General features: G+C 38.4%; 5 protein-coding genes and 1 pseudogene across 7 annotated transcripts; 2 read left to right on the top strand and 4 right to left on the bottom strand.

The window, feature by feature from the left end:
- Nucleotides 1–71,900: 71,900 nt before the first annotated feature.
- SHOC1 (shortage in chiasmata 1) lies at nucleotides 71,901–147,607 on the top strand (the record flags this gene model as incomplete). The annotated part of the gene is made up of 27 exons (XM_080819650.1): nucleotides 71,901–71,945; nucleotides 74,069–74,192; nucleotides 77,777–77,867; nucleotides 85,513–85,697; nucleotides 92,981–93,143; nucleotides 93,598–93,712; nucleotides 95,303–95,453; nucleotides 96,138–96,239; nucleotides 97,680–97,788; nucleotides 102,748–102,842; nucleotides 103,559–103,801; nucleotides 109,151–109,564; nucleotides 111,350–111,475; nucleotides 112,663–112,839; nucleotides 114,873–114,977; nucleotides 117,755–117,933; nucleotides 119,209–119,281; nucleotides 124,362–124,434; nucleotides 126,327–126,505; nucleotides 128,149–128,266; nucleotides 129,100–129,211; nucleotides 130,910–131,031; nucleotides 135,139–135,232; nucleotides 140,353–140,484; nucleotides 142,149–142,298; nucleotides 142,956–143,919; nucleotides 147,404–147,607. 27 exons carry the CDS (start codon nucleotides 71,901–71,903, stop codon nucleotides 147,502–147,504), a joined length of 4,542 nt encoding a protein of 1,513 aa, XP_080675776.1. The 3' UTR covers nucleotides 147,505–147,607.
- A 5,361-nt stretch (nucleotides 147,608–152,968) lies between these two features.
- GNG10 (G protein subunit gamma 10) lies at nucleotides 152,969–159,848 on the bottom strand. Of its 2 annotated transcripts, none has more exons than XM_080820410.1 (3): nucleotides 159,706–159,848; nucleotides 154,994–155,125; nucleotides 152,969–153,450 (listed from the first exon to the last, which is right to left on the bottom strand). In XM_080820410.1, the coding sequence occupies exons 1-2, from the start codon at nucleotides 159,784–159,786 to the stop codon at nucleotides 155,000–155,002; spliced, it is 207 nt and encodes a 68-aa protein (XP_080676536.1). In that variant the 5' UTR covers nucleotides 159,787–159,848; the 3' UTR covers nucleotides 152,969–153,450; nucleotides 154,994–154,999. The 2 variants fall into 2 exon arrangements, with proteins under 2 accessions (XP_080676536.1, XP_080676535.1); XM_080820409.1 differs by having other exon boundaries at nucleotides 152,969–153,906; nucleotides 159,706–159,846.
- Nucleotides 159,849–173,134: 13,286 nt separating this feature from the next.
- LOC308353519 (dnaJ homolog subfamily C member 25) lies at nucleotides 173,135–199,811 on the bottom strand. The gene is made up of 4 exons (XM_080820408.1): nucleotides 199,383–199,811; nucleotides 179,060–179,212; nucleotides 176,931–177,401; nucleotides 173,135–174,334 (listed from the first exon to the last, which is right to left on the bottom strand). The coding sequence occupies exons 1-4, from the start codon at nucleotides 199,713–199,715 to the stop codon at nucleotides 174,212–174,214; spliced, it is 1,080 nt and encodes a 359-aa protein (XP_080676534.1). The 5' UTR covers nucleotides 199,716–199,811; the 3' UTR covers nucleotides 173,135–174,211.
- Nucleotides 199,812–205,146: 5,335 nt separating this feature from the next.
- Nucleotides 205,147–206,899, bottom strand: LOC308353766 (protein SET-like; the record flags this gene model as incomplete). The annotated part of the gene is made up of 1 exon (XM_080820788.1): nucleotides 205,147–206,899. One exon carries the CDS (start codon nucleotides 206,897–206,899, stop codon nucleotides 206,033–206,035), a length of 867 nt encoding a protein of 288 aa, XP_080676914.1. The 3' UTR covers nucleotides 205,147–206,032.
- Nucleotides 206,900–217,845: 10,946 nt separating this feature from the next.
- PTGR1 (prostaglandin reductase 1) lies at nucleotides 217,846–250,107 on the top strand. Its single transcript, XM_080820666.1, has 10 exons — nucleotides 217,846–217,938; nucleotides 219,812–219,927; nucleotides 221,528–221,573; nucleotides 228,852–228,908; nucleotides 234,182–234,349; nucleotides 237,451–237,568; nucleotides 238,278–238,433; nucleotides 241,135–241,243; nucleotides 245,422–245,540; nucleotides 249,849–250,107. The coding sequence occupies exons 2-10, from the start codon at nucleotides 219,822–219,824 to the stop codon at nucleotides 249,957–249,959; spliced, it is 990 nt and encodes a 329-aa protein (XP_080676792.1). The 5' UTR covers nucleotides 217,846–217,938; nucleotides 219,812–219,821; the 3' UTR covers nucleotides 249,960–250,107.
- On the bottom strand, nucleotides 230,258–230,826 carry LOC308352956 (rRNA-processing protein FCF1 homolog; annotated as a pseudogene). The gene has a single exon. The product of its transcript is annotated as an rRNA-processing protein FCF1 homolog (transcript).
- Nucleotides 250,108–256,377: the final 6,270 nt, after the last annotated feature.

Below are 256,377 nucleotides of genomic sequence, written 5' to 3'. Positions count from 1 at the left end.
GTTCACTCTCTCTCAAAGAAATAAATGATTTTTGAAAAAAGAAAAAGAAAACCCAATTTAACACATTTTAACATTACTTTTTTTTTAAGATTTTATTTATTTGACAGACAGAGATCACAAGTAGGCAGAGAGGCAGGTTGAGAGAGAGGGGGAAGCAGGCTCCCCACTCAGCAGATAACCTGCTGCGGGGCTCAATCCCAGGACCCTGAGACCATGACCCAGGCCTAAGGCAGAGGGTTAACCCACTGAGCCACCCAGGTGCCCCTATTTTAACATTTCTGAAAAGGAAATGTATCTCATCGTAACACTAACTGGTGGATGTTTTTTTCTTGATCATATGTAAATAACAATGCCTCTTACAATGAATGCCCTCTTAGATTCAGTGAACTGTATCAATTTGGTCAATTAAAGCGTTTTGTTATATTCTGCTTTTCTCCAAAATGTTTCTTTTGGAAACTTACAACAAAAGATTTTATACAGTATGAATAACATGGAAAATGAGGCCAAGAAAGGCAAAAGAAGCACATATTCTTATGACTTAACACAATTGGTATGCTTCAGTATAATCAGTAGATTAAAGATCAGCTATATTGTACTTAGGCCTAGTTAAACTCTGTCTTGTTCAAATCATTCTATAGCATTTATAGAATATTAGGATTATGTATTCTAAAAGGAATATGCATGAATATATAATCCTAACATTCTACAGATACTGTAAAGGTGTACATTTCTTCCACATAGCTCAGCAGCATAGGAATCTAACAAAGACCCTGTCCACTGGTCTTACTTTTGGGCAGTTAACTTTTTTTTCTTTTGGTTGTCTGAAGAGCCCTCCTCTCTATTAGATAACAAATTTCACCAAGGTCAGGGCTTCTGATTCTCTCCAGGGACAAACCAGTAGCATTAGCATACATTAGAATTCATGTAGTTTGAGGAGCAATATTTTCAGAGACAAAATCCAAATCTGACTGTCATTTAATGGCCCTAGATATTTTAGTTTATAAAACCTTAACAAGAAAAGAATTCAAAATAGCTTGTTCAAACCAAGTAGTTAGAACACATTTTTGGCTTGAACCAAACCCAAACCAAAATATTTAGCTGACTAGAAACTGAAACTGAAATGAAATTGTATTGGTTCTAGCTCCATGTCCCAGAAGAGATAGGGCAGAAGGCTGGGAGAACACAGGTACACAAGTTACTCCAGGGAAACAAAACAGTTTATCTTTGGCAAGTTGATACTTAGTTACATTTTATCCCAACAGCCTGTATTTAAAAGTTGGTGTTACATTTTTTTAAAGTTACATTTTCAACAATCAGGATTCCTGGTTTGGGTTGTATCTAAGAAAAACACCATCTTTGGTAAGACTCTAGATAAATCAAGTGTAAAATGTGGCACTGAAAGGCTATGCACAGAAAAAAAGACAAAGAAATTACACCAGACGATTATAAGTATTTGTCTTTGAAGAATGAAATGTGTCAATATTTTTTACTTGTATTTTTATGTTGTTGATTTCCTATAATGAGCATTATTGATTTTATGGTGAAAAATGGCCATTTTTCCATTTTACAAAGGAGTTGATAAAAACCAAGTAGAAATTTCTCATTTGTTTGTTTGTTTGTTTGTTTGTTTTCCAAGTTATGAGTGGCACAGTCACTTTGGAATATAGTTTGGCAGTTACTTACAAAACTAAACATACTCTTACCCTACGATCCAGCAATCACATCCTTGGTATTTACCCAAATGAGTCGAAAACAACCACACAAAACCTGCACACAAATTTTATAACAGCTTTAGTCATAATGGACAAAACATAGAAGGAGCCATGTCCTTTGGTAGGTGAATGGATAAACTGTGGTATGTCCAAACAATGGAATATCACTCAGCACCAAGAAGAAATGAGCTATCAAGCTGTGAAAGACATGAAGGAAGTTTAAATGTTTATGACTAAGTGAAAGAATCTTTCTAATTATATGACATTTTGGGAAAGGCAAAACTATGAAGACAGTAAAAAGATCAATGGTTGTCCAGGGAGGAGGCTAGGGATAAAGAGGCAGATCATAGAAGATTTTTAAAGCAGTGAAACCATTCTGTACAATACTGTAATGGTAGGTACACGCATTATACATTTGTCAAAACCCACAGAATTTACAACACCAGGAGTGAATTCTAATATGAACTGTGGACTTTGGGTGATAATGATGTGTCAGTGGAGGTTCATCAGTTGTAACAAATGCACCATTCTGGTGGAGATGTTGATAGTGGCGGAGATGGTGCATGTGTTTGGGCAGGGGGTATATGAGAACTGTCTGTAATTTCTGCTCAATTTTGTTGTAAGCCTAAAACTCCAGAAAATAAAGTCTATCTTCTAAAAATCAAATATCAAATATCAAAAATAAAAAATCAAATATAAAATCAAATATCAAAAATCAAAAATATATTGAAAATGTTGTTAAGCTAGTTTGCCATCAAACACTAGGGCTTTGCACCTTCTAGTCCCTCAAAAATTTGTTGAATGAATGAATAAAAAATCTACATTGAGACAAGTCACTGGAAAAATTGCTCACCTTTTCCCCGTGTTTGCAAATACTTTAAAAATATTTTGGGGGTGGGGCGCCTGGGTGGCTCAGTGGGTTAAGCCTCTGCCTTTCGCTCAGGTCATGATCTCAGCGTCCTGGGATCGAGCCCTGCATCCGGGGCTTCTGCTCAGCGGGGAGCCTGCTTCCCTGCCTCTCTGCCTGCCTCTCTGCCTACTTGTGAGCTCTCTGTCAAATAAATAAATAAAATCCTTAAAGAAAAAAAATATTTTGGGGCGCCTGGGTGGCTCAGTTGGTTAAGCAACTGCCTTCAGCTCAGGTCATGATCCTGGAGTCCTGGGATCCAGTCCCACATCAGGCTCCCTGCTCGGCAGGGAGTCTGCTGCTCCCGCTGACCTCTCTCTTCTCATGTTCTCTCTCTCTCTCTCTCAAATAAATGAATAAAATCTTTAAAAAATATTTTTTTTCTTCGTGGAAAAAATACACATGTACACATTAACTACTGTAACCCCTCCTTCATATTATACAATTAGATCACAGAGTGAGAGTAACTACCCATTAATTTGCCTAATCACAACCTGAAGACCTATTCCAACGCCCATGCTCTACTTGACAGTCAACAGCATGATTTTTATGTCAGCATTGGACATATTTTCCATCTTTGTCATTATTACAAAGAATCTTTCATAGACACATTTTTAAAATCTCAATTCAGTTCCCTATGGTTAATGTGTTATTTTTAAAAGACAGATATACTGTAAATTTTCAGCCTTGTTAAAAAAATTTTTTTTAAATAAGATTAATTGAAACAAACAAAAACAGGTGATCCTCCAGAAACTGAGTAAATCTGAAGTTTCAAAAACAAAGTTAGAATCAATTGGTTTGAAATTTGTGGTGCTAATAACAAAAGAAACAATTTAATTCTTGTTCTTTTTTTATCCCCCCTAAGCATGTTTGCAATTAGTTAGAAAAGTGCCTTATCTACTTATTAGCTCAGGTGCTTAACTTACGCTGGTATTGTCACCCATGAAATGGGTAGCAACAAATCCTAAGATACTATACATTACTGTGAATAGCCTTCAAACGCACAAAGGTTCTAGGCAAACTCTCAGTTCGGGGCCTGATCCTGCCAATCCACAGGTAGAGTGTGTTTGTATGTATGGGTGTGGTCCAGGGGAGTGCCCAGAGTGCACTAGAGTTCATTTCATTCACAGGTGTTTTGCTAACTCATATCCAAATGGCTAATTAAAAAGATTTACCTCATACTCATTTTTCTTTTCAAATTTTGTATTGATTTTATTTTAATCCATAGTGTGCTAGTGTGCTAGGTTGCAGAGTTAATGTTTATTCTTAAAGGAGGCTAAATTTAAGATATTTGCAAATATGTCTCATATAAATGTCAACAATTTTCTTTTTCATAATGTTTTAAAAAATGCTTTAAATTTGGTTTAACTTTTAAAGAATTTATTGATTTACTTTCTTTAGGCTATTTTTTGTTTGTTTGTTTGTTTGTTTAAAGATTTTATTTATTTATCTGACAGAGAGAGAGAACACAAGTAGGCAGAGCAGCAGGCAGAAGGAGAGGGAGAAGCAGGCTCTCCACCGAGCAGGGAGCCCGATGCGGGGCTCAATCCCAGGACCCTGAGACCATGACCTGAGCCAAAGGCAGCGGCTTAACTGACTGAGCTACCCAGGCGCCCCTAGGCTATTTTGTTTTTAAAGGAGTCTCCACCCCCAGCTTGGGGCTCGCGCTCATGACACTGAGATCAAGAATCATATGATCCATTGGCTAAGCCAGCCAGGTACCCCTAAAATTGCTTTCTTTTTAGATAGACTCAATTCAATTTATTTGTTAAAGTTTATAATGTTAAAAAGTTCACCTAAGCTGCGTGTGTGTGTGTGTGTGTGTGTGTGTGTGTGTAAACAAACTTGGTAGTTTATTGTTGAAAGAAACACTAATATTTATCGAACTGAGGATGAGACTGCAATGTTTTCAGAACACAAGAACATAACAAACACCTGGTAAGTGAGGGAGCTGGAGTTTGGACCTACCTCTATCAGGCTTCAAAACCAATAGTCTTTGTATAAGCAAGAAAATATTAAGTTATTTTAAACAATATATAGTAGATGATCAATCCTCACAGTTCAGATTGCAAAGGAGATTTTTGTTTAGCATCATTTAGTTTGGAAACCAATGCTCTGTAAGGGTCAATTTCACCCTCAGAGATATAGAAAAATATATTAAGAATAGATCATATATTTTTGCTGATACACTGCCCATTTAAACACCTTGCTCTTTTCTTTTTACATTTTTTGCTTCAGTTAAGAGGAATTTCTTAAAATATGCCGTCATTTCAGAAGAATTCATCTAAGACAGTACAACAAGTAGAAGAATTAAAAAGAATAGTCTTGGGCGCCTGGGTGGCTCAGTCATTAGACGTCTGCCTTCGTCTCGGGTCATGATCCCAGTGTCCTGGGATCGAGCCCCACATCGAGCCCCACATAGGGCTCTCTGCTCAGCAGGGAGCCTGCTTCTCCCTCTCCTGCTCCCCCTGCTTCTGTTCCCTCTCTCTCTGTCAAATAAATAAGTAAAACCTTGAAAAAAAAAACACCTTAAAAAAAAAAAAGAATAGTCTTTTTCATAAGTGCTTTCTTCCCATAAAATAATTCAGGGAAATGCCAATCAAATCTGCTTCTTCTGGTAATAGTTTGTAGTATTAACAATATAATTCAAGTGTGAATTTAAATTTTACTAAGTAGCAAAGGCTGTTGAGATAACCTGTATCATCTAAGCTTAGGATCTACAAAATACCTTTTATCTTAAGAATGCTTTGTTGGGGTTCCTGGGTGGCTCAGTGGGTTAAGCCTCTGCCTTCGGCTCAGGTCATGATCTCAGGGTCCTGGGTCTCGCGGGGAGCCTGCTTCTCCCTCCCTCTCTGCCTACCTGTGGTCTCTCTCTCGCTTTGTCAAATAACTAAATAAAAAATCTTTTTAAAAAAAAAGAATGCTTTGTTTTAGCATTCAGTGTAGGCTATGATTTAAACACATCCACTGTGAAGGTCAAAGTGGATTTGAATCCCAATTCTACCATTTACTAGCTATATGTTGTGAGATGTAAAGTTAACATTTTTTAAATATTCAAAACAGTTTCAAGCACATGTAAATTCTATGAAAGTTTTACTACTATCCCTTAATAGAGTTCATTCATTCTAATTTCATCTAGATCACTTGTTTCCTCCATTTCTCCCTCTACTGTTTTTACCTGTAAAAAATAAAATTATAAGGATTTTTTTTAGCAAATCAGTCTATCTGTAATAGAAGCATATAACATTCCTTATGTCTTGCATTTTACACAAATAAGAATATCCTATAGATCTCATTTTCTTGCCAACATAACTGCTTTAGTCAATCAGAAACAAGTGCAATTCAATGACAATTGTATGGAATAGGAAAAATATAATTAAATAGTAAAGAACAAACAAAGATACTTTATTCCACAAATAAATTCCTTTTATTTCAGGCCTTGAAATATAATATTATACCAAGCAAAGAGTAAGATTAAGAAGTTATATAGATACATAGGGGGGCTTCTGACATGTAAGAAATAGTAATATTGAATAAGTGTTCATATTATTTGGTGTAATAAATATCTTAAAATACTCAGAATAAAATGCATCAGGCTATCAGGATTAACAGATGGCAAAGCTTCCAGAGTCTGGTTTAAATGACAATATATATACCTTTTTTTTTTAAAGCTCAGACTTGGTTTAAAAAAAAAAAAATTACAATAGGAGACCTGGGTGGCTCAGTCAGTTAAGCATCTGCCTTTGGCTCAGGTCATGTTCTCATGGTCCTGGGATCGAATGCCACTTCAGGCTCCCTACTCAGCGGGGAGCCTGCTTCTCCCTCTTCCTGTGCCTCTCCCCCTGCTTGTGCTCTACCCCCCACCCCTGTCTGCTCCCCCAAATAAATAAATAAATAAATAAATCTTTAAAAAAAAAAAAAAGATTACAACATTTTCATAGCACCAAACTAAGAATGAAGGTGTGAAGATGAGCCCTCCATCCAGCCTAGCAATTTTGTGGTTCAAAAATCCTATCAGATTATTTTTAAACCTTTATTTTATTGTGGGCATAAATTTGAAGTGTTATCTCAAGTGTGAAGAAGCATGAAACAGTCCATTGTTCAATTCCAGGAAATAGAAACAACTATTGGAGCCTTTTTTATACTAAGCTGATCCCTAAACTCAATAGCCCATTGTAATTATTTTGTAATCATTTGGGTTTGGGAGACATCATTAAGAGCCAGTCACTGTACAATGGAAAATACTGAACAGAATTATAGGAGCAAGACTGTTCAGATAACAAGGTAAACAAATGGCTTTCCTATTCAGTTATTCCTTTTCCTTTACTCCTCAACATATTAAAAAAAAAAATGTTGCAGGAGAACTTTGTTCTCATGCTTTGGATATAAAGTTAAAGTTGATGTAATCTTTTTTTTTTTTTTTTCAGAAGTTTGCATGGGACTATGGAAGATAAACATGAAAACAGATCACTGTATGAAATTTATAAGTGTTGATAAAGAGGCATGAGGGAAATTGTTTGGGATTAGGAATGATTATTTTTATTTAGTAAAGTCTAAAAAGACTTCATGGAGAAGTCCTGGGTCCTGAAGAAAGAGTAAAGTGGGGTAAAGTGAGAGGAAAGCAAGATGTCATGTGGTTCCTTTGTGACTCCCAGTATTTTAAATAACTGAATAATCTGAGGGAGCACGCCAGGAGTCAGCCAGAAACCAGTCTGAATGGACACAACCTGAGAAACAGTTGGCCTTGGTTAACTAAGAGTTGAATTGATAGTTAATTGAAAATCCAGTTATAGGGAATTTGACCGTATAAGTGATTTGTCTGTCTAAATCGGTACCCTTTCAAGAAAGCAAGTGGGCACAATTACCAATCAGGCCAGGAGAATTGGTGTAAACTGAGACTAACTTGGGCAAATTAGTCATGTGGCCACACACAATTTAAAAGACACAGGAGGGGGCGCCTGGGTGGCTCAGTGGGTTAAAGCCTCTGCCTTGGGCTCAGGTCATGATCCCAGCGTCTTGGGATCGAGCCCTGCATTGGACTCTCTGCTCAGCAGGGAGCCTGCTTCTCCCCCTCCCCTCTCTGCCTGCCTCTCTGCCTACCTGTGATCTCTGTCTGTCAAATAAATAAATTAAAAAAAAAAAAAAGACACAAGAGTTAGCCAAAGCTCCATTAGGGCTCTTGCTCCATTTTTTTCTGTAATAATCTTGGCTTTTTCCTTCTCAATGTGTCAGTTTTATCTTAAAGCTGACTTCTCTCATGGTTGTAAGATGGCGGCTAACAGTTACCTGTACCTTATAGTTTTCCCTTCAAGAAGACAGTTTTCCCTGCAAGAAGAAGGAAAATGTGTTAGTTATTCAAACCCACCTAACAAAAACCCTTGATGTCACTTGTTAACTGGCTTAGGCTATGGCAAGAGACTGGAATGGTCAAATCAGGACCCACTGAAGCTGGTAGTAGAGGTAATCACACTCAAACTGCATAGCAGTTATGTAATGAACGGAGGAAAAATAGAACTGGAGAGATAACCACAATGTTCACTACAGAGTTTTTCTCAAACAATGGAAAATTTCTAGAAAGTCTTAAATATGAAATCCCATTTAACCTATTTCAATGTTTATTATTTTTTATTACACCTTTATTGAGTTATAGTCACTCTTTCAAAGATTACAGCATTATTCATAATAGCCAAAAAAAATGAAAACAATCTAAATCCAACTCAATTAATAAGAGGATAAGTAAAATGTTGTATATCCATATAGTGGAATATTATGTAGCTAGAAAAAGGAACAAAGTACTGATAAATGCTACAATGTGGATAAACCTTGAAAACCTTTCATGGTATGAAAGATGATAGTTACAAACTGCATAATTTGACTTTAATGAAATAACCAGAATAGGAAAATCTATAGAGACAGATATTAAATTAGTGGTTACCACGGGCTGGAGGGAGAGGGAAATGGGAAATGACTTCTAATGGGTCTGCAGTTTCTTTTCACAGTGATGAAAATGTCCTGAAGTTAGGTAGTAATGGTTGTACAACCCTGTGAATACACTAAAAATCATTGAATTGGGGCGCCTGGGTGGCTCAGTGGGTTAAGCCACTGCCTTCGGCTCAGGTCATGATCTCAGGGTCCTGGGATCCAGTCCCGCATCGGGCTCTCTGCTCAGCAGGGAGCCTGCTTCCCTCTCTCTCTCTCTGCCTGCCTCTCTGCCTACTTGTGATCTCTCTCTGTCAAATAAATAAATAAAATCTTTAAAAAAAAATCATTGAATTGAAATCACATTTAGACCGCAGAAACAAAAGGCAACTATAGAACTAAAGTTAGAACTATAATGAAATACTATTTCCCACATACTAATATGGCTATACCAAGTTCTGGCGAGGATATGGGAAAATGGAAACCCACATATATTGCTGGTGAGATTATAAAATGTGGTAGAGCCACATTAGAAAAAAGTCTGGCAGTTCCACAAAAAGTTTGTTACCACACAACTCAGCACTCCTAGATTTGTATCCAAGAGAAATAAAAACACATGTCTACACAAAAATCCTTTAACTTGAATGTTTGTGACCCCCCCAAAATTCATATGTTGAAATCTTAACTTCCAAAGATGACATTATTAAGAAGTGGAGCCTGGGGCGCCTGAGTGGCTCAGTGGGTTAAAGCCTCTGCCTTCAGCTCAGGTCGTGATCCCAGGGTCCTGGGATCGAGCCCTGCATGGGGCTCTCTGCTCAGTGGGGAGCCTGCTTCCTCCTCTCTCTCTCTGTCTGCTTCTCCGCCTACTTGTGATCTCTGTCTGTCGAATGAATAAATAAAATCTTTAAAAAGAAGAAGAAGAAGAAGAAGAAGAAGTGGAGCCTTTAGGAGGTGAGTAGGGCATGAAGATAAAGCCCTCAAGAATAGGATTACTGCTCTTATAAAAGACATCCTACAATGGTCCCCAGCTTCTTCCACCATGTAAGGGTACAGTCAAAAAATGCTCCCTATGAACCATGAAGAGGGTTCTCAACAGGACACAACCATGTTGGCAACTTGATCTTGGACTTCCCAGCCTCCAGAACTATGAGAAATAATTTTCTATCGTTTATAAGTCACCCAGAGTGTGTAGTTTGTTTTAGCAACCTGAATAGACTAAGACAGATGGTGAGCATATTTTCATGTGTTTATTGGCTATTTACATATATTCTTTGAAGAAATGTCTATTAAAATCCCTTGCTGAGGGGTGCCTGGGTGGCTCAGTGGGTTAAGCCTCTGCCTTCAGCTTGGGTCATGACCTCAGGGTCTTAGGATTGAGAGCCACGTCGGGCTCTCCATTCAGTGGGGAGCCTGCTTCCCCCCAACCCCGCCTGCCTCTCTGCTTACTTGTGATCTCTCTCTGTCTCAAATAAATAAATAAAACCTTTTTTAAAAGTCCCTTGTTGATTCTTTTTTTTTTTTTAAGATTTTATTTATTTGACAGAGATCACAAGTAGTCAGAGAGGCAGGCAGAGAGAGATAGGGGGAAGCAGGCTCCCCGCCAAGCAGAGAGCCCGATGCGGGGCGCAATTCCAGGACCCCGAGATCACGACCCCAGCCGAAGGCAGAGGCTCAACCCACTGAGCCACCCAGGTGCCCCTCCCTTGTTGATTCTTAATTGGTTTTTTATCTTTTTATTATTGGGTTGTACGAGTTCTTTATATATTCTAGATACAAGTCCCTTATCAGATATATGATTTGTAAACATTTATGCCATTTTGTGGGTTGTCTTTTTTCCATTTTTGATGGTGCCCTTTGAAACACAAAGTTTTTCATTTTAATGGTCCAATTCATCTACTTTTAATTTTGTCACTTGTGCTTTAGTATCATATCAAAGACACAATTTCCTAATTCAAGGTCACAAGATTCCCTCCTCTGCTTTCATCTTTTATAGTTCTAGCTCTTGTATTTAGGTCTTTGATCCAATTTGATTTAATTTTTTAAATTAATTTTTTATATGATGTGACATAGAGGTCCAACCTCATTCTTTTGTACATGACGTCCAGTTGTTCCTGGCACCATTTCTTTAAAAGACAATTTCCCCCCTTGAAAGGTCTTGGCGTGCTCATTGAAAATCAGTTGACCATCAATGTATGGATTTATTTTTAGACTCTCAATTCTATTGCTAGTACCATGTGGTCTTCATCTCAATAGATTAGTGGTAACTTTGAAATTGGGATGTGTGAGCTCTCCAAATTTGTTCTTTTTCAAGATTGCTTTGGCTCCTGAATTCATTATGAATTTTAGGATCAGCCTGTCAATTTCTGCAAAAAAAGACAGCTGACATATCAATAGAGGTTGCACTGGATCTATAGATCAATTTGGGTAGTACTACCATCTTAATGTAAGTCTTCTGATCCATGAATATGGGATGACTTTCCATTCAGTTAGGTCTTCTTTAATTTCATTCAACAATGTTTTCTACTTTTTAGTGCTCAAGTCTTACATTTCCTTTCTTAAATTTATTCTCAAGTATTTTATTTCTTGTGAAATTTATTTCCAAAGTATTTTATTCTCTTTGATGCTATTGTAAATGGAATTATTTTCATTTGTGGATTGTTCATTGCTAATATATAGAAATATAACTGATTTTTATATATTGATCTTATATCCTAAAGCCCTACTGAACTTGTTTATTAGTTCTAATGGCTTCTTTGTGGTTTCATTAAGATTTTTATATGTAAGATCATGATCTTCCAATAGAAATAGTTTTACTTAGAAAAAATAAATAGTTTTACTTCATTCACTTCAATCTGAGTGCATTTATTTCCTTTCCTTGCCTAAGTGCCCCAGCTGGAACCTCTAGTATAATACATAATGTGAATAGAAATGGCAAAATCAGAAATCCTTGTCTTGTTCCTGATTATGGGGTGGAGGGGGGACCTTTCAGTCCTTCACCACTAGTTATGATCTTAGCTGTGAGTTTTATTAGGGTGAGGAAGTTCCTTTATATTCCCAGACTTGAATATTTTTGTCATAAAAGGGTACTGAATTTTGTCACATACATTTTCTGCATCTACTAAAATTAGTTTCTGTTCTTTATTCTATCAATACAGTGTATAACATTGATTGATTTTCATATGTTAAACCAACCTTATATTCCTGGAATAAATCCCACTTGGTCATGTTGTATAAACCTCTTTAGATATTGCTGGATTTAGTTTGCTAGTATTTTGTTGAAGATTCTTATGCCTACATTCATAAGGAATATTAGTCTGTAGTTTTATTTTCTTACAACATCTTTGGTTTTGGTATTGATAATACTGGCCTCACAGAACAACTGGTTAGCATTACCTCCTCTATCTAATTTTTAGAAAGTTTTTGAGGGATTTGTGTTAGTTCTTCCTTCAGTGTTTGGTAGAATTCACTAGCAAAGCCATCTCGGCTTGGGTTTATCTTTGTTTTTTGTCTTTTTAAAAAAATTATCATTTGATGTCTTTACTTGTTATAGGTCTATTCAGATATTCTATTTCTTCCTGAATCAGTTTCAATAATTTATGTCTTTCTAGGAATTTTTCTATTTTATCTAGGTTATCTTCTTTGTTGACAAACTGTTGTTCATATTACTCCCTGGTAATCCTTGTTTACTTCTGTAAGCTCAGTAGTAAAGTCCCCTCTTTCACAGCCGACTTTAGTAATTGAGTCCTCTCTTCTCTCTTGGTCAGTCTAGATAAATATTGTCAATTCTGTTGATCTTTTCCAAGTACCCACTTCTCACTTCGCAGGTTTTTCTATTTTTTTAATCTCTGTTTCATTTATTTCCACATTCATGTTGATTAGTTTCCTATTTCTGCTTACACTGAGTTTAGCTTGCTCTTTCTCTTTTTCTAGTTTCCTTTTTTTAAAAGATTTTATTCATTTATTTGAGAGAGAGAGAGAGAGAATGAGAGAGAGCCAGCATGAGAGGGGAAGGGTCAGAGGGAGAAGCAGACCCCCTGGTGAGCAGGGAGCCCGATGAGGGAATGGATCCCTGGACTCCAGGATCATGACCTGAGCTGAAGGCAGTCTTTCAACCAACTGAGCCACTCAGGTGCCCCCTTTTTTCTAGTTTCTTAAGGTGGAAGTTGAGATTCTTGATTTGAGATCTTTCTTCTTTTTTAATATAGATGTTTACAGCTATAAATTTCTCTCTGCAGTGCCTTAGTATCCCCCATAAGTTCTGGGATATTGTAGTTTTGCTTCCATTCACCTCAAAGTATGCAAACAGGGCAAATGAATATGTCATAAGACCAACTGTTCTTACCCAGATTCAGGCGTCTTTCTTAAATAATGTCTCCTCAGATGGTTGTAGGTTTTGGTTAACTTACAGAGTTCTGAAAAAAACTAATTTTGACAGTTTCTGCTAGTGTTCACGTTGCTTTTAGTGTTTTAAAAGATAAAATTTAATATTTTTAGGTTGTGATATTTAACCACTTAGCATACATAGTAAAATGGGAGCTAAGTTATGTCTTAAGACTGCTTAGGAAAGGGAAATTTTTACTGGCATTTATAACCTCCTATGTTAAAGTCAGTTTCCCAAACTCTTCTTATGTCAATGCCCTCCTAACACGTTGATCAGCTCATCTTGCACATGGGCCTTGATGATTTATTCCATGGTTTATATAACCAACTAACTTTGCCTAGGATACATATATTTATCAGTAGAACTGGAATCCTGTCAGAGGACTATAAAATGTATATGCAGGAAAGAGGAAATAATCCAATATTCTGGGGCTCCTGGGTGGCTCAGTTGGTTAAGCAACTGCCTTCGGCTCAAGTCATGATCCTGGAGTCCTGGGATCGAGTTCCATATCGGGTTCCCTGCTCAGCAGAGAGTCTTCTTCTCCCTCTGACCCCCTCCCCTCTCATGCTCTCTCTCTCTCTCTCTCTCAAATAAATAAATAAAACCTTAAAAAAAAAAAAACAAAAACGGGGTGCACCTGGGTGGCTCAGTGGGTTAAAGCCTCTGCCTTCGGCTCAGGTCACGATCCCAGGGTCTTGGGATCAAGCCCCGCATAAGGCTCTCTGCTCGGCGGGGAGCCTGCTTCCTCCTCTCTCTGCCTGCCTCTGCCTGTTTGTGATTTCTGTCTGTCAAATAAATAAATAAAATCTTTAAAAAAAAAACAAATGGGAAATAATCTGGTATTCTGAAGAAGGAATAAAAGGAAAATCGTTGTGTTAATGTTGGCAATTCATAATTCTTCCAAGAAGGACTATTGGTTAGATCCCTAGAAGAGAATGAATCAGAGGCAGATTCACAAATTTTATACCTTTCTTGGATTTGCAATGGAATCTCCTCGTTATTAATATTAGGGAAAGTGGCAGCTCCACATTGAGCCAAATTACTCCCAAAATTTTATTGAAATCCTCTTCTGGCTCCAAAGCAGACTAAGCACAATTATCTGTTCACTCATTTAACAAATATTTGTTGAGTACCTATTATGTAATAGACACGGTTTTGAGTAATGGGGAAATAACAGTGAGCAGAGTTCCTTTCTCATGGAGCCTGTATTCTCATAGAGAATGCAGGCAATAAAAGTGTATACATAGCATAGTTTGGTAGAGGGGGCAAAGAGTAAATGTCTAGGCAGTTGTCGAGAGGGCTTCTCTGAAGAGTTGACATTTGAGTAAAGATCTGAACAAAGAGAGGGAGTAATCCATGTAAATAAATAAACAGGGAGAGTTCCATTTAGTGCAAGGTGCAAGTGCAAAGGCCTTGCAGAGGAGCACATTTGGCTTCTTGGAGGAAGAGCACATAAACCAGTGGGGGTGGAGTATAGTAAGTGAAGGAAAGAAAGGTAGGAAATTGGTCACAGTAAGGGCCAGGGTCTAGATAATATAAAGCTCTGACAGTCATAGCAAGGATTTTGGATTTTACTTTGAGATTTGATGCCACTGGAACATTTTGAGCATGTGGGTGACATAATTTTGATATGACTTTAATAGAATTTCTCTGACTGTTGTATAGTGAAGAAGAATCCATGAGAATAAGAGTGGAAGCTAATAATCCAGCTGGGAGACTATTAAAGCAGTCCAGGAAAAGGATGATGTGGATTGTATTAGGGTACATATATTTTTTTTATGGTTTGCCTTCTCCATTAAAGTATAGATTCTATGAGAACAGGAACAGTGGAGAAGTGAGCAAGCAGTTAGACTTAGGATGTATTTTGAAGGTGGTGCCAACAGGATTTGCTAATAAACAGGATAGAGTATGAGAGGAAGAGGACAGTCATGAATGCTACTAAGATGCAGAGCCTAAGAAACTGGGTGAACAGTGGTCCAGTTCACTGGGACAGTGATCACCACAAGGAACAGATTTGGAGAGGAAATTAAGAGTCTTGTTTGGATGTGTTACAAGTGAGATACCTTTTAGGCATCTGTGATAGATTAAAGATGGCCATGGATTCTCTGCTTCCCTTCCCTTTGAGAGACAGAGTCTAATTCCTCCCTTCTTGAATGTGGACTGTAATTGAGACAAGCGACATTTTGGAACACCCTAGCTTAGGCCATGAGAAGCCTTGCTATTTCTACCAAGGCCAATTGGAACATACTCTAGGGTGCCCTCATCCTCCACATAAAAAATCTCACCCTTTCAGACCACCATGCTGGAGAGGCCCCAGTAGGTATTTCAGTCAATGATCCCTGATAAGCTCAGCTTTCCAGCTGTTACTACCAAAGTGAAGCTGTCTTAGACTCTCCAGACCTGGTCATCTGCCAAGTGAATGCTAATCTTTGTCAATGCCAAATTCTTCACCTACAAAATTGTGAAAGAGAACAGTTGTTGTTTTATGCCACTATGATTTTTGGCAGTTTGTTACACCGCAGTAAATAACTGGGATAAGATCCAAGTATTGAAAATATAAACCTGAAGGTCATCTACATGTAAATAAACTTTAAGAGCATAAATGAAATTATTATGTACGTGTTCTTAGCCTTTTGTATGACACAGAACCCCTTGGTAATCTAGAGATGTTTATGGATCCCTTTTTTAGATGTAAAATATTAAATATATAGTATTACAAAGGAAGCCAATTTTACTGAAATATCGTTCTATCCACTTACCCCAAGACTGAAAAGCCATCAGCATTGATCAAACAGATTGATAAAATCATCAGCATTGACAAAGAAGAGGCCTAAGGACTGAACTCGAAGACACTCAGACTCAGACGTTTATAAGTTAGCAAACTGAATTAACCCACACAGAAAACTGAGACAGAATAACCTGTGAAGTGGGAGGAAAATTAGAAGACTTCAGTGTCATAGAAGCCAAATAAAGAAAGGGATAAAAGGGAAGAACATGATTAATTAGTAAGCTGAGAAAATTAAATGTGAGGTCCTGAATATGCAAGGGTGTGGCACATGGAAGTGGTGTTTGAGTCCAAGTTCTAAAAAGGGCTTGGCGTTAGCCTTGGAGGTTGTAGAATATGTGGATGGCCTCATCTAAGGTCATGTCCTCTTCCCAGGAACCCATAGCCAATGGATGATCACTGTGGGTAGATAAAGACCCAGCCCTCTCGCTCCAATTTAGGACAATTCTGACGGGTCATCCAGCTTCAGATGGAGACATATTGGTATCTGAGGCCTCCAATGTGACCACATCACAGTTTAACTTCCTACTCTGTTCAATCTTACTTCTCCCCTTCTCCTTCGTAGATACAGCACAGGACCCAAGAGGACTCCCTAAAAAATTTCCTGCATGCTAATCTCTGAGTCAGCTTCCTGGGAGAACCCAACCGACAACAGTCTTTCACCCTGCTTTGGGGTTTAAAGACTTTGTAAGTCAGGTTAAGAGTCTGGACATTATTCATTATTTGCTACATTTTTAAATAAAGATACTGAGGCTTATAGATGTTTAACTGGCTTGCCCTCAGTCATAATGTAAGTAAGTAGTGGAGGTGGGGTTTGAACCTATGTCTGTTGGGCCCTAGAGCCCTAGTGCCTCCCCTCACCCCTTATTCCACACAACCAACCACATAAACTCATTCTCAAAAGCCCAAGATCTGCGTTCCTCACCACATGTGTGAAGATGGTCTTCACATTTATTTCCTTTGGCAACACTTGCCTTACTTTTTCATTTTCTGACATTTTGGAAACTTGAGGCCCATTGCTCTAAGTCAATCTTTATTTTTCACAGGCCTGTTTTCAAACCACAGATACCTATTCACAAGGTGATAGAGGCTCCTAATATCTCCCTCAACCACTCTGACTGGCTGGAGCCTGTCCTTCCAGTGCTAACCAAATGCAGGTGACTCAAATCGAGATTATGACCCTCTCATCAGACCAGTCGGAGAGAGTGGACGGCCTACCTCGGTCACACCCAGTTCTTCTTCCCAGACCTTTTCTCATTTACTGAATATGACCTCAAGTTTGCTCCACCTCTGTGCTCTTTCTCTCAGCAAATATCATCATCATCCGTCCTGTTGCCTAAGCCAGAACCTTCTGAAACATTCTTAACACTTCCTTCTCTCTCATCCGCCACATACAAGAAATACCAAGCTTCTTCTTCCTTACCTTTAAAAAAATATATATATTTTATTTATTTGACAGACAGAGATCACAAGTAGGCAGAGAGGCAGGCAGAGAGAGATAGAGGAGGAAGCAGGCTCCCTGCTGAGCAGAGAGCCCGATGTGGGACTTGATCCCAGGATCCTGGGATCATGACCCAAGCCGAAGGCAGAGGCTTTAACCCACTGAGCCACCCAGGCGCCCCTCTTCCTTACCTTTTATGTGTAAAATTAATCCATCCCCTATTTCAGGCCACCACTCTATTACGATATTATTGCTCATTTTTCTTCTTGCTTCCAGTCCATCCTACAACTAGAGTAGCCACTTCAAAATGCAAATCTTATTATGGCACTCTCCTTTTTAATTTTTATTGAGTTATCACTTAATAAAGATGTTAAGTTAGTGAAGTGCCCAAAATGTAACCTAGTAGAGTGCCCAAATCTTAAATATGACTTGATATATCTTCAGTTATGATTACCAGATCAAGATGTAAAACATTCTGGCATGCCAGAAGGCTGACTCATGCCCCCACTTGAGTCATGTTCCACCCCCAAGGTAACTAGTATTCTGACTGCTATCACCACAGTTGAGTTTTGCCTAGTTTAAAAATTCATATAAATGGAATCATACAGTAGGTTCTTTTCTGTGTACGATCCTTTTATTCAATGTCTGTGATATTCATCCAGTTTGTAGCATATATAAGTAGTTCATTCTTCTTTATTGCTATGTAGCAATTCATTCTATGACTATACCTCAATTTATTTACCCTTTTTCCTGTTGATAGCTATTTGGGCCTTCTGTAGGTTTTAGATAATATGAACAAAACTGCTTCCACATTTTTGTGTATATCAGTTGTTTAACACATGCACTCATTTCTTTTCGTACGTAACCTAGGATGGAACTGCTGGGTTGTAGAGCATTACAGGTATTGCAAATGAGAACCCCAGTTACTGCATATCCTTATCAGTTCTTGGTGTTGTCAATATTTTCAATTTTAGTCATTCTGACTTTCAAAAAGCCTTTGTGACACCCCACCTAGATAGAGTGTAAACTCCAAAATGTGATGGATGGAGTCTTTCATCATCTGACTTTTGCTTATCTGCTCAGCCTCATATCCTCCTTGAATTTTAAGCTATAATCCTGCCCAACGACTTGCGGATCTTTGAGAGCTCTTTGGTTGGGTTCGTTCTGTTCATTCTACTGGTCTTTGCACTATTCATCTCTTGTGTCTTTACATTCAGACTGAGTTCTTCTCATCCACTGGGTCTCAGTTTAGGCAATACTTTCCAAACTTTCCACCTTTTAAGCTTCATTAAAATGCCCTTCAATGAGCACCCAGGGTTCTAGGCATTTACTCTTTTATTAATATGCATCACACTATATTGTAATTGTCTATCAACTTGTCAATTTTTCCTGAGGGTAAGGACTGTATCTTGTTCACTTTTATATCACCAGTTCTTAGAAGAGTATGGGCACATAAAAGGTGCTTAAGAATGCATAACTTAATGAACAAATTTATGAATTAATCAATTATCAATGGAGTATTTCAAATTATTATTAGGAACTAAACAATCAGGCTATTTCGGGATTAATACTTTGGTTTCTAAATTCTCATTCCTTAGGTTGTGCTTTTGACAAGTGATAGTGAGGGGAAAAACACGGGAAGTCTTAAATAATTAGTTATTCAATCCATAGAATTAAATAAGTCTCAGCTGATAGGAGAGGATGAGAATTTTTCAAAATACACATGCCTCTGAAGATTCAGTCCCTGTTATTTTCAACCAAGGCAAAACACTGGAAAAGTCTCGAAAGCTTTCAAAAAGTACTGATGCCTGGAAACCTAACTCAAGAATTTCTGATTTGGGTTAGAGTGAGTCTTTTTGAGGCTTGTCCACTGTAAAACAGAATAGGGCTATAGTCAAAAAGTTCTGGGCAGGGGGTGTGACTTATTAACAAGAAATGAGTAAAGAAAAGCCAATAGACAGTTATCTTCATGCCTCTTAAGTGCTGTGAAACTACAGGGTCTGTCATGGTTCATATTAAACTATCGTTTTCAGTGGGAAACCTTTTTTTTTTTTTTAAAGATTTTATTTATTTGACAGGGAGAAACACAGCAAGAGAGGGGACACAAGCAGAGGGAATGGGAGAAGGAGAAGCAGGCCTCCCGCTGAGCAGGGAGCCTGATGTGGGGCTCAAACCCAGGACCCTGGGATCATGACCTGAGCCGAAGACAGATGCTTAATGACTGAGCTACCCAGGTGCCCCAATGGGAAACCTTTTTTAATGTGGAAAGAAGAGAATCATATATACAAGGTAAATATGTATATATTTATGTACATAAATATATGTTTATGTATATATATGTATATATTGCAAATATCTACCCTTAAGTTGGAACATCTATTAGGAAAATAAGAAATTTGGTTATCTAGCTGGGATCTTGAGCTTAATATAAATTCTAATATCTTGAGTGTGAAAAACCCCTTGAAATGTGTCAAGTAATAATGTAAGGACAAACCTTAGAGAATTGGGCCCCAAATATGTAAACTGAGTCTGTTGAGGCAATATTGGTGTCACTTCTTCTTCTGCACAGTGCAGGGGGCTTACATTTCATAGTCTTTGCTGCATGCCGGGCTTCAGCCATTTCTGCCCCATTTTCCATTCTGAGCAGGTCACTGTACATGAAATTCAGTTTCTTCATCGGTTCCCACACAAACCCCACTCATACACATAGATTTTATTTAAGAGCAGGGGCTTGTAGAGGGGAGAGTTTACAACACAGAGAACACATTAAACAACTTTTAAAAGCCACTTTACATATTGTTTTTAAAGGTCCTGATTTAGGGGGCGCCTGGGTGGCTCAGTGGGTTAAGCCTCTGCCTTCCGCTCGGGTCATGATCCCAGGGTCCTGGGATTGAGCCCCACATCGGGCTCTCTGCTCAGCGGGGAGCCTGCTTCCCCCTCTTTCTCTGCCTGCCTCTCTGCCTACTTGTGATCTCTCTCTCTGTGTCAAATAAATAAATAAAATCTTAAAAAAAAAAATTAAAAGTCCTGATTTAGGGGACCTTTCTCCTGATCAATCAGCCTATGCCGAACCCAGTCTCATATATTCCCCAGGGTCCCTCTTTTTCCTCCACTGTCATAACCAACTGTTCTGTCCTGTCCCGCTGCTACCCATCCTCTCCAGATAAACAAATCTTCTCTTTGACTTGGTAGCAAGGCTGGTCTCCTTAGCGTGGCAATCAGGCTGACGCACATGCTCTTAGGACCCCATCTTCTACCCCAAACAGTTCTGAGGCATTTCTCCCTCCTTACATTTCCTCCCTTAGAAACTGTTGAGTACTTTCCTCCGTTTGTTAATTGAATACTTCCTCACTTTATTACAAACATTTGCCAGAGTTAGAGGTGGTCCTGAAATAAACAGGATAGCCTTGGTTTTCTCAGTCCATCCAAACTTTGCTCCTGGCCTGCTTCTCTCCACATCTCCCCTGCGCTCCACTGTAGGCTATGGAGCAGAGAAAGGAAGGGGAAGGATCAAACGTGGAGAGAACTGTTCAAAGAGGAATTCAAGGAAAGTTAGTGTTTGTGGCTTAGGAAAGAAAAATTGAATCGCTTCTCAGCCTTTTGGCTAAAATCAAGTGTAGGAAAGAAAAATTGAAACTACAAAAATGAGACAGAAAGTATTTGTTCCTCCTTGCTGTATGCAGGCCCATTTCCTTCCTTCCTTCCACCTTTTTCAGGTAATACTGGTGGTCCTGAGATCTAGACACTGGTGCTCTTGGGGTTTGGGTGGGTTCTGGCCTGATCCTTACTTTCATTAAAATTTTGGTATTTTGTTCATCATGAAGTTGTATGGGGGTTTTTTGTATTAATTTTTTAATAACAGCTTTATTGAGATATAATTCACATACCATAACATTCATCCTTTTAAAGTGTACAATTCAGTGGTTTTCAGTATATTCATAGAGTTATACCACCATCGTTGTTATCTAATTTAATTTAATTTAATTTTTTAAAGATTTTATTTATTTTTATTTTAGAGAGAGACCGTGAGACAGAGAGCGCATGAGCAGGGGAGGAGCAGAGGGAGAGGGAGAGAATTTCCAGTGGACTCTGCGCTGAGCCCAGAGCCAAATGAGGGGCTCAATCCCAGGACCCTGAGATGATGACCGAAGCAGAAACCAAGACTCAGCCACTCAACTGACTGTGTCACCTGGCACCCTACCATTCTCTAATTTTAAAACATGTTCATCATCCAAAGCATTAATTTTTATTTAAAGAAATATTACATTAAATATTACTGAGTGTATAATCATATACCTTGCCTCTACTCAGCTTTCACATCTGACACACACATCTGGAGCTGTCACACACTCTCTATCCCAGCCCCAGGGATATCACTCATCTTTTTATTTTTTTATTTTTAGATTTTATTTATTTATTTATTTATTTTAGAAAGGGAGAGAGAGAGCGAGCACATGTGGTGGGGGTGGGGGCAGAGGGAAAGGGAGAGAGAATCTCAAGCAGACTCCATGCTCAGTGCACAGCCTGATGCAGGGTTTGGTGGAAGGTGGGGGTGGGGGGACTCAATTTCATGACCCTAAGATCATGATCTGAGCCAAAACCAACAGTGCAATGCTTAACTGACTAAACCACCCAGAAGCCCCATCACTCATCTTGCCTCCACTCTCCTATACCTCTTTATCTCCCTGCTGCCCCCTGCCCCCTGCCAACATCATGCATTGCTCAACTACAACTCTACCACAGATACCTCATTCTTTCCCTCACACTACAACATGAAGAGCGGAGGGATACGTAAGGATGTCAGGGTTGCTGGGAGGAACAGTCACAATCTCTGTTGCAAAATTTAGTAGCCTTACTTGGAGATGGAAATGAAGGAGAGCTTCCGTAAATGGGAAGAATTGGTAACATGAATTGGGAAAGATAAGTGGTTGCTTAATAAACTTGGGATGTATCTCTTAGTTATTTCTGCATTTCTGCTCTCTGCTGACATGGGAATTAGAGAGGAGGCAGAAAATGCAGGAGCGAGGATTTGGCATTAGACAAGACCAGGAGACAAAAAAACTGAAATCATGCCAATGGATTCCAAGGAAATTAGATGGTAGGCATATCACAGATATTTGGGGCAGCCCAAAGGTCCACAGGTGTCAATGATGCTAGGGTTCCAAGATAAAACACAGGATATTCAAATAAAATTGAATTTCACCAAGACAACAATTTTTTTAGTGTAAGTACATGTCATGCAATATTTGGAACACATACTAAAAAATTATCCATTTTTTAATCAAAAATTCTAATTTAACTGGGCATCCTGTACTTTTATTTGCTAAATCTGGCAACTTTACATGATGCCAATAATTGGTGAGGAAGACAAGACTCTCCTATTTATGTAAATGGCCATTTTAACTCACTAGTAAACAGAAAGTAAAGGAGTCAAACTTAAGAAGCCAGAGTTCTAGGTGTGCCTGGGTGGCTCAGTTCGTTAAGTGGCTGCCTTTGGCTCAGGTCATGATCCCAGTGTCCTGGGATTGAGCCCCACATCAGGCTACCTGCTCAATGGAGAGCCTGCTTCTCCCTCTCCCTCTGCCTGCCACTCTGGCTGCTTGTGCTCTCTATCTCTCTGTCAAATAAATAAATAAAATTTTTAAAAAGAAGAAGAAGAAGAAGAAGAAGCAGCCAGAGTTCCAATCTCCAAAGAGTAGAAAGAGGCAGAAGGAAGAGGTAAGAAACGGGGGAGTGATAAGTGGTAATGAAGCTCAAGCCAGTGACCTAGGGTCCATTACTCGCATAAACCCTGTATTATAGATCCTATGGCTTGATTTTATTGCCAAACCAAGATCCATTTCAGATCATGTACATATCTTTTTTTTTTTAACTTTTTTTTTTTTTAGATTTTATTTATTCATTTGACAGACAGAGCTCACAAGTAGGCAGAGAGGCAGGCAGAAACAGAGAGGAGGAAGCAGGCTCCCTGCAGAGCAGAGAGCCTGATGTGGGGCTCAATCCCAGGACGCTGGGATCATGACCTGAGCCGAAGGCAGAGGCTTTAACCCACTGAGCCACCCAGGTGCCCCGATCATGTACATATCTTAATTTAACATTCAGGGCCACTAAAAATGAGGTGGAAGGGAGCCAGAAGCTATAGACCCCTTTAATGATGCTATCACTTTTTTTTTTTTTTTTTGGCTGAGTTCTAGTTCACTTTGGGATTAATCTGTAATCCGTAATTTTATTCTTTTCTAGCTATTAGGATAGCTGACATTATTTGTTAACTCATTTTCACAGCAAATCTTCCTTCTAGAAAACTCCAATTGATCTAAGAAGAAATGGGTGTTTTCTACACCCAGGATGGGCTAAATAATTTGTGGGTCTCGGTGGAAAATGAAAATGCCAGGCCCCTCATTTGAAACTTGTTATGAATTTCAAGGAAACATTAAACCAAGCACAGGGTCCATCTAAGTGCAGAGCCTTGTGCAAGAGCACAAATCATATACCCATGAAGTCAACCCCTCCCATACCTTAGTCATGATAGATAAAATCTGTGCTCTAGAGCTAGGGCCAGGGATGGAAGAAGTCTGAACTCATTTTAGAACTCACAGGGATAAAAGGAACTGGGCAGAGACAGGGAGCACAGGGAGGACAGAGGTGGGGATCAACTTTAGCTATTACTACATTCCTCTTGAGTTGTTGTCTGGCTCACATTGACCTTGGGATAGCAAGTCTCCTCCTACTCATTATTTTCCAAGTTTTTTCCACCACTTTCATCTGACATGGTGTAGAGACCCTCTTCTAGTTTTCTGACCTCTCACTGTCCTTCCCCCTCCATCTACCTTACCTGTTTTGCCTCCCCATAGAAAATCAAGTTTCAGATATGACAACACAGAGTACAGTACAACAACTCCTTCCTTTGATCTGGACCCTACTTTTAATTCAATCTAATAATATGTTGGACTTTTCAACAGCTGCTTCATGCTTTGGGCTTATATTAAGCTAATATTCAATTAAAACCCTCCAATCTAGTCCAGTGAATTAATCCCAGTCAGGACTTGAGTTTCTTCCGGTTCTCTTTAAATTTAACACATCGGACTTTACATTGGCCTGATTTAAATTTCAGCTAGCTGATTTCATACCGGCATTCCAGCCAATTGAGATCATTTCGGAAACTGATTCTGTCATCTATGTCTTCATACACATCCCTATTAAAAGTGCTGAACAGGGCAGGGCCGGGGATGACAGGATCCTCCACAAGAGACTTGCTCCTGAGTGACACAGAAACAATAATAATCCCATTCCTCTAGGTGTGGTTCTGTCAGGTGTGGGAATATGTGAGGAATCATAAGAGGAATTTATTGGACTTTCCTTGACAAGTGAGCAGTCTAAAGAGTTATGTGAAATCTTTTTTTTAGGTAAAATATTAGAAACCCAAATCACTAGCAGAAAAATTTAAATGCCCAAAGAGGCACCGGTAGGCATAAGACATAAATTGAGAAGAAATTTAGACAGACAGACAGACAGAAAGAAAGAAAAAAAGAAAGAAAGAGAATGGGCGAAGAGGAAGGATGAGGGTCAAAAGGAAAGGCTCAAGACCAAGAGGGAGAGATGAAGCGAGACCTCAGTGACATTAGCTCTAAAAGTCATGTGACCCTGTTCTAAAGCTTATCACTTCCTGCCTTTGAATGCAAAATGAAGCTAATAGTCATTCCTTAAAGAACTTCTCTCATGAAGATAATAATTGAGTTTATGGGCCACATTGGATAAAAATCAGGATTTCCTGAGGCTAATCCAACTGACTCTTTGAGGCTGGGATTCTACTTGCTACAACTGGTCATACTCCTCTAACTTATGAAAAATAGAATTAACATCCTTCTGATTTGAATGAAACTGTCAGGAAGATTGGCTGAGAATAACTGAGACATTGCTCCCTTGCCTATTCCCATTAATAACCATTGCCCTCAGCAATTAGTGAGAGTAACTCTTAAAAGTTGAAGAGATGAAAAATTTCCTTTGAATTTCTTCTTCCTACATCTGATACTAAGGCCCATCTAATTAAATGATATAGAATCAGATTTTACTCTTGCCAGTTTTTTTAAGGATTCTGCCAAAGAAGAGGGTTAAAATTAAGATCTAATTTTATTTTCACTGAAATATCATCAGAATAGGTGACCAGACACTCTTTTATCCACATTCATACAATATGCTCACTCACATTTTACCATTTACAGTTTCACCATGTGTTCTCACTCTTCCATGATGTTGTTCAACATATCTCTTCTGTTCCCCATTGCTTGTTTGGCTACTTGCTACTCATCCTTTAAAGGGTGAATTCAAGCATAACCTCCCTAGAAATATTTCCTGGTCATTCAGTTGAGTTAAGGAATATAGATGTCCTGCCTAGTCTCCTGGATGTAGTAACATGTTCTCTCTTTTTCCTACTAGATAGTATTAAAGATAGGAACTGATTATTGTTCATCACTAAATTAATACTAAATACTAAGTAATATTTAACACAGGACCCAGCATGTTGTAAGTGCTCAGTAAACATTTGTGTAAAGAGGAGGACAAGGGGGGCGCCTGGGTGGCTCAGTGGGTTAAAGCCTTTGCCTTCGGCTCAGGTCATGATCTCAGGGTCCTAGGATCGAGCCCCGAGTTGGGCTCTCTGCTCAGCAGGGAGCCTGCTTCCCCCTCTCTCTCTGCCTGCCTCTCTGCCTACTTGTGATCTCTGTCTGTCAAATAAATAAATAAAATCTTTAAAAAAAAAAAAAGAGGAGGACAAGGAAGAAGAGAGGAAAAGAAGGAAGAAAGGGAAGGAAATAAGAATATATTATGTACAGATGGCCAGCAGACACATGAAAAGATGCTCAATCTCATTCAGCATCAGGGAAATACAAATCAAAACTACAGTGAGATATCACCTCATGCCTGTCAGAATGGTTAAAATCAAAACACAAGAAACAGGTGTTGGGGAGGATGTGGAGAAAAAGAAACCCTTGTGCCCTGTTGGTAGAAGTGCAGACTGGCACAGTTACTGTGGAAAAGAGTATGGAGGTTCCTCAAAAAAGTTAAAAATGAAACTACCCTATGATCCAGCAATCTCACAACTGCGTATGTACCCAGAGAATGCAAGAACACTAATTCAAAGGGATTTATGCATCCCTGTTTATAGCAACATTATTTACAATAGCTAAGATATGGAAGGAACCCAAGTGTTCATCAACTGATGAATGGATAAAGAAGATGTGGTGTGTGTGTGTGTGTGTGTGTAATATATATATATATATATATATATATATATATATATATAACACACACATATATAATTTTAATTATATAGTGAAATATTTGGTGATAAAGAAGAATGAAATCTTGCCATTTATAACAACATAGATGGAACTAGAGAGTATAATGCTAAGTGAAATAAGTCAGAGAAAGACAAATACCATATGATTTCACTGATATGTGGAATTTAAGAAACAAAACAAAAACATGAGCAAAGGGTGGGGGGGGAAGGAGAGAGAGAGATAAACCAAGAAACATGCTCTTAACTATAGAGAACAAACTGATGGTTTACCAGAGGGGAGGTGGGTTGGGGATGGGTGAAATAAGGTGATAGGGATTAAAGAGTGCACTCATCACGATGAGCACTGAGTAATGTAATGAGTAATTGTTGAATCACCTATACTGTACACTTCAAACTAAGATAACACTGTATGTTAATTATACTGGAATTTAAGAATTTTATTACTTTTTTTTAATTAAAAAAAGAACATATTATAAAATCTCATCCTACAGAATGACTTATGGTCCAGTGCCTGAATAGAGTAAGGTGACCTTTTTTTTTTTTAAAGATTTTATTTGGGGCACCTCCGTGGCTCAGTTGTGATCCCAGCGTCATGGGATCAAGCCCTGCATCAGGCTTCCTGCTCAGGAGGAAGCCTGCTTCTCCCTCTCCCACTCCCCCTGCTTGTGTTCCCTCTCTTGCTATCTCTCTCTCTCTGTCAAATAAATAAATAAAATATTTTAAAAACATAAAATAAAAAAATAAAGACTTATTTTAATTAATTAATTTATTTGTATTTATTTTATTTTAATTTACTTGTTTGTCAGAGAGCAAGAGCACAAGCAGCAGGCAGAAGGACAAGCAGGCTCCCCACTGAGCAAGGAGCCTGATGTGGGATTCCTGGGACCCCATCCCAGGACCCTGAGATCATGACCTGAGCTGAAGGCAGAGGCTTTAAACCACTGAACCACCCAGGCGCCCTGTTTAAGTGTACCTTGTGATGATATATTTTTTTTAATAACAGAAACTTGATTTAATTTTTTTATAATTTTTTAAATAAACATATAATGTATTATTAGCCTCAGGGGTACAGATCTGTGAATCGCCAGGTTTACACACTTCACAGCACTCACCATACATACACTCCCCAATGTCCATAACCCAACCACCCTCTCTCTACCCACCCTGTTTTGTGAGATTAAGAGTCTCTTATGGTTTGTCCCCCTCCTGATCCCATCTTGTTTCATTTATTCTTTTCCTACCCCCAAAACCTCCCACATTGCATCTCCACTTCCTCATATTAGGGAGATCATATGATAGTTGTCTTTCTCTGATTGACTTATTTCGCTAAGCGTAGTACCCTCTAGTTCCATCCACGTTGTCACAAATGGCAAGATTTAATTTCTTTTGATGGCCACATAGTATTCCATTGTATATATATACCACATCTTCTTTAACCATTCATCTGTTGATGGACATCTAGGTTCTTTCCATAGTTTGGCTGTTGTGGACATTGCTGCTATAAACATTCAGGTGCACGTGCCCCTTCAGAGCACCACATTTGTATCTTTAGGATATATACCCAGTAGAGCAATCGCTGGGTCATAGGGTAGCTCTATTTTCAGTTTTTTGAGGAACCTCCTCACTGTTATCCAGAGTGGCTGCACCAGCTTGCATTCCCACCAACACTGTAGGAGGGTTCCCCTCTCTCCGCATCCTCGCCAGCATCTGTCATTTCTGACTTGTTAATTTTAGCCATTCTGACTGGTGTGAGGTGGTATCTCATTGTGGTTTTGATTTGTATTTCCCTGATGCCGAGTGATGTGGAGCATTTTTTCATGTGTCTGTTGGCCATCTGGATGTCTTCTTTGCAGAAATGTCTGTTCATGTCCTCTGCCCATTTCTTGATTGGATTATTTGTTCTTTGGGTGTTGAGTTTGCTAAGTTCTTTATAGATTTTGGATACTAGCTCTTTATCTGATATGTCGTTTGCAAATATCATCTCCCATTCTGTCAGTTGTCTTTTGGTTTTGTTAACTGTTTGCTTTGCTGTGCAAAAGCTTTTGATCTTGATGAAATCCTAATAGTTCATTTTTGCCCTTGCTTCTGTTGCCTTTGGCAATGTTCCTAGGAAGAAGTTGCTGTGGTTGAGGTCAAAGAGGTTGCTGCCTGCATTCTCCTCAAGAATTTTGTTGGATTCCTTTCTCACATTGAGGTCCTTCATCCATTTTGAGTCTATTTTCGTGTGTGGTGTAAGGAAATAGTTCAATTTCATTTTTCTGCATGTGGCTGTCCAATTTTCCCAGCACCATTTGTTGAAGAGGCTGTCTTTTTTCCATTGGACATTCCTTTCTGCTTTGTCGAAGATTAGTTGACCATAGAGTTGAGGGTCTGTTTCTGGGCTCTCTATTCTGTTCCATTGATCAATGTGTCTGTTTTTGTGCCAGTACCATACTGTCTTGATGATGACAGGTTTGTAATAGAGCTTGAAGTCTGGAATTGTGATGCCACCAAGTTTGGCTTTCTTTTTCAATATCCCTTTGGCTATTCGAGGTCTTTTCTGGTTCCATATAAATTTTAGGATTATTTGTTCTATTTCTTTGAAAAAAATGGATGGGATTTTGATAGGGATTGCATTAAATGTGTAGATTGCTTTAGGTAGAATAGACATTTCCACAATATTTTTTCTTCCAATCCAGGAGCATGGAACATTTTTCCATTTCTTTGTGTCTTCCTCAATTTCTTTCATGAGTACTTTATAGTTTTCTGAGTATAGATTCTTTGCCTCTTTGGTTAGGTTTATTCCTAGGTATCTTATGGTTTTGGGTGCAATTGTAAATGGGATTGACTCCTTAATTTCTCTTTCTTCTGTCTTGTTGTTAGTGTAAAGAAATGCAACTGATTTCTGTGCATTGACTTTATATCCTGACACTTTACTGAATTCCTGTACAAGTTCTAGCAGTTTTGGAGTGGAGCCTTTTGGTTTTCCACATATAGTATCATATAATCTGCAAAGAGTAATAGTTTGACTTCTTTGCCAATTTGGATGCCTTTCATTTCTTTTTGTTGTCTAATTGCTGAGGCTAGGACTTCTAGTACTATGTTGAATAACAGTGGTGATAACGGATATCCCTGCCGTGTTCCTGACCTTAGTGGAAAAGCTTTCAGTTTTTCTCCATTGAGAATGATATTTGCAGTGGGTTTTTCATAGATGGCTTTGATGATATTGAGGTATGTGCCCTCTATCCCCACACTTTGAAGAGTTTTAATCAGGAAGGGATGCTGCACTTTGTCAAATGCCTTTTCAGCATCTATTGAGAGTATCATATGATTCTTGTTCTTTCTTTTATTATTGTATCACATTGATTGATTTGCAGATGTTGAACCAACCTTGCAGCCCTGGAATAAATCCCACTTGGTCGTGGTGAATAATCCTTTTAATGTACTGTTGGATCCTATTGGCCAGTATTTTGGTGAGAATTTTCGCATCTGTGTTCATCAAGGATATTGGTCTGTAATTCTTTTTTGATGGGATCCTTGTCTGGTTTTGGGATCAAGGTGATGCTGGCCTCATAAAATGAGTTTGGAAGTTTTCCTTCCATTTCTATTTTTTGGAACAGTTTCAGGAGAATAGGAATTAATTGTTCTTTAAATGTTTGGTAGAATTCCCCTGGGAAGCCGTCTGGCCCTGGACTTTTGTTTGTTTGGAGATTTTTGATGACTGTTTCAATCTCCTTACTGGTTATGGGTTTGTTCAGGTTTTCTATTTCTTCCTGGTTCAGTTGTGGTAGTTTATATGTCTCTAGAAATGTATCCATTTCTTCCAGATTGTCAAATTTGTTGGCGTAGGGTTGCTCATAGTATGTTCTTATAATTGTTTATATTTCTTTGGTGTTGGTTGTGATCTCTCCTCTTTCATTCATGATTTTATTAATTTGGGTGCTTTCTCTTTTCATTTTTATAAGTCTGGCCAGGGGTTTATCAATCTTATTAATTCTTTCAAAGAACCAGCTCCTAGTGTCATTGATTTGTTCTATTGTTTTTTTGGTTTCTATTTCATGGATTTCTGCTCTGATCTTTATGATTTCTCATCTCCTGCTGGGTTTAGGCCTCCTTTGTTGTTCTTTCTCCAGCTCCTTTAGGTGTAGGGTTAGGTTGTGTATTTGAGACCTTTCTTATTTCTTGAGAAAGGCTTGTACCGCTATATATTTTCCTCTAAGGACTGCCTTTGTTGTGTCCCACAGATTTTGAACCGTTGTGTTTTCATTATCATTTGTTTCCATGAATTTTTTCAATTCTTCTTTAATTTCCTGGTTGACCCGTTCATTCTTTAGAAGGATGCTGTTTAGTCTCCATGTATTTGCATTCTTTCCAAATTTCCTCTTGTGATTGAGTTCTAGCTTCAGAGCATTGTGGTCTGAAAATATGCAGGGAATGATCCCAATGTTTTGATACCAGTTGAGACCTGATTTATGACCCAGGATGTGGTCTATTCTGGAGAATGTTCCATGTGCACTAGAGAAGAATGTGTATTCTGTTATTCTGGGATGGAATGTTCTGAATATATCTATGATGTCCATCTGGTCCAGTGTGTCCATTTAAGGCCTTTATTTCCTTGTTGACCTTTTGCTTAGATGATCTGTCCATTTCAGTGAGGGGGAGTGTTAAAGTCCCCTACGATTATTGTATTATTGTCAATGTATTTCTTTGATTTTGTTATTAACTGGTTTATATAGTTGGCTGCTCCCATGTTAGGGGCATAGATATTTAAAATTGTTAGGTCTTCTTGTTGGACAGACCCTTTGAGCATGATATAGTGTCCTTCCTCATCTCTTATTCTAGTCTTTGGCTTAAAATCTAATTGATCTGATATAAGGATTGCCACCCCAGCTTTCTTCTGATGTCCATTAGCATGGTATATTGTTTTTCACCCCCTCACTTTAAATCTGGAGGTGTCTTCAGGTCTAAAATGAGTTTCTTGTAGGCAGCATATTGATGGGTTTTGTTTTTTTATCCATTCTGATACCATGTATCTTTTGATTGGGGCATTTAGCCCATTAATATTCGGGGTAACTATTGAGAGATACGAACTTAGTGCCATTGTATTGCCTGTAAGGTGACTGTTACTGTATATTGTCTCTGTTTCTTTCTGATCTACTACTTTTAGGGTCTCTCTTTGCTTAGAGGACCCCTTTCAATATTTCCTGTAGAGCTGGTTTGGTGTTTGCAAATTCTTTCAGTTTTTGTTTGTCCTGGAAGCTTTTTATCTCTCCTTCTATTTTCAATGATAGCCTAGCTGGATATAGTATTCTTGGCTGCATGTTTTTCTCATTTAGTGCTCTGAATATATCATGCCAGTTCTTTCTGGCCTGCCAGGTCTCTGTGGATAAGTCCGCTGCCAATTTAATGTTTTTACCCTTGTATGTTACAGACTTCTTTTCCCGGGCTGCTTTCAGGATTTTCTCTTTGTCGCTAAGACTTGTAAATTTTACTATCAGGTGACGAGGTGTGGACCTATTTTTATTGATTTTGAGGGGCGTTCTTTGCACCTCCTGGATTTTGGTGTTTGTTCCCTTTGCCATATTAGGGAAATTCTCTCCAATAATTGTCTCCAATATACCTTCTGCTCCCCTCTCTCTTTCTTCTTCTTCTGGCATCCCAATATTCTAATGTTGTGTCATCTTATGGTATCACTTATCTCTTGAATTCTCTTGGTCCAGTATTTTTTTGTCTCTCCTTTGCTCAGCTTCTTTATTCTCTGTCATTTGGTCTTCTATGTCACTAATTCTTTCTTCTGCCTCATTGATCCTAGCAGTAGGAGCTTCCATTTTTTATTGCACCTCATTAATAGCTTTGTTTATTTCAACTTGGTTAGATTTTAGTTCTTTTATTTCTCCAGAAAGGGCTTTTATCTCTCCAGAGAGGGTTTCTCTAATATCTTCCATACCTTTTTCGAGCCCGGCTAGAACCTTGAGAATTGTCATTCTGAACTCTAGATCTGTCATATTACCAATGTCCGTATTGATTAGGTCCCCAGCCTTCGGTACTGCCTCTTGTTCTTTTTTTGTGGTGAGTTTTTCCGCCTTGTCATTTTGTCCAGATAAGATTTGCTTTCTCCTCCTCTGGAATTCCCTGTTCTCCTTGGTGAGTGAAGTTGGTCTTGGCTGGGTTTCTTGTTGATCTTCTGGGAGAGGGGCCTGTTGTAGTGATTCTCAAGTGTCTTTGCCAGAGGCAGAATTGCCCCGACCTTATCAGGGGCCAGGCTAAGTAATCCGCTCGGGTTTGCTTTCAGGAGCTTTTGTTCCCTGAACACTTTCCGTAGATTTCCAGAGGATGGGAATGATAATGGCGGCCTCCCAGTCTCCAGCCCGGACGAGCCGAGATCTCGGGGTCCCGTTCCTCAGTGCGCCCTCAGAGAAAAGCGCCCAACCGCCCCTGTCTCCCTGGCCTCTGGTCGCGCTTGGAGAAAAGCACTCGGTCACTTCCATCTCCCTGGCCTCCAGCTGCACGCTTGGAGAAAAGTGCTCAGTCACGCTGTCTCCCTGGCCTCTGGCCGCACTCCACAAGCTCACCCAGCCTGTGCCCAGTTCAAGGTAACCCCAAGTTGAGAGCTCACTCCTCGGCTTTGTCGCTGTAGCCGGCTTCCCCGCTCTAATACCTACGAGCTCTGCGACACTCAGACACCCCCGGTCCTTCTGTGACCCCGGGGGACATGAGGTTATGCTGACCCCGCGTGGGCTTCCCCCCGGTTTAGCCTCTGGAGCGATGTCCCTCAGTGGAGCAGACTTTTAAAAGTCCTGATTTAGTGCTCCATTGCTCTGCCGCTTGCTGGGAGCCAGCCCCACCCCCCACGGTCTATCTTCCCGTCGCTTTGGATTCACTTCTCCACAGGTCCTACTTTCAGAAAGTGATCGATTTTCTGTTTCTAGAATTGTTGCTCTTCTTCTCTTCGATTTCCCGTTGGATTTGTAGGTGTTCGCAATGGTTAGATAAGCTATCTAGCTGTTCTCCTGCTACCTGATGTCATCTCAGCCTGCTACTTCTCCGCCATCTTGACTCCTCCCCCCAATGTAACTGCTCTTTAACGCTTCTTATTTTCTGTGTGAGGTATTAAATATGGTTACCTTATAAGAGTGATGAGGTAGGGTGAGACACAGAAGGGGTAGAGAGTTTGCAGAGAATAGAGAAATTAAAAATTACTCAAATTTTGGTGAGGAAAAGGATCACTAATCAGTGATGTGTCTTGGAAGGTCCAGCTGTTTTTCCAAGTGGGTTAGATAAAAGTCAAGGGGACTAAAGAACAGAAAATTTTGCCAATCAGTAATTGATCTAAAGAGCTGAGAATTTAGGTTAGATAGGGGAGGGACAAATAGACTGGAAGAAAATGGAAGAATCAAATACTGGAGGTCCTGAAGGGGAGGTGAACCATGAGAGACTATGGACTCTGAAAAACAACCTGAAGGTTTTGAAGGGGCGGGGGGTGGAGGTTGGGGGAGTCAGGTGGTGGGTATTATGGAGGGCATGTATTGCATGGAGCACTGAGTGTGGTGCAAAAACAATGAATTCTGTTATGCTGAAAAGAAATATAAATAAATAAATATAAAATTAAACAATTTTTTAAAAAGATCAAAGGACAAATTTAATAGAAAGAGCAAGGAGTGACAGAAGTGGAGTACTGAAGCCAGAGGGTACTAGAGTTATGATTCTGGAGGTGTAGTTTGGGGCAACTGACAAGATCCAAGATGTCCATAACTGGAGGGAGGGGTGACTAAAATTACATGGAGATTATGACATTGAGAAGGTCAAGAAATTATTGGGTAGATTATCCCTACAGACACTGTGGTCACCCACAGTTATTAAGGACTGGACATAGGATCAGGGGCCAGCGGTAAATGTGGGGGAAGGACTAGGAAGATGGTAGTTTGAGTCAAGAAAGGGAACTGTGGCATAACCTAGCGGCCTGAAATTCAACAGAGGAACATGTTCTACTTAAAGGTATAGGAGTGATAGTCTGAAAATGACACTGGGATGTAAGAATGATGCTCTTTCTTCTGGCGATTGTGGTTGACGGAGTATGGAAAGGGCAGGAGGGGAAGTAATGTCCCTCAGAGAGAACCTGTGTCTCTTAAGACAAGAGGAACAGGTCAAAGATGTAGAGGACCTGAGTTAACATGGTCCAGGGTGGAAGTGAAGGGAAAGTGGGGAAGCTGGTCTTAGAAGTGGAAGTAGAGAGTGTGGACCACTTCCCATAGGGAACTTTTCCCCATCAATGCACTTTTTATTTATCCTTTATTCTCTGCACTTTTTAAAAATTAATGTGTTCAAGTGCAGAAAATGAAGGATATCCTTCAATATTCAGACTGCTTGTGTCATTGTAGAATGCTGCCTTCCAGGCATCCTCCTAGATTCTGATGTTACATACCTGAGTTAAGACTTTGTGAATAGTCCAGCTTTCCTCAACTGGTCCGGCAAGTTGAGAATGATCAGGTGTAGGTGGTTATTGCATGCTCCAACTACCAAGAAGCCTTAGGAATCCTAACATACCCTGATTCCTGCCCCCCCTTTAAAAATATTTTATTTATTTATTCATGAGAAACAGAGAGAGAGAGAGAGAGAGAGAAGCAGGCTCCCCATGAAGCAGGAAGCCCAATGTGGGACTAGATCCCAGGACCCAAGGATCACAATCTGAGCAGAAGGCAGATGCTCAACCAACTGAGCCACCCAGGTGCCGCCCCCCCCCCTTTTTTTTACATAGCAGGGTAACCAAAAGGCAGATAAACCTTTACCAAGTCCCTTTGTGTCCTTTCTAAAAACTCAGGACTTCAACAGCAAGCATACTCTTAGGATTTAGGCATGAGGTCAGAGCCAGGGGCATCTCTTTTTCCTTTTCTCCCCCAAAATTCTCTTAATCAGGTACTCCAAGTCCTGGTGGAGCCATTTGGTAACTGACACAAGTTGCATAGACTGTTCATAGAAGCAGACTGAGGTAACGGACGTGGTCCGGAAGCTCGTGGCCATAAAACCAACAATGCAAAGATGGCTGATGATCAGAAATTCACAGCCATTCCGACCTTACAGGGCTTAGGTGTCCCACCTGGCAGAGAGAGGGACTTGAGCTCTCTTAAATGATCAGGCAGGAAATAAATAAGCAGAAAACTGCTTTTCACATTGAAATCATCCACCTGCTATCTATGGTCTTTCCTATCAGTTACAGTGGTCTGTCTCAAGATAAGTTTTCTAGGACCTGCAGCTGGATATATCTCTGAAATGGATGGTTCAAGTTCTAGGCACTGCTCCTCTCACCTACCTAGTTCTACTGCAGTACCTGGGCCATTCTCAGCTTCATTCTAGAATCTTTGCCATTATTATTAGACATTTATGAGAACTTATGTATCTCATATATATATTATATATACACATATATGTGTATATATGTATATATATACATTATATATATATTGTTAGACATTTATGAGAACTTATGTATCACATATATAATATATATACATATATATGTATGTATATAAAAATATATATTTATTATATATATATATGCAATTAATCTTTTCAACAATCTTATCAGGTTGGGTCCATTTTTTTAAGATAAGGAAACTGAGAAATGAACTAACTATATGGGAGGTCACAAAGCTAGTAAGTAGCAAAGTCAGTCTTCAGAATTGAACAGTCTGAAAATGGAGACCTTGCCCTTCACCAGTGCATTATACTAACTTGCTTGTTTTATACAGATGGAAACAGTGTATGATTGTTGCAGATAGCACATTTCACTAAAAGAGAGTTCTCCACAGCTGGAATGGGCTGCCTAGTGGAGGGAGTGAAACTCTTGAAGAATTCTTCAGTTTGGGTAAATAACAAAACAACCGGGCTTCACCTCACAGATGGGTGATGGGAGATAGTCAACTTACCAGGGAATGTTAAGGTTGAAATTTAAGGGGACTTCCCAATGCCATCTATATAGACCCATTGGATGTTAACCTCTTACACACACACACACACACACACACACAATTATCAGGTCCAGCATAACTGGGGCAACCTATCACTTCAGGGGAAAAACATACACTTTTTTTTTTTTTTTAAATCATTCTAATGAGACAGCTCTTCAGCTGAAACTGTAGTGAAAAAATGGCAGGAGTGAGATTTCAAGCCACAAATACCCAAGTGCATGCCTGTTTCATGCCTGAACCTGTGTCATTAGACAGTCAATTCACCCCTCCGGGGTGCAGTATTTTAATAGTCTTTACTGACATGTGTGCACTAGGTGGTGGGGCACCAGCGGGGGGAGGGCGGATAGGTAAGAGAGGAAAGAAAGTTTTCATTTTTCAGCCAGGCCCTGTGCTATATGCTTTTTAGACAGAATCTCATTTAATCCTCACAGCAATGCCACGACATAAACATTATTATCTCCACTTTACAGATTAGGGAACTGGGAATCAGTCACATAATTATTAAGGGGTGAAACCGGGACTTCAAAGCTCCTGGGTTTTTACTGTAACAACCTGCATACTGACGTACAGGTGGGAGGGATGACAACTTCCACAAGGGCTTAACGAATAAAAGGAGAACCTGAACTGAAGTAAGTATAGTAATGTTTGGTATGCCAAGGGCAATTATATCCTTGATTCACTTGGCATGAACCGAATAGGGAGAGAAGACAGGGCTCGGTGCCTTCCAACCATATCTTTCCTCTTTCCTAGACGCAGGCTCCAAGGGACTACAAAAAAGCCCTTGCTGCCAAGTCACTTTTATGCTTCCAACCTCTGAAAGCCAAGCAGGGTATAACCACGGCCTGACATAACAATAAAGACCCAGCCCTATTATTGTATAGACCAAGAGACGGAAACCCAGGGAGAGGTAAGGACTTATGCAGGAGCAGGCACAGAAGTTGAATCGAAACCAGAACTGGAACCTCGTGTCTTCCAGGCAGGTTTTTTAGGGGACAACAAGATTGGCCCTGGGAAATCAGCAGTTCTATGCCACACTTCCTCAAATGCTTAGTGTTCAAGTTCAGTTGCATCTTCCTGGGGATTCTCCACAAATTCCCCATACAAAGACGTCAGTGAGGATAAAGAGCATATATTCCCATTCGGGGGAGATAAATATCCATGGGATTAATGTGAGGAATGACTGGCTAGAAATCAGAAGACCCCTTATGAAGTCTGAATTCAGGTTAGAAGTGGGTCTTCAGAAAAACCCGGGCCCTAGGCTGTTTCAAAGCAGGGGACCCGATGCCGATGGTGATGTCCACTCCGTACCTCGCTTTGTAAAGCCTGTGTCTCTTCACACAGCCTGTGTTCCCCCTCTGGTTTAGAACTCCTTGACCTTTCCATCAGAGAATTACAATCAGAGAACTTCCTACAACATACACTACTTTTGTGGGAATTTGAAAAACGCGCCCATGCCCAGCAGCCCTTGCCTGACGGGTTAGTGCCCAGAGCACAGGTAAGATTTCTGCCCTGAGCCTCCTCCTCCAGGCACTCCTTTGCATAGCAACTTACCACCACAATACTGGGCAGTGGCCTTTTCTGTTCCTCCTTCAAAGAGCTCAGATAACTGGCAAATCTTTCTATCCGTGTATTTACAACTGCCCACAGGATCTTATCAACAAATCAGGAGTGGGTGTAGCAGAGGGGTTACTCAAGCACAGACAACTCTGATGGGAACTGCTCAGTCTTGATTGGAGTTTGTTCCACTTACTTAGTTAAAGTCTGATAAAAACCCACTTCAGGAGCGCCTGGGTGGCTCAGTGGGTTGAGCCTCTGCCTTCAGCTCAGGTCATGATCTCAGGGTCCTGGGATCGAGCCCTGCATTGGGCTCTCTGCTCAGCGGGGAGCCTGCTTCCTCCTCTCTCTCTGCCTGCCTTTCTGCCTACTTGTGGTCTCTGTCTGTCAGATAAATGAATAAAATCTAAAAAAAAAAAAAAAAACCCACTTCAGCTCCTAATATAGGGGTCTTTCAGACTTTCCTAATTTAAAGTTGGCACGTGGGGCACCTGGGTGGCTCAGTCCGTTATGGCTTCAGGTCACGATCTCGGGGTCCTGGGATGGAACCCCGAGTAGGGCTCCCTGCTCAGCGGGGAGTCTGCTTCTCCCTCTGCCTCTGTGCTCTCTCTCATGTACATAAATAAAATATTTTTTAAAAAATAAAGCTGGCATGTGATTCTTACCACTTTCTTATTGGAGTAGTGTCTGACACACATAGTTCAAAGCATGCCTAGTGAGTGAAGGAAGGAAGAAGGGAAGAAAGAAAAGAGGAAGGGATGGGGGGACCAGCAGGGATAGAGAGTTCTCAGTGACAAAGACTGTGTCAAAAAAAAAAAAAAAAGATTGTGTCTATGCAATGAAGAATACAGAATTCCAGGAGCAGCCTTGGGCCATGCTCCATTCAGAGAGCTGATGCAGGATTAACTGGGCTAAATGGTATGCTGTGTGGCAATGATCTCCATATGTCTTTCCCCCACCCCTAGTCTGCATGTCTGCAATTGCCAGACAATGCTGTAGTGGATGTGTTTGGCCTCTGAGTGATAAGAACGCATCGCTTAATAATATGCTTTCTGAGATTCTTCTCTTGACTAGTGAGCACATACGGCTTCCTGAAATGTAGGTTCCCCAATGCATGGGTCACTCTCAAATGCAGCATCAGCTACCAAAAGGAGAGAATTAATGAGAGTCATGGCTACCAGATTCAATGACACCTGAAAACCCATTTTGGGGACAGAATGATAGGCTAAGAGAGTACACAGGAGAGACTCCTCATAGCAAGGAGAAGTCATGTTAAGGGCAGTGCCTGGCCCTGAAGGAAATGGGAAATGACATTGTTGACATGCCATTCCGGGGAAATCAAGATGTTGACTCTTCACAAAGCTCTGGTGCTTTGGCTCGGGGAGTGATGAAATGAGTTCTTGCTCATCTCATCATTGGTACTGTCATAATCATGATCAACAATAACAACACCAATGTCAGCAAATATTTATCAGGTGCCTTCTCTGTAAAAACTGTCAATAGGACCTTTGGGCTGAGGTTCTGAAAGACCTTTTCCTCTTTAAAAAACAAAAACAAAAACAAAAAAACCTTCCAGTGAGAGCCTTCAAGATAAGGAATATTATCAATTTAAGATTTATAGATTGAAGCAGGTAGGTTTCCACAGACTTTTTGAATAAAAAAGAAAATTCACTCCCCAAATTTGAAAGGTACCAAAGTGTAGACTAAGAAAAGTCAGTCTCCCTCAGATTTTAGCAGCCACCTTTTTTTTGCATCCCACCAACACTTCACATCCTCCTATCTACCCTCTGCTTAGTAGTCATCTTTATTAGCAATAAATTTGCATCTTGAAATTTTGTCTCATTTTAAATGAGAATTTGTCTTTTTTTTTTTTTTTTAAGATTTTATTTATTTATTTGACAGAGGTCACAAGTAGGCAGAGAGGCAGGCAGAGAGATGGGGGAAGCAGGCTCCGCGCTGAGCAGAAAGCCCGATGTGGGGCTCGATCCCAGGACCCTGAGATCATGACCCGAGCCGAAGGCAGAGGCTCAACCCACTGAGCCACCCAGGTGCTCCGAATTTGTCATTTTTTTAAAAGATTTTATATATTTATTTGACAGACAGAGATCACAAGTAGGCAGAGAGGCAGGCAGAGAGAGAAGGGGAAGCAGGCTCCCTGCTGAGCAGAGAGCTGGATGCGGGGCTTGAGCCCAGGACCCAGAGATCATGACCTGAGCTGAAGGCAGAGGCTTAAACCACTGAGCCACCCAGGCGCCCCAAGAATTTGTCATTTATTTTATGGCTCTTTCTCTCTCAACCTCTCTCCTTGCACTTCCTTGCCTATCAGTTTTGTTGTTGTTGTTGTTTATTTTTATTTATTTATTTATTTTTACCCCACTCAGCCCTCTGGGTCCCTAATTCAGAACTAGGTCTCAAAATGGTGGATCAGAGCTGATAGTGAGGATAAGGCATATCTAGTCATGTACCACTGGGTGTCTTGGCTTATATCCCAGTTGTAAGACTATGATCTTGACCTTGGCCTCCTTGGGCCTGCAGTTCATTAGAAGTTATGGTCCCAGGCAGCGGTTAGCAGTAGTTAATTTTCATTCTCTTTCCGCGGCGTTGAAGATGCCCACTACTGCTCAGGATTCCAGTCTCCTGTCTCATAGGCGTCTTTTCAATCCTTTTCACTTTATAACAGGCAAACTTCAAGCCGCCCCAGCTTTAGTCCTTTTTACTGATTTAAGTTTCTAATCCTTTTTGGATTTTTTGCATTTATATTTTTGCATTTATTATTTGTATTTTATGCCTTTTGGTTTTCTTTCTTTATATTTTTATTATTGCTATATATATGGAGCAAAGTGGGATTTCATGGTAAAAATCCACTGTACCATCTTGATCTGAAAGTCTTTTGTTTCACATTTGGGTCATGACTTCTTTCTCTATTTCTTAATTCTTTTCCTGGGATTTCTAATGGCTTTTCTTTCTTCTTGATTTATTTGTATTTATGGTTTCCTCAAGTTTTCCAAGTTGTCAAAAACATTTTCTTTAATATTGGGTTCCCTTTATTTCTGTGAACTTTTGTCTAAGAGCCTTTAATCTTGCAGTTTCAATCTGGAGTATCTGTTCTATAGACTTGCTAATTAGCTTCATCTGGGAATGTCTTTTCTCTGTGCTTTTTTGAGTTAGAGTGGTGCACTGTTTTCTGGATTCCGTATCTCCTCTTTCTTCGTCTGTTCTCTAAATTTGCTGGGTTATATCCTCAAGTAAGTCCTAAGAACAGTTACTTGGAAGGTAAAATTTTTCATCTTTTCGTGTCTGAAAAGATGTTCTCTTCCCTTATCCTTGATTAATAGTTTGCTAGTGTTGGATTATATTTTGAAAATAATCTTTCCTCAGAACTTTAAAACTCTGGAAGGACTTTGTATGGAGGGACATGTTCTGGAAGTTGGCCCAGGGACATTTATGATCAGAAATAGGTAAGCAGTTCCTTAGGCCTCTGGAGGTCTGACTTTACATCTGGTTAAGGTGCTGTAAGTGTGAGAACATTAGAAGGTGGGATATGTCAGGTTCCCAGATGTCTCTGTGGGGCATGTTAAGGGCTTTGGATAGTCTGGAGGGGTTGGCCAGATTCATTTTAGGACAAAAATAAAACACCCAGAAATAGGCTTCTCTGGCCTGAATTTCATTTCATTCATAACTGTTCCTGGTCAGAACAGTTCCCCTCTGCACTTTGCAAACCCATAGGCGAGCTCTGGGTGGCTGGGTGGTCATAATCAAGCTCAGGTACACAGCGTCTGCCTGTTTCCTGTACCAAACAGTGCCCAGTCATCACTGGGGCTGGACTGCTGAGACAGCACAGGACCGAGGGAATGAGGAATAGTGAAGTGTTTATATTGTTATTTCCTTTGTTTGTGAGATAAAGCATTATCTATCTGCCTGCCCAGCGCCGGCAGGACAGAAACAAAAAGCTGGACTATCTTGTAGGATGTTAAGCCTGTAGGTCTCAATTGCTCCAAGCTTACTCCCTAGGATTAGCCCTCATGCTTCTAAGGCAGCCTTTAAAACCATTAACTCTCACTCCCACAGGAGGTAGTTATAGAAGTCAGTTATCTGTGCCTCTATGAATATGATAACCCTATACCACAGATAAAAGTAAAGCTTCCAATAGTATGGGGGGGGCGGGGAAGGCTTGGGACAATGGGAGTTTTTCACAGCTTAAAGATGCAGCATGTTTTCTTTATTGAGGTGATTTGGATAAAACTGGAGTGATGAATTGCTCATAAAACAGTAAACCCCAAGATATGCTTAATGTTTTTGAAAAAGTCCTATTTCAAAACCATTGTTAAATTACTAGGTATCACATGGAAGGAAGCCTTGTTTGTTTATGTGGACCAGTAATCAACCCGTGAGTCCTCAAACACAAATCTAACAGTTTAGCCAGTTTTTACTATACTGTATCCAAGAACATCCATGTCAAGTTAGATTTTTAGAGTAGGAGGATGTCCCCAGACAATAAGCCATGTACTGTCATGATTAGCACTTGGGCTGTCTAGTCAGATTTCTGGGTTCTTCCTTGCTCTGTTACTTACTAGCTGGGTGACCTAGAGCAAGTTATCTGCCTTTATTAATCTTCAGTTTCCTTTTCTGCAGAATGTGATTAATATTAGTACTTAACCTCACAGATGTATGGCAAGACCTAAGTGAGATAATCGTGTAAAGTTCACAGCACAGTGCCAGCAGAGAATACGTATGTAATACAGATTAGCGGTTATTAATAGCTATTACTTTGGGAGCCTCTTCTGTATCCTTATCACTAACCACTGGAGGATGATGGTGGGAGGGTTATCCAATAGTCCCAGTAGTCCAAGAGTGTTCTCAAAGGCCAATGTGTATCATGGGACCTGGAGAGTCAGGTTTGTTCACTGCTTTAATTGTAGGTACCCCAAAGATGCAGCTTCATGAACATCCATGCTCTGGGGTTGGTCTCAAGGTTGGCCGTCAGTGAAACTGTGTGGCCATCTCTGATGGTGAGCCCAAGAAAGCTGAACTAAGCTTGCACCAGGCAGAACTCCATGTTCCTCCCAGAACTGCTCCAAAATTGCCATAGGTTTGAGAAGCACCTCAGTTTTAGGTTTGAAAAAGGCATACAGCTATGTAATGGGAATACATTTCACTGTCATACACGTTCATGCATGCAAAATGGAAATAATTTACTTATAACTCAACTTACTTTAGCTCTGGAGTCCTTATTGTACCGATAATGGAAAACCCAACCCTATAATCCAAAGTAATCTTAGTAAATTCTATTTTAAACTCAATCTTTTTTGGATGAATGGTCAAATTAGTATTTTTTCCTTTCATCTTTTTCTGTCACTTTTTAGTAGTCATCTAAGATCTGGATGATCCTCTTCCTGGGTAGTCTATCACTCTGACTTTGGGGGAGAGTAATATGTTTTGCAGTCATTAGCAAACCACCCAGTGGCATCTACTGAGAGGAAAAATCTATTTCCCGTGCAGTGGCTGCCTATTCCCACTATAACCATGCCAAACTGTGTGTCACCTTGGCTTATCAGTCATCAGGGCTTCACAAATCACTCTATATCCTGTCCCACTGGCTTGATTTTCAGTCATTTTGTCTTCCTACTGGGGGCATGGGAATTTTTTTCCTCCTTGATTTCCCCCCCCTTTTTTTTTCCTCTTTGATTTTTAAAATTTTAAAAACTCTGGTAAAATATATATTACATAAAAATTTCCATTTTAACCACTTTTAAGTGTACAGTTGATTGGCATTATTGTTCATATTCTCATTTTTTAAAAGATTTTATTTATTTATTTAGAGAGTGCACATGCAAGTGGGAGGAGGGGAAGAGGAAGATAGAGAGAGAGGCTCTCAAGCAGACTCTGCACTGAGTACAGAGCCTGACATGGTGCTCAGTCTCATGACCCTGAGATCATGACCCGAGTAGAAATCAATAGTCGGATGCTTAACCTACTGAGCCACCCAGATGCCCCTCATATTCTCATTTTTGTGCAACTATCACCATAATCCACCTCCACAACTTTTTCATCATCTTCTCTAAAACCCAATACCTACAAAACTGTCCATTCTCCCTTCGTCCAAGCCCCTGGTAATCACTATTCTACTGTCTCTGAATTTGACTATTCTAAATATGCCATACAAATGGAATGATACAGTATTTGTCCTTTGGTGTCTTATTTCACTTAACATAATGTTTTATAGGTTCAATCCTATTGTAGCATGCATCAGAACTGTATTCCTTTTTAAGGCTAAATAATATTTCATTGTGTGTATATATATAACACATTTCACTTATGTGGTCACTTATCAATGGATATTTGTGTTGCTTCTATCCTCTGGCTATTGTGAGTAATCCCACTATGAACATGATTATAAAAATGCATGTTTGAGTTTCTGCTTTTAATTCTCTGGGGTATATAGCTATAAGTGAAATCACTGGATCAAATGATACATGTGTTTGCTTTTTTGAGGAGCTATCATACTCTGGCATAGGAACTTTCATAGTTCTTTCACATTCCACAGGGGTGTGAAGCTGCCTCAGGCCCAGCTACCTGGTGACCTCACTTAGCAATTGTTCTTCCTCAGTTCAGATGCTCTCCTAGAGACTGTCTTCACTACAAGGTGTGCCATCTCGTCAAACAACATTCTAGGGAGTTTGATAGTGGTTCTCCTGCTCTGACACCCCCTAAATCTCATTGGAATAACTAGCTGATGAGTTTCTTCAATATCCCTCTTGGGACTCAGCCTAAAAAGTGTTAAGGATAGAAACTACGCCCATAAAGACAAGTTCCTTTCATGTCTTCTCCAATTCTCTTTCTCCTGCCAAGTCCTGGAAATTTTACTTTCTTTTGGCTAGGAAAACTGCTCTTCCAGAATCCTATATTGTTCCAAAATCTGATAATTATGGTATAAGCTTTGTATTTGGATTTTGACTCTTGGTTTTCAAAGACAAACTTCTGAACTTAAAAATACTTTCACTCTCAAACAGCCTAACTATTGGAATTTAAAAGTCTGTGTTTGCAAGACTGTTTTCTCTGCTATCAATTTCAACAGCCTACTTTAGAATTCAAAGCCAAGAATTTGACTTTTTGTTCTTAACTGTATAGGCCAACCCCTCTAGATCAGTACCTTTAGAAGCTATTGCTGCAATAGCTTGTTCAAGAAAGCTAGGAAGAGGGTAGCTTGTTCAAGAAAGCACAAGGGCAAAAGGAAAACAATCTTCACTATCTCAAAATATTTTACAGCTGTTCCCTGGCTGTACCACATGTCGTGGATACAAAGTATGTTACTTAGTTCCTGGGGTATGGCACCAGGCAGCCAGAGAAGAGCCCGAGACAATTTCTCAAAATCAGAGTATAAGAGAATATGAGAGAGCTCTGAATGCCAAAAGCTCAGAATAACAGAATATTCATGCATCCTGGGATGGGGATTCTAACTAGGCAAATGCCAGGATCCTAGGCAAATACCACTGGCATCGAGAGCTGGTTCTGGTGACTGACTGTGACACACTCTCTATGGGTTGGCTGAATCACAAGGGCCAGAAACAGGGTAACACACAAGCATGGGAGTGAACTACGTTATATCCTAAAGTATTTCTTGTATCTCTATATGTAACATCCTAGTCTGAAAGTCCCCCTAAAGGGACTCAGCAGAACATACTTTTGATGCACTTATCCTTTGATTATCTAAAAGTACTTATTAGTAGGTTATTATTTAGGAATGAATTTTCTCAATAGATTGCGTGTGTGTGTGTGTGAGAGAGAGAGAGAGAAAGAGAGAGAGAGAGAGAAGGAGAGAGAGAGAGAGATTGATTTTAGGCACAATTTGCTTTACTTCTTTATTAAACATACCAAGGAACAACAATAAAGGCCAGTTCTGAATCCCACAAGAACAACCACAGAAAAGAACCATTGCTAAAGGTTAACAAAAGTTGATTATACAAGGCACTGTGATTTGATTTTCAGGGTTTGTTGAAGTCTAGTCTTTATCCTTGCCCTTACTTTGTTGTGGCTTTGGCTTGGTCACATAGTTTCAGTGCTCAAGTTCCTTCAGTTGCAAAATGAGGTTAATTATAAGGACCAGCCTCACTCCCAAAGTGGTTTGTTGTTGCTGACTATTTTAATTAGCAAGTCTTTTAGTACTATGAATTATCAATATAAACCATCTACACTCTTTACTGGTAATTGTATGGGTTGGGATGCAAATATCACATATCTGAAGGTTTGACAAAAAGGAATCATGTAAGGGTCATTCTTCTTCAACAAGTGCTAGTTCACAAGAAATAAATGTTTCTGTCTATATATTGCAGATACTTAGGTATCTCTTCATGGATGCCCTTCTAGGAAAATGAAAATCTTAAATCTCAGGACCCTAGAAATGCAAATTAAGTTCATTATCTTTATAATTTTAGCCTTTGCCATCCTTGTAATGTCTTCTATGGCTTTGGTGAATCCTACCAGGCTCTTTGTTTCCAAACTCTCCATGTTTGCAGAAAACAAGTCATAGGAACAGGGACTATTTTTTCCAAGCAGGTAGAGATACATAATCTTTTTAAAGTTCATGGGCACTCAAGTGAACGTCCCATGTCATGTGATATTAGAACAGCCAACTACTCCCTGGCCTTCAGACAATGTTCACTTAGCACCAGTTTTTGTCATCTAAAGGTTCACTGGGTAACCAACAAACGCAAGAGGGAAAGGACCATTATGTGGCAGCACACTACTAGAGCTTCAATGTACCTATCTCATTTATTTACACAATGACCCTACTTTGCACTTGAAGAAACTTAATATTAGAGTTTAAGAACCTTCTTCCTATGACCACACAACTATAAACTGACAGAACCAGCATTCAGACTCAGACCTGTATGACTCCAAGCCCAGGTTCTTCCTGAGGTAATATATGAAGACTATTCATAACAGTCCCTGATTTGCAGTAAGGCCCATGTAAATTCCAGATATTCTTTAAGTCATTATTACACTTTACAGTGCTTCTCAAGAGTGCTCCCTCTTCCTCCTGACAATGATTCCCATGTGCTGGGACAAATGTGGAGACACTACTTGAAGATGACTTCATTCTGTAGGAGAAGAAAATTTTTACCTTCTTCTTTTCTAAGTTCTTTGGATTATCTAATAATTAAATCAATAGACAGATTAACAGGAGAAGAAATTTAATTTTGCATATACAGAAACCCCAAAGATATATGAGACTCAAGGGAGAGTAGAGCAGTTGAGGCTTATATGCTATCCTGAGTGAAGGAACGGGATAGGGACCTGGGGCTTCAGAGGGAAGGAGGGTAATTCCCAGGAGGATAAGAAGATATGTTTGGTAATTAGATGTTTGCCCTGCCCTACAGATAGGTCTTTCAGATAAAAAGTTATCTCTGGTAAAAAGGAACCCTCACCCACCGTCAATGGGAATGTAAATTGGTGTAGCCACTGTGGAAGCCAGTCTGGGCACCTGGCTGGCTCGGTCAGCGGAGCATGCAACTCTTGATCTTGGGGTTGTGGATTCGAGCCCCATGTTGGGTGTAGACATTACTTAAAAATAAGATCACAGTACCTGACTGGCTCAGTCAGTAGAGTTTGCAACTCTCAATCCCTAGTTGATGGGTTCAAACCTCATGTTGGACATGGACCCTACTTAAAATTTAAAAAAAAAAAATTACAAATAGAAATATGATACAATACAATAATTCCACTACTGAGTATTTACTCAAAGAAAATTAAAATACTAATTCAAAAAATATATGCGTCCTATGTTTACTGAAGCATTATTTATAATAGCCAAGATATGGAAATAACCTAAGTGTTCATGGACAGATGAATGGATATAGGAGATGTGGAGGAGAGTGAGATCTTGCTATTTGCAACAACATGGAAGGACACAGAGGATATTACATTAAGTGAAATAAGTCAGAAAAGAAAGACAAAACCATTTTTCACGTATATGTGGAATCTGAAAGACAATAAATTAACAAATAAAAAAACAGGAACACACCCATAAATACAAAGAGCAAACTGATGATTTCCAGAAGGGAGAGTTGGGGGAATTGTGCAAAATGGGTAAAGGGGAATGGGAAATAAAAGCTTCCAGTTATGGAATGAATACATCGCAGAAATGAAAGGTAGAGCATAGGGAATATGGTCAATGATATTGTAATAGCGTTGGATGGGGACAGATGGTGATCATAGTGTATACAGTCATTGAATCACTATGTTGTACACTTAAAACTAATGTAACATTGCATATCAATTATACATAAATAAAAAAAAAAAAGAATACATTAGGGGCGCCTGGGTGGCTCAGTGGGTTAAAGCCTCTGCCTTCGGCTCAGGTCATGATCTCAGGGTCCTGGGATCAAGCCCCGCATTGGGCTCTCTGCTCAGCGGGGAGCCTGCTTCCCTCCCTCTCTCTGCCTGCCTCTCTGCCTACTTGTGATCTGTCAAATAAATAAATAAAATCTTAAAAATAAAAAAGAATACTTAAAAAAAAAAGTTATCTCTGATAATAGCTCTTTTTCTGGGCCAGTCCCCTTTTCTAAATTCTTTTAGGTATTTGAGAGGCAAAGGTTTTTCTTGAGTCTTCTCGATCTTAATTGACTTCAGCTCAAAATAATCCACATTTTGATTATTTTGTGGCACATTCTGGTCCCCTTCAATTCCCAGATCTCATTCATACAAGGAACTTGAGAACAAGTATTTGTCCAATTTATAGGTGAGGACACCCTGTTTCCCACTTAAAAAGCCAATTTTTAAAGGTTGTTTGAAAGTACGTTTTCCTCTGATCATATGGCCTCCCTCTGACCTTTCTGTCAGTTGTGAAGTTGAATACGTTTTTCTGAAGTCCCCAGAGGGCACTGGGCTGGCTGTCATAGGTTTACCTCTTTCTTCAACTTTATGAAAACATGATTATGTCTTGTGACATGCACAGTGTGTACATCTAAAGCATTCAGCATGGATACACAAATTTATGAATAAGGCAGACTTGTTCTCGCTTTGCTTGGGGGACATATGAAAAGCCATGTGAGTGCCACATAGGATAGACTCAAGAGTACTTTCACCACAAAAAAGAAATGGTGATTTTGTGACCCGAGGGAGGGATTAGCTAATGCTTCAGTGTTAATCATATTGCAGTACATAAATCAGCATTTTGTACACCTTTAACATATACAATATTATGTCAACTATATCTCAGTAAAAAAAAGAATCAAGAGTACTTTATTAATCTACAAGCTATTCTGCATGAGTTTTATGTGATTTCGGATTAACATTCTAATACTGTTGACTTTTTACACATCAGATAGGGGACATAAAGTTCCCTCTCTAAAGGAAAATAGGAAATACAGACTAATCTTTTACATAAATGCTGTACCTCCAGCAGCCATGCGGGGAACTCAGAACTTTTGTGGGGACTCAAAACTACATCTGTTTTGCTACTAAGTATAGAGAGCATTTGAAGTTCAACTATGTGTGAAGCTAGTTGTAATATTTTATTCACTTCATATTCTTATAGATAAAAATGAGAAAAAGGGGCTGGTATATTGAAGGAAACATCAGAAAACCCTAGGAGAAAGTGAGTTGAGGGAGGAAAGTGAGAAAGTAGATACTGAGAGAATTTCTCCAGAACTCCATTCTTCACTTGCAAAATCCTGAATATGTTTACACAAAATGTAGTTTAAAATCAGAATGATTGTATTCCTTGGTTTGCCTGGGACAAACTCTGTTTCTGTTGTCATGGTATGGTTATTAATTTGCTTCTTTCGTTCTCAAAAGTGTCAGATTTAGACAATAAATTATGATAACTTTATTTATAATCTAATCTCCCAAGTTCCGGTTTCATGTCAATGTAGTATTTTCTAACTATCGAGGATTACATTTCAACAAGTCAAAATTTGTATTTACGTCTAATCCTTTCTCACACACAGGTGATGACATAAATGCTGGCACCACTCTAAAAAGGTTCTGGCAAACATTCCTAAATTAGCTGAGTTAATGTAAGTTAAATAGCTTTAGTAGAACTTGGAGAGTTCTACTAAACATACTGCCCTATTGATGAAATTTTAGAATATAAGTGAGGTCCCAAGCTGACGACCAAAAAAGAATTCTTAAGACACCTCTGGTGCAAAAAGGTGATTTTACTAAAGCAGTAAGACAGGACCCAGGGGCAGGAGAGTTGCTGCAAGAGGGTTGTGAGGGTTGGCTGATTATATACTACTAGGTTGGGGCAGGTAAGGGAAAAGGGAGGTTTCGAAAGAACTTTCATATGCTAAAGACAACCTATAAGATACCAGAGGACTTGCCCCTGTCAAGTTAAGGTTGTTTCTCCCCTCTAGCAAGGCAGTAATATTAAGATAGCTGGGAGATTCCTGGAAGAATGTCTCGCATGTCCCACCCTGGAGTGGGGGGTGGGGGGAGGTTGCAGGGGGTCAGCTTCTGCTTTGTCTTCTGCTAGCCTTCTGTTCCCTCATCACTATTATATTAAATGTTCTGTTTCCTTAGGTAGTCATATGATACCAAAGTCAAATTATGTAGAGGGCTATTTAGAACTGTTCTTCTTTTCTTTTTAGGTCTTGCCGTCTGTCTTCACACCTCACTGGTTGAGATAGGATGGTATAAAAATTAATATTCTGTGAAATAGATGTGTCTGCTGGAATAGAGTTGTACTAGATCAGAGCTCAACGACACAACATAGCTCAGCAGTAAAAAACAAAAAACAAAAAACAAAAAACTCAGTAGTAGTACACAGACTGCTTCAGCAATCCTTACTAGACAAAGCCTACCTGTCTGCCTGGTATCAGCCTCTTAGTGTTAGGTGGTCCTTACAAAGCAATTAGTTAAATCTTAACAGCATTCACACTTTAATCTAAGGTAGTTTTACCAAATGGCCAGATCAAATTTCTGTTGGCTAACAGGAACCTCAGCACATATCAAAAATCATGAGGTGATTATATTACAATGTTTTTAAAAGTCTCTCAATTCCGGATTTAGTGGAAGTCTCCATAATTATAGGAAATAAGTAATAGGCCCTCTAAAACCTATAGAAGCATTGTTTTCTTAGTTTTTCATAACCAGGGTTTGGGATTATTTTCTCAGAAATTTCACAAAGAGTGAGTGTGCTGCTAAGATTCTACACTGAATTCTATTACATAGGTTTTTTCCCCCACACCTAGCGACTTCTGATACCAGCTGGGTGTCCCACAACTTAACTCAATTCTGACACTATCTACCCAGAGATAGCCTCAGATCCCATACGTTAGGGTTCAGTCCTACAAGACTGCTCCCCAACACGCCCCCACCACACACACTATGGACACCAATCTCAAGTACACGTAGTCACCTATACTTCTGACCAGCTGGGAGATTCCAAAGTCCTGTCCTTAGTTTCCATTAATTTGCTAGAGTGGCTCACAGAAGTCAGAGAAACATTTTACTTACTACATGACCAGTTTATTATAAAAGGATATAACTCAGCAACGGCCAAATTGAAGAGATGCATAGGGCAAGGTAAGGAAAAGGGGACACTAAGCTTCCATCCTCTCTCTAAACACACCACCTTCCCTCAACCCCCTTGTGCTCACCAACCTGGAAGCTATCTGAACCCTGTCCTTTGGGGCTTTTATGGAGGGCTCATTACATAGTCACGATTGATTAAATCATCAGCTACTGGTGACTGAACTTGACTGCCTGCCCCTCTCCCCTCCCCAGAGGTGGGGGAGGGCTAAACTAAAAGTTCCAACCCTCAAATCACAAGGTTGGTTCAAGGAGCAACCAGCCCTAGCCTTAGGTGCTTTCCAAAAGTTCCCTCATTAACATAATAAAAGACACGATCTCTTTCTCCATAGTTAATTCCAAGAGTTTAAGGAGTCTGGTGCGGTGGCTCAGTTGGTTAACCGTCTGCCTTGGACTCACATCATGATCTCAAAGCCCTGGGATCTGAGTTTGGTGTCAGGCTCCCTGCTCAGTGGGCTTCTCCCTCTCCCTCAGACCCTCCTCCCTGCTTATGCTCTCTCTCTTCAAATGAATAAATTAAATATTAAAAAAAAAAAGTCTTAAACCAGGAACCAAAAGGAAGACTAAATATTTATTTCTTATTATAAGTCACAGTATCTCAGTTTCATTCTTTCTGTGATATTCTGCAAGGATATTTAGTATATAGTTCCTTTGAGGAGAGAGATATTCTTCCCAAGTTCCTCTCATCACAGGCATCATTATATGCACTGACAATCCAATTAATTTTTTCATTGCATTTTTCAATACTCTCCCTACACTCACAGATGTCTGCACCTTGGTACCACTGATAATTTCCCCAAGGCTGCAATATTCTCACTTTGCCACTTAAGTTAGAAGCAACCCATAATTTGTATTAAATAAATACAGAAAAGAAGAAATGACATGAATATGAAGGGGAAAGTCAAAAGAAGGAAGATGAGGACTAGGAGTAGGAAAAACACATGTTTTAAGAAGAGGAATAAGAAAACATTGGGGAGGAAAGGGGCAAGATGAGAAGACGGAAAATAAGAGCCTGTCCTCAATAAGATTTGAGGGAATAATGGGGCTCTTGGGTGGCTCAGTCCATTAAGCATCTGCCTTCAGCTCAGGTCATGATCCCAGGGTCTTGGGATAGAGCCCTATATTGGGCTTCTTTCTCAGTGGGGAGTCTGCTTCTCCCTCCCCCTCCTTTGTGCTCTCTCTCTCTTTCTCACTCAAATAAATAAATAAAACCCTTTAAAAAAAAGTTCTCATCACAAGAAAAATATTTGTGACTCTGTGTGGTGATGGATGTTAACTACACTTACTTAACTACACTTACTTATTTCACAATATATACATATATTGAATCATTATGGTGTCCACCTGAAACGAATATAATATTACATGTCAATTATATAACAATAAGAAATTACAGGTACACAAACAATAAGACCCAGCCATTCACTCCTAGTTGTTTATCCAAGATAAGTGAAAAAACACCCACACCAAGACTTGTACACAAAATTCACAGCAGCTTTATTTGCAGTAGTTGCTAAATAACCTAAGTGTGCATCAACAGGTGAGAACAAATTCTGATGTATCTTTATTTTTTATTGAGATATAACTGACATGTAGTATTGCATAAGTTTAAGGTATGCAATGTGTTGATTTGATATGTATATCTTACAACATGATTACCACCATAGCTTTACTAAAACCTCCATCACATCACATAATTATTATTTCTTTTTTTTCGGTGAGAACATTGAAGATCTAGTCTTTTAGCAGTTTTGAAGTATATAATATAGTATTGCTAACTATAATCACTATGCTATGCATTAGATCTCCAAAATTTATCTACTAGTTGTATTGGTAGCAGAGGAAAAAAGCTAGTGGAACAAATGTTAAGTGAATGGACTCATATTCAAATGTTAAGTGAATGGACTCACTCTCTGACTTTGGCCGGCCCTTCCCTCCTCTGGTAGTGTCCGCAGAGCACACTTTCGGGTTGCAGATCCAGGATATATGCAGATGACAATTCCTTCTTACTCAATTTCATGAGGCTACACAAGGAACAGTTCACCTCGTTAAGAGCCCCCAAAGCAATGTTGCATTAACTAGAAAAAAAGTACAAAGAACATAACAGGATGCAAATAGATTTGTGAGGAAATTTTATATGTCTCTTGGTTACTTTTTTTTTTACCCCATCTATTATAACAGAAATTCGTGGAAGCAAACAAATCAAATTATAAATTAAAGAACAAAGTCCTGCTAAGTTAAATGAGAGCACTCAGGCTAAATATAGTTACTGCAGTTGAAATCTTTTTCTCTAAAATTGTAGGCAGCTAAGCTCTAAAGGAAAATAGTTCTAAGTTAGGTAGCCATTACAGGGGGTATCCTCTATTTCTCTGGCTTCATGTCCCCATGCAGTATTTCAGCTAGAATAATACTCCTGGCCTTTCTCTTCACCTCTCACATAACCGTAGGAAGAACAACCGACTTGATGAGTACTTTTGACTAGTACATTAATAAATACATTAACATCTTCTAGGCTCCCTACACAGAAAGTTACCACTAGTCTGTTTTTACTATGGGTAAAAAGCTAGCGCCTTCCATGGAGGCCTGAGGTTGCCCAACTTTGCCTATAAATGGGTAAGGAAGTTTGACTTTAAGGTGAAATATTAAAGAAGTCTAGTCTAGACATAAAAACATGCCCTCCAACACAGCTTTTTAAGATTTTATTTTTTTATTTGACAGAGAGGTCACAAGTAGGCAGAGAGGCAGGCAGAGAGAAAGGGGGAAGCAGGCTCCCTGCTGAGCAGAGAGCCTGACTTGGGGCTCCATCCCAGGACCCTGGGATCATGACCCCAGCCGAAGGCAGAGGCTTTAGCCCACTGAGCCACCCAGGAACCCCTCCAATACAGTTTTTATAGTAATTAGCTAACAGTTTTTATTTCCAGTTTTGATCTGTGTGTATTTCTCAATGGATTCTGCCAATTTTTTATATGTCTGGCTTCCAAAACACAGAAATAAATTGACTCTATCTCCAGGGTTCACAGTTTGGTGGGGAAGACAAGTTAACTAGCATTTACAGAACAGTATGATAAGTCTGTAATAGAGGTAAATACAAGGTATTGTGGAAGTATACAAGGCAGCAGCTTCTTACCCTCAGGTAGGGAGGGGTCAGAGCAGGAGAAACATAAGTAAGCGGAATTGAGTCTTTAAAGAGAGGTAGGAGTTTACCGGATGGAGAAGAAAATGTTCCGGGAGAGGTGATCAAACAAGGTAGTAAAGTGGGATAATATCAGGAGAAAAAAATGCTATGAAATATTTTAAGATTTACTTATTACTTAGCTGTAAATCATCAGAGGCTCATGTCTTAATGTATCAAATTATCTTTGCATTCCTAAAATAAAATCTATTTCGATTATGCTAACTTTTAAAATGCTGTTGTGTTCAATTTGTTAATGTTTTACTTAGGATTTCTGCATTTATTTCATTATTAATTGGCCTATTGCTTTTTTCTTCTGCTATTCCTCACTAATTTGGTTTCATATTTGTTAGCCATGTATAGTGAGTTATAAAGTTTTCCATCTTTTTCAAAGTCCTGTAAATAACGTTATTCCTAAAGTTCTGGTAGAATCCATGTTTTAAAACATCTTGACATAGGGGTGCCTGGGTGGCTCATTAGGTTAAGCACTTGACTTAATTTCAGCTCAGGTCATGATCTCAGGGTCATGAGACTGAGCCCCACATCCGGCTCCATGCTCAGTGTAGAGTCTGCTCAAGATTCTCTTTTTCCGGGGCACATGGGTGGCTCAGTGGGTTAAAGCCTCTGCCTTCGGCTTGGGTCATGATCCCAGAGTCCTGGGATCGAGCCCCACATGGGGCTCTCTGCTCAGCAAGGAGCCTACTTCCCCTCCTCTCTCTCTGCCTGCCTCTCTGCCTACTTGTGATCTCTGTCTGTCATATAAATAAATAAAATCTTAAAAAAAAAAAAAGATTCTCTCTTTCCTTTTCCCTCTGCCCCTCCCCCTGCTCTCTCTCCCTCTCTCAAATAAATAAATAAATAAATAAATAAAATCTTAAAAAAAAAATCTTGACCTGGTGCCTTTTTCAGAGGTAGAACTTTGGTAACATTTCCCATTTCTTCTATTGATCAGTTCAAGTTTTCTGCCTCTTGTTGTATCGATTTTCATAATTTATATTTATTAAATAATACCCAATGTTGTCAAAATTTTCACTTTATCGATAGGTTAAACTTTGAGTATTCTTGTAATTTTTAAACTTCTTGGATATTTACATGCATCTGTTAATTCCATTTTTTTCTTTTTTGCATTTTCAGCTGTTTTCTCTTTCTTCAGTTTTGCAAGAGGACTATTTGTCCTGTTAGTATTTTCTTTTTTTTTTCTAAGATTTTATTTATTTATTTGATAGACAGACACAGCGAGAGAGGAAGCACAAGCAGGGGGAGTAGGAGAGGGAGAAAGAGACTTCCCACTGAGCAGGGAGCCTGATGAGGGGCTTGATGCAGGGCTCCATCCCAGGACCCTGGGATCATGACCTGAGCCACCCAGGTGCCCTATCCTGTTAGTATTTTCAATGGACTAGCTATTGATCTTATTTGTCTTTTTTTTTTTTTAAGATTTTATTTATTTATTTGACAGAGAGAAATCACAAGTAGGCAGAGAGAGAGAGGAGGAAGCAGGCTCCCTGCCAAGCAGAGAGCCCCTTGCGGGACTTGATCCCAGGACCCTGAGATCATGACCTGAGCCGAAGGCGGAGGCTTAACCCACTGAGCCACCCAGGTGCCCTGATCTTATTTATTTTACTTGACCTTTCAAATGTATCATACACACATTTTCTTTTTCATCACTTGGCTCTAAGTGATATAAAATTCTTAAAAAAGAAGTTATAGGAAATGATAGTAATTCACAGGAAAGGGGAGCCCTCTGGAGGTTGAAATTTCAAAGTTTAGTGCTTATTGAGATTGCCCTCCATAATCAAAATTAACAAAATGGCCACCAATAAGAAGAGAGTAGGGGGAAAAAATCCATTTTTAACAACACTACATAAAACACAAATAAATTTAATAAGAAACACAAAATGCATATATATACTATATAATCATGTAATCATAGGTAGTACTCATAGGGCACTTACTATGTGCCAGGTATGGTTTTAAGCACTTTAGATATATTAACCCATTTAATCTTCATGATAACTCTGGAAGGCACCCATATTATAGGAGGGGGAGATAAATAACAAGTACACAAAGGTGAATGAATAGTTTACATGGCTAGTAACAGCATAGGTGAGTTTGGAACCCAGGCAGTTTGATTCTTGCATATATGAACTAAAGCACTATGCTCTATTAAAGTGTACACACATACACACACAGAGAAATTGTAAAATTGAGCACCTGGGTGGCTCAGTTGGATAAGCATCTGCCTTTGGCTCAGGTCATGATTCCAGGGTCCTGGGATCTAGCCTGAGTTGGGCTCCCTGCTCAGTGCGGAGCCTGCTTCTCCCACTCCCTCTGCTGCTCCCCCTCCTTGTGTTCTCTCTGTCGAGTAAACAAAAAAGATCTTTTGGGGAAAAAAAACCAAACTGGGTGTCTGGGTGGCTGAGTCGGTTAAGTGGCTGCCTTTGGCTCAGGTCATGATACTTGAGTCCCAGAGTCTCACTCTCTCTCACACATAAATAAATAAAATCTTCAAAAATACATATTTAAAAAAGAAATTGCAGGGGCGCCTGGGTGGCTCAGTTGGTTGAGTGGCTGCCTTCGGCTCAGGTCATGGTTCCAGAGTCCTGAGATCAAGCAAGCCCCGCCATCAGGCTCCCTGCTTGGCAGAGAGCCTGCTTCTCTCTCTCTGCCTGACGCGCTGCTTACTTGTGCTATCTCTCTGTCAAATAAATAAATAAAATCTTTAAAAAAAAAAAAGAAATTGTAAAATTATAAAATTATTGGGGAAGATGACAAAAGACTTGAGTAAATGGAAAACCATATTAGGTTCTCTGATTCCAAAGATTGCCTACTAAAATGAGTCAATTCTCCAAATTAATCTATCACTTCTATTTCATTTTATTCAGAATCCCAGTAAAAGAAAATGTGGGATCTTGGCAAAATATTTCTTATGCTTTTTTTTTAAAGAATAAACCTCAGAGGGGTGTCTGGCTGGCTCAGTCAGAGGAGCAGGCAGCTCTTGGTCTCACAGTCATGAGTTCAAGCCCCACACTGGGTGTAGAGACTACTTAAATAAATCCATAAATAAATAAGCTTTTAAAAAAAGAATAAACCTTAGAGGGTAGGCACAAATGTTTCTGCTTTCGTTTTTTGTTTTTTTTTTTTAAAGAGTAGTGAGGCCACCTGGGTGGCTCTGTCAGTTAAGCGTTCAACTCTTGATTTTGGCTTAGGTCACGATCTTGCAGGCATGAGATAAAGCACCAAGACGGGTTCTCTGTGCTCATTGTGGAGTCTGCTTGTCCCTCCCCCTCTACTCCTCCCCCCACTTGTTCACTCTCTCTCCACCAAATAAATAAATAAAATATTTTTTTAAAAATAAAAAAAACCAATAAGAGTAGTGGACGAGATTGCTGCCCAGAAATTAAAACTTTAATCATTAAAACAGTATAAATACATACATACATACATACATATAGCTCAGGAGTAAACCATCAATAGAATAAATTACAAATCTGGAAAGTTTAGTTTACATATAGAATAATCTGTGTATGGACATATATGATAAAGATATAATTTATTTATTTATAAAGATTTTATTTATTTATTTGACAGAAAGAGACACAGCAAGAGAAGGAACACAAACAGGGGGAGTGGGAGAGAGAGAGAAGCAGGCTTCCTGCCAAGAAGGGAGCCTGATACAGGGCTCAATCCCAGGACCCCGGTATCATGACCTGAACAGAAGGCAGATGCTTAACCATCTGAGCCACCCAAGTGCCCCTAAGGATGTCATTTAAATCAAAAGGGAAAAATAAATAAATAACTCACTAAACTATGTAAGAAAAATATTAAATTATAAAGCTATTTCATGCCTTACACACACACATAGAAACACACATGCATAGAAACACACACACACATGCGCAGACACATAATCCCAGAGACTCTAAATGTAAAGAATGACATGATAAAAACAGTAGAAGAATACATAGTAGAGTATCTGTAGAGATCTTGGGATAGAGGTGACCTTTCTAAACATGATCCAAAAAGTAGAGATAATAAGGAAAGAGAATGATCAATTTGGCTATGAAAAATGAAAAACAAAAACTGAAAAATTACTCTCAATTTTCTTCCTAGCTACTGATTTTAAATAACATAAAACCTTGTTTGTTGAAGGTGTGTGGCACGGGTGTTCTTAAGTGGATAATAACACAGCTTGGACCTAATGTTGCCTAAGATATTTGATCAGAATGGGAGGGTTGTTTTCCTTCTACCTAAATACTATGTGTGAGGATGAGTCACATCCCAAAGTGCTGTTATTCTTGGTGGTCGATGAACCTCTCATGACTTTCAACCTCAAAGAATATGTTCTTAACAGACTTTCTCTCATTCATTCAGCTCATTTTCAATAACTACTATGACCAAGGTATAGAGCTAAGATATTCTGGGGAACCAAAATTCTGAAGCCCTAAGTAGTATAGTAGAAAGAACCCTCAATTAGAGACAGAACTCTTGAGTTAGATCTTGGGTCATATTGGAATATTTCCGCCCTTTGGCAGGTCACTTGATCTCCCTGAGCCTCAGTTTTCTTATCTGTTAGTAAAGTAGACCTTGGAGAATTACTATGAAGATTAGAACCAAACAAGCAAACAAACATGTATTGAGCTCTTGTTCTTTGCCAGGTTCTTAACATATTTGCAAGAGTGCTTATAAAATTCTACAGAAAAATATGTTACTATCACAATGAGTTCCCTGTTCTAAAGGAGGTAAAAATAGAGAGAGGGCAAAAAAAGCATATATATGCTTTATAATGTCAAAATTTGTAAGTGAGAAAAACACCACTGGGGGGGGGAGGAAAAGATCTGAGATTAGGGAACTTGGCTGGGAAGCTTGAACTGGGCTTGAAAGTGGTTGGGTATTTGGACCTCAAGAGATGCATGAGAAGGGTAACATAGAAGGTATGATATGAATGGGAGCAAAGAGTATGCAGAGAACAGTGGTATTTTAACATGAATGTAAGGTGGATGCAGGTTGGCAGTACCTGGAAAAAGTGTGAAGCCAGATCAGAGAGAGACCTGAAGGCCAAACTCTGGCAGTCTGGACTCAGTGCCTTGGGGAATAAAGAGTTGTGTAAAATGTACACAAAGATTTTGGCACAAGGGCGCCTGGGTGGTTCAGTGGGTTAAGCCTCTGCCTTCGGCTCGGGTCGTGGTCTCAGGGTCCTGGGATCCAGTCCCGCGTCGGGTTCTTTGCTTGGTGGAGAACCTGCTTCCCCCTCCCTCTCTGCCTACTTGTGATTTCTCTCTCTGTGTGTCAAATAAATAAATAAAGTCTTTAAAAAAAAAAAAAAAAGATTTTGGCACAAGACTGATTTGGATTTGAATTGGCTCCTCATGTCCTAGCTATAGAGTTTTGAGCAAGACACTTAACCTCTCTACACCTCAGTTTCTCATCTATACGATGGAGATACTAATACTAACTTAAGTTCCAAGCACAGTATCTTGTGAATAAAAAATGCATGGTGTGATGTAGTCATTGTGATAGGCACTGGTTGACTACTGAAGGACTCTGATGAGAGTAGTTGACATAATCTAAATCCTACAGCACAAAATGCAGACTAGATTAAAGGCTGGGAGAACAGTTAGAAAATTACAGGTTCCTGGGATGCCTGGGTTGCTCAGTTGGTTAAGCGTCTGCCTTTGGCTCAGGTCATGATCCCAGCGTCCTGGGAACAAGTCCCACATCGGGCTCCTTGCTCAGCAGGGAGCCTGCTTCTCCCTCTGCCTCTGCCTGCCTCTCTGTCTGCCTGTGCTTGCTCTCTCCCCCCCTCTCTCTGACAAATAAATAAATAAAATCTTGAAAAAAAAAAAAAGAAAGAAAATTACAGGAGTCCTAAGGGACACAGAAAAGTTAAAAAAACAGAAGGATCAAAATAAGAGTTTTAAAGAATATTTTAAGATAGAATATAATTAAGTAATTTTAGATACAGAGAGAACCCATTGTAGGGGAAAGCATGAAGATACATGAGAGGAAATAACCTGTGAACTAAATTTCTGGAGCTGGTGAGTGGGGATGAGATAAAGAATCCAGAGAAAACTACTCTGCTTGATTTCTTTTTCTTTTTTTTTTTTTAATTTTATCTATTTATTTGCCAGAGAGAGAGATCACAAGTAGGCAGAGCAGCAGGCAGAGAAAGGGGGAAGCAGGCTCCCTGCTGAGCAGAGAGCTGGATGCGGGCTCAATCCCTGGACCCTGAGATCATGACCTGAGCCGAAGGCAGAGGCTTAACCCACTGAGCCACCCAGGCACCCTCTCTGCTTGATTTCTTATCTGTTTTATTCTGTGATATAGAATGCATTCTTGTCAGCAGCATAAATAATTTGGAAAATAGGGTAAGGTGTAAATACTAGAAGAGATTAGTCTTGGAAAGAAAGAAGAGTATTTATCCACAGAAAGAAGTAAGAAAATGACAAATGAGACTATATGGACATTTTGATATAAAAAGAGGAAAGTGAAGGAACACAGTTTTTCATTCAAGAAGGTGAAGTCATTTCTAGGGAATGGGGTAAGTTATATATATATATGACTAGAAGAGTGCGGATATAGTTTAGTCTTTAATCACCTAAGATCAGGATTTCTCAGCCTTCATACTATGGATATTTGGGGCTGGATAATTCTTATTTAAGGGTGGTAGTAGACGTTCCTCTTAATTTTAGGATATTCATAGCAGGATCCTGGCCTCTGCTAATTAGATGCCAGTAGCAACCCCTTTCCCGGTTGTGACAACCAAAAATGTCTCCACTATGTCCAAATGCCCTCTAGGAGGCAAAATCACCTCAAATGAGAACCACTGATCTAGCTGTTAGAATATGACAAGAGGCCTAAAGATATGGACATTGTCTTGAGACTCCTTCCTCTTTCTCACATTCAGAACATTGCTGGTACATATAAACTCTTTTAAATATATATACTGTTTTCCTTCATGTTATATATATATATTATATACATATATTATATATATATTGACAATTGGCATTGAAGGACTTGCTGAAGTTGCATAACATATATTTGTAGTAGAACCAATAAATCTGATTTTATGGTTTTATTATTTTCTCCCCAAATTACAGAGAGTCCGGGTGCAGAACAGATGGGAAAAATCAGGAAGCTAGAAGCCTAAAGAGAAAGATATTTAAAAGAGAAGGTGCTTCGTGTCGTGATGAGCACTGGGTGTTATATGTAACTAATGAATTGTTAATACGTCAAAAACTAATGATGTACTATAAGCTGGCTAACTGAACATAATAAAAAAATAAACAAATTTAAAAATGGCTTATAAAAATAAATAATTAAAAGAGAAGGTGCTCGATAGGGTTAGATATTATTGTTTAAGGGTACTTTTTTTTCTTTTTTATGGTAAGAGACAATACAAGTTGCTAATCTACTAAGTTTGTACATACCAAGCACGTAGTAGGTGCTCAAAAATTATTTGTTAAATTAATTTACATTGTGAGGTATGAGACTGGGTCTAAATTCAAAATATGAAATTGTGAGAATTGTTGTTTATGAAACAACATTAAGACTTCTTTTGGAGAGGAGCACCTGGGTGGCTCAGCTGATTGAGTGTCTGCCTTTGGCTCAGGTCATGATCCCAGGGTCCTGGGATCCAGTTCCTCATTGGGCTCTCTGAACAGCAGGGAGTCTGCTTCTCCCTCTGTCTCTCCCCTTGCTCATTCTCTCTATCTTTTTTATCTCTTTATCTTTTTTATCTATCTAATTTTACTATCTCTAGTAAAAATAAATTTTAAAAATTAAAAAAAAATACTTCTTTTGGAGAGAAAAAGAGAAATAGTTTTCCCATCTTGTCTAAGGATGATATTGGCTACCCTGCATATTGGTGATTTGTTACAACTTAACAGTTTGAATATGCAGTTTAGACCTCAGGAAGTTATTTGTTTTATAAGTTGGTTCATTTTCCATTAGGTACACAGTGGTGCTGTTATGCTTTTGTGCTTCAAACAGCTAGATTTCCCATAGGTGTGGTTAATCTGATGAAATATCTAAATGAGATATTTATTCATTTATTCTGTATCTCTACAAGTTATTTGTTAAAACAATAAAGCATTATTTCTTTTAAGTTCCCATAACTCTTATGACATTAATTTCCTCAGGGAATAACTAGTTTTTATGTAAGTATCTTACTTCCCCTGCCACATTGACAGAGTAGAATCATTTGCTCTCCCCAACTAGCATAGCTCCTTGCACATAATATGTGCTCCAAAATAATTGATGGATAGGGGCACCTGGGTGGCTTAGTCGATTAAGCATCCAACTCTTGATTGCAGCTTGGGTGATAATCTCAGGGACATGAGATCCAGCCCAGTGTTGGGCTTTATGCTGGGCGTGGAGCCTGCTTATGATTCTCTCTCTCCCTCTTCCTCTGTCCCACCCCCCATAAAGAAATTGATGGATACATTGATGAGTGAACAATTACACCTCACTGGGTGGAAGTTCAAAGACCTATATTCCTATCCCACCTATTAATTTTTGGCAAATGTCTTAATTTCACTGGACCATAAAATATGAGAGGAGTTAGGGTAAGTGCTACCCAGGGAAATATTAAAGCATAGAGCTAGCCCTTCCATTTTTCAGAAGGAAAAGAATACAAGCACAACTACTTATTCCAGCCTAAGGCTTCTTTAGGGAAGCGGAGGTAAGTCTAAACATGGATAATGTTTTTATCCTAGCCAGAAGCTCAGCTTAAGTGAATTTTTCAATGTGTGTAAAAGATAATATATATATAAGGCATGAGATGACTCATAATCAGCAAAATGTGTAGGGGTTCAACATGTGAAAAGAGAAAAATGATAGTGTTTATAGAGACAAATGTTGCAAAAATAGGCTACTATAACATGTGGCTTCTGCATTTGAAAAAAGCTAAGCTATATAAATAGTATACTTGTGAAAATTTCTTTACATGCTGATGCTACCACAGCTTGTTTCTAGCATTATTATCTAGTTTAATTAGATTAAATATGTTGTGCCAAAATGTTTGCTCTCAATCTATTGATGTAAAATAGTTCCTTACTGATCAAAAGATAGTACATAAGACTACACCCATAAATTAGCAACCACAAGACAAGTTACTTATGCAACACATTTGTGCAATATTATTTCATTCCATATATCCAGATTTTCTGCATTATCTGGTTCAGACTAATCTGCAACTATGTCTCAAATTGACTGTCCATCATGTTTATGCCATGTCTTCTTTGGCTGATGTATGTGTATGCATGTGTAATATTTTGTACACATTAATGCTTCTGCAAAAACACTGAAAACTTACATTTAATAGAAAATGCAAAAAAAATTTTATTTCAAAATGACCTAGTGCCAAATTTCAAGGAGTGAATTAAGTATCTATTTTAGAACTTACTCTAGATAAGGTATTGTGCTAGTATATACAAAATGTATAAACATAATTAAGATGTGGTCCATGGCCCATGATCTCAAGAACACAGCAATCTGGTAGGAGATGCAGGCATGAACAAAACAATTACAATGTAAAGCATGAAAACTACCCAAAGTGGGACACTGAGAAAAACTGTAAGAGTGCCAAAAATGTGACAACTAATTCTAAGATTATCAGTGGGAAGAAGAAACAGTTGAACTGAACCCTGTAGAATAAATAGGTCTTCAACATCTGATCAGAATACAAATAAAACAGCAGGGACAAAGACTTGGAAGTTGAAGGATCTGGGAGATGTTCGAGGAATGGCTAATGGTTCAGGGTTCCAAAGTAAATGGGGCAAAATAATTGTTCCATGCAAAGAAATTCAGATTTCATCTGATATGTGATAAATTATGAAGTTTGGGCAGGGAAATGATAGTTTCAGTTAGTTGTTTTAGAAATATCATCCTGGCAGAAATCACAGAATTGTCTGAAGAAAAGAAAAATGAAAAAGAAGAATAACATCAGACAAGGATTTATGAGCTTCTCAAAGGCTAAGATCTGTTTTCTTTATTTTTGCATCTTCAGTACCTAATATTGTGCCTGGCACAAAGTATGTTCTCAGTAAACATTAAACATTATTACTCTATCCTCAACAGCATAGCATGTGAATACAACAGTAAAGCTTAATATTATTATAAGGGATTTCCACAAGTATATGGAATTGATCTGGATAGTTGAGGGTTTTTCCAGCTTCCTTTATGGCTTCTCAGCTTAGTTTATATTAAAGTGTGTTTAGGGGCACCTGGGTGGTTCAGTTGGTTAAGCACCTGACTTGGTTCTGCACTGATCATAATCTCAGTGTTGTTAAGATCAAGCCCTGCATTGGGCTCTGTACTCAGCGTGAAGTCTGCTTGTTTTTCTTTCTCCCTTTTCCTCTGCGCCTCCCTGTGTGTGCTCTCACATTCTATCTCTTTCTCTCTCAAATAAATAAATAAAATACATTCAAGTGTGTTTAAATTTACTTCAACCTAGATACAAAATAATACTAACAAATAATGGTGAATTAAAATTTATAGGGCAAACTAATTGTTCTAAGATTCTTTTCATATGCATAATTTAGAAATGATGCAGAAACATCATCTATTGAGAAAAAACACAGACGACTTAGATGTACAGGTGAAATTCAGTATAAAAATATAAAGAAAACTACTTTTAGAAATTTCCAAAGATAAGCAGTAGGAAAATCTTTGTAAAATATATGGCAGACCAAGAACAAATATTCCTTTTAAAGTGTATATGTATGGCCCAGCTAAAAGCATGGACTCTACATGGACTCTACATGGGTTTGAAATATACTTTCTAGCTGTTTAGTCTTGGGTAAGACACTTAAGTTCTCAATGTCCCAGTTTTCTTACCTATAAACTGGGGTTTGTAATATAGTATCTAGTTTATAAGTAGTAGCAAAGTGTTTAGAATAGTGCTTGGCCCATAGTAAGTGGTCAATAAATGTTTGGTATTTTAAAATTATTATTCTTAATGTAGCATAAATACTGTATTTCTCAAAGTCTGTTTTTTCCTCCTTATTTTAATAATAGAATCTCCAAGTTGTAACTATGCACATGACTGTCCAGAATAAACAATGAATCTTTTAGCCTTTACTACTGCTAAGAGTGACCAGGTGTCTAGGGCCTAACCAATGAGATGTAAGCAGAAGTGTCATGTGGCAGCTAATGAGAACCTTCCTTGAGAGACAACTAGATACTTACCAGATACTCAAAATTAAATAACATGAAGCTGCAAAGTGTTGGTAAGGACACAAAGCAACAGGAACTCTAAAACATTGCTGGTGGGAGTGTTAATTAGTACAATCACTTTGGAAAACAGTTTGCCATTATTGAATGAATGTGATGATACACATACTCAATAAACCAGGAATTCATTCCTAAAATTATATTCCAGAAAAATGTACGTGTATATTAGGATATATATACAAGGATATTGATAGCAGCACTATTTGCAATTTGTAATAATCCAAAGGTCCATCAACAATAGAATGGATAAATAAATTGAGGTATATTTATACGATGGTGTATTCAGCAATGAAACTGAATTAACATACATACAGTGTCATTCACTGAATAGAAACAACCAAACTAACACAAACAGCAATATTTAAAAATAAGCAAAACTATATCATTTAGAAAGCATACTTGGGTGAAACTAAACAAAAGCAAAGCAGTGATTACCATAAAGTCAGGATTATAGTAATCTCTAGGTCTAGAGGGAGACTTCCTCAAGGGAGAGTTGTGATTAGAAAAGGAAACACAGCTTCTCAAATTCTTGTAATGCTCTGTTTCTTTGAGTGGAGGTTGCATAGATGTTTCTTTAAAATAATTTTTTAAGCTATAGATTGTCTTTAGCATTTTTCTATATGAACATTATATTTCACAATTTTAATTACAGATATATAAAGAAACATTGTGCTCTTGGCCTCTCCTCTTTTTCATTCCTTGCTCCATCTTGCTGCCTGAAACATAAACACTGCCACCTGAGGCCCTGAGACCAAGGACCACAGCACAGGAATATCAGAGTAATGAGCTTGATGGTTAAGTCCCTGAGGACTTTGTGGGGCACAGCTGCCATATCAGACCTGAACCTTTCACTTCTGTACCTCATTTACATGACAGAGAAATAAATTTTATATTGCTTGGAAATTTTCTGTTATCTACACAGTCAAATCTGATATTAACTAATGTACCTATATACAAGATCTTCCAGAGACAACCTACTGAATAGAAAAATCACCTGATCTTGTACACACACACACACACACACACACACACACACACACAATTAGGCAATTAATGGGATTCATGGAAGAAGAAATCCAAAGAGCTCATGGGCATCTAAAAAGTGTTTAATCTCAGCAGTATTCAGGAAAATGTAAATTAAAACAATAATGAGATAGTATTTTTCATGTGTCAGACCAGCAAATAAAAGAAAAAAATATTCATTTCTGTTGAGTACTCAGGAAAATGATCCCTCTCAGGCATTGTTAACACAAATCACTACAAATTTTTGAAAGGTAAATTGGCACTTTTGAATTTGAACCACTTTTACCACTTAAGGCAGCAAAGCAACACAAATCTATACCATAGGAATAACAGCAATAATATTCAAAACTCTACGTCTAAGAATTCCTATTGCAGCATTATTTGTTGAGATTAAAAAAAAAACACCCTGAAAACAATCTGCTAAAGCCATAAGTAGCAGAATGTTTGGATAGATTATAGCATATTTTCACTATGAAATATTATGCAGCTGTTAAAATGAGTTAAATCTATATATTTTTAACTGAAATGTTAATGATGTATGGTTTAGTGAATGAGGGTGAAAAATAAGTCACCCATTTTTATATAATTGGCCAAACTATTTTGTATGTGCATGTCCATATAAATTTGTATGAACGTACAAGAAGGTATGAAAAGATATACCCCTGGGTGGAGGGATGGGGTAACTGAATGATGGGCGTTAAGGAGGGCAGTTGATAAAGTGAACACTGGCTGTTAAGTGCAGCTGATGTATCACTAAAGTCTACCTCTGAAATAATAATATAATATATGTTAATTAATTGATTTAAATTAAAAAAATTCAGTTTAATTTTTAAAAGATACATCCCAGATTGTTAACATCAGTTATTGGGGAATAAGATTCGTAATAGACATTACATTTTCTTTATTCATCTTAGGATGGTTTTACCGGTTATAATGAGTATGAGTACAATGAGTGTTACTTTTGTAATTTTTACAAAATTAATTTAAAATGTTTTAATAAAAGGTATACATCCAAGAATGCATAGTAATGTACCTCAACGACAGATGAACATCTTTATATTAAACATGAAATCTGTATCAGTGAAGCAAATTGCACAAACCTGCGCAAAGTACAATGAAGTCAGTAACTTGGGAGAGTAATGTGGCTTATCCACTGATGTTTCATAATTAGTATTTTGTTAGTAATTAACTGGAAAGACACCCATGTGTTAGTAAAATAAATAAACGCATGTTACTTCTTGCAATATTCTGGGGAGAAACTTAATGCCAAGGTATGTCATGGAAAGAAAGACAGGAGTTAAGAAATACAGCAACAATTCTTCCTGGTCAGGTGGGTCTAGTAATTCCTAAATGTGTGTGTTTGTGAAGGGTTGGCTATCAATCACCGTGTACAATCTGCATGTCCCAGTTCTAGCTATCTTCCTGCCCCTCCTCAAATGCTCTTCTGCCATCAAGGCACGGCCAACACCTAGCCAGACACCTGAATCAGGCTGGCCTCCTCTCTTTCACTTTCTTGTCTCCCTGAATCTGACGGCTCAATCCTGTTTTACGTCGGGAAAGCTTCCGCCCTTGCCTTCCCTCTGCTCCTTTCCCGTTTGGCCAGGATTAGCCAATAACATTAGAAGTCCAGACTCCCTGGCCTGGTCTTCCCTGCCTTTCGTACCGGGTCCTTCCGGCCTTCCCTCCACCTTGTCCGCTGTCACTCTTCACTCGATGCCGCAAAGGTTCCGCTCACCAGCGAGGACCCCGGCAGCCCAGACACTGGGCAACCGCAGGCGGAAGTGCCGGGAACCCGAGGGGCGGGGCCTGGTCTAGCTGGCCAATGCCTGCGCTGAGCCCAGGGCCAGAGGTCACATGCTCAGTAGGCGGGAATTTTCCCAGGCGGAGACGGGTCGGTGACGATATTCCGTTCAGTAGCAACTCTGAGAGGCTGAAGAGAAGGAGAGAGGGAAGGTGTTCTTGAGCAGAGGAGAAGAAAAGGTTAGGACGGGATTAGAGTATGGCAGCTCCAAAATTTCTGGAAAATATCTTTGTGAGGCACTGTTGATGTGGCTCTGTGAAGACAAGACCCCAGAACCAGGGTCCACGTAACCTAATGTGGCGGGAATAGAGGTGAAGGGCACAGAAAAGCCAGTGGTATTTCAACCCACTAACAAGAAGTTGTACAGATTAAAAAATACGAGAAAATGTCTGAACCTTGCCTCCTCTGGGATCTTACATGGTTAAAGTGTGGTTTTTAGGCCAAGGAGTGAGGAAAGGAAGAAGTCTCCATATGCCTTAGCCCGGTGAGAGGAGGTGGAAAGCCAGCCCTAAAATTCATATTCACTCGTATGTGTCTTAAATAATCTTGGAAATAATATTCCATTATATATACCAACACTTTAAATATGTAAAACTTTTATCTCAATGATAACTTCAGTAAAACTGGGTGGAAAAAAATCTTCTGTCTTCCTTCTCTGGTCTTTTGCCTAAGAGCCTAACCTAATTATTTATATGCATTTCCATTTCGGCCCCAGTCAGGAGGTAGCACAAGAGAAATAAAATCTTTAGAAACAGGTAAGGAAAAATATTTCAGGAATTGCTGCAATTCCTGATTGATTGACTATTTTTAAAATAACTTCTCTTTAGCCATGATGTTGCTTGTTTTCTCCCTTTGACTTTAAAAATAAGGCTGATTTATCTCTCTTCCTCTCTGTCCACTATTTTAAGTTGGAGTCAAATACCTGTAATGCAATGAAGTAAAGTTTACAGGTGAGAGGAATTCTAAGAGTATATATGATACATAGTATCTTATTTAAGTACTGTATGTTCAACATGAATTTAAATGATTAATTTCAATATAACAGTAATTATTGTTTAAGATAGCTGATGAGAGTGATGAATCTGAACCTAGTAGAAATACAGGCTTCACAAGAAAGGAAAATTTAAGATAAACGCTGACAATGACTGAATGGATTAACTGAGTAGATTGGTTGTTTTAAACTTTTTGAAATGACTTCTAGAATGAAGCACATCAGATAATGTTTTTTTGAAAGCACAGTATCACGAAATGGAAATTCTAAATTAATATTTGCCTCAAAGATCAGTGAACACTGTATGGAAAAGGTATGGAAGTACAGTGATTGGAAAATATTTCCGGAGGAGCAATCACCAGTAAGAAAATGTTATGTTGACATTGTTTAATTAAGGGTGGAAGAGGGCACCCACGCTATGTACTCCCCACATCTGTTGATACCACAGAACCTAACAATATTAAAAATATTTCAGGTATATTAAAAATAATTCAGATAGCTTATTGGGTTTGTTTTAACTGGAAAGCTTATTGTAATATCCACAATGTCTTCTGATTCATTAATCAGATAAAGTAATTATATTCCATAACCAGTTTGCTCTTAGTTTTGTTTTTTTGTTTTTTAAAGATTTATTTATTTATTTATTTGACAGGCAGAGATCACAAGTAGGCAGAGAGGCAGGCAGAGAGAGAGAGGAGGAAGCAGGCTCCCTGCCGAGCAGAGAGCCCCAATGCGGGGCTGGATCCCAGGACCTCGGGGCCACGACCCGAGCCAAAGGCAGAGGCTTAACCCACTGAGCCACCCAGGCGCCCCTGCTCTTAGTTTTTTTAATACAGTAATTGAGTAGTTAAGAATGTTCACTCGATGATGACTGAAAATAGGAATAAATCCATAGCTAATTAATGTAGATGAACTCTTAAGGTCTTCTGGTACTGTACCTTCATCCTAGATAAAGAAACAGGTAAACTTCAAACAAATTTAAAATAATAATGAGGGACACCTGGGTGGCTCAGTTGGTTAAGCAGCTGCCTTCGGCTCAGGTCATGATCCCAGCGTCCTGGGATCGAGTCCCACATCGGGCTCCTTGCCCCGCAGGGAGCCTGCTTCTCCCTCTGCCACTCTGTCTGCCTATGCTCACTCGCGCGCTCTCTCTCTTTGACAAATAAATAAATAAAATCTTTAAATAAAAATAAATAAATATTTAAAAAAAAAAAAAATAAAATAAAATAAAATAATAATGAAACTAAGGCAAAGCCATTTGGATTAAAATATTTATTTCACTTACTAAAAACTTACTGACAAACTACTATATGAAGACTTCTGGCTTACATCTGAATTACCCAAAACATTTTAAGTAATTGATCAAAATGCTAAGAACTACCTGATACACTGATTCTATTCTAGAGTGACTCTTATAAGCTGTAATTGCTCTGGTTCTCACATAAATGAGAACCATCTTGGATTCTCAGTATTCTAAAATTTACCTACCGCTTCATTAGATGAATTTGTTTATTTACCAATAATAATGTACCCATTGACCTAGGAATACTATGTCTTAGTGGCTTTATTCCAAATGGGCTATTAGGGAATTCTAACTTCAGCTTTTTTAATTTTTTTTTTTTTTTTTTTTTTTAAGTAAACTCTACTCCCAACAGGGGCTTGAACTCTTGACCCCAAGAACAAGAGTCACATGTTCTTCCAACTGAGCCAGTCAGGCACCCCCCCTGGGCTTTTTATTTTTTAAAAGACTGCAATTTCCCAGATTCTTCTCCCCTGCTTCAGCACAGTTTTACTTGTGGTTATTCTATTTCAAGACCACTTAAGAAATACGGTTATCCTGAGAAAACCACTGTACCATTCTTTCAAAATCCTGCCTCTTCTGTAACAAAATGATCACAGAATATGTACTTTAATCCACCAGCCAGAAGTTGTATGGATTAAATAATATATGAACATATATGAAAATTAGATGAATGATTTTATATCAACATACATTGTTTTCATATTAGATTTAAATCATAGTAATAACTGTTATTTTTATAGTTAGCTTTTTTAAAATCACTCAATGCCTTCTTAAAAATGAATGAACCAAAGTTTTGTGATTAAGAATGGTTTCCTTCTCCTTGTTTTGCTATTTTACCAACATTTAATTTTGATTTTTGTATTTCCAGATACTGAAATTTGTACCACTTTCAAAGAAAGAAGACATGTTTTCAACATTCAAATATTGTGCAATAGACTATTTATATGAGGTAGAGTGTTACTGAATCACTAACTACTAAGAATTATGATATGAAAAGTACTATCTGCATTCACTACATGATTATGATAATTTTGCAGTAGTCCTTAGATTAATCCTTAATCTAATTACCTTGAGATTTATTTAAAATTTCTTCCCACTTCCAGTATACCTTAAAAATGCCACTTTTGGAAGGAAATTATTGGCAATGTATTGTGAATTGAAGCTGTCAGCAGAAAAAAAAATGGAAACTTGGCACATTTAGGCTGCTTTTATGTCAACATTCTTGAGTGATCATCCTTGAAAAGAGTGGGGGTGAAAAAGCAGTCCCAGTTATCTTTATGAGGAAATAACAGTAACAGCATGTATTGACCACTTGCTATGGGCCAGATACTTTGCTCTTTTGATGGATTATATCTTTTGATCATTTGCTCTTTTGATGGGTTATGCCATTTGATCATCATGAGTACTCCAGGAGCTAGATTTTACAATTTTACAGGTTCGGAAACTGATGTCTAGAGAACTTAAACAGCTTATAAAAGATTCAGGTCTAGTACATTGTTAAGAAGCTAATTGGAGTAGTCGTCATACAATAAATCATTGTTCTTATAATCTTAATTGACAAGTTAAATTTTTATTTTCTTTATAACCTTGACCTCTTTACCAGGAAAAAAAGTTATTCCAATGTAACTAAAACTTACATTTTATAGGAAATAAGAAAGACATTTAGACATCTTCAGATTTTATTATTTCTTCATAACTGTGGGAGGTAAACGTGTTATTATAATATTTACATGGTAGGGAATCAGAAGTCATTGTTAACCAGATATATTTATGAATATATTGGCCACTTCAAAATTAGTCTGTATTCAAACATCCTTAAACTTTATCCTTGCCTATAGTATCTTAGTTTCTCACTGGTGGATCACATCCCATGATATAGTACAAATATGATACTGACTGATGGCATTTCTCGCAAAAGTTGTAGAATTCTGTAAAGTTCATGGTAACAGTATTGAGGAGCCACTCAACGGGTAAAGCTATTGTCAAATGAAGACCTTGCAACATTAGATTAGTTACAGAGAAGATGAAGACAATGATTTGCATATTAAAGGAGTCAGAGATGCCTTGGGAATATTTTGGTTAAATATTTTTTTAAAATATCTTCTTTATAATCAAAGGTGAGACAATGACTAATATCCATATCATTACATAATACAGTTTATGGGAGAATTTTGACAAAAACCAGTTATGGTTACAAGCTAATTATAATCAAAATTTTATTAGCTACAAAATTTAATTTCTGTAGCTCTGTTTCATTTTTTTTTTAGACAAAGTATTAATCAAGCTTTTTTTCTGTTTTGCAATGAACCTTTGGTTCTCATTTTATATAAATTACTTTAACTCTTCTTTCTTTGTACCATTTATTCTTGGATAATTAAGACCTTTTATTTAATATGTATAACACTTCAGCAAACAAAGAACTCTTGGGAAGTAATGCAAGAAACTATCATTTGTCCAAATACATAGAATAATGAATTTTGTGGGAAGTTGAGAGTTACTGAGGAGAAGCTTCATAGCAGAGATATTGCTTAAGATGGGCCTTGAAAGATAAATAGGATTTTTTTTGATAAATAGGATTTTGATAATCTGAGAAGAATAGTGGGACATTTTTCAGAGGCACACCAAGGATGATGAGGTTAAAGAAATAGTTTTATTTGTTGATTTTTTTTCAAGTTAGAAATTTATTTGCTGGTTGTCGCTAGTGCAAAGACATAGAAACAAAATTAAGACAGCCATATTATACTGTTAAGTGAAAAAAAGCACATTGCTAAATGGCATACTGTATAAATGATGTGATCTCATTTGTGTCAAACGTACACACACACACACCTTTAGCCTAGCCTAGAAAAGGAAGTCTCTGGAAAATATGCCAAACTATTACTTAAATTACTAGGGACCTTGACTTTCTCAGTTATGTGTTCTGTGTTATTTTATGTTTTATAATGAGTAGGTATTACCTTTAAATAAAAATGATATGAATTTAAAAGAATAAAGAATTTTAATATTTTGAATACTGTTAATTGCATCTGATAAATATTTTTAAAGATTTTATAATCTTACTTTCTTACATAGAATAGAGTTAGAAAGAAGTTTTGCAGAGATGCTTTATTGCTTCGAGTCCCTTCATGTTTATATCAAGATGGAAATTATTATGCAGGAGTTATTGATAATAAGTTTAGGAGGCCATGGATGAGAGGTATGTTTTACTTTTATTTCTCAAAAATCTATTTTAAAAGTGATGTGAAAGTTTAGCACAGTAAATTATTAAGAAAATGTGCTTTTTTTAATTAATAAAACTGCATTGCATTTATTCATATCAGAACTCCAAGGGGTGCCTGGGTAGCTCAGTCAGTTTAAGCTTCTGCCTTTGGCTCGTCTCTGGTCAAGATCCCAGAGTCCCAGGACTGAGCCCTGCATTGGGCTCCTTGCTCAGTAGAGAGTCTGCTTTGTCCCTCTGAGCTTCCCCTTCTTGTGTGTGCGTGCTCTCTCTCTCTCTCTCAAATAAATAAATAAAATCTTAAAAACAAAAAAGAACTCCAAGAAGGTTAAAAATTAATATTTTTATGACAGAATTTAGGTGACAAAGTAGGGAATTGGGAAGCTTATACTAGATATGAATAGAACAAATACAAGATATGTAGATGATGAAGTCTTAAAATATTCTAGCACTGTAAGCATTTGTTGTATAAGACCTTGCTCAACTGTAGGAGGGCTACTTTAAAATGTTATGATATACTGCATATAAAATTATTTTTAAATGTATATGTACAAAATATTATCTTTTGCTCTTATCATGTTGTGGATTTAAGAAAGAGATAGCTTCAAAAAGAAAGAAAGATAGAAAGAAAGAAAGAGGTAGCTTCCATAGAGGAGTCAAGTCAGTTAACAACATTTCTTTAGCATGTATTATGTACCAGGTACTGTTATAGGTGCTAAGGATGGTACTAATAAGTAGTTCCTTCCCTCTGTGGGTTTTCAGACTGGTAAAAAGAATGCGGCAAAAAAACCATTAAATATATAAGCTAATGTCTGGTATTAATAAATGTGTAGAGAAGACACAATAGGGTAATGTGATAAAAGATTTAGTCGGGAGCATATTTCCTAAGATACTTAGGGAAGGAGCTGGACATATGAGTTGAGATCTGAATGATGAGAAGGCAACAACAATAAGATAATGGGGGAGAAGCTTTTCAAGCAAATGCAGAGTTTCTGACTCAGGAATAAACTTTAGGACCAGATAATTAGGCCACCATGACAGGTTAATGAAAGGGGGATATTTAAGAAGTAGGCAGCTTATGAAAGATATAAGGCATTATAGGCCATAATACAGAGTTTATTTGCTTGTTTATATTATGGCTAATGTGGCAAATCATTGGACAGTTTTTAAAAAGGGTGTGACAATCTGATATATGCTTTAGAAAAATCATTCTGGTTGGCTGGAGTATGGAAGGGGTAGGGATTGGGAAGAGTAAAGATAAAATCAATCAGAAAGCTATCATATTGGTTCAGAATCTAGACTGCTAAGTGAATGTACACTCTACATAAATGATGGTAGTGACTTGAACTAGGCTTATATTAATGGATGTGTGAGGAGTGGTTGAATTGAGATTATATTAGAGGTCCATAGGTCCAGCCAACAGTATGAGGGTTAAAGAAAAAAACAGAACAATAAAGAATTTCTTCTAGGTTTTTGACCTGAGCAACTGGGTGGATGGCGGTGCCAACTGGGAAAGCCAGTTTGTGGCTAGAGTCAATTGCTCTGCTTTGGCCAGGTTAAAATGCCTATTTAGGCATCTAAATGAAGACATCAAGGAGGTAATTTATTATATAAATCTTGAGCACTGCTGGAGTTTCAAATTGAAGTAATCATATATGGATTGCACATAAACTTACGGAAGTGGATGAACTCACTGAGAGCATGAATATATATAAAGCAGAGATCCTAGGACAAAATCCTAAAACACTCCAGCAGTGAAAAGGCAGAAACAGATAAGAACACAAGTGAGATAGGGACACCTGGGTGGCTCAGTCCCTTAAGCATCTGTAGTCAGCTCAGGTCATGATTTCAGGGTCCTGGGATTGAGCCCTACACTCAGCAAGGAGTCTACTTGAGATTCTTTTCTTCTCCCTCTGCCCTTTTCCCTGTCCATATGTTCATTTTCTCCCTCTCTCTAAAATAAAATAAATAAGTAAATCTTAAAGAAGAAGAAGAATGAGAAAGCCGGTTTGGTTAGGAAGGTGTACTATTATCATCTGTCAATACTGGATGCCCATTTGAAATTTATGGTCATAATCAGAAATGAGTTCATTCAGCATGACTGGATGATCTTCTTCCAATAATTTTCAGCTGTTCTAGTGTATGTACACAAGGTAGAGAGTAGAGGTTTTCCTAAGTTAGTACAAGGGAAAGAGAGGCAAAGAAATTAAGGATCTTTATAAGATAGTGGTTATGGGACTGGCTATGGAAACTGAACTGTGTAAGAAAGGTAGTAAGGATAGTAAGGAAATGAAGGAGGAGGAATATTCATTTTACAATGAATATTGTAAAAATGGAATGAATCTCAATCAGGTTGGAAGTAAGTTAAAGAATAGCTTTCATTAATCTGCTTATCTAAAAGTACAGAAGGAAAAATAAATGTACAGAAGGAAAAATGATAAACTCATTTTTCCTATTTCTTTTTCTCTTTTTAAAAACAATAATAACACTAGTAGCTAAATTTTTTTTTTAAGATTTTATTTATTTATTTGCCAGAGAGAACAAGCAGGGAGAATGACAGGCAGAGGGAGAAGCAGCTCCCTGCTGAGCAAGGAGCCCAATGTGGGATTCGATTCCAGGACCCTGGGATCATGACCAGAGCTGAGGACAGACGCTTAATGGACTGAGCCACCCAGGCGTCCCTATTAATAGCCAGAATTTGTTTACAATATGTAAGACACTGTCTAAACAATTTGTATGTCTCATCACATTTTATCTTCACAACACTTGGAAAAGGCCATTATTATTATTCCTAATTTGTAGATAGGGAATACAGGTACAAAGGGGTTAAGAGGTTTACCCAAGCTCATACACTTAATAAGTAGCAATACAAGTATTAAAATCTAGTCAGGGTGATTCCAGAATTGTACTCGTTATCTCTAAACTTTTGTTTATTTTTTTCAATGACTCACAGATTCGGATGTTAAGTGATTTGTTCAAGATAACAAAACTAGTTAAGATGTAACATTGGTAGTAGAATACAAGTCCTTTGACTCTTAACTTCACTCAGTTGCTTTTTCTGAGATTAGTATTTGACATGATCTCTCTCTTAAGGAACCAAGGGTCTAATTTGAGAGACAAGTTATAGATAACCTAAAATTTTAAAATATAGCTGTGTATGGTCATGTACCAGAATGAGTGCTACTGACAACTTTGGCCCTTCAAGAAGAATATATCAGAACAAGCTGAAATGGTTAATAATAAAACTTTATGAGGAATAATATGAGCTGTTGAACAGGACTATCTAGGATGGTAGTGCTGCATTAGCAAAAGAGAGGATGTAAACATGAGGATGGTATGTTCAGGTGATGTTATTCTGACTATAGTTGAGCGGTTTTGGGGGGGTGTGAATTGTAATAATGAGAAAGATTATTTAAATATTTGGAATCTGGTAAAATTTGGGGAAAATTACATTTGTGAACAAATAAAGATAACATCATAATGTAAAAGGTTCGTGTTTGGCTTCTTTGTATTAAGTGCAAAAGAAAATTCTAGAAGTTAATGTTCACCATTCTCCTTTGTAGTTTCAGCTGTTTCGGTGTGGGGAATGACAGATGATATTTCAGTCTTGGATCAATGGAAAGCAAGTCTCTTTGTGGAGGATTTCCTGGAGAAGTATGTATCCTTAACCTCAATTTGCCCTTTACGTCTAGAACAGAAACAGTAAATTCTCCAGACACCTGCAGAGAGAATATCCTTTCTTTTGTATCCTTACCAATTTTATTCTCTTATCTGAAGAAAAAGCCCTAATCTGAGTCACAAAAGAGAGGTTAATACAAGTGATTTATACCCTTTTTATTTTAACTTCAGTTATCACATGTTAACCATTCTCTATGCATTTGTGCTATAAAATGCACACAGAAAGAAAGCTAATATATTATTATGCTTTGAATCAATAAGTAAACCTCTTATAGAATGTGTCTATAGGACACTTTATATTAAAATTGGTCTTCTTTCTTGTAGTATAAATGTAGATTTAAGGCTATTTTCTAACATTGTCAAAACATTATTTATTATTAGTTCAGTCATTCATCAAATATTTATTATATACAATCCTGTGTGCTGGATACAGAATACGCAACTGAATAAGACACAGTCTCTACTCAAAGAACACAAGAAAATAGGGAGTAGAGATTTATAAATAAATAATTATAATACAATATAGAAAATATAATGACAGAGATAGGAAGACAGAGCATACATAATACAAGGAAGGGCATCTAACCCAACATTGTTAATATAGACAAAAATTAGAGATTTCAGTGCAAAGGTAAATAATTTACTCTGTTGCTTCACTTTGTAGAAAGAGTGCTGATCAGACCCAGGAAGGATTTAGTTTTTGACATTTTCAGGTTTTAGTAATTTAAGTTTTCCTTAATTATTAGAAATTGCTGGAAAGAAACAAATAACCAATTTAAATGTGTCCAGACTCCAAATTCAAAGAAACGCAATATACCATCTCCATCATCTAAGAATTTTAAAGTCAAGTTAGGAAGATAATATATAGACATCAAAAAAACTAACCATGTAAAAATTAAATGATAATATAAGATGACCATCAGAAATTCTATCACAAGGTATAAGGACAATACAAAGTGCCTATTGCATGACTAAACTGAGCAATGAGGAGGCAGGAGGGTGTAGTGAAAAGAGCTCTGCTCCATGAATTAAAAAAAAAAAAATCTGGATTTCAAGTTTTGATTCAAGAAGTCAAGTACTACCTACTTGACAAGTCATCTTCTCTCTCTGACCCTCACTCTCTATCAGTATAATGACACTGGATCAGTGCTTCTCAAACTTTAATGTGCATATGAATCACCTGATGATCTTATTAAAAATGGAGATCTCAATTCAGTTGGTCTAAGTTGGGGCCTGTCATTCTGCACTTTTTTTTTTTTTTTTTAAAGTAGACTCCATGCCCAGCATGGAAACCAACACAGGGCTTGAACTCATGACCCTGAGATCAAGACCTGAGCTGAGATCAAGAGTTGGATGCTTGACTGACTGAGCCAACCAGGCATCCCAGATTCTGCCCTTCTAATGTGCTCTTAGGTATGATGGTACTGCTGGCCCAAGAACCTACTTAAAGTAACAAGAAACAAGATGATCTCTAAGATCTCTTCACTTCATGAGTTAGATTGGTAAGGCTGTGCATTTATAAGCAGGAGAGATCAGCTTTACAAAGAAGTAGGAATTGAACTTGAGCTGGACATTAAAAGAGAAACTAACTTGAGAGAGAGTTTTTCGGGCAAAGGAAACAGCAAGTCCGAAGGCATAGAGCAAGAATACACAATAAATCCGCAGTGAAAGCAGTTTTCTAGCTACTTTGACTCAAATAAGATTCATGTATGGGAGAAATGGGAGGTGCTGAAAGAATGGATGCCCTGTCTTATCTCACCTTCCTTTCATTTTGCGGTACTAAGATGGAGTCCATGGCAAAGAAGGTGGACCTGTGGCATCACCTAGAATCACATTTACTTTTCTCAGCCTGTCTGTAACTACACATGGCCATGTGACTAATTTCTTCCTGATAGAATATTAAGCAAAAGAGGCTTATGCAATTTCTGGGGAATGTCCTTAAAAGGAAGCAGCATGTTTTTCTCCTCCACTTTTCTCCTTCCCAGTGCTGGAATAGATATGTAATGACTGATTCCAGCAACCAACTTCAGCTGTATTGGCAAGAACTAAACGTAGGAGTGAAAGAGTAGAACAAAAGGAGCATTAGTCTCTTAACACATTGCAAACTGTTTTACTAGCCATGAACTTCTAAACTCCACTTTTTATGTGTGTAAGCCATTAATTTCAATTTTGTCTCATACAGTAAGATTTAATTTTTTTTAAAGATTTTATTTATTTATTTGACAGAGATCACAAGTAGGCAGAGAGGCAGGCAGAGAGAGAGGAGGAAGCAGACTCCCTGCTCAGCAGAGAGCCCAATGCGGGGCTCTATCCCAGGACCCTGAGATCATGACCTGAGCCAAAGGCAGAGGCTTTAGCCCACTGAGCCACCCAGGTGCCCCAGTAAGATTTAATTTTTAATAGACTTTATTTTTAGGGAAGTTTTGGTTCACAGCAGAATTGAGCAGAAAGTATAGATACTTTCCATCTTAAATTTAATTTTAAACAATTCTGCTACTGCAGTTTTGTTACCTATGGATTTTAGAAATAAACATTCTGATCATTAGCACTACCTAGAGTTTCTAAATCTTGCTTTTCCTCTTTTTCTCCTCTCTCTTTGTTCCTTGTTTCTATTTTTGTTACTTCTTAATATTGATTCTAAGGCCTCAATTATTTTACTAACTTGTTGGTGTACTGTATTTTAACATGTTTGGACATTTTCCACTGTGTGTTCCTAAGAAATCTTATGTTCTGTGAAATTACACGCTAAAAATAACAGGACATACAAGAAAATTGGCGTCTGTCATCAAAGCTGCAACTTGCAACAGAGCACTAACAAAAATAATAACTATTTTAATTTTTAGAAAACTACCAGAAAAAAAGTATAGTTTAAAAGACATATAAAGCTCCTAATAAATACATACATATTAGAGTAAAAATAGCAGTTTTTTTTAGCCTGAGGGACAGAATAAAGAAGGGGTTGAGGCCATCAAATCATGGTGACAAGGGCAAAATGCAAAGACATCAGGGAGAACCATGCAGTAAACTTCCTAGCTTCCAGGAGAGAGCAATGGCCAAGTAAAGTAAGAGGAAGAATGTATAACAATATCCCCTATTCCTCTGTGGCTTGCTGTAGTCACATGAAGGCAATTGAACACAGGGTACTGCACATATATTTATTTCCTGTATACCTCATAACTATTATGTGAGGTGGGTGTTACTGTCTAAATATTACATATGAGAAACTGTGACTCAGATTAAATAAATTGCCCACAGTCAATAGTTGAACTATTCAAATATTCAAACCCTAGTCTATTTAACTTCAAACCCTATACTCTTTGGTTTGGTTAGGTTTATATTAAAGCTTTATTGAAATATGATTAATATCTGTATAATTCACCCATTTAAAATGTCCAATTCAGTGGTTTTTAGTATATTCACAGAGTTGTACAATTATCACCACAATCAATTTTGGTGCATTTTCATCAAAACAAAAAGGAATCTGAAACTTAATAGGATTCACTCCCCATCTTTCCCCCTCCTCTGGATAGGCGACTACTGGTCTACTTTCTGCCTCTCTAGACTTGCCTATTCTGGACATTTCATAAAAATGGAATCAAAGTAAAATCATACACCAATTCCAACATAGGGAGAGGGTGTAGTTTCCCCAAACCCAACAAACAGTGCTCTGATACCAGCTGGATATCCTACAATTCAACTCAATTTTACCCAGAGATAGTGTCAGGTACCACCTGTCAAGGGCTCAGTGGTACAAGACTGCCTCCCTCTCCTGCCACTTCAGACTCGACCTGCAAGTCCAGGTTATAACCTGTGCTTCTGACCCATAGGCTATAAATTGGAGGTTCCAGCAACTTCATCCTTAGATTTGATCAGTTTGCTAGACAGACTCACAGAATTCATAGAAACATTTTACTTACTGGATTACCAGATTATTATAAAAGGGTATAACTCAGGAACAACCAGATGGAAGAGATGCGTAGAGCAAGGTATGGGAAAGGGGCACAGAGTTTCCATACCCTCTCCCTTCACACCACTCTCCCAGCATTTCTGTGTGTTCACCAACCCAGAAGCTCTCTGAACCCCATCCTTTTGTGTTCTTACAAAGCCTTCATTGCATACACGTGATTGATTTGATCATAGGCCACTGGCAGTTGATTCAACCTCCAGCCCTTCTCCCTGGACGTCAGAGGGATGGGGCTGAAATTCCAGCCCTCTGATAACATGGTTGTTTCTCTAGGCAACAGAGAGGTTTTCCAAAAGTCACCTCATTAACATAACCAAATAGACCTTTATTGTTCTCAATACTTAGGAAATTCCAAGGCCTTTAGGAGTTCTTTGCCAGAAATGGGGATGAAGACCAAATACACATTTCTTATTATAAAACACAATATGACACATACAATATGGGATCTTTTGTGACTGGCCTCTTTCATTTAGCATAATGTACTCAAGGTTCATCTGTGTTGTGCGTGTATCAGTACCTTTTTTTTTAATAGCCAAATAATATTCCATTGTCTAGACATAGCACATTTCATTTATCCATTCATTAGTTGATGGACATTTAGATTGCTTTCAGTTTTTAGCTAGTATGAGTAATGCTGCTATAAATATTTGAGCATAAATTATTTTGCATACATGATTTCATTTCTCTAGTAGTAGAATTACTAGATCATACAGTAACTCAGTGTTTAACTATACAAAGAATTGCTAAATTATTTTCCAGACAGTTGTACCATCTTACATTTCTACTAGCAGTATATGAAGATTACAATTTATTTACATCCTTGCCAACACTTGTTATTAAATATTTTTTATTTATTTGACAGACAGAGATCACAAGTAGGCGGAGAGGCAGGCAGAGAGAGAGGGGGAAGCAGGCTCTCTGCTGAGCAGAGAGCCCGATGTGGGGCTTGATCCCAGGACCCCGAGACCACGACCTGAGCCGAAGGCAGAGGCTCAACCCACTGAGCCACCCAGGCGCCCCACCAACACTTGTTATTATCTGTCTTTTTGATTATAGTCATCCGAATGGGTGGCTTATTGTATGTCATTTTAATTTTGATTTGCATTTCCCTCATGGCTAATAATATTTAGCATCATTTTATGTAATTATTGGCCTTAGTTTATCTTCTTCAAAAAAATGTTTATTTAAATTCTTCGCCCATTTTCCAGTTGGTTTATGTGTCTTTTTAAAATTGAATTTTAAGAGTTTTGCTATACAGTCTAGATACAAGTCCCTTATCAGACACATGATTTACAAATATTTTCTTCTGTGGATTATCTTTCCACTTTCTTAATAGTATACTTTGAAGCACAGTTTTTAAAAATTTTTGATGAAGTCCAATTTATCTATTTTTTCTTTTGTCACTTGGGCTCTTGTCATCATATCTGAGAAAGCTTTGCCTAATCCAAAGTCATGAGGATTTACTCCTCTATTTTCTTCTAATAGTTTTCCTGGAACTTTTTTTTTAAAGACACAAATCAGATCATGAACTATCTCTGTTATAACCTACTGACAGTATCCCATTGCACATAGAATAAAACTCAAAGTTCTTACCAGGTGCTGTAATACCCAACATGATCTGGTCCCTTCCTACTTATCTAACCTTAGTCTTTTCCAGTAACCCTAACATTTGTGCTTTTCTGAGACTATACCAACCTGTTCCCCCACTTTAGGCCTTTGTATGGGTCACTTCCTACCATTATTCAGGTAGCTGTGGAATTATCAGCTCTTCAGCTGGCCGCTCTCTAAAATAGATCTTCTACAAACTCTCTGGCTGTTACTTGATGTCCTAATATTTTATTTTATTCATAACAGTTCTTTGCCATCTGACATTATGTTATTTTTTTGTTTGTCTATCATTCTGTTAACAGGTAAGCTTCATGGGGGTAAGAAATTTGTTTTGCTCTATCACTCCATTCTCAGTGCCTAAAATGGTGTTAGCACACTGTGGACAACTCAGTAAATATTTCATTTAAGTTAAGGAATTAGTGAATTGGAGTGGATGAACTTACCCAGATAGAATGATATGGAAAGAAAGCAAACACCATCCAGATTGGAATCCTGAGAAATATCAGTACTACAGGTTAGGTGAAAAGGAGACACCAGTGAGCAAAGAATAGATAATACTGGACTCAGAAGTAGGAAGAGATCCAGGAATTACTTTTCTTCATAGAACATTTATATCTAGAGGAAGAGAATTGACTTTTTTCTCAAAACTCTAATACCAAGGAGTATTACAAAGTACTGACCCTATTAGTAACATTTAAAACAAAAAAAGATAATTGTGATATAAATGCTAAATTTAGAAGTCTATAAAGATTCCCATAGGAATCAATGGTCTCATGAGTAATATGGACCTGGGTAAGTTGAAATATCTTTTCTTGTGCCTTGTATTTTCTTAAAGAGTCAGGGAGAAACTTTAGAGATTTTTCTGTATATGATTTGAAGATATGGCGTATTCATTTTTCTCCAATTATATAGGGAGTGATATTGACTTTGGTTCTCTCAGTCTGGGTAGGGAATTATTGAGACTAAAATATTTTAGGATATCAGGGGGGAAAGGGTATATTAGAATGTGTAGTTAAATTGCCAATAATATATTTGTCAGGAAATTCATTAAAAAGTTCTCTTATAAAAGTCCAAATCTCCCAATATTGCAGACAGTGGCAGATATACCTGGATGAATCAGGAAATAGGCAAGGTATGGCAAGGTCAAGGGAGCCAAAAAAAAAAAGTGCCCCCAAACAGCAGGAAGTTGTTAACACTCTAAGCTTATAGGAACAAGGGGACTGAGCAGTAATCAGCCCAGTAAGAACTACGACTAGCTGTAGGAGAGGGCCTGTCTGACAAGAGATGTAACTCTTGGTAGAATGCAGCCACTTCTAAACTGTGGCCCAGGAGAGAAGCATTTGGGAACAATAATATCCTAACTTGTCTCTCTTCCCAACTTTGATCTCCTGACAATGCTTCCTATTGGCCGAACCCAACCAGAAGCCAGAGAGCAAGGGAGCTTAGTTCAGTCATGGAGATGTGCCTCCCAGGATGGAAAACAGAATATAAAAGGTTGGATAATGATGTGGGAAAACAAACATTGAACATCCTATACAAGGGCAACTTGGTGTGGTGTATGGCAAAGTCTAAAAATCTGTATACATTTAATCTGATCATTTCCATTTTTAGGAAACATATTTTGGAAAACAGGCAAGTGTACAAAGATGTTACTTGCATTATAATAGCAGATGATTACAACAAATTTAAATTGCCAACAATAAGGAACTCTTTCAGTAAATTATGGCCTAATAATGCAGTGGGATCCTGTTTATCAAAAATGAAGTGAATGTACATTGATTGACATATAAATGTGCTCATGTTTTATTGTTTACCAGAAAAGGCAGGTTTCATAATACTATGTACATGAATCTACTTTTGTTTAAAAATATCCAAAAGTAATTGAGAAAATACATATTTTTTAAATTCATCTCTTGAGTGTTGGGGCTATGGGTAACTTTTCTCTGTATCTGTTGGAATTTTGTAATTTTTCTACAAAGAACATATACTATTTATAAAGATGTTTTAAAATAGGATGTACATAAAATCAGTAATTTTATAATGTCATAGAAAAACAATTACAGGAATGGTGACTCAGATTGACTTTGAGTTTGAGGAAGTTGTTCCAAGTTCAAACCCAAACTCCCAAACTGAAGTAGAGGAAGCCAGTTTATATACCCATAAGGACTACACTGAAGTCTTTACGCTTGTCAGCGGTTTAGAAAAATGTCCAGCACTTCAAACACAGAATGAAGGTAAAACATTTATTATTTCTATTGTTATAAAACATTTCTTACTAACATGCAGATTTTCATGTTTGTGTTTTTCTGTTTTATTGTATTTTTAATTTTTCTATTTTATTAAAGTTATCTACCTGCAAAATTATAATTCTAAGCTTTGCCACCTTAGGGAAATACTTTCTCTTTCATATTAGTCCCTTTTTTGTGAATTTGGTTGTTTGGGAGGTTTATTTGTGTTGGGCATCAAAATAGCATCAGGGATTTGATCATAGTGTGCTCACATCATATTACCATAACCAGACCTGATGACAGAGCAATTTGGTATAACATTGAAACAGTAGATTACTAAATGATGCTGTATTTTATTTTCAAAATATGCTCAAGATTTTGAATCTCATCTGATTGACATGAAACCATAATTCAAAGTAGAGATGGAGTCATTGTAGTATTAGATCAGGAAATTCACCTCATTTTTACAAATTTACCATAATTAATAAAGTACATTTTATCCAAGCTGTATTCCAAATTTTCATCCTACTAGAGGGTGCTGAATCCTTCCAATTGTATAAAAACTTGCTGAGAACTACCTTTCTTGTATGTAGAATAGCCTGTTCCCTTTTAAAATAAAGTTTAAGATACACTATAGCTTGAGCTACAATAATCTAATAGATGTAGAATATATAATAATTTGGTTCTTAAACAGCTGTTTTATTTATTTATTTATTTATTTATTTGAGGACAGTGAGAGAGAGCATGAGCGAGGAGAAGGTGAGAGGGAGAAGCAGACTCCCCGTGGAATTGGGAGCCCGATGCGGGACTCGATCCCAGGACTCCGGGATCATGACCTGAGCCGAAGGCAGTCGCTTAATCACTGAGCCACCCAGGCACCCCTTAAATGGCTATTTTTATGTAAATACATAAATTGTGTTTAAATTTTTAGTGTTGGCAGATAGGTGTGTGATGATACAGAGTTAGATCCCTCTCAGTTTGAAATGAGAGTGAGAGATTGCTTTAAAGAATAAACTTGAACAGTACCTGGAGGGCTCAGTTGGTTAAGCATCCCATTCTTGATTTCAGATCAGGTCATGATCTTAGGGTTGAAATGGAGCCCAGGTCTGGCTCTGCACTCAGTGGGGAGTCTGCTTCTCTCCCTCTTCCTCCCCCTCTGCCCCTCCCCCTGCTCACTCATGCACACACTCTCTTTCTCTCTAAAAATAAAATCTTTAAGAAAAAATAAAGACTAAACTTGAGAACATGTTATATTAGGAATAATCTGAATTTGATCATAGTCCAAATGAAAATTTGATCATAGTCCAAATCCACTCTTAAAGATTTGGAAGATTTGATTGTAGTCCAAATCTACTTTTAAAATGTGGTACACTTTGAAGACAGTTGCTAAAAATTTTATAGTTTTCAATTTTCTTCTTTAATTTTTTTAACTTATTCTTCTAATTTCTTATAAAAATGTTTGGGGGATCAACTAATATATTTGTACATGTAATGAGATAGTTTATAAAAAAGAAAAGATATCCAAACATAGCTATTATTAATGTGGAAAACTGCAAGCTGTTATTGTTAAACTTTATAATATCTATCATCAACCAGAGTCAGAAGCTTCCTTAACTACTATTCATTGAATGAAAATATACTTGGGTTTCCGAAATACATATAAATTGTCCGTATCCTGTATTCCCTGAGGGGTCCTCTGTCATTAGATATCATTCTATAAATTTAGATTTGCAATTTCATTTGTTGTCTTTGCAACTATATTGATTGCTGCCAGATTTATAGATACTTTGGTCTCAGTGTCTAAATCCAAAGGAATGCATTACGTTTTGAAATTCAATTGATACTGTAAATTTTCTGTCTTAAAAGAAATTTAGTCAATTGCTAAATTATAACTTAATTTCAAAACCTATATTTCTTTAAGACATAAAAACAGTGAGTAATTTTCTTTTATTGTGGAGCATCTGGGTGGCTCAGTTGGTTGAGTGTCTGCCTTTAGCTCAGGTCATGATCTTGTAGTCCTGGGACTGAACCCCATATCAGGCTCCCTGCTCAGTGGGGACTCTGCTTCTCCCTCTTCCTCTGCTCCTCCCCCAGTGCTTATGCTCTCTCTTTTGCTCACTCTCTCTCAAATAAGTTAATCAAATGTTTTATTGTTTATTGGTTTGTTGATATATACTAATATTTCTACAACATTCACATATTTATTAATAAATGTAATTATTTTATGAATATCCATTCAGATGTCCAAGGAATATATAAGCAAATGCAAATGTAGCTTTATTTTTTTATTTTTAATTTAATTTAATTTTTATTATTTTTTAAAGATTTATTTATTTATTTCAGAGAGAGAGAGAGGAGAGGGGCAGAGACAGTCTTAAGCAGACTCTGCACTGAGCACAGAACCCATCGCAAGTCTCAATCCCACCACCCTGAGATCATGAAATGAGCTGAAATGAGTTGGATGCTTAACTGACTGCACCACCCAGGCATCCCTTTATTTTTAATTTAAAAAAAATTGTACATACAGACAGTTTAGAGTATCAAATAGTTACTCAAAATTTATAATAAAAAGTAGCAGTCCTCTGACTTCAACTACCCATATTTTTTCTTTTTAAAATACATTTAATGTATATTTAATTAAATATATTAAATTAAATTATTAATTTGTCGTTATATATTATTAATTAATAAATTTATTATTAATTAATTTACTATTATATTTTATTATTAATTTATTATTAATAAATTAATTATTATTTATATTAAATTAAATTATTTGATTTAATATATTTAAAATATATTTTAATAAAATATATTTAATAAGCCGATGTAGTGGCTTAACACATGTATATATTGTAGAAGATTTCCATCATTGAATTAACACATCCATCACTTCACATATTTACCTTCTTTTTTTTTCTTTTTGGTAAGAACACTTAAGTTCTATTTTCTTAGCAAATTTCAGTTATACACTACAGTACTATTAACTGTAATTACCATTTTATACATCAGATCCTCACACTTATACTTACCTTATAACTGGAGGTTTGTACTGTTTTACCAGACTCTCCCTATTCCCCACAGCCCAGCCTCAGTCCCTGCAACTACCATTCTACTCTCTGTTTACATTAGTTCGAATTGTTTTTTTTTTTTTTAAGGATTCCACGTAGGGGCACCTGGGTGGCTCAGTGGGTTAAGCCTCTGCCTTCAGCTCAGGTCATGATCCCAGGGTCCTGGGATCAAGTCCTGCATTGGGCTCTCTGCTCAGCAGGGAGCCTGCTTCCACCTCTCTCCGTGCCTGCCTCCCTGCCCACTTGTGATCTATGCCTGTCAAATAAATAAATAAATAATGAAAATAAAAAATAAATAAAGATTCCACGTACAAGTAATACTATGCAGTATTTGTTGTTCTCTGCCTGGTTTATTTCACTTAGCAAAATGTCCTCCATGTTCACCCATATTGCAAATGGCAGGATTTCCTTCTTTTTTAAGGTTGAACAATATTTTCTTGTGTCTGTGTGTATAAAACCTATTTTCCTTAAAACACATTTTTTTTTATCCATTTATGTGTGGACACTTACATGGTTTCCATACCTTGGCTGTTGTGAGTAATGCTGCAGTGGGAGTACAGGTATCTCTTTAAGACAGTGATTTTTTTGACCATCTGTTTCTTCCTTCACAACATTTATATCTTTTTTGTGTGTGTGTTATTGTGCTTATTAGGACCAACAGTACATTGTTTAATAGAAGCAGCAATGTTGTCATCCTCGTCTTGTTCTTAACAGTAAAGGAAATACTTTAAAATTTCATCATTAAAAATGATGTAAATATCATTTCAGTGGTGAATCATTTACAATGTTTATGTCAGTTTCAGCGGTTAAATGTTGGAAGAATTTATTGGGTTGAGGAAGCTCTTTCTGTTCTGAGTTTACTAAGAGTTTTTGATCATGAATGAGGACTGAATTTTATTAATGTTTTCTATATCTATTAAGATATCTACATCCGAAATATGTAGAATGTCCCTTTATTAAAAACTTCCAAGCCTATAATCTAAACATAAATCATTTTGATATTGGGATCATATTGTGTCTGCATTATATTATTTTTAAATGTTAACATTATGTTGGGAACATCTCACCATATACTTGTCTTCAAAAGGATGGCTTTTAGTGACTGCAGTTTTAAATCTTATTTATGTATCATTCATTCCCAATTTGAGAACACTAATGTTTTTAATTTCAAGTATGGACATAAATATATGCTTCCATTTCCACTTCTTTCCATAAAGTAAATTCATGGAAATGGAATTATTTGATACAGGTATTTCTTTTAGCTCTATGTCCACAAGCATGATGTAAGAATATCCTGTTCATACCAGCCTTATCATCATTGGATATATTACTACTGATATTGTATTAATACATTTTAACCCATGTGATGGACAAAAATTATGTTTTTACTTGGACTTTAAAAGTTATTCATGTTTGGGATGCTTGGGTAGCTCAGTTGGTTGAGCATCTAACTCTTGATTTTGGCATGGCTCATGATCTCAAGGTCATGGGACCAAGTCCTGAATGGGGCTCCATGCTGGGTAAGAGAGTCTGTAAGAGATTGTCTCCTCTCCCTCTCTGCCCTCCCTGCCCCCTTGCACTCGTGTGCCTTGCACACACGCTGTCTAAGTAATAAATAAAACTTATAAAAAATCATTCATGTTTACTGGCCATTTGCATATTTTTATGTTGTGAAGTGATTCTTTTATGTATTTTTCTATTCTTATATTTTATCTGTGTATGTCAAAGAGATATTTAATACATCTTTAAAACTAACCAGTCCCATCAGTGTTTCCCTTTAAGGTTTCTTTCATTGCTTTTATACTGAGAAAATTCTTCCTTAAATTAGATGAATATTTATTCATATTTTCTTTAAAGTTTTCCATAAGATTTTGGTATATGTTTAAAAGTAAGGGTTAAAAGTATTTTTTTCCAAATGTTTTGGCAGTCATCTCAGTATCACTTATGGAATAGTCTTTCCTCTCTCTACTGATTGGAAAAGCCACTTAGAAAATATGCTAAATCCTTGCCCACATTAGAGTGTGTCTGGATTTTCTATTTTGTTCTATTGATTTGTCTATTATTGTATCATACAGTTCTATTTAATATGTAATTATAACATGTATTAATAGTCTCTTCTTTTTTGTTATTATTTTTTCCTAGACTCACATTTTTATTCTTCTAGATTTACTTTCAGTAAATCAGTTTTTCAAGTTCCAAAACAGATCTCTTGAGAAATTGAAATGTCATTGTGTTTTTTCACTTTTTTTTTTTTAAACCATAGTCTTACTAGCCAGGAAAATGGTTTATCTGGCCTTTTATTCAGTTTTTTTAAGTGGTCCTCATTAAAGTTTTGTGATTTCCTGCATATACTCTCTGTACATTTTATTATGTTGATTCCTTGATGTTTGTATACTTGTTACCATTATGAATGAATTTTCCATTAATTTGGGGGTTTTTTATGTATGCCTGAAAACCAGAGATTTTACAGTTCTTTCTTATCAGACACCTAGTGAACTCTTTTTTTGTTTTCATTTAGTTAGCTTGGGTTTTCTGGGTAGACAGAGGAATCTGCCGCCAAGTAGACCTCTATTTTCTGTTTCTTTTCATAGTTAACTAGCTAAAATTTTGCTTCTTTGTGATAATTTAACGCTTCTTTACAATAAAGGAGAACCGTATCCTCATATTTGTGTTGGTAATAGAAGAACTGTAATAAAGTAAGAACACCAGGAAATGTATAACCTTAAGAATATAAGGAAGTAGCACCCTCCTAAAACAACTTTTGTGTAGTGACAAAAAACACTGGTTGTGGTGTGATGCTGCCCTCAAGCGGCTCTATCAAAAATGGGTCGTTGGAAAACAAGATCTCATAACTGATAGATGTTTCTTTTCTTGGACTTGCAGAAATACTAGGATGAGCCTGTACGAATGGAAGATGGAGAGAGGGATATAAGTAAATGCTGTTTGGGTTTTTACTATTAACATGACTTCATTAATACTTTCAGAGTGAATGTACAAATGAACCATCTTTAATTATCTCACCTAAGCCCTGTTTAGATATGGAATTGATTTGCTTGCTCTCTTTGGTATATAAAAGAACTATGCCAAATTTGTCATGGGAAGCTCTTGGCTACAAAATTATCAGGAACTTAGCAGGTTCAGATAAGTAATCTCTTAAGAGGCTTGTTAATGGAACAATTTCTCTTTTAGCATTTCAAGGCAGCACTGGGCAAAGGGGTGTTTCGTGGTTGCTTGTTTAACACCACATATTTATTAAACATATGCATACCAATGATTGGTCATGGGAGACATCATTCCAGGCTATTCCTCTCTCATGTTATTCTAAATTTACCTAACTGAAAGGTTACTACCCAGAACAAGAAATTGTTGCTCTCTCTTCAGTGTACCTTCGCTTTGGGGAGTCTGGCTTTCTGAACATTTCTTCATCTGAACTTTTATTTTCCTTTTCTTCTTTCCACTCAGGAGCTTATTAAAGAATGGGAGCAGGTTTTATGATCCCTTCCTTGGCTCAGAAACTGTTAAAGCACCGACACAGTTGGCTAAGATTTTAAAGTAACCTGAATATAGTAGGTTGGGGATAGAAGAAATTTATTCCAGCAATTAACCGTTAGCAGTAGTGTTTCCTAATATATAAAATGTATCACACTTCTCAAGTAGATATTTTGTCATGTAACCTTCATTGTAATCAATTTTACAGTGAAAATTTTATTTCTATTTTACAATAGAAAGTTTTTTTGTCATTGCAATGATAGAGTCCAAATTGATCTCATTTATAGGTTTTGTAGACCATCTCTTCCCCTACATCTCAGAGCCTCTAGGGATGAATTAGAGACTTTAAGAGGTAGAATGATGCAGAGAAAAGACTAGGTTCCACAAAAGTCAAATGCTTTTATTTCTTTACGACTTTGCTTAAGCTACCCCTGACTGTTTTCAAGCATAAGGCTGCAAGATATTTTCCTCCACTGATTAAAATAATCTTCATTTAAAAGAAAATGAACATTACACTCTTTTAGGATATTTGGTTACTAGTCAGTGTACTAAATAATAACTAAAATTTATTGAGCTTTTACCTATATGCTAATCCTATGCTGTATGCTTTATATGCACAATACAATGAAGAACTAAAAAAGTGTGTGTGAATGTCTGACTGCAGTAACTATCTAGATCCCCTTGTATAGCTTTTAGATTTTTTTCTTATTTCTTTACATTTTTTTTCAGATTTGTCTATTGATGAAGAAATAATTTTTTTAAATAACTTGACGACCTATAAAAGTCAGCTACCAACTTTGTATACTTTGTTGAGTAGGCTAAAACTATTTTTGGTAAAGGACCCCATTTTAGATTTCAAAGGACAGATCTTCACAGAAGCTAATTTCTTCAGGTACTTAATTGATGTAAATGTTTTTAAAGGAGAAAATATTCTTTGTATGCTCATAAGTCTAGACATTATCAATAATAAATTATCATTGCTTTACATCGATTCCAGTTTTAATCATTGTATTAAATTATTATTTAAGGGACGCCTGGGTGGCTCAGTTGGTTGAGCAGCTGCCTTCGGCTCAGGTCATGATCCCAGCGTCCTGGGATCAAGTCCCACATCGGGCTCCTTGCTCGGCGGGGAGCCTGCTTCTCCCTCTGCCTCTGCCTACCGCTCTGTCTGCCTGTGCTCACTCGCTCTCTAACAAATAAATAAATTAAAAAAAAAAATAAAAAAAAAATTTAAATTACAACTTGTTTAAAAAAAAAAAAAAAATTATTATTTAATTTGATTGACTACATTTGGTATGTACCTTGCTTTTAGTTAAACACTAATGGTTTTTTTTGTTGTTGTTAAGGGAATGTTTCTCTTTTCAAGAAGATTTGAAAGGTCTATTGAAAGAAGATTTTTACATGGATAAAGAGAACTTTTGTCAGGAAAAGCTAGAAGATACAGTAGGTTTACATAAAACTGTAATACTTGCTTAAAGTAATATTTTTATAAAATATTTTTATAAAAGTTAGTAAAGCACACTTTTATAATTTTAGTAATATACATTGACCATATACTAATGTCAATATATCAATATATAATATATATCAATAATGAAGTCAAATTTACTTTAAGATAGTGGTTCTAAGCCTTGTCTACACATTGGTATTACTTGGAGAGTTTTAATAAAATACTGAAGCCTGGGTCCTACTCAGATGTATTCCGATTGAACTGGTCTGTTGTGCAGCCCAGGTATAGTGAATTTAAAAATGTCTCTTAATGATATTAATAAATCTACCTGGTGTAGGACATTAAGTGGTCATATTCTAGTTAAAAAATTGGAAACCAGAGCTAAAAATGTTGATTTTGATTTGTGAGTTATACACAAAATAGCACTTACACTATGTAAGGAAAGGGATCTCATTGCGGTAGTAAGAGTAAAGATGGTCTGAGACTTCATTTTAGGTGCTGCCAGTGGTTAATAAAGAACATAGCATCTTTGCATATTAAAGATCAAATGTCTTTTTTAGTATACAGTTCCAAAGCACACAAAATTGTTATTATGATATTAATATGTAAAGAATTTTAGCAGTTGAGAGTGCAAATAACTTTTTGCAATTTAACAAACTCAAAAAACTAGGCCCACATAGAATAGGTGCATTTACAGAGTTACTTTAAACATTTTTTTTGAGACAACTGCAAATATTGTGAATGTGAAAATATTTCACATTTGGGGTTTTTCTTAAAACATTCAAAGGAGATAGATATAGCTGTAGATACAGATATAGATATCTTACGGCATTTAAAGAGTCTCCTTACAGTTAAAAATTTTAACACACATGGTAAAAAAACAAAAATCACACACACGGTGACAATATTAATTCACTTATTATTCCCTTCTCCCTCATCCCCCCTCCCTCACCCATTAGTTCTGAGAATTGTGCACATAGAATCTAGTTCTGTAGGAATGAAAGAGAAGCATATTTAATGGAGTGTAGTGAAGATCCATTCCATTTCATCTACCCTTTTTATTTCTCCCAATTCACCATCTCTCATCTACTGCAGTGATTATTTTTAATTCAGAAGTTTAAAAATTTGTTATTAGCCCAAAAGAAGATATTTCTGCATCTAGGATACTGTACATCACTAGTATAATCAGTGGCCATAAAGGATGTTACTCAGAACATTGGTTGTAATATATTTTTTGGCTACTATACCTTTTTTTTTTTAAGATTTTATTTATTTATTTGACAGACAGAGATCACAAGTAGGCAGAGAGGCAGGTAGAGAGAGGGGGGAAGCAGGCTCCCCGCTGAGCAGAGAGCCCGAAGCGGGGCTTGATCCCAGGACCCTGAGATCATGACCTGAGCCGAAGGCAGAGTCTTTAACCCACTGAGCCACCCAGGCGCCCCATACCTTTTTTTTTTTTTAATGTTTTCATAACATTAAAAATTTTGAATGTTTAATTTAAAATTTGATAAAACAATTCAACAAATTACATATGTTTATGAGTCTAGAAATATTTATCTGGAAAACCTCCCTAAAAACCTCTTTTACTTATACTATTTCAGCCATCAAGTTTGCCTGAGTGTGAATTCTTAATACCTACAAGCCTCAAACAAGAAGTTGATATTCTATCACTCTCTGAACTGAAGGAATCCTTAAACTTAGTGCCAGAAATAATAAATTATGCAGATGAAAATGAAAAGCTTTTCAAAATAGGTGAGAACAAATTTAAAGATCTATTACTTATGAAATCCACTTAATAATGTTTGTTATAAAAATATATTGATTAAACTGTTTTCTGAACCTCCAGATTTTTAAGAACTGCTCTTTAGGTTACATGGTGAAATCTCAGAATTATTTTTGGTGAGACTCTTTTCTCATTGTCTTTCTCTTTATATCTTAACATATATATATGTATATATAAGTTAACTTACATAACTACAGACTTAAAATGTCTCTGAAATTAACCAATTCAAGATGATTATACAAATAAAGCTAAATCACATATGACTTTACTAATTTTTTAAAGTTGTTTTCTTATAAACAGTGACAAAGCACTAACAACTTCTATGCTGACTTTCGTTAGATGTGCAGAAACTCAGAGTAAGGTGTTGATTCATGGAGTCAGATGACTGGGAGAATCATAACCTAAAATATAGATGCTTCTTTTATCCCAGTTAGACTTAGTAAATATTGTTGAATTCTTTCTAATGACAATTTAACCCCAAATATTTAACTACCCTTTTATAAATTCCAGTTGAAATAATCAAAGATACATAATATTAGGGAGGAGTGAAGGGAGATTTATGATATCCATTGAGAACAGGGGAACAGACAACATTACAAAAAAAAAGTGTTACAGAAGTACTTATGCTGATAGTAGACTTTCTTACTTTTCAGATCTTACTACTAAGCATGGAATTGACATTGAGGATATAAAATGCAGCTCCACAGAGATTTTGGCCATTCAAAACCATTGTGAACCAGAGTATAATGAACCAGGTAGAAATTTTGGATAGATCATTGAGTTTATCAGCAGTTATCTATATCTGATGTGAAAGTACAATACATTCACATGTGAGGTCTACTGCGAGACAGTTTTCATGTTTAAAATTTGCTTATTGCAATCCAACTTGTCATTTTTTTCTCTTATCTGTCGATTTACATTTGTTACTGTCATTAACTCATTATCCTTCTGGCATCCAAACTGAATAATGTACAGAGAGTTACAAAGATTGAGGAAGAGGAATGGAAGAAATAGCATTAATATTAAAATCAGAAATCTTATGATATTATAGTTCAGTAAATAAAGTTTTATATTTAATCTCAGTATTAGTAATCTTGTTGACTCTTGTTATACTTTTGTAAGTTTAACTTTTTAATCACCCAAAGCAATCCTATCATTAATGTTACTATTATTATCATACCAGATTTGGACTCTGAATCATCTTTTGTTCCACTTTAATGCCAACTTGTGTTGCTTCTTAACATGTTGATGATACTATTATTTAGTAACGTGTATTTTTTATTTATTTATTTGTTTGTTTGTTTATTTTAGTGGGGGTGGGGGAAGGTAGGCAAAGAGAGAGAGAGAGAGATTGAGAATCTTACAGGTTCCAACGCCCAGTGTGTGGCCTAATCTCACAACCCTGAGATCATGACCTGAGCCAAAATCAAGAGTCTGATGCTTAACCGACTGAGCCAGCCAGGTGCTCCTTTAGTTACATTTATAATTGAATCATATTAATCATCTCTTTGGAAGTTTTTGGTCTATTTATGAAAGTGATAGAAACACACTGACTACTTATGAATAAATGAGTTTCAGTTTCTCAAGGCCACCCTATGTATGAACATAGTAGGTTCATTTAGTATGAACATAAAAATAGTACTGGCTCCTAAGTACATAACAACATAAGTTGTCAGAATTGAAAACATTATTAAACATAAAACTCTTAGAATTTATCTCATACAGTGAACAATAAAGTTTAGTTATTAATGTATTTTTTTAAAAGCACCACTGCCACTGTTGAGATAGCATGTGATACATGTATAATTCCTTATGATGTAAATTTAAAACTGTTATTTTGTATTTCAAGTAACCCAAGTGTCTTTTTTTTTTTTTTTTTTAAAGATTTTATTTATTTATTTGACAGAGATCACAAGTAGGCAGAGAGGCAGGCAGAGAGAGGGGGAAGCAGGCTCCCCGCCAAGCAGAGAGCCCGATGCGGGGCTCGATCCCAGGACCCTGGGATCACGACCTGAGCTGAAGGCAGAGGCTTTAACCCACTGAGCCACCCAGGCGCCCCCCAAGTGTCTTTTTATTGAAAATTTTTGTTGTAGCAGAATGATCAACATAATAGTTGCTTACAAAAGTTCTAAACTATACTTAATTTTATACCATGTTTATGTAATTAATTGTTTTTTAAACTTTTTGTATTCTAGTAGAGTTAGAAATGCCATTAACTCATCTACATCTAACAAACCAACATTCTTCCATGACTTCATTATGTACAGGACTTCAGACATTTCCATTTTCTCCTATTTGTAAAATGTAAGTAAAGATTATAGCTAAAACTCAAATTACAATTCAGAATAACCAGTCCTTAATCAAATCCCTCCATATAAAGGTAATTTACAACATACCTCTGTGAAAAAAATGTAAGAGAGGACAGTATCTATAGTAAGCAAATAGAATATATGAATATATATGTACATACTTTTTAAAATTTCTTGATACTATTTTTTAAATTTAAATTCAATTAATTAACATATCACATATTATTAGTTTCAGAGATAGAGGTCAGTGATTCATCAGTCTTATATAATATACATCATGTGCCCTCCTTGATGTTCAGCACCCAGCCATCCCATTCCTTCATGCCCCGCCCCTCCAGCAGTGCTCAGTTTGTTTCCTATGATTGAAAGTTTCTTATGGTTTGTCTGTCTCTCTGATTTCATCTTGTTTTATTTTTCCCTCCCTTCCCCTATGCTCCTCTGTTTTGTTTTTTAAATTCCACATAAGAGTAAAATCCTATGATAATTGTCTTTCTCTGACTGACTTATTTCATTTATCATAATGCCCTCTAGTTCCATCCATGTCATTGCAAATAAGATTTCAATTTTTTGATGGCTGAGTAGTATTCTATTGTATATATATATATACCACATCTTCTTTATCTGTTCATCTGTCGATGGACGTCTGGGCTCTTTCCGTAGTTTGGCTATTGTGGACATTGCTGCTTTAAACATGGGTGCAGGTGTCCCTTCAGATCACTACATCTGTATCTTTAGGGTAAATACCCAGTAGTGCAATTGCTGGGTTGTAGGGTAGCTCTATTTTCAACTTTTGAGGAACCTCCATACTGTTTTCCAGAGTGGCTGTACCAGCTTGCATTCCCACCAACAGTGTAGGAGGGTTCCCCTTTCTCCACATCCTTGCCAACATCTGTTGTTATTAATTTTAGCCATTCTAACCAGTGTGAGGTGGTATCTCGTTATGGTTTTGATTTGTATTTCCCTGATGCTGAGTAATGTTGAACATTTTTCCATGTGTCTGTGGCCATTTGTACATCCTTGATTTTGTATTTATAGAATATCTTTAGAAAGACACACAAGAATCAAGTAGCTTCGGTTGTGTCTGGAAGGGACCTGGGTAAACTGGCAATACGGGAGCTAGTAAGTGATAGAGCCAGGTTCTTTTATATTTTTAGTATTTTGAATGTGAACATATTACCATTAAAAATAGACAAGTTGAAAGATTGTAAAGATTCTGGCACTAAAACTGTTTGTTTAGGATATTGCCATTGGATACCTGCCAGTGGTACTGCCTCTATTGGCACTCACTGCTACGAAAGATAGTGTAGTATATATTCATTTGCTCAGGCTGCCTTAACAAATACCAGAGACAATGGCCTAAACACCCAGTCTATGGTAAATAAATTTAAAATTATTTATTCACAGTCTGGAGGCTAGAAGTCTAAGTTTAAGATATTAGCAGGGTTGGATTCATCATGAGATGTCTTTTCTTGGCTTCATCTTAGGTAGCTGTCTTCCACCTTTTTCTTTTTTTTTTTTTTAAGATTTTATTGATTTATTTACTTGAGCTTTTATTTATTTTCTTTTTCCTTTTTAATATTTTATTTATTTATTTGAGAGAGAGACAGTGAGAGAGAGCATGAGAGAGGAGAAGGTCAGAGGAAGAAGTAGACTCCCCGTGGAGCTGGGAGCCCAACCCAGGACTCAATCCTGACACTACAGGATCATGACCTGAGCTGAAGGCAGCCACTTAACCAACTGAGCCACCCAGGCGTCATAGCTCTCTGACCAGGAATAGCCAAGGATCACAAGGCAGTGTGAATAGGGATCAATAAATAGATTTGTCTATCAAATTACTTTCCTAGGATTACTAGGGATCATATCCCATCTCTAACAGAGGGCATCCACTGACCTTGTTTACCTCTGTTGATGTGGTATTGGTTTTGGGAAACTAGACATGTAGAACCAAGTATTGATCCACAAATCTGTTCAATACCCGATTGTTGCTGCACAGAATGGTCTATAATCTCAGAACTGACATTGCAGGGCTGGATTATTGTATTCTAGTTTGAGCCAAAATTGTATAGCTTAATGGCCCAGCATATTTGCCCTCCAGTGGAGTCTGAGATAGCTTTGGTTGCTAACTTCTACCATGTGGCATACATGGAACTTGATGTGTTCTAAGTTAGATTAGTCCGCTATCTTGGAATTGACACTCTATTCCCCTGCTCTTACACCAGTTACAAAACTAGGAGCATAACCAGTATAGCCTCTTTCTTTCCCACTGTAGTCCTGAAACTAAATGAGTCCTAAAATAATACATTTCAGGAAAATTACAGGAAAGTCTACAAGTCTCTAATGAATTGTTCCCAGAATGAATGCTGTGGGAGCTGAGTACTGAGTTTTTAGTTTTTAGCTGTGATCTGTCAAAGGAGAATTCTGTTGTGTATTTGGGAGCAACTGGAACAACTCATCACTAGCTGCTCAGGTTTCTATTAATGGTCTCAGGAAGGTATCACAGCCCACAATGGAGGAGCCTGGTACTGAAGGCTCCAATTACCTTCATCTTCTGGCAAAGAATAGTGTCATTTGGGGGCTAAATCTGTGACATACTAATTTCTGCCATGAACTGGAACTGCCCATATCAGATATGAACTCTTAAAAATCTCATGGAACAAATACAGAAACTACTTACACTTTGCTTAAATACTTTTAGTCCTTTTGCTGAGGTGCAGATGTTTATTCGCAGGACCTATACTGTCTTTTTTTAGTGCTCTTTTACTCCACATATCTGAATCCATGTGTTAAGGCAGATCGGCAATCAGAAACAGAAACTAGAAGAAATTAGTACAATCTTGAATTTCAATCTGATATTAAAGGCATTTACTTAATTGTCATAAATTCCTGTTAATCACACAAGTTATATATCTACTTATTGTTGTAACTCAACTACATAGATGAAACTTAAATCTCATCTATGTTTTATGATTTGCCTAAGTTAGAACACAAAAGGTTTTTTAAAATTAGCCAAAGGTTCCAGGCCAAAGTTGTTTTATTTGAAACAACTTAAAGAGGTCATCTCATCACTGCTATTTTCATTAGCGAGAGGTAAATTACTTCCATTTGGTTTATGGATATAAAAACCTTAAAATTCCTATTTTAAAAATGGATTTTCACCTCATCTGTGAATCTAAAAAAGAAAAAAGTGTTAAAAAAACAGAAGGGAAAAATAATGTGTAATGTTACGGTACTCTTAATTTGCTTTTATGTCCCCAGTTACTTTTATTTCAGAACACAACATTTCGGCTGGAAATATATCCAGTTAACAAATATTTTGGGAGCTTACCACATGTCAGACTCTCTTGCTAGACTTTATGGAGCTAAAAAGAAAAGTCTGTGTAGCACCAGACTTTATTTCCACACTGATTACTGAATTGTGAACATATTTTTATATATAATGAAAAATATATCAAATTCAGACATATATTCAGAAAGTTCCAGTAAGCGTGAGAGTATTTATTTACATTATGGCCTTCTGTTGGACTTGGCTTGCCTTCCTTTTGCTTTAAAGCCTTGCCTTCCTTTTGCCTATAATCTGAGCTGTCTGTTTGTCAGAGATCTTGGTAAGGTTCAAGAATTATCTAGAATCTCAGTTTGTCACCTCATCCTAGATTTTGGATTATGTAGGTAAATTGGATAGCTTAGACATAAAACAGCTTTCTGCTGCCCAGAACTGTCAGCTCAACTAGCTGTATAATTATATTATGATTAGCGTGCTCACATATGTCCTATATGAACAGAGAACCAGAATACAATCAATTGTTAACCTGGAGTGAGAGGTTTGGGAGCATAGATTAAGGGGTTTGTGGGTTAATGTTATCTTCCCTTCCAAGGCTAGTACCTTCATAGTTACTCATAAGCTGTGTGTTTACACTAATTGTCATCCATCTTTCTTCCTTTCTCTTCCTAGTACTCCTAAATGGGTAAACAGACATGCATCACTCATTCACACACCCATCAAGATTAAAGGACCTGAACTAAACTTCAGCACTAAACTTTCACCTTCTCCCCCCTCACCGCCAAAAAAAACCCTTTTACCTTCCTGAGAAGGTAGAGCAGGCAGAACATTTTTATAATTCTGACCCTCAACTAGTAGAGGCTCCAGAATTTGTTTAGAATGGACTTGGGGACAACAATTTTGTAAAAAATTTGTGTTAAAACTACTTTTTTGTATGGAAATCACAGTAATTTTACTTAAATTATATATATATATATATATTTTTTTTAAAGGTTTTATTTATTTGACAGACAGAGATCACAAGCAGGCAGAGAGGCAGGCAGAGAGAGAGGAAGGGAAGCAGGCTCCCTGCTGAGCAGAGAGCCCGATGTGGGGCTCGATCCCAGGACCCTGAGATCATGACCCAAGCCGAAGGCAGAGGCTTAACCCACTGAATCACACAGGCGCCCCCTTAAATTATATTTTTAATTTGGGTGGCTTATAGGGTTAGTGCTGGCACACTTCATGGAAGGAAGTGCTAAAACCCTCCTAAGTCAGCCTCCTTTGTCTCCAGGTTTCATTGAGGGAGACAGAGGAGTTAAGGTATAGGCAAGCAGGAGCAATTAAGAGCTAACAAATTGTCAAAACTTCCAAGGGGAGGAAAAGTAAGTATATGAAATTTGTTCTATGAAAATCTCTACTTCAGTTTACACATTTATAGAGTAAGTTTTTCACTTGCTTTTGAATGTAAAAAAATACTTAGAAAAATAATTTTCTTAAAATAAAATTTTATTACATGATGATGAGCACTGGGTGTTATATGCAACTAATGGATCATTGAACACTACATCAAAAACTAATGATGTACTACTATATATTGACTAATTGAATTTAAATCTAAAAAAGGAAAAATAAAATTTTATTATACAAAAATGCTCAATATTATTAGTATATTAGGCTCTAACTCTTCTTTTTCAGTAGTTTGCTTACTGCTGAAGAATCAGCTAACAAAAACCACATGATGTGGCAGTTAGAAAGCTGCAGAAGCTCACTGAAACCGTTTCTGCTTAAAGGTAAAGATTAATTGATTTTGAATGCTAAACAAAAAGTAAAGGTGAGAAGATATAGTTAGTAGAAATATATTATCAGCTTTATTTTTGTTTAGTATTGTTACTGTCATTATTAAAAAAATACAGATCCAAAATTAGGATTTCAAAATTTTTCATCTTAATTTTGGGTTGATGTGTATAGTGCAGATAATAATTTAAGTAGTTATGCTACTTCAGTTCCTCCATATATTATGATTTGTTATTATTAGGTTAAAAGTGATGATGTGGAAAGCTCTGTGCCACAGTATCTAAGATGATAGTCATCATAAAATCTGATCAAATATATCTTCTAGTTTAGGTTCATTATAATAAAATAGAATTTCAAATTTAGTAAATCTTACTTTAATTCCTCAGAATGTTATCAAATGTGTTAATTTAGTAATTACTAAAATGTTCAAACAAAATAATAGTACTATCTCCTAGTATGTGTTAGAATAATTTTAACTTTATGATATTTCCACAGATTGAAATAAGTCCCTTATGTGACTTCTATTGCTATAATATTCTGGACTTTTAGTATCTTGAAGACAAAATACTAGCTATATAACTCCAGGTTTCACTTTTTTTTCCCAATGTGTGAAAATATATTTCATAAGGAATTTTCAGTGTAGTTCTATTTATTGTGTTTTTCATCTCTTTTGCCCTATGTTTCTATTTTTGGTTTGTTATTGTTTTTTAAGTGCCAAGAACTGAAGAGCCCAACAGTCAATATTCAGTTATGGATTTGAAAAAGATATTTTCTATTGAGGAAGAAAGCCTTGTAGTTAATCTTGTGAGCACAGAGTGGTGGGAAAAAGGAGGACTGAATCCGAAAGAGGCAGAAATTTTGGAACATCAAAATACGTATTTGTGTCATGATAACCTATCATCTGGTGATACTAAAATGGAGATATTTTTGCCAACAAAAGTGCCTCAGTTAGAATGTAAGTACGCAATAGTAAATATCCACTGTGTGAATTTTTCAGAATGAGAAAATATTAGATGCTGGCTTTCCACTAGGTGATTAAGAAAATAAAACTAAATTCCAGCACTTGGCTCTGCCAGAATTTATCATTTTGAATTCCACTAAGCCCCATTCTTTTCCTTGAAAAAAATAAGGAAGTTTGACTTGCTCATCCTGAAGTCCTTTGTTGTCCTAAAATTGTATAGTCTGTTTTTAAATTTCTGGTCATTTTCAATTAATGTGACTTTGTTTCTTTTTATATTGATTAATTGCTAGTGCAGTGTTTATTTATATCAGACTAGACTCAAAGCAGGACTGTTATTTTTTGATCTGACAGGTAAACTCTGCGTGTTCAATAATATCTAGTAAACTCTCTTTAACAGTAGATAATCTTCCTTTGTTTCTAAAGAGTTTACTCAGTTAACATTTTTTAATTATATAATTTAAGGTGGCAAAAATGTCTTTTGAATATCTTTTGAGTTATTTTGGTTGCTATATATGCCATTGTAATAAATGGAACATACTTAGTCTGAATTATACCTTTTTGTTTTTGTTTTTGTTTTTGTTTTTTTTTAAGATTTTATTTATTTATTTGACAGACAGAGATCACAAGTAGGCAGAGAGGCAGGCAGAGAGAGGAGGAAGCAGGCTCCCTGCTGAGCAGAGAGCCCGACGCAGGACTCGATCCCAGGACCCTGGAATCATGACCCGAGCCGAAGGCAGAGGCCCTAACCCACTGAGCCACCCAGGCGCCCCTGAATTATACCTTTTTGAAGTATAAATAGAATGTTTTTTAAATCAGTTTGTGCAATAGCTTTAGATCTTAAAGAAGTTGGGAAAGTTCACTTTTAGTTCATTATAGCTCATTTAGTTCAAATATATGAACTTATAGTTCATATATTTAAAAATGCATTTTAGAAATTATTGTGTGTGTTGGGAGACTGCTCTAAGGAAATAGGAACTGGAACAAGAATTGTTGTCACCAAGAGATGTTTCAAAGACAGAAGACAGAGGGCTTTGGTAGAAAGGAAAATAGACTATGCCAAGGAACTGTACATCATTCCATCTATCCTAAAGCATAGGTGGGTACTCAGGGTAGAAGAAGAATTTTAAAAGAGATTAAGTTAGATTGCTAGACAAAGAAAAAGGAGAGGAAGGTTTTATGGGGTCTTCAAATATCCAGAATAATGTATTAAATTTGTAAGACTATGTATAGTCTTTATTATGAAATGTAACTATTTTGAGGTTAAAGTAAAACATGTAATTCACCTTGGCATCCAACAGAATTATGATGATAGTTTAATTATGAAGTTTAAAAAGCAATAACTGAAAAAAACAATAAAAATAAGTAAAAGGCAAGAACTATAATATATCAGGAGCTCATTGCCAAGTTGTCAGGATATGGGTGATTAAACAGAGAGAAGTAGAAGAAAATAATCAGAAAAGGGAAAAAATAAACAGTTTGTATTTGCCAGCTAAATATACCAGGATATCTCTGGAAAGTATCTCAGAGGTTGCAGATTGGTAGCCTCTGGTCCTAGTCAGCCCACATATTATTGATCCATATAGTGTTTTAATTAGTTACCAACATTTACAGTTTGGAGGGTTACAGATAAATGGTCTGTATTTTGAGATTGTCTTTAAAAATTCCAAAAACCAGACCTATGCTCTTATAAGGCAACATTTGGTTGGAACCAATAGCAGCTCACTACTTTAGACAGGCCATTAATAGCTCACCCACCTCCAGTTCACCATCATTCCCAGCACTCATAAATTGAGGCCAGGTGTTAGCGGAAGTTAGCGTTACTCTTGCACTTTTGTCTTACATTTAGTATAGTTAGGAGGAAAGTAAAATGTTTCTTAAACCAGTATCTCTAATAAAAGCCAAAACAAAAAAACTACAGACTATATTTGGAAGAAAAAATTCAAAATTTATCTTCCCAAAGATTATGATTTAAGCACTGGCCATATACTTCATCCATTTACATACCTTATTTATCTGACCCTATAGGTACTTAAGTTTCTCTCAAACATTTTAGGGTATAATTTACATATAATAAAGTGCACCTGTTCTAACTGTACAGTTTTATGCATTTTGACAAATGTGCATACCAATGAAACAACCACCACAATTAAGATATAGAATATTTCTTTTTTAACATGTTTTTATTTAAATTCAATTAATTAACATATAATGTACTATTGGTTTCAGAGGTCCAGGCCTGTGATTCATCAGTCTTATATAATACCCAGTGCTCATTATATCACATGACCTCCTTAATATCCATCATCCAGTTACCCCATCCCTCCACCCTCCCCTGCCCCTGCAACCCTCAGTTTGTTCCCTATGATTAAGAATCTCTTATGGTTTGTCTTCCTCTCTCTGGTTCCTTTCTGTCTGGTTTCATCTTGTTTTATTTTTTCCCTCTCTTCCCCTATGATCTCTGTTTCATTTCTTAAATTCCACATATCTGTAAGAATATATATATATATATATATATATATATATATATATTTTTTTTTTTAAGATTTTATTTATTTGACAGAGAAAGACACAGCAAGAGAGGGAACACAAGCAGGGGGAGTGGGAGAGGGAGAAGCAGACTCCCTGCTGAGCAGGGACTGGATCCCAGGACCCTGGAATCATGACCTGAGCCGAAGGCAAATCCTCAACTGACAGAGCCACCCAGGTGCCCCAGTGAGATCATATATTAATTGTCTTTCTCTGAATGACTTATTTCACTTAGCATAATAACCTCTAGTTCCATCCATGTCATTACCAATGGCAAGGTTTCATTTTTTGATGGCTGTGCAATATTCCATTGTATATATATACCATATCTTCTTTATCTAAAGTTATAGAATATTTCTGTCACTGAAAAAGTTCCCTGTGCCCCTTTGCATTCTATAGTCATTACATTCCTCTCTTCTTCCAACCTTCACCCCTTTCTATCACCTACTTTCTATCACTATGTATTAGTTTTCCTTGTTCTAGAATTTTGTTTATAGAATCATATAGTAACTCTTTTGTGTCTGATTTCTTTCACTCAGCATAACACTTCTGAGATTCACTTATGATGTTATGTGTATGACTAGTTCATTTCTTATTACTGAGGAATTTTTCATATGGATGTACCCCAGTTTGCTTATCAACTCTCCTGGATTTATTTCCCAGATTTTTATTATTAGGAAAAAAACTATAATATTCTTATAGAAGTCTTTTTGTGGTCATGTGTTATTATTTCTCTTGAGTGAATATCTATGAATACAATTACTGAGTCTTATGGTAAGTATATATTTAACTTCATAAGAAACTACTAAAGGGGCACCTGGGTGGCTCAGTCAGTTAAATGTCTGCCTTCAGCTCAGATCATGATCCCGGGGTCCTGGGATAAAGCCCCACATCAGGCTCCCTGCTCAATGGGGAACCTGCTTCTCCCTTCTGGGAATGAGCTCTGAGAGCTCATGCTCTCTCTTACTATCTCTGTCTCTTTCTCTCAAATAAATAAATAAAATCTTAAAAAAAAAAAAAGAAAAGAAACTGTTAAATTGTTTTCCAAAGTGGTTGCACTATTGTGCATTCACACAAAAGACAGTAATCGTTAATTTTAGCCATTCTAATGGGTGTGTTGTGGTATCTCATTGTGGTTTTAATTTGTATTTTCCTGATGACTAATGGTGATGAATATCATTTTACATGGTCATTGGCCATTTTATTTCTTTCTTTAAAAACTATATTATAGGGGCACCTGGGTGGCTTAGTTGTTAAGTGTCTGCCTTCAGCTCAGTTCATGATCCCAGAGTCCTGGGATCAACCCCCACATCAGGCTCTCTGCTTGGCAGGAAGCCAAGCCTCCCTCTCCACTCCCCCTGCTTGTGTTCCCTCTCTCCCTCTGTCTCTCTCTGTCAAATAAATAAATAAAAATCTTTAAAATAAAATAGCTATTTATTATAAAAAATAAAAAATATAGGAGCTCCTGGGTGGCTCAGTCTGTTAAGTGACTCTTGGTTTCAGCTCAGGTCATGATCTCATGGGTGGTGACATCGAGCCCTAGGGAGCGGGCTCCATGCTTAGGAGGGAGTCTGCTTGAATATTCTCTCCTTCTGCCCCTCCCCCCTACTTGCACATGCACACTCTCTCTCTAAAATAAATAAACCTTTTTTATACACACACACGTATATTTTGAATATATGTGTTGTTATTGAATATATGTGTTGAATATATCAAATTATATTTCAATAAAGCTAATATATATGTGTATGTATGTATATACACATATGTACATATACCCATGTGTATATGTACATATACATACACATATGTATATATGTGTATATGTACATGTGTGTATATATACATACATATACACATATATATTAGCTTTATTGAAATATAATTCACATACCATACAATTATCCATTAAAGTATGCCATTCAGTCGTTTTAGTGTATTCATAGAGTTGTAATCATCACCACAATCAATTTTAGAACATTTTTCTCATCCCCCAGAAGAAATCGTACCCGTTAGCAGTCACTCCCCATTTTTCCCCATTTTCCCATTTTGTTGACTCTGGATGTTTCATGTAAATGGAACCATACAATATGTGGTCTTTTGTGATTGACTTCTTTCATTTACAATGTTTTCAGAATTCATCCATGTTACAGCATGTGCATATCTTATGTAAAGTATTGTTTAAATATTTTGTCAAATTTTAAATTGGCTTTCTTTTTAAATATTAAGCTATAAGAGTTCTTTGGATATATTGGATACAGTCCCTTTTCAAGTGTATGTATTGCAAGTATATTCTGCTGTTCTGTGGATTGCTTGGTACCTAAGGTTTTGACCTTTAGACTTAATTGCAAGCCTGTTAGCAATAGGGCTTTTCTGGAATTCTTTCTTTGCTTGGTAACCTACCTCCAAGATTAAGAATAAGAGGTGCTGAATTTTTGTACTTTTTAAAAAATTTATTTTATTCAGGCCAAAATTGATTTTCAAAGCAAGAGACAAAGTACTTCTAAGGATCAAATATATTAATAAGAACTTACAAATAAAAGTTATTTTAGGGGTGCCTGGGTGGCTCAGTGGGTTAAAGCCGCTGCCTTTGGCTCAGGTCATGATCCCAGGGTCCTGGGATCGAGCCCCGCATCGGGCTCTCTGCTCAGCAGAGAGCCTGCTTCCTCCCTTCTCTCTCTGCCTGCCTCTCTGCCTACTTGTGATCTGTCAAATAAATAAATAAAATCTTTAAAAAAAAATGTTATTTTAATACCCCAGTAAGAACACTTATTTATGCATGAAAGTCATTTAGGTATTTTTATTTTCTGTTTTCAGCATGGCTAGAACAAAAAAGTTGTTCTTCACCTATTGTACTTATTAATGAGACATCTACAAATGATCATTTATTACTTCCACAAAAGATTTCATCTCTGGCAGAAGTATCAAACCTGTGTTTTTCTGATGACAATTTATCTGTTAAACAACCAACAAAAGAGGAAAAACCAAAGAATGATCTAGAACTAGTTGATAGAATAAGCCAAAATAAAGAAAATGAAGATTACTTAGAACTTGACTGCACAGTACCATCTATTGAACCATCTTCCTCTCCAAAAATTGATAAAGCATCTTTTAAACATGGTAAAAAATGGGAGAATGATTTGGACCTTTTGAGTGACTTTATTACACTGCGAAATAAATATAAGACTTGTATGTCAAAGACTGAAGTCACAGGCAGTAAAGAAAATGATGGTGGGTAATTTAATAGTATTTTGGCATAGATATAATAGCTTTAAGTACTAAATGTATAATTTATTAGAGAAGGTAAGAAAATTTAAAGATCTTTCAAACAGAATATATTCTTTTTCAAAGTCAAGGAAAATGACATTCATTCATGATACTTATTGAGTATGGAGATAGATGTGGCTATTTAGGTATAGATGTGGATACGTGTTTTCCAAAAAATTTATAAGTGCTTTTGAACTTGTAAGAAAAGCCACTATTTGTAAAACTTGCTTTCTGCAACTTGGCCATACAGAGTCAGTATTTCTAACTTTTAGTGATCATTCTGCCATTCTTTTTTCTCTTTTAGCTGACAGTTCTCAGTATTACATTTTAATGTGTACTTAAAAACACTTTGCCCATTTGATTGCTTATTACTCTTTTAAATTTACTGAAGAGTTCTGTGTAAGTTGTAATTATTTTACATTCACTGCTTATGACCATGTCAAAGGTAGTATGTGTCATATCATTTCATTTCTGGTAAAGAAACAGTAAGTATTCTAGAATATATTTGACATATGTTACCCAGAAGAATTAAGTACAAAAACATTTATGTGTGAGAATTACAGCATAGTTAGGTCTTATGGTCTCATATATTATTAACATTCAATTCTGCTGTTTAGTTAGTAAGCCCACTTGACTCTCAAACTAAGTTCCTTTCTCCAGCTTAAACTTTATTAGTAACAGAGGTAATATTTTGGTATATATTTTACTTCTTGCCTTATTTTATAGTTAATTCAGGGGCAAGAAAGAATGTTACAACTTACTGGGCCCCCTCAAAAACTCTAGTAATTCATATAATTTAATCCTAGCTATTCCAATTATTTATAGTTAATTAAAAGTATACTTGAAAATAATAGCATAATCTAGTTTAGGATATTTTACTCTGTTAATTTTCACCATGTATTTAAAACTCATATGTTAAAATCTTTTAAGATGGTATTGTGTTTTTAAAATTACCCTGTAATTGTATTATTAATAGATAACATTACTATCTAGTTAATATAAGTAACTATAAATAGTTATATATATATGTTTATATGTGTGTGTTATACATATAACATATATATATATAAACTTGTATATATATAAAACTATAAATAATTAGTGTGTATATATATATATATATATTTGTAATCCTCTATAATACTCTACAATACTTAGGAAAGAAGGAAGAAAAGCGACATTTGTTGAATGTTGTATGCCAGGCACTAAAATACATATTAGAGATAAAGATGATACCATTGCTGACCTCGAGAAGCTTGCAATATAGTAGAGTAGGCTTATAGAAAAATTCCTGGGAGCTGAAAGGTGAGTGGTTAAGAATTGACCTAATTAAGAAAGGACGGAGCCAGGGAGGACTTGGGGCATAGGAGAGAATTAGTAACAGAAGGAGGGGGTATGTAGAAAGTCATAGAGAAATGATATTGAGCTCCTTGTGCCTTTTAGGTGTCAGGAACTGTACTTGGTGTTTAATCTTTATAACAATGTTCAAAATAGGTATATTTATCTATATTTTACATATGGGGACACTGAAGCTAGTGTCAACTGAGATTGAAACAGATTCAATGTCAAGATTCTTTCTGCTATTGCCATTCAGCACTGTGTTATATCCATTGACCTGAATAGTTGTTCAATTTAATACTGATGTGTTTCAAGGAAGAACTTTAACAATTGTGATTGTATTACATGAAAGCATTGTAAGTAAAGCAATGTTAAGTTTCCCTGAATAATGCGAATTAACATTTTTATTAGGATTTCAAGATAAAGAACATTCTTTGACTCTTCAGGAAGAAAGTCCTCCTGTTTGTACTAACAAAGCTCTAGAGAAAATAAATCAGGAAAGGATAGTGGATAATGTCATTGAAATTCAAGCATCAGGTATGCTGTATGCTTTTAAAATGCATTCAAAGTAAGTAAATTTGAAAGCCCTTTCCTGAGTATGAATCAGGACGTAACCGATTTTCCATGTAATTTTTTTCACTTGTTTCAGATGTTTCTTCCTTCCATTCCTACTTTTAAGATATTCCCACACCTGAACACCCCATTCACTGCCTCTTCTTTCCATTTCCCTACTCCAGTCCACTCACTGTTACTTCTTCCTTCATTTAAATTGCTGCTTCCCTACATTCATCAGAGAACAAACAGCAAACTGCTGCTGCTGAGACGCTTTCGCCCAGTCAGGAAGAATGAACTGCTGAGGCTTACTCCCTCTGTTCTCTTACCCACCATCAGGGTGATGTTAAAGAAGCTATTATTGTTTCCTATACTGATTAAAATTTTTGCCTCTGCTGTGAAGAATATTCCTTGAACTCCTAAAGAATAGTCTGCTTAAGGACATCATGCTCTTTATTAAAATCAATAAGGAAATATGACACTAGTTTTTAGTATCTTTTCAATTCTTTGGTTCAGCTTTATTTATGACCTTTAGATGATAATGCAAATCTTAAAGTATTGCTATTCTAGTGAAAACTAGAAACAATTTGTCATTGTGGTAACTTTGTTCAGCTTGAGATTGTAAGCTAATTGTGGAGGGAAAGAAAAAAAAATGTAATTCTCTTTATATGGCTCCTCACGCTTGCCATGCCAAATTAGTTACTGAATACACATTTAATAAGCAGGATAACCATTAAATTATGCAAATTCTACAGAAGATTTTTGTTTTATTTTGTTGTTATGAGTTTATTTAGAATAAATACCCTAAATGAACCTCTATACAATCTTGTGATTTTTAACTCAGAAAATAATTTGGAAGTAGTTCAGTTTTCCATCAAGTGACATGTTTAATTGGTTTGTCAAAAGGAGCGTGCCATCCTTTTTTTTTTTTTTTTTTTTTAAGATTGTGTTTCTTTATTTGAGTGAGAGAGAATGAGAGAGAGAGCATGAGAGGGAGAGGGTCAGAAGGAGAAGCAGACTCCCTGCTGAGCAGGGAGCCTGAGGCAGGACTTGATCCTGAGACTTCAGGATCATGACCTGAGCCAAAGGCAGTTGCTTAACCAACTGAGCCACCCAGGTGCCCAGCATGCCACCCTTATAAAACACTATCTTTAATGCTTTTATTTTCACAGATAGCCAGTGCCAAGCATTTTGTCTCCTAGAAGCAGCAGCTACTCCTATCTTAAAAAAACTTGTATGCCTCTGTACTCTTCCTGCTGCTAATTGGACATTTTCCACTGTCATTTTTGACCAAACAAGATTCCTCCTAAAGGAACAAGAAAAAGTAATAAGTGATGCTGTTCAGCAAGGTGAGTACAAATAAAATCATGTTATTTAAAAGGATAAAAACATGTGGATTATTGTATCAAATGAGTAAAAATTGAATATAGAAGGTATAGAAATTAGTCATGGATGAAGGCATCACTTTAATTCAGAATATGACACTATAAACTAATCCTGGAGAGTGAACTAAGTAAGAGGAAAAGGTAACAAATATCATCTGGCATTGCTTCTCAGTAATGCTCCTAATTGACATATATTACTGGACAGATTCCTATTGCAAAAACTAAATTAACTCTCTTATTATTAACATCTGAACCACCTGTTCCCTCCTAAGGTAGGGGGAGGTTAAAAATAGATTAATTAAAGTCAATCCTGGACTTTTCTTCTGGCCAAGAATGGAGTTTTCAGGAAAAAAAGCAAAGAAAAGACAAAGGCAAAATACATGAAACCCGTTTTTACTGGTTTACTAGTTTACTGGTTTACTGACATCAGGCAGTGAAGAACAGTGATTTCCAAGATATGGGAAACAAGTAAGGTGAGCCCTACTATTGCCCTAGCTTACTCCCTTGAAAAAGTCAACAGGCCATAGCACAAGGAGAGAGAGTAGGAACAGAGCCCAGTGGACATTCTGTGTTGAGGCAACAGAACTGACTCTGATCATGATCTCAGGGTCCTGGAATTGAGCCCAGGGTCCAGCTCTGCAGTTAGCTGGGAGTCTGCTTGAGGGTTCCCTCTGCCCCTCTCCCCCTGCCCCTTCCCCCCCACACTATCTTTCTCTCTAAATAAATAAATCTTTAAAAAATAAAATGAAATACTGAAAGAAAAAAATCCTAGTATAGAACTAGGCAAGCATATATTATGAAAGCAAAGGTGAGGGGCACCTGGGTGGCTCAGTTGGTTAAGCCTCTGCCTTCAGCTGAGGTCATGATCTCAGGGTCCTGGGATCAAGTCCCGTGTCAAGCTCTCTGCTCAGCAGGGAGCCTGCTTCCTCCCTTCTCTCTCTGCCTGCCTCTCTGCCTACTTGTGATCTCTCTGTGTCAAATAAATAAATTAAATCTTAAAAAAAAAAAAAGGAAAGGTGAAATAAAGATGTTTCATACATACAAAAACTAAAAGAATTCATCAGCTACAAATCTGCACTCTAAGAGATGTTCAGGAAATATTCTTCTAAAGAAGAAAAATGATACCAAATCTGGTTTCTCTACCCTGTTCTCATCCCTTCCAAGTCATCTTGTTTCCACAAGTCTTTACAGGGACTGGATATACTACTCATAAAATGGTTCTCCTGTTGCCTCATGGTTCCCAGTGACTACTTCATATTTGCCTTGATTTTTACTGATTGATTAGATGAGCACTTTTCAAATTTTTAGCAGAACTTTCTATACAAATAAATATTTCATGGGATCCCACTATATATAAAACAGAGAAAAGTAGAGCTTTTCTGGTTGAATTGGGGCAGATTCCTTATCTTTTTGGTTTCACTTTTGCACACAGTAAAATCCAATCTATCATCTTCAAAAAACTCTAAAACTACATGGAACACATTAAGTAGACAATTGGCCTGCCCCTGTGAATACATCTCTTGCTCAAGTCATATCTTTGGACAGTTATTACTCCCAGGTATCTCCGCCTCCATTTCAAGGTATTGCTTTATGTTAGGATCACCCATCTTTATCTTCACCAGTTGGCAAGTTATGAGTTTAATTTTCCTCTTGTTTTATAACTGGGAATCACTGATCTTTTTTCCTACCGAAAGTGGGAAAGCAACAAGAGTATAAACACTACGGTTAGTCATCTGGGTTTGAATGCCAGCTCCATCATTTATTCACATGTTGGCCTTGGACAGTTACTTAACCTCTCATCCAAAAAATGAGGCTCACAATAAACTTGTCTGACAGGGTTATCATTATAGATTCAGTGGAATAACCAACTTACATATAGCCTGGTACATAGTAAGCACCTAATAAAGAATGTTAGCTATTATTGTTAAGCATTCTGATACATATTCTAAAATTCTGATGTGTATCTTGTGTTTTTAAATATGTTTCTGCTTGCTTAGGTACAAATGATGAAAAAGAAGTGACGTTCAAGCATGCTGCTCTCTTACATCTTCTGGTAACAATTAGAGATGTCCTTTTAACATGTAGCTTGGACACAGCATTGGGTTAGTGGGGAAAATTTTTATTTCTCCTTTTCTTCCTATTGAAATATTTCATCCAAAATAACTTTTACTTTTCTGAAAAAGATGCACCTTATAAGAAATTATGTAGCCTCTTTTATTTCCACATTAAACTTTATATACATTTTGACATAATTAGAATATATGTTTTATTCTGCCTGTATTCTTTAAAAGAAACAATTTGTAATAAATACCATCACTTAGAAAAATAGGTTTAGGATTCTCTAATCTAGGCCTGAATTACAGAGTCATAATGCCTTAAACAGATTTGATTGTTTAATCATTGTCATATACTACTTTTTAATGTAAGATGATATTTTGCCATGTACATTTTAGGTCTTCATTGAATATGGCTTTGAATCTTTGAATCTTTGCTATATATACTATATGTATATATAGTTATATATAATATAATATATGTTACATACATATGTAATAATATATATAATATATATATACTATAACCAAATTATTAATAGTAGATATTTTATAATTTCTTTTTTTAGTTTTTTCTGTAAATTAGGATATGAATTACTAGAGGAATAAAAATCAAGCTATTTTGAATACATTGGAAAATTTAAAGATTTTAGAAATTTTTTCTAAACTATCAAAATCATTTAAATATCTGTCTCAATACCCTATTGCTTGAGACTCCTTATTGCAGAATTATTTAGACTTGTTTAGTAATGGTATACTTATAGAATTGTTTTATAGTTTAGAATTTCTAGAACCTACTTGAAATATAAAGTGAAAATAATTTTACTATGATCTGTGACCCAGAGGTTTTGTTTTATCTGTGACCCAGACAAGAATTTTCTAATCCAGGGTTTTGATAAGTACTGAGCAGCAGTGAATTACAACTGTACCCCCTCTGCAGCACTGGGAGTTATAATATTTGGCCAAGTATTATATTAGTATTATCTGGCCAAGTATTAAAACTAAATTACAGTTATTTTTAGAAAGCCCAACGTGGTGCTTTTCCTCCAGCTAAACCACTTGGGTGTTGATGCTGGATTTGGTTGTTTTATCTCCATCCCCAGACAAGTATGGATTGGGGACTCTCACCCTAGTTTACAGTCCCTGAAATTGGTGTAAGGGTGTAGTATTACATGCCCCTCTGTTTAGTCCTGTCTTCATTATACTTTTCAGCTGTAAAAGATCATCAGTTCTTTCAAAAGCTAGGCTGATTGTTAAAGCATAACATAAGGCAGAATGTCAGAATCTAGAATATCTGAGCTCCCAGTGCTGTAAAGAGAGTGCAATTTTGACTCACTGTTGCTCAATACTTATTAGTATTAGAGAGCTAGAATTAGAGAAATAATATTTATGGAGGATTACTTGAGATATATTCACGTTTAAGTACTTTGTACTTTTACAATCTACTCTAGGATTAGGTGAGACCATTAAGAACTATGTACTTCAGCTGAATTATTTTTGTTCCTTAAAGGAATACTTTCACCAAATCAAACTTGAGAATTGCTGTTTGGCTACCCTGAGGAATACTATGAAAGTAAAATCCTTGTTGGAAAACAAACCAAGCCATAAGGAATAACCTAGCCAGCTTGGACATTTTTAGTGGAGAGATGTCTCACTCCTCTAAACCTCTCAAAATCAAAGAGTGAGTTAGATTGTCCTCTTTTTTCTTTTTCTCTGCATAGTGGCAGAGAAAGAAAGGTCCATGGGGGTCTGGCTGTCTGCCCTGCTGCCTTCCAGAATTCTGTATTTTTCTCCCAGCTTCTGGTTTTCTACCTCTCCCAAGCTAGGAAGTTAATGAGTTTCAAGACTTAAAGTATAGAGTTTCACTCCCGAGGTTTAACCTAGAAATAAATTCAGTATTGTGTAATGGATATTAGAGCAGCAATATGTATTAATGGCACAGAGGATCAAGACTGTTACCCTTAAAGCTGAATATTTGTTTAAAAACAAGTAGGAGTTTGCCAAGAAAAGAAAGGATGAAAGGGTATTATGGGCAGAATTGAGAGCCCAGAAGAATGACCCAGTGGGTGTGCTGCATGTAGCTAAATCGAAGAGAATAAGGTAGAAAGGAATAGGAACTAAGCCTAAAGACATAACAAAGAGACAAATCATGAATAGCCTTTTAGGCTGCACAAAAGAGTTCAGACCTTATCCTGTAGATGATAGTGAGCCATTGAAACCGGATGCTACTGGTTTGGGCTTCTCTTTCAGAAGATGAGGTCTAGAGAAGCAGGAAGAGCTTTTAGGCAGAAATCCCTGAGAAAGAGTCTAGATTTAATGAATATGAACTTTCAGGGATTGGTCTCAGGATTCTGTTTAGAAACTGCTTTAGTGAGTCTGAATTTAGGCCCTGCTGTTTTAGCAGCTCTATAAATGAATTATGCATAAATATCATGAATTATATCCCAGGAGTTTATAGACTAATGAGATTGTCATATACATACATAAGAAATCAAGTACAAAAACTCTATAGATAAAATACCGAGAAAATTCCAATGAAGTGGCATTTCCATAGGTCTTGCATGTAAGTGTAGACCAAGCCAGAAGGCAGGAAAAGATGGGGTATATTCAGAGGATATATAGAGTATGTTGTTATGTAGCTTAAAAGAAGACATTTGGTATGTATTTTTCAGCTTCACTCAGTTTTAAGGTTTTCATTAATCAATATCTTTGATCAAAATCGGAAAAGGATTAAAGGAAATTTTAACTCTGTTATGACGCATGGCTTTTCTCAACGAATAAAAAGATATGCCTTCCTGCAGTCCCTCCGCTTTTGTTTTTAACAGGATATTTGTCAAATGCAAAAGATATCTATAAAAGCATTTTAGGCTCTTATTTAGATGACATTTGCAGACAGCTGGAGATTGTACAGTTTATTAGGGAAAAAAAGCCTGAAACCAACCACAAGATACAAGAACTACAATGTCAGATACTAAATTGGATGCAAAGTGGACAACAGATTAAGGTAAATGCTGGAATAAAACAGATAACGGTAATTAGCTTAAACAAGACTTGAATGTCAGATAAACTTTTGCATTCAACTCTGAAATTATGAAATAGTCTAGACTATTTCTAGAGAAAACCTTGATAGTTTTCTCATTAAGTAAGTTAACAAAACAGAATTAGACCCAGAGAAAGGATGATTTGCATCATTGTTCATGTATCTTGAATTTAAAAATACTTTCATTTTTATTATATGCAGTTTTCTATGAATTGGTTCTCCAAATCTCAAAACTGTTGTCTGGTACGTCTGGGTTCATGAACATATACGAAATAACAGAACTACAATAATTAATTTTAGATATTGAGCCAGAAGCTTATGTGATTCTATTTAAAAAGCATTAACTTGGGATGCCTGGGTGGCTCAGTTGGTTAAGCATTTGCCTTCGGCTCAGGTCATGATCCCAGCGTCCTGGGATCGAGTCCCACATCGGGCTCCTTGCTCCGCAAGGAGCCTGCTTCTCCCTCTGCCACTCTGTCTGCCTGTGCTCTCTCTCTCTCTCTAACAAATAAATAAATAAAGTCTTTAAAAAAAAAAAAAAAAGCATTAACTTATGCTTTGGATCATATTGGAAATTTTCGTCCACCCCACCTCAAGCATATGAAGGTTACATTGATAAAGACTTACAAGGAAAGACTTTCTTAAATGTTTTCAAGCTGAAAAACATTTCAAATGCTTTATGCTAAATCTGGATACAAATTTGGCCTTTTTCTTCTTTTTTTTTCTTTGTCCCTCCTGTGTCTTTGTCTCCAACTCTGTGGTTACTTAGATAACTTGCTTGTCATTAAAATAAAGTAAAATAATCAGTAAGAAATTTAAAAATTGTAATTTATTTGTTGTACTCTCCTCCCACTCAACCAAAAAAAAAAAAAAACTATAATGATAACTAGGAAAGTATAGCAACAAATCATTGATTTTTCCCAACTAGTTCAAACTTGTCTGGGTTGAATTTAGCACAAACAATGCTGGTAAAAACAATTTATGTATATAGTCACCCTTATGGGAGTACATGAATGCTAAGAATGCCCCACTCCAGAATATTTTCCTAATTGATATTTGATCTTACCACAATTTATTCCTTTGTGTTTAAGCACTGATATCTTTTACAGCACAAATATTTACTTGGTAATCTTTTTGTCAATAGTTTCATGTAACCATTGAAGCTTGTTATTTTATCACAGTAGAAAACCATGAAAAAAAAATTATTCAGATATATATGAAATTCTTGTTTTTGATCAGGTGCTGATTATAATAAGAATGGACTCAGATGGTGAAAAACATTTACTCATTAAAATCCTTAACAAAATGGAAGGTAGGGGGTTTTAAATTATGCCTCATTTGATAACAGATGTTTGAAACATGAAAATGTAGTGATCTAGGTTTTTAAATTAAGATATAATAACATAAAATTCATTCTTTAAAAGTATATAACTCAATGGATGCTAACCAGTTTTTAAATAAATCTGGACTTTAAGTCTGCAATATAAATATACTATAATGTACTTATATGTATATGATATGTACTTTTGTGTTTATTATTATTATCAATTGACACCCTTTATTGATTGTCCAATAGTTGCTAAATGATTCTGTATACTTAAAACAACTCTATAAATCAGTTTTACAAAGAAAAAAGCTAAAGTTCATAGAGGTATTGTGACATGCCACACATCAGAGGTAGTAAGTGAGATAATCAGGATTTAAACCAAGGTCTGTCTTATTCTAGTGTCATTCTTCAACCCTTCTACCAACTATTGGCCTCTCTGCCAACCCTTTCCACCTTGTGCCATGGAACCCATTGCTTATATGTAAACACTTTTCCTTTTTTATCTCCTTAAGTGAACCCAGCTTTCCGCAGATGATACAGCCTTCCCTGTATCCCTTTCATATAGAAGCTGATAATTCTCTCCCTCTTATATATGATATATATATATGTATGTGTATATATGTGTGTGTGTGTGTATATATATATATATATATATATATACATACATACACACCAATGATAGGATTGAAAGGGCCATTTCTTGCTTTCCATTATCCTTTCCAAAACATTATTTCTCAGGGCACCTGGGTGGCTTAGTCATTAAGCATCTGCCTTTGCCTCGGGTCATGATCCCAGGGTTCTGGGATCAAGCACCGCATTGGGCTCCCTGCTCAGTGGGAAGACTGCTTCTCCCTCTCCCACTCCTCCTGCTGTGCTCTCTCTCTCACTCACTCTCTCTCTCCATCAAATAAATAAATAAAATCTTAAAAAAAAAACCAACAACATTATTTCTCTGTCATCTGAGGCTATGCCATATTACCACAGCATTGTCTTGTCATCATCTAGTAACCACCCAGACATTCCCCATCATCCATGGACACTTGTGCCCCTGGTTCATGGTTATTCTTTCCACTCCTAGTCCTGCCATTATCCTAGGTGTCCTTAATGAGAATGGCTCATTCAACACCTTGACCTTGTACAAACAAGGTCATTGACCTCCACAGGAGTAATAGTATTCACTCTTTGGTTATGCCATCAACCTTGTAATAATGCAGAATTGTGCTACTTCTAACTTTAAACTCTGATACATTGCTCTCTGTCCACAACTGTCTTACCTCTTCCATGATGTTCAGCAACTTAGAGATCTGTAATCAGTCACCTCCTTTCTTGTAATCAATTAACTCCTCAGCATTTTTCTCTTTCCAGATTTGGTCATGTGCCCATGACTTTCATCAGTCTTGTCCTTCTGCTGTACCTTCCATTTACTCTCAGCTCTGAATCCATCAAGACATTTAACCCCTCTGTTCCTATGCACGAGTTCCTGAGCATTATCAGAGAAAATCAGATAGTTTAATACCACTACAAACTTAACTTCTCTGATCTTGAATGGTCTCTTAATACTTCTTAACAACCTTTCCTCTTACAGCCTACCATCTACAAACTTACCTTCATTTCTTCTATTCTTTTATCTTTTCCTTTCTTTGTAAAGGAGATGAACCTCCTCCCTTTGAAAACCAGTTTTTCACTTTTGCTTTGGATCCCATGTCTTCCTGTATCAGTGTTCCTCCATCAGTTATTTCCTTGCCCAACCTTCCTCTCCAAAGACTCTCCCTTAATCTTTAAGCCCTCCAGTATTAAAAACAAAATACCATGGGGCGCCTGGGTGGCTCAGTGGGTTAAAGCCTCTGCCTTCGGCTCAGGTCATGATCCCAGGGTCCTGGGATCGAGCCCCGCATCGGGCTCTCTGCTCCGTGGAGAGCTTGCTTTCTCCTCTCTCTCTGCCTGCCTCTCTGCCTACTTGTGATCTCTGTCTGTCAAATAAATATATATATATATATATATATATATATATAAATCTTTAAAATAAAATACCAGGGGTGCCTGGGTGGTTCAGTCATTGAGCATCTGCCTTCAGCTCGGGTCATGATCCCACGATCCTAGGGTCAAGCCCTGCTTCAGGCTCCCTTCTTGGTAGGAAGCCTGCTTCTCCCTATCCCTATCTCCCTACCCCTCTGCTGGTGTTCCCTCTCTCCCTGTGTCTCTCTCTCTCTCTGTCAAATAAATAAATAAAATCTTAAAATAAAATAAAATACCACCCTCAACTTATGTCACCCTTTGTTTACTATTTCTCTGCCCTCCATATCATCTCCAAATATACCTTTGCTGTAACCCTACCAAGTTATTTATCATGCTGTTGCCTATATTATGCTTCGTGTTCCTGCTATCAGAATGCTCTTCTCCCTTCTTTAGCAGCTATCTCCTACACAACCTTTAAAAATTAGTTAAAACATTTGTTCAGGAAGCCTTGATTTAAATGCTTTCCCTTGTGCTCTTAGTGTATTATGTGCATATTTTTAAGGCACTACTTGCCATCCTAGGCTATAACAGCTGATTCTATTTTCTCTTCCTTACTAGCATGTCACCTTCTGGAGGGTAAGGACCATGCCCTAATTTGTATTCCCAGCACCCACAGAAATGTCTGGAATATAAAAGGAACTTAATAAAAATGAATTGAATAACTGAACTAACGAATGCCTCTCTATATACATAGTAGACTGAGACTAGTGAAAAAAATTGAACTGAATTATGTACAAATATTACAAATGTCGGCTTATCGGTGCCCTTGGTAAAATTAACTATTAAATTATAGTAATATGAGAATGGAAGTCTCTTTCCAATAGAACTTTATAAGGTGCTATTTCTAGACATTATCATATGTCTAGAGTCCAAATTTGCAAGCTTGGGTCTTATTATTTCATCCAGGTTTCCTGTCCTGGAAAGATGAGGTCTTATCCACCAAATTCACAATATTTTACTAGTACCAAAAATGTTAAAGTAGTAGTTGACAATTGGTGAGGCTTGAACTTGACACATGTGTCTGGAATCGGGGTAACTGAAAACATTTTTTTAAATTAGGAAAGTGCTAAGCAATGTAGCATTATGAAACAAAGGGATTTGGGCTACTGAAGTAATACTTTTGTAAAGAGGCTGAGGAAATATTCCTGCCCCATAGAGAAGAATACTTAAACCTACTTAATGGGGCACCTTTTCTTTTGGTGTACTTAAGACACATGGACAAACTATTATTGTATGTATCACTTCTTATCTAGGCTATTAATAGTAATTATTATTAATAGGCTATTTTTAATAGTATTAATAATATCAATAATAGAAATTATTCTATTTCTTTTGGCTTTGGGGATTACATCATCACTACTCTGCTATTTTTTTTCAACAAGGTTTACTGACACAAAAATATTTTACTCCTTAAGCTGAAAAAATGTTTTTCCTATCTTTCTAACGAGCAACTATCCTCTATGTCTAGGAGTGAGGCCTTCTTTTTCTGTCTAGTGTTAGCAAGTAGAAATGTGGTTTCATCTTCTCTGTGCTTGCAAGATCCTAGAAATGCTTTTAGCAAGTAATCTGCTTTAAGATTATAGCTAAGACAAATCAGCTAAAGAGATTAAGTTTTAAATAGTTTGAGTTTGGGGTGCCTGGCTGGCTCAGTGGGTGGACCGGGCAACTCTTGATCTCAACATGGTGAGTTTGAACCCCACGTTGGTTGTAGAGATTGCTTAAAAATAAAATCTTTTAAAATAATAATAATAATATGACTTTATAAATTTATATAAAAAGAGAAATACTACTCATCCTCTTCTTATTGCTACCAAAACTATTGTCATATCAAGCCAAGTAAACATAAAATTATTAAGCATTACTCTGTCATTATCACATCATGCCTTTGTCAACTTTACAACTGACAAGAGTATAAAATTTATTTTGACTAGAATTAGCTATTCTTAAACCAATGATATCTACTAGAAATAAACTGTATTGTGGCTACAGAATTTTTTAAAATTTATTTTATTTTGCTAAAAAATCAGAAACATAAGAAACTTAAATTATGATTAAGAAGCAGAAGTGAATCTAAGGAGCAGATGGCACCCAATAGGACTTCTTCTTCTTATACAGAAAAAAGGAAAAAGGGACATCAAAATGTAGTCTTGCTATTTAGTTACATACTTAAATTTTTGACTAGAGAAAGAAGGTAAAATCAACCAGGGTTTTTAGCAAAGTAAAATGCACAAAATGGATGAGTGTTTAATTTGGCTACTTTAAAATTAAGAATTTGATACGTTTTATTATTTTACATAATAAACTGAGAATTTCATGCTTGTACATAAAAAACATACACACACAACAGAAATATTGCCCAAGCTTCAAACTTTCTGATAGCCACAGACAGAAGAATAATTCAACAAATTGTATTTTAAGCAGTCTCCTTGTTCAAGGCCTTTATCTCATTTTTTATAGTAATGAAATATATAACATCTAAATATATTACATATAATATATGTAATATATAATATAATATATGTATATATATTATATACTATATATAGTATATAATATATGTAACATCTAAATAGTAATGTAATATATAACATCTAAATATATATATAATATGTATTATATATAATATATATTATTAACATATTATTATAAATAATATAACATCTAAATATATAATATATGTAAATATATTATCTAAATAGTAATGTAATATATAACATCTAAATATATATAATATATGTATTATATATATAAAATATATATAATTATTACTATTTATATTACTATTTAGATGTACTATAAATAATATAATATATATTATATATTATATATAATAATATATATTATATATAATATATATTATATATTATATATAATATATATTTAGATGTTATATATTACATTACTATTTAGATGTTACATATATTACATACTATATATATAGTATATATACTATACTGTAGTATAGTATATAATATATAACATCTAAAAATTATATATGAACAAAACACTGAAAAACACTTTTTTTTATTACTCTTTTTTTCCCCAACAGGTTTAACATTGATTGTCTTACATTCAAACAACAAAAGGAAAGATTTTCTGGAATCTGAAGGTGTTTTAAATGGGTAAAAATGTATTTCTTCACCTATGGGGAATAAGCATACCAGTTCCATAGGAAAGGCACAATTTCTCCTGGAATTTAACTTTTTTTTTTTTTTTTTTTTTTTTTTAAAGATTTTTTAATTTATTTGACAGAGATCACAAGTAGGCAGAGACGCAGGCAGACAGAGAGAGGAAGGGAAGCAGGTTCCCCGCTGAGCAGAGAGCCTGATGCGGGGCTCGATCCCAGGACCCTGAGATCATGACCCGAGCCAAAGGCAGAGGCTTTAACCCACTGAGCCACCCAGGCGCCCCGGAATTTAACTTTTTAAAAGGTTCAAAATCAGTGTGTCTCTCCTCTTCCTGAAGTGTTTTCCATTAGAATACTTCATTAGAATACTTCAACATACATTAGAATACTTCAACATACATTAGAATACTTCAACTCCGGTTATTGCCTTGTGTGTTATATATTATTGTTGTCCAGAATTTTAGTTTAATCTTGCTATAATGTCCCCCACTTATCATTATCAGTGTTACTGTTAGTGCAGGAAGTACCCGTTTAGATTTACCCATGTTTATACCAGTTTTGGGGGATTTGCTTAGCATTGTTTCTTTTTTTTCTAAGTGTGCATAGCATTGTTTCTTTTATCTTCCTTTCTTTTTTTTCTAAGTTTGCCTAGCATTGTTTCTTTTATCTTCCTTCCTTTCTTTCTGAAGTACATCCTTTAGAAATTCTCTTGGTGAAAGCATGCTAATAATAATATTTAGTGTTGACTTATCTAAAAATGTTTTTATTTTGCCTTATTTTATGTAGAAATTTTTATTGCTAATATTGGGAGCCAGATAGCAAAAAGAGAAGTTGTAAGTCAAATAGAAGCCCATAAAAGCATTTAACTTGTGTCTGTTATCTATCAGATTGCTTTAGATAGAAAGCAGCAGTAGAGAATTTGCATTACAACAAGTGCTATTATATGGAATTTGAAGATAGGAAAGATAAACTTATGATATTTAAGTATCTGTTTTTTGTCATTGCTAAATCACCTATGAAGCTCATTAAGAAAAAGAAAAATCATTTCAAAGTTGTCAGGTAATATTCTATTATGTAGATCCTCAAAGATGAAACCTTACATGTGTAAAAATGGATTCTCATAGTGACTTGTCTGTTATTGGTAGGACTCAGTTAATAAAATTAGGGTCCCTTGCATTTGAGAATGTGAAGTAGTCAACAGTTTTTTAGGTCCTGTTTTTTAAAGAAATGTATGACCATAGGGGCACCTGGCTGGCTCATTTGGAAGAGCACACAACTCTTGATCTCAGGGTTGTGAGTTTGAGCCCCACATTGGGTGTAGAGATTACTTAAAAAATAAAATCTTAAAAGGAGCACCTGGGGGCTCAGTCAGTTAAATATCTGCCTTTGGCTCAGTGATGATCCCAGGGTTCTGGGACTGAACCCCAAAAGGGGCACCTAGGTAGCTCAGTCAGTTAAACAGCTGCCTTTGGCTCAGGTCATGATTCCAGGGTCCTGGGATCAAGTTCCACATCATCATCATCATTGTCATCATCATCCTCATCATCATCATACTCATTGTAGGGCTCCCTTGTCAGTGCGGAGCCTGCTTCTCCCTCTGTCCCTCCCCAACTTGGGCTGGCTCTAGCTCTAGAATAAATAAATAAAATCTTTTTTAAAATCTTTAAACTTTAATTTTTTTAAAAAAATGTGTGACCATCAAAAAAAAGATAAAAAGGAATTAGCACAACTGGAGAACAAATCAACAGAAAATACACCAGTGCCTTTCCAAGATAAGCAAGTATAAACTAGAGAAGAATAAAATAGCCAAAACAATCATCTTTTGACCTTTCAAGTAAATAATGACACAAATATAATTCCATTTTCTTGGCTTTATTTTGTCTTCAGTAAAAGTTCCTGTGTAGTTGTGCATAATCAATATATTGGATCAGATTTCCCCTGGAGTAACTTCTCATTTGTGGTGGAATACAATTTTGTAGAAAACTCCTGTTGGACTAAACACTGCAAGAAATTGAATATTCCTCACAAGGTCTTCAAAGTAATTCTTCCAGACACAGTTTTACAGAGTAAGGATATAAACTAAAATCCTTTTGTTATATTAGAATGGAAATTGTCTGTTTTCTGTTTCTGGTCTGTGGAAAGAGAACGAGCAATGGCATTAGAGAACTTGAGTTCAAGCTGTAACCTCAGCACTCCATGTGACCTTGGGCCAGTTCTTTACCCCTTACCTTATTTTCCTCATTCGTAAAGTAAGCTTTACTGGTTATATTTGTCTTCATCCCTTTACCTGCTAAATTTTACTTATTATAGCACAACTTATTACAATTATATCTAATCTTCACCTGATACTTCTATGCAATAGTATTTTTTATTGAATTTTAAGGGAAAATTCTGTTGTAGTAGGTTGACCGATTCAGAAAACTTAATGTGCAAAAAAAAATTATACACAAACACTTCAAAAAGAATTTAAATCTCTTTTGGTTTCTTTGTATTTCTCAGCAACACTTCACATGACTCAGGTTGTGAATTCTCACATCCATTAAATTAAAAAGCCTGTACACATTTAGTCCCAGTGCAAGCCTTTCAATACTTGCCATAAGTTATTTTCTGTTCACCTCAAATCTGAGTGGGAAGTTTGAATTCTGAGATATTCCACTTCAATCCTAAAGGTAGAGTCACCATAATGATTACTTTGGAATCGTTGATATATAGAATTAAATGTTGGGGCGCCTGGGTGGCTCAGTCGTTAAGTGACTGCCTTCGGCTCAGGTCATGACCTCAGGGTCCTGGGGTCGAGCCCCCACATCAGACTCTCTGCTCAGTGGGGAGCCTGCTTCCCCCTCTTTCTCTGCCTGCTGCTCTGCCTGTTTGTGATCTCTCTCTGTATGTTAAATTGACTAAGTGAGGGCCCCCAAAAAGATAAAAGATAAATATCCCAGTTTATATGTAGAGGCTTCTTCCATTCTCTCAAAGATGAACTTAATTGATTCAACCAATTCCTTATTTGGAGCATTTATAATGCTTCAATTTTCAACTATTGAACTATAAGATTTATAGTAGCTTATATATTTTATTTATTTTTATATACTTGTTCTAAGAAGTAAAATGAGTTGCCAGGTCAAAGGTATACACACATTTATATATCGCCAAATATCCTTCCAGAAATGCTATCTCTATTCATATTTGTACAGAAAGTATAAGAGAATCCTTTCCCCAATATCTTTACTGTAAGTAGGTATTATTATTCTTTTGAATCTTTGACAGAATTATAGGCATAAAATATTATATGTGTTATATATAATATATATAATGTTATATTATAGTTAATTAATTACAGATAATGTCTTTGATTATCCATGTCTTTTCAGATGTGAATTGATCTTGTATAGCCATTCTTTCGTAAATTGCCTATTAATGTTCTTTGTCCATTTATCTATTGATGTATTTATATTTTCCTATTAACATATCATATAATAGATTTAGTTAATTCTGTTAATGATGTTTTATTTTTAGGTAGTAGGATAACATGTGGTTTTTATTTTATTCTTCATACCTTTCTTTATTCTGATTTTTGATTTTTTACAATGACTATGTTTTATTTTTGTACTACTCCTTGAACATACACTTGCTATTCTCATGTTAAGTAAAAAAGAGAAAGAGATGAAGGATGAGAAAAAAGAGAAATATTTATAAACTTTCTCTTATTCAGGAAGCACCTTGCTGGATAGTTTTGGTGGATTTCTTTTGGAAATTCAGGTTCCATATGTGTTTTTTGCATCTGAAGGACTTCTTAATACTCAAGAAATACTTCAGTTGCTAGAATCCAAGTAAGTTACTGACTTCATAACTTTAACAAAGGTATATATATCCTAAATGGCTAAACATTGTGCTATATATGTGACATATTTCTCCCTGATTAAAGTTGCAATTATATCACATAGAAATAGTTTTCCAGAGAGTTTATGTCAAGTCACACTTCTCTCCCTGTGGTACACATCATAATTACTGAATATTATCTTTTTTAGCAATATATATCAATCTCGTGAAAAAAATATTTCATTATTGTCTAAATTTTTATCTTAATTTCTTTTGTTATCAGCAAATATGAACACTTTATGTGTTTTTTCCCTGCAAATTTTATGATCATATCTTTTGGTCATTGATAATATTGAAAATGAGTATTCCTATTTAGAGGGCTTTAAATATTGCATGGGAAATAGAACTATGATGTTCTAAATGAAGTACCTAAGGCAATGCACATCTCAACTAATTTGTCACATATACTGAATAAATCTTAATTTTATTCCTCAAATTTATAAAGTGGAATAAATTGATGTATGAAAAAGCACAGTAGTTCAAATAATTTAGTATGCAGGGGGACAATACAACTTTCCTTTTTTTTTAATAAAGATTTTATTTATTTATTTGACAGAGATTACAAGTAGGCAGAGAGGCAGGAAGAGAGAGAGGAGGAAGCAGGCTCCCTGCCAAGCAGAGAGCCCGATGCGGGGCTCGATCCCAGGACCCTGGGATCATGACCTGAGCCAAAGGCAGAGGCTTTAACCCACCGAACCACCCAGGCGCCCCCCAATACAACTTTTCTTAAAGAATTTTTCTTAGCCATTTTATTATGTCACCCCCAAAATATGGATTTTTACAGGTATAATATCACACTAGTGGAGAGATGCTGCAGTGAGTCATTGAAACTCTTTGGAGGTACAGAGTGTTATGTAGTGGTGACAGTTGATGAACACACTGCCATAATTTTGCAGGTAAAATACAGTAAAAAGTATAAATTAAATATAGTACAGTATATTTGACCATGTAATTTATTATTAGCTTTACTATAGAGAGCTTAAGGCAGAGGCTTAACCCGCTGAGCCACCCAGGCGCCCCAAATATGGAATCTTTAATGTTATATATTGACCTATTTTAAAATGTATTTATAGAATAATTACAGTGTTGAAAACCTTAAAAATCAAATCCTAGCCATTATGTTTCTTAAAAGGTGGTAGTAAATTAATGCATGTTTAGTAATACGGGATTTCCTCTAAGGTAAGTGGGGATTGCTTGCAAGTAAGCCAGTTTGAAAAAAAAAAAAAGAAAAAAGAAAAATTCTCTTTAAAAAAACCCTATAGTTTAGAATTTAAGATGTGCAAATTCTTGACTAAATCTCCCTGATATGTTTGCTTGATTGGAGTACAAATTACAAAGAAATTAATTCAGTAGGGTGGAAATGGGGAGCAGAAACCAAGTTTGATGGGATGGAATATAAATTAATGGCAAATATGGTAAGGTAGAAGTCTGGTTATGAGCAAATATTAGCAGTATAAGAATTATATAATGGATACACAAAGCTCTGTTAGAGGGTTTCTTAAGAATTACTATGTCTAGGGGCACCTGGGTGGCTCAGTGAGTTAAAGCCTCTGCCTTCGGCTCAGGTAATGATCCCAGGGTACTGGGATCGAGCCCCGTGTTGGGCTCTCTGCTCAGCGTGGAGCCTGCTTCCCTTCCTCTCTCTCTGCCTGCCGCCTCTCTGTCTGCTTGTGGTCTCTCTCTGTCAAATAAATAAATAAAATCTTAAAAAAAAAAAAAAGAATTACTATGTCTTATATATTTAAAGCTTTTTAAGAAGATTTTATTTATTTGAGAGAGAGAAGGTGGGAATAAGAGAGCACAAGCCAGGGGGCATCAGGGGGAGAGGGAGAAGCAGGTGCCTGCCTGAGCAGGGAGCCCAATATGGGGCCCTGTCCCAGGACCCTGGGATCATGACCTGAGCTACAGGCGGATGCTTAACTGGGTAAGTCACCCAGGTGCCCCTAAAGTTTTTTTAAAAAACAATTATTTAGGTTAAAATATTTGGGAAACTTTTAATTTAATTTTTTTTTTAAAGATTTTATTTATTTGTCAAAGAGAGCAAGAGAGCGAGAGCGAGCACGTGCACAAGCAGGCAGAGAAGCAGGCTCCCTGCTGAGCAAGGAGCCTGATGCGAGACTGGATCCTAGGATGCTGGGATTATGACCTGAGCCGAAGGCAGAGGCTTAACTGACTGAGCCACCCGAGCGTCCCGAAACTTTTAATTTTAATTCATAGTTACATGATTTAATGTTAGAGTAAGACACTTCCTGAATCATTCACTCTATCAAAAATTAATTGCATGAAGTGTGTAAACCTGGTGATTCACAGACCTGTATCCCTGGGGCTAATAATGCATTATATGTTAATAAAAAATAAAACATTAAAAAAAATTAATTGTAGACCCAAGTTAGATCCATGCAGCCTGCTTAAGGTTTGCTAAGATTGGGGCACCTGGGTGCCCCATATAGTGTGTGTGTGTATGTATGTGTATGTATATATATATATATATATTACATTTAATATATATATTAGATTATTGAAATATGGTAATAATAATTTCATAACAACTATTCAACCTAGTGAATCTTTTTATTTTATTTATTTTCTGGTAGGACCTAGAAGAATTGAACTGTGAGAAGGCATCAGACAATATCATTATGAGACTGATGGCATTATCATTCCAGTACAGCTATTGTTGGATAATCTTGTATACCAAAAAAACATTAAACTCAGAGTAAGTAAACATTTCTTCATCCACAGTCACATTTTATTTCTTAAGTTATTTGGTCCTCCTCTTTGAATAAAAGTAGCTATGCAAATTTTCCATTTGCTTATCCAGTTTGTGTTGAGTCAGGGATCTTCGAGATGGAGGTGTGCCCACAGGGAAACAAATCAGGAAAAAAAGGAAAACAAATCAGAACTTTGGAGATGATATATTTCCGGGGGACATTCTATGCAAATCATCTTCCTCTAGTTCACTAAGAGTTGCTGCTTTAAGTGTTTCACTTTTTGTTACTTTTTAGTTCTGACTTGTCTGTTAAAAGATGCCATTCTTAAATCACTTCTCTCTAAATGCTTATTAAGTTTACCAACTAAATAGCACCTTGCTATTCTTTCTTTCATTGACACGCTTAACTTAAAAATTACAAAAAATCCATGCCAAGACACTGGCTCAAGTTATCATTATATGTCCCTTCTTTCCATCTCAAAATTTTATGAACCCACAGATTCCACCTCCTTTTTTTATTCTCTGCAGTCTGGCTTTTTTCCTACATCTGTACTAATCTGTCTCTCAATATCACTTCCACCTCCAAAAGTATTTTTATCTTTCTCTGCTTTACAGTATTGAACACTGTTGTCAGTGTTCCTTATCTGAAGCTCTTCAGTCCTATGACACTTCACAGTTTTGATCTTCTCTTTAACCACTTTCTCTGTCTTTACCTCTTCTTCCTTGTCCCAGTCTCCACAGATACATCTGAATTCTCTTCTTTCTTCTGTTCAATCCATTAGAAACCTTATTCATTGCCATAGCTTCAATTAGCATTTTTCTGCCTATAATTATTATATTTATATCTGCAGCTGCAGTCTCTCTTTGAAATTCCTTACATGTATCTCTAATTTTCTATTAAATATTTCCACCCTAATATTTTATTAGACTCTCAAACTTAACATGTTCCAGGGTGAGTTCACTATATTTTCTATCCCCTCTGAAGCAGTATCTCCTCTTTTCTGCCCTTTGGCTATTTATGACTTGCCTTTCTTTTAGTCACCTAAATTAGAAAACATATCTTATGGATGTAACCACTAGTCTCTTTTTTATCTATCCCCTCTCTCCATTTATATTACCAACATCTTAGTTCAGATCTTATGTGGACTGTTAAAATAGACTACCAACAAAAGTTTTCCCACCTCATGGCTCTCCATGTTACTCTCCATAATCTGTCATACATTTGATTAATATTTCAAAAATCAAGCTCTTATTATTTCACTCGGATAAGAAGCCTTCACTGACTTCCCTATTATCTACTGAATACATACATACTATTCACCCTAATATTCAAAATCTTCAGAATATAATCCTGACCTATATTTTCAGGCTAATTTTCACTGTTTTCCATTTCAGCCAGAAGGATTGCTCGTTGGTTCAAAAAAAATCAATTTGTTGCTTCTACTTTTGTTGATACATTTCTCTCTTTCTACAATATTCTCTATCTCCTCCAACTATTTGATCTAGTGAATCATGCCTATTTTTCAAAACCTATCCCCAAATATCACTTTTTCTATTCTATCTTTCTTTAATACCCCCATCTCATGCACACAAATAGATAGTTAATTGTGACCTCTGCATCCTTTGAACTCCTTAGCTCTCTATCTTTTCCTCATCTTTGATATTTATCACATTTTGCTTTGTATTACCATTTTGGAGTACTTGCCCCATGGCACTGCACATTGTTTCATATAGTAGATACTTGGTAAATATTCCTTGACCGAATGAATGAATCTTTCCTACTAAATTGCAAACCAGTCTCCTTTTTTTTTTTTTTAACATCTCTATAGTATCTCATAACACATACCACATCACTCATAGTATAGGTTTTTAAAATATTATTTATTCTGCCATGCCTTGGGTGGCTCAGCTGGTTAAGCATCTTCCTTCGGCTCAGGTCACCATCCTGAGGTCCTGCAATCAAGCCCTGTGTCAGGCTTCCTGCTCAGCATGGAGTCTGCTTCTCCTTCTCCCTCTGCCCCTGCTCCTGCTTGTGCTCTCTCTCTCTCTTTCTCAAATAAATAAAGTTTTTAAGAATATATTATTTAGTTAGAAGGTATAGAAAAAGAAGGTATAGAGATAGGTATTGAGAAGGTATAGAGATCTTTCCTTATTTGACATTGCATTTGTGATTTCTTTTCCTTTACTGACTTTCCAGTCAGTATACAGCTCCAGTATACAAGCTCTTTGTATACAATTATTATTATGGGGGGGGGGCGCATAAGTATAAGTTAAAATTTAAGAGTCCAAACACCTTGGTTCTTATTTCTTTTTCTAATAACAATAACATCTAGCAAATCATTTAACCTTGCTTTTCCTTACTACCAAAATTGAAAAATAAAAATAATAATTTAGGTCTAAAAATCTTCATTTTGAATATTAGTAAAGGCTGTATAGCATTTTAAGCTTGGAACTTACTTGTAAAGCATTTAACTTTTTCAAGATCTTGGAAGTATCTTATAGATAAAACTGTTTAGGAAAAAAATTTAGGTTGTTTTTAGATTGCTGGTCACCTATATTCCAGAGGTATAATTGAAGTACAGCAAAAAAGAGGGATTCACACTTATTTTTACCCAAATTTTCATGGGGAAAAAAAACAGTTATGTAATAGTCTGAGATAGTTTGATGTTCAGGATATAAAGAGTTATTTATTTACAATAAGATATTATTATAAAATGTAGCTATTTTCAGACTTCTAAGTTTCTCAGTTCCATATTTTTAGATACATAAAACATTTAAGAAATATCTTAATCAACTGACCAAATGAGGAAAATTCAACATACAAAATAAAATTGCTTGAATTACCTTCGTAGTTCATGCCATTAGTTCTTGTTTAAGAAAATGTGTTAGGAGTCCCCAAGACTACCCCCAGGTTTGATGATTTGGTAAAAGGATTCACTGGACTCGGCCTTACTTGTACTCATGACTATGATTTATTATAGTAAATGGTTACCAAACAAAATCAGCAAAGGGAAAAAGTGCATGGAACAAAATCCAGAGGAATCTAAAGGAAGCTTCCAGGAATCTTCTCCTAGTAGAATCACACAGAATATGCTTAATTTCCACAGGAAAGAGTTGTGACAACACTTGTAAAGTGTTGTGTACCAGGGAAACTCACTAGAGACTCAATCCCCAGGGCTTTCACTAAGGATTGATCATGTAGGCACCCTCTGCCTAGCACATATTAAAATTCTAGACTCCCAAGAAGAAAAGCAGGTGTTCAGCAGAAGCCACATTGTACAAACAGTTTAAGCACAGTGAGCCACTCTTGTCAGCCTCTCTTATGGAAAAAGCTAACCTGAGGGGGAAAAAAAAAACTAGCAGGGGAAAGAAGAGCCAAGAAATTAAGGAGACCTTGTCTTGATGACATGGTTTGAGTCCCTGGATCCAATAATGTCTTCTCCTGGACTTCCTAGTAACATGAGCCAATAAATTTCCTTTTTGATGCTTAGGGTACTTAAAGTGGATAAAGTCAGTAGCTCAAGGCAGATAGTTCAAGACTCACATCTGATCTGCTTAATACCCATGGGGGGGGAAAGAGTGTTCTTTTAATTGATACGATTGACATACGAGATTGTGTAAGTTTAAGGTCTACAACACGCTGATTTGATACATTTATATATTATAATATGATTATCACTGTAGGGTTAGCTAATACCTCTATCACATCACATAACGATCATTTTAAAAAGTGTTTTTTCGAACAGTTCAAGGAAAAAACCCAGGGAGGATTCTAGTTATCCTGGTTCTGGTCACATGTTCCTATCTGAACCTGTAACTTTAGCCAGGGAGATAGAGTATTTTAGTTGGGGTCAGTCAGTTAACCATCCCTGGAGCCAGTAAGGGGATGAGTTAAACTTCTCCCCTCAAACACACTCTAAGCATCCCCTAGATTCGATTGGATTGTTAAAAAACGGAGGTGGAAACATCTTCTTAAAAGAGTGCTGAGTCTGCCACAAAGCTTTACCTTAGCCACATTATTCTCATAACATGAAATGTGGAAAATGAATTGAACTTCTAATAAGTACAATCAGTATCAAATGAGTATAAGTATAGTAATATAATTTTTTTTAGGTACCATCTTACAGAAAAAACACTTCATCATCTAGCACTGATTTATGCAGGTTTGGTATCATTTGGGCTAAAATCAGAAGAACTGGATGTAAAGGTATTCTTTTTTTAAATGTTTGTTTATAAGTATTTTTCATAAACCAAAATTACATACAAATTCAAGAGCCCAGTGCAAAGAAACATTAAAATAATAAACTAAAAAATTAATATTCTTCCCATTTAAACTTCTGTTCTAGAAGAAGGGTCCGTTGGGGCACCTGGGTGGCTCAGTTAGTTAAGCATCCTGCCTTTGGCTCTGGTCATGATCCAGGGGTCCTGGGTTCAAGCCGTGTGTGGCCTCCTTGCTCAGGGGGGAGCTTCTCCTTCTCCCTCTCCTTCTCCCTCTGCTGCTTCCCCTGCTTGTGCTCTCTCTCTCTCAAATAAATGAAACTAAATAAATAAACAAATATTAAAGCCCTTAAAAATTTAAAGTCATATTTTATCTCTTAGTTGCTACTTGGCAGGATATGAATAAAAGTAAATATGCATTGATCAAAAATGTTCACTTAAGAAACATACACTTTTTTTTATCTGCTGTAGTGCTCTCTAACCAGTGTCCTTTCTTGGTTCTTTTTTCAATGTCCCATTATGAAATTTAGATAATCCCCCAAATTCAGGGCTCAGTCCTCTTCTGTTACCACTTTAATTCTTTCCTTAATAAATTCAAAATTCCCACAAATTTAGCTTTCATTTCTGAGTATAATCCTTAAAAATTTCTTGACTTTTTTTAAGGTCTGTACCTATATTCTGGCATTCTACTGGAAATCTCTACATGAATATCCAACAGGTGCCTCAAACAATATATGTCCAAAACACAACTTCTCATTCTCCCCAAACTTAGTTTATGGCATTAGTACTATAACTTAATCTGTAGCTGCAATGTCTTTAGAATATGTGTCTCCATTCTCCTCCAACTGCTTTTTCCCAAATTCAGACCTTCGTCTCTCTTTTGGAGTTTTAAAGCAACTTCCTGACTAATCTCCTTATTTCTAGTTGTCCTCCTTTGGTGCATAATATAGATTCACACCAATTACATTTCTGAAATAAAGCTGTGAACATTTCACTTCCTGAACTGTAAACTCCTGAAAGAAAGGAAACATGTTTATTTGTTTTCGTGTTCCTGGCACCCAGCACAGTGCCAAGTTTTAGTAGACTCTTGATAATACGTGCTGTTAAATCAAATTTTCTTGCTTGAAAGACCTTTTGTAGCTTCCTAATTCATTCAAAATAGAGATCAAACTCAGCTGTATTCAAACTTCATAATTTGGCCCCTAGTAATTCTTCCTTTAGCATCATTCTACTCACTATTTCCTGAATATGTCCACACTATCACAGTCAGCCAGTCCACAAACATGTCATCCCATGCTGTCTCCCCCTTCCTCCTACTGCTCGCCTTTGGAGTTATATCTTTTGTTGCCCAGCTCAAACACTACCTCCATTAAGAAATGTGCCCCAAGTATGCCCTCTCAGGATAAATCTCTCCTCCCGTTCTCGCAAGAGCACTTCATACCTTTATTGTAGCATGATGTATTCATTCTTATGCCTTCCACTCTGGAGGGAAGAACCTTTTCCTTTGAAAAATGTATAGATTCCAGCACAGTACTTTGTACCCAGTAAAAATGTTCAACAAACATCTACTGAATAGAATTTTTTTTTTAAAGATTTTATTTATTTATTTGACAGACAGAGATCACAAGTAGGCAAAGAGGCAGGCAGAGAGAGGGGGGGAAGCAGGCTCCCTGCTAAGCAGAGAGCCCGATGTGGGGCTCTATCTCAGGACCCTGAGATCATGACCCGAGCCGAAGGCAGAGGCTTAACCCACTGAGCCACCCAGGTGCCCCTACTGAAAAGAATTAAATCAAAGCACAACCTGTTAAGAAAATTAACAAATGATCTATTTGAAATAGAATCCTAATCATTTTGATCCTGTGATGCATATTAAACATTGAAATAAAATTCTTAGAATCAGTGAATTGCAAATGTAAGTATGTTTCCCTTACCCATTCAAATGTGGTTTCACCACTTAACCAGCCTCTTTTCAGCTAATGGTAAGCAGTTATTTGCAAAATATATTTCAGAGAATCATTTTATTCCTCTATATATGGGTTATATGATACCAGTGAGCAGTACTATGTTCAGGTATGGCCCATAGAGGACATGTTCCAAGGAAGGCATTTAGGGATGACACAGGAAGTATGCCCAGGCACAATCCATTCCAAACAAAAGTCTATTGTTTGTATCAAACTATTCCAAGAGCTTTTCAAGTTATACATAATAATCTTAAAAGTAGATCAGTTTTTCCATAGAATTTGCTCTATTATCAATATGTCACCAGTACTCCTATTCTCCTGACTTGATGACATTACCACATTAAAGGGGCACCTGGGTGGCTCACGTGGTTAAGCAACAGCCTTCTGCTCAGGTCATGGTCCTAGGGTCCTGAGATAGAGCCCTGCATCCAGCTCCCTGCTCAGGGGGAGCCTGCTTCTCCCTCTACCTCTGCTGCTCTGCCTGCTTGTGCTCTCTTGCTCTCTCTGTCAAATAAATAAATAAAATCTTAAAAATAAATAAGTAAAAATACAGGGGGTTCCCTAGACTCATATTATTTTAGAGTATATTGTTGCTTTACTTTACTGAATTTAGTAATATGGCTTTGGGCCTGTTAGAGCACATCCGTATGGATTTAAAAAAAATTTTTTTTCAGGCATCTGAAGACCTAGCCATAAAGGAAACATTAAGAAGTTTAACTACATTTTCTTAAGCTAAAAGAAAATACTACTAGTAGTGTTATGCTGTATTTTATTCTAATGTCAAAAAGTTCTATAAATTTGTTATAAGCTCCTTTTACAGAAAAATGCATAGATAAACATATGCAAAATTTTGAAAATAATGTTGAGGTTCCTGAATCTCCCAAAGTCTAGCCATGAACTCCAGAATCCTTGCCTAATAAATCAAGGTAATATTCATTACCATCACCATAAAATTGTGCCTTTTATATTTAAATAAGAGCATCACATCTTGAAATATCCAAAACTGTAATAAAATTAATTTGGAGGGGCACTTGGGTGGCTCAGTAGTTTAAAGCCTCTGCGTTCAGCTCAGTTCATGATCCCAGAGTCCTAGGATCGAGCCCCACATCGGGCTCTCTGCTCGGCGGGGAGCCTGCTTCCCCCTCTCTGCCTGCCTCTCTGCCTACTTGTGATCTCTGTCAAATAAATAAAATCTTTTAAAAAAATTAATTTGGAATCAAACACTCATATCTGTGCACTCTATACATATTTGGAGTGCATGGGTGACTCAGTCAGTTAAGCAACCAACTTGATTTCACCTCAAGTCATGATCTCAGGGTCATGAGATTGAGCCTGAGTTGAGCCCAATCAGGCACCCCAGTCCATGGCAGATGGAGCCTGCTTAAGATTCTCTCTTTCCCTCTCATTCTGCCCCTCCTCCTCTCCCTTCAACTGCTCACTCTCTGTCTCTCAAAAAAAAAAGAAAAAAAAAATTGTACCTACTTAATATAATTTAAAGAAAATCCTTCTTTAGAATACATGCACTCCTCAGTTTTATATACTAACAGTTTTTTTATTTGTTATCTTGTGAAGGAAAATATTGTCATAATTATTTTATGAGGTTTGTACAGTCTTTGTTTCTTGAATTTTTACTACAGGACAGGACGTTTATATTTCTAAGATATGATTGTTTAGGGCAGCGTTTCCTATTCACATTAAACTGCTAACCCATGGACTTGGATGCCTGGGTGGTAGTTAGTTGAGCCACTGACTCTTGGTTTGGGCTCCACTCATGATCTCGGGGTCTTGAGACTGAGCCCCCTGTTGGGCTCTTCGCTTAGCACAGAGTCTGCTTAAGACTCTCTCTCCCTCTCCGTCTTTCCCAACCTTCTCTCTCTGTAAATTAAATAAATAAATCTTTAAAAAAAAAAAAAAAGGCCTGCTAACCCGTGGACTATTTTTACTTCAACTGAATCTAAAAGATGAAGAAGTTAAAAATGGAACTGAAAGCAGATGAAAAAGGCTGGCATTTCGAAAGAACGGCATGGAGGAAACACACAAGTGACAGGAAGTAGGAGATATTAAGAAATTTTTTTTAGAGTTAAGTTTAACACACACAGAGCTTTGCATCAAATAAGCCAATATTGGATGGAACAATTCCCCAAACATCCTAAATCAGAACTTTTTCCTTTTTGGGGGTGCCTGGGTGGCTCAGTTGGTTAAGCATCTACCTTCGGCTCAGGTCATGATCCCCAGGGTCCTGAGATAGAGCCCTGCATTGGACTCCCTGCTTCTCCCTTTCGTTCTGCCTGTCACTCCCCCTGCTATGCTAGCTGTCAAATAAATAAAATCTTTTAAAAAATAATGTTTTTCTTTTTAAATACAGCATCAAGTTCATCTGTACATATCCTTTATCTTTTTTTTAAAGATTTTTATTTATTTATTTGACATAGAGAGATCACAAGTAGGCAGAGCAGCAGGCAGAGAGAGAGGAGGAAGCAGGCTCCCTGCTGAGCAGAGAGCCCGATGTGGGGCTCGATCCCAGGATCCTGGGATCATGACCTGAGCCAAAGGCAGAGGCCTAACCCACTGAGCCACCCAAGCACCCCATTCTTATTTTTTTTAAAAGATTTTATTTATTTATTTGACAGAGAGAGAGCTAGCACAAGCAGGGGGAGTGGCTGGCAGAGCGAGAGGGAGAAGCAGTCTCTTCATGGAGCAGGGAGCCCAATGCCCAACTTGATCCCAGGATCCCAGGATCGTGTCCTAAGCTGGAGGCAAACACCTAACCAACAGAGCCACCCAGGCACACCTTAAATTCTTATTTTTGAGAACTGCTAGATTTAACTTGGAAAAAACAAAAATAGTAAATATTATAAATGGCATCCAAATTTTTAATAAATTTATTAATAAATGCAAAATGGAAATGAAGAAATTTAGCTCTAAAAATTGGAAAACTATAAGGATATTGTATTTAAAGAAGGAAAGAAAATTGCTTATCCTCACAAAATATGCCAGCTTTCACATATTTTATTAAATTATATCTAAAATTATATTCAAAGATTAAAATCTGCTGGGCTTTTTTTCTTCTAATTATAAACAATTTCTGAATTATATATTTTGCTTTCTAAAATTTCCTATAATCTAATATATAAAAAATATATTTTAGCTTATAATTGCCCCAGGAGTGGAAGAGGCTGCACTGATAATTCGGCAAATTGCTGATCACAATTTAATGACCTCGAAGAGAGATCCTCGTGAATGGTTGGATAAATCCTGGCTTGAAGTTTCACCATCTAAGGTTCATTTCCTAAATATGGAGATTAGATATTTGCAAAGCAAATATAAATACGTGTACTGGAATTCTCTTTCCGGTAGCTTATTTTTGTCCGTTAATGTTTACATGAGCATATATAGCAGTAACCGTAATGTACAACATTTATTTAGATCATTTTCCAGAATCATGGGTATTTTTCAACTTCACAGAATTATTATAATGAGATCTTTTATAATGAACTTTCAAATCAAGTGTATTATAGTGTGATATAATGACTTCAATGTCTAATATTTTCAAAAGATAACTTTTTCTAGTTCCTAAATTTAAACATTTAAGAGTAGTAAATATGAGTACAGCAAAATTCCATCCTTCCATTTTGTCAGTAATTCAGTTACATAATTGAAACTGAAAGTAGAGTTTTAAAATATTTGTAAGATTGATTAGTTAATTTTTAGAAATTCCTTTTGTTTAAGCATAAATATTTCCAAGTTCTCATACCAACCTAGTATCTTTGTTACCTTTATTTTTTTAATATATTCAAATCATGAAAATGTAAAAAGAGAATAATGAAGCTTTTTACATACTAATATGGAATGATCTTCAAGATATATTATATGAAAAATGAAGTTGCAGCATAGAGCTTGTATATTACCACTTGTGTAAAACAAAGGAAATTAATATTTATAAGTGTTTGTAAATGAATAAAACATCTCTGCAAGGATATCAAGAAATGATAACATTAGTTATCTCCAGAGAGAACTGGGATAATGGGTTAGGATGAGAGTTTTTACTGCACACCTTTTAGTACCTTTTGAATTTTGAACCATGTGACTATTTTACCTATTTAAAAAATAAAATTATAAAGCAAATAAATTCAATAAAATAATAATGTATTCATATACATTTATCAAACATTCATATTTATTATAGAATTTTTATATGTCTAAACAGAAAATAGTACTATCAGCAAGTATGGATATAATTAATTATGGGATTATGTATGTCTGTGCAGGTTCCCTCTAACCAAGGCATGTCTAATCTACTCACATGTCTGTCATTTGATAAAATCAAAGAGGGTGCAAAAAGCCAGAAAGACAGAAAGAAAATGAAACGCAGAAAGAAAACGAAATGCAGTAATAGTAAAACATGGCTGCTGTATTTCTAGACTTTTATGAGATCTCTCTGAAAACACACATTTTTTAGACCATTAAGGTCAGTCACAGTTGACACAAGTTCTTCCTATACTCTTCACAACAAGGCTTTCCTGAAAGTATCATAAACATGGTTTCTCATAAATATGGTTCATCTTAATCAAATAGTGATAGTAGTATATGGCCTACAAAGGGATAGCTAAAGAAATCTTGAGTTTTAAAAGTCCCCTAAAACATTTCTCATTAGAAAATCTACCATTAGGTAAAATAATCGTCATTCAAAGGAGATGAACTATAATAAAATTTTTTGGATGAGTGATTTAAATGAATGAACTTTAAGATCTTTCTTAATTCTGAGAGCATATGAATCTTAACTGCCAAAGAAGTTCCTTTCCCTACTAGCCATACTTTTTTCCAGACATCTCAAATTGAGTGAGAGATGCAACGACGAAAAATTTAATATGCTAGGTTGAGCAGAATAAAATGGGTCATTTGCAAATGACTAGTGGCTGATTATTCCTTTAAACTCTTTTCTAGGAAGAAATGTACTTACTTGATTTTCCATGTATTAACCCATTGGTGGCTCAGCTCATGTTAAATAAAGGACCTTCACTGCACTGGATATTATTAGCAACTCTGTGTCAACTTCAGGAGCTTTTACCTGAAGTTCCAGAAAAAGTCTTAAAGGTTAGTTATTTGAATTCCATAGTCTTACATGAGTTTATTTCCTTTCCACTTACCGTAACAGTTTTCAAAATGAAGGTATCCAAGATTAATTGTTTTGGACTTCGTGTAGCAAAGAAATAATTTACTTGAACTAAATTTCACATAGAATTCCCAAGCTATCTTATATAGATAATTCAGTACAGTTTATCATACTTTAAATTATTTTGAAATGTTATTGTGCCCACAAGTATGTGATCACACACTCTATTCATATGTGGTTACAATCCTGATGCCCTTCATTATAGTAGTAAAGAAAACTTTAGCCTTATTGGTAAAAATTTTAAATTTTTATCAAGCAGATGGTATTCATGTATAACTTGTATAACTCAAAATTCTATTAAACTATGATTAGAAAATGGATTAGAAATTGGATTAGAAAATGGATTTTCTAATTATAATAAGTTTTTCTTTTAATGGAGCCTTATTATGTTCTTAAGACATGGATCACTATAATACCCTACTTATTTATATTTTATCTATATGTAATATGATATAGATATAGATAAGCATTGTTATTTATATTTACTTGACTAATGTTTATGTTGTATTTGTTTATATTACCTGACTGATGTTTATATTGTATTTGTATTATATTAATTAATTTTTAAAATTTTTTAGCATTTTTGTAGCATCACTTCCTTATTCAAGATTAGTTCTTCTTCCATAACAAACTCACCTCAAAGTCCATCACCTCAGGAAAATGGAAATCAGATTAGTACCTTCACCTCCCAGAGTTCAGCTTCTGGCTCTTCAAACTCTGTCTTTCAAGGACATAATGAATATTACCACTTTTCAAATATAGGAGAGGCAGTGCACAGAGACACAAACAGCTCTTCAAACTATAACTCTTCCCTTATGGAACTAAGAGAAATGCCATGCGTTTTACCACCTGTGACTTCTTGCAATCAGGCCAGCTACTGGAAAGACTCCAGTTGTAACCCTAACATAGTGCATAATCCTTTCCTGATTAATACAGAATCAAGGAATGTAGCTGGTGACTCCTTTCAAAACCAAAATGATTCAGAGTCAGATGTCTTTTGTTTGGATCTAACACAAATGAACTATGAAACCATAGTATCACCAATTGACACTCAGAAGAGAGTTGCCCCTAATTTTATAAATGACCAGAAAAAGGGAACACATGATGCAAAAGGACATATAAATAAAGAAGTGTCTGCCCCTAGCTTTTCACTAGAAGGCTCCCAACCTCCTCTTCCCTGGAACTTTAAGAAAGATGTATGGGAACAACAGAATCACTCATTCAACTTAAAATATGGTGCAAAGCAGACTGCATGTGACAAATGGTACTCTCAGAAAGATAATTTATTCACTAATCAGCAAAAACGTCTATCTTATGAGTTAGAAGACTTCATATGTGAAAGGTCAAATGCTGGGACTAAAAGGACTTCCTGGAAAGAATTACCGTCTGCCCCCAGTTTGGATTTATTTTGTGCTTCTGATCCTAATGTAAATCAAAAAGAATTCAGCAGTCTTTATTCCCACCAAAGAGCTGGAAAATGTTTAGGACAGAAAAGGCACTCTGACTCCTCATCTAACTCAGGAGACAAGAAATCATTACCAGGTAACACTACCCAATGTTAATAAAACTACTCAGAGATGTAATTTTTTTTTAAGTTTATTTATTCTTTTTCCAATCTCTACACCCAGTGTGGGACCCAAACTCACGATCCCAAGATCAAGAGTCACATGCCATCCCAACATAAGCCAGCCAGGCACCCCTTATAGATGTAATATTAAAAGATAGAACCATCTCTAAATTTAAAAAAATAGTTTGCTTTAATTAATATACTTAAAAAATCTTCAGTAACTTTGGAGTCAAAAAGAAAATCAGAATTCTAATTATAGACATCTAAGAAAATAAATGCAAACAAAATATGTCAAATTCTTATAGCTTTAGATGAACTAAGCATTCAATTTAAGAAGTTAAAAATAAAAACCTTAGAACAAGTCTAAGTAAAGCTGAAGACTATAAAATTAGCAAAGATTAAACAGAGAAATCAATGAATTAGAAAATTAACTTCGTTGTTGGGCAGGAATATTTAATGGGATAACCTTTATTACGAGCTTATTATAGGCCAGGTGCCCTTCTAGGCCCTTTATGCAGATTACTGAATTCTGAGAATACTATTAAATAGATATCAAATAAATACTACTATTAGCTCTACTTTACATTTGATGCTTCTGAACATTTAATCATATCAATTTTTTTTGTTGTTTTTTTTTAATTTATTTGACAGACAGAGATCACAAGTAGGCAGAAAGGCAGGCAGAGAGAGAGGAAGGGAAGCAGGCTCCCTGTCAAGCAGAGAGCCCAATGCAGGGCTTGATCCCAGAGATCATGACCTGAGCCGAAGGCAGAGGCTTTAACCCACTGAGCCACCCAGGTGCCCCTAATCATATCAATTTTTAAAAGGACAGTTTTCTCTTTCCTGGTAAAGATACCTCTTGTACCTTTATTTTCTATGTCATTTATTACATTGGCTTGAACATCTAGAACAAAATATTAAGTTCTAATGCCCATATAAATGTAGCCTTACCACGATAGGAAAAAAAAATAATAAAAAGGAGAGAAGCTTAAATTTCAAAGCTCCTTTTTTGCAGAGGCCCTTTTGTGAGGCTTGAGAGACTCCCAGAAAATCTGGCATTTGTTTTGTTAAAAGAGGACCTCCCCAAGTACCATATGATCTCACCCATATGTGGAATTTAAGAAACAAAACAAAAGAACAAGAAAAAAAAAGACAAACCAAGAAACATACCCTTAACTATAGAGAACAAACTGATGTCACCAGAGAGGAGGTGGGTGGATGGGTGAAATAGGGGATGGGGATTAAAGAGTTCACTTGCCATGATGAGCACTGAGTAATATATGGATTTGTTAAATCACTATATTGTACACCTGAAACTAATATAACACTGTATGTTAACTATACTGGGATTAAATAATAATAATAGATAAAAAAATAAGTAAAGAATAAAATAAAATAAAAGAGGACCTCCCAACCTGTACAGTTGACCCCTGAAAAACATAGGTTTGAACTGCGTGGGTCCACTTACACACGGAGTTTTTGATAAATACAATATGGTACTATAAATATATTTTCCTTATGATTTCTTTGTAACATTTCTCTAGCATACTTCCTTGTAAGCATACAGTATATAGTACATATAACATACAAAATATGTGTTAATTGACTGTTTATGTTATCAGTAAGGCTTCCAGTCCACAGTAGGCTCTTAGTAGTTAAGTTTTAGAGAAGTCAAAAGTTATGTATAGAATTTTGGGGTGCCTTGCTGGCTCAGTTGGGGAGCATGTGACTCTTGATCTCAGGGTCATGAGTTTGAGCCCCATGTTGGATGCAGAGATTACTTTAAAAGAAAGTTATATTTAGATTTTTGAGTAGGGGGAGACAGCATCCCTAACACCCTCATTGTTCAAGGTTCAACTGTATAAACGCCAGGACTCAAAAAACTTGGATTTGATCCTATTTAATAATCATAATTTGTTTTGTTCCTGATCTTAATGGGAACTGTTCTATCCCAGTTTTTTTTTTTTTCTATCCCAGTTTTATAAGAACTTCTATGAGGAATAGATGCCGAATTTTATCCGAATTTTTTTTGGTGCCTATTGGGGAAAATCAAATATGTTTTCTCCATTGATCCATTAAAGTCAAGGATTATAATAGGTTTACTAATATTAAATCATTCTTATTATTCTGTAATAAACTTAATTGGCTTTTGAAGAGTGATTCTTTCAATTTGTCGTTGAATATGGTTAATAATTTTATTTATGACTTTCATATCCATATTCATAATGCAATTAACCTGTTGTGTTCTTTACTTGTACTGTCACATTTTGACATGAAGTTTATTCCAGCTTCATAAATGAACTGAATTAAAAATTCCATTTTTTTTCCTATCTTGAACCAAATCAAGCATGTGAATTACTATATATTCTTGAACTTAGGTTATCCCAATGTATAGGAAAATCTTCCCATTTTCTCAGTGAGAAGATCTCAGAAATTATTTCTAATAACTTTTAATATTTAAGCTTTTGGGGATTTGGAATAGTCAAATGTCTACTTATATTTTAATTCACTAACTTAATTATAAATATATTTTTAAATCCTATATTAGATAAATAATTTTGTTTAGAAATATTGCTTTTTTCCACTTACAAACTTCTTCCATAAAATAATTTTATTCAAACAGTTTACATGAATCTTTGATACTAGTATCATTATCACTGTGGAAACTTTTGATTTTTTTACTGTGGTTTCCTATAGCACATCATTACCTTCACTGTTTAAGATATAAACTTTTAGAATTCATATTAATTCAGGCCTAGACAATTTATCCAAAGTCATTGGCATAATCTCAAAGTAATTTTCCATCTGTCTTATAGATATGTATTTGTGATCTCTATGATAAAAATTACCTATTATACGGCTTTTTAAATTTGCTTATAATGGCATCCAACTCTTCTAATTATGAGATTACATTCCCAGGAATAATTACCGAAATAGTTTTAAATATTTTAGTCTCCTTTTTTACAGATTTAATTAATTAACCTCTATAAGAATCCAAATCTAGGATATTTCAGGCTAAAGTGTCATATATAATACAGTCATAGAAGGTGAGTCCATACATGATCACCACCTATCATTTATCAGAGCTCAGGATAAATTCTACAACATTACAGATAGGAGGTAATTAATAAGGGAAAACTTAAATGAAAGGGTCTTAAATCTAGGGAGATTTAATTATTTGTGCAAAGTATGAGCATACAAATATGTGTACATGATACTAATTAGTATTGGGCTATTAGACACAGGTGCATTTCTGATAAAAATGTAATTTTTACAGTCATTTTATCTCAGTTTGGAAATTTTAACACTTTGTAGATAGATGAAGGGTTAGATAGATGCATCCATCTAACTTTGTAGATAGATGAAGTGTTAGATAGACGCATCAGAATAGCTAGAAAAAATAGCTATACTTTATTACTGTCAGAAATAAAATAGTTTTCCTTTTTCTCCTTTTAACAGATTTCATGTGCTCACAACTACCACAATTCAAAAAACGGCGTCTGGTGTATGAAAAAGTCCCTGGTAGAGTTGATGGACAAACTCGTCTGAGGTTTTTTTGAAGGAAAGGATAGTATTCTGTGCCACATTCCTTTGTTTTTGATGAAAATCTAGTAACAAAATGATTTAGATTTGCTCATTCATTAAATAAAATACATTTGTTACATGTTCTTGGTTTTTCTATATTAAATTTTCAAAATATATATTCTGCCCTATTGTTTGCATCTTTGTATGTTAAATATTCTAATTGGCATAATTGTCCTAAGATCCAGTTATCTTCTAGATTCACCTGAACACTGCAAGCCTTCTTTTTTTTTAGAGCAGTAGGTACAATATATACATCTAGAGCAACAGCAGTATATACAGTATTGTATCTATATATAAAAGGGTTATTTAGTTGTCTTCTGAAGGGCTCACTGCTTCTCACCCTTCCTCCAGCAAGCCTTTTTTTTTTTTTAAGATTTTATTTATTTATTTGACAGAGAGAGATCACAAGTAGGCAGAGAGGCAAGCAGAGAGGGGAAGCAGGCTCCCCGCTGAGCAGAGAGCCTGATGCGGGGCTCGATTCCAGGACCCTGAGATCATGACCTGAGCCAAAGGCAGAGGCTTAACCCACTGAGCCACCCAGGCACCCCTCCAGCAAGCTTTTTAAAATGAGCCTCCATTTCAGGCTGACCTTTTAAGTCAAGAAGTGAAGATCACCAGAGTCAACCCTACATTACCAAGAAAGTTAAAATCTAGGCAAAGTTGAAGTTAGAGAACTTCCCATTTTTTTTTAAAAGATTTTATTTATTTATTCGAGAGAGAAGGAGAGGGAGAGTAGAGTGCACAAAGGGAGAAGGAGAGGGAGAAGCCAACTCCCCACTGAGCAGAGAGCTGGGTTTGAGACTTAATCCTAGGACCTTGAGATCCTGACCTGAGCCAAAGACAGACCCTTAATTTACTGAGCCACCCAGGCATCAGAGAACTTCCCATTTAAAGTGTTGCCTTCAGGGATGCCTGACTCACTCAGTCAGAGGACTGGGCAACTCCTGATTCCAAGGTCATTAGTTTGAGCCTCACACTGGGTGTAGAGATTACTTAAATAAATACTTAAAAAAAATAAAGTGTTGCCTTCATAAATAAAAATTTAAAACAAATCACTAAGAAAATATTTGCAACCTACATAATAAAAAAGATTTACATTCCTAATATACAAAGAATCCTACAAATTGGTAGGAAAAAGACAACTTAATAGAAGAGTGCGCAAAATATATGGGTAGATAGAAAAAAAAGATAGAAAAAAATATATGGATAGATATTACACTGAAGAAACAAAAGTAGCCAATAAACATTTGAAATTATATGTTGCTGTATTACTCATCAGGCAAATGCAAAAGAAAACAGATCACCTATCAGATTGGCAAAATCTTTGAAAATTAATAATATTCAGTGTCAGCATATTGGAGAAAGAACACTTTCCTATACTGTTGGTACAACATTTTTGGAGGATAGTTTGTATATTTTTTAATGGATGATTATAAGTTTCTTATTACTCTGGTATTTATATTCCATTGAGTACATTCTTTTAAAGATGTATTAATTTTATTTTCAAATGTCAGAATTTCTAATAAAGTTATATTCTTTGCAACTATTCGGTTATTAACAAAACTTTTTTTTTTTTAAGATTTTATTTATTTATTTGGCAGACAGAGATCACAAGTAGACAGAGAGGCAGGCAGAGAGAGAGGGGGGAAGCAGGTTCCCTGCTGAGCAGAGAGCCAGATGTGGGGCTCGATCCCAGGACCCTGAGATCATGACCTGAGCCGAAGACAGAGGCTTAACCCACTGAGCCACCCAGGTGCCCCTAACAAAACTTCTATATATCATCTCTAAAATGGAGGTAATGGGTTTTTGACATTATTATAGGTGGTACACCAGCAAAAATGTTTGAAGACCACAAGCATACTCTCTTTCCTAGCTTCTGAAATTATCACCCTATTACTACCAAAATTGACCTCTACCTTCTCAGATCCAAGAGACAAGCAGACATCACCTTACTTGACCTCTCTTCAGCGTTTGCTACTGTTAATCATGTCCTCCTTTTTGAAACGGGCTTAACACCACCTCTTACTTTCCTCCTACTCTTCTCTTGCTATTACACTTTTCTTTATAGGATGTTTGGTTTTGCTTAGGTATGTAGGGGGTTAAGACTTTAAAGAGAAACTGTTTCTGGAAATCTAATTGGAATTTCTATTCTACTTAAAGTTTTGGCAGGATAGCTTCTAAACTAACGTAGGGCTAAGGCTTCTCAGCTTGCAGATCGCCTTTATACTGCCTTTAACTGGCTTCCAGAGGAGAGGAGTTTCTTCATAGGCCATCAACTGCAGCAAGCCTTGAGGCTAGGCAATCAACACTCATGTCCTTGCTTCCTCACCAAATGGAGTATAAGTATTTGAGTTCTCCTGTGGGCATTTCTCAATGGCACTTGCCGTTTAAGGACAGATTCTGCCTGGGCATGGAACAGCCTCTGTCAGAGGTATTGGGAAGCAAGTCTTGTATTAGGAGTCTGGGAACAATGGATACAGTGAGCTCTGCTTTAGCAGAGCACTCCCTGGGAGCCATTGTCACATGACAGGTTGGGCTGATCCATAGAAGTCTGAAGGGTCTGGTTGGGCCCTTGCTGGGGGACCCAAAGTGTCAGTCTGGCCTCCCAATATCATCTTCCAAACAACCTATCACAAAGAATTGTTTGGAACAGCCCCAACTTCTCAGGCTGGCTCTTGGCATGGAACTTTGATTTTTTTTTTCTCTGAGAGCATTTCCCTGTGAGGTCTTTCATGTTCCAAAAAGTTACTTGCCCTTAGATCCATTGCTGGTGATAGGGCTGCTCACTTTTGAGAGGTTTTGGGAGCTCTTACTCTGAGGTCCTAGGTCCAGCCCTAAGTTTGAGGCCTCACAAGAACATCAGCCACCCCCTCCAACTGTGGATGGACATAGATATTCCTTCCTTTGCCACTGAGATACAGGGCCCAAATGGGAATCAACACCAGGCCATCCCACCCCTTGCCTCTCACAGTTATTCTCCCCCACATAGTAAGCTGATCCTCAAACAAGAGATCAAATAATTATAATAAATAGAGCAACCTGGGTTAGAGGGGGTGGGGAATCCCAAGAGCAATCCCAAATGAGGACTAAAAAAGTACACATTTTGGGGCGCCTGGGTGGCTCAGTGGGTTAAAGCCTCTGCCTTCAGCTCAGGTCATGATCCCAGGGTCCTGGGATCGAGCCCCGCATCGGGCTCTGGGCTTGGCCGGAAGCCTGCTTCCTCCTCTGCCTGCATCTCTGCCTACTTGTGATCTCTGTCAAATAAATAAATAAAATCTTAAAAAAAAAAAAAAAGTACACATTTTTCTGTCTTTTGCCTTTATAGTCAGTTTATGATTTTATCATACAACAGGTTTTAACTTAATACTTATTTAAATTATTTATTTAAATTAAATTTTAGGAAGGTATCCATATCTTTTCTTTTTGATTTCCTGGTTTCCTGCCTTGCTTAGGAAGACCTTTTTAAACTTTTTACTTTAGTTATACAACTATTCCCTTAATTTTTCTTCCAATACATTTGTATTCTTTCTTTCACCGATGTGCATTTGTTTATTACATAATACAAGTCCAATTTTATTTCCTTCCAAGTGGACGACCAGTAATGCCAGCACCATTTATTAGTATACCATACTTTCCTACCAAATAGAAAAGTCAAGTCTATTTCTGAACTGTTATGATCCAATCCTTTACTTGCCTATTCCTATATCACAATAATTTTATTGTTTTTTTTAAATATTTTTAAGGATTTATTTATTTATTTGACAGAGCAAGAGAGATCACAAGTAGGCAGAGCAGCAGGCGCGGGGCGGTGGGGGGGGGTGGGAGATGGGGAGCAGGTGAGCAGAGAGCCTGATCTGGGGGTCGATCCCAGGACCCTGAGATCATGACCTAAGCCAAAGGCAGAGGTTTAACCCACTGAGCCACCCACATGCCGTTCTTTGTAATTTTTTTTTTTTTAATCATAGTTTTAGGGGTGCCAGGGTAGCTGTCGGTGAAGCATCTGCCTTCGGCTCAGGTTATGATCCCAGGGTCCTGGGATTGAGCCCTGCATCGCGCTCCCCACTGAGCGGGGAGCCTGCTGTTCCCCTGCTTGTGCTCGCTCTGTGTCAAGTAAATACATAAAATCTAAAAAAATAAATAAATAAATGGGCACCTAGATGGCTCAGTCAGTTAAGTGTCTGTTTTCAGCTCAGGTCACGATCCTGAGTCTTAGGATCAAGTCCGCCATCGGGCTCCCTGCTCCCTACCCCGTTCATGCTTTCTCTCTCAAATAAATAATTAAAATCTTAACAATAAATAAATAAATAAATAAAGGGACACCTGGGTGGCTCAGTCAGTTGAGCATCATCCCAGGTCTTCGGCTCAGGTTATTATCCCAGGGTCCTGTAATGTAATGAAATACACGGATAGATTTCCTTTTATCAAAATAATTTTGTCAGGTTGTATCTTCTCTTGATACACTAGTGAATTTGATTTGCTTATATTTAGGACACATACTTATACTCATAAGTGAGAAATCTATAGCTTCTTGTATTATCTTACCAAGTTTTTGCCAGAGGAGAAATTGGAATCAAGAAAAGATTTTTTTCTTTTTGACATACAGAAGTCTGTACATAATAATGTATACAACTTAAGGACTTTGGAGGTAAGTATATACCTCTGAAACCATCATCACAATCTACACCATAAACTTATCCATCATGTCCAAAAGTTTCTTCTCCCACCCTCTTATTACTTTTTGTAGTAACACCTAACATAAGATCAAACCTCTTACTAAATTTTTCAGTACATAATACAATATGCTACCCATGGCACTATGCTGTAGAGTAGATCTCTAGGACTTACTTACCTGTTATAAATGAAAATGAGTTTTTTAATGGAGATTTTTAAAAATGCTTATTGTTGTTAAGATGGAGACTGGAACATGTTTAAATGTTGACAGAAAGGATCCAATAAAGTAGTTGAAGATAAAGGAGAAAGGATAATTGATAGTGTGATTTCAGAGAAGGTGAAACAGATCCAGAGAACAAATAGCAGGGTTAGAAAAGGGACACCTGAATTTTGATTGAACGGAGAGATTCAGATAACTTAGATTTGGAAGTTTAGTGGCCAGACGTTAAGGGAGTTTCCATATGATGGCTTCTATTTTCTCTACTTGGTAACACTAATTATGCTAAAAGATACTTTCATTTATTTATGGACTTATACATAACTATTTCAAAGTACAAATGTTGCCAGAAATTGAGATGTTTCTGCTCATTTTATATATATATATATATACACATACATATATATATATAAATTATTTTTTACAAAGTTCTACAAAGACTTATAAGCAAAAATCTCACTTCCCACTTCTAGCACTCAATTTCACAAGGAAACAAAAATCCATGACACCTTAAAACAAAATCCGACACAAAATGTTGCTATCATAGAAAATGATGAATTAAGCAGAAATTTTATTTCCAAGCTCATCAAAGATTTTTACAAACACAAAGTATCCTTTCAAAAGTGTTCCAAATTAAATCAAAGGCACATCATCAAAATAAAACACTTGTGAAATTAAGAATTTATGTAGGTTGTAGTATTTTCACATTATTTTGTTTTTACTCATTTGTAATGTTCTGGAGAACACATTTAAACATTTTTTTAAAGACATGAAATAATGTAGTTTTTTTTAAGTACAACCACAACTATAAAGTAGAGGAACTTAAGAAAACAAAGACCAAATCTGCTTCATACACTGGATGGGGCAATCTAATACAAAACACGAATTTTTCCAAATGAGTTTGCTAAGAAACAGCTCCTATGTTTAGTGTTACAAATGAAAGAATCTTCTCATTTAGAAAAATCAAGACAGCATTTGATTAACAAAGCGTACTCTTCCCCCAGTTTTATACTTGCTTGTCTTCATTTAGAAACTGTAAATTCAGGAGAAAAGAACAAGTTTTGTTATGGTATAAAAATCTTAGGAACAACAAGTTACAAATATTCAATTTTTTAACAAACAAAAATGTTTGCCTTCCCAAAATGTAAACGTCCAGTAAATAAAACAAACAATATTCCAGGAATAGAAACACCAGTAATTTGCTTATGAAAGAGGTGTATTTGGTGGTAACATTTTTGTTTGTCTTAAATATAAAAGCGCTTTACCAAAAGAGTCTGGCCATTATTATCTAAAGTCTTCCCCCTCACCCAGTTTCCTTATCTGAGTAGAAACTCATCAATTTCTATAAAATTTTGGCTATAGGATCAGGCCAAGGAAAGGTCTGAAATATCTAAGAGTCATTTGGCTGGAGAAAAGTGTTTTCTTGAGACTTGGAGGCAGTTAGTTATTCTTTGCGCTTAAAAGCATTCCTCAGTGAACTTCTTCCTTACTGAAAAGAGAATGAGGTAGGTTCTCACGTTAGTAAGATTTATACATATAATTAACTAGTCATCAATTCAGGTCACTTTAGTGTTCTCAAAGTAGAAAGTAACAATATAAAAAACATCTAAGCTACATTATTGAATGAATAACACCCATTATGCTGCTTTGTAAAAAGGAAAATGCTATGCCAGCACGAGAGTATTACTTTAATACCATAAATGTAGACATTTTCCATTAAAAGGTATAATAGTACCTGACAGTATGATTACTTCTTTCTGTTAAAATGAGTAATTCCCTTTTGCAAATATATGAAAAAGGACCTAAGATGTTTACTTAAGTCTTATGAAAATCCCTCAGAACACATAATTTGAACTATATTGGCCCCAAAAGACTACAGTAATCTATGCCCTGACCTCTTCCCAAAAAAGGGGGGAAAAAGTGAAAATGTGAATGAAGGAAACGCAACACGTTAGGACCCATGAAATTCCCAATATGCCACCAAACAGGTGTTTTCATTTCACTAATCAATTTGTAAAGCTCTTTTAACTCTACCCACGCTTTTCCCTAGTAACTACATTTCTTCCTCTATTAAACATATATTCTGGGGGCACCGGAGTGGCTCAGTGGGTTAAAGCCTCTGCCTCCAGCTCAGGTCATGATCTCAGGGTCCTGGGATCGAGCCCTGCATCAGGCTCTCTGCTGGACGGGGAGCCTCCCTCCCTCTCTCTCTCTGCCTGCCTCTCTGCCTACTTGTGATCTCTGTATGTCAAATAAATAAATAAATAAATAATCTTAAAAAAAAACAAACATATATTCTGAAAGCCTCCAGGAAATTACTACCAGCCAACTCAGTTAAAGACCTCAAGTACATAAGGATATTAACATCTCATGAGTTAGTGCCCAAGAGGATTGAGACTCACTTAATGAGATGCATTCCAGACATGCTGACTAGAGTCACCCCTCAGGTGCATTTTACTGTTTCTTATTTTAATTTCCCCCAAAATAGTGGATATTCAAAGCTCAGTTGCCCGATCCCTTGGGAAGCCCTGTGATAATGCCATGGCCCAAAGACAGCACAGTGTATCATTACTCACCAGTCTTTAGAATAAAGCACAGGATCTGGGCTCCCGGAAGGGGTTGCTTCCAGCTGGAACACCTACCAGCAGGGCATCCTTGCAAGCATTCTGCATGCAGTACTGCTGAAGCTCTGCAGCTGCCTGCGAGACCTGAAACAAAGGGACACCAGCTTGACGTGCTGCTCACAGCCGAGCCATCTGATACTCTGAAAAATGATCCTACAACCTGATAAAGGTCCCACATCTTGTGATCTCCAAAAGTCTCTTTTTTGCTGAAAGTTCATGTTACAGTTTCCATGATTTAGGGTATTTTTTAATTCCGTTGCTTCTTCAATAAAAGAAAAATAAAGCTGGTATCTTTGATCCATTTAGAATCCTAGTTGTGAGACTGAACTAGTAAAGAAATAGCTCATTCTAGTACTTCCTTTACAAATTTTCACTTATAAAGCGTGCACTAATATAGTCAGGTTTGCCATGTGAGCAGACTGTTTTAATGCTTACAAGGCTGAAGCCTTAGCCAGTCTGCCCAAAACAAAGTGACAAGTTTTCTTCAAGCTCTTGAGGCAGGATAGCTTATTGGGTAAAAGTGCAGCCTCTGGAACCAAAATGCCTGGACTCAAATTCAGCTCCATCATTACCTGTATGATCTTGGGCAAGTTAACTTAATTTCTCAGTTTTTGTTTCCTCATCTGTGAAATGTATTTTGTAACAGTATGTGAATCAGTGAGTTGATGAGACAATTAAATGAGCTAAATGCATGTAAAACACTTAGAATACTGTTGACACACAGTCAGCAGTACATGTGTGGCAGACTACAAAAACAGTGAGTATTTTACAGCTCCTCTCACCAACAAGAGTCTTTCCCTAACACCCCTTGAATCTGGGTTAGCCTTGTGACCTGGTTTGACCAGGAAAATGTGGTAGAAATAACGGACACGTTCTAGGTTGTAGGTCTGAAGAGCCTTTGCAGCTACCTCTCTTGCTGTGGTTGGAACTGTAAGACCATCTAATGAGCCCAGGCTAGCCTACTGGAGGTCTTGTGGAGGATAATCAGCGAGCCAGCTCCTGCCACCTGCCTACCAACTTCCAGACATGTAAGTGAGGCCATCCTTGATCATCCAGCTACCAACCAACCCTCCAACTGACTGCAGATGCGTGGAAGAGCCCAGCAAAGATCAGCAGAACTACACAGCTGAGCCCAGCTCAAATTGCTGACCTAAGAACTGCAAATTAATAAATGCTGCTTTAAGTGACTAAGTTTTGGAGTTTATTAGGTAGCACTGATAAATATTATTCTGCCTTTCTTCTTAGCCTCCATTTGATGCAGATTTGTACATCGAGGCTTTCCTCACATTCCATTTTATGTGCACTGAGAAGGTGTTTTGTATAAAATCTCACTCCTATCATAAAAAATTGGTTCCAACTGCTGGTCAAGTTATCACTACTAGTTTGTGTTAATTTTCCAAGCTTCTAAATACCTGGAAAATCAACTCCTTATGTTATAGTTACCATCTAGTTTCTAGAATGCCTTACGAATTTTGGTTTCATTAATATAGTAACAGTTTTTATTATATAAATATAAAAACATAAAATAATATTATCAAACTAATGGTTAAGCTTCCTTTTCCCTCAAAAGAAGTTCTGACATTTTCATGTTGATTATTATTGGAATTAATGGTTATATTTAGCAGCTATTAATTCACAAGGAATTTACAACCAATTATGCTCATGCTTACTATCACTCCATCAGAGGGAACAGATGAACTGACACATGATGGGTAGAAGGGAGACTAACCTCCAGGACCCCTGGAGAAATTGGACTAACTGGACCCTAGCCTAAAGAACATGGTCAAAAACTTAAGCTGAGTGGATATGCAGAGAAAATGAGAAGAATAAAAGTAGCCAGCATTTCTCTAGCACTTTTACAGGAAAAAGGCTTTGGGGAGGCGGGGAATACAAGCTCAAACACTTAGAAGCTGTCATTTGCCATGGGAGGTAGGATACCCAAATTATATGGCTTTCCTTTGTTTGAATCCATGCTCACCCAGCAACTTCTCAGAGATTTCTCCAAAACAGAGAAGGGGCCCTTGGAAGAATACTAAGCATTCCAATCACTGGGGAGGGATGCCCCCCATTACATGCTAGAAAACTGGTGTTCTGGTTTATTTACTAGTTAGCAAGTCTGCTAAAGAGAAGGCATCTGTGGATGTGCTGAGAGCATCCATTCATTACTGAGCCCTGCAATAAGGCAAACTAGATCCTGGAATGTTGTGACTCCCTAGGGTGAGAGAAGCCCACCAAACACCTGAAACCACACTACATATGAGAACACCCCACAAATAAAGTTATTATCTGTGTGACTTTGAGCAATTCACTTGAATTCTCTGGGTCTGTTTCATCACACAAAATTATTTTTTAAATGTAGAAAATACCTTGCCTAACTACCCCACAGCATAGGCAGGCATCCGGCCCCCAGCTCTCCTTTCCCTCTCAGGTGCCAACATCATCCTGACCATTTTCAACAACCCTAGTTTCAGTTCTCTGACCTCCTTTCCTCAGACAGCCTTCTCAATGCCAACAGTTACAGCCAACACCTATAACTGCTCCACATCTGAAATTTTACACTTTAACTTCCTACTTTCTGATCACAATCTCTCCTACCCATCCAGAATGCTACTTCCTTCTCACTACATCCTTTCTTTGACCTCAGGAGAATGCTTCCTCCCTCTTTGCCAAGCCCATCACCAGGAGGCTGGCTCAGTTCCTTCTCTATTCAGCCTACGTTCAGCCTCCTTCTGGCCAACCTCTCAAGCTCCTTGTCCTTTGCCCCCACTTCCATCTTTGTGTTATACATCCTCTGCTAACCCACTACTTGGATCAACTACCATTCACCTTGGACACTCAGATTCCTGGGTGACTAAGTGCTAGTGGAGGAAAAACAAACAACAAACCCCACAAGTAGGGCAATCAGTCTCCAATCTCAAAGCAGCCCGGTCTTCAGAGTCACAAGGTGTCTATGATTGGGCCTGGTAGGGGCTCCTCTCCCACTCCCAACAACCCTCTCCTACTTCCTCGCTCTTGTGACTCCATTAGCTCCCTCCCCTCAGCCCTAGAAAAAACTTGGCCTTCTATTTCACAAAGAAAAATGTCTTCATACAAGTCCTTAAGTCCACACATCTAGAAACATCTATCTTCACACATGTCCTGACCTCCTTTCTTCCTATCTCAGAAGTTGCCCCTCCAATCCCATGTCCCCACAGGCAGACTACCTGTCTTTACCTCCAATTCTCCTTCTCTATTTGGTCCCCCTCAATCTAAAAATAGTTTGTTCCTTTCCCTCAACCTCTAAATAAAGCTTTTCATTTCCTAAATTAAAAGAAATAAGGGTGCCTGTGTGGCTCAGTTGGTTAAGCGACTGTCTTCGGCTCAGGTCATAATCCTAGAGTCTGGGGATAGAGTCCCACATCGGGCTCTCTGCTCAGCAGGGAGTTCTGCTTCTCCCTCTGACATTCCCCCTCTCATGCTCTCTCTCAAAGAAATAAATAAAATCTTTAAAAAAAATAAAGTTGTTTCCTCTTTAAAACCAGGTTTCTTTTTTTAAAAGGCCTCCCTACCCTTTTACAATCCAGATTCTTCTACCACTACCTCTGTTACTAAAACCTCTTCTGCGTGCCATAACTCTCTTGATCTTGTTTTGTAATCTTCACGTATGGTCTGAAGTTATTTTACTCATGTGTTTATTGATGATCTCCGCCACTATGATCACCACATTCTCAGGACCTAGAATAGCGCCAAGTACAGAGAAAAGGCACTATGGAAGTACACGGAATATCACAGCAGTGTTCATTCATACACACGAACATACATTCTACAAATAATGCTACCCTAGTTGCTCAACACAATATACAACAGATGCTTTTCAATCAACTGACTAAACATTAGACATAATAACTAAACCTCAAATTTTTGAAAACCCCTCCTTCCTTGCTTTCTCTTGGTTCTCCTCTCCTCTCAGCCATCTTTTGGCTGGCCCTGGGTTCCACACTCGGTTCTTCCCGTTAACACACATTTTTTTACTCCCATACATTCTTAGGGCTTCTTTCAGCCTTGTCCTCTGAGCCTCCAGCCCAACCTGGATATCTCGGCAAAGTCCACACGTCCAACACTGAAGTGCTCATTCCGCGAAGCCGCTCTCCCTCTTCTCTGCGGGGGCTAAGGGCAGCGCCCGACTCCCTGTCCCCACGCCAGAAACCTGAGTCCCGTCTTCCTCCGCGCTCTCGCGCTCGTCCCATCAATCCTTCAGTAAGGCCGGTCCTCGTCTACTCCGCAGGCCCGGACCGTATCCTCCCGCAACAGCCCAGCCAGGCCGGCCGCGCGGCGCCCGCATCCCTGGTCTGCGCGCGTGCGCCCCGCTCCACCGCCCCCACCCCACCCCCACCCCCACCCCGAGTCCGGGTCCTCACCGCTGACTGGGAAACGCCCCCAGGGCACTCGGCCGGGGCCCCGCTCGGGAGGACTAGCTGGTTTCCGCGGGCCCAGCAGGCCCGGCCTCCTCTCACCGGCCGCATCCCGCCGAGGCCGGGAAGCCGGCCAGGACCCGGCTGCCGTTCTCACGGCCGCCCACCACGACCCAGCCGCGGCGACGGGCAGCCGGCCTCTCCCCTCACGTCTCCCCGGCGGGGGCGCGCCGTCACCGCGCCGCAAGGAAAGGGCGCCGCCGCCCGTCTCACCTTGATCCTCTCCACGCCGGCCTCCAGCTTTAGCTGCTCCACCAGGCGCTGCAGGGCGTTCACACTGGCCCCGGAAGACATGGCGGCGGCGCTGGGCTCCGAAGGCGGGGGAACCCGGTCGCGGGAGCCGCGAGGCTCCGTGCGCGAGCGCCGCCCCGGGGCGGGGAAGCCGCTGCGCCCGCCCCGCCGCCGCTGTCCCGCCTCTCCCGCTGGCCGTCTCCAGAGCGACAGAAGCCGCAGGTAAGCGACCGTGTGGGGTCCCGCGTCGCCTGGCACTTAACTCTCTCTGCTCTCTAAACGTGGAGAGCAGCCGCACCTGCGCCTGGACGCGGAGCCGCGCGGCGGACCCATCTCCTCAGCGCGGTGGCGCTTCTGGAGGAGCGGGCGCGACCTGCGGGGGTGGGGGGCTCTGGGGCTCGGGAAGGTGTAGACGCACTCTTGAGAAATCGGAACTGGGATTCGGGGTGGCTGGAGCCCACGTGGCAAAGGAGTTGAAGTAAGCTCTTGGAGGCTTCCGTGCCTTGCTGTAATGGGGATGGGAGGAGAGGGAGGACGGTTGGTAGCGGAGCCCCATGAGACGGTAACCAGTGTGTGAGTCACCTGTTCCCGTGTCGTGGGAGTCCCGTCAGTTGAGTCGGTAGGTCAGTAAGGTAAGCAGGGCTCAAATCCCAGGTCTTGACATCTCTGCGGAACCTGTAGAAGAAAATTAAATCCAGCTTCCCACCCCTCCCCGTCCCATCTCACCATTTAACTATAATGTTGTTTCTGTTGTGCTGCATTTTTTAAAAAAACGTTTTTATTTATTTTATCGGAGAAAGAAAGAGAGCAGGGGGAGGGGGAGAGGGAGAGAATCTCAAGCAGACTCCCCCAAGACGGGGGCTGGATCCCAGGATCCTGAGATCGTGACCTGAGCCGAAGGCAGACTCTTAACCGACTGAGCCACCTCTTTTTTTTTTTTTTTTAAACTGTGTACATTAGTTTGTTTTACAAAACTGGCATCATTGCTATATGTAAAATGTATGTTTTGTGTTAATTTTTTTCACTTAATGTATCGTGAATATCGCCTTTGTTATTGTACACCATTGTACAACAGTAGATCTTTAAGCGACACAGGTTTGAATTGTGTGGGTCTACTTACACTTGTTGGTTTTTTTTTTTCAGTACAGTACTCAAAATATTTTCTCTTATGATTTTCTTTTTTTTTTTTTTAAGATTTATTTATTTACTTACTTATTTATTTGAGAGAGAGAGAGAGTGGAGGGGGAGAAGGAGAGTAGCAGATTCCCTGTGGAGCATGGAGCCCAACTTGGGGCTGGATATCAGCACCCTGAGATCTTGATGAGAGCCAAAACCAAGAATCAACTGAGCCACCCAGGCATCTCTTCCTTGTGATTTTTTTTTTTAAGACTTTATTTATTTATTTGACAGAGACCACAAGAGAGGGAATACAAGCAGGGGGAGTGGGAGAGGGAGAAGCAGGCTTCCTGCTGAGCAAGGAGCTGAACCTGGGGCTCCATAACAGGACCCTGGGATCATGACCTGAGCGAGGGCAGCGGCTTAATGACTGAGCCACCCAGGCATGCCTCTAACTTATGATTTGCTTAACATTTTCTTTTCTCTAGCTTTACTAGAAAAGTACAGTAAAAATTACATACAGCATACAAAATATGTTAGTCAGCTATTCATGTTATTGGTAAGGCTTCCAGTCAACAGTAGGCTATTAGTAATTAAGTTTTGGGGGAGTCAAAATTTATATGTGGATTTCTGACTGCATGGGGTCAATGCCCCTATTCCCCTGTTGTTCAAGTGTCAACTGTTATGTCAGAACTCACTTAAATTGAGTAATGCAAAAAGGTAATATATTAGCTTACATAACTGAAAAGCCAAGGACTTAAAGTAGTGGATTTAATTGCCCAAAAAGTAGGTTGGGGGAATCTCTATCTTTTGACTCTGCTTTTTCTGGGTGTTGGCCTCATTTTCTTTAGTGGTAAATAGTCTCTAAGAGGTTTGTTCCATGCTTTCATTGTCCCAACCTAGAGAACTCAGGAGCAAGAGATCCTCTTTTCTTTCTCACTGTTCCAACAAAAACCCCCATACTGGATCTTACCAACATTATTCAGTCATGTGTCCACCCTGAACCATCATTATTTGAAAGCAAGTGTTATGTAGAGTTGGAATGCCCAGATGAGGTGTGGCTGGCCAGGAGGAGGATGAGAGATGCACCACCCAACTTCCCCTTTTAGGACTGAGGCACTCATTCCCCCAGCTGCTGGGAGTAGATGCAGCTGATGCCTCAGCTAGTGGTTCTCTGGGAACTGCCCTTAGCTGAGAGCCATCCCTCCCAGCGTCAGCACTCACCCAAATTGATGTGGGATGCATAAGACCTGAACCCAGCCCCCTTGCCTCAAGTTGGAACAACACTGAAAGAAGATCCCAGCTCCACAGCTCCTTACTGTGATCATCTGAGGCCTTTACAGCAACTACTTCACAAGTCAACTCCTCCTTCTGTCCAATCCCCACTCCCTAGCCTCTCCCACAGGTGTCGATGTTGACACTCCCCCCAGTAAACTTTCTGCATGAAAATCTCTTAGAGTCTATTTCTCTGAGAACCCCAAGCTAAGACAGCCAAACTACATGGACTGAGGTGGGGAAGGGAAGAGTCATTCCCCAAAAGAAAACCAGGATGCTGATACCAGAAGAGGGCCAGGAGCAGTCAGAAAAGATACACCCTACATCTATTACTTTTAATGACTGCATGATATTCCATTGTAAAACTGAATCATAATTTACCTACTGCCCTATTACTTAACAGTATGATGACCTCCTTAAACATACAGCTTTGTGCATGTTTGGTTTTTGGGGGTAGGGGTTTGGATGCATTCCTAAAAATAGAATTGATGGACTAAAAATATAGAGTTTCTTCCACTTTTCCCAACTTGATCCTCCAGAAGGTGATAGCAGCCAATTGCTATTCCCACCAGAAGACTACTTATTTCTCTGCACCTTTACAATTCTATGTTATGGTTCTTTATCTTTACGAACCTAATAGATGAAATATGGCATCTCACATCTTTTAAGTATCTTAAGTGTTGAAACTGAATATTTTATTTTGTGAGCTACGTGTTCAGTCTTTGCGGTGTTAAAGTTTTTCGTATGACGAGCAGATTTGCAAATGTTAACGCCCTCTCTAGTGACAAGTTTCCTTACCACAAAGAACTTAAATTACATTCTAGTCAAAAGATGAAATTCCATGTTGGAAACATTGCTAGATTGATAAGTAAGACATAGTAGAACGGTCATGTGTCAAAAAGGTGTTGCAAAGAACTCAGAGCAAAAATACAGACTGGAGGTTAGACAAAGCTCCTCATAAATGGCAGGACCGAGACTTTGAAAATATGAGTCCTGCACAAGGGACAGAGGACAGGGGAAAGCATTCCAATGAGGGAAGTGCTGGCCATGTATACATGGAATGAATTAATTAATTAATTAAAGAATGGAGAAGGCTCTAGGGAGCAATAGAAGATACAAAGCTGATAAGACTCAAAGTCACAAAATCTCAAAAGAAACAGGAAAATCTGTGGCAAACAGTGGCATAGCCACATGGTAACATATTTTAGAAATATTCATCTGGGATGAGGATAGGAAATGAACTGAAAGTCAGTTCTGAACTGAAATGAGGCCCTAGGTAGGACTATGAAAGTAGGACAGAGAATAAATTCAAAAGACTAAATCAGGCGTATTCCATGGCAGTTATAAAATGCAAAGGAAAGGGGGTAAAAGTTCTGAAGCAGAGAGCTGGCTAGAACTGTGCCTGTGACAGATGTTAGGAAGCAGGCCTGGGTTTGAAGGGAGGAATAAAGAACAAAGATGAGTTTGGTCTAGGAGATACCAAGTCTTCAGCTATAATGCTGTGTGCCTCTAGGCTATTAGAAATGTTAAGCAGCAAGATGTTGATGTGAGAGACATCTGCACAGCACAATGGCTGCCGAAGCAGTAAGATTATCTCCAATTAGAAAAGGCAACTCTGGGACTGCCCACAGTGAGGGGACACATGATGTATTACTTCTGTGTCAGCCATAGGTAGCAGAAAATGTTCATAGGTGTGTCCCATCTGTCTCTTTCATGCTGTACACACCCACCATTTCTGCCTACTTCCATATGATTGATTTTGCTGCTCTTGGAGAGGAGTGGTCTGACTTGGAAAGAAACAACAAGGTTCTAGCATAGATCCTCCACAATGATCCATGGACAGGCAAGCTTGATGCCACTGACCCATCTGTGTTTTGCTTTATACTTTATCAGAATGTCTTCTCATCCATTATTTTTGCATCATGGAACTTCAGAGTGAAGAGACCTTCATATAATATAATCCACCCCAATTTTAGAGATGAGGAAACTAAGAGCCACTAAGGAAAGCGATGGATGTAGTATCTCACAAAGTGGGAGTAGGGAAAGAACTTTCATTTTAGCTTCCAAGAGAAGTCACTGCTCATTTGGAATCTATTCCCACAGATGTAGTTATTTCTAGAGCTCTGAAAGTGGGTGAGGCCCAGGGACAGAGAATCCCTTCCTCCTTACCCCAGCTAAAATGCACAGATCACAAATATATTATTTTAAAAATTTGTTACACATTTTTTTCTTGGTTAAAATATGAACTTACAATACAAATCAAAACCACAATGAGTTACCACCTATAAGAATGGCTAAAATTGGGCACCTGGGTGGCTCAGTTGGTTAAGCAACTACCTTCAGCTCGGGTCATGATCCTGGAGTCCTGGGATCGAGTTCTACATCAGGCTTCCTGCTCAGCAGGGAGTCTGCTTCTCCCACTGACCTGTCCCCTCTCATGCTCTCTCTCTCTCAAATAAATAAAATCTTAAAAAAAAAAAAAAAAAAGGAATGGCTAAAATTAACAACTCAGGAAACAGCAGATGTTGGTGAGGATGTGGAAAAAGGGGAACCTTCCTACATTGGTGGTGGGAATGCAAACTGGTGCAGCCACTCTGGAAAAGTGTATGGAGGTATGGAGGTTCCACGACAAGTTAAAAATAGAGCTACCCTACAATCCAGCAATTGCACTACTGGGTATTTATCCAAAGAATACAAACATAGTGATTTTAAGGGGCACATACACCCTAATATTTATAGCATTATCAACAACAGCCAAATTATGGAATAAGCCCAAATGTCCATCAACTGATGACTAGATAAAGATGTGGTAAATATTATCTGCTGGAATATTACTCAGCCATCAAAAAGAATGAAATCTTGCCATTTGCAACAATGTGGATGGAACCAGAGGGTATTATGCTAAGTGAAGTCAGAAAGACAAATACCATATGATTTCACTCATATGTGGAATTTAAGAAACAAAACAGATGAACATAGGGGAAGGGAAGAAAAAAAAGAGGGAAGCAAAGCATAAGAGACTCTTAACTATAAAGAACAAACAGAGGATTGATAGAGGGAGGTGGGTAAAGGATGGACTAAATGGGTGATGGGGTTAAAGGAGGACACTTGTGATGAGCACTGGGTGTTACATGTAAGTGATGAATCACTAAAGTCTACACCTAAAACCAGTTTTACCATATATGTCAACTGGAATTTAAATAAAAACTTGAAATAACAAAATAAGAACTTACTAATTTCCACTGTTTTTAAGAATCTCAGTACTTTTGGGGCACCTGGGTGGGTCAGTGGGTTAAGGCCTCTGCCTTCGACTCGGGTCATGATCTCAGGGTCCTGGGATCGAGCCCTGCATTGGGCTCTCTGCTCAGCAGGGAGGCTGCTTCCCTTCCTCTCTCTCTGCCTGCCTCTCTGCCTACCTATGATCTCTGTCTGTCAAATAAATAGATAAATCTTAAAAAAAAAAAAAGAATCTCAGTACTTTTTAGAAATGACAGTGTCCTTGTAAAGACAAGTTTTGTTTCCCTGTTATGATGTATACAATTCTTCACTCCTCTGACCTGTGTTTTTGTCACCTTTTTACTAACTGTGGATTATTTTTCCAGAAAATGGGCTTCAAATAAGTCTTCTCCATAAAAATAGTGAGAAGTACCTGGGTGGCTCAGTTGGTTAAGCAGCCAACTCTTGATTTTGGCTCAGACCATGATCTCAGAGTCATGAGACTGAGGCCCACCTCGGGTTTCTGCACTCAGTGGGGAATCTGCTTGACATTCTCTCTCCCTCTCTCTGCCCCACCCCCACTTACTCTCTCACTCTTTCTCAGCAAATAAATACATCTTTAAAAAAATAATGATACATATGATATATAATGGGAAGGTATGTCTTTCTGCCACGTTATGTCAAAATGACATATATCTTCAGTTTTCTAAAATGATTTAAAAGAAACAGGAAAACACATTAACAGCTGTATTTCATGTGACACGCAGTGTAATGTGCCATAAAAAAACTATTTCATTTCTAATACCTGCTGCATTAGAATAATGTATCAGGAGCTAAAGACTCACTAGCAGTTTTGTAGGTGCAGCTTCTCCAGAGAGATTTTCACAGGCATTTTTGAGACTTTGGGAGGCAGTGAGGAACTTTGGGCTATTTGTCCTTTTGAACAGCTGTTCCAAGCCTGCCTCTTTATCTCATTGACAATGTCCCTACAGTAAATATAGGCCATAAACTAGCAAGTAGCTGATGTTTGTTGTCCCTAAAAGTTCAGTCTTTTTTTTTTTTTTCCCTAAAAGTTCAGTCTTTCTTGAGTGGTCATCTCGGCTGCTTTAACTTCTACATCAAAGACAACAAGGGACAGGTAGCTGCCTCTAAAATATACAATGCCAGCCCTAAGGGGCATCACTTTTCCACTCTAGCACAGTACCTTGCCCAAGGCAAGGGATTCAAATACCTCTTAAAAGAATAAAACAAGGGGTTTGTAGTCATCACTAAACACACTGGTATTAACATGGATTTTAATAAGTGAAAATGACTCTTCCCTATTTCCTCTAAAAGCAAGAAAACCCATTTATTGAGCATTTAATAACATATGCCAGTACATTATCCCTGTCTTGTTTAATTCTCACAAGAATCCTGTGAAATAGTAACCCTACTATTAAAAATGGGAAAATGAGGTTCACAAGTTAACCTGCCCAAAGTCAAGTTACTTGTCAGAGCCGGAAACCAAATCTTGGTCTATCCGGCTGCAAAGCCTGAGCCCTTCCACTGCATCTGGCTCACTCTTCCTGAGGTTATAAAGGAGAATTGTCAAATGGGAGGAAGTTTCTCCAACCCTAATGACACCCAGGAGGATGTGTCTGTTAAGAAACCCCATTTGTGGGGCGCCTGGGTGGCTCAGTGGGTTAAAGCCTCTGCCTTTGGATCTGGTCATGATCCCCGGGTCCTGGGATCGAGCTCCACGTCGGGCTCTCTGCTCAGCAGGGGGCCTGCTTCCCCTTCTCTCTCTGCCTGCCTCTTTGCCTACTTGTGATCTCTGTCTGTCAAAATAAATAAATAAAATCTTTTAAAAAAAAGGAAAGAAAGAAACCCCATTTGTCATTGACCTAAGACCATGTGATCCATTCCATACATAATTGTCAGGGATACTCTGAATACTTTAAATATGAAGATTCTGATTAAAGTTTACAACTAATTAGGTAGCCTTTTTAATACCCATAACATTTCTCAATTGCAGGCAATCTAATCTACTTCAGACCCTAAATCTATATGAATTTGCAGGCTATATTAGAATGTTAAATCCTAATCATCTAAAAAAGATCCCCTCATTTCACAAATGAGGAAACCAGAAAGGTAAAATAATTTGTTTAGCAAATTTTATTTAGTTATTAGGTTCTAGATTTGGCCCTAACCCATACTTAAATGTGAAAAGCATTGCATTTTGCAAATAAAATTAATTACACTTCATCCATACACTAGTTTGTCAATACCAATATTTAGCTCCATCAAATGCACAACTGCAACAGAGATCTGACTTAATGTCTTAAAGTAGATACATTTATAATAATGTCTAATAAAAGCCATTTATCTTTACTTTTCACAAAACTTTTGGTTGGGGCCAGTAGACTGGTTCATAATACTAGCTGAATGTTAGCTTAGTTTAGCAATGGCTGCCATTGAGGCAAAATATCTCCAAGGTATGGATGTTAAAAGTTTATTGCCCTGTCCAAAGTTAAAAACAAAAACAAAACAAACAAGCAAAAAACCTCAAAGAAAATGAACTATGGTTTTTAAAAAATATTTTATTTATTTATATGACAGAGAGATCACAAGTAAGCAGAGAGGCAGGCAGAGTTGGGGAGAAGCAGACTCCCTGATGAGCAGAGAGCCCAATGTGGGGCTCGATCCCAGGACCCTGAGACCATGACCTGAGCCAAAGGCAGAGGCTTAACCCACTGAGCCATCCAGGTGCCCCTGAACTATGATTTTCTAAACATAAATTCAATAGTATTAAAATACTTGTTAATTCTCTAATCTCAACTATTTTTTCATGGAACACCTAAAAATCCTCTCTACCAATTGTAATTTTTAGCATGATACACATAGATGTGCAATGAAACAGCAACCTCAGATTTGTAGAACTTGGAGAATTCATTAAAAAGTAAGACCACTAAAGGGCACCTGGGTGGCTCAGTCGGTTAAGCATCTGCCTTTGGCTCAGGTCATGATCCCAGGGTTCTGGGATCAAGCCGCATATGGGGGAGCCTGCTTCTCCTTCTCCCTCTGCCTGCCGCTCCCCCTGCCGTGCTCTGTCAAATAAATAGATAAAATCTAGAAAGAAAGAGAGAGAGAAAGGAAAATAAAAGGAAAGGAAAGAAAAAAAAGACAAGACCACTGTGGAAAGGGTTAGTAGTGGAATCTCTTATGAAGATATTTGACATAAATATGATCCTGAGTAATTTTAGCACAGACTTTAATTATATGGAGTGATAATAGATAGCAATGAACAGCTACACACTCTATTTTAGTATATGTGCTGCCGAAGCGAGCACAACAGCTACACACTCTAAACCCTACATGTCAAACAAAAGGAAATGGTTTTGATCACTGCTTCAATCTCGTTACTAGATATCGGTCTATTCAGGTTGTCAATTTCTTCCTGGTTCAATTTTGGGAGTTTATAGTTTTCCAGGAATGCATCCATTTCATCTAGGTTGCTTAGCTTATTGGCATATAACTGTTGATAATAGCTTCTGATGATTGTTTCTACTTCCTTGGTGTTAGTTGTGATCTCTCCCTTTTCATTCATAATTTTATTAATTTGGGCTTTCTCTCTTTTCTTTTGGATTAGTGTGGCCAATGGTTTATCGATCTTATTGATTCTTTCAAAAAACCAGCTTCTAGTTTCGTTGATACGTTCTACTGTATCTCTGGTTTCTACCTCGTTGATCTCTGCTCTAATCTTGATTATTTCCCTTCTTACGTGTGGAGTTGGTTTGATTTGTTGTTGATTCTCCAGTTCTTTAAGGTGTAGAGACAGCTGGTGTATTCTGGATTTTTCAATTTTTTTGAGGGAGGCTTGGATGGCTATGAATTTCCCCCTTAGGACCGCCTTTGCTGTATCCCATAGGTTTTGGAGTGAAGTGTCTTCGTTCTCATTGGTTTCCATAAATTGTTTAAGTTCTTCTTTGATCTCCTGGTTGATCCAAGCATTCTTAAGCAAGGTGGTCTTTAGCTTCCAGGTATTTGAGTTCCTTCTGAACTTTTCCTTGTGATTGAGCTCCAGTTTCAAAGCATTGTGATCTGAGAATATGCAGGGAATCATCTCAGTCTTTTGGTATCGGTTGAGCCCTGATTTGTGACCCAGTATGTGGTCTATTCTGGAGAAGGTTCCATGTGCACTTGAGAAGAATGAGTATTCTGTTGTTTTAGGGTGGAATGTTCTGTATATATCTATGAGGTCCATCTGGTCCAATGTGTCATTCAATGCTCTTATTTCTTTATTGATTTTCTGCTTCGATGATCTGTCTATTTCTGAGAGAGGCGTGTTAAGATCTCCTACTATTAATGTATTCATATCAATATGACTCTTTATCTTGATTAATAGTTTTCTTATGTAATTGGCTGCTCCCATATTGGGGGCATAGATATTTACAATTGTTAGATCATCTTGGTGGATAGTCCCTTTAAGAATGATGTAGTGTCCTTCTGTATCCCTGACTACCGTCTTTAGTTTAAAATCTAATTTATCTGATATGAGAATCGCTACCCCGGCTTTCTTTTGAGGCCCATTGGCGTGAAAGATGCTTCTCCATCCCTTCACTTTCAGTCTAGGTGTATCTTTAGGTTCAAAATGGGTCTCTTGTAGACAACATATGGATGGGTCCTGTCGTTTTATCCAATCTGCAACCCTGTGTCGTTTTATGGGTGCATTTAGGCCATTCACATTGAGAGTGATTATTGAGAGATACGTTTTTATTGACATTGTGTTATCTTTGAAGTCTTTCTTTCTGTCGATTGTCTCTATATTTCTGTTCAATGCTATTCTTAGGATTTTTCCTCTTTTATAGAACCCCCTTTAATATTTCCTGCAGTGTCGGCTTGGTGGTTGCATAGTCTTTCAAGCCTTGCCGGTCTTGGAAACTCTTTATCTCTCCATCCATTTTGAATGTCACCATCCTCCAAACTACTAGAACTCATACAGCAATTCAGTAATGTAGCAGGATACAAAGTCAATGTCCAGAAATCAGTGGCTTTCTTATACACTAACAATGAAAATTCAGAAAGGCAAATTAGAGAATCGATTCCATTTACTATAGCACCAAAAACCATAAGATACCTCGGAATAAACCTAACCAAAGAGGTTAAAGATCTGTACTCGAGGAACTACAGAACACTCCTAAAAGAAATTGAAGAAGACACAAAAAGATGGAAGACCATTCCATGCTCTTGGATGGGAAGAATAAACATCGTTAAAATGTCTATACTGCCCAGAGCAATCTATACTTTTAATGCCATTCCAATCAAAATTCCACCAGTATTTTTCAAAGAGCTGGAGCAAATAATACTAAAATTTGTATGGAATCAGAAGAGACCCCGAATTGCTAAGGAAATGTTGAAAAACAAAAATAAAACTGGTGGCATCACGTTACCTGATTTCAAGCTTTACTACAAAGCTGTGATCACCAAGACAGCATGGTACTGGCATAAAAACAGACACATGGACCAGTGGAACAGAGTAGAGAGCCCAGATATGGACCCTCAACTCTATGGTCAAATAATCTTTGACAAAACAGGAAAAAATATCCAGTGGAAAAAAGACAGTCTCTTCAATAAATGGTGCTGGGAAAACTGGACAGCTATATGTAGAAGAATGAAACTTGACCATTCTCTTACACCGTACACAAAGATAAACTCGAAATGGATAAAAGACCTCAACGTGAGACAGGAATCCATCAGAATCCTCGAGGAGAACATAGGGAGTAACCTCTTTGATATCAGCCATAGCAACTTCTTTCAAGATATGTCTCCAAAGGTGAAGGAAATAAAGGCAAAGATGAACTTCTGGGACTTCATCAAGATAAAAAGCTTCTGCACAGCAAAAGAAACAGTCATCAAAACAAAGAGGCAACCCACGGAATGGGAGAAGATATTTGCAAATGAAAGTACAGATAAAAGGTTGATATCCAGGATCTATAAAGAACTCCTCAAACTCAACACACACAAAACAGATAATCATATTAAAAAATGGGCAGAAGATATGAACAGACACTTCTCCAATGAAGACATACAAATGGCTACCAGACACATGAAAAAATGTTCATCATCACTAGCCATCAGGGAGATTCAAATCAAAACCACATTGAGATACCACCTTACACCAGTTAGAATGGCCAAAATTAGCAAGACAGGAAACAACGTGTGTTGGAGAGGATGTGGAGAAAGGGGAACCCTCTTACACTGTTGGTGGGAATGCAAACTGGTGCAGCCACTTTGGAGAACAGTGTGGAGATTCCTCAGGAAATTAAAAATAGAGCTTCCCTATGACCCTGCAATTGCACTGCTGGGTATTTACCCCAAAGATACAGATGTAGTGAAAAGAAGGGCCATCTGTACCCCAATGTTTATAGCAGCAATGGCCACGGTCGCCAAACTGTGGAAAGAACCAAGATGCCCTTCAACGGATGAATGGATAAGGAAGATGTGGTCCATATACACTATGGAGTATTATGCCTCCATCAGAAAGGACGAATACCCAACTTTTGTAGCAACATGGACAGGACTGGAAGAGATTATGCTGAGTGAAATAAGTCAAACAGAGAAAGTCAAGTATCATATGGTTTCACTTATTGGTGGAGCATATCAAATAATATAGAGGACAAGGGTAGATGGAGAGGAGAAGGGAGTTGAGGGAAATTGGAAGGGGAGGTGAACCATGAGAGACTATGGACTCTGAAAAACAACCTAAGGGTTTTGAAGGGGCGGGGTGGGAGGGTGGGGGAACCAGGTGGTGGGTATTAGGGAGGGCACAGATTGCATGGAGCACTGGGTGTGGTGAAAAAACAATGAATACTGTTACGCTGAAAATAAATAAAAAATTAAAAAAAAAAAAAAAAAAAAAAAAAAAAAAAAAAAAAAAAAGGAAATGGTGACAGGATACCCTTAAAAAAGCAGCACAAGAAAAAATATCTAACTAGTGGGGTTGTAGGATCCTCAGGATTCTTCTCCAGATGGTTCTAAAATTGAGAAGCTTTTGGTTTTTTGGTGAGGGGGATGGACAGAGTATGAATAAAAATTATCCATAGTACTTGAATGACACTTGCAACTAATGGCTCTTCCTTCACTCTAGGATTTTGAAGCGTATTTTGTTGAGGGAAGGAAAGAGAAGAATCAATGTCCTCCTGTTAAGAAGAGTCCATTTATCTAAATTACCCTGATTCCCAAAGAACAACCAAACTTTTACCAAGTGAGAAGGCTGCTGGGGGTGATTTCAGAAATGAGGCTTCTATAAAGTCAGGGAAAAATACAACAATCTAGCAGATATGCAAAATAATTTCCAACACACATTGTTTGAATCAGCCAACCTTTATGAATGCTACATACCCAGTCCTTTTATTACTCCTTATTACTAGGTGTAAAAAGAAAACTCAGAATACCAGAAGTTTGAAATTTTAACTGAAGGGCACGTGCCTTAGAAAAACGTAACTATTTCAGAATTTTATAACAGCAAAGGGGTCCTACTGATAATCTAGTTAAAGTTCTTCCCCAAATTTCTATCTATTAAGGTAACTGAGGTCCTCACTTACCTCACTTACATCCTCACTAAATGACTCACAAGGTCAAAACTCTTCCCTCCTGCCTCTTTGTATATATCACATATTTGGGCTGAGCTCCTGAAAACACTAGTTTATTTTAGCTAGAAACAGTCTGTGTATCTTATCTACTTTAATCTTTTAAAGCTATATAATACAAAAGCAATTATGTTAATCCTTAATTTAAAATGTCATACCAACAAACTTGTGATATATTGCAACCATTTTATTAATATGAAGCAATGAGATAAATCCTTTAACAGGAGTACTGATTCACTATCATGATTGTGTATCAATACCTTGATGCAGTATCATACTTGCTTCAGTCAATTTATGTGTGAATTACTTTCACTTCCACATGTATAAAACATATATTTCATTGTTTGAAAGAATAGCACACAACCATGCACCTCCTCATTCTGGTTTAAATGCATGTAAATACACTCATGTACACTGGGTTTTTCATGACTCAAGGACTTAATAATACATAACAACTTTTCAGTACACTACTTCTGCTCTTTTTCTCTTTTTTTTTTTTAAACTGAGGGGTTTGGGAAAGCAATACTGTGGTACAAAAGACCTTTTTAAGGCCTCTTCTGGAAATAATGTTCGAGAATACAGTTATAGTCCTATAATGACTGTAATCAAGATCATCCTACAAGGACATGAAGGTTGATTCACTCTCCTGGAGAGTTTCTGATCTTATTAAGAATATTATGATGGGGAAAAATAGTATAAGCACATTCTGGCAGAAGACTCTCCTAGAGAGATATTTTGAACATATTTCAATCCTAGAATGACTATAATGAGACGACATGACAGTTGAAATCGTTTTGCCGAAGAAGTCCGTGTCTAAAGACACAATGTAATTAGAATTTTTTATGTTTTGTGAAAATATTAGAGGCCATGGAAGCAGAAAAATGTAGCACTATAAGAATAAGGAAACACTTGTAAAGAATAAACACTTAACACGTGAAAATTTTAAATGGTATCTAATAAATTTTCATGTCAAATCTTTTAACTAAACATATAAAAATTTTAAATGGCAACAAGTAAATCTTCATGTCAGATCATTTAACAAAATCCACAAATAGATTATAAAAATTGAACAATCATAATAAATGTCTTATGTATAAAGTTTTAAGGGAAAATTTAAATTTCTACATTATTCTGTTTAATCAAATATTTGAGGAATTTTAAGTACTGCTGAGGAGCAGTTGATACATTTCTAAAATAATTCAGTTATGAAAATATCACAATTAAGGTTTGGCATAGTAGCATTCCAGCAATCCTCAATCATCCACAAATGTTAATCGTCCAGGCCCTTCATTCTTCATCCATCTCCTGTATCTCTTCCATCTGGGGTCATTTGCCAATTTTTTCTTTAGTTCTTCCTCTTGTTCTTGTTTATAAACCTGTACATATAAGTAATACTAAATGACTTTACCACCCAAAGGGAAACATTTGTCATTATCTTATGGCATATTTACATTTTTCAAATATAACTTTAGGTAAACGTTTCCTATGAATGTACCGGCTTGTCTTCTGAAGACCATGCATCTAAAAATACTAAGCAGTTAAGCACCTTAACATTCGGTGTTAAATAAAAACAAACAAACAAACAGGGACTCCTGGGTGGCTAAGTTGTTGAAGCCGCTGCCTTCGGCTCAGATCATGATCCCAGGAGTCCTGGGATCGAGTCCCACATCGGGTTCCTTGCTGGGCAGGGAACCTGCTTCTCTCGCTGCCTCTGCCTGCCTCTCTGCCTGCTTGTGTGTACTCTCTCTCTCTCTCTCTCTGGCAAATAAATAAAATCTTAAAAAAAAAAATTAAATTAAATAAAATAAAAAACAACAAAAAAAACTTGTATAAGAGCTTAGTAATTTTTGTTACTGATTTCTGTAACCTAAGAATATATTCTTTTCCTCATTGACATCATACATCAGCTGAATTTAAGCATTTCCTCTCTACAACTAATGTTCAATCTTAAAGAATCATACTTCATTTCTTTAATATGGTGCTCTGAAAAAAAATTTTTTTAAAGATTTTATTTATTTATTTGACAGACAGAGATCACAAGTAGGCAGAGAGGCAGGCAGAGAGGAAAGGAAGCAGGCTCCCCGCTGAGCAGAGAGCCCGATGCGGGACTCGATCCCAGGACCCCAGGATCATGACCTGAGCCAAAGGTGAGGCTTTAACCCACTGAGCCACCCAGGCGCCCTGTGCTCTGAAAATTTAATTGATGACTTTCAGTATCTGTTGATCCTAACCAAGGAATAAAATGACCTTATGTATATAACTGTCTCCAAATTCAAAGATAATTACTGGTTTTTCAAAATATTTTATTAAGGTTCCCAAAGAGGGTTAACAAACCACACAGGTTAAGGACAAAGAAAATCTTCATTTCTGTAACTTTTGTGGATGTCAGATGAAACTAAATGGACAAGTTTTCATAACCAGTTTCATCAAATTTTAGAAAGAAATGACTTTACTTCCAAATGACTAAGATCACCTCATAGAATAACATGATAATTCAGGATAGTACTCCATGAAAGATTTTGTGAACTGGGCTGCTTACCCTACTTAAGAGAAAACTTTTCAAGTACTTTAGGAGCAAAATAGTATGTTACCTTCCATTTTTACATTATTTACAAGCAGGCTAACTATATCTACTTGCCAAAACATTCTGGCAATTCATAGTAAGTTACTTAAATATAATTCCAACTGGTATTCTTTTTTTTTTTTTTTTTAAAGATTTTATTTATTTATTTGTCAGAGAGAGTGAGCACAGGCAGACAGAGAGGCAGGCAGAGGCAGAGGGAGAAGCAGGCTCCCTGCTGAGCAAGGAGCCCGATGTGGGACTCGATCCCAGGACGCTGGGATCATGACCTGAGCCGAAGGCAGCCGCTTAACCAACTGAGCCACCCAGGCGTCCCTCCAACTGGTATTCTACTTTCAGTAAAACCTATTTAGGATACCACATATAAAAAGGAATGTCTATGAAACTAAAAACACAAATATATTCAGATTTCTTAAGAAGATTTTACTATACTGTATTCTTTTTATTTTTTTAATATCCTTTTAAAATTAACATATAATGTATTATTCGTTTCAGGGGTACAGGTCTGTAATTCATCAGTCTCACACAATTCACAGCACTCACCATAGCACAAAACCTCCCTATAGTTTGTTTTGTTTTTTAAATAAACTCTACCCTGATGTGAGGCTCAAACTAACGACCTTGAGATCAAGAGTCACATGCTCTACTGACTGAGCCAGCCAGGTGCCCCATCACTGTGCTTTATTCTTATCTTTAATACATTAGCCAATTAATTCTGCCCAAAACCTAAAATAATATCATTATGATGAGATAAATAGTTCCTTTAAGACTTTAGCTAAGCAGCTGACCACCTCAAGGTAACTGGTATAGCTGACAATTATAGAATATAACGTTTATTAAACTGCCCAAACTTTGGAGGCATTTTTAAAAAAATAAAAGTAACCTTTCATACATAAGTTAGTTATTATACAGAAGCTTCTGTGCTCTATTTTGAAATGAAGTTATTTCAACATTTCCGTGTCCTCCTCCCTCCCTTATTCCCATGTTTGCTTTGTTTTTTAATCCCTGTATGTAAGTTTATATGACTGAAAGAAAATGTGGGAAAGAACAAATTTTAATTAGAGCAATTAATAGAAAGTTGTTGTGATATCCTTGCAATCATACATTATTATCCCACTGCTGTTTAACATAACGAATCAGACCATCATTAAGATTTTTAGCATGAGTCAGTTAAAATATTAGAAGTTCATCTTTTAAGACAAATTACAGGTTAAAAACCTACTGTCCTACTACCAAATATAGTCACACTTTCAATAAAAATAAGATCTTTATTCATAATTTTAAATCTTGGATTTCAGAAACTGGAGTGCATTTCTGTGATCCCTTCCCCTACACCAAATTTTAATTTCATAAGTAAGATGACACAAAAACTCCGGCAAATAATTACTCACCTCATAATTCTCCTTTATCCAGAGCTCTCGTTTAAGAAAAGTTTCTTTCTGATGATCTTCTAGACTATCAAACTGAGATTTCGACATCTTCATGGATTTCCGTATGATATATAGTCTTTCTTCTTCTCCATATTCTTTGCCTTTGATGTTAAAATTATAGATCCACCGACAATACCAGACTATATATGAACACAGGTGAAAAGGTGCTAAGAGAATTTGAAACAGGAGAAGATCACATATCTGGGGTTTCTGATAGCCTCCCTTTATATCTATTTTACTTTTTATAATGTTTTTTATGATATTCTCCTCCTCGTCACGAATTTCCTCTTTGGACTTTTTGTTTCTGCCCTTCTCTTTGGCTTTTCTGAGTAACCCCTGCTGCTTGGCAATCTCCATGGCTTGGATACGATATTTGGGCACTGTGGCTAGGTAGCTGATTGCCTTGTCGTAGCTGTTCCACCAGCTGAAAAACTGAAATATTTAACAAAGAAAAATAGGTCATTTTTACTATCAAAGTGCACCTTGGTGAACACCATCCCCCCCACCCAAAGCAATTCTGATTAAAAACAGGGACCTCAAGGGGTGCCTGGTTGGCTCAGTCAGTACAGCATACAACTTTTGATCTTGGAGTCATGAATTTAAGCCCCACATTTAGCATAGAGCTTACTTAATTTAAAATCATCTTTCTCTGTAAGTAAAAGATAAACCTGAATAATGCCCACATGTACATGGGACCTGAAGCTGGATAAATCAGGTAAGCCCTAAGCTAGGCCAAAAGCCATTAATTCAGAAAGGAGATACCCAAGATTAGGTTATAAATCAATAGAATCACATCACATCTGTGATTTCAAATCTACCATTTGGCTTTCCCTAGATCACCATTAAGAAATCTTTCTTTTGTTTTTAAGACTCTGAGACTGTGATCTACATTCTGGGGGGAAGAATTACATGGCAAAACGAGCCAGTGAAGAACTTGTTTAAAAGAAGAAAAGTCACAGGCTATAGACTAAGGCAACTATATTTATTCCCATCTCTTCCCTAAACCATCTCAATATATACAGTTAATGCTCATCATATTCTGAAGTAAAGGATTCTAACATGTTTGAACTCTTTTTTGACTGGAAAACACATAACTTGTTTGATAAATATACATAAAGGGTTTCATTAATTGTCAGGAAACGTCCTATTCTTCACATTTCCACATTTCATTTGCTGTTTTACTGAAAGAATATTACAGTTACAACAATAATATCTTGAAATATTATAGTAGCACTCTATTAGGACTAGGGGGAAAAAATGTTACCAGGGTATTATATCTAAAACAGAAAGGTAAAATTATCCCTGCTTCCCCTTTGAAAGGAAAATATTCCTGCAAAAGCAGATTTATTTAAAATCCACAACCTTAGTATTCAATAGTAATTCTTTTTGTCATATAAAGTGAATCCTATTTCTGGGAATTAAACTAGAGAAGCATTTTTCAGACTAGCAAATTGATTCATTCTAGTCACCTGACATGTTCTTTTCCTCTAAAATAAGACATGATAGCTGTGGTTAGTTTAACAGTAGGAAAAACTCATTTCAAGCTGAAGTTAAATTTTTGCGACATTTAAAACAACATCAAAGATTACTGTTTTAATCTATTTCAGTAGTTTCAACCAAAGCAAAACTGCCCTTAGCAGGCAGTGGAAATGCATGGGACATTTTTGGTTGTTACAGTGATGGCAAGCACTTCCTGGCATTTGGTGGATAGGTGCCAAGACTTGTCAGGTCATATTAAAAAGTTCAGGTTTTTCACAAATATAATGGACAATCACTGAAAAGTCCTACAAAAGTATTATTATCAGGTTAGGATGGAAATGCTCTAATGGAAACAATGAGAAAAAGATCTTTGTTGGGTTTTCTTATTATATAATGATGTTATTCATCAATTTCTTGGATTTGCCACTGACAAAGATTCCAATGTTAGTAAGTTGGTTGAATAAATGATTATTTTTCTACTCTAAAAAAATTAGTCTCAAGTACAGGTAAAATTTTATAAAAGGGTACTTCTGATTCACTTTTAATGATCAGCACTAGGCAACGTGCACTCAAGTACACACATGCAGACACACACCTCCATCAATACACACCTGAAACACTGAAATAGCACATACACTGACCAAAATCACAATTCTAACATCCACTTTAGGGGCTAAGCGCCTGCTGTAGTAGTGGTAGTAATGGCTATAGTACTCTTCTGGGTGATCCAGCATGTAGTCATAATCTTTTCGTGTTTCTTCATCCTGTAAAATAACAAGATACCCAATTTCATAGGGTATTTCAGAAAATGGCCATAATTTATAATCTGTTAAGTCAAACAAAATTTTATAACCACGTACGATTAATCTGAATAAAAGAAGTGAAACTATCAGAATCAAAAAATTCCCTACCACTTTTCAAAAGCACACATAAATGGGTTTCTAGAACTTTCATATTAGGTATAACCATAATAAAAGTAATCTCTCCAAATTCTTAAGTATTGTTAGTCCTCCTGGAAAAAGAAAAACATTTTAATAACTATTAACCATGCCATTTTAGCCAGTGTTATGGTGGTAATAAGGATGTTGTGTTCTTGTAACTTCAGAACATGTTGATACCTTCTCTCAGTAATTGTTGATAGGAACAAATGTTTGTCTCTACTACAGATATTCACAATCATTTCCCAGCCTTGTGTAGAAAGTTTTCTGTTAAAAGCAATGATTAAGGGGCGCCTGGGTGGCTCAGTGGGTTAAGCCTCTGCCTTTGGCTCAGGTCATGATCTCAGGTCCTGGGATCAAGCCCCGCATTGGGCTCTCTGCTCCCCGGGGAGCCTGCTTCCTCCTCTCTGTCTGCCTGCCTCTCTGCCTAGTTGTGATTTCTCTCTCTCAAATAAATAAAATATTAAAAAAAAAAAAGCAATGATTAAGACAATAAAATGCAGACGAAGCCAGTCTGTGCCTATAAAACTGAATTATGCTCATCTCAAAGAAGCCCTGATGCAGTATAATGGTGAGTGTTTAACTCTGTGACTTCAAGTGATATTTTTAGCCTCTCTGGGCCTCACTCTTCCTCATTTGTAAAACAGATAATATCTGCTCTACTAGTTTTAGTGTTTTGAATATCAAATGGCAATATTATACAAAAATACATTACAAATACATAATGCATATTATAATACTATTATAACATTGTCACAGCCCAGCTCATAAATAAGTTAACGTAAACATACTTCTTAATCATACAAATACATTGAAACAAAAATCATAGCATTCTGAAATGCTACTCTGAGTGTTCACAAATAAAACACTTCTTAAAACCTTTAATTTTAAATAGGGATAAATGCCAATCTCTTACTGAGCTACATACATTGAAGAACTATTAAATTGAGTTATGATTTGATTTTTTTGGTCACACAGGAAAACTATTTTGTCTTTTTTTTTTTTTTTAAGTAAACTCTACCCCCATGTGGGGCTTGAACTCACAATCCAGAGATTAAGAGCTGCATGTTATAGCCAGCCAACTGAGCCAGCCATCCACCCCCATTTTTTCTTTGTTCAAAAAATGTTAGAGTAAAACCACAACAAATTCTTTACTCTTATATAAGGGAGTATACTATAAATCATTATGAAAATTAAAAAAACCTTTTTTAACCTAGAGGATGTCTTTCTAGGATGAAGTATTCAACATTCATAAAGTTGCAAATACTTAACTAAAGGCATTTCAAAATCTACACCTAGTGCTTTCCTACCACAGAGAGAGGCTCTCAGGTCTATTATGGACCGCCTGATCCTCCAACATGCAGTTTCTTAGATTTAAAATAAGTTTGCTAATGACAAAATCTCTTCTGTACCATTAAAATCATATATTTTCTACTAAGAATTATGAATTTGTGGGGCATTTGGGTGGTGCAGTGGTTAAGCACCTGACTCTTGGTTTTGGCTCAGGGCATGATCTCAGGCTCCTGAAACCGAGCCCTACTTCAGGCTCTGCACTCAGCATGGAGTCTGCTTGTCCCTCTCCCTCTATTCCTTTCCTTGTGCACATGCACTTTCTCTCTCTCATAAATAAATAATCTTTTTTTTTTTTTTTTTAAAGAATTCTGGAAGCACCTGGGGGGCTCAGTCAGTTAAATGTCTGCCCTGGACTCGGGTCAAGATCCTAGAGTCCTGGGATTGAGCCCTGTGTCAGGCTGCCTGCTCAGCAGGGAGCCTGTTTCTCCCTCTGTCCCTCTGCCCCTCCCCCGCCTTGTGCATGCTCTCTCTTTCTCAAATAATTAAAATCTTAAATAAAGAAATTTTTTAAAAATTCTGAATTTGAATGACAATTCTCTTAGGTTCAGTACATTCAAAATATTTTTTACCTCTGACTAGAATTTCAAACTAGATAAACTAGTATCTAGTAGAATTAAATATAAATATATTTAAATTCTATTCCATAACACTATTTAGAGGGTCAGTATGAGAACTGTTATATAAGGAGGGCTGAGCTCAGGCTGTTATCATTTTCAAATTTACTCCATGAATGTTCCTTTCTGTCAAAAAAGATTTTCTGTGGTAACTGCCACACACCTCAATTGTCAATATATTATTCTTTCTATAAGCAATTATACTTTAGAGCTTCTAACCTAAAGAGGGTAAAACTTTATAGGACATACAGAAACTTTATAGGTCACAGATAGCTCTGAAGACTAAAGCCTACAACTCTTGATGTATCTCATTTTGAGTACCTCAAGACATCTTTTAAGAATTTTTCAATTTTCCCTCCAGTTTTTGCTTTTTGGACTAATTTTATAGAAATGTTCTGCTTTTGGCCTAAAATCTTTGACCTTTAATTCAGCTTCCCAATCTTAGCAGATGACTTTTGAAATGTATTTCTTCAAATACGATTCTTCTCCTTGTTCCAACTAGATTACATGTAGTTTTGAAACCAACTGCCATACTGAGATTAGATTCCAACAGATTTCCAGCATCATTATCTATACAGAGCCATTTGCCCAGCCTGACTGTATTCCTTCTGGTTAAAGTATACAGCAAGATCTTTGAATGTCATTAAAATCTACTATGTGAATGTCACAGATCCAATAATATCCTTCCTTCTTTGTTCCCTTATCTTAGTGAAGGTCATAATCCACAGAATGCAGAAATCCCTATTCAAACAGTTCACCCAGATCTTCCACTAGGGTCACCATCTTCTCACTGGTCCCTAAATGTGTGACTTACTTTACTGAGTCTCGAGCTCCTCTAAAATAGGATGGTCAACTAACACTTCAGCAAACAGCCACTCCAAAATCTGTACCTTGTGTCTGGCCTCTCTACTGCAACCAGGACCCTCTAATAAGTCCTCAAATTAACTAATTTCCACAGAAGATTGAAGGATCAAATCTGACCTCTCTTAGGATAATTTTCTTTTCCATGGGGAGGGGGCTCACCATAAATTTATGATCTTGTTTTTAAAGACAAGAAAAGTTGGCCACCTCCTTGTTAACAGCATTAGTTAACCATCATCTTCACTCTTGGGTTTACAGCTTTCTCTCCAGAATGAAGAAAATTATTTTAGGTTGAGACATGCATAATACACTTTGGAAGGTGTTCAAGGTTGGCACAAATTGGAGAGTTAGTTCTCAATAGTCTAAATCAAAATCCTACTCTCCAGTAACCTACAAAGTTTAGAATCAACCTACTAAGAGCACAAGGATAGAGGAATATTAGCAAAAAAGACAAGACAAGAGACTGGGACCCCATTGAGAGCTACAGGCACATACTTATTTTAAAACCATTATACTTATTTTTTCTCCTATCCATCTTAAAACTCAGGTAGTCCCACAATTTTTTTCATCTTCAGTGCTGCTGCATGGCTATTAAGTAAGCTAAAAATTCCTTAGCATCCAACAAGACCTCCATAATTAATCCACTCTGACCTAGCAACATCTCATCACTTGCCCCTCTTCTGCCCCACAGCAAACATCAGGTAATTTCTGCAATTTGGTGTGTTCTTACAATACAACACACTTTTCATACCTATGTTTTTAAACATATAATTCTCTCTACCTCAAATATCCATCCCTTTCTTCCAGCCTCATGAGCTTCCATTAATCCTTTAGGACACAAACATTACTGCTTCAGATTTAGACCACTCTTATTACACATGTGACCTATTTATTATAGCACTTATCACATTGTAATCATCAGTTTTTTTTTCTTTCCCTTGAATAAGAACTTCTGGAAGATAGGTAGGGTGACTGACACTTTTATCTCTGTATATCCAAGGCCTACCACAGTGCCTGGCATTCAGTAAATGTCATTTAAAAAATGAGTACAATTTTATAAAGGCTCTCCCTCACTATAAACATCCCTTGAGCCATACAGGTCTCTATCTCATCAGGAAGGCTGGATGGGTGATTATTTCACAAAAACCTTGGCTTAGCAGAAATGACTGCTTGATTTCACAGCTTATGAAAACATGCTACTGTGGCTAAAACAGCTTAAACCTTAAAACAGTTTAATGTCTTACCTTTCAATAAGGTAGTACTTTTTCTTTCAGCAATTTTGTGGATCTTAGAGTCCCAGGGTCAGGAGATTCCAACTTCTTTCCAAAACCAAAACCTTTATACTTGTTTCTTCCTCCTCTCTGTCCTGAGCCTTGACAAGCAGGGCAAAAAGCTCCTTGTTTCTAATGTCTACAGGAAAAAATGGTGCTTCTGCTGGTGTCCACTCCACTCCCAATCCTTGTGGGCACATGCAGGAGGACTGGAACATAACCACCAATATCTAGATCAAAAGTGAACAAGAGGAAACCCACAAGCAAGAAAGCACTGAATCCTTCCTTCTCTTAGGAAAATGATCATTCTCCCCCCTCCCCAGAGGCAAAAATATATTACGTTCTTGCCCTTGAAAGAAATAATGAACTATTTGATCTCAAGATACATAATTGCAATAATTTAATATTGCAGCCACCTTTACAGTAAAAATTTTCAGTTACACAGATAGTAGAAACCATTTTAGGATGTTAAAGGCCAGGAATCAATAATATATAAAAATATAATAATATTTTGTACATTTTTTTTTAAATTCTGTATTTAAATTCAATTTAGTTAGCACATACTATATTAATAGTTTCAGGGCAGAATTTAGTGATTCATCAGTTGCATATAACATCAAGTGCTCATTACATCAAGTGCCCTCCTTAATGCCCATCACCCAGTAACCCCTCACCCCCAACCACCTCTCCTCTAGCAACCCTCAGTTTGTTTCCTATCTTTAAGAGTCTCTTATGGTTTGTCTCCTCTCTATTTTTATTTTATTTTTCTTTCCCTTCCTCTATGTTCATCTTTGTTTCTTAAATCCCATCTATGAGTGAAATCATAGGTATTTGTCTCTCTGATTTATTTGACTTAGCATAATAAATAAGTTCCATCCACATCGTTGCAAATGGCACAATTTCATTCTTTTTGATGGCTGAGTAATATTCCAGTGGATATATATACCACATTTTCTTTATCCAGTCATCAGCTGATGGGCATTTGGGCTCATTCCATAATTTGGCTATTGTTTATAATGCTGCTATAAATACTGGGGCACATGTGCCCCTTCAAATTACTATTTGTATCCTCTGGATAAATACCTAGTAGTGCAATCGCTAGGTTGTAGGGTATCTCTATTTTTAACTTGTCACAGAAAACCCATACTGCTTTCCAGAGTGTCTGCACCAGTTTGCATTCCCACTAGCAGTGTAAGAAGGTTCCCCTTTCTCCACATCCTCACCATCTGTTGTTTCTTGATTTGTTAATTTTAGCCATTCTGATAGGTGTGAGGTGGTACACCTCATTGTGGTTTTGATTAGTATTTCCCTGATGCCAAGTGATGTTGAGCATTTTTTCATGTGTCTGTTGGCCATCTGTATGTGTTCTTTGGAGAAATGTCTGTTCATGTCTTCTGCCTATTTCTTGACTGTATTTTTTGTTCTTGGGTATTGAGTTCAAAAAGGTCTTTACAGATTTTGGATATTAACCCTTTATCTGCTAAGTCATTTGCAAGTATCTTCTCCCATTCCATAGGTTGCCTTTTAGTTTTACTATTTCTTTTGTTGTGCAAAAGCTTTTTATCTTGTTGAAGTCCCAGTAGTTCATTTTTTAAGATTTAATTTATTTATTTGACAGAGAGAGACATAGCAAGAGAGGGAACACAAGCAGGGGGAGTGAGAGAGGGAGAAGCAGGCTTCCTGCTGAGCAGGGAGCCCGATGTGAGGCTTGATCCCAGGACCCTGGGATCATGACCTGAACTGAAGGCAGACGCTTAACAACTGAGCCACCCAGGCGTCCCCTACCCCAATAGTTCATTTTTGCTTTTGTTTCTCTTGCCTTTGGAGATGTGTCTAGTAAGAAGTTGCCATGGTCAAGGTCAAAGAGTTGCTGCTTGCTGGGCAGCAACTCCAAAAAACACCAAATTTTTAATAGGATTTTGATGGATTCCTGTCTCATATTTAGGTCTTTCATCCCTTTGGAGTTTATCTTTCTGTATGGTGTAAGAAAAGGGTCCAGTTTCATTCTTTTACACGTGGCTGTCCAATTTTCCCAACATCACTTGTTGAAGAAACTTTTTTCCGTTGGATATTCTTTCCTGCTTTGTTGAAGATTAGTTGACCATAGAGTTGAGGGTTCATTTCTGGGTTCTCTATTCTGTTCAGTTGATCTATGTGTCTGTTTTTGTGTCAGTACCATACTGTCTTGATGATTATAGCTTTGTAATACAGCTTGACGTCCGGAATGTGATGCTATCAGCTTTGGTTTCCTTTTTTCAACATTCCTTTGGCTATTCGGACTCTTTTCTGGTTCCATACAAATTTAGGATTATTTGTTCAGGCTCTGTGAAAAAAGTTAGTGGTATTTTGATAGGGATTGCACTGAATGTATAGATTGCTCTAGGTAGCATAGACATTTTAACAATATTTGTTCTTCTAATCCATGAGCATGGAACATTTTTCCATTTCTTTGTGTCTTCCTCAATTTCTTTCATGAGTGTTCTCTAGTTTTCTGAGTACAGATCCTTTGCCCCTTTGGTTAGGTTTATTCCTAGTTATCTTACAGTTTTTGGTGCAATTGTAAATGAGACTGACTCCTTGATTTCTCTTTCTTCTGTCTCATTGTTAGTGTATAGAAATGCAACCGATTTGCCACTTTGCTGAATTCCTGTATGAGTTCTAGCAATTTGGGGGTGGAGTCTTTGGGTTTTCCACACAGAGTATCATGTCATCTGGGAAAAGTGCAAGTTTGACTTCTTTGCTGATTCAGATGCATTCTATTTCTTTTTGTTGTCTGATTGCTGAAGCTAGGACTTCTAGTACTATGTTGGACAACAGCATTGATGGTGAACATATCTGCTGTGTTCCCGACTTTAGGGGCAAAGCCCTCAGTTTTTCCCCATTCAGAATGATATCTGCTGTGTTTTTCACAGATGGCTTTTATGATACTGAGGTATGTACCCTTTATCTCTACACTGTGAAGAGTTTTAATCAAGAAAGGATGCTGTGCTTTGTCAAATGCTTTTTCTGCATCTACTGAGAGGATATGGTTTTTGTCCTTTCTTGTATTAATGTAGTGTATCACATTGATTGGTTTGTTGATGCTCAGCCACCCTTGCAGCACAGGAATAAATCCCACTTGGTCGTGATGAATCATCCTTTTAATGTACTGTTGAATGCTACTGGCTAGTATGTTGGTGAGAATTTTTACATCCATGTTCATCAGAGATATTGGTCTATAATTCTTCTTTTTGGTGGGATCTTTGTCTAGTTTGGGAATCAAGGTAATACTGGCCTCACTGAAAGAGTTTGGAAGTTTCCTTCCATTTCTGTTTTTTTAAACAGCTTCAGAAGAACTGGTTATTATTTCTTCTTTAGAATGTTTGTAGAATTCCCCTGGGAAGCCGTCTGGCCCTAGACTCTCGTTTGTTGGGAGATTTTTTATTATTGCTTCAATATTCTTGGTGGTTATGGTTCTGTTCAGATTTTCTATTTTTTTCTGTTTCAGTTTTGGTAGTTTATATGTTTCTAGGAATGAACCACTTCTTCCAGATTACCGAATTTGTTGGCATATAGTTGCTCATATAGTATGTTCTTAAAACTGTATTTCTTTGATGTTGGTTGTGATCTCTCCTCTTTCATTCATGATTTTATTTATTTGGGTCCTTCCTTTCTTTTTCTTGATAAGTCTGGCTAGTAGTTTATCAATCTTATTAATTCTTTCAAAGAACCAGCTCCTGGTTTCACTGATTTGTTCTATAGGTTTTTAAATTTCTGTATCATTGATTTCTGCTCTGATCTTTATTCTTTCTCTTCTCCTGTTGGATTTAGGCTTTATTTGCTGTTTTTGTTTTTTGTTTTGGGGGCTTTTGTTTGTTTGTTTGTTTGAATTAGAGAGAAAGAGAGATTACGCATGTGGGGGGGAGGGGCAGAAGAAGAGGGAGAGATGCAGACTCCCTGCTGAGTGGTAAGCCTAATTGCCTAATTCGGGGCTTGATCCCAGGACTCTGGGATCACAACCTGAGCTGAAATCAAGAGTCAGTTGTTTAACTGACTGAGCCACTCAGGCACCCTATTTGCTGTTCTTTCTCCAGCTCTTTTAGTGTAACGTTAGGCTGTGTATTTGAGACTTTTCTTGTTTCTTAAGAAAGGCCTGTGTTGCTATATAGTTCCCTCTTAGGACCACCTTTGCTGCATCCCAAAGGTTCTGAACTGTTGTGTTTTCACTTTCATTTGCTTCCATGCATTTAAAAAAAATTCTTCTTTAATTTCCTGGTTTACGCATTCTTTTTTTTTTTTTTTTTAAGATTCTATTTATTTATTTGAGAGACAGAGATAGTAAGAGAGAACATGAGTGGGGAGGAGAGGGAGAAGCAGGCTCCCTGCAGGGAGCCTGACACAGGGCTCAATCTCAGGACCTTAGCATCATGATCTGAGCCAAAGGCATATGCTTAACCAACTAAGCCATGCAGTCACCCCCTCCCCACCCACCATTCGTTATTTAGTAGGATGTTCTTTAACCACCATGTATTTGTGGTCCTTCCAAATTTTTTCTTGTGGTTGACTTCAAGTTTTAAAGCATAGTGGTCTGAAAATATGAATGGCATAATCTTGGATTTTTTTTGTACTGGTTGAGACCTGATTTGTGGCCCAGCATGTGATCTATTCTGGAAAATGTTCCATGTGTACTCGAGAAGAATGTATATTCTGTTGCCTTAGGATGATTATATCTGTTAAATACACCTGGTCCAGTGTATCATTCAAAACTCTTTTGTTTCCGTGTTGATCTGCTTAACTGATCTATCTTTTGCTATGACAGACATTATTATTGTATTATCATATTGTATTGTATTATCATCAATAAGTTTCTTTAATTTTGTTATTAATTTTGTTTATTCATATATTTGGCTACTCCCAAGTTAGGGGCATAAATATGTACAACTGTTAATCTTCTTGTTGGATAGACCCTTTTATTACGATATAGTACCCTTATTTCTTTCTCATTATAGTTTTTGGTTTAAACTCTAGTTTGTCTGATATAAGGATGGCTACTTCAGCTTTCTTTTGATATTCACTGACATGATAAATGGTTCTCCACCCCTTCACTTTCACTCTGGAGGTGTCTTTTGGTCTAAATTGAATGTCTTATATACAGTGTATCGATGGGTCTTATTTTTTTATCCATTTTAATACCCTATGTCTTTTGATTGGAGCATTTACTCCATTTATGTTATTGAAAGATATGAATTTACTACCATTGTATTACCTGTAAAGTCACTGTTCCTGTACATTGTCTCTGTTCCTTTCTAATCTTTGTTACTTTTGGGCTCTCTCTTCATTCAAAGGATCCCCTTTAATATCTCTTGCAGGGCTGGTTTACTGTTCACAAATTCCTTTAGTTTTTGTTTGTCCCAGAAACTCATTAGCTCTCCTTCTAATCTGAATTCTTGCTGGATAAAGTATTCTTAGCTGCATATTTTTCCCATTTAGCACATTGAGTATATCATGCCAGTCCTTTCTGGTCTGCCAGGTCTCTGTGGACAGGTCTGTTGCCAGCCTTGTTTCTTCCCTTGCAGATTAAGGGCCTCTTGCCTCAAACTACTTTCAGAACTTTCTCTTTATCTTTGAAATTTGCAGACTTCACTCTTATATGTTGAGGTGTTGAACTATTTTTACTGATTTTGAGGGGGGTGGTTCTCTGTGCCTCCTGGACTTAAATGCCTGTTTCCTTCCCCAGGTTAGGGAAGTTCTCAGCTATAATTTGTTCAAATAAACCTTCTGCCCCTCTCTCCTGCTCTTCATCTTCCGAGACCCTTATTATTTGGATATTATTTCACTTTATGGAATCACTGAGCTCTCTAAGTCTCCCTTCAAGATCCAGTAGTTTTCTTTCTTCTTTTCAGCTGATTTTCCACCATTTTATCATCTACATCACTGACTCTTTCTTCTATTTCATCCTCATTTTTATAGCCTCCATTTGGGACTGCATCTCAGTAATAGCATTTTTAATTTCAGCCTGACTAGATTTTAGTTCTTTTATTTCTACAGTAAGGGATTCTACAGTGTCTTCTATACTTTTTTCAAGCCCACTAGTATCTTTATAGTAGTTCTTTTAAATTTTAGTTCAGACATTTTACTTATATTCATACTGATTTAATCCCTGGCAGTGAGTACTACCTCCTGTTCTTTCTTTTGGGGGGAATTTCTCAGTCTCGTCATTTTGTCCAGAAAAGAATAGAAGAAAGAATGAGAAAAACAACAATAAGAACAACAATAACAACAGGAAAAAAACACACACACACACACACACAAAACAAATCAGAAAAAAACAAAAACAAGAAAAACAAACAAGAAACAAAAAAATAAAACAAAACACTAGATCCTGGGTGTGTTTTCGTCTGCTTGTTAAAGGAAACCAGATCTCAAAATAAGAAAGAAAATTTATATATATATATATATACACACACACACAAAAATAAAATACAAAGAAAAGAAACAAAGAATAAAATATATATATACATATATATAAAAATAGAAATTGAAAAAATAATAACAAAAAAAGGATACTGAAAGACTAAAGAATTTAAAAAAAAAACACACACACGCAAATGCTATATACTATTTTCCCCAAGAGCTGTAGCCATCTATGATCAGTAAATTTGGTGCAAGCCACTTGTTCCTGCTCATCTTCTTGGGGAGGGGCCTGTTACACTGATTCTCAAGTGCCTTGCCCTAGTAGAAATGTGCCTCCCTTGCCAGGGGCCCAGGCTCAGCACAAGCTGCTCTGGGTTCCACTATGTGTTTTGCTCTCTGAAGGCTTTCAGCACTGAAGAGTGGGGGAAAAAATGGCAGCACCCTGCTCTCTAGTCCTGGAGCTGAAAGTTCAGAACAGTGAGCTCTCACAGAAAAGCAGTCAGTCACTCTCATCTCCCTGGTTTCTGTGTGAACTCTGCATTCACCCAGCCTGGGACCAAGCATTTTTATCCCAGGCACACCACTGAGTTTCAAAACTCCATATTTTACAGTTTCCTGTCACACAAACCTGTGCTATTCCTCCCACCATGCTTCTGCCGTTTGCTTGACACCAGCCAGGAGAGCTGCTACACAACTGTGCAACAGTTCCTGGGTTTATGGCAACCCAGAGCAGAAAGCCAGCACCTAAACTTGCTGTTTTCAGCCATGTTCCCCACTCTTGTGGCTGGGAAACCTGCCACACTCAGGCACCCCTGTTCTTCTTGTGACTCCGGGGATCCTGATACCAAACTCTCCCATCTGGGATTCTGCCCTGTTCTGCCACCTAGGCACCTTTAAACCAGGGACTACCACACTGTAGCAGGCTTCTAAAAGTTCTGATTTTGTGTTCCACTGCTTATAATGCTTTGCGGTAGCCTTCTTAAGCAAGCTCCCTCCCCTTCATCATATCCTCTAATATATCATCCCAGATTCAAGTCTCCCCATCTCCTACCTTGCAAAAAGTGACTGCTTTTCTGTCTGTGGAATTGCATTTCTTTTCTCAGATTTCCAATTGATTTCGCAGGTGTTCAGAATGATTTGATAACTATCTAGCTGTTTGAGGGACCAAATTTAGGGTCCCCTACTCCTCCACTATCTTAATTCCCTCTCTTTTGTTCATTCTTAAAAATATATATTAATCCAATTGGGGTGACTGGGTGGCACAGTCAGATGAGCAACCAACTCTTGGTTCTGGCTCAGGTCATGATCTCAGGATCATGAGACTGGTCCCCCATCAGGCTCCATACTCAGTGTGGAGTCTGCTTGGGACTCACTCTCCCCCTCTCTCTCTCTCTCTCAAAAAAAAAAAGAAAATTAATCTTTTAAAGAAAATTTATTAACTCCATTTTTAAAGAAATACATATGTACAAATGATCCTTAAAAAAAATATATCTGTTTCCCTAAATTTATTTCCAAGCCATTACATCTTATTAAAGAGGAAGAAAATTAACTGCCATCAGTTTTCTCTTCTTGTTCCTTGACCCTAGTCACTAGTGGAACTATCTTCTGATGTGTCTTCTCTTCTGTCTACATGTGGCCTCAACAATTTCCATGATTTGCAGTATCACCTAATTACTAGTGACACTCAGATCTGCTTTTCCTGTGTCCTATTTTCAAATATCTCCTAAGCATTTCCTAAATGTAACATAAATATCTCAACATAAACATGCTCAAAACCCAAATCTGTCCCTCCATGTTTCAGTTAAGAGTAGAGTATCACCATCCACTTGGTTACTTGAGCTTTTAGAAAACTTAGTTATTTCTAACTCAGCAAATAATTATGCAGGGCATTAAGTCTTGTGCTGGACTCAAGGGAGGATAAAAAGACAAGATAATGTCCTGGTCTCAAGAACCTTCCCATCTAGAAGAATCTAACAAGCAAGAAAAATGCAATTTGATGTGCTAAGCAAGAAAGGACTGACTAACCCTGCCTGAGATCAACTGGTAATGGGATCCACAGCAGAGAAGAAATGAGTACTGGATCCTGAAAAGCAAGTACAATGTAGTTAAACCTTGTTCCATACCAAGGTAACAGCAAGTGTTAAGGTACAGAAGCATCAATGAATAGGATGAATTCACTGAAGCTTGAGCACTAGGGAAATTCAGGAAGAAAGGTGTACTGAATGTGGCCAAAAAAACTGATTTGGATAAGAACTGTAGAAAGGACATCATATGCCATCCTAAAGTGCTAGAGTGTTGTCTGTGCTATTCAAAAATGAAATGTTTTAAAGCATGAGAACAATAGCACTGAGTAGGTGTGTTTATTTGTTGAAAGTTCACTCTGACAATATTGTAAAGAACAGAATGAGGGAGAGAGATTTTAGAGACTAAAAAGTATAATAAGTAAGACTTAATGATTAAGGGAGTTAAACAACCAATCATGTTGAGGATTAACAGTGAAGTTTCTTTCTTTTTTTTTAAGATTTTATTTATTTGTCAGAGGGACAGCGGGAGAGAGCACAAGCAGGGGGATTGGAAGGCAGAGGGAGAAGCAGGCTCCGTGCTGAGCATGCCAGGACCATGGGATCATGACCTGAATCAAAGGCAGGTGCTCAACTGACTGAACCACACAGGTGTCCTGAAATTTTCTAATTATAATCACTGTGTGGACCATGTTACTCTGTGCCCCAAAGCATATGTATATAATCTCTTAAGATTCTCATGACAGGGATACCTCGGTGGCACAGTCAGTTAAGTGTCCAACTCTTAGTTTTGGCTCAGGTCATGATCTCAGGGTGGTAAGATTAGCCCCACATCACGCTCTGTGTTCAGCGCAGAGTCTGCTTCTCTCCTCTGTTATGCTTTAACAAGCATAACAAGACTGATTTCCAAAATGTTTAATTTTAGGTAGCTGTGCCACAAATAAGACCATAACTGAAAATATGAACCTAGGGAATACACAGATTTTAGAGTTGTCACAGGTATGGTTAGTTTCATCAGGAAGAGCTTAGAAAACAAAAAGAAAAGAGTACCCAAAGGACAGAACTCTAAGGAAAAGCAATGTTTAAGGTGTAGGGAGAAGAAAAGAAGACTATGAAGACTGAAAAGGCACAACTAGAAAAAGATGGGAGAAACAGGAAAGAATAACACTGAGGGAGTCAAAGGAGAGCAGCTTAAAGAGCTACATGGCCAACAACGTCAAATGCCACAGATAGTTCCAGGAGGGAGAAATGAAGAGCAGCATTCAAATCTAACACTTAGAACACCACTGTCCGTCTTAAGAACAATTCCATTACATGTGCTGGTACACGTCAGTCTACAATACCTTCTTGAAAGATAAGGAGATGAAGTGAAGATGGCCCACAGTAAAAAAAAAGAAGGTAAGTGTGACTGTAGCTTTAAAAGAAGCAAAATTAAGCGAAAAGAATGTGAAATACATCAACTAAGAGGTTTTCAAGTTACCAAAGAGGAATTGAGATTCCAGAAAATGGTGGAAATGAATTCAGACAAGAACCTTCCAGCCTTCCCGAACCCATTCTCAATATTGTTACCAGAATTTTCTTTCTGAAAGAAACATCAGACTGTGTTATTTCTCCCCTTTAAAACCTCTGGTCACTATTCAATACATAAAGTTCAAATTCTTAAACACAGATTAAAGGGTTGTTCATCACCTGATCCCAAACTATGTTCCAGTCTCCTGAAACATTTTCCCTACCATTTACCTGACAGGCTTCTAACCTGGAAGTACTAGATCCTCTAATAGCTGTGAAAAATGCAGTAATGGTTTTTGTGCTGTGAATATCTCAAAATGTTTTTTTTATCTGTGATAAATCCCCACAAGCTAAATTAAAATCTCAAGTGCTCAGCTTCTGGCCAGAATTATATCAACTCAGTAGTTTTTATGTTAATCAGAAGCTCTGATTGGTTGTTGATAACATCATGTGGCATCACAGAACTAAAATTAAACATATTTGGTGTACAGTCAACCTTTGCCCTAAATAGGGAATAACAGCTGAAATTACGTTATCAGTAAAAAATAAAGAGCACTTTTGGGTTCACAGAAGAAACAGCAGGTGTGGTACATAAAGTACCACACCCTTCTTCTGGGCCCATGGGAGAAATCACTATCGAATATCTCATCTTTCCCACTACACCCAGACAAGACTCAAAACCTTTGCAAATGTTTCAGAGAGTAATGACCAATAAGAGTTGACATGTGAAATGAAAACCATCTGCCATCAAGTTTACTTAATTTCGCTGTTTATCAGCATCACACTGTAATAGAAATTTACATGTTTATTATTTTTACGAATACCCAATTATTATGAATGATTAATCTGGATAGATGCTAAAAAAGAAACAGTAATACTAAGAAGTGCAGTTAGCTATTTTTTCCCAAAACAAAGAGTCCTTGGGAGAAATACAATAAAAGTGATCATTGATAGAGAAAACACTCACTATTATAATACCTCAGGAAACTACACCTTATTCCTGGACAAGTCTTGAACATTCATGTCTCCATGTTTTTGTTGATCAAGTTTTCCCTCTACTAGAAATGTCCCTTCACTGTCAACCTTTGATGACTGTCCTAGATCCAGACCAAAGAGTACATTCTTCTCCAATCCCCAAAGAAGAAATAATTGTATCCTCTCAGTGCTGTAATATAATCTACACATATCTTTATTATGTAACTTAAATAAATAATAACCGAACAATAAGTATCTGTCTTCTTGTTATGTTAAAAGCCTAAAGGGAAGAACTGTGCCCTCTTCATTGTTATGATCTCCTCCCCTAGTGCCCACCTCAGTACCAGTTACAGAAAGGATTGAGTAGAATAAACTAGGAAAGAACAATGAACAGTAACATAAAAGGGCAGGGCATTCAGAATCCACCTACCCCCCAACCCCGTGCCAAATTCTTCGTAAGTGCTAAAGCCCTGCTACATCAATCAGGCTGATAAAAAGAAACTAAAGTGTTCTGTGACTTCCATGCCAAGACAAGGCTAGAGTATTAAAAGGCTCTCACTACTTATGTTACCTTATCAGATAACCTTCAAGCCAGTAATACTGCCAAGACCTTTTCTGTTCTTTTGTGATTTTACAAAATGCTATTAAAGTCTATTTTCCCATGTTCTAAGTACATTCTTTCCATCTAAGTACATTCTGTTCCATCATTTGTTGATTTCCAGGCCATCCTTATTTCATCTACTTCATCCAACTCTTATCTATATTCAAAAAGGATCAATGTTCTCACTTAAAAAAAAAAACAAAAAACAGAACTTCTCCTTAAAAGTAGAAGGCAATTTTTCTCTCATGTGGGAATTTTTCATTCATAGTCATCCAATCTACTTTATCTGTACCACTCTTTAAAACTACATTTAGGATAAAAATGCCAAAGTAGGCTTCACATAACAATGTCAAAATGTCAGAAATCCACTGAATCTATCTCCAGATACCAGTCTTTCATTTTAACAAACATTCATTATCCAATGTGCCAGACACTGGGCTAGGTGCCATGGATATACAATCATAAAGGCAGGGAGATGGTTTAGTGGAGAGGGGAGGGCTTCTCAGTATTTACAATGCAGTGTGATAAGTGCTATATCCACATAAAAAGATCTAATGTTGACAGAGCAAGTGAGAGTCCATTTACTTAACTTCCAAAGTCCACGAATTCCCTGAATCCCCAGTAGTCAAATACACTAAATACGATTTCATTGTCTTAACTTAGCTTATATTATGAAGCAAATATAAAGCAGTGTGTGAGATCATAATGGTTTAAAGTCCTGCTGAGAACTGCAATTTTAAGTTACTTGAGAATATGAACTAAGCACGACTTGATGAAAGCATCTGACCAGTGCCTTTGCCTTCCATTATTACCCATCCTTCTTTTTCTGGTTTTCCTCAATCTCTCTATGCACAGGTAGAATCTGTGTTGCTAAAATAACAATGATCAAGAGTGATAGTATCTTCTTGTCTCACCAACTGTATTTAAATCATGTTAGTGTACTTTTAAACAACCATCATCAAAACAAAACAAAATAAAACCCTCTCTCTCTCAAAGAGGCATGTATTTGACCAACACAACCTCAGAGCCATAAATCCACTATATTTCACAAATATAAATTCCCATTTTGGTGATACACATATTATCAACATCCACAGATCCTTGATTATTAGAAGTTTTGATGAATACCATTATAAGGTTATAATGAAAATATAATATAGTTTCTTATATCATATACATTAAAAAGATTAAGAGAGTTGAACAAACTAATAAGAGAAATTAAAAGATTATCAAGAAATTATGGTGGTAGGGGCACCTGGGTGGTGCAGTCGGTTGAGCCTCGTACTCTTTTGACTTGTTGTGATCTCAAGGTGGTGAGCCTGAGCCTCTCATTGGGCTCTTCACTTAGTCTGCTTGAGATTCTCTCTCTCCCTCTCCCTCTGCCCCTCCCCCACCGCTCGTGTGTGCACATGCGCGTGAGCGCGCTCTCTCTCTAAAATAAATAAATCTTTAAAAAAAACTATGGGGAGAGGGAAAAAAAAGACTCTCAGCTCCAGTGAATTTTACAATTAAATTATTTCAGAGTTCAAGAAAAGGAACAATTTCTGTTGGATACACTGTTCCAGAAATGGAATCTACTTATGCACTTTACAAAACAAAACATAAAATCAGCTTCTTCCATATGCCAGCAATAACTGCACATGGCTATGAAGGATGACATAGTCTTCCCGAGTCCCTCCCTCCTTTTTGGCTGGCTCTTTAGAGAAGTGCACCTTTCACAGGGCTTACTATTATTCTTTATGGAGAAAGATATAGCATATAACAAAAATAGCAAACAGAAATGAAGCAGTCCCAGATAGGCATCTGCTACCTCCATGAGATGATATGTGGAATTCCATATAGGCTTCTGTATCTCCATTCCAGAGCCACTGGAACTCATAAACTTCTCCCACTATTCTATCTGACCTGCTCTTAGCAAAGGCCACATGGACTTCTTGCCCTCATTCTAGCCTACAGATATAATTTGAGAGTAATGGTTACATCCTCATTGCCTCAAGGGGATCATTTGGAAGGGTGAGGCTATCCAAACTGGATGACTCTAGTTCATTAGATCTCTGCATTATCCAGAAATGATATTCTCTGGCAGCTTACTCATAATTTTCCATTATGACAGAAATAAAATCTGACGACTTTGTTTTTAATAAGCAAATCAAAGTCCTTTTCCTCATTTCAGGAGAAAGCATCTGCAATGAAGTCTGAACAATAAAATTTCTGGAGGTGTTCCACTTAGAAGTCCATCTCTATAACTTTAAAATAGCTTTCATGGAACTCAGTTAGGTCTGGTTTTCAAGGGTCCAAACCATCCCCAAACATCCCTTTCCTCTGACAGTAACACTGAATGGGGCTGAGGAAACTATAGCATTTTCTCTCACTCCCTCCTCCATCAGTGTAATTCCAATTTTTGTTTCCTGCTTAGATACATTTGTAGTACTGTAAACCTCTTGTTGGGATCAAGATTAAACATGTTACTTTCTCCAGACATACCAGTTTTTAACTGCCCCAAAGTGGACAAATTATTTTATCAAACTTTTATTCACTGACAAATCAGCATTAAACTTTAGGGGAAGAAACTTTTGGAGGCAACCACTACAGATTCATCAAATCAGCCTCCAAATTTGTCTCTTTGAGAAAATGGCAAGAATAGAGTGTTGGGGTTCCTCCCAGCAAAATTTCTCTACTGTCTGTCTTTCTTGGTTCATATCTTACTAACATGTTCACCACTCTCATGCCAAACCTACCCATTTCCAAACCCAACAGAAGGCAGCAGCTGCCAGAGTTTCTGCTGCCCTGTCTTCTGGAAGTTCTCCATCCTCCCAGGGCTTCCTTATGTGTCACCAGAGCCTTCTGGCTGCTTGTCTGGAGGACTACCTTTCTTCACTGCAGAAGAACAAAGATTGGGACTTTAGATGCTGGGTTTCCCTGGATGGAGAAGTTCTTTCCCATTTTTCTGAAGTCTTTCCTCAATCACTTTATACCCTAAATAATAAGCAACTAACCCTCTGGTGTCTGCACTTTCCCTAGTCCCCACCCATTCTTCAGTCAATGGCCAGTGAGAATTAAATCTCACCAATGCTAGGGAGAATACAGTGAACTTGGCATACTCATTAATAGGAATCCATATTATATAAACTGCTCTGGAAAGCATGAATGAAGAGCCTTTAGGTCCCTGATTCAGTATTTTCAGCTCTGGAAAGCTATTCTGAACAAATAATCCATGGTTAAATTATAGTATACCCACTAGAAGTAGTCATTAAAAACAGATTACAAAGCAACATGGAAAACTTCACCACCAAAAAAAAAAAAAAGCTAGAAAGAAACACCTTACAACTACAACTGCTGTTACATTAGCATGATGGGACCCTTGAAGCAGTAACACTTCCATCAAATATGATTTATACTTTGTGATTCCTTATATGGTTTGATTTTTGCAGTAGCAGAAGAAAACAGGAACAGGGTAAATCTCCCCATCTCCAAAGGATTCAATAAAACCTTTGTCAAATGACTACACCCATATTCACAAAATTTTTCCTGACAGAACTTCTGAGTCTTGAGCCCCAAGTCATTAAGTATGTATTTGCAGGTCTTGTATAGGGGATTTCTCACATTTATTCAATTCTCATTGAGGACTGAACCCTTGTGAGGAGGTGATATGGCTTTAATTTCACATATGAAGAAACAGCTACTGTGACATATTAAGTCACTATCCAAGGTCATACTGGGGTATAGGAGCCAAGAGTCAAATATCCAGTCTTCTGAGTGCTTGTTCATTGTTCTTCTTAGTGTTTTTCTAAGTCCTTAAACCCAAGCTAAATGTCACGTAGATTTTATTTATTTATTTAGAGAGAGATCAGGGTGAGGGGCAGAGGGAGAGAAAGAATTCCAAACAGACTCCCCACTGAGAGCGAGCCTGATCTCACGACCCTGAGATCAGGCATGACCTGAGCCGAAACCAAGAGTCCGACGCTCAACCCACTGAGCCACCCAGATGCCCCTAAATGTCACATTTAATACCATCCCCAGAAATCTAGTTATGTCAAATTGGCGCCATCACAGTCATTCAATATTGGAGACCTTTCCTGTGTTCTATCACAGATCTTGGTAATAATAACCACCCTGCTTTCCAAGTGTGAGTTGCAAGTTTTTTAACTGCTTTCACTAAACTGTAACATACCCAAAGCTTTGCATCACAAAAAGGAGAGGGCTAGCTGTCCTCCAAGACCCGAGGGGGTTCCCACCTTTGTCAATGACCCGTGCGTGTGGGTTCTTTCGCACGGCCACGTAGGAAATCCCGAACATCCTAGGGGTCGTGACGGTGGCCCCCCTCGGAGCCGGGGTCACCGAGAACCCTGTTCCGCCGGCCAGGAGTCCTCGCTGCCAATCCGCGTCCCCAGATCTCACCTTAAGAGTCTCGTAGGCGGTCGCTACCAGCAGGAAGGCCTCTTCCGCGCTCTGCGGCGTCCCTCCAGGGCCCTCGTCGCCAGGCTCAGGCCGGTAGCGGTCGGGGTGGTAGCGCCGGGCCAGCTGGCGGTAGGCCCGCGCGATCTCCGCCTTGCCCGCCGTGCGGCTCACGCCCAGCACTTCGTAGCAGTCGCGCGTGCCGCAGTAGAGTCCCTCCACCAGGGCCCCCGCGGACCGCGCTAGCAGCAGCGCCAGCAGCAGGGGCGGCAGCAACACCAACCAGCACTGGCCAGCAACGCCGGCTCCCCCGCGCGGAGCGAACGGCACCGCCATCCCGGCCTCGGCCGCTGCTCCACCAGCCAAGCGGCTCTCCCGCACTCGGCGGTGTGCGAGGTTCGGCCTCCCGGACCTAGCTCCACGTCAGCAGGCGGCGCCTCCGCGCAGGCGCACAGAGCGCGATTGCACCAACCACTTCCTTCACGACCGTTGCTAGGGGAGAAGGACGCCTCAGTCGCCCGGCCGCTTCCGGTGTGTGACTGCATTCGTAGCTCCAGCGGCGGAAGGGTTTGTTCTTACCAGAACTAAAGGATGTCTCAGTGTCTGAGGCACATGTAACCAATGTGTGCAGAGCGCGTTACCTTCCACCGTGGCCTTCACACGCGATCATTTCTACATCATTACTTCACCTGCGGCAATTGATAGTCTGGCTCTCTTGCAGTCTGGTTATCCATGTGAAGAAGATGTGTGCACAGAATTTTAAAGCCGAGTCCCCAGGCCGGACGCTTTCCTTTCACTAACCCCATGCCGTCTTTCCAAAAGGAAGATGAATTTAGAGGCTCTAGGCGCTGACTCTGCCTGCTATGAACCCTTAAATTTCATGACCATCTAGTTCAGATGTGGAGGTTCTCTCTCAACCTCCACACCAGTAACATTTTGGACCTTAAAATTTTTTTTTTCCAAATAAGAGCTGTATTATGCATTGTAAGATGGTTAGCAGCATCCTTCTACACACCAGGTACCAGTAGTACCACCAAGCCAGTTATGACAGTCAAAAATGTCTCCAGATATTGCTAAATGTGTTCGGGGTATAAGGTTGCCAGAACAAACACAGGTCACTCAAATTTTAATTTCTTTTTTTTTTTTAAAGACTTTATTTACTTGGCAGGTAGAGATCACAAGCAGGCAGAGAGAGAGAGAGAGGTGGAAGCAGGCTCCCCGCTGAGCAGAGAGCCCAATGCGGGGCTCGATGCCAGGACACTGGGATCATGACCTGAGCCGAAAGCAGAGGCTTTAACCCACTGAGCCACCCAGGCACCTCTCAAATTTTAATTTCTGACAAAAACAAATAACTTGTTGGTATAATTATGTCCCAGATATTGCATGGAACTCTACAACTGCACGGAGAATTTTGCCTCAAAAATGTGCTTCTACCATTCAGTCAGTATGTATTCATTGAGTCTCTAATATGAGCTAGGCACTGTTGGAGGCTCTGAGGACATAGTGGTGAGAGTAAGGCAGATAAGATTTTTTTTTTTTTACTGTTTTATTTATCCATTTATTTGACAGCACAAGCAGGCAGAAGAGCAGACAGAGGGAGAGGAAGAAGCAGACCCCCTCCCCCCACCGCTGAGCAGGGAGCCAGATGTGGGGCTTCATACCAGAGCCCTGGGTGGGACTGAGCCGAAGGCAGACACTCAACCAATTGAGCCACCCAGGAGCCCTGGTAGACAAGATTGTTGATCTCAGGGAACATATATTTTAGTGCAGGATGACAGACAATAAACTTTAAGATATAACAAATTCTTTTAAGAGAATGAAACAAGGGAGAGACATATATGACATATAGCATACATATATAGATATAGATAGGAGAGTGAGAGAATTAATGCAAACACATAAGAGAGTCACCAAGCTGAAATTACTAGTGTCAGAGTCAATCGTCAGAATCAATTCCAGGACATGTAAACTGACTCAAAGGACAAATAGAAGATGACTTGAAGGGTGTGAGGGAGTTTGGGAATAAGAGAGTTGTGAAGTAAATACCCAGAAGGGAAAAGAGGCAGAGGCAAGAAAAGAACAGAAGTTTTTCAAGAAATAAAAGACAGCCGGGGCGCCTGGGTGGCTCAGTGGGTTAAGCCCCTGCCTCCGGCTCAGGTCATGATCTCAGGGTTCTGGGATCAAGTCCCGCATCGGGCTCTCTGCTCAGCAGGGAGCCTGCTTCCCTTCTCTCTCTGCCTGTCTCTCTGCCTACTTGTGATCTCTCTCTCTCTCTCTCTCTCTCTGTCAGTAAATAAATCTTAAAAAAAAAATAAAAGACAGCCCATATGCCTGGGAGTGGGGATTAGGAGTGCAGGGCATGAAATTGGAAGAAGCTAGATTGTGAGAGGTCAGTTTCTTCCATGTTGAAGAAGTTGCTCTTTATCCTAGGAGCAATGGAAAGCCAGTGTGAAAATTTAAGTAGTAAAGTGACACCTTCAAATATGCACATCAGAACAATTACTCTACTAAAAGAATGAGTTGGGAGATTTCAGGACCACCATTATGAGACAGTTTTAAGAGTCCAAGTAAGAGGGGCACCTGGGTGGCTCTAGCCGTTAAGCAGCTGCCCTCATCTCAGGTCATGATCCCAGGGTCCTGGGACAGAGCCCTGAACTGGGCTTCCTGCTCGGCGGGGAGCCTGCTTCTCCCTCTCCCTCTGCTGCTCCCCCTGCTTGTGCTCTCTCACTCTCGCTCTCTCTCAAAAAATAAAATCTTAAAAAAAAAATGAAAACATACTTCTGTTCTGTGAAAAACAAGGCCAAAAGAAGGGAAAGACAAGCCACAAACTGAGAGAAAATATTTGTGAAAGATACATCTGGTCAAGGACTGTTATCCAATATATACAAAGAACTCTTGAAACTCAACAGTGAGAAAACAAATAACATTATTAAAAAGTGGGCCAAAGGGGCACCTGGGTGGCTCAGTCGTTAAGTATTTGCCTTGGGCTCAAGTCATGATCCCAGGGTCCTAGGATTGAACCCCAATTCGGGCTCCCTGCTCAGTGGGGAGTTTGCTTCTCCATCTCCTTATGCCCTTCACCCTGCTCATGCTCTTTCCCAAATAAATAAATAAAATCTTTTTAAAAAAGATAAAATATGGGCCAAAGATCTTGACACCTCACCAAAGAAAGTATATAGATGGAAAATTAGCATATCAAAAGATGCTTCACATCATATGTCTTCAGGGAAATGCAAATTAAAACAATGAGCTATCACTGTATACCTACTAGAATAGCCAAAATCTAGAAAACTGCCAATACCAAATGCTAACAGAGATGTGGAGAAACAGGGGCCCTCATTCATTGCTAGTGGAAATGTAAAATGGTACTGTCATTTTGGAAGATGTTTGGCATTTTGTTATAAAACTTAACATACTCTGGCTGGCTGGCTCAGTTGGTAGGGTACACAACTCTTGATCTCGGGATTAAGAGTTCATGTCCCATGTTGGTTTATAGAGATTACTTAAAAAAAAAAAAACTAAAAAACTAAACAGTGTCTTACCATATAATCCAGTAATTGCACTCCTTGTGCAATTTGTCCTTTACCCAAAGGAGTTAAAAATTTAAGTCTGCACAAAAACCTGCACATAGATGTTTACAGCGGCTTTATTCATACTTGCCAAAACCTGGAAGGACCAAGCTCTCCTTCAACAGGTAAATGGATAAATTGTGGTACCTCTAGACAATGGAGTATTAGCACTACAAAGAAATGAGCTTCCAGGCCATTAAGAGATACAGAAGAAGCTTAAATGCATATCATAAGTGAAAATACTAGTCTGAAAAGGCTGCATACTGTATGACTCCAACTATATAATATTCTGGAAAAGGCAAAACTATGGAGACAGTAAAAAGATCAGTGGTTGCCAGGGGTTAGAGGGAGGGATGAAAAGGCAGAACACAGAGAATGTTTAAGGCAGTAAACGTACTTTGTATGACACTATATTGACAGATCCATGTCATTATACATTTGTCCAAACAAAACATACAACACCAAGAATGAACACTAATATAAACTATGGATTTGGAGTGATTATGATGTGTCAGTGTATGTTCATTAATTATAGCAAATGTACCTACCACTCTGGTGGGGCATATTGATAATAGGGGGAACTGTACGTGTGGGGGAGGGGGCATATGGGAAATCTCTGTACCTTCCCCTCAGTCTTGCTATGAACTGAAACTGCTATGAAAAAAAAAGTTTATAAAAAAACCACTAAGGCCATGCCTTGTAATTCTTTGTATTCTTATAGTGTCTTTATGTAACTAGTGTTCAATAAATATTTTCCAACTGATGAACAAGTTGAATAAACTGGGTAAAATAATTTGGAGTTGATTGGGTTTTTCTATATATCCAATGGTGAAACAGTAAAAATAAGAAACTACTACAACCATGGATTTTAGCCTAGTAGATCTACACTGTCCAACTAGAGCAGTGGGGTGTCATAATTCATACTCCCAGATAGCTGACATTTGTACCACCATGCTGGATGACTACTGATCAATCTGACCACAAGTCCTAGGCCAGTGAGCGTGTATGTTCAAGGAAACAGCAAATGTTGGCGAGGATGTGGAGAAGGTGGAACCATCCTGCACTGTTGGTGGGAATGCAAACTGGTACAGCCACTCTGGAAAACAGAATGAAGGCTCCTCAAAAAGTTGAAAATAGAGCTACCCTATAACCCAGCAATTGACCCCAGAGATACAAATGTAGTGATCTGAAGGAGCACGTGCACCCACAATAGCCAAACTATGGAAAGAGGCTAGGTGTTCATCGACAGATGAATGCATAAAGAAGATATGGTATATGTGATTTACACACACACACACACACATACACACACACACATATTTATTAAGCAGCCATCAAAAAAGGAAATCTTGCCATTTGCAATGATGTGGATGGAACTAGAGGGTATTATGCTAAGTGAAATAATCAGAGAAAGACGATTATCATATGATCTCACTGATATGTGGAATTTGAGAAACAAGGCAGAAGATCATAGGGGAAGAGAGGAAAAAATGAAATAAGGTGAAACCAGAGAGGAAGACAAACCATAAGAGACTCTTAATCTCAGCAGACAAACTGAGGGTTGCTGGAATGGAGGGGGGTGGGAGGGATGGGGTGGCTGGGTGATAGACATTGGGGAGGGTATGTGCTATGATGAGCATTGTGAAATGTGCAAGACTGATGAATCACAGACCTGTACCCCTGAAACAAATAATAATATTATATTATACATAATAATAATTTATTATAATAAATATGAGTTATATATAATATAAATATATATAAATAATAAACAAACAGTATGTTATATTATTAATTTATATAACATATATATGTTTATATAAATATATAACATATATAACATATATATGTTATATAAATTAATGATATATATAATATATATAATATATAATATAAATTAATAATATATAATATGTTATTTGTTAAATAATAAATTTAATAAATAAATTTAATTTATTTAATAAATAAATAAATTGTTACAGGACTTTGTATCCAACAAACAGAACATATGTTCTTTTCAAATACATAAAGCAGTCACAACAATTTATCATGTATTAAAAAATAAAGGAAATGTTGATAAATTTCCAAAAAAAAAAAAAGAATGTATCTTCACTCTCCATTTACCTGAAATGAGAGAAAACCTCATTATAATTTCTGGCTATAAGACTTTTTTTTTTGGTGTGTGTGTGTGTGTGTACACATTTAGTTTTATTGTAACAAAGCAACTTGTACACTTTTAACGTTTAAAACTGAGCATCATCTTTCCTTTCCAGTGAAACAAAAAGAAAATTTAAAAATAAACAGGAACAAAATTACAATAGAGAATGTCAATTCCAAATAAGATCCTACAAGTTCTGCTGATTCTCCCATCGAGTGGCAGGGCTCAAGTCATCATTAGGAGAGAGTTTTATTTTAAAAGTGTCATCTTAAACTGCAAGGATGTCCGTTAAACATCACAATTAAACATGCCAAAGGAGAAGCCATGTTGTCAAAATGCCCACTTAACCCACCCAAACATCTCAAACCCACCCTTTGCTGACCTTCTATAACCCCATTTTTTTAAGTTTTTTTTTTCTTTTTTTTAAACAAGAGAAAGTAGACAGGTACATGTTGGTAAATGCTAACTGTCCATATTCACATAGAGACACAGTGTAATCTCTGAGCCCAATATACAGAGAAAGGAGGAAAAAAGCTAGAATTCTATGCACTACTACACAGGGGCCTAGCACCCTCCAGCTTCCAGCAGAGCTAAGGGAGCAGAAGGTTTTTCTTTTTTCCCACAGAGCACGGTGGTGTTGATTCCATAAAGTTTTTGTTTTTGTTGAGACAGGAAGGGACAAAAATGAATTTGGAACAAAAAGGGGTAGAGATTCTTTTCCCACTGTATTCTGCTCAAGGTATTTCCCCCCAAAATAAGCTGAGAACCATGGTATAAAGGGAGAGAAAAAGGAGACTTCAAAAAACAGGGCGAATGAGCACGAGAGGAGAAAAGAAAAAGAAAAAGGAAAAAAAAAATAGACGGCAACTTGCTCCCAGGGACTGAAGAAAATTAAAAAAGGAAGGTTGGAATCCATCAGTGTTCCATCAGTCATCTTCTCCTTCATCCTCCTCTCCTTCCTCCCCCTCATCATCATCTTCATCTTCTTCACCTTCATCCTCATCTCCTTCTTCATCAATATCTTCCAATCCTTCTTCTTCTTCATCATCATCATCTTCTTCTCCTTCCCCTTCTTCATCATCCATATCGGGAACCAAGTAGTACTGTAATGGATTTGGCCAAATATCATCTTTGATGACCTCTCCTAACTCATCTGCGCCTGCATCAGAATGGTCAGTGAACCAGGTGAAGAAGCTCTCTGGTTCCTCATGCTGTCTCTTCCTGCTGGCTTTATTCTGTGTTTGACTTGAACGTTTCGTCAAATCCTTTCCAGATTTCCATTTGATTTCAGTGGACTTTGAAGATGGATCACCACTCTCATTCAGATGAAATTCTTTGGAGAGAACTTTATTTTCGAAGTAAGGGTTTTCATCAAAATAAAAATCTATTCTGTAACCTGATTTAATATCTTCAAATTCTGTCACTTCAACTCTTGTCAAATAATGCAGCGCCTCTTCATCTTCCTCCCCAAGCAGTACAGACACTTGTGGATGGTTGACAAATGTTGTTACCCAAAAAGTGGGGATTTTGGCGATCAATTCCGACCTCTTCTGAAAAAATGGTTGGCGGAGTTTGTTATATTTCTGTTCTACTTTCAAAATCTCCTCACTGGCTTGTTCATTAAGTCTGTCTATTTCATTTTGTACTTCATCAATATGTTCAATTGCTTCTTGCTGTTCTTTTTCTCCCTTATGCAAGTGCTGAGATGTGGACGTCTGCCCTGGCTTGGGGGCAGGAGGCAGTCTCGCTTTCTTCGTTTGAGGCGGGAGCAAAAACTGGCGTTTGGGGGCCATGCTGCGAGGAAACTCCAGGAAACCGGGAGAGAAGCACGTCTGGAAGCTCTGATTGCTCTGGCTATAAGACTTTTATAAGGTCTTTCCAATCAAACTGAGCATACTTTTTTCATACCTACATTGACTTGCTTGGTTCAAAAGTTGATTTAAATTATGTAAACAAAAGTTACACCTACATATCCACAAATCAATAAATGGTTGAAAAACAACCATTCCAGGGGCACCTGGGTGGTTCAGTAGGTTAAAGCTGCTGCCTTCGGCTCAGGTCATGCCTCCCAGGTCCTGGGATTGAGCCCCGCATCGGGCTCTCTGCTCAGCGGGGAGCCTGCTTCCCTTCCTCTCTCTCTATCTGCCTCTCTGCCTACTTGTGATCTCTGTCTGTCAAATAAATAAAATCTTTAAAAAAATGACTTAAAATAAAAAAAGAAAAACAACCATTCCATATACAACTTGAGATATTATACTATTTTAAAATTATCTATACTTATAAGGCAAGGAGTAAGTACTACAAGACCTTTTTTAAAAAAATTGAATATTATAAAACTAGGAAGGAATGAAATAAGAAGCTAATTCAAAACCAGCATTGCTTTTGACCTTCCTTTAGGTCAAATCTAGTAGCCCAGAGGTCTGCTAGTGTGAACGAGGTGGTTTATGGAGTTAGAACACCACAAATTTCATTGCCAAACTCATTTTAGCAGAGGGAGAGGGAGAGAGAATCTTAAAATAGGCTGCATGCCCAACACAGAGTCTGACCTGGGGCTCAATCTCACAACACTGAGAACATGACCTGAGCCAAAATCAAGAGTTAGACCTTTAACTGACTGAGCCACCCAGGCACCCCTGCAAAACTCGTTTTTGAATTTTTCAGAATTCTATGAATATAACCTCTCTTCTGCTTTCTTGATATATGCCTACTTTTTAGGAAGAGGTAATATCTGTTTCTTCCCTATCACTTCCATCAGCCATCCACTTGAAGGATGGCGGAAGGGACGTTTCTGACTGTATTAGTTCTTGTTGTTTCTCACATCCATTTTCCTTTTAACTGTTCAGCCCACTCAGTCACTTCTGTGGAGAAATTCATTTTGCAAGTCTTCCATCATCTGGCAGTCTTATTTAAGACAAGAAAAATCACACAACTCCCACAACTCACATACCCCATTCCTACTGGGTTTATATCCTGGGCCCACTTGGTCATTAGGTAGACAGAAGCCAATTTTTTATTTGTTGACCACCAGAGAGCCACAGATAAAATCTTGCTGAGCAGAAATTCTGGAGAGAACTCATCCTGGCCCTCTACCTCTGACTGGTTCCGATGAGCTGGAAAGAGACTATGCCAGTTCCAAACTGTCCACCAGAGGGTGCTACCCATTCCTGCACAGTCTGTTAGAGATGTGTGATGGCTAAATTCCACAATTTACAACGGCTTCAATTCTTCTCAGCCTTCCCTCAGAATTCTTGAATGAAGCACTTTTTAAAACCAAGGGTCTAAGTAGGGAAAATAAACCTGATTGGTTGCATAGACAGAAGAGAAAAGCTAAACATAGCTCCAATGCCCACTCCCCTGGCACGCTCCATAATGGGATGATAGTTACAAGGATTTTGCAGCAATCATGTAATTTAAACACTGGCATTTGGCTCTGTTTTTAAAAGGAGGAAAAACATTTGTAAAGAAATATCTCCAATACGCAAAGGTGAATCTATTTACTTTTTGTCTAAATAATTTTTGAAATTAGGTGAAGAGTTATTTCAGAAATAATCACTATGATAAGGTTTTACATGGGAAATTTAAGGACATATGAATCTACTAATTAGCATAATACCCACTCAGATCTGTCTGGCTCCTGAGTGTGGCCAGGGCATAAAAATTTGAGAGCCTTTCGTCTATGAGAGGTTTTCGTCTTTTTGTTATGGAAAGCATTCTAGTTGATACAGAAGAGGTTGATTATGCAGGAGAAGATAACCCAAGTAGCTTAAGAAATTTAGAAGAGATACAGTCTATGTTCATTAACCTTTAGTAGGAAGAGAGAGCTTCCCTCATCATCAGAGGAAGAAAAGAGAGGATGGGTACAGATGCAGAGAAGTTTGTAACTTTGACTATGAAAAGACAAGGTCTCTGTTCTAATGGTTTTTATTTTCTCAGTGAAGCCTAGGGTAAGATTATCTCTTGAGAGCTGAGGTTTGAAAACAGAAGTAAAAGTGTAAAACTGTTATCACACTGTGTGGAAAAGCAGATTCATTGGAGAATGACTGGGATTTCTGGGTGGGGTTGAGTGTGCCAGTATGTTGTTTGTGATCATTCAAGTAAAACCAGTCAGTCTGGTTGTGCAAATTTCTCCAGTAATGTTCAGCTGCTCATGAGAATGCATGGAAAAGGCAATAGTTGGTTTTATTCAGGGTTAGTTTTATGCCAAGATGATTGATAAAGGAAGAGAGAAGCAAGGAGACTGGAGGCATTTGCCAGGCAGTAATTATAATGAAGTACTTTGAAATCTTATATGAACTAGATTGGACTAAAATTCATACCCACTATGATAATAGTAATGAAAGGCCAGCAAGTCAAAAACGGAAAGAAGAGTGCATCAATAAAAGATCTATAGGTTATGAAAATTGAGTCTCCTAGATGACCTTCTTGGCAGCCTGTGTTTCTTTTAGGAATAGGTCAGCCACCAGGATGTCACTGGTACTGAGTGGACTGAGGAAGTGGCAGAGGCAAAATTCTATTTTGTTTGGTGTTTGGGAGTAAGATGCTGGGGACTGCATATCACATGCTAGGATGCTGAGCAAGGGGTGAGTTGAGATACTGGAGGGTGTTCAGAAATGCCAATTCCCTTAAAACACTCTGCAACTCTATCACTTGGCCACTGATCAGTGGTTTTGGATAATGGCCAGATACATTTAGATTCCATGGGTCATTAATAGTATCCTTCAAGCCAGGAGAAAGATGAAGAGCATATGTGTATGTGGGAGAAGCTAGATGGTGCCATCGTTGTGCAATAAGATAATTATGAATTGAATCCCTTAAATATACATTTAGCGATAGGAGTGAAAAATGAAATTCCTTCTTAATCACTCTTGGTTGCCAAATTGTGCTTCTTTATACAGGACTGCATGTTTTTATACTTTATAATTGTCAAGAACTATGAAGGGGCAGAGATTTTTACCTTCCTTTGCAAACTAGCCAGTTAGCCTGGCACAGTTTCACAGATGCTGGCAGAAAGCACAGACTCCTGGGTCAGAGACATGGGACTTTATCACTCACGGCACAGCAAGCAGCACCACGTTCATGTCCATGTTGGCTCTTCACCTGCACCCCCCAGCCCACCGTGGGTAACACAGGGGGCCCAGGTGAATGTTGTGATGAAGTAAATTTGCATCCCAGCTGAGGAACTCTGAGCTTAGGGTACCCAAATCTTTTATAATAAACACTCGCACCAAGGGGAGACATTACACTAGACAGAAAACAAACCTACCCCTCTGATCTGGAGGGAGACCTTATATCTTCCCAGGCTGTCTGGCATACAAATACCTGGAGAAAATAGTCCAGAACACAAATGGTCGGTGCTCCTGCTCACAAGCATGAAGAAACAAGGAGAATTGTCTCCTGACAAAAATAATAGTAGTCACACTCATGTAGTGCTTACTGTGCATTAGGAACAGTTCTACGTAGTGCTTAATATACACTAGTCTTTAGTGTTTAATATACATTATGTCACTTCATCCTCACAACAGTTCTATGAGGTTATCCCCATTTCACAAGTGAGAAACTGGAATTTTATGATAGTACAGAATGGTGGAGTATCTGTAATGATTTAGATCACTGGAGACTCTGACTTCCTAAGGTCTGAAAGAGGCATGATGCTTGTTTATTTGTTTGTTTGTTTGTTTTTAACGTAGGCTCCACCCCCAGCATGGAGCCCAAAGCAGCAACTGAACTCACTACCCTGGATTGGGGACCTGAGCTGAGATCAAGAGTCAGCCACTTTAAAATTAACAAGTCAGGAAATGACAGATGCTGGCGAGGATGCGGAGGAAGGGGAACCCTCCTACACTGCTGGTGGGAACGCAAGCTGGTGCAACCACTCCAGAAAACAGCATGGAGGTTCCTCAAAAAGTTGAAAATAGAACTACCCTAAAAATACATTATATGTTTATTAAAATAAAAAAAATTTAAAAAATTAAAAAAAATGAAAATAGAACTACCCTATGGCCCAGCAATTGCACTCCTGGGTATTTACCCTAAAGATACAAACATAGTGATCCAAAGGGGCACGTGCACCCGAATGCTTATAGCAGCAATGTCTACAATAGCCAAACTATGGAAAGAACCTAGATGTCCATCCACAGATGAATGGATAAAGAAGATGTGGTATATATACACAATGGAATACTATGCAGCCATCAAAAGAAATGAAATCTTGCCATTTGCGACGACGTGGATGGAACTAGAGGGTATCATGCTTAGTGAAATAAGTCAATCGGAGAAAGACAATGATCACATGATCTCCCTGATATGAGGAAGTGGAGATGCAACATGGGGGGTTATGGGGGTAGGAGAAGAATAAATGAAACAAGATGGAATCGGGAGGGAGACAAACCATAAGTGACTCTTAATCTCACAAAACAAACTGAGGGTTGCTAGGGGGAGGGGAGTCGGGAGAGAGGGGTGGGGTTATGGACATTGGGGAGGGTATATGTGCTATGGTGAGTGCTGTGAAGTGTGTAAACCTCGTGATTCACAGACCTGTACCCCTGGGGATAAAAATACATTTTATGTTTATAAAAAATTAATAATAATAAATAAAAGAATTTAAAAAAAAAAAGAGGCAACCACTTAACCAACTGAGTCACCCAGGTGCCCCAACATGATGTTTATTTTTAATAAGCCCACAGGTGATTCTGATAGACACCAAAGCTTGAGAATCACTAATTTAAAGTGCCTGGCTGGCTGGAGTGTGCGACTCTTAATCTCAGGTATATGAGTTCAAGGCCCATATTGGGTCTAGAGATTACTTAAAAATAAAGTTAAAAAAAAAAGATAAGCATCATCTTTCTAATTCCCTCAAATATTTAGCAAAGCTTTCTATTCCTTTCTACATTTATGCCTACAATTTTTCCCTTTTACTTTTTTCCATTTTATTTAAAACACAGGATTTTTGAGTTCTTGCTATATAAGGGAGATTCAGAATCAAAAGAAAGGAAACCAATTTCTTTCCAATGAAGATGTTTAGAGAAAGTACAGACTTTAAAGATTTATTTTTATTTTTATTTATTTGTCAGAGAGAGAGCACACAGGCAGGCAGAGTGGCAGGCAGAGTGGCAGGCAGAGGCAGAGGGAGAAGCAGGCTCCCCACTGTGCAGGGAGTCCAATGTGGGACTCGATCCCAAGACACTGGGATCATGACCTGAGCCGAAGGCAGCCACTTAGCTGACTGAGCCACCCAGGCATCCCTAGAAAAAGTACAGACGTTAAAAGGACTGGCTCATTAAGTGTAAAATACAACATGTATTTAAAAGAAAAGAAAATCACAAAATTGCCAACATTCCAAGTTCTTAGTGGAAAAACGTACTTTCTCACATGATGACGATAGCCACAAATGTTGCATATCCACAAAAGTTCAGTACTGAAAATGTCATGGATAGAATTATGTTAGTAAGTAAGTGACTTACAGGAAAAATTCAAGTTTCATTCATTTTGGGGACTAGAATAATGCAGGGCAAAAAAAAAGCATGTAGGGTGATGACCCTGTTTTTCTTTTTTACATTTCAGAGTGTGAAGCTTTCTCTACATGACTGAGAGATGTGATATCCATACTTACCTGCAGCGGTGACAGAACAAGGTGTCATTTGCATCCATATGTGTGTCCTTTTAACAATTTTTGGGAGTGTTCGTGTCCTTTTTACAATTTTTATTAATTTAAACCATTTGTCTAAAATTCCTTTGAAACTTATTTTCTCTTTCAGAGTCCATGAACTTTCATATCTGTGGTTTTTTTAAACAATAATTACATATGTTATGTAGACTGAGCAGTCTCCTACCAGGAGACAGAGGGCACCCACCAAAGGGAAGTATGCAGGGGAAAGGGAAACCAAACAGGACTGGGGAGACGCCCTCCTACTTGAGCCTGAAGGGGTCAGGGGACAGAGGTGTGCCCAGAGGCTACCTGAAGGAGCTGTGCTTTTAAACAACGCCAATCCAAAGTAATCTGACAGGAAGAATCAACACCAGACCCACCAAAATCAAGCAGAAGTTTGAGGGAAGGGAGCAGGATTTGTGAAAACAGCATGGAGAGTGGATCTGGAAGGCAAATGAAGAAAATCAAATAGAGTTGCTCCTGTCTCTCGAACGTTAGTGTTTTCAATTGCTTGTTCTTAACACAGTGCACTTTGGTCCCTATATTAATAATTATAACCCTTACTTATATAATCCTTTGAGGTTGGAAGTTGTTTTCAAGTACACTATGTCACAATTCTGGTTTTTGGCACATAAACATGTACATCATGTTTGTGATTATATACAACATGTACATAAACAGGTCCATAAACATGTATCATCCTGTGATACAAATGAAGCAATTTAAAAGAAGCAAATTAAGGCACGTTAAAAAAAAAAAAAAAACTTTTGGTTAGGGTTAACTAAATAATAACCAATGAATTCCTTATTCATTCCCCTAAAATGAGGTTTTTTTCCCCCCCGGAGTAAATTCCCAAGTCAGAGAGGCTGCTTCAGAGAGAATCCTGTCTCCTGAACTTGAGCAGAACTGCAGGGTGGCTCCCAATGTAAATTTACCTTCCTTCCACTCCACAAATGCCTAGTCACAAAAGTACTATACCTACTTGTATTATTTTTAATGTTATAACAAGAAAAAACCACATAGTTACTGTATAATTCATGAGTTCTATACCAATAACTTTGACTTGAATAACAACAACATTGTAAGAATAGTTTGCCTTCACCCAAAATTCTTTTGATTTAAAGCAAACTAAAGAAGCTTTGAGTCAGAGTTTATTCTATGATGATGAGAACGTAAAACAGATTTGAAATGTCTCTGAATCCAGGGGTACCTGGGTGGCTCAGCCGGTTAAGTGTCTGCCTTTGGCTCAGGTCATAATCCCAGTGTCCTGGGATCGAGCCCCTCATCGGGCTCCCTGCTCACCTGGGAGCCTGGGATCCTGCTTCTCTCTCTGCCCCTTCCCCCTGCTCATGCTCTGTCTGTCTCTCCCTTGCTCTCAAATAAATAAATAAATGTATATGCCCAGTGCACATTGTGCAAGAACATTTGCAAAAAGACAAACTATACATTAAACCCATCACAACAGTTCCTATAGTAATAGGAGGAGAAGAGTAGGGAATGGGGCCTTTTTTTAAAAAGCATACAAATTATTGACAGAGAATTTTTGGCAGACCAGTGGTGATAATACACCATAAGTTATGAGTATGAAGACCTCAGTCCTCTGGCCCTGAGGTCCAAAATCCTATACAAACAGTGAAGAAACCATTACCCCTCTCTTCTTAGCAGGGAGACAGAAAGTTTTGCCACAGTCCAGCTCCATGGACACAAGACAACCTATGTCTCTCTTTTTAATCTGAGATATTTGGCCCACGTGATGACATCCAATTGCAACATTTCCTTGCCCCGCTGACTCTACCAACTGAACCACAGTTGGGCACCCCTAGACATGCATCTTCTGTCCTTTGTCTTTCTTCCTGCCTGGAATGTGGAGATGCTGCCCAGTGGTACAATAAACAATCTGTGACCATGGAATAAAGCCTTTCACTACAGATGGCAGTAGAAGAGTCTGGTTTCCTGAGCAGTGTCCTGGGATGGAGCCCTGTGTTGAGTCCCGCATCAGGCTCCCTGCTTAGCGGGGAGCATGCTTGTCCCTCTCCTTCTGCCCCTCTCAGCTGCTCATGCTCTTTCTCTCTCTCTCTCTCCTCTCTGTCTTTCCCATGGGCTCTCTCTCTCTCTCAAATAAATAAATAAATAATAAATAATAAAAAAGATGTGGCCACTCCAAGTCAACCAGGATCTCTTTCCCTGGTAGTCATTGTGACTCAGCTTAATGGCTGAAATGAGCTGTCATGATGATAAAGCTCGGTACTGGCTGTTGCATGATCACAGAGTCAGTTAGACTATGGATTAGAGGATCAAGGAAGAAGATTTGCTCTTTACTTTGCTCTAAGACAAAATCTTATTCAATTCAGTGCTCTGACCTTAGGTTTCAAAGAACTCTGATCTAGCAAACTGAGGGAACACGTCACTTAATACAATTGTGCAAGTAACAAGAAAATGTATCTCTTCGAATAATTCAGATAATACAGATATGAACAGCGTAAAAAACAAAACTCATTGTTATCTGGTGACAATTACTTCTGATGCTTTTCTATGGCAATGTACTTTAAAAATACACCTTCTTTTTTTTCTTTTCTACAACTTCCACTGTGTTGGTCTGGTGAGATAGTGCTTGTGAAATAATTATAAAACTGGATAGTAATATTATTCTCAGAATTGAAAGAATCCCTTAATACATGTAAGATACTACATTTGGAGAGAGAACAATTATGCCTTTTCCCACAACATAATGAAATGTGGCCAGTGCAGCACCAACTAGGAGCCCTTAGTAGCTAATTTCTAAGCCTCACAACAGTCCCGGGAAGTAAATATTTTAATTATCTTCCTCAGAGCCTAAGGGATCTGAAGTTCAAGAGGTGAAATCAATTAGAGATCACAGAGTTAGTCAGTAGGAGGGTTGAGATTTGAATTCAAGTTAACATTCTCAAATCCCTGTCCTTTTCACTGTTCATTTTATCTTCCAATATAGATGAGATGGGTTCCTCTTGCAGGTGAGAAGAACTTTAGGAAAGATCACACTTATGGGATATCTGTAAACAACTATTGGTAATGTTATTTTGGATATACAAATATACTGAATGTCTTGGAATGTCACTTTCTCATCCTGGTTTCCCCTCTTAGTCCCTCTTCCCATCCTCCTATCCATTTGGCTAGTGTCTGATACAATTATTTCTTTAAAAAATTTTATTTATTTGAGAGAGAGAGAGAGAGCATGAGCAGAGGGAGAAGAGAAGCAGGCTCCTCGCTGAGCAGGGAGACCAGTCCCAGGGACTGGGGTTCATGACCTGAGCCAAAGGCAGATGCTTAACCAACTGAGTCATCCAGGCAGAACTTTAGAGAGGTAACTGAAGTTAAATGAGGTCATAAATGGGTGAGCTCTAATCTATGTGATTGTATTTGGAGACAGGACCTTCAAAAAGATGACTAAATTCAATGGAGACTCGTAGGTGGGGCTTAAAGAAGAGAGATACACCAAGGATGTGCGTTTGCGCAGGAAAAACCCTGTGAGAACACAGAAGGAAGGTGGCCATCAACAAGCCAAGAAGCATGGGCTCAGGAGAAGCCAAACTGGCCAATACTTTGATCTGGACATCCAGCTTCCGTAAGTGTAAGAAACTTAAATTTCTGTTGTTTAAGCTATCCAACCAATGGTACTTTGTTATGCAGCTATAACAACCAATAGCCATTCTCAGAGACACCCATTCTTTCAGCTTTTCTGTTGAAAGCTTTTTTTTTTTTTTTAAGATTTTATTTGTTTATTTGACAGACAGAGATCACAAGTAGGCATTGAGGCAGGCAGAGAGATGGGGAAGCAGGCTCTCTGCTCAGCAGAGAGCCAGATGTGGGGCTCGATCCCAGGACCCTGGAATCAGGGTCTGAGCAGAAGGCAGGGGCTTGACCCACTGAGCCACCCAGGCGCCCCCTCTGTTGAAAGCTTTTCAAGTCACCAAACAAACCAACTTTCCTGCAAAGCTGATAATACTACACACCTAACATCTGATTATCACTAAATTTTATGTTACTATTTTATGTTGAAAGTTGAGAAGTCTGTCTCTTGGAGTTCTGAATCTTTGACTCAGTGGCTTGTTAACTGAAAGCCTAGCAAAGAGAAGAGAGGAATCTGACCCCTGATTAAACTTGACTAGTTTAGGTAACCCAGGCCCAAGCTTTTCAGTCTTTAATTGGCCCCTGATTGGCTTAGAGACATTTCAACCAATGGAAGGTGGAGGAGTCTTGCTAGGAATTTTGTGCCATGGGTATTTTTCTTTCCTTTAGGTTCATAGAGCTACTGCAGCCACTGTGTCACCCTGAGGGAAGCAAGCCTTTCTGATGCCCAGAAAGAAGTGTAATAAGGATAAAATATTCCAGATCTTGATTCAGACCAGACCTGAAGCCCATCCTACTTCCAGTCACACGAACCAATAAATCTCTCTTATTTTTTAAGCCAGTATGAGTCTTATGTAACATGCAAACCACCCCCCCCAAAAGAAAAACAAAAACAAAAAACCCATTCTAAATGATACAGGTAGGTGCAAGGGTACAAATCTGAATAAAGTCAGATCTCATCCTTTGAGGGGCTTAAATTCATTTGCACTGATCAAATTGGCAAAAAGTGAATACAACAGTAATACCAGTTTTGATGTTAGCTTTAGGTAACAGAAACTCACCAACATTGATGGTAGGAATGTAAACTGCTATTGTATTTTTGGAAAACAATCTGCAATATATTAGGTTTATTAGTCCCTGGCTGGATCAGAACAGTGGGAAGTCTGCTTGAGATTCTCTCTCTCCCTCTCTCTGCCCTTCCCCCATTCTCTCTCTCTCTCTCTCTCTCTAATAAATAAATAAATAAAAAGTAGAAAACTCTGCCCTCTGCTCAGGGATCCTGCATTTGTCTCCCTCCTGCCTGAGCCGGGAAGGCCGTGGCTGGTTTTCCCAGCCACGGCCAGTTCCCAGTTAGGAACTGTTGCAAGTACAGTTCCATCTGGGCAGGGCTCCGATGGAGACCTTTGCTATTGGAAGCACACCCCTACATACACACACACACATGCACAAACTTGCAGGAGCAGCTCCGCCCTTGGGGGAAGCCCCACCCTCTCCCAGACGGCCTTAAATTCAGTCGGTGGACTCTCTGCTGCACAACCCCAACCACATTCTCTGTCTAGGTAGTGGGACCCGTGGACTTGGGTAAGTAAACATCGCCCCGCTCTTTTTTCCTGCTGAGTTCCTAGAATTCCCTATCATGGAACGTTTGCGCGTTGTTCTCCCTCTCTTGCTTAATAACTTCCGAGTCTTGCACTACGAGGAAAGGGAAAGCCAGATGTCCCCATCGATGCCCACGGGCCCCTCCTTGTTCTTGGAGGGTTCGGAGACAAGCTGGAACGAAGCGCACGGCCTGTCTGCTAAGGCATAGCTGCCTTAGCCAGGGCGGCGGTTGGCCAAGAAACTTGCGGGACTGCAAAACTGGGACCATTGTGGAAGGAGACGAAAGAAAGGGGTCGGAATTCGGTTAGTGGAGACGGGCGTGTGCGGGAAAGGAGGTGAGAGCCAAGGGCGAGTGTGCCTGAGGGCACTGCACCCGGACACCTTCCTTTGGTGGGTGGGACTCTCCCTGAACTTCGGCTGCCTCTGAGGCCACAACCTTTCGGGGGCGGAGGACGACTTCGGGACTTGCAGCGAGGTCAGAATTCGCACATGGCTGCCTTTTTGGGAAAAGAGACATGTAAGAGCGGGGCTGCGGATTCGACTGCCGGGAACGCTCCCTTTGCAAAGCAAAAGGATCCAGGGCACTGCTGTTACCCGCCCCCAATATGCATATTCATGAGGGGGGGGCTGGGCAAAAGAAAGTTCAGTGTGGAACTGGGGCAAAGGTCGTCCGAAATCCAGGGAGTCCAGGTCCTGACTGACTGAAGTCGTGACAGCCAGCAAGGGTCGGCATCATCAGCTCTCTGACCCGTTCGCCCGGAGTTTGCGCGCTCAAACTCCATGTTCTTCAGCCCACGTGAGATCAGTCTTTGCTTCTGAAACAGCGCTGGGAGTTTTGCCATCGATACGCTGCGTCGCTGCGTCCGATTTGGTTGGGCTATTTTCCGGCCAGGTGAAGACAATTCGTTTTTGCATTCCCTCAGTTTCCATAAAATCCGAAACTACTGAGGTGTTTGCAGTCCCTTGTAACGCGAACACGCAAGCGGGGTCGGTAGGGCGCGGACCGCAGGAAGAGCTGACGGCCAGAAATGACTCCTCCTGCGGCCGGAAAGCTCCGCCTCAGTTTTCTTTGTTCCGGGGACCCCTAACTTTCCTGCTTACACCGCGGCGGGACCGCGGAAATAGCGACCGCAGACCCGTCCGCTAGAGGTAGGCACACACGTGAGGAAGGGGCGGCTCCCGGGGGACACGGGGGAGATCGGTCCAAGCAACATGTCCCGATCCCAAAGCTCAGAGCCGCCTGAATCATCCCGCTGGTTTCCTGTGGAGGCGAGCGTAAACCCCGGATTTCCCGTTTGGTGGCAAAGTCAACTCGCCCCGGAGCGGAGCAGCAGCGCCACACCGTGGCGTCCGGAGGCTGAGACCGGTGGCCTCGGTTGTCTCTCCCTCTGAACGACGCGGGCCCGCTTCCGTTCGGTTCTTGGGTTTGACGCTCTTTCTCGGGATTCGCTGTCTCTGAGGCGAGGACCGGAGTGTTTGCCCGCCACGGAGCTGTCCAGTGCCCTAATGAAACCCCAGCGATGACTGGGAAGAATGGGTCAGTTTTAACAGTTTTCCCTGTCTTCGAGATTTCTGAGGAAGCCTCGGTTTCCTCGTTCGTGCTCTCTCCACTGGCAGTGATAATAATGCCTACCTGGAAGGGAATTTATGGGGGTAAAATGAGATGATGCGTCCGAAGTGCTCAGCACAATAACAGAAATGTAGTAAATACTTAATAAATGTGGTTGGCGTTAAATGGTCCTGGAGAGAAGCAGACGATGAATGGATCCTGCTGCCGGGCTTCAGGGCAGGGGCTGGGAAGTCATAAGAATCCAGTCACGTCACGGTAGTGGACTGTGTGTTGACTGTGTTCCAGAAACTTCAGGATGGTTCGTGCTAAGAGCTGGACCCTGAAGAAGCACTTTGAAGGCAGTCCTACTCACAGCAACTTCGAGCTGAAGACAGTTGAACTCCCATCCTTAAAAAATGGAGGTGAGTCACAGATTTGAGCTGGTAAAGACTGTGTCGGTTAGCCTTTGCTGCTTAATAAAGTACCTCGACATTGAGTGACATCAGACGACATGTATTGGCTCACAATTCTGTGGGTTGGCAATTTGGGCTGGGTTAAGTTGGTGGTAACTCTGTAGGCTTCATCTGGGCTAACAGTTTAACCGAGGATGGACCTCACTCATTTGTCTGGTGGTTAGCAAGCTTTCTGCAGATGTGTGTGCCTCAGGCCTCTGGGTGGACTTTCTAGCAGGCTGGCTTCTAGCGAGCTGCGAGCTCTCTGTCTTCTCAGTGGTCCCGCTGATCTAGAGCACCAGGTGTTAGCCTCTGCTTAGATCATGTTTGCTGCTATGCAAAGCAAGTCACATAGCCACGTCCAAATTCAAAGAGTGAGACATACACTTCTTGATGGGAGGACAGCAAGGAGGCCCCACACAGCGATGGGACATCTTTGTGACGGTTTTGCAATCTGCCACAGAGACTTTCTCAAGGTTTTCTGTTTGAAGCCTTGATGTCATGTGGGAAGAGGATCTCTCTGATTCCTTTCATAATTGAAATGGTACATGGTTTGTGACTTTGACAAACCCTGGGGAGGATTTCCTCTCTGTCCTGGCAAGCCTGATGATGGGGTAAGCAAGTGGGGTAAGCAGGGCCTAACAACCATGTGCAGAGCTCAAATTATCCTGTGCACAGACAGGAGGGGAAAACTCTCATCCTTCACTGAGGAGTCTCCCATCCCCTTGAGGGAAGTAGGAGGACAAGGCAAACCCCTAAAGAAATCTACGGGAGAGAAACAGCAGCACATAGCATGTTTGGATATTAATTTAGTAGAGCAGACAATAAGGGGTATTTACAGGTGGGTAGGCAGAAAGGGGCATGCAATCAAATAACATGGTCAAGTTCAGTCCCATCTAAGTTGGGATAGATAGCCAGGACCCAGATTCAAAATTCCAGAGAATGTGTGCATGAGGGTCACGCCAGCAAAATGCATACTCCTTAGTACTAACAGGGGCTGCCAGTGAAACCTTATGGGAGCACTGGAACATAGTGATTACAGATGTGGCCCTGACCAAGTTCCTTAATCTAAGCCTAAATGAAGTGGAAACAGTAATAGTTGGGAATATCATATGAAATAATCCATGTAAAGCATGGAGTGAGTTCTGACTAAATAACATAATGATGACAGTGATGGTAAGGCTGATGATGGTTTGGGCTAGACCCCACTTGTCTCTTCAATAGCAAGCACAGAAGGGCAACCATGAAGCAGAAAGACGATCTTATTTAGAATGTTTACTTCAAGGGGCACCTGGGTGGCTCAGTGGGTTTAAGGCCTCTGCCTTCGGCTCAGGTCATGATCCTAGGGTCCTGGGATCGAGCCCCACATCGGGCTCTCTGCTTGGCGGGGAGCCTACTTCCCCCTCTCTCTCTGTCTGCCTCTCTGCCTACTTGTGATCTCTGTCCGTCAAATAAATAAATTAAAAAAAAAAAAAGAATGTTTACTTCGACTGTTTACGTAGAATGCCAAAGTCAATGAAGGCATCAAGCATTGAGTTTCTAATTGCCTGTGGAACGCTTTATTTTATAGAGGTCCTGCTGGAAGCTTTGTTCCTTACTGTGGATCCTTATATGAGGTATGATTTTCCTCCTAAAAAGTTACGTGTTGTGCTTTGGATCCTGTTTTGAAATAGTCCATCTTTTAAAATATCCAACTGATTGTCATTCCCCCTGTTGTCCCAGTATAATATCAGCGATAAGATTCATGGATGCGCATCTTTGCCAGCAAAGGTTTGAGAAGTTTGATAAGAGATTCCCTTGGCCCCTCTCTTTGACCACCATTTCCTATCTTTTTTTTTTTTTTAATTTTTTTATTTTAATAAACATATAATGTATTTTTATCCCCAGGGGTACAGGTCTGTGAATCGTCTGGTTTACACATTTCACAGCACTCATCATAGCACATACCCTCCCCAATGTCCATTTCCCCACCACCCTCTCCCATCCCCCTTCCCCCCCCGCAACCCTCAGTCTGTTTCTTGAGATTGAGTCTTTTATGGTTTGTCTCCCTCCCAATCCCATCTTTTCATTTTTTCTTTTCCTACCCCTCCCCAAACCCCCCCACCTTGCATCTCCACTTCCTCATATCAAAGAGATCATATGATAGTTATATTTCTCCGATTGACTTATTTCGCTAAGCATGATACCCTCTAGTTCCATCCACGTCGTCGCAAATGGCAAGATTTCATGTCTTTTGATGGCTGCATAGTATTCCATTGTGTATATATACCACATCTTCTTTATCCATTCATCTGTTGATGGACATCTAGGCGCTTTCCACAGTTTGGCTATTGTGGACATTGCTGCTATAAACATTCGGGTGCACGTGCCCCTTCGGAGCACCACGTTTGTATCTTTAGGATATATACCCAGGAGTGCAATTGCTGGGTCGTAGGGTAGCTCTATTTTCAGTTTTTTGAGGAACCTCCACACTGTTTTCCAGAGTGGTTGCACCAGCTTGCATTCCCACCAACAGTGTAGGAGGGTTCCCCTCTCTCCGCATCCTCGCCAGCATCTGTCATTTCTTGACTTGTTAATTTTAGCCATTCTGACTGGTGTGAGGTGGTATCTCATTGTGGTTTTGATTTGTATTTCCCTGATGCCGAGTGATGTGGAGCATTTTTTCATGTGTCTGTTGGCCATCTGGATGTCTTCCTTGCAGAAATGTCTGTTCATGTCCTCTGCCCATTTCTTGACTGGATTATTTGTTCTTTGGGTATTGAGTTTGATAAGCTCTTTATAGATTTTGGATACGAGCCCTTTATCTGATATGTCGTTTGCAAATATCTTCTCCCATTCTGTCAGTTGTCTTTTGGTTTTGTTAACTGTTTCCTTTGCTGTGCAAAAGCTTTTGATCTTGATGAAATCCCAATAGTTCATTTTTGCCCTTGCTTCTGTTGCCTTTGACGATGTTCCTAGGAAGAAGTTGCTGCGGTGGAGGTCAAAGAGGTTGCTGCCTGCATTCTCCTCAAGGATTTTGATAGATTCCTTTCGCACATTGAGGTCCTTCATCCACTTTGAGTCTATTTTCGTGTGTGGTGTAAGGAAATAGTCCAATTTCATTTTTCTGCATGTGGCTGTCCAATTTTCCCAGCACCATTTGTTGAAGAGGCTGTCTTTTTTCCATTGGATATTCTTTCCTGCTTTGTCGAAGATTAGTTGACCATAGAGTTGAGGGTCTATTTCTGGGCTCTCTATTCTGTTCCATTGGTCTATATGTCTGTTTTTGTGCCAGTACCATACTGTCTTGATGATGACAGCTTTGTAATAGAGCTTGAAGTCTGGAATTGTGATACCACCGACTTTGGCTTTCTTTTTCAATATTCCTTTGGCTATTCGAGGTCTTTTCTGGTTCCATATAAATTTTAGGATTATTTGTTCTATTTCTTTAAAAAAAATGGATGGGATTTTGATAGGGATTGCATTAAATGTGTAGATTGCTTTAGGTAAAATAGACATTTTCACAATATTTGTTCTTCTAATCCATGAGCATGGAATATTTTTCCATTTCTTTGTGTCTTCCTCAATTTCTTTCATGAGTACTTTATAGTTTTCTGAGTATAGATTCTTTGCCTCTTTGGTTAGATTTATTCCTAGGTATCTTATGGTTTTGGGTACGATTGTAAATGGGACTGACTCCTCAATTTCTCTTTCTTCTGTCTTGTTGTTAGTGTAAAGAAATGCGACTGATTTCTGTGCATTGACTTTATATCCTGACACTTTACTGAATTCCTGTATAAGTTCTAGCAGTTTTGGAGTGGAGCCTTTTGGGTTTTCCACATATAGTATCATATCATCTGCAAAGAGTGATAGTTTGACTTCTTCTTTGCCGATTTGGATGCCTTTAATTTCTTTTTGTTGTCTGATTGCTGAGGCTAGGACTTCTAGTACTATGTTGAACAGCAGTGGTGATAACGGACATCCCTGCCGTGTTCCTGACCTTAGCGGAAAAGCTTTCAGTTTTTCTCCATTGAGAATGATATTTGCGGTGGGTTTTTCATAGATGGCTTTGATAATATTGAGGTATGTGCCTTCTATCCCTACACTTTGAAGAGTTTTAATCAGGAAGGGATGCTGCACTTTGTCAAATGCTTTTTCAGCATCTATTGAGAGTATCATATGGTTCTTACTCTTTCTTTTATTAATGTATTGTATCACATTGATGGATTTGCGGATGTTGAACCAACCTTGCAGCCCTGGAATAAATCCCACTTGGTCGTGGTGAATAATCCTTTTAATGTACTGTTGGATCCTATTGGCCAGTATTTTGGTGAGAATTTTCGCATCTGTGTTCATCAAGGATATTGGTCTGTAATTCTCTTTTTTGGTGGGATCCTTGTCTGGTTTTGGGATCAAGGTGATGCTGGCCTCATAGAATGAGTTTGGAAGTTTTCCTTCCATTTCTATTTTTTGGAACAGTTTCAGGAGAATAGGAATTAATTCTTCTTTAAATGTTTGGTAGAATTCCCCTGGGAAGCCGTCTGGCCCTGGACTTTTGTTTGTTTGGAGATTTTTGATGACTGTTTCAATCTCCTTACTGGTTATGGGTCTGTTCAGGTTATCTATTTCTTCCTGGTTCAGTTGTGGTAGTTTATACATCTCTAGAAATGTATCCATTTCTTCCAGGTTGTCAAATTTGTTGCCATAGAGTTGCTCGTAGTATGTTCTTATAATTGTTTGTATTTCTTTGGTGTTGGTTGTGATCTCTCCTCTTTCATTCATGATTTTATTTATTTGCGTCCTTTCTCTTTTCTTTTTGATAAGTCTGGCCAGGGGCTTATCAATCTTATTAATTCTTTCAAAGAACCAGCTCCTAGTTTTGTTGATTTGTTCTATTGTTTTTTTAGTTTCTATTTCATTGATTTCTGCTCTGATCTTTATGATTTCTCTTCTCCTGCTGGGTTTAGGCTTTCTTTGTTGTTCTCTCTCCAGCTCCTTTAGGTGTAGGGTTAGGTTGTGTATTTGAGACCTTTCTTGTTTCTTGAGAAAGGCTTGCACTGCTATATATTTTCCTCTCAGGACTGCCTTTGTTGTGTCCCACAGATTTTGAACTGTTGTGTTTTCATTATCATTTGTTTCCATGAATTTTTTCAATTCTTCTTTAATTTCCTGGTTGACCCATTCATTTTTTAGAAGGATGCTGTTTAGTCTCCATGTATTTGCGTTCTTTCCAAATTTCCTCTTGTGATTGAGTTCGAGCTTCAGAGCATTGTGGTCTGAAAATATGCAGGGAATGATCTCGATCTTTTGGTACCGATTGAGACCTGATTTATGACCCAGGATGTGGTCTATTCTGGAGAATGTTCCATGTGCACTAGAGAAGAATGTATATTCTGTTGCTTTGGGATGGAATGTTCTGAATATATCTGTGATGTCCATCTGGTCCAGTGTGTCATTTAAGGCCTTTATTTCCTTGTTGATCTTTTGCTTAGATGATCTGTCCATTTCAGTGAGGGGAGTGTTAAAGTCCCCTGCTATTATTGTATTACTGTTGATGTATTTCTTTGATTTTGTTATTAATTGGTTTATATAGTTGGCTGCTCCCATGTTAGGGGCATAGATATTTAAGATTGTTAGATCTTCTTGTTGGACAGACCCTTTGAGTATGATATAGTGTCCTTCCTCATCTCTTATTATAGTCTTTGGCTTAAAATCTAATTGATCTGATATAAGGATTGCCACCCCAGCTTTCTTCTGATGTCCATTAGCATGGTACATTGTTTTCCACCCCCTCACTTTAAATCTGGAGGTGTCTTCGGGTCTAAAATGAGTTTCTTGTAGGCAGCATATGGATGGGTTTTGTTTTTTTATCCATTCTGATACCCTGTGTCTTTTGATTGGGGCATTGAGCCCATTAACATTCAGGGTAACTATTGAGAGATATGAATTTAGTGCCATTGTATTGCCTGTAAGATGATTGTTACTGTATATTGTTTCTGTTTCTTTCTGATCTACTACTTTTAGGGTCTCTCTTTGCTTAGAGGACCCCTTTCAATATTTCCTGTAGAGCTGGTTTGGTGTTTGCAAATTCTTTCAGCTTTTGTTTGTCCTGGAAGCTCTTTATCTCTCCTTCTATTTTCAATGATAGCCTAGCCGGATATAGTATTCTTGGCTGCATGTTCTTCTCGTTTAGTGCTCTGAATATATCATGCCAGTTCTTTCTGGCCTGCCAGGTCTCTGTGGATAGGTCCGCTGCCAATCTAATGTTTTTACCCTTGTATGTTACAGACTTCTTTTCCCGGGCTGCTTTCAGGATTTTCTCTTTGTCGCTAAGACTTGTAAATTTTACTATCAGGTGACGAGGTGTGGACCTATTTTTATTGATTTTGAGGGGCGTTCTTAGCATCTCCTGGATTTTGATGTTTGTTCCCTTTGCCATATTAGGGAAATTCTCTCCAATAATTGTCTCCAATATACCTTCTGCTCCCCTCTCTCTTTCTTCTTCTTCTGGAATCCCAATTATTCTAATGTTGTGTCGTCTTATGGTGTCACTTATCTCTCGAATCCTCTCCTCATGTTCCAGTAGTTGTTTGTCTCTCTTTTGCTCAGCTTCTTTATTCTCTGTCATTTGGTCTTCTATGTCACTAATTCTTTCTTCTGCCTCATTTATCCTGGCAGTGAGAGCTTCCATTTTTGATTGCACCTCATGAATAGCTTTTTTGATTTCAACTTGGTTAGATTTTAGTTCTTTTATTTCTCCAGAAAGGGCTTTTATCTCTCCGGAGAGGGTTTCTCTAATATCTTCTATGCCTTTTTCGAGCCCGGCTAGAACCTTGAGAATTGTCATTCTGAACTCTAGATCTGTCATGCTACCTATGTCTGTATTGATTAGGTCTCCAGCCTTCGGTACGGCCTCTTGTTCTTTTTTTTGAGGTGAGTTTTTCCGCCTTGTCATTTTGTCCAGGTAGGATTTGCTTTCTCCTGCTGTGGAATTCCGCTGTTCTTGGTGACTGAAGTTGGTTTTGGATGGTTTCTTGTTGATCTTCTTGGGGGAGGGGCCTGTTGTAGTGATTCTCAAGTGTCTTTGCCGCAGGCGGAATTGCACCGCCCTTGCCAGGGGCCAGGCTAAGTAATCCGCTCGGGTTAGCTTTTGGGAGCTTTTGTTCCCTGAGCGCTTTCCGTAGAGTTCCGGAGGACGGGAATGAAGATGGCGGCCTCCCAATCTCTCGGCCCGGAGGAGCCGAGAGCTTGGGGTTCCGCTCCTCAGTGCACTCTCAGAGCAAAGCGCCCAATAGCCCCGCCTCCCTGGCTTGCGGTCGCGACTCGAGGAAAGCAGTCAATTGTTGGAGCTGGAGAAAAGCGCCGGGTCGCTTTTGTCTCCGTGGCCTCCGGCCGCGCTCCGAGCCCACCCAGCCTGTGACCGGCACAAGGTAACCCCGGGCTTAGAGCTCACTCCTCGGCTTTGTCGCTATAGCCGGCTTCCCCGCTCTAATACCTGCGAGCTCTGCGGCACTCAGACATCCCCAGTCCTTCTGTGACCCTGCGGGTCCTGGGATTATGCTGACCCCGCCTGGGTTTCCCCCCAGTTTAGCCTCTGGAGCGATGTCTCCCAGTGGAGCCGACTTTTAAAAGTCCCGATTTTGTGCTCCGTCGCTCCGCCGCTTGCCGGGTGCCGGCCCCTCCCCCCGGGGTCTATCTTCCCGTCGCTTTGGATTCACTTCTCCGCAGGTCCTACCTTTCAGAAAGTGATCGATTTTCTGTTTCTGGGATTGTTGCTCTTCTTCTCTTCGATTTCCCATTGGATTTATAGGTGTTCACAATGGTTAGATAAGCTATCTAGCTGATCTCCTGCTACCCGATGTCGTCTCAGCCTGCTACTTCTCCGCCATCTTGACTCCTCCCCCCATTTCCTATCTTAATATGCACAATTTGCCTCTCACTGTTCCCGAAAAAGTAAAAGACTAAAGAAACCCAAATCCAATTTGTCCATTTCACTACTGACAACTAATTTGGGTAGAGGAAGATGGTAAGACTAAAATAAGCTTTTTTTTGCCTCCCATTTAACTGTATTCTTTTAATTTAATCAAATATGTGTACCTAGTAAACAACTCAGGGAAGGGAGGGAATAAAAGCACTTATGTTGCACTAACTTCTCAGTAATTTTGCTTATTGGTAAATAATGTAGTCATCATTCTCTTTTTTTTTTTAAGATTTTATTTATTTGTCAGACAGAGAGAGAGAGAGCACGCACACACAAGCGGCACAGTGGCAGGCAGAGGGCGAGAGAGAAGCAGGCTCCCTGCAGAGCAAGGAGCCCCATGCGGGACTCGATCCTAGGACCCTGGGATCATGGCCTGAGCCGAAGGCAGTGGCTTAACCGACTGAGCCACCCAGGCGTCCCTGTAGTCATCATTCTTTAAAATAATTGTTTTCAGGGCACCTGGGTGGCTCAGTGGGTTAAAGCCTCTGCCTTCGGCTCAGGTCATGATCTCAGGGTCCTGGGATCGAGCCCCACATCGGGCTCTCCTCTCTGCTCAGCGGGGAGCCTGCTTCCTTCTCTCTCTCTCCGCCTGCCTCTCTGCCTACTTGTGCTCTCTGTCTGTCAAATAAATAAATAAAATCTTTAAATAATAATAATAATAATAATAATAATAATTGTTTTCAGAGCTGATCAATAGAGATTCAAATCTAAGGTTTAAAAAAAAAAGTGTTTCCAAATGTTAACTAACATCCCTTTTTGTGTGGTTAGTAGGATTCTGTGACGATTCCAGTTTGTAAGCCTTTCCAATCAATTGTCCTGCAATACCAACCAATTCCCCTGCCAAAATCAAGAGTCAGAAACGCAGCCCACTGAGCCACCCAGGTGCCCTTTCCCAAGAAGTCTTTCTGTATTAAAAATGGATTTTTTTTTTCAGAGTGGCGTCCAAAAAATTGAAGGAGGGTAATGTGATGATGGGGCAGCAAGTGGCCAGGTATTTCTTTGTGTTTCCATGTCTGAGAAATATGTCTTTCCTTTACCTCCTTCTGGGTCTGCTTCTGTCTATCATCCCTATAATTTCTTCAGCGCATGTGATTCACTCACTGATCTTGGAAGCAGCTTGGGAAACCTTGCCCCTTTCCTGACTAATTGGGATGGAGGGAAGCCTGTGAAATTACCATCACTACTTAAAAATTACTTAAAAAAGTATAATTGTCCAACTTACAATTATTGCAAAAATTCAAGTAAATCAAAAATTAGTATCATGGAAACTGGAAGATCCCTCACCAGCTGAAACTTAGAGGTGACTGTTGTTAATGTATTATTATTTCAAAAATTGTTTAGTACACCAACTAGTATTTATAATTTTTCTTAAATAATGGGATTATATGCCCTTCAATAAATTGCTTTTTCTCACTTAATATGTTATGGATATCTTTTTGATAATATGTAAATATACTACCTACCTTTTAATGGCTGCAATTTTTTTTAAATCAATCTTGTTTTTCTCCCAAAGATTTTATTTATTTGAGAGAGACAGAGCACACATGGAGGGGGGAGGCAGAGAGGGAGAAGCAAACTCCCCACTGAGCAGGGAGCCTGACACAGGGTTCAAACCCAGGACTCCAGAATCACAACCTGAACTGAACTCAGATGCTCAACCAACTGAGCCACCCAGGCATCCCTTAATGGCTGCAAATTTATCCCATTGTTATCTGCTGTGTAACTAATCTACTCCTGGTAGCAACTGTTTCCAGTTTTTTCTATCACAAATAGTTCTACAAGGAACATGTATGCCTCTTTATGTGTATGTCTGTGTATTCTCTGCCTACTTGGATGAATATTGCTTCACATTAAATTCCCAGAAGTATAAATTATAGGTCAAAGGAGATGCATATATTTTTATTTATTTATTTATTTATTATTTTAGAGAGAGAGAGAGCACAGGTTTGGGAAGGGGCAGAGGAAGAGGGAGAAAGTCTTAAGAAGACTCCGTGCTGAGCACAGAGCCCAGTGCAGCGTTCAGTCTCAGCACCCTGAGATCATGATTTGAGCCTAAACCCCATCAGACGCTTAACCAACCTTGCCACCGAGATGCCTGAGAGATGCCCTATTTTTAAAAAATGCATAATCATCTAATTTATAAAAAGATGCAACAATATTTAAAATGATACAAAATATCAATTTCAAAATGACATAAAAAAATGAGTGTATTTAACCATACTCAGCTCCTAACAGAGCAAATGGGTAAGAAGAGTAATTCATGCTGTAGCATATTGTTAATACGAACTGGCAACAGAAGAAGTTGGTAAAGGAAGGCAGAAGAACTCCATCTTTTAAGAATTAGAACCAAAGGGCTCCATTATTTTCTAGCATCTGCTCAATGTTGTACCTATGTTAGAAATGTACATGATGGGAACTCGAGGGATCTTCTGGATCCTTCCTTTAAGGTCCTGGTCAACTGTAGCCACAATATAACACTTGTGCTCAGTTCCTCTCTGTACTAAGCAGGCATCTGCATAGATTCCTTTGTGTGTGCATGGTAACCATTCAAATCTTGGATCCTTGGCAGTCCTTAGAACTACTCAATACTTTTGCCCCAGTTTCTCAGTCTCATCCATTACACAGTCAGTTATACAGGGGATACACTTAGCATACATACAGTCCATCATTGATTGTACTAAGTCAAGTTTGACTTTAATGGAAAAGTTGATGAAGTTGGTATCAACCAGGATGTGGTATGGCAGGCCCAGCTGGATGTTATACTGGAAGAATAAGCAGGAAGGATTTGGGGGGACTTGGGATCTTTCTTTCCAGGTTTTAATCTATCCTTCTCCTTAAGCCTCTGATCTCAGAGACTAAGCATTTCCTTCATGGTCTCATGCCTTTCTTGATTTCTTTTGCTTCCCCATGTTCACACCTTACTCTTGTTTCTTCTGGAATCACCAACCTGAGAGAAACACATTTTTTTTTAATTTTTTTAAAGATTTTTTTTTAAGATTTTATTTTTATATTTGACAGAGAGAGAGAGATCACAAGTAGGCAGAGAGGCAGGCAGAGAGAGAGGGGGAAACAGGCTCCCCGCTGAGCAGAGAGCCCAATGCAGGACTCAATCCCAGGTCCCTGAGACCATGACCCGGGCCGAAGGCAGAGGCTTAACCCTCTGAACCATCCAGGCGCCCCGAGAAACACATTTTTAATTTGAAGTTTTGATGTCAAATTGCTCTTTGAAAAGATTATATGAATATCCACTCCCTCCAATAGCATATTAAAGAACTTGTTTCCTCATACCTATATGCCTATTGCTTATCATCTTAGCAATCTGAGGTGAAGTCACATTGATGTTTCCATTTAACTTCCATTTCTTTCATTTTTAGCAATGTTGACTTTTTTTGGTAAATTATCAGTTTTCTTCTGTGAATATCTTTATGTCCTTTCCTTTATTCCTTTAGGTCTTTTCATCTCTTACAGTGATTTGTGAGATCTTCTTACGTGTTAGGAATATTAGTGTTGCAAATATTTGGGTCTTTGTTTATTTTTATCTTTCTCCCATGTCCAATCATAGTTTAAAATTTTTATGTAGGGGCACCTGGGTGGCCCAGTTGGTGGAGTGTCTGACTCTTGGAGCGTCTTACACTTGGTTTTGGTACAGGTTGTGATCTGAGGATCGTGGGATCGAGCTCCCCCCACCAACCCAATATGGCTCTGCCCTCAGCAGGAAATCTGCTCGAGAGAATTTTTTTTTTTTTAAGATTTTATTTTTTTATTTAGTTGACAGAGAGAGATCACAAATAGGCAGAGAGGCAGGCAGAGAGAGACAGGGAAGCAGGCTCCCTGCTGAGCAGAGAGCCCAACTCGGGGCTCTATCCCAGGAGCCTGGGATCATGACCTGAGCCGAAGGCAGAGGCTTTAACCCACTGAGCCACCCAGGCGCCCCTGCTCGAGAGAATATTAAGCAGGCTTTGCACCCAGGATGGAGCCCAATATGGCGTTTGATCTCACAAACCTAAGGTGAAATAAAGAGTCAGATGCTTCACAGACTGAGCTACCCAGGTGCCCCTAAATTCATTTATTTTTAAAGGATTCTTACTAACGTAAGTATAACTCATATATACTAATGTAATGTTGGGAAAGAAAAACTGGGTTGCAAAACAAAGTGATTTCAATTATGTAAATCATATAATATACATTTAAAAAATGAATTTATTTGGTTTTTTAAAATCCAGTATAATTAACATACAGTATTATTTGTTTCAGATATATAATATAGTGATTCAAAAATTTTATACATTATTCAGTGCTCATTATAATAACTGTACTCTTGGAACTCCTGACTTGCTCAGTCAGTTAAGTGTTTGCCTTTGATTCAGGTCATGATCCCAGGGTCCTAGGATCAAGCCCTGCATCTGGCTTCTTACTCAGCAGGGAGCCTGCTTCTCCCTCTCCCTCTGCCTGCAGCTCCTCCTGCTTGAGCTCTCTCTCTCTCTCTCTCTCTGTCAAATGAATAAATAAAATCTTTTTTAAAAAATTAAGTATACTCTTAATCCCCCATCACCTATTTCACCCATCCCCCCAGGGCCCACCTTCCCTCTGGCAACCTCCAGTTTGTTGACTTCATTTAAGAGTCTATTTTTCTTGTTTGTTTGTCTCCTTTTTCTTTGTTCATTTGTTTTGTTTCTTAAATTCCACATATGAGGGCACCTGGGTGGCTCAGTCAGTTAAGCATCTGCCTTTAGCTTAGGTCATGGTCTCAGGGTCCTGGGATTGAAACCCCATTGGGCTCTCTGCTTAGCAAGGAGTCTGCTTCTCCTTCTCCCTCTGTCCCTGCTCCTGCTCTCTCTTGCACACATGCTGTCTCTCTAATAAATAAATTAAAAATCTTTAAAAAAAAATTCCACATATGAGTAAGATCATATGGTATGTGTCTTCCTCTGACTGACTTCTTTCACTTTGCATTGTGCCCTCTGAATCCATCCATTTTGTTGCAGATGGCAAGACTTCATTTTTTCTGATGGCTGAGTAATATTCCATTGTGAAATGGAATATTCCATTGTATATGTATGTATGTATGTGTGTGTATTGTTAATGTATTATTATTTCAAAAATTGTTTAGTACACCAACTAGTATTAATAATTTTTCTTAAATAATGGGATTATATGCCCTTCAATAAATTGCTGTTTCTTACTTCATATGTATACACACACATACATATAAACCACATCTTCTTAAACCATTCTTCTATAGGTGGACACTTGGATTGCTTCCATAGTTTGGCTATTGTAAATAATACAGGTAAACATTGGGGTGCATATATCTTTTTAAATTCAGGGGTAAACATGAGAGTGCATATATCTTTTTGAATTAGTGTTTTCATATTCTTGGGGCAAATACCCAGTAGTGGAATTACTGGGTCAGATGGTAGTTCTATTTTTAATTTTTTGAGGACTCTCCATACCATTGGCCACAGTAGCTGCACCAGTTTGCATTCTCATAATATAGATTTCAAAATGTATCATAAGATTGCCATAACATACCCCAGAATTTTAGCCATTATCTTTTTATTGTGGGATTAGAACCGATATTTTTATTTCATATATCAAATTTTCTAAAATAAAGGTGTTACATAGCTTCATGATCGGGAGAAGACAGTAAAAAATGGTAATGGTGGGAGAAGGTGGGAGAAAGAGAGTCCGCAGATGAAACTAAAAAGAAGCAGCTTAGAGGGCGAGGCAAAAATCCCAGTGAAGTCAGTATTATGGAAACCAATGAGGAAGAGTCTGTGTAGCTCAGAGTGTTGAATACAGTAGAAGGGTAAAATCAGATAATGAATGAAGAGTGTCCACTGGATTTTGCAATCAGAAGTTGTTGTGACCTTAATGGAGTAGCAGGACTGAAAGGTAGGTTGCACTGGAGAGGACAGTGCTATAGATTCGGGAAAGAGAAGGGGCTAGGGATGGAGGGTGGCCCCTGAAGAACAGAAGAGACTGGTGTCCAGGGCACCTTGAGCCCAAGGATACATGCCTCTTAGAGAGAAGTGGGTGAGGACTGGGACAGATGTGGAACCAGTACAGAGAGTTCCTCTCTAATGGCCCATATTTTCTCTCAAGGAGGCGGAGAAACCAGCGATGAGGAATTACGATGGAGAGATGTGGTGGGATATTTAATCATGGATTATTAACTTTAGTGCCCTCTTAGGAAACCACCCATGCAGCATTCCATCTCCCTTGAAAGAGGTTTCCCATGTTGTAATGTGCTTTATCTTCCAGAGTTGTGGAAAGTAAAAACTCAGCCTTCCCAGCAGGAGCTCTGGTAGTGGCTCTTTCAGGCTGGACGACGCACTCTATTTCTGATGGGAAAGATCTGGAAAAGCTACCCGCAGAGTGGCCGGACACCATCCCAGTGTCTTTGGCTCTGGGAACAGTGGGCATGACAGGGTGAGTTTCATGGGTGTATTTCATTTGTTTAAAAACATGACATTCTGGTTTTCCAAAATAGTTCATTCAGAATGTGGTCAGCAAGAAGAGACTTGAGACATTCTAGGTTCAGGGGCTGGTTAGAGTAGATGGTAGGACTAAGAAGGGAAGAAGCTGGGCTAGAGTTAGCTGCGGACTGAAGGAAAGAGGGAAAATGAGGCCAGAGACCCTCTGGTCCAGACAGCGGCAGTGAGGAGCAGCATGGGGCCTGATACCTCCCTAGCAGCTGGCAAATGGTAACACAACAGAACCAGCTCCTTCTGTCCCTGGAAGCATCTTGGCTTCACTCCTCACTCATCTATGCCTTCATTTCAGAGTTTAAGAGGAAGAAAATAATTCAATCTACCTTGGCTTTTCTGTACTATCTCTCATTCCCCACCTTTCCCTACGCACATCTGAATTTCCTGAAGTGTAAAAGGATCTGAGGTTATTAAAATTGATGTGAATCATAAGTATGGTTGTACAGTCACTCAGCTTGACACAGACTTGAACTACTCGGGAGTTCCTTGGCTTTATCCATCAGTAAGATCCTGGTCAGTGCACTTGGAACCTCAAGCTTTCCTTTATGGCCTGGAGAAGGAAGATCAGTTGAATTCCTTTTGTTGGAGTCTCCCCAAACCTTTTTTAGCTGGAATTCAGGTCTTTCTGTAAGTTGTACAATCTTTTCCTTCCTTCCTTCCTCTCTCCCTCCCTCCCTCCCTGCTTCTTTCCCTCCATCCCTCCCTCCCTCCTCTCTCTTTTTCACACTTCAAAGGACTTCTAAAGAATGAAGTGGAAATATATATATACCTCAAATGATCACCCTCTAGCAAAAACCAGTCCCCTGCGTCCCAAGTTCATATTGCACTCCGAATGTGAACTCCACAGAATTGCCGTGGCCAAGAGACAATATCATGAATTTAGAGGATACTTCATACCTTGCTTTCAACAAGTGGGCACTAAAGAGAATTCTAGCACTTCCGAGTCCTGCCTGCTTGCCCTAGACCCTCAACTAGCAAGAACTCTTCCTCCCACCTTGTTTTTCCAGCCACCTCTCTCTAAATTGTGAGCCAGGTGGAGGAAGGCAAGGGTGGAGGGAGGGATGAGGAAACCTTGAGGCAAGTCTTGCATGATTTAGTTGGGGAGAGAGTAATCTGTAAAATAGTAGGAGATTTGAACCCTAAAATAGAGGGTAATTTATTCATGTGTGCATACTTCTCATTCGCCTGTTCCAAGCCCCTGCAGAATGCACTTTTACGTCAATCAACTTTATCTCAGTGGTTCTCACTGATTGAGAAGAAGGAGTTACGCTGTGTTTCTAACCTCCTTAGTGACACACTATCCATTCTTTGAGCCTTCCTTACCAGTGGGATGGGTCAACCCTTTCAGAATACTGGAACTTCTGCTGTAAACTATAACAGAAGTTGAACTTGGAAACCTAGAGTATCTTGCGGCGGCTATCCAGGCTCGAGAGATTTAACATTCCCCCAGAGTCTGCGTTGCTTCCTTCATTGGACCTCTGTTTTCTCTGCTAAGCTGGAGACGTTCGTGTGCTTTGCTGTCCAATCTGTTATTGATTGAAGTGCCCCTTAGACCAAAGTGTGCCTTTAATTTTTCCTCTAAGATTTCTTTTCTGTTGACTCCATCTTACCTCCTTTTCATTTTTAGAAGGGTGTGACGTTTGGGAAAGGCCTTGGGTATCTCGGGTCAGTGTGTCTAACTGAGAGCTGATTCTAGAATTTTCTAGAATGGAGATTGGGATGGGAGGGGTACGGATTGTCATGGGTGGAATGACACAATCAGAAAATGCACCTTCTGCTTCGTATTTGAGGTTACGCTAACTTGTCCAGCACACTCTGGCTTCAGCGTTCACTGGGGCAGTGGTTCTGTTGATTCATAAGAATCACCTGGTTGTATAAAATCCAGGTGTTCGTGTTCCAGCATTTCTGAGTCAGTGGGTCTGAGGTGGGGCTTGGGAATCCAAAGTTTTCATAAAACTCCAGTAGATTCTGAGGCTGGTGGTACTCCATCTGACTTTCAAAAAACACTGTGGGAATATTAGCTTTTGGGGCCTCAGAAAAAGTGCAGATTTCTGTGCCTTTCGCTGCCTCACCTTCAATTTCCAACCCTAATGGGTCCCCAGATATACTCAGAGGCAGATGTATAATTTCTGTTTTGTATGGAAATAACTTTACATGAATTTGTCTGAAATTTTGCAAGCGGCTTAGCAATCACCATAGTGGATACAGATTTCACTGGCTCAGACTCAGGGGTGCAAAAACATAATAAATTCAGTGATTGTTCACATTGTTCAGGTTTAAAACTCAGGATTTCCTTTTTTTCCTATCCTTGAGGTTGATGCAAAGCTCCAAGGGCTAACACAGATTCTGTGTCAGGAGAAGGGAGACAACAACTTCTTGAACTTGATGTGTCTTAGTCTTACGCCGGTCTCCTTTTCCCACTGAGTCCTCTGCCACATCACCTTCCAGGCTGGCCATCCAAGCTGGTGGATTCTTCACCCAGTATTTGTCAGTACTGTCTGAGCTGCATTTCTGTAGACCCCGTAGTTCTTTCTTTGCAAGCTAACTTTGACATCCCCTTTGGGATGAGATGGGGAAATGGCACAAGTTCTTCCATCCCACTTAGGAGCCATGGAAAACTCCCGGTGTCTCTCCGGGACCCCCTTGTGCCTAGACACCGCATACCATTCTGTCTGTCCTGTTGATGACATGGAGGCTTTGCTCACAAAGTTCACCCTCTCCCTAGGACACACATGTTCTAGGACACACTGTTCTAGGATCCCTTGAGTGGATCTTCTCTTGCTTCTGAGACTTGACCTGGGGATTGACAGGTGCAGCCCCTTTCCATCCAAGTCTCCATTTCTTCTCTAGTTCCCATCGTCTTTATTCCTATGGAGGAGATGGACCATTAGTGGTCAGTAATATTCATTTCCTGTGGGTTTTTTTTGTCTTTTACTTGGACCCATAGCACTGGGCTGTCGAGAAGGGCTTCAGGATGTATCTGAATGAGTTATAGGGGAAATCAACAAACCTATCCACATATCTTTAATTTCCTTCCCTCACGCTAACAGCCTACTTTGGCCTACTTGACATCTGTGGTGTGAAGGGTGGAGAAACAGTGATGGTTAATGCAGCGGCAGGAGCGGTGGGCTCTGTGGTGGGGCAGATAGCTAAGCTCAAGGTAAGTGGCTTCTTCAAGTGCCAAACATTTACTCAACACCCACAGTGTGCAATGAGAACACAACAGTGGACAGAGCAGACCTTTCCCAGTCTCACAGAATTCAGTGGAGTGGGTCTTGTTTAGAAGTTGAAGATACATTCAGAATATAAGAGATTTCTGAAGAGCTACTCTCTGTGTACCAATATAGTCTCTAGTCTCATCCTGAAAGTGCTTTTCAGAATGTTCTCTAGTTCCTCTGTGATTAGACAGGATCTAGTCCAATGCTTTAGCCCAAATCAAAGAACAAGGGGGCAGTCACCGGGAGGGCTGACAAGGGGCCTAAGAGTCCCAGAACTGAGCACAGAATATAGTCTAAAGGACCACTGTTCCAAAAGATAGCATGCAAGTAACTGCAAGAGAAGACCAAAAATAAAGAAATAAGAGAGTCAAATACAAAGGTTGTCTAGCCAGCAAGTTAAAACAAGCTGTAAACCACATAACCAGAGACTGGAATCTACTGGTTGGTCAGAGGCAAGCAGAAGTTACGAGTTGGGTTGTAGGCTGATTCAGGGACTCATTTCACCTATAACCCTATTGGCCCATATGGTATCTTCATATATGTGGCTCAGCACTTAAGGTGTTATTGGGGAACCTGACCGTACTAGCTAGGAGGGGGGTTGGTCCATCTTTTGACTTATAAATGGTTTCCATTTTTTCCCTCCCCATTTAGGGCTGCAAAGTTGTTGGAGCAGCAGGGTCTGATGAAAAGGTTGCCTACCTTAAAAAGCTTGGGTATGATGTTGCCTTTAACTACAAAACAGTAGAGTCTTTAGAAGAAACTTTGAAAAAAGCCTCTCCTGATGGTTATGATTGTTATTTTGATAATGTGAGTACAAATTGGACTTAATATCTTATTTACTAACAAACTACTATACAAGAGAATATGCTTCTAGAGTTTCCACCTAAAATAGGTAAAGAGAGTACATATGCCTTTAAAAGAACAGGTGTATTGAGATAATAATTTACCCATTTTAAAGTGTTGAACCTAGTGGTTTTTAGTACATTCACAGAATTGTACAATCATCACCACAATCAGTTTTAGAACATTTCATTATCCCAGAACGATGATGCTATACTCATTATAGTCACTCCCCATTTGCCCCCAAAAGTGGTCTTTTGTGACTAGCTTCTTACGCTATACATTAGCATGTTTTCAAGTTTCATCCATGTTGTAATGTGTCTCAGGGCTTCATTCCTTTTTTTTATGACCACATAATATTCCATTGCCTGGATATACTATATTTTATTTATCCATCCATCATTGATGAGCAGCTGAGTAATTTTTACTTTTTGGCTATTAATCTTAATGTTGCTATGAACACTCCTGATCAAGTTTTTGTGTGGATATATGTTTTCATTTTTCTTGGGTATATACCTATACATGGAATTATTGGGTCATGTGGCACCTCCATACTTAACATTTTGAGGAACTGACAAGCAATTTTGCAAAATGGCTGCACTATTTTACATTCTCGCCAGCAGGGTATGAGGGTTCCAATTTCCCTACATCCTCATCAACACTTACTATCTATGATTTTTATTATGGCTATCCTTGTGGGTTTGAAGTAGAATTTCACTGTGGTTTTGATTTTCACTTCCCTAATTGCTAATGATACTGGATGGCTTCTCATGTGCTTATTGGCCATTTGTATGTATTTGGAGATATGTCTGTTCAGATCTTTTGCCCATTTTTCAATTGGGTTGTTGGTTGAGTTTTAAGAGCTCTTCATAAAAGCTCTGATAAATCCCTTATCAGATATAGTCAATTCTCAGTATTCCTGGTAGTTATGTTCTATCAAACACCACAAACCCTGAACCATTGCTTCTAGGGGAATTATGTACATTTATGTACATGTTTCAACTTGATTATCATCTTAAATCCTAAAAACCGTTCTTTCCTACAAGCTTCTATTTTCTTTTCTTTTTTTTTTTTTTTTTTTAAGATTTTATTTATTTGACAGAGATCACAAGTAGGCAGAGAGGCAGGCAGAGAGAGAGAGGGGGAAGCAGGCTTCCTGCCTAGCAGAGAGCCCGATGTGATGCGGGGCTCGATCCCAGGAACCTGAGACCATGACCTGAGCCAAAGGCAGAGGCTTTAACCCACTGAGCCACCCAGGCGCCCCTTTTCTTTTCTTTTTTAAAAAGATTTTGTTTATTTGACACAGAGACAGGGAAAGAGGAAACACAAGCAGGGGGAGTGGGAGAGGGAGAAGCAGGCTTCCCGCTGAGGGAGCCCAATGCTGGGCTCAATCCCCGGACTCTAGGATCATGACCTAAGCTGAAAGCAGATGCTTAACGACTGAGGCACCCAGGTGCCGCTTTCTTTATTTTTCAAAAGAGAAAAAGAGGTTCAGAAGTGGTAAGAAGCCTACCTGAGGCTGCCCCACAAACTCATCCCATATTTGGGATTCACACCCCATCTAACCAGTCCCAGAGCTGGAGCTTTTTTATCCACTCTGCACTGCCCCCTACTGCTTTCCTTCCCCAGTAATCTCTGGGAGAGCTGAAAAAAGAAGACAGAGCCTTGGCCTTTGTTGACCTTGCCTGGGAACTTTGTGTCCCTTCCTCGGCCTTAGGCTTATCTCCAAATGATCAGGCAAGCTCTGTGAGTGTTGATTTCTGGGTTATAAATAAACATTAGCAAGTAATCCCATTCTCAATTATGGAATATACTAATAAGGAGGATTGGCTCTGGTTTGCAATTCTTTTCTCCTGGTCTATGAGTCGTTTTTCACTTTCTTTTTTGCTTTTCTTTCACTTTCTTGATGGTGTCCTTTGAAACACAAAAGTTTTAAATTTTGCTGAAGGCCGATTTATTTCTCCTTGTGTTGGTTGGGCATTTGGTGTCGTGTCTAAAAAGGCCTGCTTATCCAAGGTCACAGAGATTTTATTCCTATTTTTTCTCTTTTTTTCTAAGAGTTTTATGGTGTTAGCCCTTATGTTTAGGCCCATGATACATTTTAAGTTAATTTTTGTGTATTGCATAAGAAGGGGTCTGATTTCATTCTTTTCCATATCCAGTTATTCTACACCATGTGTTGAAAAGACTATTTTTTCCTCCTATTACATTGTTTTGCCCCTCTTGTCAAAAATCAATGGACCATAAAGTAAGGGTTTATTTCTGGACTCTCAAGTTAGTTCTGTTGATCTATATGTCTGTGCCCACACTGTCTTGCTTGGTACAGCTCTGTAGTAAGTTTTGAAATTGGAAAGTGTTCTTGATGTGGCTTTTGAGTATTTTTTCCATGCTCTTGGATAGGGGCAGACAGATTATTGAACTGATCAGAGAACTCCAAAATAGAATAAAATAAAACGTATAAGTTATATATGGTATGTTCCTACAAATAGAAATGCCCAGCCTCTCCTGTCTTTTTCCAACTGCAATTTTCTGCACTGCTGTGCTAACTCAATCAGGGTTTTTTTTAAATTCTAGAATAAATTTTGTGAAATGATAGATGTGACTTCTCCCGAGTCTTCTAGTGTTTAGATTATTTAACATGGGTTTTGTTTTCGTCCTGTCTGTGTAGGTAGGTGGAGAGTTTTCAAACATTGTTATTCCCCAGATGAAGAAATTTGGAAGAATTGCAATATGTGGGGCCATCTCTACATACAATAGTACTCGCCCGCTTCCCCCAGGTAATGAGCTCATGCACATGATCACAGAGGTAGAAAGACGGGACAAGGAGAAGATTCACGGATGTGCTATAGGCCAGTGACTATCAAAATGTTAAAAAGCCTTCCTGATATTCTTGATGAAATAGTGTATATTAAACTAAAAATATGTAATTTCATATATTTGTACTAAATAGCTTATATCACATTTTGATATCGAGAAATAACAATCTGAAACTATAGAAGAGTGTTGATAATTTTTAAAAGTTTTCGTTTTTTACCTATTGTTTTGGGCAAAGTTGTAAAAAGGGAACCATGAATTGGTTTAGAAACAGAATACCTTCGTCTGGCTGGTGCAGTGTAAGGGTTCTTTAGGATACTTGAGATGTTGCTGGAGGTATGGGGTTGGGGGGAGGATGACTTGACGGGTGAAGGGAACAATGAGCTGCCATTTCCTTCTGATGGTAGTGATGGTGGTTCCTAGAGCAGCAGGACACACTGGCTCCCCCAAACTGACCATTTCCAATGAGAGGGAAAGGAGTATGCATTTCCCCTCTGTTCCTGGATTGTCCTTGTTTTGTTTCTGCTGTGCCTCTGTCCCCCACTTCTTCACTCTCCTATGCAGACACCGCCCCCTCCCCTCCATACCACAGAGATCCAAAAGCAGTATCAACTAGAGAGCTGTATTCCTTAAGTCCTACTTCTCTGAGAGACATGGTACAGGCCTCTTACTCCATGGGTGGGTAGATGAATGACAAGAGGACCAGAGGCTTTTTTTTTTTTTAAAGATTCTATTTATTTACTGGACAGAGATCAGAAGCAGGCAGAGAGGCAGGCAGAGAGAGAGAAGGGGAAGCAGACTCCCTGCTGAGCAGAGAGCCCGATTTGGGGCTCGATCCCAGGACCCTGAGATCATGACCTGAGCCGAAGGCAGAGGCTTAACCCACTGAGTCAACCAGGTGCCCCGACCAGATGCTTTTTAAATCCTATCAGCAAGACTAAAAGACGGGTCTTCTGAACTCCTCATACAGAGTCCTTGTCTACTACAATTCTTTTTTATTTTTTGAGATTCTTTTGTTTTGTTTTGTTTTTTAAACTTTATTTTAGAGAGAGAGGGAGCCAGTGCAGGGGAGGAGAAGAGGCTGAGGGAGAGAATCTCAAGCAGACCCCAAGCTAACACGGGGCCTAATCCCACAACGCTGAGATCAAGACCTGAGTGGAAACCAAGAGTCAGTCACTCAATAGACTGAGCCACGCAGGCGTCCCTCAAGACTACCACAACTCTGTGTTGTTCGTGAGATTACAGATTTATCTGTGGTCCAAAAAAAGGAGAAAAAAGAGCAAAAGGAATCTTGGAGAGTGTCATCGGGATCTGGGAGGATAGCCATAAATAAATTGGGTGTTCATTCTGTGATGGGCTTCACTTATGGGAATGAAAGCCTAGCTAGTCAACAACCCCACAACCACATTGAGACAAGTGAGCGAGACTGGAAGGGGCTGAGAAAGGACAGCTTGTAGATTCCCTCTTGGGTGTGAAAAATCAAAGACCCTACTACCTTCTCTAAGAAGACTCCAGGTACATTTGGCAGTCTTATTGTCAGGGACTTTTTCCCCTGTATTTTCCTAACTGATGCTAAGCTAGAATCATGGGAAATCTTCTGCCTGCCCATTGAGCAAAGCTCCAGGATGCATTTTCTTGACCGTAGTCCAATTAGGTACAGCCAAATATTTTGGGCCCAGTAACTTGATCTTAGTCTTTTTAGCAATTAGGGTTTGGAAGTTCAGCTGCTCAGATAGGTCTTTGAGACATCACCTGGCCTTGTCCATCCATTTTAGATGAGATTCTGCCCTGCCTTTGATCTCCAGAAATTCTGACATATTTCACTGTTAGGATAGCTCAGGGGTAATTAATTATTTCCCGTCTTTAATGCCACATTAAAGTGCCACATTCTTTTTTTTTCTTTGATGGGTTTTAACTATATATATATATATATATATATATATATATATTTTTTTTTTTTTTTAAGATTTTATTTATTTCAGAGACAGAGACAGAGCATGAGTTGGGGAGGAGGAGGCAGAGGGAGAGGGAGAGGCAGACTCCTGCTGAGCAGGGAGCCCAACATGGGGCTCGGTCCCAGAACCCTGAGATCATGACCTGAGCTGAAGGCAGATAATCAACTGAGCCATCCAGGCGACCCAACTTTTTAAAATTTAAATTCAGTTAATTAACATATAGTGTATTATTAGTTTCTGAGATAGAGTTCAGTGATTCATCAGTTGTATGTAACATCCAGTGCTCATTCCATCAAGTGCCCTCCTTTAATGCCCATCACTCAGTTACCTCATCCCCCCACCCCCCTCCCCTGCAGCAACCTTCAGTTTGTTTCCTATGATTAAGAGTCTCTTATGGTTTGTCTCCCTCTCTGATTTCATCTTGTTTTATTTTTCCCTCCCTGCCTCTGTGTTAAAATGCTGTATTCTTATTGCTCCCAATAAAGAGACTGTATTCCCATCAGGGTGGATAAGCCCAGAAATAGTATTTCATCCTCTTCTAAGAAGAGGAAATAAGGATTCCAATCCCTAACCTAAAAAGAAATATGATTGCTGTGGGTCTTCTGAAGAAGCACTCTTTGTGCCAGAGCAACCTAGCATCTGGATGTGCGTGCCACTCTCCTGTGTCACCCTCACGTCTCACTCATCTTGCAACAGTTTCTTTTGATTTAGGAAAAAGCCCCATTTTTCTTACTGCTCCTGTGACTTTCTTCAAAGTACTGAGTGGGAACCTTCAGCTTGAGTGATGCCAGTCACCAAGGATGTCACAAAAAATTCTGCCAGTCACCTTGGCTCTTCTTCCCGGGCATTTTCACCTGACTTCCTGGAACTTTTCACACTATGCTCAGGGGTCATTCCCTCGGTTTATGGTCCCTTCGTGTCCTTGGGAAAACAAGCCAAACAACCAACACAACCTTTTCTCTCACACACAGAAGTGTACTACCTTCATAATGGGCTGCTGGGTACCCTAGGGCTTTTTCTAGGCTGGTGGTTCTCAAAGTGTGGGCCCAGGATCAACAGCATCATCCTCTCCTGAGAACTATAGAAATATAGATTCTTGGGATCCACTCCATATCCACAATCAGAAATTGGGGGAGCAGCCAGCGTCCTCTTTCTACAAGCTCTCCGTGTGATTCTCATACACACCAAGTTGCGAGACCACTGTTTGGGCCGACTCTTGGTATCCCAAAATGACGAGGCCAAGGATAGGTAGAATTGCTGAGCCTCTTGATCTAGTCTCTCTTGGCTCTCTCAATAGCTTTTTTATATCCGCTTTGAGAAGAGAACAAGAGATAGGGCTATGCTGTAGAATGACTGCAGTAAGTCATAAAAAAAAAGAACATGTGAAGTATCGGGACTATCTGGGTATTTATGCCTTAGTAGCACAGACATATTTTCACAGGTTATCTTCAGGACCTCTTTCTGTTCCATAGAACTGTTTGGGACGTTTTTGGTGGGTCTTGTCCCTAGCATGTGAAGGCTGAACATCCGCTGGCTGCCTGGCCTGTGTAAGGGCTCTGAGTGTGTGTCAGTCCGATTGCTGCTGTGACAAATTATCTCAAGTTTAGTGGCTAGCAACAACACAGATTTATTGTCTTATAGTTCTGGGGATCAAAAGTCTACAATGGGTCAGTAGGGCTGAATTCTTTCTGAAGGTTCAACAGGCTGTTAACTTGCCTTTTCCAGCTTCTAGAGGCTGCTGCATTCCCTGGCTCGTGGTCCCTTCCTCCATCCACAAAGCCCGCAGCACAGAGTCTCCCAGTATCTCTCCCTCTCTCTCTCACTCACTCTGATCTGTGTTTCCAGCATTGCACATTTTTTCCTGCTTCTGACTTTTCTGCCTCCTTTACAGGGACCCTCATGATTATAATGGGCCCACTGAGTAATACCCAATAATCTCTTCAGCTAAAGGCTCTTAACTTGATCATACCTGCACAGTCCCTTTTGCCACGCAAGGCAAGACATTCACAGCCATCTTCGGGGACCGTGATTCTGCCTGCCTCAGAGGCCAGGTTGATTTATGGAGAGCCCCATGGATCAGAAACGAGTGGAGAAATCTAGAACAGTGACGTGACTTGTACTGCTTGTGTTTTTGCCACAGCCACCTCCCTGGACCCTGTCACCTAAATGTGTCCTCCCATTCACAGGCCCGCCCCCAGAGAATGTTATCTATCAGGAGCTCCGCATGGAAGGGTTCATTGTCACCCGCTGGCAAGGAGAGGTCCGCCAGAAGGCTCTGAAAGACTTGCTGCAGTGGGTCCTGGAGGTAACTGTCCGTCCCCCCTCCGTTGCACACAAGAGCCCATTCCCTCTCCACACTATAGGTTTCACCTCCACAGCAAATACAGGTGCATCTCCCTGCTCCCCCTTTTAGAACAAAATCCCAGAGAAAGTTGTTTACACTCACTGTCCGCAGTTCCTCTCTGTCCATTCTTTCTTTCTATTTTTTTTTAAAGATTTTATTTATTTATTTGTCAGAGAGAGTGAGCACAGGCAGACAGAGAGGCAGGCAGAGGCAGAGGGAGAAGCAGGTTCCCTGCTGAGCAAGGAGCCTGATGTGAGACTTGATCCCAGGATCCTGGAATCATGACCCAAGCCGAAGGCAGCCGCTTAACCAACTGAGCCACCCAGGCGTCCCGATCTGTCCATTCTTTCTTAAACCCACGTATCAGGCTTGTACCCTCTTGCCATTCTACTGGGTTGGCTTTGTCACGGCTGACGGTGTCCTGATGCTGTGAACTGCAGGGGTCAGTGGGTCACATCCTGTGGCTGTGGCGAGCATTTGACAGAGGTGATCGCGCTCTCCTCAGTACACTTTCTTCCCTGGGCTCTCGGTTTTCCTCGCAGATTTGTCCTTCTCAGAGGACCTCCTCCTCTGCCAGCTCCTTTCCTGCTCTCCAAATGAATAACAGAGTGTCCCAAGGGACAGGACTGGGTTCACGGGGCTTCTTTTCTTCTCTGCCCACAGTCTACCTATCCCTTATGTAGCTCAGCCTGGTTCTTGGCCTTAAATATCCTCCAGATGCTGACGGCTCCTGAACGTCTGTCTCCAGCCTGGGACTCTGCCCCGGACTCTCGGCCGCTCAGCAGCAGCTGCACGCACATGTGTAATACACGTCTTTGACTCAACACGTCAAAAACTAAATATGTCTTGATCTTTCCTGCCAGATCCATTCCATATACAGATCTCACCACAGCAGTTACAGCAATTCTATCCTCCTAGTTGCTCAGTCCAAAAGCCTTGAAATCATCTCTTTGATTCCTTTCTTTCCTTCCTACCCACACCTCCTCTGTCAGGAAATTCTGGTGGCTCAACCTTCAAGATACCCGCAGAATCTGACCAGCTGTTCTACCTCCGCTACTACCACCCGTGTCCAGGCCGCCATCTGTTCTAGCCTGGATGTTGCAGGAGCCTCTGTGTGATCTCCTGACTTTATGCTCCAACAGACAATTCCCAACACAGCTGCCAGAGTGATTTTTTTTTTTAAGATTTTATTTATTTATTTGTCAGAGAGAGAGAGCACAGGCAGACAGAGAGGCAGGCAGGGGCAGAGGGAGAAGCAGGCTCCCTGCCGAGCAAGGAGCCCGATGTGGGACTCGATCCCAGGACCCTGGGATCATGACCCGAGCCGAAGGCAGCCGCTTAACCAACTGAGCCACCCAGGCGTCCCCAGAGTGATCTTTTAAAGCACAAATCAAACCATGTCATTCTTTAGCTCAGATCTCTTGCAAAACTCCGCATTTCGTATAGAATAAAACCTACAAGGCTATAAATGATCTGACCTTCATTACCTCTGCAATTTTATTTCTTAGTGTTCACCCCCTTGCTCACTCTGCCCAATCCCTCCCCACCTCCCTCTGTCCCTCTGTAACTGCTTCCTTAATTCGTTCATTCCCTTTAGGACTTTGTTAAAAACTACCTGCTGAATGAGGCAACTTCTAAAATGGCCCTATTTTAAATTGCAATCCCCCTTCATTTTTTAAAATTTATTTATTTGGGGGGAGAGAGCATGCATGTGAGTGTGTGTGCTTGCAAGCCAGGGTGGGTGGGGGGAGGACAAGCAGATTGTACACTCAGCACAGAATCCACTGAGGGGCTCGATCCCATGACCCTGAGATCACAACCTCGAGATCATGACCTGAGCAGAAACCAAGAGTCTGATGCTTAACCGACAGAGCCACACAGGCGTGCCTGCAATCCCCCTTCATTCTTGATCCTCCTTATCTTGCTTTCACCCATAGCAATTATCACCTTTTAACATAATGTATTCTATATAATTCACGCATATTTGTTGCCCATCTCCCTCTGGTGAGAATGTAACCTCCACAAAGGCAGTAACATTCGTGCATTGTCGAATACATCTGGAGATGCATATAATCGTGCCGTGGCTCTTCCAGGCCCTCGGTTGGTGTCTTCTTAGGGCCACAGCCTCGGATCCACAGGAGAAGCCTATCCCCTTGTCCTGTGCTGTGATACTTTCCCACCGTACACCACATGGTTATTCAGAACACTGCATAGCAACCAAGGGCCATCATTTTAGTGTTAGAGGGGAAGTGGCGTCACACTTCTAAGCTCCTGGCTTGATCATCGTTTCCCAATCCAGAGCAAAAGATTGCTCCTCTGGCGGCCGCGGAGCTGGGTGCTTTTCCCAGTCCAGCACTTGGAGCGCTGAGCTGGGCTCTTTCCAGGAAGCTGAGAAGAGCTGAATGATTTTTAAGTTCCCAGTGTGGAGCCTCTTTGTCCCTGTTGGTGAAATCTGATCTATCCCTCTCACAGTCACAGCTGATGACACGAAGCCACTGTGCTGGGGTCCTGCATGCCTCCTTCTGACAGAGTGGACCTAATGACAGTTTTGTTTTCAGTAACTAGTAAATTGGCCTAATTTATCTCTCATCTACTTATTTTTTTTTTCCTCATCACTTCCCCTTCTGAAAAATACACTTTTCTTTTAGAATAGTTTTCAATTTATAGAAAAATCACAAAGTTAGGGGGTGCCTGGGTGGCTCAGTCATTAAGTGGCTGCCCATGGCTCAGGTCATGATCTCAGGGTCCTGGGATCGAGCCCCGAATTGGGCTCCCTGCTCAGTGGGGAATCTGCTTCTCCCTCTGCCTCATCCCCTGCTTGTGCTCTCGCTCTCTCTCTCGCTCACTGTGTCTCTATCAAATAAATAAATAAAATCTTAAAAAAAGAAAAAAGAAAAATCACAGTTAGTACAAAGAGTTTCCATAGGCCCTGTATGCTGTACCTTTTTTTTTTTTTTTTTTGACAGACAGAGATCACAAGTAGGCAGAGAGGCAGGCAGAGAGAGAGGGGAGGAAACAGGCTCCCCGCTGAGCAGAGAGCTGGATGCGGGGCTCCCAGGACTCTGGGATCACGACCTGAGCCGAAGGCAGAGGCTTTAACCCATTGAGCCACCCAGGTGCCCCCCTGTATGCTGTACCTTAATTTACCATATTATTAACACTTTTATATTAGTATTCATCCTCTACTTTGAACTTTTAAACTTTGGGTTACAGCTTTTAACCCCTTTCCAGGTTCTTTGCCTCTTTAAGAACAGGAAAAAGCTGGGGCTTTCTAGTCAAGGGTTCAAATCCCAGCTCCCATACATATTAGTTGTGCGACAGGCAAACAGTCCCTCCGTAAATCCATACCGGGTGCTGAGCCATCACTGGAATACATTAGGAAAGTAAGTGATGTCAGGTAGCTCTGGTCTCCACATAAGGCCCCTTTAAAAAAAACCTTGAAAATGTAAATTAATTCCACTTAGTAGACTGCCTTGTAGTAGAAAGAAAAATAAATCCTCACTAAATGAACCCTTCCCTCCCACACTCCTAAATGAATATCCAATATATATTGAAAGAATCTGGGCTGGATGTGAGGGCAGACTATTACCCTGCCATGGTATTTACATTTGCTGAACAGGCTCAGCCTCTTCAGGGATCAAAGAGGCAATGATGCTACGTCATGAAGCTACCGGAAGGATTAAAACAGATAATATCCTGGGGTGCCTGGGTGGCTCAGTGGGTTAAAGCCTCTGCCTTCGGCTCAGGTCATGATCCCAGCGTCCTGGGATCGAGCCCCGCATGGGGCTCTCTGCTCAGCAGGGAGCCTGCTTCCTCCCTTCTCTCTCTGCCTGCCTCTCTGCCTACTTGTGATCTGTCAAATAAATAAATAAAATCTTTAAAAAAAAAAAAAATAAAAAAAATAAAACAGATAATATCCTGCAAGGGGGCCCCTTTTTCCATCTTCTTCCATCTCCTCTGAGATCATTACCTTATTAAACGTTCCCATATAATTTACTTAGAAGTTGCTTGTTCACTTCCTGTGACACTTCTCCTATTATTATGCTGTGATCTAATACCTATTATCAAAGTTTTATTTATTTTATTTGTACTTTATTTGTACTTTGTGGATCATGCCCTGAGATCGATTATAAGTTCATGGGAGACAGAGCCTCCATCTTAGATTTCCAGGTTTCCCATAGTGTACCTGATTAATTTGCTGCTATGATGAGAAGAGTATCATTTAGAATATGAAATTAATCTGTTATATTTGTTGTCGTTCTGATACAGGGTAAAATCCAATACCACGAATACGTCACTGAAGGATTTGAAAACATGCCAGCTGCATTTATGGGAATGCTGAAAGGAGATAATTTGGGAAAAACAATAGTGAAAGCATGAAAAAATGACACATGGAATCTAGCATTTGGATGATTAATTTCTTTTTAACCATTTAGTAAAAATGTGTATTACCTTCATTATCTAAGAAACAGTCATTGTGATGAGGTTGATCTACCTAATAAAACACATTTAACTGGTATGTAATTGGAATAGAGAGCGAAAATTTCACTGTGAATAATGGCCAATCACCTCACTCCCTATTACTGTTCCCTCTGGCTTATGGTGCAAACTAATGGTTTGGAGTCCAAAAGTTTACTGCTTCTGTGACTTTGGAGTTCTGATTTTTTTTTTCTGATCTGTAAAGTGAGGATAGTATCATCGGCTTTATATACATATTACAAATTTATTTAAAACACCAGCATAGGGGTACCTGGGTGGCTCGGCCTGTTAAACATCTGACTCTTGATTTCAGCTCAGGTCATGATCTCAGGGTTGTAGGACTGAGTTCTGCATCAGGCTCCGAGGTCAGTGGGAAGTCTGCTTCGGATTCTCTCCCTCTCCCTTGGTCCTTTTCCCCTCACTGCTTACACACTGTCTCTCTAAAATAAAAAATAGGGGCACCTGCGTGGCTCAGTAGGTTAAAGCCTCTGCCTTCGGCTCAGGTCATGATCTCAGGGTCCTGGGATTGAGCCCCACATTGGGCTCTCTGCTCAGCAGGGAGCCTGCTTCTCTCTCTCTCTGCCTGCTGCTCTGCCTACTTGTGATCTCTCTCTGTCAAATAAATAAATAGAAATCTTAAAAAAAAAACTTCAAAACAAAACACACATACCAGCATAATGCGCAGCCTGTATTAGGGACACAGTAAATGTTAGCTACCTTCCTGTAGAAATTAGTGAAGTCATAAAGTTACCACCCTCATTGCTTATTACATGAGAAGAAATAATCATTGCTAATGTATGGTGGTCTCAAGGCAGCTGCGTCTAATAACATCACACCAAGGAAGGGATTTATTATCCCATAGGTATGTATCAATAATTATCGATACAATTTGTCTCCAGGGAAGAGAACTGAGGAGTGCCTGAAGGACAGGGATAAGAAAGAAACTTCACACTGTATAACCTTTTGTGCTTCTTAAATTCTGAATCTTACAAATTATTTATCCACTATTAAAAATACAATTAAAGAAACAAAAGTCCTTGCCCTCCCCACTCCCTATGGGGAAAGTAAAACATATGTATGAGTGAAAACTCAGGAAAGTGTGGGGGTACCCTCACCCAAGATGGGTGCCTCTGGTGTCTTTAACTCAATACTGAACCTCCAGCAATTACAGTGTAAGTTTCCCCACCGTGGTGCTACTGGTGCCCATGGAGATTTCTATTCTTGGGCTTCAGTTCCAATAGCACAAGTCTCTGTATCCGCCTGTCTGACTCTCCAACTCTGGGGGCAGCCGTTTGTGACCTCAGTTCTCTGCTGTCTCACAAAAGAGTTGATCCTTCCGTTTCCTCAACTTACTTTTTGTCTGGACAGAGTGATGACTTCCAAAGGCAACACATGCTGGCCCAGAAACATAGTCCACAGCATTTATTTTTGTTCTAAGATTTAGTTATTTATTTGAGCATGAGTGGGGGGTGGGCAGAGGGAGACAGTCTTCAAGCAGACTTCCCTCTGAGCGTGGAGGCTGACTTGGGGCTCAGTCCTACAACCCTGAGATCATGACCTGAGCCAAAATCAAGAGTCAGATTCTTAACTGACGGAGCCACCCAGGTGCCCCAACAGCATTTATTTTTAATTTTGATAACACTTATCTTTTTTTTCCTTTACAGTTACTGATTTTTGTGTCTCACCTAAGAAACCTTTGCCTAGCTCAAGGTCATGAAATCTTTCTCCCATATTTCATTCAGTTTTAGATGTCATGTTAGATCCGTGACAGAGCAGAGAATAGGGGATTGAGATTGACAGCAAAGGGGCAAGAGAGAATTTTCTGGGGTCATTTCAGTGTTCTGTTGGAGTGGGAATGACATAAGGGGAGACATTTGTCAGAACTCATAAAATAGTATGTTTAAATGTTCATCTCATTATATGTAAATTATACCTCAATACACTTAATTTTTAAAAAGAAGAAAAAATATGTCCAGTACGAAAAACATAGGCCATAAGACAGGAGCTTGCCAGCTACCAAACTGCCACAGACTCCTGACTTTCTCCCAGGGAGAGAGACAGACAATAATCAGCTAAGGTAAAAGGCCGAAGTCTGTGAGATCCACAACCACACAGTATGTACTTTTTGGGAAAGCCTCCCAAGCAGGCATTAATTTTTTCAACTTCAGAGGAGACAGGAGGAACACAGGGCTTCCTGTTTCCGTCACTTCCATCTACATCTCCTTCTGGAATTTATCTTGGTCCCAACAGTAAGATAGGTATCCGTCTTAATTTTTTCCAAGTTATGAGCCAGTTTTTCCTACATCATTTATGGAATCCATCTTTCCTTCATTGACTTGAAATATATCTTTTACTATGTTTTCTATTTGTAGGTACTTGGTTCCATATCTAGACCTACCCGCTCAAAACACAAAAATTTATGTTTCATTGTTTTGCTACTAATGTGAATAGGATTTTTTTCCATTGCGTTTTTTTAGTTATTGCTAGAGCTTGGGAAAGTTTTAAAATACATCTATCAATCTATGCACAATTATGCATTTTTGTAATAAAGTATTAAAAGAGTGCCCTTTTTAATACAGTATTTCAGAATAGCTCATTTTTAAAGTTTTATTTTACTTAAATTCAGTTAATTATGTATATCATTAGTTTCAGGAGATTAACTCATTTAAAATACTTGCCACAGTGTTTTAGCCTGATGCTAACAGCATAATCCACAACTACTGCCAAGTGGCTAATTGGACTTGATATGATACAACTCATTGTGATTTTTGCCAGCATGCAGTAGCCCACAATTCAAGTATTTGGAGTTTACGTTCTGTGAACTTGTGTATGTCCCAAGAATATAATTTTTTCAGTGCAATTTCATAGTAAAGTGACAGTCAACAGCCTACAGATGAAGGATGAAGAATTTTCAGATAAAGAACCAGGCAGGACATCAACACTGACAGCGTATTATCAGCCCAGTTGAAAAAGTTTAACAAGATCTACAGAGCTTCTAATTTTAAGGGAGTAAGAAATCTGCCTTCTTGTCTGGAAAATCATCCAAAACAACCTAGGTCATAAGAAACAGAAAAACAAACTCCATTTAAGAAAAATTAAGAGGAGGGGGCGCCTGGGTGGCTCAGCGGGTTAAGGCCTCTGCCTTCGGCTCAGGTCATGATCCCAGGGTCTTGGGATCGAGCCCCATGTCGGGCTCTCTGCTCAGCAGGGAGCCTGCTTCCTCCTCTCTCTCTCTGCCTGCTTCTCTGCCTACTTGTGATTTCTGACTGTCAAATAAATAAATAAAATCTTTAAAAAAAAAAAAAAAAAAAAGAAAAATTAAGAGGAACCAGTAGGATTTTTGTAACCCGTTGTTATAAGAAAGACAGGCAATAACAAGTGATGGCAAAGAGGTGAAAAATCGATTTTGCCAATTTACTCATACATTGCTGATGGGGATGTAAAGTGGTGGGACCCCTCTGGGAAACAGTTCAGGAATTCTTCAAAATGCTAAGCAGAGTTGCTATGTACACCACACTCACAGTTTCACTCACTGGTATACACCAAAGAATTGAAATCATACGTCCACACAAAAACTTATACCCAAATGTTCATAGCAGCATTATTCATAATAGCCCAAAGAAGAAACAACCCAATATTGTCCATCAAATGATGAATGGCTGTAATGTGGTATATCAGTACAATGGAATACTATTCAGCCATAAAAAGGAATGAAGTACTGGTACACGCTACAGCATAAAGAGATTTTTGGAAACATCAGGCTAACTGAAAGAAAACAGACACAAAAGGCCATTGTATGATTTTTTAAAAAAGAGTTTATTTACTTATTTGGGAGAGAGAGAAAGGGAGAAGGAGAAGCAGACTCCCTGCTGAGCAAGGAGCCTGATACAGGACTCCATCCCAGTAACTCCCAGATCATGACCTGAGCCCAAGACAGACACGTAACTACTGAGCCACCCAGGTGCCCCTGTATGATTCTATTTGTATGGAATGTCCAGAAAAAACAGGCAAATTTAGAGACAAAGTAGATTAGTGGTTGTACAGATTGGGAAGGGGGAAGTAGGAAGTGATGGCTAATAGGTATGGAATTGATTTGGGGAGAGATAAAAATATTCTTGAATTATATAGTGGTGATAGTTTTTTTTTCTTTTTTTTAAAAGGGATTTTATTTATTTGAGATAGCAAGCATGAGCAGAGGGAGGGGCTGAGGGAGAGGGAGAAGCAGACTCCCAGCTGAGCAGGGAGCCCCATATGGGGCTTGATCCCAGGATCCTGGGATCATGACCTGAGCCAAAGGCTAACAATTAACTGACTGAGCCACACAGGCACCCCTATAGTGGTAGTAGTTGCACATCTTTGTGACAGTACTAAAACCACTAAATTGTACACTTCAAAGAAATGAATTTTTGCAGTATTATTCACAATAGCCAAGGTATGAAAACAACGTAGTGTCCATTAAGAGATGAATGGATAAAGAGAACACACGCACACAAATATCCTTCAGCCTTAGAAAAGGAAATTGCCATTTGCAACATGGATAAAACAGGGCATTATGCCTAGTGAAATAAGCCAGGAAAAGGCAAATACTATGTGGCATCACTTATATGTGGAATCTAAAAAAGAAAGGAAAAAGTCGAACTCATGGGAACAGTAGAAAAGTAGTTGCCAGGGGTTGGGGGTGGTGAGAAATAGGAAGAGGTTGGTAAAGGGGTTATCAGATGATTAAGTCCTAAGGACCCAGTGTGTAACATGATGAGTGTAGTTGATAACACTGTATTGTATAATTGAAATTTGCTAGGAGTAGAATTTAAAATGTTCCCCTCAAAAAAAGGTAAATATGTAAAGTGATGGATGTATGAATTAACTCAACTGGAGAGGGGGATCACTTCACAATATATATACCAAATCATCACTCTGTATGCTTAAAAAATTAAGAAACACATGGAACCCCAAGCAATATTGTCTGAAGACACATACTGTTTAGGAACTTGCATTGACAGGACAGGCAAAAAAAAAAAAAAAAAAAAAAAAAAAAAGCACAACTGCCTTCTTTCAAAGGGTCCTGATAAAACCTATAAAGATTTGGGAAGTGTAGATGTCAGGTACTCTGGAAGTGAGGAGGCAACCAAGGGGGCTACAAAGATAGTACTTGAAAATGTACAAAAAGAGCAGTTCAAGGGGCACCTGGGTGGCTCAGTTGGTTAAGCATCTGCCTTCAGCTCGGGTCATGATCTCAGGGTCCTGGGATCAAGCCCCACATCCAGCTTCCTGCTCAGTGGGAAGCCTCTTCTCCCTCTGCCCCTTCCCCTCCCCCTGCTTGTGTTCTCTCTCTCTCTCTCTCTCAAATAAATAAAATCTTAGAAAGGAAGGAAAGGAGGGAGGGAGAAAGAGAGAAGAGAAGGGAAGAGTAGTTCAAGCCCACAGTACCACTCCTACCTTGCCTGCCGTTTATCTATCCATAACCCCCCAGAGAAAACTGAAGTATGATCTTTCACCGAGTGGAACCTGAAAAGTTTTTAACCAGGGTCCCTTGGCCCTGGAAGAAGGTGGAAATGAGATGTCAGGCTAAAAACAGATTAAGTGGAAGTCTAAGGCAGGGGGGTGGGTGGACTTCAACTCCCAACCCACAAGGCTGCTTTCTTCCACCTAGCCCACAATAGCCAGCTGTATAACCCCTGGCAGCTTAGCTCCCTTTCTAGAAACCTACAGATCCTTCCTGAGAAATTACACTGTTTCAAGGATGACTGACAGACACTGACATTTGGGGGTCCCCAAGGCAAAAACTAAGTGAACACCCAATCGTCCTTCTGTGAAGCCCACAAATTGACCTGCCGCTCCCATGTACTCAAGCTTCTAACCCAGAGACCCTGGACTTACAGGTGGAAACATTCATCAACAGATTTTGGATTGCCTCCCTTAGGAAAAGAAGGTAGGTACTGTGTGGGGGGATAACGAAAGGACATAGTGATCAGGACAGGTTGTAGCTGAAGCAATCCATGTGCTCACAATGAGGGGGAGACAATTTCCCAGCCTCCTCTGCAGTGAGGTGTCATGTGACTGATTTCTGACCAATGGAAAAGAACAGAAGTGATTTCTAAGCCACATGTTCCCAGTTTCCGGGTTAGAGCATTCTTAGCACCACAATCAGCTTTTCACAGTGCCCCTAGGCGCAATTAGGTAAGAAATACCTAACTGCCCCATTTGCTAAAAAGGTCCAGACAATAGTATTTGGTGCTATGCCCAATAGCGATAGCTGTGTTTCCCTAAAATGTAAAATATCTTGGGAAACCCCTATGAGTTCTCTACAGTGACCTGGGAC

Source organism: Martes martes, assembly GCF_963455335.1.
Source record: "Martes martes genome assembly, chromosome: 12".
Lineage (NCBI taxonomy): Eukaryota > Metazoa > Chordata > Mammalia > Carnivora > Mustelidae > Martes > Martes martes.
Note: the sequence above shows the minus strand (reverse complement) of the source record. Positions and strands in the feature narration are given on the sequence as shown.

Bases quoted from the DNA above. Each gene is read 5' to 3' on its own strand.
- LOC308353519 (XM_080820408.1), bottom strand. From the start codon at position 199,715: ATGGCGGTGCCGTTCGCTCCGCGCGGGGGAGCCGGCGTTGCTGGCCAG. The intron at 177,402-179,059 runs GTGTGTATTGAT...TAAATATTTCAG, and splicing joins GTGCTATTTCAGTGTTTCAG to TTTTTCAGCTGGTGGAACAG. The intron at 174,335-176,930 runs GTGAGTAATTAT...TTATATGTACAG, and splicing joins GGATAAAGGAGAATTATGAG to GTTTATAAACAAGAACAAGA.
- GNG10 (XM_080820410.1), bottom strand. From the start codon at position 159,786: ATGTCTTCCGGGGCCAGTGTGAACGCCCTGCAGCGCCTGGTGGAGCAG. The intron at 155,126-159,705 runs GTGAGACGGGCG...CCTTTGTTTCAG, and splicing joins CCGGCGTGGAGAGGATCAAG to GTCTCGCAGGCAGCTGCAGA.
- PTGR1 (XM_080820666.1), top strand. From the start codon at position 219,822: ATGGTTCGTGCTAAGAGCTGGACCCTGAAGAAGCACTTTGAAGGCAGT. The intron at 221,574-228,851 runs GTATGATTTTCC...TTTTTTTTTCAG, and splicing joins ACTGTGGATCCTTATATGAG to AGTGGCGTCCAAAAAATTGA. The intron at 241,244-245,421 runs GTAATGAGCTCA...TCCCATTCACAG, and splicing joins TACTCGCCCGCTTCCCCCAG to GCCCGCCCCCAGAGAATGTT.